Here is a 280,257-nt window from a genome sequence, read left to right on the forward strand (position 1 = left end):
AAGGGAGCCTGCATTTTTACTCAGCATCTCATTTTTGAAAAGCCCAGGTGCCATCATGTTAAGATCAATTGCATTTCGTACTCTTAATTTCAAATTACATTGCTCCCATTAATAACCTCCTGATTTCTCACTGCCCAACTAAGTAGCTGAGCACAGGCCTGAATAAATAAGGTTTCTGAGAGGCAATGTGTGTCACACTTTGGACTCAGTGGCAACAGGTTGAGACAGTCACAGCAGCTGGATGAATAAGAATTGTGTTGGTGCTTTGCTGGGAAAATGAAAGCAGTAAAAGCAATGATGCACTATACCAAGACAAGATACAAAAATCAGTTCCTCATGTCAGTGGGAAGATAGCACTAAATATGGTTGCAAAAAAGGAATTCAACAGCATAGGCAGTCTCAGGTGTTCCTTTCTCTGACATACCTGGCTTTACTCCATGAAAATACAAATAACAGTTTAAGGAATTAATTTTGGAGTACTAAAGAATAATGAATCTGGAAGTTACTAAACATATATCTTTCCAGGGAGGTCATGCAGCCTCCAATGGTCAGAATTAAATAGTTGCAAAAGTACTGTCTTATAAAAGAAGTCCAGAATATACGACTACAGTCATAGCCTGTGCATGCTGTCACACTGGCATTGACTTTCATAGAAGTCAAATGAGACTTAGATGTTATTTTCCAAGGAGAGACTAAACTTTGCAAGGTGATACTTCTCATACACATGTACAACAATAGATGTGCCTTCCTCTTGTTTAAGAATAAGATGTCATAGCTGTAGCCACACAAGAGAAGATGAAGAGAACAGGGGGTCAAAGAAATGCTGACTAATGCAAGAAACAGGAAGCACTGTTTAGTATCTCTAGAGGAAAAGTCAGGTGATCTTTGAATGGACTGCATAATGCAGCCTCAAACTATCTGCCAGCTGAAAATCTAGTAGGACATAAACAAAACAGCTCCAGAAGGCAATCACATCTTGTTCAACTGTTACTCTTGACTTTTACCTTACTGAAAAATGACAACTGAGGTGTTTGGTTTGGCCCTGCATTATGCAAAAGCTGTTCGGTAAAAAAATAAGTTGGATAAGAAAGCTATTCATATGTAACACTCGGCAGTAAGTCTCTCAGGTTTGGCACCAGAACAAATGCAAGAGCTTTCTATGTGTGTGTGCTAGTAATAGCCATATTTGTTGAAAATACTGAGGTGAAGCACTTCCTTCATCCTTTCAGAGTGCAAAATGTCAAAAGCAGCTAATAAATGAGAGTACTATTTGTGGCCAGCATTTTATATCAAAGCTTTAGGCAGTGTAAGAGGCAAAGCCATGTATTCCCTGAGTGGATTTGACAAGTTTAAATACTCTTGAGCATAAACCATGAAGAACTCACACTGTCAATATTGTTATTAGCATTCCCAAGGATATAGCAATATTCTTTGCTGGAAAGATTTTACCCAACTGAAAATTTTACCCAACTGTCTCTGCCAGAAACGCATTCTTCTTGGCATTTAGAAGTCATCATTGCAGTTCTGAAGTGAGCGGTTTCTTGGTATGTTGGGATGAATTGGTGTCAGCCTGTTGAGAATACTGCTACCCTATAACCTACTGCACCTTGCCTGATCCACTTCCAACTATCAGTGAAAATAGCTCCATAATGCCAGCGTACTTGGAGCTCCCCAACACTCAGTGTTTTTATCAAGTTTTCCTACTTTTCCATATATTTTCCCAAAGACTACATCTAGCAGGCAAAAGAGTGAAATGTCCCATCTAGCAAGGTGCCAAATATTCACTGCAGCATTGATAAACCAACTAGGGCATATTTTCTCTTCTCCTTGTCCATAAATTATGACCCTGCTCAGAGTTATATGTAGCAAAAGCAGACCAAACAGTCAAGGAAAAGCAACTGTCAAGAGACTGCATTCTTCACAGGATAAAAGTGTAAAAGAGAAATGTCGCTTTTCTTTTGAAATAGGTTACTTCCAGAGTAAAGCAGGAAACAGACAAAAATCACTCCTGTAATAAGTGTTATTACTTCAACTAAGCCTATGAATACTTGTAAATTTCTGAAAGTTCTCAAATATTCATTATCAAACTTTCTCTGTATGAAAAGGGAGAGAAAAAGAGAAAAAAGAAAAAAAAAAAGTGGGATCAAATCAAGCTCTCTTTACTGTATGTGTACTATCCCTAACCATGCAAAATCCCGTCTAACACACACACAAACATGCACCAAGGTAAGTTGATAAAATTACTAACTTTTTTCATTCTTTACAGTTATCATGTCAACAAAGCCAGTTACTGGGCAGCAACGTGCATTTACCCTGCCCATCCTAGTACTTTTATAGCCTTGGTTATAGGAAAGGCTGAGCACCAGCTGATTTAAAGAGTAGACATGTAGACATAGTAGACATAAGAGTAGACATTTCTGGATTCATTGCAAGCACTACACCAGTGATTTGTTACTGACATTTTAACACAGCATTAAAACCTCTTTGTCTTGGTGCTTTACTGTTCTTTCCATCCCATCTCCAAATGTTCCATCTGTTGATCAGTTACCCTTTTATACTTGCATCACAATTGCTTATAGTGTACACAGCTGTGACTGTATTTGTATTAAGTCTCTAAAACTCTTCTTTCTGTGGATTTCAGAGGAAAAAAAAAACCTCTCCATTTTGGAAAAGAAGGACAGGAAAGGCAGAGAGGGCTTTCAGGGGTGTTTACAGCACGTGAAATGGTGCTGCACTGACAAGTGCCCTGTGTTATGCCCTGGCAGACCATGTAACCAAGAGCATCTTTGGTATAAGGTGGCAGCTGTCCACACAGCGAGAGGGAGGGGATTTGAAAAAAAAAAAAACCAGCAGAGATACCCTGAAAACCTTAGCCTGATGTAGTCTGTAGAAAAAAAGGGAGAGGCCTTGAAAGGCAGCACCTCTATAACAAGGATACTACTCAGCTGTCTGCTTGCTGCAAGTCCTGCAAGGCAAGCCCCAGGACAAACTATGTTTTGCTGAGCAGACCAAAGAAGCCATTAGGAGGCTCTGTGCTCTTAGCTTTCTGTCACACTGTAGCTAACATCATGTTTTTAGATCAATTGCAATTAAACATTTTCAGTTCCTCCAACTTGTTTCCTTCCTCAGCCTACAAGAAAACTTTCCAAACAGGCATTAAAAAGTCCACTCCTTTATATTTTAATGGGCAAGGAAAGTTTCCAATTATCTCAGCTTTTTTCCAACCCCATGGGACCAGAGTTTGGCAACATTATAACGTGAGAGCAAGGAATAATGATGAGTGTTTTGCATCAGGTGTCAGCAATATGGTTTTCTCAGTGAACAATGGAGACATTAGGCACACATACTGCTGGTCTAAAATGCTTCTCAGGAAATAAAGTAAAAGGTCAAAGCTAACTCTTCAGATTTTATTTCTACACATTTTTAATTGTCTCAAATAATTTTCTAGAGCCTGTTCTTCCTTACCAGAGCAAAAGGCAGCAGCAGACTGGAAAGGGGAGATGGTCAGTGCTGCTCCTCCAAAAGAGTTCTCCTTGGTTGCAGAACGACATATTTGGTAAAAGTGCCCAGGCACTGGTGTGGGGAATTGCCCGCAATGTCTAAAATGAGTCCTCCAAAGATATCAGACCTGGTCAGAGCAGCAGATGGAGTGAAATAAGTAGGGACAGAGGGACCCTACTGCACTTCATATATAATACCTCAACCAAACAGCCTGTTCTGTGCCTCAGCGTGAAAAGGAGACACGGTGCTGAGAAAATAGTGACTGCTAGCCACTGAAAGATAGCAGACAGGAAAAAAAATGATGAATAAAGAAAATGGGTGTCACCTGTGTGACACTTTTGTGACAGAGATGAGAAAACTAGCATTTGGAGCAAGTGCTGATGCTTTTCCCTGCTTTTCACTCTTGGCTCCAGATGAGTTCACCAACATCCTCAGGGACACTAGTTTCAGACTGGATCACCACAGTACTAGATTTCTATTATTGGGTTGGGAATGGTGAATACTCTTTTGTTTGTCTTCACCACAAGCCATAAAACTGAAAATATGTTTGTCCCTTGCAATGGTGAAGAAAGAGACTTTCAGTAAGCATAAGCATACATGTTTGGTCCTTGGTATTTGCGGACCAATGGTGTTTGGATAAGGTCATGTGTTGTGTTGTGAGTGATGTTTGAACATTATGCTAATACTTCAACAGTTCTTCAGAAGCTGCCACATTTACACAATACATGTCTTAATGCCCGTGGCTAATTCATGAGAGAAAAAAATAACAGTACAAAAATCAACAATTAGATATGAGAGTGCTTTTATTAAGACACCAAGACACAGCTATTCAGATAGTCACAATATCAGTTTCTGCTGAGCATGTAAGGTATCAAACAGAAGCTTTTGCTTTGCATTTCAATCTGAAGACTAGTGCTCAGCTTTTGTAAATAGCATTGCTCCACTGAAATCAATAGGCAAATCTCTAGGCCTGTCACTTTTAGGCAGTTTACAATTGTAAGTACTGTAAACTAGAAAAATACGTTTAGTAAAATAAGTTATTCTTTCATTGTGTGCAGAAGGTAAATGTATATTTGAGAGCAAACAGCAAAAGCGAGGAGACTCATACATAATAAAAAGTTAATGGTTGTACTCATCAAACCTTAAAATTGCAGAGTTAAACTGCAGTTTCATTAGTAAGTTGTAGCCAAGTGATTTTATTTATTTGTTTATTTTTATACCAGGATCTGGGAACTGATATTTCACCAAAGAAAAGACAATGAAATTAACTTACAGATTTTCAAGGTAAAACCTCCAAGATCAGCCACTCTGACATTTTACAAAACATAGGCCAAATCCTTTACCTGGGTATCTTAGTACCCAACAGCAATTGGACTAAGGAGACAGAAAAACAGATTTCCAATGCTTTCCAACTTGCTGTTTCCAACCCCAGGAAGGAGTCCTGCAAGAGTTGCTCACTGTGTGGAGATTCTTGTTCCGGTTTATCCAGCTGAACAGATTGTTGTGGTATCCAATGGAGCACAGAAACTAAACCTTTGCTGCTGCAGTAGTGGTAGGGTCTTCCAGCCAGATGAGATACGGCTCAAATTTATATCTACTGTATTGCAATTGGAGTGCTCTCACTTCAGTAGGCAGCACACACTGTACGTCAACTGCACAATCACTCTTCTCTAATTAAACAGATATAAGTAGGTGCCAATTGAGTTATCTGGAAAAACATGAATTGCCAGGCTCAAATTTATTTATTTTTTTCCCTTATCAATTAAAGAATTTACAATCAAATCTCAAAACTCATGCTGAAGAACATACTGAGCAGGCTGAGCCACAGATTCATGATGCCTTTTTCTTTATTTTGTGGCAAATCAACTACTTGTTCTTCAGCTTCTGTATACCTAAGGCGTTGCACAATTAGGTCTTCAACATTGCTGCAGCTCAAGGTTTCAACCTCACCTTAAGTAAATAGTGAACAACAAAGTAAAAATGAGATCTCTCAAAGAGTTTGCTGATTTACTTCCTGGAATATTTATAGAAACACAAATCTGTGAGTAGTAACGACACAAGTGATGCCAAGAGGGGAAAAATGGCACAGTGGGACAGCAAATCTTGGAACTTTAGTAGAGAACTGTGAAGTCCCTCCTTTTCCCCTTGTATTTTTTTTTTTCCATGGAGAAACTGCCAAGGAAGTTGATTTCAACCTGGAGCTGCAGTCACAAATAGTTCTTTGGACTTTAGGGAAAAGCCAAATTGCTAACAACAACAACAACAAAAAGTAGGGATACAGAAGCCTTTTACTTGTGACATTAATTTGGAAGAGCCAGTGTTGCAACCAGTTGTAACTACCATCATGAAGAGTAATGAAAGCCAAATGCTGAGTAGAGACAAGCTTCAATTCCCTGTGAAGAGACATATAGCCAGTTTCCAACTAGGAAAAAAAAATAAATTGCAATTAAGAAATGTAATGAACTACCTTACAAAGACAGTGAGGTGCGTAGGGAAGGAGAGATGAGTTGTTCTGGTAAGGAACAACTCTCTAAAAGGAGCCATTACTTGAGATTCCAACATGCAGATTATATATAAACATTATAAGCATGAAAATATCCTTTATGCTACAACCTCATTGTGTAACTCCTTAATTGCCATTAATATCAAGTATTGCAATCACTCATGACCAAGAGTGCAGAATGATAAGTAACAACAAGCCAGTCTTCTCTCTGTAGAGAGACTCAGAGGCTTTATGTATAGATTTTAATTTAATGGATCTAGATATGCCCTTTGAGCTGGGCTATGGCTCCCTAGTGGGACCTGTATCGCTGAAGGCTGCAACAAGACACCCCGGGTGCTTTCCCTTCGGGCTCCCAACTGGCAGCCCTGCCCAGGCTTCAGGAAGCAATCAGAGCATCATCCTCACCTACAGGGGTCTCACGGAAGCTGCCCACAAATGACTCCAGAAGGTGATCTTTGTAGTATGAGGCATGGGGAAATAGGCTATTCAAGAATTTGCAAATAGGCAGCTGTGATACTGGCTTCCCTGTCCTTTCTCTGTCATGTTCTTAAGAGTCACTGCACCCAGTGAAACAAATTGTTATCTGCAAATACCATCATGATGAGCCTAGTGAATTTGCTGCGGGCATGGCAGCTGTGTCGTGATGTGTGAGGCCTCCATCAGGAAAGAGTTACTCGCCACCTGTGGCAACACTGTCAAATAAGCCCTTGCCCAGGAACAAAATGAGATCAGATCCACAGTAAACATCCTTGAGTTGTGAAGCAATGTTAGGTATTATTTTCCAGGAAGCCAGCTTTCTAAGCTCTTTTTCCTGTTCTTAAAGGCACAAAGATACAAACTGTGGTGAGCAGCTAGATATTACACAAGAAAAAAGAAAAAAAGAAAAAAAAAGAAAAAAGAAAAGAAAAAGAAAAAAAAAAAGGAGAAAAAAAAAGTGCTGAATCCTACAGCATTCTGGAAAAGTGTTAAATTTTTAAATTGCAGAGGCAGAACTTGTTGTAGTGGTTAACTACTCAGAAAAGTCTTCTCAGACTCTCTGCAGGCACTTGCAAGCACCACTTGTACATTAGCAACAGTTGCCATTGTTTTTGTGTAATATTCCACCTTTTTTTTTTTTGAAAAACAGCCCCTCCGATAAATAAAATGAAACCCAAGCTTTTGAAGAAAGGGATAACTTCTAAAGCACATTATCTTCTGAAGCAGACTTTCTATAAAGAGAGTGGCAAAGTATTCCTCCTTTGTTATACTAATCCATGATCCAAAACTCAAAGCAATATACTTTTTTTGGATATGGTTATCTACATGGTTCTTCAAAAGTTGCCAGTCTATGACTGAGACTAAAGCCATGAAGGAAGATGAGGAAGATAAAATTATCCTCCTCCTCCATGTTCTGCAGCATCTGAAAACAGGCAAGAATAATAGGAACTTCATATTGTTACGATTTTCACCCACAACTAAATGGACAGGAGATTCAAATAACCTTAAGTAGAGGATGCTCATCTGCCATATTTAACCATTTCAGGAAGAGCTAAAGAGCTAAATAAAGTAATTTTCCATGATTCGGTACTTACTGGTAACTTGGAAATCACTAATTGTAGAACACTTGGTAGCTGAAGTTGTCAGACTTGATTCTGAAGTTGTATCTTCCCATCTTTCGCTGGTACTGGAAAATGACAAGGCTCACAACTCCCACCACAAAGCCAAACACGGCAACAGCAATAAGGATGATGTAGCCAACTCCCATCCCAGACTCCTTCTCTGTGTTTGAATCAGATGCTAAAAAAAAAAAAAAAAAAAAAAAAAAAAAAAAAAAAAAAAGAGGTTAAAAACAGAAGCTTTTAAACTCTTATTCTCTTATTTATTATTTTATTTTTTTCCTGAGCTAAAAAGACAGTCAGGGGTATAACCTTGCCTACAGATAAGGTTATACATGTTATACCAACATGTGTGCCAAAGCCCAAAGCTGTGATACAGCACTGATTCAGCTTTTTGGGGAAAGTAATTCTCATTAAAAGGTCTATGAGCCCGTCCCCCATTCATCTATGATTGTTAAAAACTCATGATTTGCGTTTATCTCATGGGTAAACCTTCTTTAAACACAAAACATTTAGAGAAGGATTCTTCGTGTGTGCTGAGTCTCTAGGCTCCCATTCTAGTAAATAGAGATCTGGCCAGTGCAGCCACTGGAGCCACACTGAAGAAGTCACCATGGGCTTCTTATACCCCTGTTTCTGTTTGTACATACACTCCTGCACACTTCTAATTCATTCTTGTGAACGTTTGATGTACCTACAAAAGCATCTCTTTGCATATGTTTACACGACAGCACTCATATAGCCAACCACCTGTGCAGTACCTGAGTTGCACAGAAGACAGACAACGATGCATAAATGCCAGTAATTAGAGACAAGATTTTTGGCCAAACAGCCCTGTCAGCAGCCATGGAGGCACATGATAGCAGAGCCCAAGCTACATAATGTCCAGGGATCATTCCAAGGCAGGCCAAGGCAGTGTTGCACGATATAGTTGTGCCTATTTTGAATTTTGGTATCAAACAAGGGAATTAAAAAAGATGCACAGTCAAAATGGTAAACCTGTAGCCCAACACAGACAGGAGCTGAGTCAGAGCCTGTTTCAAGTTCCAAAAGAACATTGTGGCCATTACAGTAGAGGGAAAAAAGATATCCCAGATCCATTATCAATGCATCACTAACCTATCTCTACAGACAGAAAAGCTTGAGTGACTGGCGAAACAGGCAACCAGCAAGAAGAAAGAGGGTGAGTTCTGTCTATTGACAGTAGCCATGTGTTAAAACTGTGATGTTGCTGTGTGCAAATACTCTCAATTAGTGTTTTATGTTAACACAATATGAATGCAAAGGGCTGGAGGAAGCCAAATGAATGAAAACGTTAGCGGCAGCAGTTGTACTTGAAAATATCACTCGGGGTAAGTGCAGAAGGGGCAGAAACATAACAAATTAGACCTTGCTTGTACACAGAGCTGATGTTCGCTCTCTATTAACCTGTCCTGCACCGCTCTGCCAGATTAACCAAGGTGCTGTGTATCAGCTAGGCTCTGCCACATTCCCTCACAGTAATAATGAAATCAATATCAGGGAGTCTGAGGAAACATGGCAATGCAATCTCTTATGTCATCTGATTTTGGGCTTCAGATCTCAAAATAACCATGGTCTAAGAACGGTGTAAGGTAAAGCAGAAAAACTGATTGCAATCTAAGAGATGAAAGCAGCTTTTGCACTTTACAATTGTAATTACTGCTTGATTTTGTGGCTGTTGCACTTGCTATCCTGTGCAAACAGCTACACTTCTTTCCTCTCCCTTTCATCCCCCTTGACAACCTGACAGTCACTTCATCAAGGAGGGCACACGCTTTTCCACACTGTCACATGGCTTCAGTGAGAACTCCTCCTCCTTGGAAAAATACACAGCGAGTTTTGTTTCAACAGGCATTTGGGTTCCTGTGCAAGTGATAAAGAACCTTAATATTGGTGTTTACTCTGTGTCCAATTTTTGCAGGCATCTCTTTGTAACTCACCCGCAGATTTACACAGAGGTCCCCAGGATGTTCTGTGGGTAGCGATGATTTCACCGGTTTTCAGGGATCGAGCCGCGTGGCACCTCTGCAACAACCAAGTCAGAGTCCAACAAGTCACATGGCTGACTAATTAATGATACAAAGCCTTCAGATGAGTATGGGAAAGCCCAACGCTGTTCTGACCCACTGAGGTTTTTGTTTCTTAATGTTATGTATTAGTTTCACTGAAATGAGCATCCAATGAAAGTTCAAAAGAAATGGCATTAGGGAAACATCAATCTAAGATCTCTATTTAGAGACACTGGAAAACACTGCTGTGAACAGACATTTCACATAGACAACCTCTTTCTTTTCATTAACTCTCCATTTGTTTTGGAGAAAGCTTAAAGGTTGGATTAGATGATCTCTGAGGTCTTTTCCAACCTAAATCACCCTGTGGTTATGCGAGAATAAACTTCTCACTATTTCTATATGCCAGAGTTTTGCAAACATTTTTGCTTGGATGCTTCTACTGCCCATGGCAGGCACAGCAGATCCTACAACCAGCACCAGGATCAGCAGTGGCAACATTCACCCCCTGCCAAGTTGTGTCCTTTGAAAACAACACACAGCTCTTCAGAAATACGTGCACTACTCATCTGGGAACTACTGCTTTGTAGCTGCAACTTTGGCCTGCCCTTGAATAGATTTCCCAGTACTTGTCCACGTAATGTTTTAATCTCTACCTAAGATGCTGAATACTCAAACTTTTCTTATGGGATGAATTTTGTGCAGGAGAAAGAACTATATATTTCCTCCTTTTTTTTTTTTTTTTTTTTTTTCCCAAATCTATATGAATAATATAGAATACAGGAAGCAAGAGGGTCTCGCTGATTAACCCTGCTGTGCCTTGTTTACTGCAGATGTCAACCTTCATCAGACCTCTAGGCCTCACCTAGGGCAACAATTACCCTGTCACTGACCCCTGTAATGCAGCTCATAGCCAGGCCTTCTGTTAGCTGAATTCCTAAACTCTAATCCAGGCAGCTACAGCCTGCCCTAACAGCAAACGTGGTAGCTCCTAGAAAAGCATCTGGTTGATTCCTTGCAGCAGCAACAGCAGTTCACACAATCCATGTCCAGCCCATCCCTCTTATTCCCCTGCCTCGCACCTACCAACGTGTCTCTCCTCAGCTGTGCAGGACACTGCTTGAGCAGCCACACCATGAACCTGGGGAGGGATCCACCTCCTCCATGGGGGCATAGGCTGGGGATTGCTCGTGCACTGATTTTTAACACACAAAATCAGCTCTGAAACCTGGGGCCATCTTTCCATCTGTCAGTCGTGTGTCCTGTTCCTACCTTTTTTATTATTATTATTATTTTTTAATCTGGAGGAAGCTTTGTACTTTGAGAAAGGAAACAAGCATTTTCTGCTGGCTACTTTGAATCTTTTAGGAAGAGATTGGCTACTTTATAATGAGCTTAAACTGAGTTATTTAGAGCTAGAGGAAAGTGTTAAACAATGGAGAAGCAGCAAGCTGTTAATGAAAACATCCTTGACAGAAAAAAAAAAAAAATCACAGGAAGGCTGACAGAAGGAGGGGAGAATTCCTGTGCATAGGCTATAAAGAAAAAAAAAATCAGTAAAAACTGATTTATTATTATTTTCATTTATTGCCATGGTAGCAACACATTTTTAGATTAAGCAGTGTGTATCACTTACTTAGAAATAAAAGAAACAACAAAAAAAAATGTTTTGGAGCACAGTAGGAAGACAATTAGGGACTGAAGTTTTTATGAGAACAGTGCTTGCTTTCCTACTTCCAAAGCAACAGGGTTTTAAAAAGCCTTGTTAAACTCTATTGGATTCACAGCCCTGGAAACTTAATGCCATGGTTCTTCCTCCCTGGCACCTAAACTCTAACCTGGAGGAGCAAATCTCTAGGGGAAGAAGAAAGAACAGAAAGACATCCTAAATAAGTTTGGTCAGACATTCCCACTGAAACTGGCAGTAAGGGTGATAGTGTTTTTCTGTGGCATGTCCATCTGAGGTGGAACATTTCTAACAGCCTTTCTCACTGTAACTTCTGTTCATCACCTTCTGGCCACCCCTAGGCAGAGGTGAAGGGTTCAGTCCTCACGTCCCACAACTTTCTGACACCCGTTTCTGTGCATGCTCCATGATTTTCACTACAAGGATGAGGAACAGGAAGAAAGGGGGATGCTTCCATATGGCTATGGTCCTTCCCCACTCCTCCCTGCTCTCATCAGGGGATGAAGGAGCTATTTGAAACCCTGTTTGGAAACATGACTCCTTCAGTTCCACAAAAGGACCGCATGGCAAAGGAGAGAGAAACAGCACATAGCAAAACCCTTACCGTCCTGCAGGTGCTTCCTGGTGTCTCCATACAAATACGAATTTTGCAGTGTAAGTAAACTACAGAATTGTTGACAAAGGAAAAAATTTTCAGCTTAAACTGTGCTTTGCTTGAATTCCCGTTCTCTAGCAGTGTGGTGTACGTATTTGGGATAGGACAGCTGAAAAGGAGGAGAAAAAACACAAATATCAGGTAGGGCTATAGAAGACATGTTATAGCACTTAACTCAGGTTGTAAGACTCCTTTAAATAGCCACAGCCACACACTCCAGAGTTTGCAAAAAACCTCCACTTTGCAGAGTTGCAAAAGGGAAAGAGTGATTGAAAGAAGGATTTAAATTTGGCTTCACCAAACAAAAAGTGAAACTAACAATATATTAAAAGGAATGGCTTTTGTTACTGAGTAAAAGGACTATCCTGTATTTTAAGGTGAAGGATGAGCATAGGGGACATGGCATGAGGGTAAAATCAGGGATCCAGACGGGAACAAACCTCTTTTACCAGAAGCTGCATTAATACTGTCTGTGAGTCACAACACACAGGAATCAACCAACTTACACCTTCAGTGAAAGAGTTACATAAGCTCTTGGTAATATCCCAATCACGGAGATATGGGTGAAACGCACATTTTTCAAAAGTTCTTTCCCTATCGCCCATGAAAACCACCTATTTCTTTTGGTCAAATGTACAACACCTTTACAAAACTATGGGGAAGACAACCAAACTCAAACAGCTACCACATTCCACTTTGAAAACATTTTCTTTTTGTGCCTACCTTCCTGGTTCAAAGAAGGTGTGGCCAGTCAAAATGGTCAGGGACAGTGTATATGAATGACGAAAACACTCACAAAAGGCATTTAAAATATAACACATCCGTAGTCAGTACCATTCAACGTAGGGCACACGATATTTGCAAGTGGCGTTTGCTATACCTGTTGTTGATAAAAGTAAACGAGAGGGGATCCACTGAATTATTAGTCGGAGTCGCCCAGCAGTCAGTGAGGACCACCTTCAGCTTGCTGTCTGCTCTCTGGATCCCCACTTCAATCAGTATGTCATCACTGGCAGAGACACTGAAGTTTTTTGGTATTGGGGAGTTTCCAATAAACAACTGCATTTCTGTTCTGAAGTGCCCAGATCCATGTAAATCCTCAAAGATGGTGTAAACTCTGAAACAGGGAGTAACCACTTTTAAAGATCACAAGTTGGAGTGTTTCTGTAAGTCATAAAATGGTGCCCGTTTCTCCACCTGTTGCACATGTAAGTAGTGAAAGATGCCCAAGATGCTAGGGCAGTGTTCAAGAGAAAAAAAAAGTGAAAATGTATCGAGTTCTCAGCTGGGACGGTAGGAAGCATGGAAATGAAAAAGGGAGAAAACAGGTGGCATAATGTCTTGGCAACACAAATTGAGCAGGTAGAAATATTTGAGTGCACCTGAAGGAGAACAAGACTATGAGATGCCTTAAAGTTCAAATAAGGAGAGTAAAAGCTTATTGCTGAAGACAAGAAATTTAAGGAAAAGGAACAAACCTGAACAGTAAGTATGAGAAAATTAGGAGTTAAAACTTGTCATCCTCAGCAGCAAACCTAGCACCCACATAGCAGTCTCTATGCCTGCCTCATCTGAAATGGGACATCATTGTTATGTTTCAAAAGCAGGTGAATACTCTTATTGCTACATGTGGTTGCCCAGGAAGGCAAAGAGCAGGAATCCTGCCTCCCAAGGCTGCACCAGTAGCTCCCGAGGCTTTGTTTTCACCCATGGTTTAGCTGGGCAATGGCCGAGCTTGGTGGCTGTTGGATCTGTCGCCACTTTAGATGGAGTATGGTGGAAGCACATAGCAGGGATCACCTGAGAAGGGGACACTTAGGAAGGCAGACTGTTCAGCACAGCAAGTACTGTCAGTGGATCCAGCTACGACCCCTTCTTAAAGGGGGGAAAGATGGGAGATCTCTCCCATGCAGCAGCACTGCGTCATGCACCAGCATTTCAAAGCAGAGGGAGATATTCCTTACCCCTCTGCAGTGTATCCAGAGGAAGTCAAGAGATTGTTCTGAAACACACAGTGAATGGGACTGGCAACTTTTAGGTGGTGGATCACTCCCTGAGCAGAAGCGTCGTTCCGGAGTATGGTTTTCACTGTGGTATTACTTTCATTCTGGAACACAGAAAGAAGAAAGCACAACTTTGTGAACACCGCTGTTTCTACAGGTACATCAGAGCTACAGGCTTAGCAGCTTCAAGGACTTTGGAATTCTCCATTCTTCAAACCGATTAAACCTCCAGCATCTTTGTTGCTGTAGAGCTAGTCAATGATAATCCATCAGCCTTCCTCCTTTTCCTCAATCTGAAATGATCGCTGATCCACAAGGGATTTTCTGTACTTCGGCATGTTCTGAGTTTGGTTTGGGATCCATAGAAGCAGCCATCAATTTTTGTCCCCGTTACTGGGAACAACTGGGGTGTTCTCTAAATATGATGCTCGGATTGCTCTTAATAAAAGAGAAGCTTCTGAGACAGCTGCAGGGGGAACCCAGACAGGTATGGGAAGTGGGTCTCAGTTGGGAAAGACACTAGAACCTTCCTGCCTGACCCCAAAGATGCCCTTCCTTCTCTTTCTTGCTTGCCCCCATACCCAAACAGGAACACTTACAGGAAGTTTTCTTTTTCCAAAGACACTGGAAACATGAAATACGTTGCCCAACATTTCAGCAACTAATAGACTGTATTTCTAGCTAAGGAACTGTCCTTGCCCCTCAGCTCCCCCCCCCCCCCCCCCCCTCCACTCCCAACCAAGAGAGCAAAAAAAGAAATCTTAAGGGCTTCTTTGCATTCCCTGTCTCAGGGGACTTACGGTCTCAATTTCAGTGCCACATTCGCTCCAGCCAGCCTGCAGCACAGCATGAGTGCCGTTGCTGATGCTCACGTTGCAGCGAGGCTCCCCCAGGTACAGGGAGGACTCAGGGATGGATTCCTGATCTAAAAATCCCTTCTGGATGGCAAGGACAATCTTTTCAATTTCACAAAACACTCTCACCGCATCTTTAATGGAAATCTCCTGGGCAGGTTTAACAAGGGGGACGGGAGATGCTTGAGGAAGAACATCAGGAGTTGATGCAGGATCTGTGGTGAGAGGAGGCAGCACCACACTGGAGAACTTGGTGTCCTCCATGTGCTCAGTACTAGAGAAGTTTAATGAAGTGAGGAAGGAAGCAGGAGTCGAAGTCTGCAAATACTTTGTAGGTAAAACTGTGCCAGGTACAGGTTTCTTGTCCATCACTGTTGCCTCCTGGCTGGGAGGAAATGCTGAAGAGTGCCAAAAATAAAGGACTGATGTAATTTACAGGTTCAGATTGATTTCATAAGGTAAAAGCAAACACATATGAGGAAATTCACAGTTTCCTAGTTTCTGTGTTATTGTTTTTTTGGTTTGGTTTTTGTTTTGTTTTGTCTTGTTTTAACCAGCTCTACCTGCTGTCAAAGCTGTGGCTGTTTCTTGTTTTTTGTTTGGTTGATTGGTTGGCTAGGGCTTTTGTTTGCTTGTTTGCTTCTGGTTTTGTTCTTTAAGAAAGAGCCCATGAGATACATAAGGTATCAGTGAGAAAAGCCTAAGTGCTTTATTTCCTGAGAACTGCAATAATGAATGTGTTTGAGTAAAGCTCATACGTACAGCTTTTGGATGATCAGTGCTTGCAGAAGATCCACAACTGCAAGTCGCTGAGCAGCGTTCAGATATTTTTGCCTAGCATTGTGGGAGACCGCACACTTCAGGCTATGGGATGCAAACAGGAACAGAGCCTGTTAAAAAAACTGGCCCCACTTGTAAGAAGTTGGTATTCAGAATATATGACCCTGAATGCTTTGGAGACACCATTTTGGGGGTGACATACATAACAAACCTTACGGAGCAGGCCCATATTGCACACACGTACCCTGAGAGACACAGCAGGGAGTTGAACAAACGCTCTGGTAGGAATCTTTAATGATTCCAGTAAGAAAGTGAACAGAGGAAATGGTGAAGCAGAGATCAATGTGTATGCCAAACATCCTGCTTCCAGCACAGGCTCTGGGGTTACCATGGCTCTTTGGCAGTAGAAACCACCTAAGTATCTGACTTAGCACCCAGATAATAAACTCAATTTGCAGTGGAACAGGATGTGTCTCATTGCATGAAAAAAAAAAAAAAATATCTTAAGCAGTTTTTTACATTTATTTCCCAAGCAACATATATATGTGTATATATGTGTGTATATATATGTGTGTGTGTATATATACACACATATCCTTCTGGAGCTCCCCACCTTTCAGGAATGCCCCAAACTGAAAAGATGCTGATCTGAATGTAAGCTGACAAAAAATTCCGGGTTCTTTTCAAGTTGACTTCCCCAAAAACTCATTGTCACACTACTAAATGTGTTGGTTACACAAAACTGAGCAAAGGTTGGAATCAGTTCACAAATTCTTGTGACTTCAGCCAATGAGTGAGTATGTTATCGCTGTGGTTTCAAAAACAAGTACAAATTACGGAAGAAACCTAAAAGAATTTAGACACCTGAAGACTCATTACATGTCAGCTAACAAATGATTCAAGGAAAGACAGAAGAAACTAGATGAATTGACTGTTGCAAAACACTCATCTGTAACACTGTATTAACTTTTTGTCCCTGAGGCAATACAGAGGTCATACTATGTACCTACTTTTCTATGACCTTTTCTGCTATCTCAGCTATCTCTGCTATCCCCTCTGCTACTGCTAATAGAAGTAATTAACATTGCTGATAATCATATCTACTTTTAATGGCACATACGAGAAAATGGAAATATTATAATTATCTTACAAAGACGGCATTAAATATTAGTATAATAACTCTCATGACAGATTATTCAAGTCAGAAATGCTTAAATCCACAGCAAGACTCTTTCCATTAGGATGTAGTTGAATACAACAAACCAAATTAATCCCTCACAAACTTCAAGGCCTGTAGCAAGTGTGACTTTGATCCAATAAAGATAATAATGCTAAGAATTAGGTTAGCCATTAGATAATAATTAAAAAAAAATTGCCTTCACAGTTTCTTCCAGGCCTTTCTGGATGCACATCAGCAAATCCATCATTGCAACTGCACTGGTAAAACCCAAGTGTGTTATAACATGATGCATCTGAGGAGCAGTCATCTTCTTCACTCTCGCATTCATCATAATCTGTTGGATATATTTAAGGTGGAGAGCACACAAATGAGAATGTGTTGGTTCTGAAACAGGAGCATGATCATATCATCATGATATCATGGTAGAATTGCACTTTTTAGATGTGAAACTCTACTGTAGGTGTCAGGTAGCTACTGGGTGTAGAAGAGGTGAGATACTGGAAGCACAGCCTGATTGCACAGACACTGGCATAACCCTCCAGCAGCAGTGCTGCCAGTGCTGCTTAGCAGATGCTCACTGTACCCCAGTAGGTACCCCACTGCAGAGCTCGTATCCTTCTAAACTGACCAAGAGCCCAGGGCAACATTTCTAGCACCACCACCACCTGCCTCTCCCATTCTACCATCCTGAGGAGGTGCTTAACAAATGCCCAGCATGAATGAAGCAGTTTGGAAAGCAGGGGGGTCTGTGTGACTTGACCAAGTTGCAATCTAATTGAAAGAAAAAATATATTTTTTTTTCCCTTTCTGTTCCTAAGGCCTAATCACTGCTGCTCAGATATGAATGTACCACCATCAACGAGATTCAGGAAGCAGCAGTAACCAAGCACCTGCTCTATGGGGACCTATCCCTGAAACAAGCCATCTGTTCTAAAACAGCTTCAAGGGGCAGGCGCTCCACAAAGCATGAAATAACCACAATTTTACTAATTAACATAATGTGCAACTTTCCACATTCACAGCTGTAAGGATAACAGGCAGAGAAAATGTACAGGATAGGCCATGTACATGCTTTGCTTTTGTTGCCATTTTGCCTGAGATTTTACTTGACAGGCTATAACAATAATATTTGGACAAACTTACCTTGTTGAGGATATAGAATTTGATACTGTTTTCAGAGATGACACATCAATTTGTAGAACAGGATTCAACAGCACTTAGTCAGAAGACTAATTTTTATTGTTACTGACTTAAATCACATATAAAGAAAATGAGGTTTTACAATAAGCCATTGTGCTGATCTTGGTAAGCTGTGTACTTTCGTCTGAACTGCCAGCCCACAGGTTTCTGAGGGAAACACACACTCCCAGTGCAGGAATTCACATTTGCATTTATTTGTTCCTTGGTTTCTATCTCATGCAAAATTATCAGTGCAAGGAAGGGGGTAATGTGTTTCAAAATAAATTTAAACAGAGCTAGTTACGTCTGTGTACGTGGACCTGTTTCCACTGGTAGGTTGTAAGACCCTCAGTTTGTGACCACGGTTTCTAATATCTCCATATCATCTTCTCTATAAAATTATTACCAGCTATAAACAAAAAGACTACTTGGCTTCGATCCGGTGTACCTCACTTCTTATTCTATCTTTTGATGTTCTCTGAAAAAGCATATTGGATAGCTAAGCAGAAGTGATAGAGAGAGAATGGTGTCTCAACCGAGTGTTTAACAGAGGTTTTCACATCACAAAATACAGAATAATAATAGGTTTTATCATCTTTCTAACAGAAGAACTATTGGGATATAAGCTGCTCCTTACCATTTATGGAGAGACTGCTCTTGTCAACTGTGAAATAGGAGCTGTGTTCAAAGGCATCGCGGAAAGTGGTGATGATGTAGTAGATATCCACATCTTCTGCAATCAGTAAATGGAAACTTACCACTGTGCTCCCATTAGTAATACCAGTTATCAACACTTTAATCAGACCAGCATCCACCTGCTGAAGGACCTCAAGGGGCAGAGATTTGTGTACCTGGAATAAAAACAAAATGCATGTGAAAATGGGCAGGTAGAAGTAATTACAGTTTTGGCATTGTACAATGCCCAAACGGTAATATTATGCATTACAATTGCACTTCATACTCTGGAGGGAAGCAGGAAAAAAATCACTCTCGTTTATAACATTTCCACTCTACAGCTGCTGAAGGAAATGGTGTATATTTAGCTGTGAGCATTAAACAAGATAAGTGATTAAGATACCTCATCTGCCATTTGGCACAGGTCCTTGCAAAGGCCTCTGAAAACAGAAAGAGAGGGAGGAAACTGCAGGAATCATAGAATCGTTTAGGTTGGAAAAGACCTTCAGGATCATCAAGCCCAACCACCACCTAGCACTACCAAGTCCACCACTAAACCTGCTGAGAAATCAATAAAATTCACGGGCTGTACACAGCAGCCTTGCAAATCTCTAGCAGCCTAAGAGAGAAAACACTGCCTTTGTTGAAGCACGCTGGGCCTTAGCCATGGTAGCCCCAGAAGCAGCCTCCTTGACCACAGAGGAGAGCAGGACGGTCGGCTTTCTGCAGGATGGGAAAACAGGGCTCTGCTTGAGGCTTTCAGCCTCTCTGCCTCCACTTCGGGTGGAGACACCAGAGAGAGAAACAGACTGGAGATGTGTATTCAACCTCTTCCCTTTCCAGTCAGGTAGCTCTGGAGGGCAGCTGCCCACGGGAAGATCTCCTCCCACAGGAGGGCAGTCATGGGGCAAGGCTCCCAGGCGCATGCAGGGAGCACACAACAGCTTTGGCATTTCTAACTCTGTTCATTCCCCTCCATCTCCAGGCCCGGCACCAGCCAAAGGAGGAACAGACACAGGCCAGATGGCATCCTCTTGCAGGACCAACACAAGACGAGACAGAAGGCTAATAGTAATTCAGCTGTAAACAACACGTTGAGAAAACATTATACGCAGAAAGGGAGACCTGTTTCAGAGAAATCAGGGAAAAAAATCTACAAGCGTTTCCCTTTTCCCCTGGTTGCCCAAAAAAGGGAACCAACAGGACTGCATAGGACTCCCCGCACATCCCAAGGGGAGGCAAAGCATGCACACACACACACACACGTGCAGAGGTTTGCACTCCCTGTCTGGCCCCAGCATCAAGCCACAATGCATGCAGAGTGCATACAATCTCATGTACATGGATCCCTGTGTTTTGTAATGCCTTTCTCACATGTCTGGGAAGTCCTTTTAGATCCTTCCACATTTACAAATAAAAAGTACAGTGACAGGAAGAGTGAGACAGAGCTTTCAAGCCTGGATGAGGCAGGCTGCTGTGAGCTGTTGGCATTACCATCGTGCTTAGAAGCTGCCAGCAGAAGTGCAACAGGAGAGTGTCCATGATAAAGGAGCTGCTCTCAGCAACACAAGGACAAAGCCCCTGCCATCCTCGTCATCCCCTCCTCTTCCATCAAGACACAGGGTTCTGGGATGCATCCTTTTGTCTGAACTTGCGTGGACTATACATACATGCACTTGTGACATCCTCCTAGCCCTACCCTGACTTCACCAGGATTCCCTTCTCATCTTTCTCCTGAAGATCTCATTTTATTGATGCTTCTTTATAACTCAGGTTTGGGATTTTTGTCTGTTTGGGGTGTTTTTTGTGGTTGTTGTTGATGATGATGTTCATTTTGTTTCTGCCCTTATCCATATTTTTCCTCAGAAGGCAGGACTCAGAGCTTCACAAGTACCACAGGGACTTTCATTTGTATTTGCCACCACTAGGTGACACTGCAAAACCCTTTATTCTGAAGGCTGCCCGATTTTACTACAGATACCACACCCTAGGCCATCAAAATAATGGTTGATGAAGTAAGGCTGGAAAAGACAAGAAAAAAAAAGACTGAACTTTTCAGAAGGAACTCAATAAACACTTAATACCCTTGATTATGAGATTTTCTTGCTAGAAAAATAAAATATCTTGTGATCCATAGTTGCATCTGCCTTTTCTGTAGCACACAGAGGAAACGCTGGCAATGCCAAACCAGAAGAAATAGGTATGCCAGAAGAAGAGCCACGAGAGAGGGACGTGAGCAGAACTAACACCAGCACCAGGGGAAGGGAATGCCTCTTGGTGAAAGAAACGAGAGGCAGATTAAGTATGAGTTAAGGGTGAGACAGAGCCCACGCTAAAACCAACGTGCAAGCCTGCACAGCCAGCAGAGCCAGGAATGTGCTGGCATTATGGAAGCTGAAAATAAGTGGATAAAAGATACATCAGTATGAACAGAACAATAAGATATCCTGCATGAACCATGGTGTTTCACGCACAGAGCTCACCCCCCTGTCCATGCTTTGGCTGCACCTTCAGAAAGAAGGTATTGGAGCACAAGTCTGCCCAGCTGCTACCTGCAGCAGCTTTAAGGACCTCCCAAATTGGGAATAAGCTCAAATTAACAGAGGGCATGACATTTCACTGGAATAGTGAAGCTGCCTTAATCGCTGTATCAACGCTCATCACACATTCAGATAGCTTTCATTGCAATTATTTTAAGTGCATTAAGCTGCATCAGCTGAAGGCGACATCAGTTCCAACAGAGGGGTCACCTTGATAAGGCACTATCAGTTATTAGTTTTACACTTTCTGTCCGTCAGCATTTAAGACACCAGAATTCAAATCCATCTTTGGCACTCTGGAGTTTAATGCACAACAACAAACACATTCTCAAGTCACACCTTTTGTTTTCCTGCCTTGTCTTCTTGAGGACAAGCCCTAGTTCTTATGATGTTCCTTTTGGCTCTTGCAGAAGAGAGGCTGAGCAAAACCCAGGAGGAATAAAACTTTCTTGCCCTTAGCTACATTGTTCTTCAGTTGCAGTGGAAGGAGGATGGTTAAGCTAATGTGGACAATGACAGTGCAGGTTGCCACATCAAGTTTTTACTTCGTTCTCATCTACACATTATTTAAGGAACAGTATTTCTATTTGCTGTGCTGCCAATTTAACCACGTGGCACTTAAGTGCTGGGACAGCCCTACGCTAAAGAACATTATACGCATTAGGATTTATAAATTCTCTCAATTGTAGATGGTGACTCCACAGAGGTTTAAGAAATCTTTGCAAATCATTGGCAAAATTTATTTAACTGGAACTTGATAGTGCTTTTAAAACCCATGAAACTTTCCCTATCCACTTTAAATGATCAATTTCTGGCTCTTATAACCTGGAAAGGAAACATGCAGACCTTTTTTTTCCTAAACTTCCTTTTCTTTGGTAGATGGAATGAGCATTCACACACCTTGCTTGTGGCTGGTCCATAAAACTGGAGTGCTGGAAAAAGGTGTGGGTGCCTTACAAACACTGGTGGCTGCTTTCTGCCTGGAACTTTGAGAGGTGGGTAAAACTGACACAATGCTTACTTTTGTTTCTTTATGTAATCATTCCACAGATTTTCCAAACATATTTGTATCCGTGGTTTTCTGGATTTATTATTTAACTGAATACCCCTCAAAGAAAATATATGATTTTAAGCCCATTTTAATAATGTGCTATCCCAAAATAGCCTTGGGCAGTGAGTGATGCTGAACGAAAGTGAGGTCAGAGGAGAATCACTCCCTCTTCACTTTGCTAATCACGTCCCTTTCATTCTGTGGCTGGTTTTCTGATGTGACAGCTTGGGGCCAAAACCACTCAGAGAAAGCTGTGCTGCTGTAACACATCCAGAAAGGTGCAAATAAGTAATAACCAGTGGGAAACCTATATGATATCCAAGAAAACATCATACACAGCTAAACAGACCACACATTTCCCTCCTTACAGTTTTCATGCTGGCCTGAGCTCTGCCAAAAGTGTCGCCAGTGCCTCCCCCTGCAGACAGCTGTTTTGGTGACAGGCTGTGACTCTGTACACAGTGAGAGTCTGGGGAGGCTTCAGCAGCGTTTGAAAAGGCAGACAATTGTCAGCAATGGATTTATCTTCACTGTTATCAAGGCCTCTAAAAACACAGACAGAGAAGGCAATAAAACAGCCCAGCACAACCAGCGGTTTTCCAAGCAGAGTTGTTTGAGTAAACACCAGCAGGAACACACTTCTGATAACTTTAGCAAGAAATGAGAAGAGAGGTACTGTCAGAGGCAATGCCTCAGCGTTAAGCGAAAGGAGCAGCTGACATGGCCATGTGCTTTGATGCCCTGTGCTCTAATTAGAGGTGAGGGCAGAGGTGACTTAGCAAGAAGCCACTCCCTTTACAGGAACGGGGCTACATGGAAGGATGATTATAAGGAATGTCAGCCTTAACGTGCTGTGACAAAAGGTAATCATAATCACACAGCTCATTAATAAGCTGCTGTGCAGGACAAGGATAGCACAGCACTTTTTGCAAATATCCATTAACTTTTCAGCATAACCCCGGAGGGAGGAAATAAATAAGCCAGTATAACCAGATACAGTCAGCAGGGGAAATGGAGGCTCCAGAGAATCCCCAAATCCTGGTCTCAGTCTAAAACACTGCTGCAGTCTCAGGCAGGACTCAGACCTCCAAGGTACATCAAGGGATGCACATGTGGCATAAACCCTTCATGGGAAACAGGTCAGACATGATTTCATCGAGACCAGTAGCAGGTCACATCCTTCTCAGCCACTTACTTCATCGACAAAGAGCTGTGCAAAGTTTTGATATTCCTCACTGCTTGCATTGCTAAAGCCCGGAGAGTATTTCACATTTGTTATCCGCACCATCCCATTAAGTTTCTGGACAGCTGCGAAGTAAGAAAAAGACAATTTAAATACATGCCCCATGGGTGGTAGCCCATGGACAAGTGTGTGACAGTCACGGGCATGTGTGGCCGTATGGGGTGTGCATAACAGCAGAAGGCAAGCCCTCTAAAACGTAGTCAGGAGATCAACTGCCTAAACACGGGTGTCCAGCTCCTGGCTTTACACTCTCTGGCCTTTGGATGCCTCTCAAAAAGGACACAGATGTCCTGTGAGACTTATATCTGCCAGCTCTGTCTTGGATGCTCTGGGGCTTCTGAAATGGCAATGTTCAGGCACACAAAGTGCTCTCCTAACCTCAGCTCCTTTCCCAGCTCCCTCTACACACAACGGGGGGGCACCAGCCCCTCCAGAGGGCAAATCTTTCCACAGTCCTCCCTCCGTCCTCACAGGAAGGCTGGACAGCTGCCTGGGATTAGGCATCACCATTTCAGACAGCTAGTGTAAGAAGAGATGGATCCCAACACAGCGTACACCTCCTCCCTGAAGGTGTATAAGCTGAACAACATTAAGGCAGTCTCAAATGTTTTCAGTCATTTCTTGATATTGCTGATTGTGGCATTGTTACCACAGACACTGAAGGTGATCACAAGCAGAAGAGAAAGGGCTTCTAAAGGCATAATTCATACCCCTAGCATCATTTATGGTCCTAGCCGTACTGGAGACTGCATTTATCAGGGACAGCTGCTAGCAGAAAAGAAATAGTCATCAAGCAAAGCTTCGCAGAGGAGAGGTGGAAGTCATGCCTGCTTGAAGCAAGCAACAGCAGGTTGCCTTTATCCCAACATACTGATATCCCATTCTGATCCCAAAGGAGCCCTCACCACCACCAGTAAGATCAACGGATTTGGGCTTGCTTTCTGCTGTGGCTTGTCCAGCCAAGTAAGAACAGGTATTTAGGAGATAAACCGCATTAAGGTATCTGGTGGAGAGAGGGGAAAATGTTCTGAGCAACTTTCAAAAGAAAAAAATAAAAATCAGTATTTGAAAGAGGTGACAGACTAAGGGTTGGCTGTTGACCTTCCAGGTCAGAGATGTTGCCACAAGGAGGAGCTCTGTATTAAACTTCTCCATAAATGGGGTTTTGCCCTCTGAATTTCCTGCCTTGTCCTAGTGAGACAATGCTGTGGTGGCTCTTTATCTTGTTCCCCAGGCATCACCCCTTCACAGGCTTCTTTCCCTGAGAAAGCTGGACAACATGACTTGGCTGAACGTTTAATTCATCAGAAAAATAAAACAGGTTTGTATAAACGGAACTTGTTTGTGTGGAGTTCTTCAATTTGTTTTCCAGATGGAAGAAAATGACCCTCGTTTTTTGTCAGTTAAAATGAGCTATTTTCATGTTTTCAAAAAAAATGGGGGGGGGGGGGGGGGGTGACGACAACATTTTTTGTTTTAATTAAGGGAAGAAAAAAAAAAATTCTTTTTTTTTTTTTTTTTTTTTTTTTTTTTAATTGTCCCCTACTTTGAAAGGGGTGGGGAGAACAGAAAATAAAGCTGTAAATGGAGTTTTTCAGTTCAGGTCTATATGTTGTTCAGTGCAAAATGGTTCTTTTCCCCATTTAGCCAGCAAGCTCCCAAACTGGTTATTTACCTGGTTCTGTTCCCTGGTCTTACCAATGCCAGGCAGAGCAAAAGATACAACATGAAGGAGACAGAAAACAAAAGCAGAAAAGAAGCATTGGCATGGCTGCCCAGACACAGCAGGACTGGGGAAGTGGATGCTGTGGCACTGGTTATCAGGACTGGTGGTGCACTGGTGCCACAGGAGGGGCTGCAGAAGCAGCAGAGCTGCCCTTGGACGACCAAAAAAAAGAGTTTCCAAGGAGAAATGAATGTGGGTGAACCAGAAGTGGGGCTGAGTGAATGGAGGGAGACCCCCAGGAACATGAGAATCACAGAATCACAGAATTTCTAGGTTGGAAGAGACCTCAAGATCATCGAGTCCAACCTCTAACCTAACACTAACAGTCCCCACTAAACCATATCCCTAAGCTCTACATCTAAACGTCTTTTGAAGACTTCCAGGGATGGTGACTCCACCACCTCCCTGGGCAGCCCGTTCCAGTGCCTCACAACCCTTTCAGTAAAGAAATTCTTCCTAACATCTAACCTAAAACTCCCCTGGCGTAACTTTAGCCCATTCCCCCTCGTCCTGTCACCAGGCACATGGGAGAACAGGCCAACCCCCACCTCTCTACAGCCTCCTTTAATGTACTTATACATAGCAATAAGGTCACCCCTGAGCCTCCTCTTCTCCAGGCTGAACAAGCCCAGCTCCTTCAGCCGCTCCTCATAGGACTTGCTCTCCAGGCCCCTCACCAGCTTCGTCGCCCTTCTTTGGACCCGCTCAAGAACCTCGATGTCCTTCTTGTAGCGAGGGGCCCAAAACTGAACACAGTACTCGAGGTGCGGCCTCACCAGAGCCGAGTACAGGGGGACGATCACCTCCCTAGCCCTGCTGGTCACAGTGTTTCTGATACAAGCCAGGATGCCGTTGGCCTTCTTGGCCACCTGAGCACACTGCTGGCTCATATTCAGCCGACTGTCCACCATCACTCCCAGGTCCTTCTCTGCCTGGCAGCTCTCCAACCATTCCTCTCCCAGCCTGTAGTTCTGCTTGGGGTTATTGCGCCCCAGGTGCAGGACCCGGCACTTGGCCTTGTTGAACTTCATACAGTTGACCTCAGCCCATCGGTGCAGCCTATCCAGATCCTCCTGCAGAGCCTTCCTACCCTCGAGCAGGTCGACACACGCACCTAGCTTGGTGTCATCTGCGAACTTACTGAGGGTGCACTCAATGCCGTCATCCAGATCATTGATGAAGATGTTAAAGAGGACCTGATGAAGATGTTAAAGAGGACCAATGAGAACATAGGGTAAGGGAAGAGAAAAGAACAGAGGAGTGTGGTTTGGGATCAGAGAGATGTGAAAGGCATGAGAGAAAGTACAAGGACAAGCTGAAACAAAACTGAAATAGGTATCACAAACTTACACACTAAAGAAAAAATACCTTTAGTGATGGGCAGGCACAGCAGCATTCCTATCCCAAACAAAACCATAATTTAAAGGCCAAATCTGACTCTAACCTTGAAATATGATTCAGAAAAATCCCCTAATGAGCTGCAGTACATCTGCCCAAACCCAAATAGATGAAGCCCTCGCTGCCAGCCCAGTTACTCTCAAGTAGAGCTCTTGTAAAAGTGGTTCATGGGTTTCCACACAGCTCTTGCCCTCTGGGAGATTTGTGGGGCTTTGCCATGGATTCATGCTCCACGGAGGGGAACAGGCAGGCAGGTTGTCTGCCCTCACAGGCCTCTGAGATAACTCTGTGGGCTGCTGCTGCAGTAGCCTGGTGCCAGAGTACTCAGGAGAAACTGAGATGTGTGGCAGCAGGACAAGCAGCATATGTTTTGATGAGCCACACACAGCATGCTGTATGATTTGCTCTGTCTGCTTCAGGAAGAAGAAATGTGATGTTGATAAAGCTAAATGTCAAATTATCAGAAAGTGAAATTATTTTGAAATGCCAATTTAGAAATAAAAATCCCAATTCCTGCAAGAAAATAATTTTGGCATATACGAACTGATTTCAGACACTTTCAACCCAGACCACCGAGAACAACTGCTCATCTTTTGGGACTCTGAGTGAGGTTTTGTTTCCCACATAGGTGCATTGCCACGTGTACATGCCCCGCTGGATGCATACTCACTGCGGTCCACAGCTGAGCTTGGCGTTGAGCTGGAGGCTGAAGAGAAGCCTGGCAAAGCTGGCGAGCCCAGAGTTGTGGTATATTTCTCAGACCAAGAGATGTTCTCTCCTCCTGTCTCTGTGTATGTGTCAAGAGTGGCGTTGAGGGTGGAAGCTCCAGCATCCCCTGTGACCGGTGGAGCTGTGCTGGGGCCACCTTGAGAGTGGACTTGAGGCCCTCCAAAAGCTGCATGACTTCTAGTGGCACTAGGGACTGTCTGACTTGATAACATGGACAATGGTGAGCTGCTTTGCTCTTGAACTGCTGTGTCCATGGGTATATTTGTGAGAGCAGCCTCTTGCTGCGATGCATCAGGGGAAGCCTCTGCCACCGAGCTTTGCTGTGATGGACTTAGGGCGGTCTGCTGCTCTGCTGTCACGGCCGGTTCCTCACTGGCTGCCAGCTCCCTGGCCATGGGGCTGCTGTCGCTGCTGAAGTCCATGTGTGGTTCTGTGTGTGGTGCCAGGCTTTTTTTCCAAGGAGCTGGAGGAGTACTGGTGGGAGAATCATGATGAGGTGCTTGCTTCTCCCCCAGGGGCAGCACTGCAGGCAGGTGTATGGTGGTGCTCATCTCAGAGCCTACCATCTCGGTGGCAGAGGGGGAAGCAGAGGTTGCAGGGCTTACTTCATGAGCAAACTCAGTGCTGTCTGCTACTTCGAGAGCTGTCGTGTCAGTGAGAGGGTTCATGATTTCACCTGCAACACAACAGACACACTTGCAGTGGAATATGAAACGGGACAAGGAGACACCAGGGCATGCCAGGTCTGGCCTGCAAATTGGGCTGAGACCACACAGACACGTGCAACAGCATTACAGAAACAGGTCTCGGATATTTCATTAAGTCATTGTAGCATGTGTGATTTTTATGGTAGTGAATCTGATTTGTGCCTACACAAAGAAGCAGATTTGGTTCCTGGGTCTCCTCTTCTGGATGGCAGGCATGGATCATTACAGTGGAAAAAATTAGGCATACAGACACCAAAAAAAGGAAAAAATATGCCTCGTGTCTCTCTGCAATCAGTCTTCAGGCTGTCAAAGGAGTGCTCAGAGAGATTATATGCAAAGATATATATAAGGTTTATCTTTGTGTTCAGAGAGGTTCTCTTTAGCTAGGGACAATATAGATGCAAAGGTGCATCTATATACACTTTGTGTGCTATATAAATATTTGCAAGAAAAACAGGTAGAAAAACTTGACTTATTCCAAATTTTCATGGCAAAGGGAAACTACATGCCAGTCTTTTGCTCACCTTCACAGTTTCTTCCAGGTCGGGATGGATTGGTGTCCACAGTTGTCTTGCACCTGCACAGGTACGAGCCCATCACGTTGATGCAATCTGCAAACACGGAGCAGTCATTCTCGACGTGGGAAGCGCATTCATCCCAGTCTGTAAGAGCAAAACCAGACCAGTCAGACAGCCCTCCAACTGGCTGCACTAAGCTAGAAATCTTCACAAATCAGTCCTTTCTTCAGCATTTGAATTTAAGAATGTGGTCTGCCTTTTTCACCATTTGCCTGACAGACAAGCTCTGAGAGTTGCAGAATGCTATCTGTGTTGTTGTGCTGTCACATAAAAATTAACATTTGTTCTTGCACTCTTAAGCATATTTTCTCAAAGTACACATTATTTTTTCAGATCTTTTTAAGATTTTTTTTAATTTTTTTTTTAGAATTCAAAACATTATAGCAAAAAAAAATACTGTAGGTTTGTACTACAGCTATATCACAAGCATATAGTTCTGCATACAGTACCTCCAGATCCATCAGATAATGAATAGTTCTGTTACCACTAGCTACCACTAGCTGGAATACTAAATACAGTCTGAATCCAAATTGTTTTCTGCTTCAGATAAAAGGTAAAAGAAAATGAAAACAATTCCCACAAAAAAAAAAAAAAAAAAAAAAAAAAAAAAAAAAAGCACTCTTCAAGAGGAAATGCTAGGGGCAAAAACTCTTTTAATAAACCATTTATTTTCACAGGTAACACTACACAGCTGTGACCCTCTTTCTGATAGTCTCAGAAAAAAAAGGTCCTTGTTCATCAAGGCATGAATATTCTGTAAAGGTGCTCCTTAAATCTAATTTCAGCCACTAGCCACTCTGAATAAGTGAGAGATGCTCCTTCCATGGAGTTATGTACCAGTTTTATGGCTGAGTATCTTCACTCTTGAAGGATTTTGTTCTGGAGTCTTATACTACCATTTGCACCCTGCTCCAGCAGACAGGCAAAGTAACGCTTTGCACATGAATAATCTCAGTGAATTCCCTGTGACCTCTCCCTGTGTGCACTCACTTGTGCACATACATGCATTCACTGCCTCGGGGCAGAAAGTGAGGGAGAGCAGAAAACTAGACTGAGCACTGTGTCTTGGGTCAAATAATTTTGATCAGAGGCTAGAAAATTGTTTTGAACAATGTGTTGTCATAAGTGCTTCTTCTGCAAACATGCAGAGATTAGTCACTGTGATTGTTACTCAGAAACAAAGGAAAGTCCCTGTCTAGAAACAGAAAGCACAGAGCATGTGTACATGCACATATGTGTGCATCTTCTTGCTTGCACACAGGCTTCCCCAACCTCAATTCAGTTCTTTTTCCTTTCTCCCCCATTAGATAATTGTTGCCATTAGATAATTCCTTGTGCCTATGGCCAGCATCTCTCTGTTAATCTACAGCTTAAGCCACTCGGAGGAAATACAGAAGCATGCAGGACTGACTAAAGCACCAGCAATGAAAGTGCTCTCCCTGATGACTTATTATGCTGTGAGGTAACTGTGGCTCTTGATAGCTTCAAACACCACCCAAGAGACGCTCCAGTGCTAATTGCCAAGTAACTTACATTCTCTGGCTCCACAGGGCTCTGGGGGTTTCCTTTCCCATTACTTAGCACGACTTTTTAAGCAACCCGTCTCTGATAGCCACATTCAGCTACACATCAGGCCAAAACACTGATCTTATCTCCTCAGTGCTCCAGGGCAATAGTACATGCACTCTCTGGTCTCCCCCTTTTGGCTAGTACCTTCCCCACAAATACCTCAACCAACAGTCCTACTACAAGCATTATTAAAGGAAAGGAAAGGAAAGGAAAGGAAAGGAAAGGAAAGGAAAGGAAAGGAAAGGAAAGGAAAGGAAAGGAAAGGAAAGGAAAGGAAAGGAAAGGAAAGGAAAGGAAAGGAAAGGAAAGGAAAGGAAAGGAAAGGAAAGGAAAGGAAAGGAAAGGAAAGGAAAGGAAAGGAAAGGAAAGGAAAGGAAAGGAAAGGAAAGGAAAGGAAAGGAAAGGAAAGGAAAGGAAAGGAAAGGAAAGGAAAGGAAAGGAAAGGAAAGAAAAGAAAAGGAAAGAAAAGAAAAGAAAAGAAAAGAAAAGAAAAGAAAAGAAAAGAAAAGAAAAGAAAAGAAAAGAAAAGAAAAGAAAAGAAAAGAAAAGAAAAGAAAAGAAAAGAAAAGAAAAAGAAAAACACCACTATGTTTGCTCTGATTACACATTGTACCTTTAGGGGGTACATGCAATGGGTAAAAATCCATGAAACTCCTTGCCAAATGACGTTGCAGATGTGAAATGTTCATATGACTTCACAGGGAACCCAAAATTGAAAATTCAGCTCAAAAGCCCATGGAGGAGAAATCCATAGAAAACTCTTTGGATTCAGGGAATCCTGGAACTGAAAACAGTTGGTGGCTAACAGAGTATTAGAGAGGGATGCTGCCTACACTTGCCATATTCTTGCATGATATTATGCTATATGGGCCTGACTCCGCACAAGTCCCCTTTTCCTTCCTTACCATGCCTCACAAAACAGACCATTTAGTGCCTCTATTAACCATGGCAGAAAGCCTATTAATTACATGAGACTACAAAGAAAAATGCCATTGCTCCACTCCCTGCAGTTCTGCTATCCCTCCTGGCTTCTCATCTTTGCAGTTCCAGAGCTGAACTCTCTCCTCTGCCACAGTCACGAAACCAAGCACGTTGCCTTTTGGTGGCCACTGGGGACGCAGGTGGCATCACTCCACAGGTGCAAGAAGAGCCGTGTGGTCTTACTTCCAAAGGGCCCATCCCAGGGCACTCAGGGGTGAGGAAGCAATAGAGCCTATTATAAAAATCCTTTCCTAAGTCTCCCTCCTTGAAGATCTTAAAAGCCACCTAGACATGGTCCTGGGTAGCCTGCTCTGGGTGGCCCTGTTGAGCAGGGGGATTGGACCACATGGCCTCCAGAGGTCCCTTCCCATCTCAACCACTCTGTGATTCCGTATTTCCTCCATGCGCTGCACTCTTTGGCCTAATTTTCCACATCTGACTTTAAGAAACTCACGTCAAACAAATGCCTCTCTGTGCAGAACTAGGAAATAGACCACTTTGCTCTAGCCCTAAGGAGGAGTGGGGGAGTTGGCTGCTCTCCTGGATAAGAGTGCTGCTACTGGAAGCCATCTGGCTTTTGTGCAATTAAAAAAAAAAAAAAAAAAAAAAAAAAAAAAAAGCACACAACTATCTCCTTCTTCCCCACTCCTTCAGCCACAGGACACAGCCCCTGTGCAGCCAGGAGAATATCAATAATGTTTGTAAACGATCTTGCAATTCAGTTCCTGTTAGCACTGTGATGTTTGCAGGCTTCAGGTGCAGTTTGTCTCTTCTGTTTTTTCCTGTCCTCCCTAACCTCTGCATGCTCTGCAGCTCCAAAGGGAGCTTTCCCTAATTGCAGCAAATAAGCTTTTAAGGGCTCAGTACATGGAGAGAGAAGAATAGCCCATTTTGTTGACTTTGGCAACCCTTTGAGCTCTGGCTGGCTCTGCCAGCTGGGAAACCTGAAGCCAGAACTTAGCCCTTTGAAGATAAAAATGGTGATTACTGAAGATCAAACAAAGGCCTAGTTTAACATAAATTCCGTACGTGTTTCTTTAGTCCTATTCACTGAGAGGACATTTGGGAATTTCTCCTACCAGATTTCCTAAACCCTGGCCCAAGTACAACTCCACAGCCTTGAAGCACGAAACCATTTAGAGGGCATGAGTATCTAAGGGCTACAAATACCCCAAAGTAATCCTGCCCTCAGATCAGTGTGAGAGAGATATTTCAAACTTTCCACAGTTCACAAAGGAGAGAGAGAAAGGAAAATTAATGTGGAAATTAAGGGCTCCCCTCCTCATTAAACACCATGGAGGGAAGCGGTGCCTGCAGCTACCTGGGGACAACCACTGCTCCTTCTTCTTCATGGCTTTCCCTCCAACAAACCATCTAAACTCCACATATTTTGTCTTCCTATGAAGTACTTTTCAGGAAGAATGCTGGTGATACTGTGCATGATCAAAATATCAACACTGTTCTGTTGTCAAAAATAAATAAATAAAATTTAAATTACCTTCTATTGCAGAGTTCTGCTGATCCACCAAAAGTACAGAGCCATTGTACAGGTAAGAAAGTATCGGGGCAAAGGTGGAGGCATCAACTGGAAACCCAGGATCCTGCACAGCAATTTTGAGCCTAACAATGATGCTCCCAGCTCGCAGGGATTCGGTCTGCACTTTCAGTTTCCCAGCCTCATATAAAGCAGTAATGTTGGGTGGAAATGAATTCGCAATCTGAGTAGAGTTAGAGAAGCAGTGACAATCAGGAACCCAGCAGACACAGATGATTTTTAAAACCACGGTGGTACTGTTTTTAAAGGTTTATATACATGCAACATCAGTAGGAAATGTGGTAAAAAGAAAAGTTTCAAAATATTTTGGAGACTATTTACACACACACACAGGTGTGAGTCTCCTTGGTGAAAAAGAAAATGTATTTGAGACAGCCCACCTTCAAGGAAATATCACAATTACACCATGGTTGATTACCAATCAAGTAAGCAGACATGTGAATTGAACAAATGGTGTTCCTCTAAGCATTAAATACTGATGTCAGTATATGAGCTGGGCAGGGGTTAGTGGTTTTGCCTCACGTCCCTAGAAGACATCTCTGTTCTTGAGCCTTTTGTTTGTACCTCCAGCTAAAAGCATGCCTTTGAGCATTCAGAGCAGCACCATAAATCAGCTCATCTTTGCTCCCATTCAGGCAGTTTGCTCCAAAAATTCCTAAGTACAAGCAGTTAAACTGACCTAAGTTCAGATCTGGGTGAGGAGGCAAGAAAAAAAGCAGAGAGGAAGTGAGAAGGGGATGCTGTGCTCCCAGTGAGGCAGAAGCAACACAGATGGGCATCACTCCTTTTCCTTCCCAACTTCGTGATGTCAGTTAGGTCTGCGTCAGCCTTAGAGGAGATTCACTGACAAAAATCCTCCTGCACAGCAAAAGCAAGCAATTTGCAACTGTGGAAAATAAAACCACGTCAGGAGGTTTGACTTGCAGTTTCTCATGAGTAAACGCCTCTTCTGGACTGCCTTTGAAAATACAGCCCCAATGTTGGTGCAGTGTTTATTTATTTATTTTCCCCTCAGATTTATATTGACAAATGTTTATGAGTGCCCTTTTGTTTTGGGAAAGTCTAGTTTTGGATCAAGATCTGAATTCCTCTGTCTGGGCCCTGTGCTATACAGCAAATCTGTAAGAGGCTGCCACATCTGAAATGTCTTGCCTGTTTGGGAAGCTGAGAGCTGGAAGCAGAGTTCATGACTCAAGTTTTGTTGATGGCTGATTACACCTGAGCATTGACAGTGGCTGCACGTGGGCATGCAATGAATGGGGCTGGAGAAGAAAGCCCGGCCCCACCGCTCTGCTTAAAGAAAAAAAGAGCTCTGCGAGCAGCCAAACACTTAGGGAGAGGACAGCACTGAAATGAATGCCAGCAATGTCATTTCAATAATCCATTAAAGAGCCTCAAGTCAATTTAGTGTGTGTTTACTGCCAAAGTAAAGATCCAAGGAAAGGAGTCCCTGCTGCATGCCTGGATTTCTAATTCCTTTACTCTTCTGTAAGGGAAAATTCTCATAAGCTCCATTGCTAATAAGACCAAGGGCTTGATCTGTTTAGTCAGTTGGATTTTGTTTTAATTATAAAGAAAGGTCATAGGAAACAATATTATAATTTCCAGGGGACATTTGAGCCAGGCACAAAATACTCTATTTCATTAAATAAATTCTAAATTGAAGAAAAATACATTACCCAGATATACTTTAGCATTACCTCTGTAAGCAACAGTCTTGAAAATTCTTCATATGCTGAGCTACTGGCTTCACGGAAATCTTCAGTGAAATTATAGTTGAGAATCCTCATAGTAACACCAAATATCTTAGCCTCTGTAAGACACAACATCAAAACACAGATTGACAAAGCAGAAGAGGAGAAGATCCAGTCAGAACTGATGCACCCAGACCAAAATGTTAGATGCACAGCCCAGCACTGAGAGTCACCAGGAACACAGTGTCAGTGTTGGATCTATAGCCACCATCACCTTCATGGCTATTTACCTGTTTTAACATTTTGATGGGAGATGCTGGTTTTTCCACAGGTTTCATAGCTGATCTCCACTGAATACATCACTCCTGCTTCCAGTCCAGACACATTCATTTTCATTTCCTCTGTTTTCAGGTTTTGTACAATCTCCTTGCCCTTGAACACTTGGACTTGGAAAGTATGGTTTAGTGTAGACTCAACATGCCAGGACATTTCAAAACTATTGCAGGTGACACTGAAGATTCGGTGGTTTCTAATTGCAGAGGGATCTATTGCAGTCCCAGGAAGAATCATCACAGAAAAAGCAACATTTCTTCTTTAAAGCACTGTGATATCACAAATCCATTATACACAAGCACTTTGATAGTCAGTAGGGGAAGCTCCTCTTTACATTATGACAGAGCAGATTTGGTCCCCTCATCCATGAACCATCCCACTAGACTGATTAATTGGGTATTTACTCTTTTTATTTCCTTTTACTATATATTTATGTGTTGAATCTCTAGTAACATTAATAACCATACAGTGAGCTACAGGCTCAGGCAGCAGAAATAAGTTTGGAAGAGTGAATCTGTGTACTCTACATGTCTTTACACCTGCTTTGCTTGTCACTTTCATCATTAAAATGCACCTCTTCAGGTAAAGGCTGCCTTGATTATGCCTGGAAAAAACCCACAGATGGCAGCTTTTACAAGCTGGGGGTGAAGCAGGGGTGAACATTTTACCTATTTATGCCATGCTAGTCCAGCACAATCAGTGTCACATCAATGGGAAAAGACAGAACCCTTCAGAGATGATTCCTCTCCTCAAAGGAGGAGGAGGTGTCTAAATCGGGCAGGGTGCATTGCCTTCTGGCAGGGCCTGCCTGTCTCCACCAGCTAGAGGGAGAGCTGAGATGATGAGGACAGACTGGGCACAGCTCCTGTAGACAGCTGCGGTCGAGTAAGAAGAACATCAGCCCCCATGCTAAACTAGAGACCACAGCATGCTGCTGCCACAACATCCATTCCTTCATGCTAATGGTTAGCCTCAGGCAAAGGGTTGTTTTCTTCAATTATTTCAATCGGACACAGTTGTTTCCAGGCTTCTGAGCCAGGTCGGTGCCAAAAGCACTAACAGCCATACCACCCCTGCTCTAGAAGGACTTTGGTCTAATTCCTTTAGTTTCAGTTTGGACCAGAAGCTGTGGATAAAGATGAAGATCAAGAAAATTCAGCCTGCCTCTGCGAACTAGACAAAGAACTACTTAAAGCGATTTCCTCCCACAAGAGAAGAACAGGATGTTGTTAAAAAAAGATTGTGACCACTCTCATCTGAAAGGACTGAAGTCACTGATACAAAGATAACTCTGTCAGGCTTTGTTCCCATCACAGTCCCTCAGACAGCTGTAGCGCATAGCAGGGAGCATTCACAGAGGCTAACTTAAATACAAGGTGGCTGTGGCCAGGTTCTTTGACTCGTGCCTCACCAGCATCCCAGTGGCCATGGCCAGCAGGAGCTCAGGAGGCAGATCCTTCTGTACCTCAGTGTGGGACAAGCCCAGGATGTGCATTCAGCAGAGCTCAGGGACAAGTGAGTGGTGCCAGCCTCCTACAGGCCTTACTGGTGTGCTTCCTCATGCTGGAGAATTTGGATTACCTGTGGAAGAACTTGTGCTTGAATAGCACACCAGGCACCAGTGGATCAAGCCAGCCCCCCTCTTCCAGCAGCAGCCATGGGGGTAACAGTGGGGCTTCTCCAGGGCTCACCTCACAGCTCCACAGCCCCTGATCCAAGTCTCCCATTACAGGACTCTCCTGCCATTTCTGTAGGAGGAGATTCACTCCAAAACTACCATCAGCTTTTGTGAACACCCTCTTGTAACTCAACTAGCCCCAGGAAAAAGGGATCACAAAGCGCCTGAATTAAAGCAAGACAATATTCATTCAGATCCAAAGTTACTTACAGCACCCAGCATCTGTAGATTGGTTAGTTGTGGACAAGAGACTTGAATTATTTATAGATGGAGAGCTATTGCTAGCAGTAATGGGATCCAGCTCTGAGCTTGGAGTAGACAATGCCATGCCTAAGGGACAAACAGCATTATCGAAGAGTTAAAGCATTCCTAACAAAGCAAATCCAAAGTAATACCATTCACATTTTCACCAGCTGAAGAGTAGCAATAGAAGTAATATAAATAGAAACGAAAATAAACGTATTATCATATCACACAAGCATAAAGCAATACATTATCTTAATTTTTGAGATTAAAGGATTGTTAAATTGTTTTCTAACTAGAGCATTGGATCTGCAAGCACTGATTTATCTCATTATCTTTAAGCCTATTAGCAGGCTCATTGGTGTCTGTTGGCTGTAAGTACATGCCTATATTCGTTGCTGAACTGGTGCTGAGAATTATTTCATGCATCGCTGAACTCCAGCTGCCTCCAGCAGAGGACTCGCTAACAGTGCAGCAGCTCAGGGTGGGATTGGACAGCCACGGAGTGCAGGCTGCAGTCACACAGTCAAAACAGGAAGGAGACTTCATGTACAAATAGCGTCACTAATCGTGTTCCCCCGGGAGGCTGGGGACATGTACTGACAGTGAATGACTTGCTCTGAGAAGCAGTCAGGGTCAGAAGCTAGAGGTATTGGCAGGTAAGGACAGCTGCAGGTGAGGTATGAGAATCAGCCTGGAACTTTTACATAAATACACTGCATTTCGTCATGAACAGCTAGCAAGCGGGCTTATACTGTGTATTCTTCCAGCAGGAGGAGGAAGGGCACTGCATGCTCCAGAAAACTTTACCTTATAGTTACTCCTGCAGTTGGCAATAAAGCCCAGCAGAGACTTTCTCTGTGCTTCCCAAAGTGGCACCCACATTTCTTACCATCCTTTCCTGTGCTCAGCTGCTGAGGGCTGACATCTGCATGTTCATTCTCAGGGCTGCAGCTGTAGTAACCCTCCAGATTTACACAGGTGTTTTGCTTAGGACAAGCGTTGAATTCAGCATAGGAGCATTCATTGACATCTAAGAAGAAGAACAACATTTACACAGATACTGACAGCAGCATCAAGACTGCAGTGCATGTAGACCTGCTCTGGGTAGGATAAATTCTGTTTAAATATGCAGTAACTCTGATTAAGCAATTCCAGATTTATGTGGGCACAATGAAATCAGAATGTCGTCCTTCCCTGAAACTAGCTCCCATTCGGTTATAACCTCATCACTTTTTAGTCAGATTAATTGGGTTAAGATGGCAACTAGCAGCAGCTCTGTCTTACAGTTTCAGGGTGCCATCCAAACCTGAGAGAAGTCAGTGGCAGGGGAAGGAGATCTACCCAGGGATCTCACTGAAATCTGGCAGGAGTTTTCAAAAGTAAATACAGAAATAGAAGTGATGACAAATAGTGCTTATGGATGCATTTCAGGAGGGAAAATATTCAGATGACTATGCAATAATAAATAGATTAAATTAATCTAAACCAAACACATTTAAATATTTACCTAACTTTTAAAAAGTAGGTTAATAAACAAATACTCCTTGTTTCATGCAAGTATCTGGAAGCATTACAAGTCCATAAAAACGGAGTATATCTGGTTCCCAAGAATACTAAAAACACTTAAGAGCCTATTTAATATGACTAGTGATTGTGCTACAAACTTGAATACCTTTGCTTTTTCATATGAAGTAGGGCTATGCTATTAGGAGAAAATACATTTATTTGAGGAAGCAGAAGTATTCCACTCCAAACTATTTATTCCAAAATTAACTACAACCCTCTCTTCATCCTATAATACCTGGGTTACAGCCACATTTGCAAAGGTTAGAAGATCCACTATACTCTGTTTTTGAAAGCCAATTGATAGTCATGTAGACAAAATCCCAGGTGAAGAGGGATGAAGCCCCCTGGAAAGGCTTCCCTCAGTGATAGGATTATAATAATTAACCTTGTACATCCGTGTCAATAACTTCATAGACACGCTTCACAATGTCTTTCAAGGAAGAAGAAACCTCTGCTAGTGGAGCTGGTTGATGCAGTCCGATGAGAACCTGAGATGCCACTGTCCCAGAGTATATTTCTGCTTGGTTACTCTGGATATGGTGCACAGAGGCATTCAAGGGCTGTAATGCACCAGTAATCTGGAAAACAGGTGAGCAAACACTTTGGTATCTCATTTCTTTATCAGTACAGCTGTATACAAATGAGACATAATCTATGCAATGAATATCACCAGAAACCAAGTGCAGAAAGCACCAATTCAGAAAATTCAGGAAAGCAACAACATTTAGTTATATATTTATGCAAGGTGAACTCTTCTTATTATGACATTTCACAAAAGAGTTACACGTAACTACATGTAAGAGTATAGTAAATCCAAGTTAAGGAAGATGTGGAGCTGCATGTCAGATCTTACATGCTTAGACAGGATATAACACAAGAAAATATGGAAAAGTCTCTTTGACATGTAATGCTTAAACACCAAAATTGCCATAGACAGAATATACTTCAGACAGGCTTTTAAAGTGCACCCAAACTGTCCAACACTCCCCATGTCAAGCAGCTAAAAGGACTGCTGACAAAGGGAATAGAAAGAAAAGGGAGAAAGAAAAGGGAAGAAGGCTGATACTGAGAACTTGGAGAGAACCAAGGACTGGTCATTGCAACTGGGAGTCAGAAACCAGAGAAGGGTGATGGTGATGGACTGAGCATTAGAAGTCAGTATAGCAGACAAGGACTGGAAAACATTCCTTTGGGTAGTGGTTCATTGCTAATCTTCATTTCTTATTTTCTATTTTTTGAGTGTTCAACTTTGCCATAGCTTGCTTTAGACCAGCTGTAACAGTCCTAGTATCAAACCAGTGTAAGAGTCTTAGATCACTGCCCACTACTCCTTGCCACACAGGTACCGGGCCAAGGTTTCTCACTTTTTCAGGGTATCAGAAGTGGGAATTCAGGTAGGAGGAAGGATTAAATTCATGCAATATCCCCACACTACTGCGACCATCCATATTATCCTGGGTGTCAGTGCTAAACTGGTATAGGAGAAGTTTCCTTTGCTACTTGCCCATACCTACATAGAAACTGTGGAGGAACGGAAATAAAAACAGTGATATAGAGAACTTTCTCCTTGGCTACCTTTCAAAGGCCATAACCAAGTCTGGACTTCTCCATGAGGTGGTGACATGTACTAGGGAAAAGGCCTGGAGGATCTTTGTCCAAGTTCATTTATGCTTTTGCTAATTACCACTCAATGGACAGAGAGATCCCCCTTGTCCAAACATGGCTGTAGTTTGTGGCCTGGCTCCTTCCTGTAGACCCTTCTTTAAAGAAGTGGGCCAGAAGGGCAAACACCTCACACCCTTGCTATGGTTTGGTTTTCTTTGGTTGCCTCAGTTTCTTCCTCCCTGCGGTGGCTGGGGCACTGAGAGGCAGGCCGGGCTGCTGCCCTGTGGGCCTGCTCATGTTGTTACCATGGCCACTGCTCATCCACGCAGGAGGCAGAGCCTCCGACTGATGGAAAAAGCAATTCCCTGCTGTCTCCTGAGGCGCTGCTGCTGTGGGAGAGGTGACAATGAAATGCCCTTGCTCCAGACAGGGTCCCTCACCACCAGCCTAGGTTCTCACTGGGTTCTGGCACTGCACAATCCACCTTCCATGTAGCTCCCAGTGTCATGGATCAGAGCTCTCTCTTGAAAGGTTCAACTCAAAACTAAACCATGCAGACCATGAAATCCAGACACAGCCTGTCATAAACTCAAAACGGAGCTGAGCTTAAGCTGGAATAAAGCAGGAAAACTATTTCAGACTGTGAAAGCTTTCTCATCCTCTTGGCAGAGACCTGAAAAATTTACTATAGAAGCTGCTAGATCAATTTTACTTGAGCCCTGTGAGGATGAGACTGACATTCATCAACCAGCAATACATGAGGGCCAAAAAACAGGGTGAGCAGCTGGCAAGGTGGTATCCAGCTCAGAGGACCATGGGTTCCCTCCTGGGCTGAAGCAAGTGGTAGTCAGCAAGTAATGGAGACGTAGACATGATGGGCAACACACGAGGGTGCCTGAGTTTGTACATACCATGGAGTGCAAAAGGCGTGAATGGTTCAGAAGGTGGGAATCCACTCTGATTAATTCATTAAAATCCATCTTCACCAGCACTGTCACGTTGTACCAGAATATCCTTTCTGAAGCGTACAAAATAAAACGGCCAAGTCATCTGAGGTAGGATGCTATACAAAGCTACGGAGCTGTAGGCAGGCTCCAAGAAAACAAGGCAAACTTTAACTTTGAGATTATGAAGGGCCCATGTGCAGCCATCAGCTACTGCTCCAGTCACCATATGCTGCAGACAGCAGCATCAGCTGAGGAGGAGAAGCTATGTGAGGTCCAACAGACCTGTAACAACCCCTGCTCAGCTTCACAGGCTCAAGCACTGAAAGCGAATATCCTGGAGCGAACCCAAGGCAGATTCCCATATTTGTTTTATGAAGAGCTATGGTAACAGTTGTTGTTCTGCCCACTCCCACCCTCAGAAGGAAAAAATAAGCACATTTCTATTAGAAGCAGTCTTGAATTTATCAGTAACATACCCTCTGGCTTTGGATCCACACAGCCCTCTCCTTTGGATGAGTTGCAGCACTTTTTAAGCCCTGGACATTCAGCATCGAACGTGCAAGGATAATCAGATGTTTCCATATTCTCCATTGGACAGATACCAGGTCTTGAGGCAAATACACTGGACCTGTTGAGCGCTAAGTAACAAAAACATTTCTGAGAACAAAAACACAGAAAATTGTTTCCATAAAACCATGCCATTTAATTTATAGCAAACACTTCCTCCTCATTTTAGAAGTGTGTCTGTTCAGAGGTTTTCATGGGGACAAAACAGGAGCCTAAATGCCTTTATTTCATTTCAGAAGTGTAAAAGTTCTCAGAATTTTCTCACATTCATGACATTTCTGCTACAGAAATATTGAACTCATAGTTTTCCACTAATGGCAACGTATAGACAGATAGATAGGCAGCATGGTAGATTAGATAAATAAATGGATTCTAAATGTGGAGAAATCGGAGCACTGCAAGACAGAAAATGTACGTGGTGCCAGCTATGACTAATCCAAATGCTGTATAATGATCAAAGCAAACAGGTAGCGTCTACGCTAGAAATCAGAAGTTTTTATTTAATCTTTTCCATTCATTTTGTGGTTACAATTTTTTGATCCTACAAATTCTTGGTCCATTAACCAGGCAATTAAAGTCAGCCTAGAGAAAAATAAAAGTTACTCCTGTCATAGAAGGTTGCAGTGTGGGAAAACCACATTCAACATAATAAAGTCCACAGCAAATGAAAGGTCTATAGCACACTATAGATCTATCATGAGCTGCCATTTCCGAGGGTTTCCAATTTCTGTTATCCCAAGGCTCTGAATAAAAGTAAATCTGAGGTTTCTGAGAAGCAGAAGGGAATAATGAATCTATGACTTTTGGCCTCAGCAAAGTAGGCTTCTTAAAAAGGCAAATGATACTGATTCATCAAGTTTTAAACTAAATCTCTGTCACTTGCTGCCACATGCACAGGCCAAGTCCCCCTCTCCTCCAATCCATGCTAGACTGGAACTGATTGCAGAGAGCCTTGGCAGATTTCATAACCGATCTCATGCTTAGCACTAAAAACCCTCAGTTCAATCTGCAGTCCATGGCATGCAGAACTCAACACGTATAATTTTCAGGCACTTTTGCATCTGGGCATGCAGTCATGTTTGCATTAAGAAATAGTATATTACCAACAGTGGTTTTAATATTATGGTCTTTACCTTCTAGTGGTCCCATAGTACACTTTTCAAGGGTCTTGGAAAGGTAATTTAGAAAATTAATTATCATTTAATAATAGGGGTCCACACCTCTGCTGAAAAGCGTGCCAAACCCCATAAGCTGGGGAACAGTGAAGGCGCAGAGTTGAGACTCTCAGCAGCATGTAGGCTATTTGCACATGTAACTTTGAAGTTTTGCATGCAGAATATATAGGACAGCACCTCTGCACACTGTTATATTGCATTTGATATACTCTATTTGTATAGCCGGTGAGCATACACTTTAACGGGACTGTGAACATCTTTCAAATAGAGTTGGTGTTAGACCCACAAGAGCTCTGGGCAGCAAATAAGGAAATTCTACTCTGTACAATCTGACCCAAACTACTTCTGGGTCCAGCAAGCCCCGTAGTCCTGTTCTGCTTCCCAGCATGGATCAGGACCCTCTGCTTCTGACTCTGGGACTGGCACTGCAGGTCATTCTCTCAAATGGGTCCTACTTCTGGAAAGCTCTTCCTGATTTCTAGTCCAAAGTCACAATAACACCTCAGTCACCCTTAAATGAGCCAGGTAAACCCTGGTAAGCAGGACACAAGCATTAAAAATCTCTCCATCTCTAAGACTCAAGTGCAGTTCCAGCAGGTTTGAAGTTCAAAGCAGCTTTTTCCACCCAGGTCCTTTTCTGCCACGCTGAACTGTGGTGTAAACGGTTTAATGGGTCACGTGCAATCTCAGAAAACACTATTGTGTCCTGGCTGAGTGCCACCCTAGCCATTTATCTGAAATCTAAAGGTCATCATTTTCGCATCAGCGGAAACTTGGATGGATTCACATCACATTTCTGCCTAATCACACCAGATGCACTTTGCAAATTTGATTTACTCTTTCCACTTTGATCGTCTTTGAGGATGGTCACCCAGAGCTACAACACTAACCAAGCAACACGGCCAGCACCAGGGAGCGAGCTGGGCAACTCGTCCATCAGTCAGACAATGTGTGGACTTTCCTCTGTCATCTGCATCATTGTGCAGAAGGAGAAATGCAGCACTCAGTGCTTAGCAACTGAAAGCAGTTACCAACCTGTCCCCAGGAGAGCCACTGGTCTGGGAGATAGGTGCTGAGGGACAGCACTGGCTCAGATGCAGCTTCTCTCTTCTCCCTCCTTCCACTCAGAGCTACCAGGCTTCACCCAGAGGGTGTGGCGGAGCAGGGGGCCAAAACTCTGAGCTCGTCTCAGGCATCAGGAGGTGGAGACAAATCTATGATAATACAGAAGGAGCTCCTGGCAAAGCCCATTGCAAAGGCAGACTGACAGTTTTCATCACACAACCCCGTTTTCAGGGTCTTTGAGCGTTGCTAGCCTTTACCTGCTCAGATGAATATTGCCCACCTTGTCCAGCACTTAAATGGGATGGAGGGCAGAGTCTGGATGTGCAGGCTCAGCATCTAACAAACACTTAGTGCCTTTTCCCATGAAAAGCCGTATTATTCCCTGCAACATATCCAGGAGCCGGGGGCTGAGATTCAGCAAGGACACAGCTGTGGGACGATGGGGGAGCACGGCCTTCCAAGCACAAAAGCAGCCTGTGCATGCTCAGGAGAAACTTGTTGAAATTTAGCCAGAAGGGGCTGCTCCCACCAGCATCACCACGACGTGGCCATGCTCTGCCACGGTGCCACTCGTACCAGCAAATGATGAGAGCTGGCAGGGGCCCAGGGTGAGCCCACAGCCATCCTGGGGCTTAGTGCACTTGGGAAAGGCACCGGGTGGTGAGCTGAGTGGGGCAGATAGCTTGCGAGGAAAGGCTACTAAAGAGACTGGAATTTTGCTGTGGAAAGGAGAAGGCTGAGGGGGATGCAATCAGGGTTTACAAAATCTCTGGTGACAGCCCAAGCAGTGGGGACAGCCATGCCACAAGTCCCCACTGCCTCGGTTAGACCCAGCATACGTCATCTGCATACAGGGGCTGAAAGGTCCCAGCCCTGCTGGGGAGCTACCTGGACACCTGAAATTACATTTATTATTATTATTATTATTTTTTACTTTACATTTCTTTTTCTGAAAATCTGAGGAAGTTATTCACATAAAGCATTCTCCAAATGAACTTTGCAAATCAAGGTCTCTCATTAAGAAACTCCAGATTAAAGGTGTCTGGGCCTTCTTATTTCAGCCTTTTTGTACACGTGCCAAAAAAAACAACCTCCATCACATGCTGATGCACTCTTTGTCTTCCTGGCCAGGGATCAGTCAGGGTAAGATGGCAGATAAGGAAGGAGACTCTTGCCTGAAGCTCTCTGGTTTCACCTTAGGTAGCATCGTAGAAGGTGGGTGCCAAACCAGCCACCAAAAGTAACCACACATCTGACCCAGGCAGACAAAACCTGCTTGGAGAATTGGACCCTGCCTCTGCCTATAAAAAAAAAAAAAGACATGCAAAATACTGGGGAAGTCTCCTGCAAGAAGCTCATAACCACCTTTCCGATATATGAGTTTCACAGGTCCAGGAACCAGATCCACAGCTCTGGGATATGCTCAGCAATCGGAGGCTGCTCAACCATCACCATCAAGGGCACAGGGCTCCACGCTCCAAGCACAATGGTGCTGGAGGCAGCACTGGGCACTCCAGGGATAAAAATAAATAATCGAAGAGTAGGAATCACACCCTCAGTGTCTCAGAGTGGGCACATGGAATGATGTGATCCAAGTCTCGCTGCAGTTGTGAAAGGCAGAAAACCTCCCTTTCCTCCCACAGGCTTCGTGAAGATAAATTGCTGTCTGGGCATCACCCCGGGATTCACCTCAGGAGGTGATAAATAATTCTCTGTTCAGAAAGAGGCTCAGCAGAGCACTGGGACACGCCGTGAAAGCAGAGGCCAGGACAGCGCTGCTGGGATGCCCTGTAGGGGGGCTGTTGCCCCTGAGCACCACATGGAAATGTGGTCCTCAGGGCAAGGCAGCGGGGTCAGGTAATTAACAGGGTTGATTTGCATGCATAGGCAAAAGGAGAGGAAACAATGATTGTTTTTATTTAATTCTAACTTTAGAATTAATTCTAGCACTTTTTAGCTTTTAGAAATATATATATTTTTTAAAGTTAAAGTAGTTTGTGTGTGTGCACACATATATAGCACCATCCTAACGGACTGATAGGCAGCTAGTGAGAACTACCAGAGTATCTTGACTCGTGATATAGATATTTTTGACCCAACAGTAAATAATAAGAAAAGCAGAGCCTGTCGTATCTCAGGCAGGGATAAATGTTTCCTTCCAGGAAGAAAGCAAGGGGAATGGTGAGGACCAGGTTTCTCTGAAAGGTCATGCAGACCCTCCAGCTTCTGGTAGGATGGAGAGTATGCCAGCATGGATAACATCAAGAAGAAAATAACAGTAGTTTAACAGCATGCTGTGCCGTAATTTCAGCAGTTCCAGTTTCTCTTTTCATCATTTATTTAAGACTGTGTCTAGACAGTGCATTACCATTCACAGAATATATGACTAATGCCCTGAAAAGCAAAGATACTGGAATAATCTAAACAGAAAAATCACCTAGAAGCCAGACAAATCCTTTTATGGTTTAAAATATTCCCGAATTTACTTTGACAGGAAAAGAGTCAAGGTGACCACAGTATTTCATGGACAATCCTGCCTAGAGTGTATATCAACAATGTGGCAAGGGCGGATCAGAAGTTCTGCAGCTAAGCTTTACAGGAGATTTACAGATTTGTTAATGTTAGAAAAAATCTCACGGACACTTCTCAAGCCTAACATTCCTTCAGAGGTGCTTTTAAAAGGCATACAATTGTACCAGTAAAAAAAAAAATATTTAAAGTGTTACCAGGACGCCTTCTTCTCCACCCAAGAAGGTGATCTTGAATTCTGGCGGCTCTGAAGCACTTTGAAAATCATGATCCCTCAAGGAGTCCCTTGTGCGAATAGAGGCAAGCAGAACTAGCTGGCCACCCTTCAACATCTGTCTGACACAGTTATTTTCTTCTACTAGGACATCAACAAGCAGCTTTCTCCAACTGCTTCTCCACCTTGTCATTGGATTAATTTATTTACACTATGCATGTGCACACATGCAAGATGCATGTATTTGAAATGACCTTACTGAAGTTGCTATTCAACACTAATTAGATCTTCTGGAGAGTTTTCCCAGCCTGTAACTGCTGCTTGAAAAACATGCATTATCAGCAGTGGGTCCTATGCCCGTCAAGCAAGCTTGCCTGGAAATACCATAACATGCAGGTCAAATTGTGCCCTGGCTGACACTCCACCGCAGCCACGGAGACAAAACAATTGCAGGATACAGTAAGTGAGGGATGATGTGTGCCTAATTATGCTTTTCTTCTTCTTCTCTTGCAAATTGTTTTAAGAACAAATACAGCACAACAACCACTTCTGTGTTCTGACCTTTCTGTTAAAAGCATTTTCCTGATAGATACAGTATTCTACTAGCATATATTGCAAAAAAATACCTTGCAAAAAATGTTTGGAGGTTCATTTTTCCAATGCTCTGAAGCAATTTAAACGTAGGATGAACACATTCTTCTCGATGCATTCCATGACAAGACATACAGCTCATACCCTCTCACATCACATTATATGACCCAATGCAGGAGCAGGTTTGGGGACATTCCCATAGAACTGAGTCACTCAAGTCCTGTGACCCAAAAGGAGGGTCAGGGCTGCAATAGGACCTTTCCTTTTTGATCTTTTGTTACAGTGTCGACACTATATAAATTACCACAACCATAACATGAAAAGGGGAAATGGAGAAATGCAACGTCATGCAGAAAACAGTAGACAAAATTATGTCTTGCAGAAGTGTGCTGGATGCTGGAACAATCCAGTGCTGCCCTATCTAATCCAAGACCTACTCCAAAATCAAAATCAATCTAAGACTAGATCTTGGATTAGAAAATCTAATTCAGAATAAAAGCATACAACTTTTAATTAAAAAAAAAAAAAAAAAAAAAAGACATTAAAAATTGCATGGGTATAACTTGAATCTTCTCAAATACATATAATCTAGTGCAAAATGCTACCTGAATATTTTTTTCCAAGTACAACTCCAGCTTGACTACAGATGTTCTTAAAGGACTTAATATAAAGAAAACTAAATTCCTCTTTTATCAAAAAGGTTTCGTGACACCTTCCACTCCATTTTAATGCTATTGAAATCATATCAGTTTATACCAAACTTACTTGAGTAAACCAATACCCATTGGGACTTTGTCACAGGAACCCTTTGGAAACTTTTTGGAAACCCATTTTCCCCCAGGAATCTCTTCCACCTGTGACTCAAGTCTTGCTAAAAATTAGGAATTTCTTGTTTATAACTGCTAGTTCTGAAGTGGGAAGGCAGAATAGCTTCCATCTTGAGTCAAAGATGATTCCTAGGTAGAGTCCTGTTATAACTCAGAAGTTAGATCAGATCCACTACAAGGTTCGCTACTTTCAACAACATAGCCCTAGCTAACCAAGGAAGCACCTGAGAAAATGGGCCCTAACATAGTTTTGATAGGAAGACAGTTGGTACCATCTTCCGCAAGGCCACAGGTTGTTTGAAATTAACACCAAAATTGAGCTAGAAGCCTGGAAACTGACCTTGCTCCAAATCAAAGGAAATATTATCGTAAGTGCATCCTAAATTGCTTTTGAGAAGAAAGCTCCTAGAGTAGATGCAAGCACTGGCAGCAGACACAGTACACAACAAGGCTACATGAGTTATCCCACTTGGCCACAGATTTTGACCTGGACCAGGACAAGTACTAAGCCCTCCTTGGGATGACAAACAAGCTCTTTCTTCTTGGTCACCATGAACTGGCAGGAGTTTGTGAATAAGGCTGGCAAACAGGAAGAACCAGGAGCATTAGTGTTTCGTGTTTACTCCTTCCCATGTTGGGCTGAGTTTACTGTGGATTTTTACAGACTCACTCATTTCAGTGAACAGGAACATATTGCCCAGGGCTGAACTAAGCCTTTACATGTCTCAGTTTACATGAATCCTCCTCTAGCAGAAGCTTTTATATTAACTATTAATCTGACTAAAACTTACCTAAAGAGCAGTAGAGACCAACTTGTTCATACCCTTCACAGCAGTCTGTAAGGTTGGTGGTCTCAGGGACTTCAACTGTATGATACTGTGTTTTATAATATGTCCGGGGACATACCATCCACGGGATCCATCCACCACAGGAAGTGTTCTTCTCATAGGACTTTTGGTAGGCAACCATCTTAAACACATTTTTGGTCAGGCTATAGTTGCACAGATGATAGCCTAGCAAAGAGAGGCCTTTTTCTAGAAGAAAAATAAAAATTAATAATAGTAAAATAAACAGGAAAGAGAGGGATCGGTAATAACTTGTCACCCTGCAGCATAAGTTCCCTGCAGTGTCTAGTTAAATATGCTGTTACGAGAAAGCAGTGACAGCATCAACACAGATGAATGACTTCCAGGGAGGCTGATGTTAGGAAGAATGTCACTTAAGAAAATGGACAGAAGAAAAGATTAGTAGTGACTGCTTGTCATGGGAATCATTTCAGTCATAAAACGATCCATATTGGCAGAAAATTCAAAGAGCTCTCAGTGCCTTCAGGTACAAAGCAGAAAAAGGGTAATTTAACTCAAGTACTTGTAAAGTAAATTAATACACATTAATAGATATTAACAGTGGAGCAGAATAGGCACTTCCAGAGCAGAGTCATCCAAGCACTTTAGATGTCCACTCCAGGCTCATGCTGCTGAAGGGTTCATCTGGCTGTGCTGACTATAACTGGAAAGAAGGGTGAGAAACTCATGGGCAGATGAGTCACGGGAGGTGTCTGGAATAAGACATCCTTCAGACACCGCCCTAGGCTAAAACTGTGTGCTCATACATCACTGGGGAGGATTTCCAGGTATCTGAGACAAAAGGTATTCCTGGAGCTTCTGTGTTGCCTGCCTGCATTTGTAGTAGACAGTATTAGACCAGGACCTCTGAGAGATGCTGCGGTTCCTTCAATGTAAACGAAGTTAGAGATAAGTTCATTAACTACATACTTTCATACCAGTTTGAGAATGGGGCTCAATTTCTGAGGTTCTGGAACTGCTCACAAGGAGTATTAAAGTTAGTTTTGTTACATGCTTTACTTAAAACTGAAGTACTTGAGCAGGAGCAGTAAAAAGAAAACAACACCACCACAGATAGGATTGAATTAGCATTGAGCAACCTACAGTCATCTTACAGACATTAGGCTGTCCCTTAATAAGATGTTATACAAGCCATGGGGCTGAGTCACCCCGTGTCCCATTTGGGAAGGAGACGGGATAGAATTAAAAAGGCCTTTATCATCCTTGAGACAAAGCAAAAGATACTTTAATAGGGATAAATATGATTTAGCTGCAGAGATTCGAATGTAGTAGGATTGTTTTTTCTAAGAGCTCTTAGGGGACCTGGGCCAGTCAACACACGGACTAAAGCTAACATAGCATACACAACAAGCATAAAATGGAAGTATTTATGGTTTATCTTATTTGTACAGCTTATCTCTTGCCAGAGAAGATGAAACATGCAAAAACAATTCGAACAAAGAAACAAAAAAGTTACTCAGGTTCTTAGGAATCATGTGCTTTTATCACGTTTAGCTTTCCAGATAAACAAATAATATATGTACAATTAGAACAGGACTGGTAAAAGAGCTTAGAACAGGATGATGCATGTGCAGTGCAAGGACAGTCCAGCAGAAGTCACGGGACAGATGCCGTAGGCCACAAAATGTCCCTCAAGCTGGTTCCACCAAATGACTCAGAAGGCCTTCCTCCAGGAAGGAGGACAGAGGTCTGATCATGAAAGCCCGTAGCCAGCCACAGCCTCCCTCCCCAGCTGAATTTAGGACATCCCTCAGGGAGAAGGGAAAAAAAAAAAAAAATCTGGGTTTGGGAGCAGAAATCACAGATCAAGGACTGTTCTTCCAATGCGTGTGATTGGTTACCACTTTATATCAGGCACAAGCAGCTGAGTACGGAGAGCACTGGAGACCCATGCTGTCAGTGCAGAGCTGAGGCTGCAGCAAAGGCATAGCACTGGAAAGCTAAAAATTCCAGAGTCAGCTGAGCTGGCTTAGGCTTTACAGCAATGTGCAACATAAATACAGGTATGAAACTGAGAATAAAATGGTATAGAATTAGACACAGTTTATAATTAGAAGCTACAGCTGTCAGAGCAGATATGAAATCATATTTCATTCTTAAACATTGATACTAGCTATGGAATGAGGCTGCCAAAGCCAAAAGAGAAGGTCTGAGACATGGCTCTGGAGGTACGGAAAGATACCCTCCTGGAAGAGGTTAGACTGAAGGTGACAGGAGAAGGTGCAGCACCACCAACCTTACCATCACCCGCCACATCGATCCAGTTTAAAATAAGTTTTGGCACTCACAGCATTCAATTATTTGCTGACAGCAGTTTCCTGCTGAGCAATGTGGCTTAGATCAATTTGGGCTCCTTAGCAAATTGGCTGTCAGTTCTCATTAGCCCCCATCTATGGGATTATGGCACTATCAAGTGGAATCAAACAACACTGGCTGCTTTTTCCAGCAGCACAGAGTTAATAGCAAAGCAGAAGAAGGGAGTCCCCTACCACTGGCAGTGCTATGTTAGTCATCTCTGGGCTTCATGTTTTTATCTTAGCAATCACCAGCTTTCAGCACTGGCAGGAAAAAGTATTAATTTTATTGTGTTAAGCAAGAGGAAAAAAAAAAAAGAAAACATTAAAGCACCTGTTTTGTTAATAGAAATAGATATTCAGGAGAAAGGCTGCAAGGGAAGCCTGTGTTAGGAGCAGGCTGCTCAGAACTGAAAGTCAAACCCAGAGCAGAGCCAGAACCTGAGAGCAGGATCAAAAACTCAGCAACAAAAACAAACAAATAAATAAATAAATACAAATAAAAATAAATAATTATAAAAAAGATGGCTTTTACACCACAGACTTAGTTGCAACTCTGGAAACCTCACAAGAGCTGCTCAAGGGCCAGAAATGTCACTGTGAGCTGAAATCTGCAAAACCTTTCACTGGAAGACAGCAAGAGCCAGAGATGAGCCCCTCTCCTGCTTTGCCATAACCTCAAAAATAATCTGTTGGATCAGGCTCACGGAAGGCAGATTCAAATGCAACTTTAAAAGGCAGAGGCTCTGAAACATGGGGAAAAAAATGGGTTGAGAATTCAGTTTTTCTGGTCATTTCAAGCTCTTTCTAAAATCAGAGACATTGCCTTGAAGCAGCAGCAGAACAGGCGTTCTGCTGACTCCCGACCTCTAGCAACAGCTTTTTTAAATGTGGCTTTGACAGGATAACAGAAAAGGTTGCAAAGCTTTTAAAAATATGGTTTTGATTTTAACTGAGACTCACAAAACATCTTAATTAAAAAAACGCAATAAAAGCCAGCCAAAAAATCACAATCTTTTTTCATCTAAATAAATCAAACCACAAATTAAGAATGATTTAGGATTTAATATAACAGTTAAAACCCGGCAACTGGATTAGTTGTTTTTTCTTTTTTTCCAAACTACAGCCTACAACATAGATGAAAGTTAAACACGTCACCTACGGTCTCATTTTATGCATCTCTCAGAATTTGCCATGTACGCTACCACATAATTTCCTCCAAAAGTATATTCTGAAGACAATTCTCATAAAAATGAGCACATTCCTGAATGTAAAGCAGTAATCCTACTCATTTACCTGTGGCACAGAGGAAAAGACAAGACTTTTGCCTGAAGACTAGGATTTGGGCACAAAAGGTGAGGTTTTGTTTGGTTAATTGTCAACAGAGACTTCCATAAATGGTCGCTGCAATGCTGCCAGCTCTTTGGAGAGGGCCACTACTTTATTTATTTGAGATAAGGAGATATCCCACACCCAACCCAAGCTGTCCTACAGAATAACTGTGGTCCTCTGCACTGGTTTGCATCACTCACCTGTGATTTCATTTCCCCTTCCCTGCTGCGTGGCTGCCCAGAGGATGAGAACCAAAACCAGAGTAGGGACCCTGGCCATGGTGTCGCCTGGCCGGGATGAGCCCTTCTTGCTGCTTCGTTTGCAGGGCAGTCCAGCTCAGTTGGCCTCACTTTCAGGCTCTTAGATCAAGGGAAACTGTGCTGTGTTTGTTCTCCTGCTGCAGGTGGGTGATAGCTGCTAGCAGCAGAAACAAAGGGACTCCGGTGGGAATTTCGCCGCTTCTCTCTGTTCGTGCTCTCCCCTGGGAACCTGCCTCTTCTGCCTGCCCGGCTTCACCTCCCTGCATCACTTTGAGAGCAAGGCATTCCAAAATTCCTGGTTTAATCCATGGTTATCCCTCAGAGCACTGATTCCCTCTTTGCCTTGAATACCTGACACCTAGGAGATAGGTTTACATACCTCAGCTGTCAGGTATATATATGCTAAATTTCGTTTCTGTTCACACATCAGATGATATTGTTTCCAGGTCTTGAAGATGAGTACAATGTCTCTGTCAATGCTTTTCCTGAATTTATGCTGTTTCACTGGCTGTTCTCACTTTGCTCCTCATTTCATTGCAATTTCAGCACCACATAAGCTAGAGTAGCGCTGGCAAACAAGAACGCCTAGCAGAGAGGGCATGAGTCAGTACGCTTGAGAAACCAAAACCCCTTTCTTTTCTTCATGTAAATCACAAAGGCAGGCTCCCAAGAGGAATGTGTCTGTGGCTTTACAATGCACGACAATAACTTACTAACTTGGCTTATACGCAGTAAAGGACTAAACCCAGCTCAGTATTTTATTAGGAGCTGACAATGAGGTATGGAAAGTCACAGGTACAGTTCTTTGAGCTGATGTAATATGTTTAGATCTGTACTTAAATACAGATAGCAGCACCATAGGCAATTTCATGTGCATAAAAGACCCAGGTGTAAGGGAGCTAGAACCACAAACCCTTTCATTTCTATATGTGCAGAATATCACTAATACAGTTTCTATAAAATACTGCCAGGCAATCACCTTTTCAGCACTCACAAGGCAGGACAGTCAGGGCCCTCAACTGAAAAATGGGTTTGGTGAAAAGTGCAAAATGGGCATAGGAGAACATTTCAACCAAATATATATATATTGGTTTGGAAATATTGCTGCTATGCCTGAGGAGAATGTGTACCTTAGCACCCTTTCTCCTGCCCACACCAGGATGTCTGGTTGGGCTGCAGGTCCCAGGTGTACCATTTTTATCTCCTCTTAGCACAGGGAGGCAGCTGGGAGACTCTGGCTGTAGGCTTTGCAAAGAATGCATTTGACTCGAAAATCCCACTAATAACATTAAAAAAAATAAATAATGATTGAAAATTTTCAGCTAGCTCTAACAAAAAAAAGATCTGCAGTACTTAGAAATGACTTGGCACTTTCTGCAAGAAGCTTATGTCCTGGCTAAATTCAAATATGGGTAATTCCAGGCTGATATCTGAACTGGATTGTGTTGGGGTCTCCCACTTAGAATCCTAAATTGCTGGATAGGCTGCCATATGTCTTAAACAGCTGCTGCTTTCAGAGTTAGCTGTAAAACAGATGTTACCATCTTCAGCACTGAGGACTTCCATGACTGAAGATAATCCTCCAACTTGCAATAAAAGACTAACATCTCCGATCTAGAGTATTTAGGTACACGCTCAGTTTTAGGACTTTTAGGAAACATAGATCCAACTTTGCATAGCCACAGCTCAGCCTTAAGGCTGGCAGCTGTTGCAGGCCAGTACTCAGGGAGAGGTGACCAACAGCGAGTTGCAACTTCATTGCAGGAGTGATTGAAACAGTTCCTACACAGATATGCAGAAACCCCTTTTCAAACAAAACTGTAAGTAAGGTCAGTGGGTGTTTAATCTAGGTAAGAAAGGGATACAAAAGACATATACAGCAATGACCTTGTAATTTTCAAATTTTTAGAGGTTCTGAAGTATAACTGCTTTGTTTCTTCAGCATTACAACCATTTCTGCACTCAACAACTTCATTTCTCAGCCATGCAGGTGTTGGAAGACACCACTCAGTCAAATAAGCACACATCCTGTGCCTGTACAGCCATTTTCAAATCTTCCAGACATATTCTTGCACTGCAGTAAGCAACTGCAATAAATTTAGGATGATGCCCTGCAAGTAGCATGTGCTCCTCGTATTACTGTAGTTGCTGTAATGAGTTGTGTTTACCCAACACAGCTCAATACAGAGTCTCCTGCAGGGAAGCTAGATAGATTTATCAATCATTTTGGAAAACCAACCACTTGTGCACACATTGCTGGTTACATGTAATTATATTTTTAGCAGCTACTGGTGTATTTCACAAATAAAGTTTTGGTGTTTTTTCCCTCGTTCCTTTCAACTAGGTGTTAACTTAAGACCCCAGTGGAAAATTTGCTCACTTTTGCTATGCTGATGAGGAAGGTCAACTGAGAGGAACAGAGAAGGAAATGCTTACTGGAATCAAATCCCTGGCTGTGTGGTGCTGGTAGTGTGCTGGAGTGCACTCTGGGAGGAGCTCATCACAGCCCTCCTGGCCCAGTCATCAGGAGCTGATCTGTTCTCTTGGCTCTGTTATACTTCCTGCAGTTATGTTTCTAATGTCTGAATTGATCTGAAGTGTGTAATTTATACAAAGAAGAACTATGCCAATAAAAGCCATGTAAAATCCATGCAAAAAAAAAAAAAAAAAAAAAAAAAGTATATGTTTAGAGATGGGACACACAGGATTTGACTCTCCTGAACTGTATAGTATCATCGCTGAGGGCAGGTTTTGTCATCACGCTCCTTAGGCATTTATTTCTTTAGAGACATACACTTTTGACTTACTTAGTCACTTAAAGATCCTGATCTTCTTTAAGCCAGGAGTTTGACACAGAAAGGTCAGTTGCTGGAACACTTCTTTTTGCTTTTGCGTTATTTTGTCTATGAAGTAATCACTATACCAGATACCCAAAACATTCATGACGTTTCAAGACAGACTGGCTTGCATGCAGGAAGCAGGACTATGCATTTGGGTTCCATGGGAGTATAACCAGGCATGGGTTTTGGTTCCATGGGAATCCAATGAAAGCTGCTGAAAAAGCGTGCTCCAGAAATCAACATGTCTTCTGTAAATGTACAGAACTTAAAGCTTGCGAACCATTAAATCGTTCAACCTGACCTCTTAAAATCAGCCATTGGTACAGGAACTTTATAGCCTTCAAGTTGTCAGCTGTCAAAACTGGCTCTAGTTGGCCAGCAAGGCCAGAAGGTGTTAGAAGAAGGCAACAGGATGACTTAGCCAGAAGAAACTTTATGCAGTTAAAGACGAAACAAAATAAATCACTCATCATCATCACACAAATTTATTCCATTTCTAAAATTCAGTATTTACTATTGACACCTTAATGTCTGCTCCTGACAGAGGTTTGTACTTCTCAGATATCTGAACTACTCAGCCCTCGGAGATAAAACTCTGGTCTGGGATTTGAGAGACCTCAGCTCCCTGCCACCAATCTCATGTGTGGCCATGAGCCACAGGTCAAACTTGCCAGTGCAGTGAAGACATGGGGAGAAGCAGAAAGTCCAACATTTCAGACCCTGTGGAAGCCAAGGCTACAATACTACAGATGTGTTTTTGCTTATGTTAGCTGAAAAAAAATAAAAATTAAAAAAAAAATAGGAAAAACACAATTTTGCCAGTATATGCCAGGCCTGTGTGAGGATGGACAGTAACCTGGAAGCTTTTTGAAGGGGTCCTTGTTTCCATGAGCTTCAGACACATCCAAAAAGTGGAATAGTAACACTTGCTTATTTCACTGATGTTTTTTGGTGACAAATGCACCAAAAACAAAAGGACATTCACAAACGACAGCAGAAAACCATTCACTGGAAACCCTAAGAGTTAATTAGCTCAGCTGTGCAGACAGAGCAGCCCCTGACTGCATTCAGTGATTCGTTCTGCTTTACCGACAGACTGTTCCTCAGGAAAATCTTCGGGTTGTGTTTTTTTTCCCTGAACATGCACAAAATGTTTTAAAGTGACTCATGAGGAAAAAGCTCTTATTGGTAACAGCAGGAAAAAATATGAGTCAGGCGGAGGTCATGCTGAACCTCTGCCTGGCCTTGCTCCTCCGACTGAGCGCCGATTGTGCAACCTCAGCACAGAGAAGCTCTTGTTTCCTCCCATGCTTTAATCGTGTGGTCCCGTTCCCAACACCGAGACTGGTACCAGATGTGAGGGTTGGTCACACTTCATACATGGCTTAGCAGTGCTGCAGGGAAGCACATCCCACTGAAGACGTTTCATGGCATGCTTGTTTACAGCTCTAAAAACAGGCATTTTCAAAAGCAAGCAGGCTGGGTGGCAGGTATTGCACTTTGCTATGATGGTTCAGTTGGAAGAAAAGTCAGAAGGTCTCTTCTGCTCAGCATCTCCATGGATTACATGGGCCAGGTCTGCCTGGAGGCCCCATTCAGCCAAGAGTAAGGCCTGCACCATGCAACCAGAGGTTCTCCTCTCTGTCCTGCTGGCTGAAACACCATCCCTTGCAGCAAGGAGCCGGGAACACAGCTGTGACACCAATCCTGTTCTTTGCTGACCTGGCTCCATGGGGCTCAGGAAAGTAATGTCATGCAAAGACCAGCCACCAGCCCACGGACATGGCCAGGCTCCACCAGTTTTGCTGAGGTGGCTACCTCTATCTTTTTTTTCTATCATGGAGAGCACCTGCTGCTCCTCCTGGAAGAAGGATGACTTCCCACTTCTTAAACCTCCCAAGCCCATCTGACACACAGGTGGGATACAGATGGGAAGGACAGGGGACTGTGCACTCCACTGACAGATACCCACGTGAATCCATCTCTTACATACACACACACACACAAAACCTGCTTCTGTTAAGCAGGTCTGAAGCACAAAATAAAATGGCCAAAATATACCATCCACTTCCCCTTTTTAATCAGCACATGATCCTGCTTACAGCTAAGGGACGTACACACAAAACCAACCACGTGCTTCTGATGAGAGATTTATCTAACTGTTTGCACAAACCAGTCTGTAATCCAAGCCCTAGAAAACATTTCACAATTTGTAGAACATCTTTCATTGATGCATTACATTTAAACACTTACAGAAAACATCTCACTTTGAAGGACCTAAAGGGAAATTGCTTCTGTGTGGTGCTGAGCCAGTTCAATTAAAAACAGAGAAGCTCATGAAAGAAGAGGAGACTTTTCAAGCAGAAACACTGAACTAAGGGAACCTTCGTATACAGGCAGGGCAAATTATGGCACCCTCACCTACTGCATGGATACTAAGTATGGACATCAAGACAGGTTTGCAAGAAAACAGCACATTTTAACTTGCTTAGAAGGTACAAACCCTTGAATGTATTTGTTTAGAAGAAGGAACACAGTAAGTAGTTTTGGGAAGGCGTAGCATTTCTTTTTTTTTTTTTTCTCCCCTTGTTAATTACTTCAAGTGTGATCATCCCTAATTACTAAGTATAAAGGAGTTAGGGGAGACAGGTTTTTCAAACAGGCAGAAGAAAATAAAAATAAAAGTAACACAGAACAGAAGCTGGGGTTGCAAGAAAAAGAATAAGAGAGTTAATATTTGTGCCAAAATGACCAGACAAGCTATGACTACAGACCTGTGTCTCTGAGGGAATCTAAACAAACATAAAAATCCCCAGTAGTTTCACAGATCTCACTGTATCCAGTGAAAAAATGCAATGCTTTTCTTTCTTTTTTTTCTCTCTCTCTTTTTTTTTTTTTTTTTTTTTTTTTTTAAGAAAATCCTGGCCTTCTGTCAAGTGTAGCTGTTGTTTTTGAAACTACTTCTGTTTTGAGATTGATACTAAATCATCAGTGTGATTAAAATCAAAGGATCTGTGTTTTTTTTTTCCGCACCCTTGCTCATCCCCTCCCCACAAAAGCAGACTATGTCTTACAGACCTGTAAGAGCCACTGTGCCAGGTGCCTGACAGAGCCAAGCCAAATCTTGCCCAGAAGGCACTGCTGGGCTAAAAATCCCTCTGAATTGCTCAGCAGGAGGCTATTAGCATCCTGCTCTGACTCTGCATTTTGACGCGTATACATTTGCCACGGTTTCGCCCACCAAATGACTTCTGTCATCCGAAGCATCTGTTGAGTTCAGGCTTTTGCTTAAACAGTGTGACAAAGCTCCAGCTGGCACCGTGTTTTCCGGCATGCTAACGAGGTTTATTCCGTCAATACCTGTGAATTAAGTAACAGAAGAGTGGGAACCTAATACTAAGCCCCAGACGTCAGGCAAGGGGGGAACTTTGCAGGGCTCTGTGCGGGCAGAAGGAAGCCTCCTTCCTTCAGCAGGAGTTTCCCATTATCCTGGGGAAGAACCAGGCTCCTTTGCAGTGTATTTTCTCATCTCTGATCTTTCCACTTCTGATGCCAGGAAAAGTTGTTGTTCCTACTCCCTCTCCTCCATGCAGCCCATGCCCCACTTTGGCAGCACCGTCTGTTTCCCCAGGTACTGAGAGGAAAATCATCCTGACCTCCTCACAGCCTGAACTGCTGTCACAAACATTTGCAGTTTCCCTACTATACCCTAGTGCTGAAAAGGGAAGCAGAAATCAAAATGCTGGCTTGGAAAAAGATAATATTGCATCACGGGCTTGGTAGTCCATAAAAGACAAAAGCAATTGACCGCCTTCTCTGCAAACATAGTCAAGATAAAGGAGAGATGCCTGGCAAGGAGGTGACCTGAAGTTCAATGTTCAGAGCACAAAGAGACTTCAGACCGGCTTTTGGCATTCTCAGGTGAAGCGAAAGATGTGGTCACGCATTGTAAAACAGGAGGAAAATTGTTCTCCTGACTTTTCCTTCCTTCCACTTTTCAGGCCACAAAAACCCCAGCTAAAAATATTTAACTCTATTTAACTGAAAATAAATAAATCACATTTATTCTCTGGTATTTAAAGCTCAGAAGGAGATGCTTTTCAAAATGTTTATTGGCTTGTGAAAACAGTGGGTTATTTACTGAATCTGTTCTGCACCCTTAATTAGCGCAAATACCAGTAGGGAAACTTCCTGCGTGCTTTCTCCCATGCTGACCTTCTGCTTGAGAAAAATTCCCTCGTGAAAATAAATTTTAATTCCCTCCTTGAAATCAAACATCTGGCTTTCGTTAAGGAGGCACGTAACCCTGTCTTTTGTGATATTTGGATTGCAAGTGCTCTGGGGCAGGGAGTACTTTCTTTGTTATTTGCTGCTGAAACTGATAGGGCTTTCGGTTTACAGATATAATAATGACAATGCTACCACTGAAGGATGATAACGTGATTAATACTGGTTTATCATTCAAAATGCCAAGTGCAAATACCAGCTCACATCATATTATATCACCCTTCATCTTTGTAATTAATTTCTAACATACTCAAAAAGGTGCTGAATATTGTCCTACTCAAGAGCCAGAGCTCATGAACAGACCTAAATCCTCAAATACCCGTTGGAAGTCAGCAGTGTGCCAGTCTCCTCGGTCTCCTCAGAAACACAGTACTGCTGATATCAAGTGCATCACTTTAGTGAGAGACACAAAAAATGCACGTGCACTTCTTGAAAGGTGGAAGGCGAATGAGGTAGGACTGCATCCAGCACATTTTCATTTAGTTTGATGTTCTTTGCTTCTCAGAGACCTGGTGGGATGGACAGACCAGGGCCCTCTGGCAAAGTCAGAAAAGGCTCTATAGTGGCCCACAAAATGTCTATGCCTTAGATGCAAAGGATTTAAGCGGGCAAAAGCTAGGCTAATGGCAACAATAAATACTTGCTTTGCCTGTATGCCTCTGATTCTGATCAAGCAACAAAGAGGAAAAACATTGGAGAGCAATGTGATTCCCTGCTTGCAAAAGATCCGTTTTTGCTAGACCTTGTTCTTCCAGAAGCAAGAGGGACAAGAATTCCTAACACAACTTTGGGCACTGGAAATGTTCATGCGATAAGTCCCAAGGGCTTATAAACAGCAGCAGATGGGCAGGCCCTTAATCAACTGCTTGAGAAAATCACCCTGATGTCACTGCTGGAATCGGATGCCTCTCCCAGGATGTGGTACATATCCTTACCAGCAAGGTGGAAACCTCACGCTGTGCGGACAGGAAAATACCCTCTCTGTGACAAGCACATCTTTATGATAACCAGGGCTCAGTAAAAAAAGCTTTTATCATATGGTCCACAACTAAAGAATCATTCCCATGTTAAAAATGTCATGGCTGGAGTAGTTTTGCATTCTGATAAGCTGCAGTGAGTGTCAGAAAGCAGTCTAAAACTCAGCAGATTGCCTGGAGTTTTGTTTGACCCAATGGTGATGTAGACCAAGAATAGCAGGCTCTGTGTAATTCTCAGGTCCTTGGGGCAGAAGGAGGAATAGTCGGAACATTTCTGCCTTTAAGAAGATGCTGAAACATCTTCCAAGGGAGACATATCAAGAGGAGGTAAAGGCAATATTGATATCCCCTTTCTTTTTTTTTGATGTGCCAAGTACAAAAATGGAAAGTCTATCTTCTTTTTTAAAAGCAAACATCTGAATTTTGAAGAGTCGTGAGCCAAGGTTATGCAACAACTTAGTCCCCAACAAAATAGGCTGCTTTTCAACCTAGAGTTGTCTAAAAATAAATGTGGGAGGACTGTTTTCCCAAAAGGGTAATGGTTATGAACACAACTCAATGTCCACTTACAAAATTCTTTTCTGCATACCTACAAACAGCACTAATGATTATCCAAGCAGAAGGGTTTATTTTAATCTCATTTACTATGAGATCCTCTTCCATCCTTCCCCTTTACATTCCTATCAGTCTGAATAGTAAATATAGTGAATGTAGTAAATACAGATGAATGTTTTTATTTTTTTCCTTGTCATCTTTGCCACTATATACATTTATTTGTATATACATATCTGTTTATATGCACACAGCAATATATGTGCAAGTACATGTATATATAAAGACATTCACACAGGTACATGCATATGTACGTATGTGTGTATACACATACAGTGACATCCATCACAAGGGCAATTCTACTTGATTCAGCAGTGTTGATATTTAAATTAAAAAGATGGAACTGTATCAGTCTGTTGGAACATTTTTCAACCATGATTACACTCTGTAAGGATTACAATTCATACAGAAAGCAATTGTGACAAGGAAGGACCAGAAGTGACAAAGGGGAAAAAAATAAAAGAAATAGAAATGATGGCTTGCATTAGTCTCTGGCAATTGTGTGCAGTCAGTGGGTAGGGGAATGGCTCCCTGCACCTTAGATTCTTGGGCTGGATTTTGTAAACACCCTGTAGAAGCTTTTATCTATCAGTTTAGTTTCAACCTCTGTCCTTAACAAGTCTTTCCTTGCACACCATAAAGGCAAGTCCCATTGCACCTTATTAACTTGTTTATTCTTTCCAGCTCTCTGCATTCAAACTAAATCACATTATGCAATTAGCTGCTATGAAAACAAATGAAACGTATTTTGTTTTTGCATGCTCGAGCATCCATTCAAAATCTGTTCTCCTCAAAAAGCATTTGGTTGATATAGGATCAATCTGATGTCTCAATTGTTTTCCTGTTCTGTGAAAAGAAGCTTCAGCTGAGGTTATGTTTAAAACCACTGAGATGGTGCAAAAAAATCTGTGACTCAGACAGAAGGTTTTGATGATTTGGACAACCGGATCATCTTTCCCATAGGAGAGAAAGAATTCATTATTTTTAGGAGGTAGGTATGGCAGGGATGGTCTTGACATGCCACAAGGTTTATCCTGTAGGATATTTACATTTTTTTCTGTTGAAAAGTCTTGCCTCCAAACTTCAGTGTTCAAGTGATTCAATTATTAGCAACTTCTGGCAAAATAAATAAATAAATAAATAAATAAGGCAGCACATCTCAGCTATGCTGCATGACTTTTATTTGTATGGGAAAAGGAAAGAGACAGTTACCATGTAAACAAAAGAAAAACAAGAACAAAATCTCACTTGCTCAGCTGAGCTCATCACCAGCTAAACACAATTTTGATCAGCACCAACAGCAGGATCTGCTCCGATAGATTTTACCATAAAAGGAAATTTGGGGGTTTACTGTTATCAGAGGGGCTGAACAAATGATGCAATACCAACAACAAGAAGAAACTCAAACTGTTCGAAACTGTTGATTTTAGCACGTATTTGCTTTCTAAATGTGTAATATGCCCACTGTGGCTGTCATCAGAATGACTCTGAATGATTTATTTTGTGACTTTCTTATAAAAGTCAGTTCATATAAGCCTATTTCCAGTGTTAATGTATTCCCAAAAAATGCAGAATGAGGGCATACGCTGGGTGTATCCCAGGTCATAGGAAAAAATTAACCCAAGAAGTCCAAGAAGGCTTCCTGGTTGTCTATCTCTTATCAATGTATTTCAAGTAGGCAGAGATTCAACTTACCTTTTATGTTATTGGAGGCTGAATTCAGTCACAAAAATGCCACCGTCCTACAAGTCATGGCAAAAACTATTGATGTTCAGGGGTATGCAGCAGGTTACTTGCCTGAAACCTACTACGGAACTGGGTCTTTGCTTTCTTCTATCAAGCATAGTGCATGGTGGGTGTAAGAAGTTCCCAAATCATGTACACTATATGTGTAACAAAATGTCATCTAGGCAAACATTAGAAAAATCCTTAGTCCTCCTTGAAGAGTAGGCAAAATACTTTTGCATGGCACGTGAAGACAGGATTGTTAAAAGGGAGTATTTAAAAACAAACTAAAATTCAAATTATATTACAACAATTTCAAATTCTATTTCAAATAAGTTCAAAGTAATTCCCACTGAAAATAAGTGGGATAAGTTTGAGAAAACACAAGGCTGTCTTTCAGTAAATATTTATGGAAATACAGAAAGAGGAACAGAAACTTGGTCATAAATGTGCCAAGGTGTCATTAACATTTGCTCTCTCTGTATGAGCCATGGGTTCTTCCTCTTGGGGGAATCACAGTGGAAAACTGTAAACAAATTTTTCTGCACAGCATCATAAAATAAATTCCCAGTTCTGTATTCAGTGCTGGGGATATTGCCAGGCAACAGGAAATGATTGCTCTATCTTGAGAGAATGCCGCGAATTTATTATTTTTAGGTCATCCATCAGTGACACAATGAAAAGTTTTGCCTAGGTTTTATTCCAACAAGCCCATACTTGAAAGTAAACAGATGTCCAGAAACTTCAGCAGATTATAAAACAGAAATTAATTGCTGACGTTCATTAAAATCTGTAGCGATGAAGTGATATCAGTACGCAATTTAATGGGAATTAAGAGTTTGTTTATGCCTGTGCAGCATTACCCTTCAAACTGCCCCACTGAGAGCTTCAAGGAGATGTGTAAGGGCCATTTCCACGCCAAAGAGTTCCTGCATGCTCCGGACACACCATCACTGGAGCACTCACTACAGGAACATGCCAGGTACGAGCACAGGCTACGGCACAACTTTCTGGCATCACCCTGGTCCTGATGGCAGTGAAGCCACCATAACCCTCGGCAACTTCCTCCAGTAGCTCCATCGCTGCTAAAATAACCCTGCAGTTCTGCTTTCTGGAAGTTCAGCTTCCAGTCCTGGGAACCTGCTAGGGGTTTTTTTTGCTGCTACATTAATTACCTTTTTTGCTTAGCACATTTTCAGAGGAAACGCTCCTAATTTTTTGTTAATCAAAGAGATGATGATGGTGAAAGGATCTGATCTTTCAGGCAAATAGGAAGGATAAAGCTCTACCAGAAGCTATAAATTCGGTATGGGGTTAATGAAGGGTTTTATGGACTATTTGCATGCAGGCATATGCTATATGATTGGAAGAGTCCTCTTCAGCTTCAGAATTTTAAAAACCCAGAGCTCTGTGTAAGTTACAATGATAAATGACTTCATTTTCAAACACTTTCTTAAAAATGTAAATGCATTTGTCATCTTTGAACATAAATCTATTAACCATTTGGTGTCATATACGGCATTTTAAAATATTAAACACTTTTACGTTCATCCTTTTTAGTGGTGTTTTGTTTTGTTTGCCACTGGCTACAAACTCATTTCCAGCCATATTTTTCAGCTTCTCTGGCAGGAGCTAATTTGTCAAGCTCTGGTTAGCTAGAGCACTTGCAACTGCCTTCCCATACCCACCAGTTGCAGCCAACTAACATATGGAGATGCAATTAGGCTGAGCCCAGTTTTTAATTACTGTACACACAAGCAACCTCTGTTGGTACACACTTGGACGGAGGGGCTGGTCTTGTTGAAGGGGGAAATTAGGGAAAGCAGAGACAATGAGAGTGGGAAGGTAGGAGGGAAAGGACAAAGCTGCATGGTGCTTGAAATAGCATTTGCTAATTGCATATAGACTGTAATGCCTCAGAAAGCCCCAATTAAGGCAATGGAAATGCAGAAGCAATAATGCAGGGATGAATCATCTGACCTAAAATAGAGGGAATGATGAAACATATAAGGGAAAAAAGTGTGTCATTTTAGCTTTAACAGCGAAATAATTCCAGCTATAAACTTCCAAAAATGTTTGGCCAACAAAAACCACAAGGCAGGGTTGGTTACTATAGCTTTATCCAGGTGCAGTGGAGAATCTACCTGTCAGAAGCTATAGTTGAAAATGGACAGCTCTGCCCTTCTGCAGGTATCCGGCACAAAAGCTAGCCACCAAGCCAAGTACCACGCATGCTGGCCAATCTCCCGTCTGTAGTGACACTGTCCATTAAGGAGACAAAATAACCCAAAGATCAATTCATCAACGTTAAAAAGTCAAACGTGTCATGAATTATAGAATCCCCTTTCACTTTCTCTCTTCCTGGTCAGCGTTGTACTAATAAATAAAAAAGACCACAAATTAGCTCTCATCCCAGCGTAGGTCTGCAGCAGGTGTGAAGCAATGCAGAAAAAGTTCCCAAGGCAGGGAGCCTGCACGTAGTCCTAAATTTACAGCCATGATTTATACGAAAAAATGCCCAGCTGAAGGGGAGAAAGAACAAATCCAGGCAGCTGAGCAACATGCCAGAGAGAAGACGACAGCTCCTTTTCCACATCACACCTTCACGCAGATAGCTGGGAATAAACACAGCCCTTCGGCAACCCCAGTGTCCATTGACAAGAGACTGCAGGGTCAGATTCCTCAACCACTGACGTCAGGATTTAGGAGTTGCTTTAAATCACCACAGCCAACCACCTCCTCTTGTCTGGAGACCACCAAACTAATCTCCTCTGCCAGCATATCAGGTATCCCGTATGTTGTCCTGGCAGCAGGGCACCCTCCACCTTTTCCCACTTCAAATACCTCCATCATCCACACAAATGGGAAATCTGTGTTTTCACCTCCAACAGGGAACTTCCCTTTTGTATTTAAAGACAACCTCACTACTACTTTGTGCTACTGCAGAAATATGAGGAGACCATAAAAAGAGAAAGAATGGCCACAGACACTGAAGATGCAACAGTTAGGGCCTCCTGTGCCACTCTGAGACTCCCAGCATTTTCTGTGCTTTAAATGAGCCACTTGGTAAGTGCCGTCATCTCCTAACGCGGTGTCAGAATATTCCTTTTACCTGCACAAGCCAAAGACTTCTCAGATCAGATACCGTAGCTCAAAAAATATCTTCTCATATCTGCAGTACAGACGGTTCAGACATACAAATAACACAAAGTACAAAATTAAAAAACATTTTAAAGCAAAAATATCTCTGCTTCTCTTCATCCTCTTTAGCAGGGCTTCAGTTCAGTTTCCCAATTTGTGCAAAAAGAGACAGATACTCATGTCACGTGCTAGTGCATGTCGCGTGCACTTGAATGCTGAGCCTTCACTGCAGTCTGCCCAAAAACAATCGCCTGCTGGGTAGAAGTGCACATTTTCAGCAAAATTGGCTGAATTGTGCAGTGTACGTGCATTTGTACCACCGTACAACCATAGCTCAGTGTGAAGAACTGAGATCTTCCTTTCTATGTTCCCATCTCACTGGCTGAGTTTGTAACTCCGAGGCCAAGTGAGGCCTGGTGGTGTGAGGCCTGCCATCGACGTAGCTGTGTAGGGAGCTGCCGTGGATCTTCAACCTCTGATTAAAACTCTGGGTAGTTTGGCTAGGGCAAAACTTTGAAAGGTTTTGCTTGTTTCATTGTCTATTTTTTAATGCCAGTGACAGCACCAGGGCAGATGTTGTAAGAAGTCATCAGGTGGTGAAGCAGCACGATGCTTGTACAGAGAGGCAGCCGGCCTCTGCTGTCCATATATAATTGTCTCATACATGAACTGCCACAGGGAAGGGGGGGAAGAGCATCACGTAGGCAGAAATGCAGGTCATGTGAAAAGGCCTCTTTCAGAGCACCATTTCCTATTCCCCAGCCCTCCTAGAGATGTTGGGCAGTCAGAACTGCAAAGCAACGTTTACAAATAAATCCCCTTTCTGGTTTCATCACACAAGGAATGTAATTCAATGGCACTGAACTGGTGATAAGGAAATCAGCCAGTAGCGTGAACATAAAGACATCAATAATTCAGGATCTTTGCTTATTTCTGCTGTGCTGCTTTAACTTTCTACTCAGCGATGAATAAATCAGTACTGCGATGACATCAACAAGGCTGCACAGGCCATCAAATGCAAAAGCTGACAGACAGCTGTCACAGGGCTGCATTTCTGTCTTCACGGCCCGAAAGAAAGTTTCAGTTCCCGAACTCGTTATCACAGTCACATCTTTACTGTGCACAGAAAGGCACTACGTTAAGTCTAAAGTTGTTAGAAATTGTTATAAAATGTGTATTTGGTAGTCGTAGGAGCAGCAAGTAAACATCCTGTGTGAAATAGCCTAGTGACAAAACAGCTCCCTCAGGTGCAGTGAATGCTTTTAGGCTGCATAAAGTGAAAAATGCCATATAGAAATAGAACAACTCTTCCGACACCGTTTGATCGAGCAAACAAACGCAGGCAATTTTTCAGTAAGCCAATAGGTTTGCTTCCTGGTGTTTGTATTTTCTACGTAGTGGGAAATTACCGCAAATCATTTCTAACGTTCGGATACAGTCCTCTGAAGAGAAAAATAATCTACTCGTAATACCCCACATTTTTTTTGGCATCTTAACAATGCACAAACAAAACGCACTTGCTGCAGCTCCGAAAATTGCTATCCATCTCTGCGCAATCTCTCACCCCAGAAGATTGCTGTTTGAGGCCAAACTGCTGCCGAGGAATTAAGGCATCAAGCTGACTTCTTAAATACTCCACCGCATGAGTAGCTCTTTGGTGCTCTCTGATTCACTTATAGAGAGACGTAGAGAACCGAGGCTACATTCACTGTGCTCCCTGCCAAGAAATTTGATCCCTAAAGCCACGTTTACAGGAAAACAGGAGGATAAACATCACTATCATGCTAATGCAAGATTTCCCACTGTCAATCCATTTATTTTTTTCCTGAAAGTAAATTTTGCACATTTTTACACAAAAGCATGAGCCCTTTTATATATTTATATATATGTATATATATATATAACAATCATGAAACACTTCATTTTGCTTAGCTTTTCTTCGTTTGGCATTAGTGTATGGACAGAATTATGGAAAACGCTTGCCATATCGTCTGTCTTTCCATTTGCTCTTTCCTAAATTTCCATTCGTACGCTTTGTCTAAAATAAAGAGCCAGGATACACACATTCATTAGGAAATCAAAGCTACTTTATAAAACTGTCTTACACATGTCAACTGTAATCAGAATACTCTGGATTTTATTTTTAGAAGACCTGAGAAGCCAAACTGCAGCCGAAGTTAACCATAGCTGTGAAAACCGATAACATGAAATCACTCCCTGTCTGTTGCACCGTGACAAATTTTGTATTTCAGTCAGTCTGGCAGCTTGCTTTTATCAACATACTTTTGAAAGCATCCCTGAATGGCTTACTAGTTGCAAGCGAAGATACATTATTCTTTTAAACAATAAGGGCGGTACCGTGACCAGCTGCCTGCTTAGAGAATGCATGCCTTAATATTTTGTAGCCTGCTATTCTCCGCAGCATTGTTTGACCCACAGAACTATCACCTTTTTAAGTATGCATCTGCTTACCCCCATTGAGCAGCTTTCTGTGGTAATATCTAGCTTGTCGTTATCTGGCAGCTTTTATCTGAAACTGTCCACGCTGCTAGAATCATGTGGATTCTGAGTGGAAAATATTAACTAGATTCTGCTATTTGCAGAAGTATGAGGGTGACAGCTAAAAAAGCTCAGAACTTGGCACTACAAAACTGCGAAAACAGGGATGAAGAGGGGAGTCTTACGTTATATCATATTATAGCTATTTTCCTGTTAAAAATTTAAAACTCCAGAAAGAGTTTTGTTTGTGTCCCATGCTTTGCATGGGTTATGGAAACACTGTTGTATTTGCAATATTTGCGTTGCATATCTTACTGCCTGGTTGTCAGTCAGCTCCCATTCTCTGAGTGTCATATTTTTGTGATGAGCAGTGACAGCTCTACCTAGAAGGAATAAAATTTCCTTTTACCTGCTAACAGTCATGATGGGAAGTTTTATATGAACGTGCAAGAACAAAACCAAAGATAAAACACATGTTCTTTTCCATGGACAGCTGTCAGTATTGAGAAACTGGTGAAAAATTGTATCTGTGTATTTTGGCAAGTCATACTTTACCTGTGTTTTGGCAGAGTATTTGGGATCAATAAAGCGAGACCTCTGGTATTTCCAGGAGCATTTGCTGTATTCTGCAGGGGCAGAGAGGAACGGGTTCATGCAGCCGTTCTCTGCATGACAGGTAACAGCACTTTGCTTCCCAGAGGTTCTGGGATTGCAGGGGAAGGGTCAGTGTGCTCCAAAGCATTAGCGCCTGCTCTACCACAAAGTCTTGGGGCCAATTGGGGGAGCTGGCACACTTTTTAGAAATTAATTAGCTCCCTCTCCAGTATGTCATTGGCAATAATAATTCCAAGGGTTTTGGTGGAAACAACACATCACACGCTGGCCCCCGCGGTACTGTATTTCTGCTCTTCCAGCAGCTAGGAGAGAACTGTAGCATTTGAGAAGCCACACTGCCTGCAAGGAGAGGACAGGGCAGCAGCATATCCTGCTGCATATGTGGCATACACATCCACAGCACATTACGCCCCCAAAGTACAGAACAGACAGAAGACTCAGAAAATTTACCAAAATTAAAAAAAAAAAAAAAATTGGGTATAAAAAATACCCAGCCAAGGTTTCCCCTCTAAAATGAAGGAAAGTTAAACTGCACGACTTTCCTTCTGATGCTCCTTCTTTCTTTAACCTCTCTCCTCCTCTTCCCCCAAATCAAGCTTTTCTCTACAAAACCTTATCTCAGCTGCTAATATATGGGGCCAAAGCGTATGTGAGAAACTTCTAGAACTGTAAAATAAAATAACCTGATGTTATTGGTTTTAAATCAAAGACACAGAGTCCAAACCTTCACTGAAAAAATCTAGGGGTCTACAAATCAAAAATAACTTTGAAACTACAGATCTAGAAAAAGCCTATCTCAAGGACATGATCTCCTTCCAAATATTGTTATATTTTAAATGAAACAAATGTTAACATTACAAAAGCAAACTGTACAGCATACACAATTTGGTCCTGTTGTAAAATACATTTACATCATAAAAGAGTAGCTTCTTATACATACACATACAATCAAAGCAAGTGTTTAAGTTTTCATATACATGCTTTCTCACCAGGTCCATATATAATCATTCATCCTTCTTATATAGTTTGCTTTATGTTCATGTTTTGCAGGGGATTGTGTTTTAACAAAATTCCAGTGATTAATCTCGCTGGCAAGAGTGACCAACAGTTAATCCGAGCAGCTACTGGATACTCTGAATGGAAAGCAAACCTTACACTGATCAAACGTGCATCTGGTAATAACAGCTGCAGCCACACATATATAGAGGGAGAATGCTCCATCAAAGCATTTAAAATTAGAAATGTTTTTAAAAAAAAAATCATAACCATGCTATTCTTAAAGAATGAGAAAGTATTCAAACAATTGTGAATGAACACATTTGACAAAGTTAACCTCCTTAAGAGACAACTCAAACCCCAACTAGCTCTAGCACGTGAATTCCTTGCCTACGTTTCACTGCAATCAGGAAAAATCTGACTTAAGGGAATTGAAGCATCTACGCGATGTTAATAATGTCAACTAGACTCAAATATGAAATGCAGCCAGATTGAGTCTCGTGCCTCTTGAAACCACAAAACCTTTGAGAATTATCTTCAAAATTCTCTCAAATCATCTGCTTAAGGTAAGGGCTACAGAGACTAATTGCTCTCTGGTACCAGCATTACACAACCCAGTACACAGGCTCTGTTCAAACAGCTGCACTTTCCCTGGAGAAATTGGCAAATTACGAGTATTGACAGCAGCCGCACGGAAAGGCGTATTTCTACATGTGTAGACCTTGACGAACACGGCCTGCTCAGCAGGTGATTCCAGCGTGGACGTCCCCCATCCGTGACACAGGTCCTGTGGGGAGAATTGGGGACGAGAAGATTACACCAGACCCGTTGCTTTCTGCTTGGCTGACACATCCCTGAGTAGATACAAGGGACCCACCCGCCCCCTGCCAGCCCCTTCCCCAGGCAGACCGATGCTCGCCGTTAATCCCCTCACGACGCCCCCCCCCCCCCGAACCCACCCCCGCTGCCTCAGTTTCCCTCCCGCGCGCGGGCGGCCGTTAACGGGGAGGGGCGGGGCGGGGTGTGGAGGAGGGGGGGGGGAGGGAGGGGGGGGATCCCCTCGTCCCCGTGCCCGCGCCGCCTCCCCTCCCTCCCCACCCCCCCCCCACAAGGCTCCGTCGGGCGGACCAATGGGAGCGCCGCGCACGTGACGAGCGCTCCCCGCGATGACCTCATCCCTGGTGTGGGATGACGTCAAATTCAAGATGGATGGAATCACGGCGGCGGCAGCGGCGGCGGCGGCGGCGGGGGAGCCGTGAAGCGGGGCGGCCGCGGGGGGCCGCGCTGAGGCGGGCAGCGGGTGAGTTAACGGCCGCGGCTCGCGCCCCCCGGCCCTCCCCTCAGCATGAGGCGGGGGGAGCCGAGCAGGCGCGGGCCAAGCCCCCCCCCCCCCCCCTCCTTCCTCCTCCTCCGCCCCCCGCGGTGTACCAGCGGCGTCTTTTCCTGACGTAACTCTGAGGTGTTTTTTTTTTTAATTCTTTATTTATTTTTTTTTTTCAGCCTTTCCCCTCCTTCCCTCTCCTTCTCCTTCTTTCCACCCCGGCGGCGGAGCGCGCCTGCGCCGGTTACGAAACGCGCCGCGTCGCCCTCCCGCCTGGCGGCACGCACCCGCCACATCGCCCGCCGCCCCCCCCCCCCCAACCCCCCCGCCTCAACGCCCTCCGGCCCCGCGCTCTGCGCATGCGCCGCGCCCGCGCCGCTCCTCCCCCTCCTCCTCCTCCCGCCGCCCGAAGCGCGGAACTGCGCATGCGCAGAATGCCGCGGCTGAGGGGGCGGTTGGCGGCCCCGTGAGGGGGGTGGGGGGAGCGGTTGTGAGGGGTTCTGCCTCAGCGCCCCGCAAGTTTCAACTCCAAACTCTCTCACGAACCCAAGCCTGGGTTTTGCTCGCACAAAATCCCAGAAATGCTTCATTTAAAGCAGTCGTTTCCATGAGGCAGGACCTCATCGCATACTGAGCGAGCGCTTCTCAAGGATAAAATGACGTTTGTTTAAAAACTATGTTTCTAAAAACATTTTTTTTTGTCTAAAAGCAGTTTTTGCTGTTGGAAGTACAGTAGCACTAGTAGGCTGTAGGTACAAGATTATGTTGGACCACACGACCTCAGTTTTTTTCAAGAACAGCAACAGTTTAGTCATTAACAGTTAAGATACCACGAATATTTTTATCCTTAGGACAATGTCAACACAGAAGCACGGTTTCTTTCTAAACACGTTTTTATACAACCAATTTTTAATACCGAATCGGGAGCAGTAAATCCATTTTACAGGTAGAGCAGGTACTGCTCTGTATTTGTGTGGCCGGAGTGCTGCCAGTTACAGCCCTCTCTTCTGACTTTGCTCCAACGGACGAACCGACTGCCTTGACTAAAATTTTCCACCAGCCTTGTGCTGATGTTCTTGGGGGGGAAAGTTTTGAGCAAACCGTAGCTACTGTTTTTATAAAAACTGTTTGCAGAAAACAAATGATGTGGCCAGCTCTTGAGTGGATGAGGATCTCACATCCTTTTCTGTCTGAAGCTTTTCTTGCACTCGTGGTACAAGAGTTGTCCTCTCAGAAGAAGCTACCTGTAGAAAATCCACCGAGTGTGGCTGGATTGTGACCGCTGAAAGAATTTACAAATACACGTTCTCAGTAGGGACTTGCGGGGAGGTGTCACAGGTGACAGCTCGTGGGGTCCTCAGCTACAACGGCGTGTGTCAGATGAGGATTTATTGGGGTTTTCTCCAGCTTTGAGCTCCCCAGAGCCTGCTGGAGCTACGATCCCATTGCAGATGAGAACTGAGTGGGTGACTGCGTCTCATTTTCAGTGGTGGTCCTCCTCCAATTTGATCACATTCAGCATTGCCTGTGATCCCAACTGTGGGATCAAAGTCATAATGAGCTGGATGTGTTTTTAAACACCTACAGCGACTTATCCTTCAGTATGTATTAGCAATTTAACTTCATGTGAAAAGCAGCAATAGCATATAAGAAGTTCCATGAGTCCTGTTTGCTCTGTACATTTAATTGTACACAAAGACCATAAGGGAGACCACGTGCCCTCACTTTTCCTCCTGTGCAGATCACCAGAAGCTGGCTGTCTCTAAGACACAGGGTTTCTGAGCTCATCTTTCTCCTGTGTGTGTGATGCCAGAGAATACTGGTGCTCAGAGAATCAGACAGCTGGTGCCGTGATCATCTATATAGAAATGGCCGGCTAAGCTTTCCTTAGGGTTTGAGTGGACAACTTCACGGAAAGCCGTGAGCTGCCATGGTGTACTGAAGCTGTTTATTTTTGAACTTCAGTAGCCGTCAAGCATTCGGCGTTAAAAACATCAAGGAGTTGCCATTTTTAGTTCTCAAGGTTCTGAAAGTTGTTTTGTCTGCACAGCAGTGATAACTCTGGTCTATAAACAAGCGTGGCCTTACTGGGGAGAGGAAGGAGGAGCCGGGGAGAGGAAACGGGGCTGCAACCACCCTATAGCTCCTACTGCGCTCAGAGGTGCTGTGCTGTGAGTCACACGCTACAGTTGCAGCTGCTTCCAGCGCTCATTAAAAGAAATTCTCAGCTTTAGAGCAAGTGAACTGCTTTGTAGTGAATGCTGCTACATTGAATGGTCAGAGATCCTCAGAAAAAGGGGAAGGAAAAAGTCTTGATGCTGCACAATCCTCTGTTGTAAAGGGAAAGATTGGAAGAAGCAGTACTTTAAAATAGACATTTTGTGCAGAGGGAGTCGCTTTCCTCAAATATTTATGCTGTAGATTCAATATTATTTAACGTGCTGGGAACTTTTCCTTTTTTTCTTTAGCAATAATATTTAAGACAGCAATTCTATTACATCTTTCATTTGGCAGTGAAATAAAACAACAAAAAAGCTGTTGCTGTCGTTCACCAGCTACTTCAGGTGTTACGCTGTTCTCCAATAGTGCAGGTGTGTGTTACGAACAAAACAATAAAGAGCTGAACAACTTTTCTACCTTCCTAAACTCATTCTACCCCCCCCCCCCCACACACACTACCATCAGCTCTAAAGATCTCGCATTCCATGAAAAAATAGTTTTAAAATCAATCAGTCCTGATTGTCAGCTTTTTTTTGTCTTCCCTTCTTCGCTATGCAAAATCTTCTGTGCAATCTGTAATAAAAAGGCATTAAAAGTCCTTTGCCCAAATAATTTCAAAAATAGCTGAGTTGCAAAACTTGTCCTTTCACAGTAATTCATCTACGATCAAATTCCTTTCTTTGGGAAAGGAAGAAATATTTTTTCCCTTTTTCCTCAGAGCACCAGCCTCCTTGCCCGTGGTTTATCGCACATCAGCGCTTAGCAGCGTGAGTAACCTCTGGGTTGTGATTCATTCCCCGTCGTCTCCTCTCTAAGTTGTGGTCAGCTCAGGGGCACCTCTCGCTCTGAGGTCAGCCCAGGTCCCCATCACCCCGCCTCTCATTTCCTTCCAGCACCGTGGGGCTCGCGCGCAGGCAGGCACCGAGCCTGATGCCCCAATAGATTAGGAGCTGGGGAAGTAGCAGTAGCACCCACCAGGTAACAAATGTGAGGGCTGCTTTGGCTCCAGCTGATTGACTTCCTGGTCTGAATATGTTTGTGAGCATCTTAGGAGGGTTTTGCAGCAATAGTGTCCTTGTCCAGCAAATACGCCTCACAGGAATCCTTTTAAAGCAAGTTAGGAAACACGGGAGGAAAAGCAGCAGAATTACAGCGATTGCCAACCACTCTTTGCTGCAGCCAGGTCCGTCTGACCCAACTAGAAGGAATTTGTCTTGTGTCAGGACCTAACTCTGGGTGCAGCCCTGCAGCTATTGAGGTCAGCGGCCAAACTGCCCGCAAATTTAGCAAAAAGAGGAGCAGCTCCTTTCTTGCGCATTCTTCAGAGGCGTAAAGAAAAGCTGCAGTGTTCTTGGTCACTAGTGCAAGTGGAGGAGGAGGTTTGCTTAATAAATGAATGGACAAAGCCGAGACACCCAGCTCCAAGTGCACGGGGACTTGGAGCTGAAGATCTTCCACGTGCTTTTTGTGACCCTGTAAGTCTCCTGCTTGACTCACGTCCAATTGCTGTTGCCTCCCCACTCTTACAGTGTGCTCTTAGCGATGGCTGCGTGGACTTTTCTTTAGATCCCTCCAGGTGGTAGAAGAGACCTGCACACCCCAAATCCTGAAAACTGCCGAGTTGCTCACTCGGCGAGCTTTTAGGCTCAGCCCACATTCCAGCTTTTATAAAAGTTCTGCGTTAAGATTAAGTACGTGACTTTTGCCCCCGTCTCCTTTATTCTTGTGCAAACCGTAGCGTAAAAATTCTGTTGGTAGGAAATCATCTTACGTGGGTATAATTAACTTCTCTTCCCACCCAAAATTCACCATTCCCATAAAAAAAACCAACTCTCTGTATTAATGGGCATGTTCCCATAATTAGGGTTTGTCATTTTCACTATGCCAGCAAACTTAAAAGCAGAACGTAAATACGGTTTTGTTGTGAATTGGGCCAGTTAAACAAAACGAGAGCGGCTCATGTAGCAAAGCAGGTGACTGGAGGATTATCCAGCTTGCTAAGCGTTATCTCAGCGTTGCCAATAAAATTATAAACCCAGCCCGCAGCGGGCGCGCAGCCATACACATCTGGTGTGCAGCTCCCCTCCACTTTCGTGATTTCACGCGTCTCTTATCAAAAAGTCAAATGAAATATTTCTGGGGATAATTCATCAAGTGTTTAAACTGCACGCTCTGCCACTGGGTCTCTGGGGCTTGTCCCATCGGAGATTTTAGTGGCAGTGTTACAAAACTCAGAGGAATGAAAACCGAAGGCTTCCTTAGGGAAAGGGATTTGAAAACTTCTTAGTCTCTTGATTTTTATTACAGCAATTTGGATGTCGAGTCACACACTTCTCGGTCGACGTGTTGAGGCCAGGACAAACATTTTATCAAACCGCTTTTAATGTGTTTAAATCTTCCAAGAAGGATGAGAGAAGCTGTTCCTGCCCTCTCCCTTCCATCCAGTGGTTGTGCAATCCCCCCGTGAGCTGGGTCAGTTTTCTGGTCTGACAGGGAGCTCGTCCTTCCTTGCAGGGGGAGGAGGCACGCGCTGATCCTCGCCCGAGCAATCCCCGATTAGGCAGGGCTGGGAATGAGGTGAAATCGCAGCCTTTGCTGCTCGCTCCTGAACAGGGGTGTGAAGGGCAAGCAGAGCCTTGTGGTGGTGGTCTGGGATTTTGTAGAGTGCTGCGGGTCAGGAGGAGCTGTGCTGAGTGTCAGTGGGCAAAACTGCGGGTATGGTCTGGGTGTGGAAAATGGTTTTTAATTTCTAATAGGATGTCTGGTCTGTGGCAGGACAACTGCTGGTTATCTCTCTGTGGTAAAGGGCAAAAGACTGCGCAATGTTGGAGAATTTCTTCTTTTCCTGTCCTTAAATTTCTTTGTCTGTATGCCTGTGGGTTAAATAGTTGGAAAATAGTATACCGATGTCACACAGTAACAAATGCGTTACTTATCTGACTTTATGCCCACCTTTGTACCAGTAAGTCTCTGCTGCTGCTGACCTACTGGAAGTGAAATGTATTTGTCATCCCGGAGAAAGTTTTCAGCGTTGTCTGCAGTGAAAAACACAGCATTAGCAGCTGAAATCACATTTTGTAAAACCCAGAAAGACAAAATCGCCCAACCTGCAGCAGATCACTCAAATACGTAGTTAGAAGAAGATGCCAGAAGTGCAAACCACCTTGCTCTCTCTGCAGGTTCAAAGCTTGTGGTTCTGCATCTAAGAAAAGGCATTTGATAAGCTGTGGTCAAGCTCAAATAATAAAATCCAGCACAGGATGCTCGAGCAGAAGTTCAAGCAGTGTAGGCTGCTTCTGCATCTGGACTCTTGATGGAGAAGGAGACTTTTTTCCCCCGGTGCCTGAAACAGCACGAGAGCAAGCAGAGCCATCGCAGCCTCTGCAGGCGCTTACAGCTGAGCTCTTACAACTTGCCTGCGCTCACCTGGGAACCGCAGGGAGCCCCTGGTATTTCTCAGCTGGGTCCCCCAGTCTGTGCTCCTCTGGGTTTTGGTGGGTTCCCCCCCACCACGGTTACGTGTGCATTTCCCTGTTAAAACCACCCTTAACCCCCGCTTGTTGCCTGCCCCCTCTGTGTGCACCCCTTCCTCTTCCCTTGTGTTTTCTGGTCCTGCCTGTGGTTTCTCTCAGCCCTGACACCTCCTTGCTGCAGCGCTGCATCCCCTTACATGTCTCAGGGCACAGCCTGTCCCACTGCCACCCCCAACATGCCAGTAACATTCAGCTGACAGCTACGTGGCTATAATGGGTGTCAGCAGGCAACATCGACATCTTATTTTAGTCGCTTATGTACATGCAGGTGTAAGCTGTTATGTTTAAACTTCTCACAAGTCAGCCTGGTTCTGGTTGTAAAGTTCCAGCGCTGGGGATGTCTTTGCTTCTGAAAGTGATGTTTCAGATCAGCAAGGCTGATGGAGCGACTTGCTGACAAAGAATGAGCAGTTTCATGGCTTCTCTTGCGGCAGCTCTGAGGTGTCTGACCTCTCGGTGAGCTGATTAATCTTCTAACCTTATAAAAGAGCAAGCTTCTAAAAGGCTGGGTTGATTTTTTTTCTTTTTCCTGCTTCATTTTAGGGAGCTGAATCAACTTACTTGGAGGTCAAACGGGCAGCAGAGCTGGTAAAAGGAAGAGGAGGGTCCCAGAGGGCTGGGAGCAGGAGGCAGGAGTGTGAGGGACAGAGGAACAGAAGGGGATCTAACACCGCGAGGGCAGGTAGCTGCTGAAGATAATGAACTGCTGAGCCAAAGAGAAAGCTTTTTCATCCTTTGCTTGTGAAGAGCTTTCAAGAGTAGAGCCTTCCTTTTTGCAGAAAGTCATTTTGAAGTAGTAGAGGTGTCTTTTTCTGCCCTTGTTCAAAATATATATATATATATATATATATACAATGATAATCATCTGGCCGAACGTGGTACTCCAGTCTCCGAAGCCTGATATCGGTAAGGGGCTGTTGAAGGCTGACAGCACAATTTCTTCCCAAGCTCTCAAAGGAAGGCTGCAGGCACTTCTGCTGCACTTACCTCTGCTGGACCTGGAGTCTCGCTGTCACTGTGCCTCCTGAAGAGCCGCAGCTGCTGTAGCAGCTGAACACAGACGGTGGGAGATCTTTTGGTGTGCTCCGTTTCCTTGATGTCACCCCAACACCAGGGAAGAAAATAGGAAGTAGCTTTGTTTCCAGTCAGTAGTGAAGACGGCTGGGAAAAACGGTTGGAGAGAGTAGAAGGTGATTATCTGGAGGCTGACAGGAAAGGGCTTAGGCAAAATAATCTTCAGCTGAGGAATTATAATTCCTCAAAAACCTGGAATCAGATCTACAGGCTGGCATAGCTCTGTTATCTACACAATGCTAGGCATGCCGTTTGTATCGGGGTTGAGTGCCAGCAGCCTTACATCAGCTTTAGTGGAAAGTTGTTGTAAGGAGTTCTTGTCTTCCTAAAGCTGCTGCGCTGCCACAGTTTGCTGCCTCTTCAGTTGTGCCAGAGCAATTGTGTCTGAGATGGTGCTTTACTGTGAGTACTGACCAGCATTTGAAAAGAAATATTTGTTTTCTATTTATTGCCTAACCTGGCCTGTGATGCAGGCTGGCAAATATTTGTATGAGTGTGGTGATTTTACGCAGCTCGGCAGCTGAACTCCACCACAGCTGCTCTCTCACTCCCCCTCCTCAAAGGAAAAGGGGGAAAAATACAATGGAAAGAGCTTAAGGGTTAAGATAAGGACAGGGAGATCCCTCAACAATTACCGTCACAGATAAAACAGACTCAGCATAGGGAGATCAATATAATTTCATGCGTATCACTAGCAGACTAGAGCAGTGAGAAATTAAAGCACACTAAAAACACCTTCCATCCACCCACCATCTCTTACGTCCTCCCCCCAAGCACTGCAGGGGATTGGGGAATGGGGGCTGCGGTCAGTCCCTGATGCTTGGTCTCCGCTGGTCCCTCCCTGCCCCTGCTCCCTGTGGGGTCCCTCCCATGGATGCCGTCCTTCCCCAACTGGGCCTGCGGGGGCTGCCCACAGGCAGCAGCTCTTCAAGCACTGCTCCCACACGGCTCCGTCCCATGGGGTCCATCCATCCATCCCCCAGGAGCAAACTGCTCCAGCACGGGTTCCCCACGGGTGGGCGGCAGCTCCCCCCAGACCCCCTGCTCCTGCAGGGGCTCTCCATGGGCCGCAGCCTCCTCCAGGCCACATCCACCTGCTCCACGGGGGCTCCTCTACCCATGGGGGGCTGCAGCGTGGAGATCTGCTCCATGTGGGACCCATGGGCTGCAGGGGGACAGCCTGCTCCACCAGGGGCCTCTCCACAGGCCGTGGGGGAACTGCTGCTGCCTGCCTGGAGCACCTCCTGCCCTCCTGCTGCACTCACCTGGGGGCTGCAGGGCTGGGTGTCTCAGTGCTCTCACTCTCCTCTCCCAGCTGCTGTTGCATGGCATTTTTCCTCTTCCTTATCTCTGCTCTCCCAGAGGCCCACCCAGCATCACTCCCTGGCTCAGCTCTGGCCAGCAGCGGGTCCCTTCTGGAGCTGGCTGGAGCTGGCACTGCTCTGGCATGGGGCAGCTGCTGGGCTTTGTTCACAGAGGCCACCCCTGCAGCCCCCCTGCTACCAAAACCTTGCCACATAAACCCAAGACAACCAGCAGAGCTGCAGAAGGTGTGAACTGTGGTGTGCAGATAGGATGAACCAAAGAGAGCAGGAGTGTTTTGGATCAACTTTATTACTGACTAGTGTTCATGCAGTGAAATTTTAATACAGCGTACATTTACACTAGTAATCTTTGCGGGGGGTTTGGTTTATTTTTAAATCTGTCTTAAGGCTTTCTGGTAGTCTATGTAAATGTGTTGAAATGGTTCTGCGTGACCAGTTCTGGTTTTGTTTTTTAATGCATCGTGTAACCTGTTTTATTTCTGACTGTTGCGTTTAAAGGCTGTTAAGCTGAAAGTCAAGCACTTGAATTGGGCAAGTCTGGGATTAAAGCTGCCTTTGCAGGATTAATTCGGTCCCTTGCTAGTTGTAGATGTTGCAGCCTTGGTTACTATTAAAGGGACAGAGTTGGGTTACGCCAGAGCTCTGCCTCCTTCAGAGCACACAAGCTGTGCTTGGAGAATGAAACGGGGGATTGTACTAGCACAATTATCTCTGTCTTGTGTAATGGAATGAATTGAAGGTGTTCTACGAATAAAAAGGGGAATGCAGGAAGAAAAATGGGGGACTGTTGGGTGCTGCTTGAGATGTGTCGCTTTTACCCCCATCTGCACTAACAGCATTACTGTGTTATGGTGAACAAATGAACACACAGTAATTAATTGCACGTTTATTTTGCAAATGTCTTACAGAAGACACAGGGCCTGGGTAAAGCAGATTAAAATGAAAGATTTGAAAATATTTCAAAACACTTGGCTGTCTCCTTCCCAGAGCATCCTTGAAGTATGGGTTCAGCAGCAGCTTCCAGTGGGTGTCTGTACAGTGATGCGTTTGGTTCAAGTTCCCTTCCTAAATACATCATTTGTTTATTTCTCTACACTATGCTGCAGCTTGTATCACAGATAAATCACTTGAGCATGTAAACTCAGTTTCTTTAAGATGAAACCAAAGGAGAGATGCATTCCTGGAGCACATCCTAATAACACTGCAGGTGTTAATGAGTGCACAGAGCTGGAGACCGGACAGTCAGACCCCAGCACTTCAAATGGCAGAGGTGTCCCGAAAGTAGCTCATGCCCCAGACAGTACTTTTACATAAAACATAGAAAGCAGAACAAGACAGATGGGTTTCTCACATTCATAGAAGCCTCACAGTTCTGCTTTTGTAGAGGGAGGTGTGGGGGAATTAAGGATAAGTGACTGTGGATGAAGCAATGCTGCAAGGCACTGAAACTCTCAGTTAAGAGATCTGGTGAGGAAACAGAATTCAGCCGCTGCTGTTGCCATGATGCTGTTCCTTCTTTCGGTAGGCTCAGAGGTAGCTCAGTCCTGTGGTATGACCAGTGCTCTGAGAAACTGTATCCCACGCCCTTGAAGTCATCTCAGTAATACCAATTCAGACTTGGATCACCTCTTTCTAGCCACTGGTTGTAAGATTCCCATTCCCGTTTATTGATTACAGGGTTGTGATTTCTTATTTTTTGATTTATTATTTTTTTAGCTTTGCTTGTAAGTTGATGAGCGGCTGTGCTGGGTCTGGCTGGGATGTTACCTTTCCCTGCAGCAGCCCACGCAGTGCTGTGCTCTGCACTTGGAGCTGGAACAGCAGCGTTATCACCCCAGTGTTGTGTCTGCTGCTGAGCAGTGCTGGCACCGCATCAGGGCTCCCTCCAACCCTCCTAGGGGGTGGGCAAAAAAAGTGAGAAAAGAAACATCACCAGGGCAGCTGACCTAACCCAACCAAAGGGCTATTCCATACCATGTGGTGTCACGCTCAGCAATAAAAGGTGGAAACAGGAAGAAGAGGGGAGGGCTGGGCTCTCTTGGGGAAAACGTCGGTCCTCCTCTAAACACTGGCTGCGTGCGTTGAGGCCCTGCTTCAAGGACGTGGTCAATCATCGCTCGTTCGTGGGAAGTAGAGAGTAATTTCTTTCCTCTGCACTTCCATATAGCCTTCATTTATTTTGTTTTGATTTGTTTTCCCCTCTCCGTCTCCCTTTTCTGCTTTCCTTTTTTTTTTTTTTCCTTTAGTTAAATTGATTAGTTAATAATCTTTCCTTAATAATTATTGCTTTTTTTTGTTTTTTTTTGTTTTTTTTTCCCCTTTAATTAAATTATCCTTATCTCAACCCGTGAGTTGTTCTTTGCTTTACTTCTTCCGCTCCTCATCTAAGGAGGGGGAGTGAAAGAGCAGTTGTGGTGTTTAGCTGCCTGGCACGGTAAAACCACCACAGCAGCAAAACCTTTGTGTTATAATAGCATACACCATATGTAAATATCTTTTAAATAGTTTCTTAAATCAGCTGCAAAAAGAACAGAACTGCTTCTAACAGGCACATCCTTGACTTGTTCTACATCACCATAGAGGAAGATGGTGTAAAATTCCTACTTACAGGGTAACGAATTATAACAGTAACATCTGGGGATAACTGTTCCTCTAGTAGAAGTTCTAGCAGAAACTGCTTTTATGCTAATAAATAAGATGGGGCGTTCAGCTCAGTGATAATTTTTAAGCTAGAACAAAGCCCTGCTGGGATGCTTCAAGCAAAATCATGAAATTTCCAAGAAACCAGATTGTGACAGAGCAGTGTAAGAAGTGACACATGTATCATAGCTAGAAGGGTATGTTAACAGCACTCACTAAATATAAGTGAACATGATGAATTCATCTAGATTACAGACACTAATCCTGCTTCTGTCTCCCTCCCCATTATTATTGTCCTTTCCATCCTATTAAAAATAACAAAAACCCTTTAATTTGCTCCGTCAGCAGGAGGCTGTCAGGGTTGCCTAACTTTAGAAGGTGACTTGGCATAATTAAGTATCCTCATTTCAGCCGGGACGGAGTTAATTTTCTTCATAGCTGCAAGTACAGTGTTTTGGACTTACAGTGAAAACAGGGGCGATAACACGCCGATGTTTTAGCCGTAGCAGAGCAGCACTTGCACAGAGCCAAGGACTTTCCAGCTCCTCGTGCTGCCCTGCCAGCAAGGAGGCTGGGGGTGCTGCAGGAGCTGCAGGGGGCACAACCAGGACAGCTGGCCCGGGCTGGCCTGAGGGATGTCCCACACCACAGGCGTCGTGCTCAGCAATAAAACCGGGGTGTTGGCCGAGGCGGGAGGGCTGCTGCTGTCTGGGGACTGGCTGGGCATCAGCCAGTGTGTGCTGAGCTGCTGTGCATCAAGTGCTTTTACCTTTCTTTTGTTCCTCCATTCCTCTGTTCTTTCATTCTTTCTTCCATTCTTCCTTTTGTCCTTTCCCTCTCTCGTTCTTTCTTCCGTTTGTTCTCATTAAACTCTCTCAACCCACAAGTTATTGCACTTTTACTTTTTTTTCGGTTCTTCCCCACCTCTCTGTGGGGGAGTGAGCGAGTGTCTGTGAGGCACCTAGCTGCCTGCTGGGTTAAACCACAGCACTATCTGATTCAGAAGTTCATCTCTGCAATTGCCAAGGTAGATCTTCGTAAAGCTAAAGCTGAGAAAAAGGTGATCAGGGGAAACAATTAAATGGCATTCCTTCATGTGGATGGGTATACTGCAGGTAGAGAATACAGCCCCTTCACACCCCTCTAATTAGTTCAATGTAATAATCTGTGTAAGATCATTGTATGATCAACTATTAAGGTATGTTTGAAAGTGTTCTTTAACATGAGTTGGTTCTTCTCATGCCTGTGCATCTGCTGTGGCCAACAATATTAATTCCCATAGCTGTCCTCCAAACTAGCTGTTTGCTTCAGCAATATTGATGGTCTTTTAGCCTGTTTATGAAGGGCAGACAGATTAGCTATGTTCACATTACCTCCAAGAACTGTTTGCATAAAGCAACCTGCAACTTTTTTCTTGTTGTTCTCTTTCAGAAACATCCGAATCATGGAGGGGCTCTTGCATTACATAAATCCGGCACATGCCATTTCACTTCTGAGCGCACTGAATGAGGAGCGTCTAAAGGGACAGCTGTGTGATGTTGTTCTGATAGTAGGAGACCAGAAATTTCGAGCTCATAAAAACGTTCTGGCTGCCAGCAGTGAGTACTTCCAGACTCTGTTCACAAATAAGGAGAATGAGTCTCAGTCGGTGTTTCAGCTCGACTTTTGTGAACCAGATGCTTTTGATAATGTGTTGAACTACATCTATTCCTCATCCTTGTTCATTGAGAAAGGCAGTCTGGCAGCTGTGCAAGAACTGGGCTACAGCCTTGGAATATCCTTTCTTACAAACATTGTTTCTAAGAGCCCTCAAGCTCCTTTTCCAGCTTGCCCCGTTAAGAAGATACTGTATCAAGATGAAGAGGAAAGTAGTTCTCAGAAGAGAAGTGTCATTGTCTGTCAGAACAGAATTGAAGCACAAGGGAAGAGTATAAATCAAACACAACATGATTTAAGCCATACTTCTAAACCTTTACCCTCTGTTGCTGTCAAAACTAGCATTAGACCACAAGCAGCAAAACCCACCGAAACCCTTCACAATTTATCACTGACTGAAAGGAGATGGCTGAAAGACAACCCTGTGAGCTACACCAAGCTTCATGAAACTTCTGGAACTGTAGAGGATCAGAGCAGATGTGGCTTGGTGAAAAGAAACACAGTACTGCCTCAAAAGCCCTTAGCAGAGAAAGAAATTGCAAGCGATGAACCTGGAAGCAGCGGCCAGCTCTTGAGAGGAAAGGCTGCAGAGGTGTCATTAAAGAGGCCACGTCCTCCGGTCTTATCTCTGCGGGGCTCATCGGAATCTACGTTTTTGTTGCGAGAGGCAGGAAAAGGAAATGGTCAAGGTGAAGACAGGAATTTGCTATACTACTCCAAGTTAGGGCTGGTAATCCCGTCTAGTGGATCTGGTCCTGAAAACCAAAGTATTGACCGAAGTGGGCCACTTGTAAAAAGCCTCCTTCGAAGGTCACTGTCCATGGACAGTCAGGTTCCAATGTATTCACCTTCTGTTGACCTAAAACCTTCACAGGTATCATCCTCCTCCTCGCCAGGAACTAACGATTCCCAGAAGACGTTTAACGTTGCATCTCAGAAGTCGTGTTTGAAGGAGTCATCAGAGAAGTTAGTCTTAGACGAAAAGCCACAGGTAATGCACCCACATCGCCTTAGGTCTTTCAGTGCCTCTCAGTCAACCGATAGGGAGGTGGCTTCCCCTCTCACAGAGGTGCGAATAAAAACTGAACCCAGCAGTCCACTTTCAGATCCTTCCGAAATAATTAGAGTCACGGTGGGCGACGCATCAGTGTCTACGAATAAAGACTTTGCTTTCAAAACCGAGGATGATCATAAGGAGCCAAGCAGACTTCCTGCAAAGAGGAGATTTCAAGCAGATAGGAGGCTGCCGTTTAAGAAACTGAAGGTGAATGAGCAAGGTTCCCCTGAGTCAGAAGAAAACTTTGAGGAAGGCTCAAGCCCCACGCACCTTGATGCTGATTTTGCTGATTCCGACGTCAGCAAGGATGAATACAGTGAGATGGAAGAAGCAAGACCAAATAAAAAATTTAAATGCAAGCACTGCCTTAAAATTTTCAGATCAACAGCGGGTCTTCACCGTCACGTTAACATGTATCATAATCCAGAGAAGCCCTATGCTTGTGACATATGCCACAAGAGATTTCACACCAATTTCAAAGTGTGGACGCACTGCCAGACACAGCATGGAATTGTGAAGAATCCCTCGCCTGCTTCCAGCTCGCATGCTGTTTTGGATGAAAAATTCCAAAGAAAACTGATCGATATTGTGAGAGAGAGAGAAATTAAGAAAGCTCTCATAGTTAAACTGCGACGTGGCAAGCAGGGTTTTCAGGGACAGTCTGCTTCACAAGCACAACAAGTCATCAAAAGGAATTTAAGGTCGAGAACGAAAGGAGCCTATATCTGTGTCTACTGTGGGAAGGCTTACCGTTTCCTCTCTCAATTCAAACAGCACATAAAAATGCACCCAGGGGAGAAACCAATTGGAGGAAACAAGGCTCCCAAGCAGAAAGACCACGCTCACGTTGAAAGTCCGGTGGAAAACAAAGAAGTTTATCAGTGCCGTCTCTGTAACGCTAAGCTGTCTTCGCTTATTGAGCAGGGGAATCACGAGCGACTCTGTAGAAACGCTACTGTCTGTCCGTACTGCAGCCTTAGATTTTCTTCCCCGGAGCTGAAGCATGAGCACGAAAGCAAGTGTGAATACAAGAAGCTCACTTGTCTGGAGTGCATGCGCACCTTTAAGTCATCCTTCAGTATCTGGCGTCATCAGGTGGAAGTCCACAACCAGAACACCATGTCTCCCACAGAGAACTTTTATTTGCCTATCCTGGATCACAATGGAGAAGTAACGAGCTCGTCGAGGTTGCCTTCCCAGACGGAGTCCAATAAAGTGAACAATTTTGCCGCAAAGGAGGATGGAGTATTCAGTGACTCGTCAGAACAGATCAACTTCGACTCTGAAGACTCCTCGTGCCTGCCCGAAGACTTAAGTGTTTCCAAGCAGTTTAAAATCCAAATCAAGGAGGAGCCCACAGACGACGTAGAGGAAGAGGCCAGTGAAACGAGCAGAGAACCGAAGGAAGTAGTCTCCAACAAAGACGCCGGCCTGTGGCCCTGTGAGAAGTGCGGGAAGATTTTCACGGTGCGCAAGCAGCTGGAGCGTCACCAAGAGCTCCTGTGCTCCGTCAAGCCGTTCATTTGCCACGTGTGCAACAAGGCCTTCCGAACCAATTTCCGGCTCTGGAGTCACTTCCAGTCCCACATGTCCCAGGCTACAGAGGAGTCCTCGAACAAGGAGCCCGAGATATGCCCGCCAGCTAATTCCCCGTCACCGCCACCTTTACCTCCACCCCCACCGCTGCCCAAAATCCAGCCTTTGGAGCCCGATAGCCCAACAGGCTTGTCCGAAAGCTCCGCTACTACTGAAAAATTATTTGTCCCGCAGGAGTCAGACACGCTCTTCTATCATGCTCCACCGCTCTCGGCAATCACGTTCAAAAGACAATACATGTGTAAACTCTGTCACAGGACTTTCAAGACAGCTTTTAGTCTTTGGAGCCATGAACAGACACACAATTAGCTTTAACAGATACCTTAAAGAGCTGGCTCAGTGGAGGCTATTTTCAGGATCTCGGACGTCTGCCATATAAACCAGAAAACGAAGAGGATCAAAGCAACGGCGACAGGAGATTGGGAATTTGTGATGCTGCTTGGATTTGAAGATTAAGGTAAACTAACTTGGTTAGTAGATAGCAAGCCGAGTAATTTAAAATACTGTGGTCTGGGATCTAATAGCAACAGAATATTTTGATTTCATTTAACACTGAAATGCGATCGCATCTGGATTGTATGCATGGATCTTCATCCTGTGATGTTGGTGTGCGCGTGTGTATTATATATAAAGTTATATATTAAATGAAAGAGCAACAACCATGTGGATTCTAACTGTGAGTTTATAGTAGTGAAATACTGTAACCAACTTCACTGATTTTATTTTTATGTTTCATTTTCTCCTTTTAAAGAAACCAACACACAAGCTCCATATAAATAGCTGCCCTGCACTTGCAGTTAGGGAGGAAGTGGATGGAGTGTCTTGCTGTATCGACTTGGGTCTTAGAGATCTTTAGCAATAACAAATAAACCTCAAGTTTCAGTAATCCTGGTATTATTGGATATGAATGTTTGATACTTTAAGGGAAGAGAGAATTGTTTGTTGTTATATGGAACTTGTACAAATTAAAATAGAATCTAAAGTCAGCAATATTATTACTGAGATTTTATATAAGAAAAAAACAGCAGCAAGCCTGCTTTCAGCCATTTAATTATAAGTTTCTAAGAAAAATTGGGGGAGGGGGTACATCGCTTTATATAATGTCCCAAAGAATAATTTACTATAGATATTTCGGTAGCTGAAGTTGTATTAACAACCATTATAACTCAAATGGTACTGTTTATAACATGAAGTGAGATTGAATAGATGTCAGACAAGTTTCAAAATTTTGTTTCCACTGTTTGTACAACTGTTTGTAATTCTAACTACAAAGGAATGTATAACTATTAAAGCAAAACAAGAGAGCTCGTCGAGGGATAGAAGAATAGTTGTGTTCCTACACACAGTAATAAGCTTGGCCATGAGTACAAAGATAGGTTTTATCAAAAACGAAAAATGTAAATATTTATATAGACACCTGTATAAATGAAGAAGTATGTATTTGAGATTTGTATTAAGCGTACATATCCAGCGCAGAGCAGAGGAGAAGACATCACACTACAATCACTGTATTTTAGGAGTACAATGCATAGAGTATTTCTTTCTGCCGCTTTCTATCATTTGTGGTACTGTGTTGCAGTTTTCTAATTTGTTAAAAAATCATGGGTGTAATGGGCTGCAGATGCTTCGTGTGGTTCCATTATTTTACTGCAAATCACAACTGGAGCATTTAGCATAAGCAGGATCATAGAAGCTATAGGACGGGTCCAAAATTACTCTGCAAGTAAAGGAAATACTTACCCAGAAGCAGTGGTAAATTAACAGGGAGAAGATTTTCCGCTAGAATTTACACCTAAAGGAGTGGTGCTGGATTGAAGTGAGCAGCAAGGATATAAGAGACTCAGACAGTGCTTATGGCCCTGACCGACGAGCCCGGGAGGCTGGGAGATGGGGACCGCACCGCACACTACCTAGCCAGAGCCCAGCCTGTGTCCATGGAGAGCAGCAGGAGTCTGGTGCCGATGTCACTGGGAGCAGCAGTGAGGCTTTAATCCTCTCTGGTTCTAATCACGCGTTTGTTTCAGCATCCCAAACTCCAAACGAATTGCACACTGATCCCAGGATCTGAGGATGTACATCCTCGGTTAGGCACGCACAGGGAGGGGATTCTTCTCCCAAGTGTGCCACTGTTAGTTTTTTTCCTAACGGAATTTTTTAGTGTTTTTTTTCCTGCAATTTAAGTTTAAAAGTGTTGGCTCAGTATGGACCACTGACTTTGTTCAGCTACCAAAAAAAGGTGATGCCATTTTCAAGCCTCTTCTTTCATTTTTTGATGAAAATCTGAAATTGTTACTATACATGCTAGTAGTAACACTTTATCCTTTTTGTTCGCTTCCAAGCAAACTGCATCTGAATGTGGTAAACTGTAAGAATATCAAATTCTTGACATGAAATTGCAATTGAAACAAAATTCTTACATACTCATTAGGTGGAATAGAAAATGTCACTATCAAATAAGACTAAATTTCCTTCTCACAAGAAAAAAACAATAAATGAAACGCTTAATACACTTAACCTGATTTAACAAAATGAGAAAGACATGAAGACTTGCTAAATAGGCTTTAAATGGGCTTAAGAAATCTGTGCATAGAAAATACCAACATGTCAACTGGTACCTAAGTTCTCACCGATGATTCTTCACATACACTTCCAATAGTTTCTATCCAACCATTTAAAAATCAGTGTGCTTTCTAAGGGATAGTGGCAACTAGTTCATCAACGCTACCTTCCAACTGGGTTCTGCTGTATGGTATGATGATAAATACGGCACATTTAAAATCAAAAGCTCATACAGTGTCTTTCAAGAAACCTTGACCTTCTTCCTAGTACACGATGTATTATATTTAACAAACAAACAAACAAAAATATTTCTGGTCTAAATAGCCTCCTTCTAAGCTTTTCTGCAGAATTTTTTAAGTTTTGTTTTTAACTTTGAGAGTGTTCTGTGTTTTTGTTTTTTTTTAAATTCGGTTCCTGCTTAGTAAAGGAATTCAGGATCTCTGAAGTTTAAATATGAGATGTTTATATAGTAGTTCTGGTTTTCTATTAGCTTTTTATACAGTATCTTTAAAAGCCCTTGATAGAAGTGTTTATTTTGGAGGATACGGAATAAATATGCTTCCACTTATATAACTTTAATATATGTTTTAAAAGTTAAATTATGGAGAAAAAAATGTTAGTTGCTTGTTTATAAATAAAGGTCTTCTGAAGAGTGTCTAGCTTGGCCACAGCCAAAATAAAAGGCAAATTTATTGACACAAAAACCTGTCCTCATCATATTTTGTTTAATTTTGTAACTGTGTACTGAGGTGATGCAAAGTTAGAGCTCTTGTTAAATACAAAAACTGTTGTTTTTTTTTTTTCTTAAAATTTGTGACAGGAATGTGCAGATGTTTTAATATATAGATTAGAATCTTTAATTCTTTCTTTTGGGGTTATTTTTATAATCTGTCCAATAAATCTCAGAGAACTAAACTGCTTTAGTGGAAGTCCAGCGAAAACTTCCATTGCATTTACGAGGAGCAGGGTTGAGCCATGAAATGTATTTTGTTTGGGGACTTCTCTTCCTTTCGGGCACTGTGTTGGCAAAGGTTTAAGCATATGCTTAAGTTCCATGGAGATCAGTCTTAACTTTTTTTTTTTAAATACATGCTTAAGGTTTTTCATATTTTGGGACCATGATCACCCACTGAAAGTGAGAAATGGCAGAAAAAGACACATGGATACAGTATTTAAGTTCTAGAACCAAAAGTTAAAATGAATTTTCCCCTACATAAAAACTGCACGCACAGCTAAAGTTTCCGCAGTTTTACAGAAACAAAGGACATCAACCAATAATCATTTAGGTGGACTTCTGTAAGGCCTTTGGTGTGATCCCCCACGACATTCTTGCCGCCTCGTTGAAGGGATGTGGGTTTGATGGATGAACTGTTGGACGGAGAGAGAATTGGCTGGAGGGCCACATCCAAAGAGTTTTAGTCAACAGCTCAGTGTCTGAGTGTAAAGACAAGGGGTGTCCCTCTGGGGTCTGTGCTGGGACCAATGCTACTGAATATCTTCATCAGGGACAGTGGGATTAAGTCTGTGGGTGACACAAAGCTACCCAGCTTGTGCATCGGTAGACCAGAGGGAAGGGATGCCATCCGGAGGGACCTTGGCAGGCTTGAGGTGTGCGCCCCCTCATGAAGTTCAGCAAGGCCAAGAGCGAGGACTGGGTGAGGAATGGACTGAGAGCAGCCCTGCAGAGGACTTGGGGATACTGGTGTATGAAAAACGGGATGTGAGCCAGCAATGTGTGCCTGCAGCCCAGAAAACCAGCCCTATCCTGGGCTGCATCAAAAGCAGCGTGGCCAGCAGGGTGAGGGAGGGGATTCTGCCCCTCTGCTCTGCTCTCCTGAGACCCCACTTGAAGAGCTGCATTCAGCTCTGGGCCCCCAGCACAAGAAGGATGTAGAATTATTAGAAAGAGTCCAGAGGAGGGCCGCAAAGGTGCTCAGAGGGATGAAGCTCCTCTCCTGTGAAGACAGGCTGAGGGAGCTGGGGTTGTTCAGCCTGGAGAAGGCTCAGGGGAGACCTTACAGTGGCCTTCCAGTACCTAAAGGGGCCTGCAGGAAGGCTGGGGATGGACTCTGTCAGGGAGTGCAGTGACATGAAAAGAGGGAAAGGTTTTAAACTAAAAGAGGGTAGGTTTAGATTAGATATCAGGACAAAATTCTTACTCAAAGGGCGGTGAGGCGCTGGCACAGGCTGCCCAGAGAAGCTGTGGGTGCCCCATCCCTGGAGGGGCTCAAGGCCAGGCTGGATGGGGCTTTGGGCAGCCTGGGCTGGGGGAAGGTGTCCCTGCCCATGGCAGTGGGGTGGATCCAGGTGGTCTTTAAGGTCCCTTCCAACACAAACTGTTCCATGATAATACTGTCTATACTTCATGTATATATATATATATTTTTTTTTCTATAAGGGGGAATGAAACACCCGGACAGTTAACTGAGCAGATAACCTGCTGAAGCAGTGGGTGACACTAGAGTTTGTCTTACGTCCTTCAGAATGGAGATGTAGCCTTATCTGTGAACCAAAACACACAGCCATGACTTGTTCCTGCATTTCCTATTTAGGCAAGCATTCTAGTGGCATCCAGTAGATTTTATTTTTTTTTTTTGGTGGTGGTGGTTGGTTTTTTTGTTTGTTTGTTTTTATCCCCCAAGTAGGATGTGCGGGTTTGGTCTGAAGCTACACGTACTCTGTTTTTGTTCCAAGCTTCCAGTGGTAAAACTAGAAGTTCCTCATATGGGACAAGGACAGACTATGCCTAACTTCTTGGCACTAACAGTGAGGGTGCAAATATCTGGCATGAGCCTGTAATCTGGCATGTGCCTATACTGTTCAATAAAATTGTTTACATTTTCCTACCAGAAGATTTAGATAAAAATCAAAGTAAGGTTAGCTTTTTTTAATGTTGCTGTTAATGAATCAGTGTTAATTTTTTTTTTTTTTTGGTTGAACACAGCCTGATAGTATTTTTTAATGTCATTGATTCTTGTTTATTTAAAATGACTTGTGAAAAATTGTACTATAAGTGTTGTACATAAGGGGACACTATCAAGAGAAAGGTTGTATACTGTAAAAGTGCTTATCTGTATTAACAATACTTGATATGAATAAAATCAATTTCAAAACATGAATTGACTCACAACACTTGAGCTGCTTAGGCATGAGAATGCCTACTAAAGGCATCCGCAGTTGTTTCAAGGATGCCTGTAAATTGTATCTGAATTCTGTGGGCTGAGCTTATCTTTCATTTTGCTTTTTCTCTAACTGTTGCAGAATAAAGGACCTGATCTGTTTTTTCCTTTTTTGATTTTTCAGTGATACACCATACCTTCCAAAGATACAAGCTTCCCACTACTGCAGCCGCATGTTCAATTAAAACATGTATGTAAAGACAGAAAGAAAAAAAAAATCTTTTTGCAAAATAACTTCACAAAAGATGTATAAAGTATTCATTTTAAAGCTTCTTCTTGACAGTGTCCCTTTTAAAAAAAAAACAGGAAAATGGAATCACTTGTAGTATTTGGGTGCAGGGGAACAGTTTCCTACAGTTTCTACAAGCTGGAATTATCCAATATATTTGCTATAGAATTTTCCAATTCGTTACGTAAAATCACTTGTCATTTTAAAGCATTATAGAGGTAAGACAAAAGAAGCCGGTTTTATAATCCTGTATACCTTACAGTCATTGTATATCAATTCAATACACCAGTGCTGAATTTTAATTAAGAATGGGTTTTTACTTTTTTTAGGACTGAGACTTACTAGCTTAGGGTAACTTTTTTTCTTTAATGTAATGTAAATCCATTGCTGCTTTGTACAACTTTTTCTACTGTGTGTTTTCTTTACTTAGATCTTGACTAAGAAATGTTGGCGTCCAATAAACTTACACTTTGTTTCTTTTGAATTATTGTGTTTTATACTGGATTCTCTTGGCAAATTGAGATGTTATTGTACATGCCATTGTGCCTGTGGGACTGGAATTTTGTTTACAAAAAGACTTCTTTTGATCTGGTTGTTGAATGCAAATGACAGTTTTTACTTTACTAAAATAATGACTTTTTGTGTGCTTTAGTAAGTGTCTCAGCAAACTTTTTGCTGGAAAATACAAGAAAACTGACTGCTGTAGAAAATCTGATGAAAACTTGAGCTGTGCCCAAATTCTGCTTCCTCTGCAATCAATGATTAAAACAACTTTGTGGAAGCAAGGTTACATTGACTGAGTATCTCTTTCATCTAAAGCTGGATTGAACCAGATGTTTGAAAATACACCGTCAGGAACGGTTATGGTGTTTTGCAGTGCTCTCATCAAAAGCTGTTTTGCAGCATAGATTTCCATCTCCAAAAGCCCGTGGGTGAGAATGCAGTGTGCACGTTCTCATGATGCAGAAAATTTTCTCTATCTTTTGGGAAGGGGGTTTCCTAGGTTACTTTCTTGAAAGCAGATAAGACACCTGTCTGTGAAAACTAGAGCTGTTTTCTGCCTTTTCTGCACTCCACATCTGCCGTCCTTTTCCATTTTCCATTGGTGCATTTGGTTGAACCCACCAACCAATTTCAATCACATTTAATAAGAGGAGCCAAGGCCTCGAAGGAATTAATCTCCAACAAGTTTCATAAAAACCGCTGATGGGGAAGCAAAGAAGGGCCTTAGTGGGAAGGGTAAGATTAGCAGTGAGAGCACATGCTTAACAGTTACCTGATCTTTTTGCGCGTGCATGCGTGTGTGTGGTGTCTTGTTAGAGTGGGGGAGGCCTGAGGTCAGGTGGAACATACTGGCAGAGCTGAAGTACCACCAAGCGCCCAAAATGAAGGGTTGAAAGGGTATTCCAAGGTCAAGAGGATTTGTGCCTTTGATAATCCCTAAATCTCTGTGAAAACAGGGACAAAGGGCACCTGGCCTGTCCCTCCATGGAGCATCCCTGCGTGTCAGAAGATAAGTGAGCTGTAGAAAAAGTGGGGAGAGCTGCTCACTGATCCCTTCACAGAGTGGTAAGTCACCACAAGTTTGGCTCCCTCTTTCTCCTTTCAGCAAGAGGAAATAACCTCTACTTTCTGCATCCAGTCAAGATCTACATACAGTTTTCCATCTGTTAATTGTTAAAGAGCATTTGCTCGTTAACATTTGCTTAAATATTTAATATCTGATCTAGAGACCATACAATCTATATTTGACATAAAAAAAATTTTGACATTGAAATTTGACATTGAAGGCAAAGCCAGTTGCTGCTAACAAAGGATCTGCTTTACATTACTTCTGCAGTTATGATACAACCTTTAACAATTTCTTAATGTCAGGTCATCCAGGACCTAGGATGGATACAGCTGGATGTCATGGAGCCCTGGCTGCTATCATTAACTTAAGCTGATGTTTGAGGGCAACATGCATCTCTCCAATGAAGAGAGATCACTGCTTGTTAAACACGAAGCAGTGATGAGGCAGCATGACCTGCTGGGATTACTAGCATCCAGGGACGCTTCTGCTATAAAGAGACCATGCTGAGTTTTGTAAACTCCACAGGCAGGTGGAGCATTACTTAATGAACGGCTTGGAGCCCCTGGGGTTTGACACCTTCCAACCCTTTTTGGCTGACAAGAAGCTGTACCCGTTCCTCTATGCTATGAAGACTATCAAATAGTTTAGGGGAAGAAAGATGTCCCTGACACAGCTGATCCTGTAAGGGGAAAACTAAAGCCTTCCTCCCCTTCACTCATCAATCAACTGAGCAGCCAGATGCCACCAGAAGGAAACTTAACTTTGTTAGCTTGCATTCAGATTACTTGGTTTCATCAGCAGAAATCTGATAGAAGCATGTCACTGATTTTTTTAAAGATAGAAATGTGAAAAAGCAAGCTCACCATGAGTAAGTATAGAGAAAAATCACTGATAATAAAAAATAAGTTTTAAAGTTGTGTAGTTTTTTAGGAAGTACTAATGCAGCTCAGAAGGCTTGGGAGAAGAATTACATCGAGCCTGAGATGTAATTAACTCTGTGGAGTTTATGGAGATGATCCTAGAATTTATTATGTGCCTCTAACACTTTGTATGGGCACTAGGAGGAGCCAGAAACAAAGGACTGAAAGGTACCATCCACCTGAAGAGCCCCGCATGAATGCACCACACAGACAGTGAACCTCTCCCTCTGTATGTATGTGTGTGTCTGCATATAAAAATGTGTGTTTGAAATTGACTCTGTTTTGTGGCAGTTTCTGAGTTTGGAGAAAAATTCTTGTTTAGTCAAAGGCATGTTATTTACGCTTTCATCTAAAACCTGTCTTCTGCTCCAGTATTTATTCCTTCCACCAACCAGTATGTTTTCTGCCTGACCTCTGGGAGGGGAGAGACGATGTGCATCTCTGGATTCTTTAGTCTTGGCCTCCCTCTTGGGACTTCCAAGGATGCCAGCTTGTCCCAATGGTTTCTGCAGCGCAGACAGTTGTCTGAGAAAATACAAGGGGGTTAATTGTGATTTAACACTAATTATGTTAACTTACAGTCAACATAATTGAACATAAGGTGAATTCATGACTGAGGAGTTTAAAGCTTTTTGCCCATAGAATCAGAGAATCACAGGATATCCTAAGTTGGAAGGGACCCACAGTGATCATTGGGCTTTAAGCATTGGCTCCACACAGCGCCACCCAAAAATCAGACCCTATGAGAGCAGTGTCCAAACACTTCTTGAACTCTGTGAGGCTCGGTGCTGTGACCACGTCCCTGGGGAGCCTGTCCCAGTGCCCGACCCCCCTGTGGGTGCAGACCCTTTCCCTAATCCCCAGCTTGACCCTCCCCTGTCCCAGCTCCATGCCGTCCCCTCGGGTCCTGTCGCTGTCCCAGAGAGCAGAGCTCAGCGCCTGCCCCTCCGCTCCCCTCGTGAGGGAGCTGCAGGCCGCCATGAGGCCTCCCCTCAGCCTGCCCTGCTCGGGGCTGAGCAAACCAAGGGACCTCAGCCGCCCCTCATACATGGTGCCCTCCAGACCCTTCACCATCTTTGTAGCCCTCCTTTGGACACTCTAATAGTTTTATATCCTTTTAGTGTGGTGCCCAAAACTGCACACAGCACTCAAGGTGAGGCCACAGCAGCGCAGAGCAGAGCAGGACAGCCCTTCCCTTTGCCCACACCGTAACACCCTGCCTTCTCACCCATTCCCTCAAGCAGGCTGCCCAAGCACCACAACCTGCTGCCTCTCCATGCCAGCCCCATGGACTGAGGCTTCCTGGCGCTCTCTGCTGGGGAGAATACAGCTGGCTCCAGCAGGTGAACATAAAGGAGGAAAGAAAATGCTCGTGTCATGTTTTCCTTTCTAAAAGCTCACGGCGCTTTGCTGAACTCCAGTAAATATCTTTTTGAAGGGTTGCTGTAACAGAAAAACAATACTCTCGAACATACTTTTCCTTCTTTTATTGCATCGCCAGATACAAGTAGTAAAAGGAAGGATCAGCGATTCAAGACACGTGTCGTTAACCTTTGTCTCTTTCACAAAGTCGTGACCACTCAGGAAGAGATTATTTACCCAGATATTGTAGCATGGGAAGATTGCAACCTGACAGAGAAAAGAAAGTAGTTACAATACAACAAAATGTTAAGAAACTTCTAAGATTAATCAATAAAATACTGAGATTTTGATGAATACAAACGTGACAGTACCATTATTTGTGTGGTTGTTGTTTTTTTCCATGTTGTTTTTTTTTTTTTTTTTTCTTTTTCTGGATGTATTTTTGGTGTGTGAATAGTTTCAGAAGAAACTACAAGTACCCGAGGTGTACCAAGTTCCTTCCAAGGTAGAACTGAAACGTGGCATTATAGTTGTGCTTTATATCCAACTATGTAATTTGAAATTAATTATGATCAGTCAAAATAAAACACTGTGACCAACTTGTTTTGAACAATCATATTTATGGTGCATGGCTGTTTTTCAAGATTTTTGTTTTCAGGACCATGCTTGTGTATTAATAACATATATAATAACAAATCTATAAGAGCAATTTTCCTGATCTAATGAAAAACTCAGCTCCTGGCAGTGTGCCCTCTTAAGCTCTTAGGAGATGTAGACCTTTGGGCAAAGGAGAACTAAATAACCTAAATGAAATGAAGTCTTTCTACTGATGTCACTATGCAAATATTACTCTTTTTTTTTTTTTTTTCCAACAGAGATTGGTGCTTGGATAGATCAGATGTCTCCTGATTTTGCAAAAGAACCAAAAATAAGAATAATTAGTCAAATTGGAGGTCCAATGACGTCATCGCCTCAGCATTTTTGTATGTAGTTGAACTCCCTTATTAAGAAGATATTCTCTGGTGGGAGGAGCTGTTGCTGATGAAGAGCCTGCCCTGTGCTAGCCTCACTGCCCCATGCTAGCTCCTAGGTATTAAAGCCTGTTTCGTGGCAACTCCTCTGGTCTCAGGCTGCTGACCTACTTCCAGCAGTGCTTCTCTGGGTATCCCACCTGGTCCTTGCTCCAGCCCTTTGCTCTCTTTCTCAGACAGACATCAATGAGTAGGGGACAATGTTTCTGGTATGTCAAGTCATGTGAGACAAGAAGGGTCATAGGTGCCAAATCTCAGCTAGAAGGGAGTTACAGAAAACAGACCAGAGAGTACAAGAAAGAGCAGGACAAAATGCAGAAACTCATCTTCTGGCTTTAGGATTGTTCCTCTCCCTGCCCCACAACCCCTGAGCAGACTTGCCAGGGTCAGCAGGTAGAAGGATGTGCCTGTTTCCTGCCTCTGGCACTGAGGGTAGAACAGTGGTAAAGAGGTTCAAGTGCTATATGCGAAAGGGATAATGGTCCACACATATATGGGACCAAGTAATGTGCTAAGAGGTCACGTTTCATGTGTGGAGATTTACAGGTCTGCCCCTGCCAGCAGAGCTGGCAGTGAAATACATGAAGTGTTTTCACCTCAAGTTGACAGGGCAAATGAAATCTCATAAGGAAGGCATGGTTATAGCCACATCACAGGTAAAGGCGGTATCCCACAGAGTCCCAGGATGCTGGGGAAAAAAAAAAAAAAAAGCTCCACTGGCCAGAGGGCAGTTTTGCCAAATAAGCTCCCCTTTTATACTGCCTGGACAGAACACTTGTTTTGGACTTCATGTTATGCACTTCATGTTTTGGTTTGGTTTGGTTTGGTTTGGTTTGGTTTGTTTGTTTTGGTTTTGGTTGGTTTTGTTTTGGTTTTACTTACAGATTTAGAAATGTAACTGATGACATAACTATGATCTCATCTGACCCTTTTGCCTGCATCTGTACCATGGGACTCAGGGTCACTTTCCAGGTCCTAGGTTTGAGCTCTGCTGTGTCCCAGCCCAAGGCAGGACAGGACCCTGGCACACACCATTCCCCCATTTGCCTGTGCTAAGCCCTAGCCACTGTCCCGTCCACAGGCAACAGATCTGGACATTTCAAACAAATTATCGAGGTCCTAAAATTCTGCCCCCCTTCTGTCTGCAGGGGAACAAGAGCATCTCCAGAAACTTGGATGTATGATGAATCCGGCAGCACTGGTTACCAGGTGAGATATTTTGTTTTTGTTCATCTGTCTAGAGTAGCTCTAACAGGAAACCATTCTAGTATAGACCAGGTCATAGCAAGCTACGTGTCTGCAGTTTTTATCTTGCCTTTCTAACACAGCGAGTGAAACAGTTTACAAAATTCAGGCTTGAAAAGACCAAAACGTGGAGGTGTGAGAAAACTGCAATAAATGATGTGTTTAAAACTCTCTTGTTCCAGAATCCTTGTGAGGTCAACTCTGTACCATTCTCTCTCACTTCACCTTATTTTAATCTTGCTTTTCAGCCATCACTGGTACAGATACATACTTGCTAAGTAAAAAGAAAGCTGAGATTGGGAAATACAGAGGTTCTTTAATAGAAATACAGTGGAGAGCCTAGCAGAAAAGTCAGAATCACACTTCCCAGCTTCAAAGAACATGGAATTATGAACAGCTAATTACTTTACTAATCTCATCCCCAGAGCTATACTTTGATGGGCAAGATCCTGAATGCTCTGAGAGGGCTATTCCAAGTTCACAAGTATATGAAAAGGGAAAGTAATTAAATATTAGCTGCCATATACTTTTGTTATACTTTAAAAGTAAAAAACATAGAATATTTATAGTAACAAACTAGTTGATAAAATTCCAGAAAGGGAAACTGTTCTTAATATCTCAGTGTAATCTTTTACTTTTTTTTTTTTCATTTCATATTCAGTAATGAGTCTCACAACACTCGTGCCAGTTAAAGAAAACTGTCTAGATGGCATATGTGGGGAACTGAAACATGGGACGAGCTAAGGGCACGTTTGTCTGTCATCCTGTAGTGCTGTGTGAGAAATCCCTGAGCTATCCGCAAACCAGGTGGTACAGCAAAGTGCAATACGAGCAAAGACACCAGGTTTGATCTTAAACTGAACGTTCCCAGCTAATAAATCTGATCTCTCCGCAGGGTCAATTAACCCACGTACGGTGCTGTGCTAATGTAGCAATTGGTTGGATCTCTGGAGATCTCACCAGCTTGCTCCTTGGTATTATCCTGTAGGTACACTGTAAATCTCCTGCCAGGAGCCAGGCAGGCAGAAGGCAGCAGGTCAGTAAATGGAGTGTGAGGTTTCCTAGTTCACCAGTAACATGCCATCATGGCAAAGACCACCAAACAGTATCCTGGGCTGCATTAGGAGGAATGTTACCAGCAGGAGTAGGGAGATGATCCTTCCTTACACTCAGCACCAGTAAGGCCAGTGGTGAGGTGGAGTGCTGGGACCAGTTCTGTGCTCCCCAGTACAAGAGACAGGGACGTGGTGGGGAGAGAGAGTCCAGCCACAAGGCCACAAGGATGATTAAGGGTCTGGAGCATCTCTTATATGAAGAAAGAAGATGGAGCCAGGCTCTTCGCAGTGGTGTCCAGCACCCCAACAAGAGGCAATGGGCACACAAATAACATGAGGCTCCCCCTGAGCAGCAGGCAGCACTTCTGTGCTGTGCGGGTGAGGAGCCCTGGCACAGGCTGCCCAGAGAGCTGTGGGGGCTCCTTGGGGATCTCCAGAAGCCGCCTGGGCCTGGCCCTGGGCAGCCTGCTCTGGGTGGCCCTGCTTGGGCAGGGCTTGGAGCAGGTGGCCTCCAGGGGTTCCTTCTCACCTCAGCCATTTGGTGACTCTGTAATGTGCTCACTTATGTACTCACTTCCTTTTTTTTTTTTTTTTTTTTTTTAACCTTTGCTTCTAGCTATGAATCAGCCTGAAAACGTCCAGCACACCAGCATTTGCAGTGTGGTCTGCGAGCCTGCACAACTTCTGCACCTCAACATCTGCCACCCTTGGGCTCCCCTGACAGAGCCCTGTCCATTTCCCTCTGTGGCCCACGGCACACACCCAGAGATCTGGAATCCCAGTTTCCAGCTAAGAAAGGGTATTTCTGCCCTGTCAAGCAACAGTCTGAACTTGAGTGGAGCAAGAAGTTAAAGCGGTGCTTCAGTGCCAGCCTCAGTGACTTCATCTTGAGGTCTTTTCCAACCTAGAAATTCTGTGATTCTGTGATCACGGGTTGTTTTGGGGCACGGATTGGGTGAAATAACACACACAGGTGAGAGGTTCCCTGCCTAGGAGTAGGTCAGTGTGAGACAGAGGGCGAGCAGGCACAGCAAACAGCACAAAACCGAGGACACAGCGATAAGGCAGCGCCCCAAAACACCCCCCAAAAAAAGGGGGAAACTCGCGTCTACACGAAGCGGGGAGGGGGCACGCAGCGCCTGGATGGCGGCAGCAGGGGCCGGGCCCGGCCTCCCCTCAGCGCCCCGGCGGCGGGGGCGGGCGCTGCGGGCGCCGAGGGCGGTGCCGGGCGGGTCCCGGGGCCGCCGCCGGCCGCTGGGTGCGGGGGGGGACGGGGACACAGAGACACAGGGACACAGAGACACAGGGACACGGCGACGGGCTCGGGCTGCGGCCGCTGGGTGCGCGGCGTGGCGGCGGTGGCGGCGGTGGGGGCTGGTATCGCGGCTCCCATTATGGTCAGCCATGGCGGGGCTGGCGGGCGGGCTGGGCGAGCTGCGCTGGTACGCGCTGGTCGCCCTCTTCGTGGCGGCGCTGGCCACGCTGGCCGTCTACCTGGTGCAGTACGCGCTGCTGGCACTGCGAGGGGAAAGGCGGCGGAGGACCCCCAAGCAGCAGCAGGAGCACCACCACCATCAGCAGGAGGAGCAGTCCCAGCAGCAGCAGCCCCCGTGGCGGCCTGGGGACGAGCTGCTGGAGGAGGGCGGCTCGGTGCTGGGCTGGGCGCTGTCGCTGGGCAGCTGGCGGCGGCAGTGGCGGCGGGCATGGGTGGCGGCGCTGCGCCACGAGGCGGCGGCCAGGGCGGTGAGTGCCGGGGAGCTGCGGGGAAGGGAGGAGTGGGACGGCACGGGGAGAAACCCAGGCCCTCCGCGCTCAAACACAGCCCCGCCGCCTGCCTGAGGGGCTCCGGGGTGCCTGCGGTGCAGGGCGGCGGAGGGGAGCCCTCGGTGGGGCAGTGGGGGGGTGGCTGTGCCCAAAAGGCAGCGAGGTTAGGGGCAGCAAATGTCCCAGTTGTGGGGACTGGGAGCTGGCTGCTTTAGTGGAAAACGCTGGGGATGAACGAGCCGGTGCTGCTGCGTGGCGTGAGCCTGAGAGGGAGCCTGCCCGCAGCACTCGTGGTGCTGGCAGGGCTCCGTGTGGCCGGGCAGCAGCGACCCGGGGCTTGCCGAGCGTGGTGGGGGAGGCTGGGGCAGGAGGAAGAGCCGGGCAACATGTGTGCCTGGGAGATAAGGAGAGCAGCGCGACGTGCGGAAGGAAAATACGGCGTCCTGCGGGCTTGCAGGGCTCAGAAAGACTGGGTTGAGACACGAGGGTTTGCTGGTGGAAGAGGGGAGCCGAAAGGATTTGGGAACAGGTGCTGGGAAGCGAAACGGAGAGGCGAGCAGCAGCGTCTTGTCCCTATCCAGAGAGCGAAGCCGCGGAGCCTGGTGTGCAGCTGGAGAGCGAGCAGCTGGAGCGGTGTCTTGCCATGAGTTCACCGCCTGGCACTGCAGCAGCGTGCTGCTCCCCAGCACCAGGCAGCTCGTCAAATCCCTGCCTGCTGCTGTGCTGGCATGCGCACCGCCTGGGGAATGCAATAGCTGGTGCCCCAGGAGCGTGACCTCACCGCCAAAACCTGCGCCTGCTGCCCTGCTGCTGCTGCCAACGCCGAGTAGCTGTCAGCGCTGCCGCTTCCACGCACCAGCAAGGCCTGGGGAGGGGCTCGTCCCTCACCTCTGCAAGCTGGGCTTTGGGTTTTCTTAGTTTTGGTGTAGACTAGAGCAGCTGCATGACCTCCCTCCCCCCCCAAAAAAAAAAAAAAAATTATTATTTTATTTCTAGGCCAAACCAAAAACGCTCGTGGAGCATAACTCTGGTTAATCCTTATCAGGAAGAGCAGTTTCGCTGAGCTCTGTCGCTGCGCACGGGCTTCGCCCTGCAGCATGTTGTATACCTTCATATTCTGTACAGTGAAAGATGATTAGGCCGGTATGTATGTCCTAAGTATAGGTTTTCAGGCTCTACCTTGTATTACATGGTGAGCTGTCACACAATTAAAACACATGAGTTTTGACATAGGCTTGCAGTTCTGTCGCTGGTTCTTCCAGGATCTTTACAGGCCATGAATTTTCATCACTCCTTTTCAAGTGATGGGTTTGTCAGCTAATAATGCTTCTCTTCTTCTTTCTTAGGATTCACAATTGCTGACATTTGAGGAAGATGACCGACCAGAACCACTTGAGCTAGCAGTTAAACAAGTTGTTAGTGTGGTAAAGTCAGCTCAAGAGAAGGTAAACTTCATTTTTGTTTTGTTTCAGTTTACTTTTTAGCAAGAAGTGTAACTTTTTGTATGAGTGTCAGCAGGAGTTTGATTTCTCAGTACTTTGAACATTTGACCTGATGAGTTTGTGGAGGCTGGTAAGGGACTGCCTCTCTAATGAGCCTGTGCAAACTCTTTGCATTGATTCACTTCTTGTGCAAGTCATGAACAGCGTGCTCCAGGGCTTCTACCAAATGAACAATAACTAGAGCTATGCCAAGTTTATAGAAACACCTTTTGTCACCTCCTACAGCAGCCTTATCCCACCCCCCCCCGTCATTACGGCTCCCCGTCCTATTGTTGAAGCGTGGGGTGGGGAATTCATGAAGAAGGAAAGGGACACTTCTCCTCTGGGACAGGAAAGCATCTTTGTCTGCCTTTTGCTTGCTGTTTGTGTGGCTGATTACAGGTTTGCTTCATGAGTCCGAGCCAGATAAGGATCAGTGGGGCAGGTGCAGAGTCCTCAGGGTGACATCGTGGCTACTGAATCCTATATTCAGTGAGGAAGGGATTGTTTGCTTCTTCCTCACCCACCCCCCCAGCACCTACCAGGAAGTGTTTTTTCCCACACTTCGTGCACACAATATTAAAATAAGGCAGAATGTGGCTCTTAAAATAGTGTACAGATGCCTTAAAAGGAAAAAAAACGGTTGTGTGCTTATTAGCAACGACAACTTTTGCGTTTTCATCCTAGTTACTGTAACTACTAGTCAACATGCACTGATGCTTCAGGCACCTGAATCAGTTTAGCTTAATACTTCTAGTTCTGCTTTGTTGTTTTTGTTTGCTTGTCTGATTTAAATGTTAAGCAGCTATACTGTGATTCCTTTAAAAACTATGCATGCTCATCTGTCTGATACTCATCTTAAAGTCACGCCCTGATTGATCAGTGGCAGCTGGGGGTTGCCAGTGTGTAAAGACATTTGTGCACTTGTTCTCTAGCCTTGATTCAATTTTTTATTTTTTTTTTTCCTACCAGTGCTCCCTGCCCCAGCAGTTAGGGCTAGTGAGATTGAAGCTCTCTCCTCCCTTGGCAAAGTTGTGATGTTTCAGGAGCGTTGGCCCCACAGTGGCCTGAGGCGGGTGACACAAAGCCATGCTGTGGGGCTGCTCTCTCGCCCTGTTCTACCTGGAGCTTTGTGCTGTTGCCCGCAGTCCCCTGGTCCTTGTCTGACCTTGGGTTGAGCCATTTCAGGATGCTAATGGAGCTGTTAATATTGCAACCAGCAATCTAATGGGGTTTCATAGCAGCTTGAAGCAATATAGGCACTTTTTAAAATGTATTGGATTAAGACAGTTTTGCTTATGTAAATTGGGTTGTTCTGAATTGCGCCAATACCTGTTTCCATAATCGTGTGTGTAGCTGCTAGAAAAATTGCTCTGAATGATTCGTACGCCTTCAGTTAAGGTATAACCTGAATAATTTATTTGGATTTCAGTATGTAATAGCCTTGGAATTGCACTCGGGTGCTACTTTCGCTCCTTCACTAAATTTGTACCTTTCTCTAAACACCTCAGGAGTTTTCTCATGTGGTAATTCTCTCTCTTATGTACTCTTCAGGAAATACCAAAGGTCCAAAGTTTTGGATTTATTTTTTTTTTCCCCCTGCTCTTCAAAGCCTTAATCTTTGCAAGCATTACCAGAAAACACAACATGAAATTGAAATCTCTCTTGGCAGCTTGTCCAGGCTCAGGCCTCTGGTCTGACTGGCTCTGAATGTGGCTTGTGACCATATGCTGCTTGTTTATCAATGCTGTAGCGTCCCACAGAGCTCTGCACTTGCCTGGGGCATCAGCTGGCACAGGACTGCTTTCCTGTAACTGGTTCAGCATGCTGCTTTACTTGTGATCTGGGTGGCGAGAGCGTATAGGAGCCTTGGTCAGCAGCCAGGGCTTGATTTATTGCATGTCGTTTCTAAATAGGTATTTTGAAGACTTTGCATCAGCGAGGTTGTGGTCATCAAAGGAAACAGAGGAATGAGGGTGAGAGTTCAAAATCTGTAACCGTGGGATGCAGAGGTGTGGCGATGGATCCCTGTGGCATGCTTCTCTTTTGTGGTGGATAGTTTTATCCTCTTGAGTGCTGGGCCATGGAGCACACCAGAGGAGGATCCTGCATGGTGCTGGGTGCGAGCCTCGTGCCTGGCAAGGCTCGCCTGCACTCATGCCGAATCAATACAGGATTGCCAGACAGGCTGTCACTGTTTTATTACCGCTGACAGCCCTGTTTATGAGCAGGCCGCGCTCCGACACGTGCTGTCCTGAGGTGCATGCGGCTGTCCTTGCCTTGAAGGAGCTCGAGGCTGTAAAAGCGGCATGTGTTGGCCGATGCGAACGCTGTCAGGGAAGCTGCTGGCTGTGAACTTGGCAAACGCCGCTGCGATCGTGACGGAGCTGCTCCGTGGAGGAAGGTTACACCGCGCTGCCTCTCGACAAAGCCTCTATTTATACGTAGCTGTCGCTCCAGATTTGGGCTGGAGCCTAAACATATAGAACGAAGAGGCCTGTTTTCATTGTGTGGTGTTGGCTGTTTTGTTTCAATAAAGTAAACATTAGCAATATTCTCAGCTGATCCTGCCAACCTTTCCATTACTGCAGTCTATTTTCAGAGGCTTTGAACTTCCCAGAAACAATAAAAGGCTACAGGGAAGACAATTCTCTTGTTGCGAGCTTGGCACGGAAGGGTTTAGGCAGAGCAAACTTCCAAGTCTGTTCCCTAACCGTAAAACTGGAGCAGAAATCCCCTCCTTTTCAAGCTTAAACAGAGCTGAGAAATGCCTTCAGAGGGCCCACTGCTCGCTTTTCCTTTCACAAGTGGTTCATGAGAAGTTGCTGTCAGAGGAGTGACTGTCCCGCATCGCGTTAGGCAATAGCAAATAGAAAAGCTAACGGGAAGCCTTGATCTGATGAATCTCACTGGGAGAAGTCGTGGAGGGGAAGGAGGGCTCTCTGCAGGCTGACAAAAAGGCCTCGTTCAACCGCGCGGCTGTTGCAGCTTCATCCTTGTCTCCCTTTGCTTCCAGCTGGCAGCCCGTGCTGGCATCCTGCCGCAGCTCACCCAGCTCCACTCGCTCCAAAGCAAGTGAAGGCATTGCGAAGCAAAGGCTGTTTTCCACCGCAGGAGAGGCTGTTTTCTCATCCTGAATGCTACAGCATTACCTGGGATTCGTCCCTGGTTGTGTGCATGTGTTTATCGACGATTAGTGTTGGTGGGTTGAACCGCCCTGACCACCACGTGCAATCTCTGTTGTCCTTTAACTCCTTCTTGTGCTTCAGAAGCTGTCCTGGAGATTTGCTCTTTTAATTATTGTTTGCTTGTTTTTTATTTATTATTTTTTTTACAACCTTAAGAAGAATCATAGCCTATGCAGCTATTTTTTGTATATATTTTTTTTTCCTGTACTAGCATAATCCTTTATCCTGACGGTATTTACTTTTTTTTCCCTGGTGCTTTCTGTCACTAAGTACATTACGGAGGAGTTATGTTTCCTTCCAGCCTTTGTTTGGCTTGGGTAAATAAGGTGTTCCTCAAGTCTCCTTTCACAGTGCTGGTTTGCCAGTCACGCCTTTGCGTCCGGTCTCTGCGGCCGCTCCAGTTGGATTCACGTTCCTTGAACATGATGGCTAAAGTGAAGCACAGCACAACAACAAGGTCTCCCTGTGTGTTGAGATCGACTGCTTCCCTGTGCCTCCGACAGCTCTTCCCAATGCATTTAAGGCTTCTCATCTGCCTCTCCTGCGGCTGCTTCACACTGTGGTTGACTTGATACATCCAGGTTTCTCTTACTTTGGTTTTCTCCTAGTGATACTGCCTCTATAGAGTGGAGCTTATTTCTTGATTCTGGCACACGTGCTCTGAATTTGGTGTTACATTTCTCTTCTAGTCATCAAGGTTTTTCAGCTTTTCTGTGTAATGTCCTTATCTCCCTTTATATTGCTGCCTCCCAGCTTTCTTTCCTCAGTTCATATTTTCTTTCAGTTTTCTGCTGAGGAGTTTTGGACATAGGTGTCCTTGTTAAAACAGGCAAGACAGCATAATAGATCTAACCTACCTAGGAACTGAGTTTCTTGTCAAAGGAAGACGTCCAGGCTGGGATTTGTTTGCTTCAGTGGCGATAATGCTGGTTTTGGCACTGTCAGGCAGCTGCAGATGCTCGTGGTCCTCCTGCAGGTTTGTGCCACATCTGCCAGCAAGTGCCAGGGGTACCCTAGCACCCCAGTGCCTTTCTCCAAGTTACTGTAGGACAAGCTGGCAAACCTCTCTTGCATTTTTTGTCTTCCATTTGTATCAGTGTCTTCAGCTATGCCACCTTCTAAGTTGCTTGTTTAACCTGCATGTTAGTGAGGCCAAACTACCCGGTCTATTTCTGGTGTTTATTTTCCACCTTCTTAAATATAGGTACTGCTTCTTGTCCTCCCACCATCTGATGATCGCTTGGCCTGATAGGCTGATTGAAAAGTCTACCTCTCGCGTCTGCTTCTACTCCCTGATTGTTGTTTTTAACCACCCTTCCCCCTGCCCTTTTTTCCACTGCTTTGAATTTGTCTGCCTGTCAGACACAAAGGAATGGATAAATTCACTTGGTGTATCAGTTTTTGTTTTGCTTCTGTTGCTCCTGTGGTATCTCCTCCTCCTGTGCACTCATTCCGTCATTCACCCTGCCTTCATCCCTGTGCTTATTGTCACTTTGGAAAACTGATCTGAGGTTTTCTCATTATATTTGCAGGCAAACTTGCTTTGATAACAGCTTCTAAAAATCATCTACTAGCTGTGCCTGGGTTAGACATTGCGTTTGTGTTCTGTCCTTGATTTTGTCTGTCATTTAATGAGCTGCTCGAGTGAAGACGGAATGGCGTAGAAGCTACAGAAAGCCCCTCAAGAAGTTGATGTACAGGCTCGCTTAGCCAAGGAAGGTGTTGTAATTCTCCTCTCAAACAGCTGAGTGTAATGACTGTGAAAAGGCAGAAGTTTCTGACTGGAAAAGTTTCCTGTGGGGAGGTTTTAAGCTGAGCACGCAAACCATCTTTGTGGCCGTGGACAAGATAACATGTCTGTGACAGAATGAGGGCCTTCTCTTTCTCAGAGCGGTAATCCAGAACCAAAATTGGAAATTGTGGGGCTCCTAAATCTCATAGCATCCCAATCCCTGGAGTTGAGATGAAAACAGTGTTCACTGCGTTGCTGCCTCAGGGTATACTTGTTTTCTTGTGCAAACTTTGAAAGATTTTTATTGCTTACATGGTACTGATACATGTTTCTTGGCCTCGAGTAACTTGTTCTTTCTTGAAGTAGATGCTAAATGCAGTAAAACTGATTTCTGTCCAGAGGAAAACCAATCAGGCCCGTAACATTGGGAGTTTTACACACGCACACGATACAGTCAGGCTTGGGGAAGGTGGAGAAGAACTTCTGCTGGACTGTATGAACTTCCTTCTGAAATCATGGCCATTCACCATCCCTCTTACCACAGGAGGGGCTCTCCTGTCTCGCACAGAGAGATGGGGAAGAAGTGCTGATCTGGAGGAGTAACAGCAAGGCTGTGTGTGAAGCACAAATCTGTGTGGTGCCAGGAACAATACTGAAACATCTCAAGGCAAGAGGACAGCCTGAGTGACAAGGAGAGGCATTCTGGTTCTCCTTGAACTGAAGTAGCTTTTGCTGAAAGGAGAGAAGCTGAAATTCTGCAGCTCTGTCCAGAGGAACTGCAGAGTCAAGATCGAGAGGGGAAAGGCAGAGCAGGAGGGCAGGACTTTGGTAGCTGTGAGCACACATGTTTGGGCACTTCAGTTACTTGGAAAAATATTTGTCTTACTCTGACTGTAATGTTTCTTCAGTCTTGTTCCTTCTTGTTTGCCTCGAACAGTGTTTTAGGGTAATTTTACTAATAACTTTAGAGGAAGGGCTGGGAGCCACTGCTGGATAGAAGATCCTCAAAGGGCACAGAGAGATGCCTTGCTGGTGGTGGAGTGTCTGTCCATGGGGAGATGCTGGTGTGATAAGGCACTTTGGTCTTGCTGGTGGAAGAGTCCTGGTGTCTTTGTGCCACTGCTTCACCTCACCCTTCTACTGCAAGAGTACGAGGTCTTGCTTGTCCAGCTACAAGATAGCGAAGGCGAGGAGCTGGAGCATAACCCCTCTGGGAATCCAGAGTTTTTCCCTTTTCCTGCTGGCAAATGCATTTTGTCTCTAGCTAGAGCTTTGCAGGATAGGAATGAGCTGGGGTTTTTGGTAGTTGCTCTTCACTGGCTCAGAGAAAGGGAATTTGAGGAAGCAGGCTGGATGGGGCCATGGTGGAAGAAGAGCACAGCACAGGAAGCTTCAGTATTTTTATTTATGTTGCTATTCTGGAGCAGATGGCCTACATATTTCTGCTCAGGTCTATCAAAAGAATCTGCTACATTTCTAAAGAAATGTCACTTACAAAGAGAAGTGGCAGTTGCGGTCTCTTGCTAGTAGGCAGCATCTTAGATGAAAACAGAACCTCTTTCTCTTCAAGTTTTTACCAAGAATTCTACTTTCTCAGTGTTCTTACTCTGTAAACCATCGTGCTACTCCAGGTACAAAGGTTTTTGTGTGATATATGTAATTTTCCATCAGCAAACAGGGAAATAAAAGTAGAAGTTCCACCACTTGGATCATGTTTCCATCTTCTACTTGAAAGTGAAAACAAAAGAAAAAAGTAGCACATGAACGCACTCTTCTACTGCGCTTTTGTTTGTTTTATTTAAAGCAGTAATCAGCTGTGTACCTGGTAACCCTGTCTCTTAGATGTCCAGAAGCTCCAGATGAATGGCTCTGCGCCACATGTGCAGCAGGTCCAACTTGTTCTGAATGCATGAACTTCCCATGCATGTGTGGGTCAGATGGGTATGGGTGGTAAACCACCGTGCTTAGGATATGCAAGTGTCAGCAGTATTTGCATCAGACCTGTCCTTTTTCTCTTCTCTGCGCTCCATAAAGAGGAAGGACCTGTCATTTTCTGTCATCTTTAAGGAAAAAACATGCTAATCCATCCTCATTGTGAATGAATTGAGTGATTCTGTGTTTTGACTCAACTACAAGTAAAATGAGCAGTTAGGCGTTTTGGTCTTGTTAGCTATAAAAAACGCTTAAAACTCTTTTCTGTTATGTCCTAATTGTGGCTGCTTATGGTGATTATATGGGATTAAGGGACATAAATCAGCTTTGAGGGAATTTAGGTTTTGGGGAAGAAGAGAGGTGAGGGAAGCAGATTTTTCCCACTTCCCACCTAGAGTTTGCAGAAGACAAACCTGAAAAGGCAAATCTCGATGCTCATGGGTGTGGCTGTGATAGTTATTTGTCCTGTCCACTCCCTCCCCCTGCTCCTTTGTAATTTCTTCCTTAATGGATGTGCTCAGAAGCCCTTGATGGTGCTCTGGTGCTTCTTACAACGTATCCAGTAGAGCCCTGGGAAATGGGCTGTGTATTTAAGGAGAGACTGATAAGAATCTTCCTTAGGTACGTGATTCATTTTAAACCTTCAGCTTTAGTTCCAGTGCTCGTAAGTGAAGCAGTAAGTGCACAAACATAATTCACTGGCGTATGTGCAGAGTCTCCCTCAAACAAATCTTGCAGCAAACGATTTGTGCATCGCATTAACCTGGTTAACTTGGCCTGAATCCATCCAAGGAGCATTTAACTCACCTTTCCAGTGGTGGAGCTGTGGGACAGTAACCACAGAGGAAGTGCGATGAGCAGCTGTCTTCAACCAGCAGAGGCTGCAACTTTGCAAAGTGAACTTCTCTCCCTGGCTTAATGCATGACTTGACTTCTGTACCTGGGGCCTTCCTCTGCTGCCAGGTGCTTTCTGCATGTTCGTGGGACTTTGAGCACCAGCTCAAAACCTCAATTACTTTCAAGAGGGAGAGGAAAAAACAACAACAAAAAAACATCCTGTATTTGTAAACTCACTGTGATAACAGGTTAAATTGCTGCTTATAAAGCTCAGGGTGTGTACTTAAGTAAGCGTATGGCATTCAGGCTTGTCCCACACATTTAGCTTCACCACCAACACTCAGTGCCTTTCTTGGTTTGGTCAAAGACTCAGACTTTTAAAGGCTTCTGCCCATCACCACCCCAGTGGTGGAATTACTCAAAATCATCTCAGCAGCAGCATTATGCCAAAGTTTCACATTTGTAGGATGTGAAAAATAAAATAAATAAAAATTAAAAAATAAAAAATAAAAAATAAAAATATAAAAAAATAAAAAACTAAAATAAATCTTGCCTGGTTCATTGTAATGAACCTATCATCCTATGATAGGATGCCTGGTTCTGGGTAGGAAAGGAGGGAGAACAAACTTGTTTTTATCCACAGTAAAAAATTTAGATCTTAGAGATTCTGATGTATAGGTCTGTGAAACACAAGGAGTCTTCGTCAGGTGAGGAGTTATCTTGTGTTATATAACACAAAAGAAATTTTGGAAAATGCCAGAATTCTCAGGTATTAATCCAGAAGTGTATGTTTGAACTGCAGTGTTTGGAATTGAATGTGTAGAAGGAGGTAGGGATGTTAATGAAATTGCCTGGAAATCTTCTAGCTGCAGAACGTAGCATAATTCTGGTAGCCTAAAATCCTTCATTTTCTTAGTTGCTTTCTTGCTTTCACCATTCTTCTGAAGACTAAATTATTTTTCTCTTCCTTTGCCTCTTCCCCCTTTAATTTCTTTAGGTGGTTTCTTGTAATGTTGTGGGAGATTCCGTTACGTTTGTTTTCAGTGTCTCACGTACTTCACCTGAAGCTGCAGAAAGCCAGTCATACAGCGTGAAACTGTCTCCAGTTTTCTTGCAGGTAAGGCATTAAGTATTATTCTCTATTATTTTTTTTATTCTCTTGTTACATCTCATCCCCCAGCTCAGCTGAAAGATTTGAAAGATGGTATCAGGTTTTCACCTCCTGTTTGAAAAATGCATGTAAGCTTATCTGAACTCCAGTAAAACATTTAATAATGTTACAGTTCTATCTGGGGTGAGTTATAAATTCATGAATTAAGCCTCTTCTTTAGGACAAATGGATAAATAAATCTTTGGGTAGATTGTTGAGATATGTAGAACAAAGATACTCTTTTTAACTGGCATATGCTCTCGAGTAACTTTTGGTTTCTTAGACTGTCACTTGAGCACATGCTGACTCAGCAACAGGTATTCTTCCTTTGGTGAGCATCAGCGTGGAGCTTGACTTAAAATTTCTTTAAATGTTACCAGAACCCTCTCCAATAACTTCTTTCCTATCCACAGCTTCAGCTCTACGTGAAAGACAAAGGAGATGATGTCAAAGTTGAGTGGGTCCTCATTAATACCGATGAAACCAACTTTGAAATCCAGCCAACAGGGCAGGAGGTCAGTCAGTAAGTTTTATTTGTTGCAACAAATGCAAAGGTGCACTTCAGACGTGGAGGGACCTTAGACAACCTCTGCCAAGTCTGCCCCAGGTGGTCACTCTGTCCCTCTGCTCAAGGAGGCAGAAAAGATGGGTCTCCAACCCTCTAATGCTTTAAATTAGCAGTAATGGTGGCTAGGGCTAAGCTATCAGGTCAGGTTGGAACAACTGAAGTAAAAGTGCCTGTTCCTTTCTGCTGGCCACATTCAGCAGCAGAATGGGGCAGTTATCTGTTGACAATGGTATCCTTAAACTGCTTCAGTGAAACTTGCCATGGCTCATCCATCAAAACCCCGCATCTCTGAAATCTGAGAGCGTCTCTCAGGATCACTGAAGCATTAAAGATAAACCTGCATTTGACAGACAAGTGACCTGGCAAACGTTTTTCAGCCAAATACAAAGGTGTGAAGAATGTCTGTTACTAAATGCCTTCTTTTAGAGCACTTGTAAAATAATGAAAAAAATGTAATGATGTTCCCATCAAAGTAATTAAAAAATTGCCCCTTCTTTAACTTAATTAGTTTTGGAATCTGGTAACCCTGGTTCAGATACAGCTCTGAAAAAATTTAAAAAAAAAATAAGGAAATGATGGGTTATCTAGAAATATCTTGAGGCTTTCTGAATTGCACCTTATCTTAGTACATAAATTCTGGTTTTTGACACATGTCCTGAAAGAGTTCCTTCTGCCTTTGAATCTTCATAATTTTGGGTGGTGGTGGGGGTCACAAACATGGTGACTTTTACACCTTTCCTACACCAGTGGGTGTGTGGTTGCTTGTGTATTACGAGCTTGGTTTTCTGATTGAAAGCCTTGCTAAAGATTAAGGTTAGTGTATAGCAGAGCTGCTTTCTGAAGACCTGTACTAAGTGACCCAGAATCATAATTTATTACCATAGCTTTTGTACACAAGAATGTTAAGCTCATAACTAAAGAGAAGCAAGTCTTTTGAAGTGCGTTTTAATGGGGATTTTACTGTGCATCTAGCAGTGTAAATGATCACTTTTTGAACAAGCATTAAGTGCTTAACATGTGCGAATGACTTTGGCACTGTCACTGACCTTCACTGGACTTCAAAACCTGCTTTTGGAGAGGTGCCTAAGTCCAGAGTTACAAAGCGGTTGCAGCGTGCTTTGCCTGTGTTTTTTAAATGAGCCTGTTAAGTTCTTACTACTTAAGGGCTTTTTTTCCCCTTTGAAGTTTCTGTTAGCGTTTGTGGAGATGGCAACAAAGGAAGAGCTATTTAATGTATATAACAAAGAGCAACCTACCCCTTGGAAGTGCCTTCAGCTCTTAAACTTTAATGTTGGCTTTTGTGTCTCTTTTTTCTTTTCCTCTTTCGGAAGAGATACTTTGTGTACAAATACAGATCTGTAATTGCTGATGATTATCTACACAATAGTTCTGTCATCAGTCAAAAGAAGTGGATATAACGACCTATTTTCTGCTGATAAAAGCTGGATGAGCCGGAGCTACCTTTGGCAACCTGGCTGACTTGCGGGGCTTGGGTTGCTCGTGGTTCCGCTACCCTGACCTTGTGTGCTGCCTGGCCTCGAGCTAGCCACAGCAGCTCGCTGTCAGCCCCTGGCCTGTGTCAATCCCACAGTAAAATGTGTTGGATTGAACCTTTTTGCTTGGCAGTTAAATCACTGTGACTTTGCAGGGTATGGTGTGATAGAGCATCACTTTCCGAATAAGGATGGCTAAAAAAAAAAAAGGTTGGCCGGAAAGGAAGCTCTTTAACCAAATTGTCTTGCAAATAACTATGGAAAAAAAAAAAAAAAACCACACACACACACAGGAAATATCTACTAGTGGTATTCCAATGACAGTTGTTGCTGTTATTATTACTAAATAACAAATACCAGGTTAGGTTGGTGGCAAAGTGAGAACTGGCTGGAATTTTACTACTTGGCAACATTCTTCGTCGAACAATGTGTAGGTAAGGGTAGGGGTGTGGCAAATCACCCCCAAAACAGTAAAAACAGCAAAAACAGCCAACAGTTTATCTGCTTATTAAAATATCCCTCAAAATAAAAATTAGTGAAACTGAGGCTTTCATCAGCCTAATTTTACTTCTTTCAGATTTTTAAAAGTATTACCTGCATCTGCAGGAGTACGCTGCTGCCTCTTTCTTTGGCAGTTGTTTTGGGTACCACAGTGTGAGCAAGGCAGCGCTGCAGAGGAATTAGCTGGTGCTCTTGCGGGTTTTGAACAGTAGCTGGATGTCATCAGGGGATAGGTACGTAAGGAGGTGATGAAACAGGATTTCTGTACGCAACGTTCCCGGGATTTTTATGAAACGCCCTGGATGTTTCTGTAACACTTGGGTGATTGGGAAAGGGGTGTTACTCCCGATTGGCTTGACCTGTTGTATAAGCTGCAAGCATCCCTTTAGGAGATCAGAAGTAACTGTGTGTGTGTTTTCCTACTTTTAAAAAAGGGCTGAGGGTTTTAAGTGACAGACCATCACTTGACAAAGCTGGGCCTGCTTTGTTGGTGCTGCTTGCTGTGAATCGGTCACGGCATGCTTGCTGTAGGCATCCTCCCTTCTGCCAGCAGCATGTGGAAGGGCACCTTTTTTTCTTTTTCTGCTTTGTATACTTATTGCATTGCCCATCTATTCTGTATCTTCACCTGTAAGGTGCTTCCCTTTCTTTTAAAGCCTTGCTCTGCAGTAACACGGTCTCTCAATGTGGTACCGTGTAAGAAGAGACAGATGAGTCCTCAGATCTTTGTCTTCAACTTCAATCTTTTCTTTAGAAAACAAACCTCTTGGAGATTTCTCCAAGAAAAAAGGGCTGCCTTCAGAGCAGAGGTAGCATCAAACTGCCCTTTATGTGACAGCTTCATTTGAAGATTTGCTCCCTTGTAGATAACTGAGCAGAAGAAAGCTTCCGAGTAGCGTTGACACTGAAAGCAGGCTTCTGCGTGGGCACAGGGGGAGGAGGGATGGTTCACTGTCTAAAGAAACCTACAATTACTCCAGTGAAGCCACACGTGTAAGCAAAATTGGTGACGTGTTCTGATGCTTCAGAGAGGAAGTGTGGAAGCAGGTGATGTTAAATGCAGGTGGCCATGAGGCTTTTGAGTAGGCAAACATATGAGTCAGTCCCATGGAGTGCCATGACTGCCGGTCCATACAGCATGCTTTTTTTCAGCAAAGATAAAGACCTGCAAGAGATGCTAAAATAACTTTCCAGTGCGGCCCAGGATTAGCACGTTCTCATCTGTCGCAAGCTGGCATAACTCCCATTAAATCAGTGGCACAGCGCCTATCTGCTTATCCCGTGGCCTGATCCGCTCTCCCCACAGAGTGCAAAGCAGTACAGAAACTTTAAAGCAGCATCATAAGATACAGACTGTTGGTGAAACTTCTGTTTTTGTGGCTAATAGCTCTGCCTTCTTAACTCTCGGAACAGAGTGTGGCTACGTTAGCTTACGTTTCTAGTTTTTCTTTAATGCTTAGTGTAGAAATTGAACTAATTATCTGCATGATCTCCTGGTACATTTTGTTGTTGGCAACAGAAACCATCTCTCTCTCTGATAAAGGTAATTTTCAATAGCTTTGGTGGTTTAAATATGCCGAGTGATTATTTTTTTTTTTTGCCTTAACTTGTATTCTTCTGAATTTTGAACAGCACGATTGTTTGTTTCTCCTTAGGGACAGGGAGCAGGGACATGTGCAATATCTGAAACGCTCAGAGATGTTTTGAAGAACCTCTTTAGCTCAGTTTCTCCATCTGTAGTGTTGAGTACAAGGCCTACAGACATAAAGGAGATTCAGGTAAGTCCTATTCCTACCTGAATCTTTTGAGAAGTCTCTTTCTGCATAGTGCTTTTATTTACCTATTCATGACCCACAAACAAGTAAGTTTAACACCACTCAGTGATCAGAAACAACTGCAATGCTTGCTTTAAAACAACATAGCCTTTGGCAGTGGAGGCTTTGTGATTATAACTCCCATGTGGCTACTTGTAGATGTTACACCACATCATGTCTAATTCCCTATATTAATGTGACAGAAGCTGAACGCGTTTGCATATGCACAATCCCTCTTCTTTTGCTTGCTTTTCACAGAATGTACAGAACACGAGTGTTCTCCCTCAGGGCACTAGTCCGCCTAAACCTCCAAGGGCTCACGAACTGAAACTGCTGGTAAAGAACATTGCAGTAAACCTAGCCGATCACAGTGCTGCAGGTAACGTAGCCCAGAGGATGCTGCTCGCTTTTAAGTAGGGTGTTTGTTTTGTTTGTTTCTGTGTTTGTATTCTTCTGGCTGAAATCATTGGAAAGTTCTAGTTTACAAGCTTGGCTCAAAACAAGACGTAAGAAATTGCTGTGCTCTGAGAAACGGGCTTAGTCATGCTTGTACAAAACTGTGTTTTAGTCTGGCTGATTATTTAGACACCTTAATCTTCGTGGAAACAAATTCATCATGTTTGAAAACAAATTAAAATGAACATATTTGTAGAGCTGGTTGTTTATTTTTGGGAGTTACTTTTTATTTCTAAATAAACACACTTAGGGTGTGTACAAGGTAGTGGGGGAGGGCTCAGACCCAACTCTTCATTAACTCTTAGCAGTGGCATTGGGTTGGTTCAATATGGCCTTGTTTTTACATCTGCTTTTCTTTACTTTTGAGCAATTTACTGATTTATGTAAAACTCTCCTCTTTTATGCAAACTTTCCTCAAAGGAGAGTGTTTTGGTGGTGGTGGTGTGTGTTTGTTTTTTTTCTTTTTTTCTTTTTTTCTTTTTTTTTTTTCCAATAAAGTACCTCTGTGGGGAGAGGAGGGGGGTACTTCTTGCAGATTGAGAATGAAACCAAAAGATCACTGCCTGGTGAAGTTGCACTGTTGGTTTAAGAAAAAAACACTGAGCCTGTCTAACAAGTATTCAAACTACTTCAAGTGCAAGCATGCTTGCATCACTGCTTGAGGCATGAGTGAGCATATTTGGGATTTTGTCAGAGGAAATGCAGACACGAGGCCCTGTGATTTATGGTCGCTAACAATTCCGTAACAATCTTTTTAATGGAAGCTTGTGGCTGCTAAATTGGGAAAGGTACTAATTTTGGATAAATATATCCTGCTTGCTTTACTCCTTTTTTTCAGTTAGATGTAGCAAGTTTTTGCCCCAGACTGTTGCATAATGCTGCTTTGCTCATCCTGGTTGGAAGCGACTCCTCTAAAACTTTCTGCAGGCTGTTTTTTTAAATATATTATGTATACGTATAGCGGTTCTGGAACTCTTTGCAGTGAAATGTCCTCTATAAATAAAGCTGTGCTGGAAACTGTAGAGTGCAGCAGGAAAACTCATTCAGAATTCATTGTTACTCTACAGTTTTGTAGTGCAAGCTAAGCATTTTGGTAGAGCTGATCATTTTGGCTGCTGTTAAAAAGTCATGAGATGAGATGCCTTTATTAGCACAGAGCACATGCTGCAAAGGATTCATTGCTGTGGGAAGGCTCGCTGTCCCCTCCTTGAAAAGGAGAGGAAGAGGGGACAATTAATGCACTCTTCTTTGGGAAACTAGATACTGAGATCCAAAAATCACCGCTTGCTCTTCTGAGAGGAGATGGAGGAAATCTTGGTGGTTCCCTAGCAACTCTTGGAGCTCAGATGCTTTGGAGCTGAGAAATAAAGTTTCACAGTGGGGTTTAGCTGGTCACTTTAAATCCAGTGAAAATACTGCACAGCTGGGTAGATGCTGGCTTCTGGACATAGCTTGCTGCCGTTTGGTTATTGTTCCCTTCCCTCTTCCTGGCCTTGTCTTGCAACAATAATTAACCATCCTGTTGCAACTCTGAGACTCCCTAGGAGCATGCACTATTGCAGGCTCACCACTGCAGATACATACTGGGTTGGGGAGGGGAGAGGAGGGTTTGTCCATCCTGACCATTAAGCTCAAACATGGGTTGCCAGCAAGTTTTATAGGAGCTTGTGGCTTTCCTATGGATGTGTGAGTTCAGCCGGTGAGTAACCAGCAACAGAACTGGCCTCTGCTTATGGGCTGCCCTTGGTTTTGTCTCCTTAATTTGTGCATGTAATCAGACGCTGTCCTAGGTTGGTGCTATATGGCCCACAGTGCATCATCAAGGGTAAAAGGGACTTCTCCTGTTAAGGAAAAAAAAATCATTAGCTGTGAACAGCAGAGAGCACGGGGCGGAGCTGTTAAAAAACCCCGCTGCAGTGTCAGTCCCTGGGTGGCTCCAGTGCAGAGCTGTATGCGCTTTTCTGCACCAGGCTGCTCAGCTCTGCTGGCAGCATGAGCAGGCAGCAGGGACATATGGCTGCTATAACAGAAAACCGCCCTGGGTTCATTAACTCAGGCTCAGCGTGCTGGGAAAGCAGCTAAACTACTTACTCCGGGGTTAGCTTGGATCCCAAATAAGCTGTGTGTACGTAGTGCTTTGTCTCCTCTGATAACCTTGTCAGGCCCAAGCTGCTTCTCTGCTTGAGACAGGGCTTCTCCACAGCCCAGCCACACCACCAGTGGACAACTGAGAGTTGGTGGTGATGAATGTAAACCTGGGTTCTTCCAGAGGGCTGGAGGCAGCACATCTTCTGTTTGCTTTGCACGAAGTCATTACTGAGCTTTTCACTGCTGCCCTTGCTATAGGGGAACCCCAAGACTGAAATGATTTCTAAGGCTGTGGAAGCCAAAACGGCAGAAGTTGTTTTAAGAGTGACATGTTGAGCAAATTATTTGCACTTGGATTAGCAAATAGAAAAAAAACTACTCTGGTACACCAGTTAGTCACTGGAGTGAATTCCAAGATCAAGGTGTAGTAACTCTGTGCCAGTACTCTGAAATGCCATGAACTTGTTAGAAACTGCAGTCCATAAAGCCATCATTAATTAACATGACTGTGATTGTTCCCTTGCTAGCAGAAGAAAGTTTATTTGGTATCCAAAGAAACCGTGTGACTCTGGCCGCTAGGAGCTTTGGTCTGTTTTTGTAGAGCAGCTCAAAGCAACTTTACTTCCCCACCCACACCACCAGCTCCTTGTTATTCACTCTGCATCCACATCCTTTCTTTTTATCTTTCTGTGCCTGCACTTCCTTGCTTCATGACAGAATTTAAAATGGGTCACCATGTTTCACACTGTATAGAAGAGTGTGTAGGACAACGATGACCCAGTCTCGACCAGTGCCATTATTGCACATGGTTTACAAACCGAGGGGAGGGGAGAAATTTATTCTGTGAGTGGGTGAGAAAGTGTTTCCAAATGGTCTGTTGAAAAGTGCAATATGTAAGGAAGGGAATTCTTCACTTTCTTTTGAGTAAGTATATCTCCTGTTGGTGGAGTATTAATAACTTTTTTTTTTTTCCCCCCCTTACAGGCAGCACAAACCTTGTGTGTATAGTTCAGTTGAATGACCCTATGCAGAAGTTTTCCAGCTCTGTAGCCAAAAATGCTGCAAATCCCTTTTGGAAGGAAGAGTTTGTCTTGTAAGTAACTTACCTACAGATAACATTTCATAGTTTTTTTTGTTTTGTTTTGTTTTTTTACTGGCACTATGTGAAGTTTCAAGGGAAGAACAGTGTTTTGAAATATGTTCTGTCAGGTGGCCTCGGAAAAATCTGGAGCTGGTAGGGACCACTGGATATCTAATTACCCTCTGCGTGGTATATGATATCAAATAGGTCTCTAGATCTCCCTGACAGATATCTGGCTGTAGTTAATGACAGCAATAACAGGCAAAATAGATTACCCTGTACTCCAATTCAGTGTCAAAAAAAAAAAAAATGTTAGCAAGGTTTTATGTCACTTTACCTTGAAAACTGCATCTGAGGAAATCTGATGTCTCTCCCTTCCCTCTCCCCCAACTCGGAAATGTAAATGTGCAGACAGGTTGACTGTCTAAAAGAATTATGGCTATTATACAAAGCAGAGTGTAAAACTAGATAGTAACTAATTAGGTTGTTTTTTTTTGTGTAGAACATAAATGGGAATTTGGGGCAGCCTGCACAGTATTGTGTGATTTATGCAGCTTCTGTAAATAGGGTCAAAAGTGAGCAGTTCTAAAACTGTTTTAATTTCCACTTTCTGGTGGCAGAGCAGAAAATATCTGGTCGCTTCTATGTTGTATGAGGAGAGGAGTGGGGAGCCACAGATGCAGTGATGGGTTACAGGTGTGTTTCTCTAGTGGCTTTAGACAAGCACACAGGCAGAAGCAGCTTTCCAGGGAAATGGGGTAGTGATGCTGCCATGCAACATACTACAGGTGCTGCTTTTTTTTTTTTCCTTCTACTGGATTATTAATGTGAGAGGCACTTGGTATGTGGTGGACTATCCATGGTTCTCTATGTAGCTTTCCTCTCCCACTTCAGTTTCATTCATAGAATCATCTAGGGTGGAAAAGACCTTTAAGATCATAGAAAAACTTGGGTTGAAAGGGAACCTTAAAGACTATCTAGTTCCAAACCATGGGCAGGGATGCCACCCACTAGATAAGTTTGTCCAGGGCCTCATCCAGCCTGGCCTTGAACACCTCCAGGGATGGGGCATCCACAACCTCGTTCGGCAACCCGTGCCAGTGCCTCACCGCCCTCTGAATGAAGAATTTCCTCCTAACCTCTAATTTAAGTTTCCCCTCTTTTAGTTTAAAGCCATTCACCCTTGTCCTGTCTATCTGATTGAGCAAAAAGTTGCTCTCCATCTTTTTCATAAGCGCTCTTTAAGTATTGAGAGGCTGCATTCAGGTCTCCCCAGTCTTCCCTTCTTGCGGCTGAACATCCCCAGCTCTTTCAGCCTTTCTTCACAGGAGAGGTGCTGCAGCCCTCTGAGCATCTTTGTGGCCCCCCTCTGGACCTGTTCTACCAGCCCCACATCCTTCTCGTGCTGGGGGCCCCAGACCTGGCCGCAGCACTCCGAGTGGGGCCTCACAAGGGCAGAGCAGAGGGGCACAATCCCCTCCCTCCACCCGCTGGCCACCCCTCTGCTGACGCAGTCCAGGATGCAGCTGGCCTTCTGGGCTGCAAGCACGCGCTGCTGGTGATCATCAAGAACAAGTCCACCTGTTTTTCTGCCACATTTTTCATCACTATCTAGTCACAGCGTGGCGTTCACCATACTCATTCTTTCTCTTGTGAAGCAGAACCTCACCTTGCAAAGGTCTGAGTGAGCATTCAGCCCTGTGCCTGTCAGTGCTGAGTGCTGCCTTCCTTGAGGAGTGCTGTGCTGTGCACTTCTGTGCGTTTCTCCTCAACTTCCAGGGGAAACAAGTGCGCAGATCTTTTCCTGCCTCCCCACTGCAGTTTTACTGGGCCGTGCCTACCTACGTTATGGGAGCGTGCTCTGCAAAAACAGGAGTGTCGAGGGGAAAAGCAACACGGGTTGCTTGAAATAAAGGAAGGCACTGGGACTGGTTGTCAGAAGCTGTGCAGGACTTCAAGAACACTTGACTCCTCTGAATGCGTGCAGAAGTTGAGATGATAAGAAGTCACTGAGGTCAGCAAATTCAAATGGATGTTGTAGAACAACACTGAGACGTCCCATCTTTCTGTGTGGCTTGGTAGAGAAATATGCCTTGTGTCTCCTCCTGCTGGCAAGCGGAGAACCAGCTAGGAAGCTCTCTTCCTACAATTCGATGACTTCATGTCTTACAGAGCCTGATCTCAGTTACGAGGATCTACAGCTTTTGTGGGAAGCCAGAGCAGGCAGCATTCTCCCCTGACAGTTTGCTGTGTCCCCATCGCAGCTTGAGGATTAGTGTGATGCAACTTCTGCTCCACAGTAGGAGAAACAATGCACTTCGTTAGCAGCTTTCTTTTCTGGCGTATCTCAAAGTGCTTCACTCCCTAGGTTTGTGAATCACGTCAGCCATCTGTTGGTGGAGCAGCATGTGCTCAGTGTTGTCGAACAGACACACGCCCAGCGCTTTCAGACAGGAAGTTTATAAGAATAATGACCTTTCCAACTGAAAGTGCAGAGGGAGGGCAGGCAGGATGTGATTAAGTTGACTGGAATTTGGCCTTGATGCTAGGGATAGTGCTGGGTTTTCCACGATGTTTGCTATTTTTCGGAAGGGCATGAGGTAAGCTTGGGGACTTTTAAAGATAAGTGATCAGGATTTGAGTGTATACTTTCTTTCATATTCATTCCCCCCTGACTTTTTTAATTCAGAAACAAAAATACCCACCAGCTTGAAGACCAGTGTCCTGACCGCCATGTCAGGCCTTGATTTAGCTTTGTGAGAAGAGCAGCAACAGGTAGCCTCAAGGTGATTCTTCTCAAGTTTTGGAGGTGCAGGAGGGAATGGTAGAGGCAGGGAGAAGGTTAAAGCCTGCTGCATAGGTTATGTCCTGGAGCATCTGATGGAGCTGGAGTATCTGCAACCAAGATCACGCCAGCCTGAAGTGGAGACATGGAAAAATAAAATACACGCATGTGTTCCCTCGAGCTTTTTGGCAGAACACTTGCCAAGATGGGCGTAAAATCAAGTTTTACTACAAGACTCCTCAGTAGCTACCCAGTTCACTGTTTCACTGGAGGGAAGTTTTTGTTGTTATTGTTTTTTTTAAAATCTCTTGTCTGGTTCATCTTACAGAGTTCTACAAATGCCAGTAGTTCTGCTAATAGTACACATTAGTTCTGTCACAGATAAACTATTTCTTCTTATCTTGCAACATCCTTCAGTCTTATTTTGGAAAAGTCATACTGACTCTTCTCACTAGAGCCTGTTGACTATTTCCTTGCTTCTCTCTTGCTCTGCAGGACACTTTCCTGCTTTGACAAGATAATGCACAGCTTTGAATAGGCAGTTGATTGGACCTATTCCAGCATCTTAACTTAAAAATTTCAGCAATGCTCACTTCTGAACCTGCCAGGAAAAAAAATGGCTTTCTTAGTGCTGCTGCATAGGAGTTGGACTAGGAACTATCAGCCTGAAAGGCAGTGCTGGGGAGAAGAAAAGCCTCTGACAGTTTAGGCAGTTGAACTTCTGAACCATGCTGGAGGGAACCAAACCCTGTTTTTCTGGCTGAGATTCCTTAGTCATTCTTACTGAGGTCAAAAAGAAGCCACGCACACTGCCTGCCCGGCACCCTGGTGGGTTGGCCGTGTGGGGCTGTGCTTGGTGCAGGGCAAGGAATTGGGGACCAGAAAGAGACAGGGAATATCTACATGGGAAAGAGGATCTTTTGCATGCAAAAACCTAACGTAGTTTCATTTATTTTGCAGTGAACTAAGTGCCAAATCAAAAACATTGCAACTGCAAATAGTAGAAGACGGAAAGTTGGATAGTAAGTATTAAAACTGAAGCGTTTTGCATGATCACCTCGTGAGCATTGCTAAATGTTGACATGAATCCTCCTTTAGTTCTACCTGGCTGTATAGCCATATAAGAAACTGATTTGTGAACCTGTGTAGAAGTTCAGGTGTCTTATGCTGACTCGTCCTGACTGTCCCATCAGCTGTACTTGCTGTAATGTAGAGAGCCCTGGAGGAGAAAACAACAGCAAAAGGGAGATCAGCCGAAAAGAGCTAGCCAAGTTTATACAAAACAGACATGTTGAGGAAGACGTGTAAGCTAAGTTTATGTTTTAAAACTCAGTAAGCCTGTCCTCAAATGTAGGTCCTAGAGTTAAAATCCACAGAAAACTGCAGAGTTCTTGGGCACGCTAATCCACCTGGGTCAGCTGCTGTCTAGGGACTTTCTTACTTCCACCAGTAAGCCCAGACAGAAGAGAAATAAACTGTTAAAAAGTATCTGTCCTCCTCAGGACAGATTTAAGGTTGCAAATGAATCTTGAATCAGCCTTTGTTTCTAGGCTGTCAATAGCTGTTGGTAATCCTAATTTTTTGACCTTCTAAAATTTTAACAGATTCTCTGTAAGTATTTTTTGTTTCAAGTTAATCTTTCCCCTTCTTTCTCTGACTGAAGGGTAATTGTTCATCCTAACTCCTTCCTTTTCAAGCCCAAAAGACTGCCCAGCCATTACCAAGTATAAAACGCACTAATTCTGGTTGCATTGGATTAAATATAGAACTTAAAGAATAAAATATTTTTGATTCTGTTGTTACAGTTTACAATTAGTTTTCAGTGGCAAAGAAAAACCACTGAACTATTGCACTGTGTTTATTCAGAGAAGTATTCCCTTCCAAGTGCTGGGGGTAAGGGATGGGTAGGTTTTGAGACCAGGGAGCATGTTGAGCTGTTTGCATGAGCTTTGTGAAGTTGCTCCAAAAATACGTCGCTTACCTGAGCTTTATTGAAGCGATGCCACAAGTTCATAAATTCTTCTCATAGGTACTGCTTGTCCTTTTACTGATACACTTCTGCTTTAACTAGAAGTAGCAACCGTATTTCACCTCTCGAATCCATTTGCTTTTTCCTTCTTACACCGTGTTTCAGATATAAAACAAACAGGCAACAAATGATTATTTGTTGAAGGATTATTTGAAGGATGGGAAATCAAATGTAAGCAAATGATTTTAAAAAAAACCTCTGATGTGGATGCTGTTTGAGAGAGAGAAGGGAGAGCTATATAATCAGCAAATGCATATTGTTTCTTACATAAAGTCTAGTCGTCAAGCATCTTTTGTAATGGGTCTTTCAAACAATACCAGTAGTATACCACATCCTTCTGAGAGTGTAAATATCAATCTGGTTTTAAAACAAAAAAGAAAAAAACAGTTGATTAGAATGACAATTGTCTTTCTTCTCCCCTGGCTCCACCACTGCCTTAGCTGTTCTTCTCCCGAAAATCTGAATGGAAAACTCAGAGTAGAATCATGAGAGTGGGTAATGGGAGTATAATGTAGATCGCTGTGCCCTTGGATTTTGCATAAAACTAGGATTTCATCCCTGAAATCATGCAGTAATTTTGCTAATGGTTTGCTCCAGTCTAATGTAGCTAACAAAGGGGAGGAATAAGAGAACAGACACTGAAGATCAAATTAAGAAGCAATATTCTTGATGATACACCAGTTTACTAGGAACCCAAGGAGGTGTTCTCTGAAAAGAAAGATGGAAGTAACCCATTAAGGAGATTGTTCAAGAACATAATATTACTATTTCTAACTGTTTTCTTTTCCTCTAAGCATTCTGCTTATACAGGGGGGGAAATGGCCAGAAATAGTGGCAAGCAGGTAATGTTTCATGTATCCATTCTTTGTTGCTCAGTATTAGGCCGGACTGGGGAACAGTTGAAAAATGCAAAGAAAGCTCTGAACAAGGCACTCACTGTCCCGTGGTGTAGAAACAGTTATTGTCATTAGCTGCTGTTCTTCCTCCTTTCCTGTCTCCTCATCCTTAAATATACTGACAGCTCAGATGAGTGCTGATTTATTTTTATTTTTTTTAAATTTATTTCTTCTAGGTTCTTTGTCCTCAAAGGCAACTGTACCTCTAGATTTGTTCAGGAAGCAACCTTCTGGCCAACAAAGCTTTGCACTGAACAGCACGGCCAGTGAGAGCAGTCCAGAGCTGGGGCCTCGGCTGGGATCCATTAGTGCAGAGGTATGGCCCGGGGATGTCTTTAGGGTGGATCTTTGACTTCTGGAGGGCCTTGTGAATGCTCATCTTGTGCTGTGGACTGTCCTTCACAGTGCAGTGCAATGTGTGGCCCAATTCGAGTAGCACATTCATATTCTATGGCAACACGTCACACTGTATGTGTGCATATCAAACGTAATAGCTGGCTATTGAATGTTCTTAGAAATGTTAAAGGAGCACTAGCTAGGAATGTTAATGTCCTTCTTGCTTATCTGCACCGCTAAGGTGAAATATCTTTTCTCTTCCTAGTTCTTCTTTATAGAGCCTAATGAGCTAAAGACTTGGCAAGTTTCTTCTCCAGTGCCAAGCACTAAGATAGAAAAGGATCGAACTGTGATGCCCTGTGGGACTGTGGTCACTACTGTAACTGCTGTGAAAACCAAACCTCGACTAGAAGGGAGATCATCTCCTCCGAGCACAGGTGAGGAAGTCCAATTCTTTCTATGTTTGCCATTAGGATTGTCTGTGGGGAGCAGGAGAATTTGCTGCAAGGAGAGAGTGGGATGAAAGGGAAGGGGCTGGTGTCCAGATTTCTCTGATGTGTTGGTGGGGGGGGGCACTTTTTGTATTCTTCAAGATTAGGTTTTTAATTTTCATGAAGCCTTGTTCTTACAAGAGGAGAGGTTAGTACTCCTTTTAGTACACATTTTAAAGCTTTATGCTGGAGTAATAATGTAGAAGAGCTTTGTGGGTGTTTTTCCCATGTGACAAAAGTGTCAGTCTCTGAGTGCTTGCTGGTGACAGTCTTGTTGCTGTGCCTTCTAACCTCGGTGTGTATTATAGTCTGTGGTGAGGATTGGTATGCCATTCTCTGACAAACTTTTTTCAGAATACCTTTGAAGAGTAGACTCAATTCTTCTTGGGATATGTATGAAAATAAAATCTCTAAACAGTCTTTGTTTGAAGTCTCACAAAGAGCTGCAGTCTCTTCAGTTCTCAAAGCAGATCTTTTGCTTAAATGGATATTGTCTAGTGTATTACAGAAAATGCTTAAAAATAAGTTCCTGTACTTCACAGGTCTTTAGGGGGTCACACTACCATAGAGAGCATGCATTGAGACTGCTTTCTCAAACACTTACATTTTGAACAAGCTTTTAAATTGGTATAATTTACTCTTATTATTTTCATAGTAAGTGTCTCAAATAGTTTAAATAACCAAGAAATTTCGTCTTCAGATTCTCCTGTGAAAACTCCAGTTAAGGTCAAGATGATTGAAAAGGATTTCTCTGTTCAAGCTACCCATTCTCATGGTGCTACAGTCAGCAAAACTTTATCATCTTCAGATACAGGTAATAGAAACTTTCGAGGCTTATAATCAGAGCACGTCTCTCTAGGCTGCACATGGGATTAATGTAATCCTGTTAAAATAACAACAAACCCACATGGCTACTGCCTTTCAACAGGCACTGAGTTGTTTATGTTAGCAAGTGCTGTGGTTAGGGATATAGCAGTCTTGCAATAGAAGCCTGTTTTTAATTGGAGATTTAAATTACTAATTTTGAAAAAATAACAATGAGCTGTGGTTTGGAGAGGGGAGGTGACTGCAAAAAAAAAAAAAAAAAAAAAGCCAGGCTGGCTTTTCTCTTACTTCTGAATGAAAGGCTCCTCCTTTATAAAAGCATGAGGGATACTGCACAAAATGAAAAACGTCCAAAACTTAACTCTAAGGCCACTCTGAATTCCCCTCTCTGAATAGAAGGCTTCAGGCTGGCTTGATGTAAAGCAGACCAGAACAGCAGGAACACTGAATTCTCTTCCAAACTCTGCCACTGTTGTTTTGTTTGGTGCTAATGCAAATACATAATCTTGCTGTGCCAGTTCGTTCACTTTCCTAAGTCACCTGGTATGTAGTTGAAGAGCCATTAGGTTCTTCAGAGCATCAGGTAGCATTGACGATATCTTTAATTACAAATTCACTTTGAATTCAACTCGATTTTGACTCTGTGCCCTGTGTTTTCGGGGTACAACATATCGTCAGCATATTTTTCAGGCCTTTGTGTTGTCACCATTAATTCTTCAGCTCTGTAGGCAGCAGTGATGAAAGGTGTGTTCCAGTATAGCTGTAAATGGCACGTGATGTGGAGTTCAGTTTTCTTTGCACATATTTGAGCACACATGGGACAATCTGGAGACAATCTAGGCTGCACCTGGAACAGTCAGAAGGCTTGCTCAGAGATAGACATGTACAGGCAAAAAGTCAGAAATTTGGGAAGGACTGCAAACTATGGGTTAATAACACTTGAATTTTTCCCTGTCTTTAGACAAATGTTACCACGCATCAGGATTGTATTTACTAAGCCAATCTGGGAAGCCTTAGACTTCCAAGTTTTCTCTCATAACTTATTTTGATCTCAAAGATAAAAAGCACTTACTGGAAAACCTGTGAATGCAGCTTAGGGCACATTGAGATGGGCAGTGTTTTTCTTTTTATGGGAGTTCAGGGGAATTTCTGTGAAATATTAATACACCACAACAGGAAGAATTACTCATTAGATCAAAAGCTCCAGGAAAATGAAAGGAATACAAAGGAGCGTTCAGTATGGCAATAACTTAGGTAGTACTTATTACAAACATGAAGCCATAATAGCTACAAGCTCTATGGAAAAGACACCGTGTCCTTGCCATAGTTCCAAATAATGACAACAATAAGAGTCAGTAAGTGCTTCTGATGCTGTCCTGAGCACTCAGCTCTTCCAAGGGGCTTTGCAGTGGTTATGAAGGTGGAAAAGCAGGGGTTTGTATTAAATGTGCAGGCGTGCGTGGGTGTACATTCCACTTGTGCACACCTACTGTTAAATTCCAGAGGTATCTGAGGTACTTAGTGTGGTATTATTATTTAGGCCTCATTTTTTTGTGCCTTAATGTCACAATAACAAAGAGACACCACTCAGTTTAATCAATGCTATTCCTGACTGTATCCTTTTGTTGTTAAATCTCTTATTAAAGAGCCCACCTCCAATAATTAAATCTGTGGGTTGCTTTTTTTTTTTGCTTCATTAACTTTATTAGATTTGTTTGTTTCAAAGCTTGATGAATTTGATTAGTTTATATTTGCTTGTACCCAAAGTTACTGCAGTGTAACAATGTGTTGAAATAATTAGCTGCTTTGCCTAGGTTTCTAAAACCTTCTGTGTGTTCAAGGCACAGGTTTGTAAGTGCAACTTTTGTACCTTTTCTCAGAACAATGGCTAACATGGACTGAGAAGAATGGAAAGACAAGACCCTGTAGCTGGGTGGTGGATTGGAAAATGTTTTGTTATTCATGGTGTTTATACTATTTCTGCTAATTTATTTGAATTTTAAATTAAGAACAATATCTTGCTCTGATACTTCCTTTTTTTTTTTCTTCTTTCTGAAATAATTCTTTTGTTTCAGAACTGTTGGTATTGAATGGCACCGATCCTGTTGCAGAAGCAGCCATTCGACAGTTAAGCGAGTCTGCAAAGCAGAAGCTGAAGTCTCCTAGGAAGAAAAGCACCATTATCATATCAGGGGTGTCCAAGGTAGAGCAGAAAGCAACACATTTAATTCTTAGTCTCTAGACTGTAAAGTCTTTGCTCCACTGAGTACTACGTGAATGTGCTTTCTGTTGTCTCCCATTCAGCAGTCTCTGTAGGATCTAGGTCTGTTCTTTTCTTACTGAAGAATTTTGAATTGAAGAAGTTTCTAATTTGTTTCAAGCTGAGCCAAATACAAGTGGGTTTACTGCAGAGTGGGTTGGTTTTTCATTCTTAATTTGACAGCCTGATTAAAACGTATGGTGTCCTTGGACAGGAGTGGGATGATTAGGAATTTGGGAAGACCAGTTTAAGTGAGGACAAAAGATTAGCCCTTGTCTGTATTTTGGATTTGTGTATTTGTATTTATCTGATATAGCTGTCAAGAAATCTTTCTACAAGATGAAATACATTGATACCTATATTCTTAATAATTAAATAATAAGATTATAAATAATAAGATTATTTTCTATGCAAGCTGATACATTGTTACAGCAGCACATGTAGGAACGTGTCCCATTACTTATAGTGGGGCCAGTGACAGGAGTGAGGCATGTACTTAAGTCTTTTTTTTTTTTTCAGTCATTTGGCTTTAGCAAGGCAATGTTTAGGTGAATATGGTCACCTAAATGGTCACCTGAATATGGATTCTTACTAGAATTTGACTATATGTTCCTCTCCTTTAGTGGAGCTGAAGAAGCCTCACGATGGCTTTCTGATGGCCCTGAGCAGTGCAGATGAAAGTGTAAAACAGAGATAAGAAAAGAACTTTTGCAGGGATGCTTGTTGTTGTTTTTCTTTGTTTGTTTGTTTTTGTTTTGTTTTGTTTTCTCTGGCAGAGCATTTTGTGTCAGTGTTGCCTCTTTATTTATTTATTTTTTTCTTTCACTGGGCAGACCTCTTTATCTCAGGACAGTGAAGCTGCACTGATGATGGACTATGCTGCAGCCATGGACAGCTCCTGCAAAGAAGCAGATCCAGCACCCACTGGAGAGGAGGCTATTGCAAAAGTCACCTCTGATGAAAAGCTGTCATTAGGTGCTTCAGAAACAGTACCTGATACTGACCCTCAGCAAAGTGCCCATAAGGCTTGGGGCTTGGAGAATGGCAGTCAGCAGTGGAACTCCAACACGCTCTTAGACCAGACCTGTGAAGAAATATCTGGGAGCTCATTAAGTGTTTCAGAAACTGGGAGCATGAAAAAGTCTAAAGGTATGTGAGCCTTACCTCTCCTTCAGTGAACGACTGCTTTTTTGTACATAAGTGACAGCGTTGTGCAACACTATATAGTAGGTTATCTTCTTGTACTGATTTTTCTTCTGAAACTCCATGCAGTTGTGATGTTGATGGAAGCTGTCTTACTAGCAGCTATAAAGAGTGCAGACCTCCTGCTTCCAGAGATATGGCAGGCTCTCTGACGTTCTCCTTCATCTGGAAGCTAGAAGGGCTCACCCTTACAAGCTGCAAGGCAGACCACTAAGCCTGACCCAGTATCTGGGAGGGAGATAACTGACCACATTGTCAGTTCCTCAGTGAGAAAAGTGTTCTTGTAAACAAAGACTTGTTCTGTGTTAGAAGTCCCATTACTGATGTGAAAATGGCAAGGTCCTGCGGTTGCTTCCTGGTAGGTTGCTTTTCTTCCTTTTTTCTTCCTTGCTTCTCTGAGCACAAGCTTCCCTGCCCTCACTAAAATATGTGCTCAGTCAGCACCAATGGCTAAGCCAGAAGTTTTTCTGTTATCATTAATACGTAGTTTTCTATAAACTGTAATAAAGTATAATTTAATAAGTAAATAAAGGGTCAGATCATTTTGCTCATGTAGTTACATGCCTGGATAGCTGCAATTTGGAAATGTCTTAGGATTCGTTGTGTTTCCTTTGACCATTGACCTCTTAGGCTGTCGTGCTGTCTTGTGGCTATGTGGTAGACACAGGTGGCTGTTAGAAAGTCTGAAAGAAGAGTGACTTCAGTGGACTTTCACCTGTGCCTTGAACAGGCAGCACACCAGCCTCAGGGGATGTGCAGTCAAGTTGAAAAAATGGCAGTTTCTCACCTGTATTCATCCCTCTTTTGCTTTATTTTATCTTCTTTCCTTACCCTGAGGTAGTGTGAAATGGCTTTCTACAAAACCTCAGTATAGTACTAGATTATTGTAATGTGCCCCACATAAGGTGTATCTGTAAGGCCTCTTTGTCAAAGTTCTCCCTTAGGACATTGAGGTCTTGTCTTTTCACAGCACTTTTTTTTTTTTTTTTTTCAGCTGATAGTTTAGAATGGCACAGCAACAATCAGTTTGGCATTAGAAGGCTTTGGGTGTGTTTGAGGTGGGGTTAGGCAGCTAAGCATGAAGTGAACATTTGTCTTTTTTGGAGCCTGGTGAGATTTACAAAGCTGTATGAGATTTTGCAAAAACCTCTGAACTCCTCTTTAATGTGTTACTCAAAACACGCGAATGGAAGTTTGTTTGTGAACTGTTGTCTCTTTTTTTTTTTCCCTGTGCAGTATGTTGCAAAGAGATCAGACTTCTGAAGATTCTCTTTGCACAATGTAGGGTGGGACTGCTAAAAAAGGGCAAGTTATCTCTAATATTTGAGACAGTTGTCTCAGCTGAAAAAGATTTCTAAAAACAGTCTAAAATCCCTTTCCTTATGCACAGATCTTTGTGTGGAAATCTTGAATCTCTGCTTTGTCACAGCCAAAGAGCTTTTATAGAGTGAGATAGGGAAAGGAGGTAGAAATGTTTTCCTGAGTTAGGTTTGAATAGTTCAAGGGTTTTTTTGTTAAACACCTTCCCTTCTAAAAAACAAGAACAGCAACAGCAAAAAACAGCCTTCTTCTTTAAAAAGCCTTGTGTATGGTATTAATGTCTTAAAGTTAGCGTTGTCTTTCTATTTTTTCAGTCTTGCATATTTTTGTTCTTTACCTTTCTGACTTCCTGTTTCTTACCCATTCCCTTTTATAAACTTAAGAGGACCACTATGCCAGCCAGAATTAATTACCTACACAGTAAGTTACTTTTGTCTTACTTTTTAAAGAAAATGTAGCTTTACAATGGTACTCTCATTGTAAAAAACGAAGCAAAATGTAGTTTGGCACCTGTCTTCTTCTCCCCCCATCCATTTCTTTCCCCCCTCCAAAATGGCCTTCCTGTGCTCGGATGCCCTAGCAGACTAGTCTGCCGTAACAAATTCCTGGTGGGTGTGCTGTTCAGGTGGGTCACACAGAGTGGGCTGCAAGGAAGGCTTGGAGGGGTGCTCTGTGCTCCCGATCTCTGTCCACCATGCCCGTTCCTGTCCTATCTGGTTATCGGTCAAACATCTGCTCATGCAAACCATGTGTGACCCCATACTGGATATGCATACACAGAATGCTTATTTTAAAAGCTGCTGCTTACGGTTTTCGAGATCTCTTTTGTAGCCAAACTCCTTGAGCTACAAGTTCCTCAGCAGCTATTTACAGTCACTTGGATTAAAACTGTTTTGGAGTTGGGAAGGAATGGAAAGAAGCATCTCTATTTGTTTCCTAGTAGATGTAGAAGGGAATCTGAATCTAATTTCTGTTATCAACCAAAGTGATCCTAACCCCACAAGCCTGTGCTCAGGAGCCTGTGAAGACCTGAGTCTGGACAGTGCTCTTGAGACTCTCTGCTTATCTCCTGGTGTTAGGGGCAAAGTTGGCATGCGGATCCTGTTGAACTCGAGAAGTAAGCATGCAAACAGCACGAGCATCACCAAGCTTGTGATTTGCCCTGTACCTGATCTCCTCGGTCGGGGTGCATGCCTCCACAGCAGCTAGAGCCACCCTCAGGCAGCACGTGCCAGGCTGGCTGGAGACTGATGGGTGGCAGTGGGGATGTGGCAAGCTTCCAGGTACCGGTGACCTCACTACCTCTGAAAACACAAGCTTTCATGCCAAGGGGCTCCTGCTTTTGCTGAGGCCGTGCTGTTCTCAGAGAAGTGCTGCCTGCAGCTTTTTCAGCTGTAGCAAGTTGTCCTGGGCCACCAGCACAGGTTTTGCATCATTCTTTGTTTGGTTCTGTTCCCTAGGATGGAAAATCGGTCTGAATGGATAGGACTAAGTATCTGTTTACAGATAAACTCCTCTGTCCTGTACCTCCCATTGGCACAACTTCAGCTGCAGCTGCCAAGTCTGCTGGGCAGAACAGCTGAGTGCTAAAACAAAAGCCGCACAGCAGCAGGGCCTCAGCAACCTCCCCCAGCCCCGGCATATTAACAACTGTCAGTGTCACAGGGTAAAACACTGCTTCTTTTATGCTGTTGACAAGAGCTTGAAGTGGTACTGCCTTGCCAAAGTTATCAGTCAGGGGGTGACGGGAGAGCGGTCGAGAGTCAAATCCGTGAGTTGCAGTGGCTTTCAGCTGACTTCTGCTTCAATCCCGTTGTGCCTGGTGAGCTCAGTCTCAGCCTCAGCCAGGCAAAACATGCTGGAATATCCTCCCGGATGCTGAGTGCCTAGTCCTTAAAATAAAAAGTAATAATGCCAAGCACACATTTGTAAGTGTTCCTGTCTGAACAAAGCATCTGGCTGCGTGGAGCAGGGCTGCCATGAATTGCCTATTCTGCAGCTGCTGCTGTGCGAAATGCCACGCAGCCTGCCTTGAGTCCTTTGATAATGATGTAATCCTAGTTGTTGGACACGGTCACATGCAGGAATTAGTCTGAGCATCGTTTTTTGCAGCCATTTGCAATGGGAGGAAAAGCAGAATGGAGACTGCATGGTGACACGATTTAATAGTTGATTTGAGAAGGAGTAAGGAAACCTGGTTGTGGTAGGGGAGCAGGCTGCGGAAGCTTTGCCGGGGAGGTGACTGCCCTCATGCACGTACCCACCTGACTGCCAGAAACCTCCTGTGTTGGCTTGCTACCTGGGTCCTCCTCCGTTCAAATTGGCTTGTGCCACTGGGGCGACGACAGTGTTCAGTTCTGCACAAAACGATCGCCGTGTTAATGCTGGGCTGATGTGCTGGCACCTGGCTGAGTGCTGCCGGTAGCATCCCTGCCAGCTGCCACCGGGCTGCCTTACACATCAGGAATGCATGTGGAAAGGGAAGGTGGAATTTGGCACAATGCTGGCTGCAGAAACAGCCAGGGCTTGCAAAGAAGGAAAACTGCTGGTGTCTGGTGTCGCCAGCACGAAGCCCTGGTGAGACGATAGCTGCAATTGCCTTGGCTGCACAGCAGGTTTGACATGGGATCAGGAGGAGGAGTACTACAAAAATAAAGGAACCTGGACTAATTTACCACAAGAAGGGATTTGGGCAAATTTCTGAATCTATTGGCAGCAGGTTTAATATTATTTTTAATCTGTTTGAGGTGAATTGTTATTTCTAGCAGGATTTTCAAACAGCGAACGCTTGATGATGGCTACTCTAGGTGATGGTGCTGACCTCTTGTAGAATACGTGCAGCCTGGCTTGTTCCAGTCTGCTGCATGCAGGCTGGCTGCCAGGTGCTGAGCTCAGGCACCAACCGTGTCCTGCACTTCAGATTAAAACGCCACCTTCACTTTGTGCATAACGGGGTCATCTTTTCGTTTCAGCTCCTTTTACCGCTGAAACAACAGACAGTAACATTTCTTTCTCTATTTCATTCTTTCTGTGAAATACGCCGTACTTGTATTGCACTAGAAAGGTTGCATATGCCTGTTTGACGTTTGAGAACCCAGTGTGCAACCCACACTAAACGCTGTGCATGTGTATGTTTGAACACTATCATAGCTTTCAGAAGAACACTTGAAACAAAGTGTAAGGAAGGCGACTTGCCCGAGATGCGTGGATTGACTTTAGAAGTTGAAATCAGAGGATTAATACTTGATTGCTTGTAGATAGATTGCACGGTAGCTTTCCTTCCTTTTCAACTGCATCATTTCGGAGAGAACTGAAGGAAAAACTACTTTTTCTGTAGTGCTCCTCCAGCAATGCGTGCGAGCTCTTCTCTCCTGAACTTACCTGCTGACTGTAAGAGCGTGTGGATATGCATAGCTCTAGAGCTACCACAGTCTGTCTCGAATCTAAGCGATTCAGTTTGCATGATACCTGCATGGAATGAGAGAAGCAGAGAAATACATAATTTCATGGAGCCTGAATTTCTTCATGGTGTTTGTCTGGGTCGAGTGGGGGAAGGTGGATTCAGTAGCATGTAGTGTACGTATGTGCGCCTCTGGCTGACAGCACAGCGATTGCTCACATTTGCCAGTATCCAAAATCACTTGTTCCAATGCGGGACTTGTGCTCCTATGTCCCATCAGTTACAAGCCATCAATATTGCTGATTTAGATGCACCACTCCCTTACCTTTCTGACATTGAATTGTTAAGAGGGTTGTGCTCAAACTGGAGATGTTGAGACCCAGGCTGTTTTTTAGTAGTGGTGCAGTTAACGGTAAAGCTGTGGTCCAAGAGGAAAGCAGCCCGTTCTGTCTAAAGTGTCCTGTGCCTCTGCTCTCTGCTTCTGCAGGTGGGATTTTGAAAAAAAGTGCGAAGCTCTTCTTCCGTCGGCGACACCATCAGAAGGACCCAGGAATGAGCCAGTCGCACAACGATCTTGTCTACCTGCAGCAGCCCCTGTCGGAGGAGACACGCAAGAAGGGAGGCACGCTTTCACGTCTTCTTAACAGAAAGCTGCTTTCCAAGAACAAAAGCAAGAGCAAACTGAACGGTGCTTCGGCAGAACCATATGTATAAGAGCGGACGCTCTCTGGTGGGATATTGCACATCAGTTGTTTACAGAGCAGTACTAAAGAATACGAATGAGGCTGATGACTTGCATGAAATGATGTTCGCTAACACAGTGGTCAAGGAATAAACAGAAGGCTTGTCTTTTTTGTTTATTCTTCCAGAACGTTTTTCTCTCTGGTTATCGAGTTGTTCCTCCGAACACAGGCAGCACTAATTGCATCGTGACAGCTTTTGAAGGATTGAGTGGGTTATTGTACAGAATGAGGGAGGACAGGGAATGGTGCAGGTGGAGAGGACATGCACGTGAGCACCTAGTTTACATTAGTGGGGAGCTGAGAACTGAAAAATCATACCTGCTCTATGGCTGAACCACTATCAAGAGAGAAGATGCCACTGTGCTTCCTTGCTGCAGCATGGGGTAGTAGCAACGCAAGTCTCAGTTTGTGTTTCTGGTCAGGCTGAAAGGGAAAAGAGAGACCCAGATCCAGTTTGTATTGTAATTTGGAAACGGGTAAGTTTTCAGAAGCAGACCTAAAATGCTGATTAAGATAGCCTACTGTAATATCTGTAGCCTGCTATAATAACTGCTCAGTCCATGTAGGTGGAGAGATGCCTTTTATATTAGCCATAAAATCAATAAATTATGCAAACACTTATACTAGCATATTGTTTAATGTTCTGTGCATAGGTTATACTCTAAAAAAAACAGAACTTTTTTAAAAGTCTACTTGAGTCTACTTGCAAGCAAAACAGTTAAGACTTCTCCTCTGTAGCTTTTCTTCGCTGTGTGAGAAGCTGTGCTGCTAATGCAAAAACCTATCTTAGGGGCTCTAATTCCTTCTACCAAGTACTTGTTAGACAAGGATATAAACCATCATATCAAATGCAAAGCTAGGAGCAATAAGTGTCAAACAGAGCATATTTAACTCTATATAAACTTCTCATTAGACAGCTTGTTTTACTTGCCAAATACTTACTGAGATCTTAGAAAACACAGTTGTGAAGAGAACTCTTAAAAAAATCATGATCACAGTTCCCTCGGTCTTTCAGTTTCTCGATCTACCAGTGTTGCTATGGGGTGAGTGTTCAGTTGGCTTTCTGACTTTTTTCCCCTCATTAAATATTGCAGCTGGCTCCTTTAACTCCTTTAAGTTGAAAGGAAAAACTGGTGAAAGTAAAGGCATAGTTCTTGTTTCAGCTATTTAAGAGGGTAAAAGACAGTGTTTCACAGGTGCCACCTTTCATGCATACCTATAGCTTTCCATTGTATACATTCCTGCTGAGGACAAAGGACCAAGCCTGTTCTCTTTCTCCAATAAAAACATCCATTCCCTCAAAACTACTGACACAAATGGAAGATAGATTGTGCATGCTTTGCCAACAGGGTTTCCCCTTCCTGCCCCTTAAAATTCATCCAAGGCTCTGGCAGATATTTCAGCTTTCAACTTAAACCATTCTTCAAAAATAGAAAGTCGCTGAAGAACAGAAACGCGTATCAAAACTTCCAATGGACTCTAGATTCCTTGGTATTTTCTTTTTCAAAGATAAAAATAAGATTCTTTTTTTTTAAAAAAAAAAAAACCAACAAAATAGTAGAAGAAATGAATTGTCAAAATATTTTAACTGAGTCTACTGGTTAAAAGTACCATTTATGTGTAAACTAGTAAAATCACTGTAGTACAACAGTCCGGACTATCAGATGGCTGTATGTTTAAGCATGCTGCTTATTATGAAAACACTTGAAGGCATTTTAATATTCTGTGTTTTGATAATTTGTTACACATGAGTGTCTTGGAGCTGTAATGTGCTTAAAAATCCCAGTTTAGTAATATGGGTTTGTCCTGCTTGAGTGTGTGTGAACACTTTTGTTTGTAGTTATTTTAACACAAAGTAGAAGCTAGGATTCATTCATTCATTCTACAGCAGACCACGATCTGAGCATCCGAAAACCTAAAGTTAAGTTTCTTAAACGTGCACTTTTCCCCTTGACTTTGCTAGAAACTCTTTGCATGCTGAGGCAGGGTGGGTGATGAAATCCCCCACAAATTTTAAATGTTCGGTTTTGTTTTCTGAAAGAGGAAGGCTAACCACCAAATTGAAGAAACCAAAGCGAGACAGCTCTGCGGATAGCACCCCGTACACTAAGAGCTGGAGAATTGGGAATGTAGAGGGAGTATGTAACACTACTTGGAGTCTGTTTAAATTACTGAACTGGGATTTTAATTTACAAAAGCTTTATCATTTACTGTAGGATGAAGTGGAAATAACACTGAATAATGTGCAGAATACAGAAGGGTTTGCTTGTATCTTACCCCAAAGAACAGACACATCCTGAGGCATTTTTGGTGTGTTTTTTTTTTTTTTGGTTGATCTTTCCAAAAATCTTGGTAATTGCCTAAATGTGTGTCTTAAATGGTGGGAACTGCAATGTGTGTATATATATATATATGTATACTGCAAACTGTTTGAAGATTTGGGCTCACGTATATTGAAAGAGAATTGAAGATGAGGAAAGCAAGGCATTTGGGGTTAAAAGGGAATCACAGGAATCTTGTTTTTTAATTGCCTTCACTCCTCAGGAAAATAAACATCGTTTGGTTTGATATTTGACCTCTGCATCTGGCTGGCGTGTGTTCCTCACCTCTTCCAAAAAATTATTTTTGTCATGTTGTAAAAACAAGATAAATTTTTCCGACCATAATTGAACCTTCTTAGTCTGTGTTTGTGATTTGCTTTTGCTTTATGACATTTAAGCATTTCGTTTTTATGACATGACGACCTGCATCCCTACCTAGCCAAGATTTGCCTTGTCTTTTCTGGGAATTTTGACTGAACAAGAAGTACAAGAATTAAAAATTTCTTTGTAAATTAAAGTGATAAAGCTGCTTAATATCTCACATGTGAATACAAGCTAGGTAACTGTTAATGTTCACTTAAAGATCACTTTAAAAGTCACTTTGAAGAGGAGGGGCTCCTTTATCCCTAAGGCACTGTGTTTCACATCCAATTCACCCCAGGAGAAAATGTCAGTCATTTCACTCCCAGCTATACACAACACTTCTGAAACTGAGGCTGCAGGAAGAAGGGATGCCATAATGGAAAAAAAGTATATATATATTCATTTAAAAAGCAAAATACCTTTGGCAAATTTGTTCGGCTTAATGGAGAGGTAATAAAACTGTGCAAGCATAAATTCTGGGCTTTATTCTTATGCTTTCTGTTAGATTTTTATTCCCCTGCTGACTCTTTGGCTGGGGCTCTAGGTCATACAGACCCATAGTTACTGCCTGGCTCTCAAGAGGACTTGGTTTCCAGCGCTGCTTTTCTCAGACCATGCTGTTGCCTGCCTGTGATACCAGTTTGAGGATCAGTGAAATTTTAGGGTTGTTTCTGGTACTGCAGCTCCTCACTAGTCCCAGGTGGTTTTCAAATGAAAACTCTCTGCTGTGTATTTCAAGTAATGCTTTGCTGTTCTTGATAGGTGAAATATCATAGGGAAAAAGTGGAATTGACTACATAAAATGTTGAATGTATGGGGGAAGAGAGCCTTGCTCTTGTTTTAACATCCCTTTTAGCTCTGGTAAATCAAGGTGTTACAAGGGGCAGAGCTCTACAAGGTGGGAGTCACCTGGATTTTTTGTTTTAGCTTATTGCTGCATTTTACCTGTAGAGCTGAAGCTTGAGGTAAGCGCTTTTGGTACAGAAGGAAGCGCACCGGAGCTCCAAAGGCATTCATTCCCCCTGTGAGCAGGCACAGCTGACCTCCTACTCCGACCTCCACAGCACCTAGGTGGATTTATTCAGATGTTTTAAGTTAGCAAATGCCTTGGTGTGTTGCTGACAAACAGTCCAAGATTAACGACGTAACAGGGAGGATTGCTTGAAGTCAAGGGTGAATAATATAATTTCATTCAGGATATCCAAACTGCTACTATGCAAGGTGCTGGCACAGTGTGAAGTATCGGTGAAGGAGGGATCTGAGGTATTTCCAATACTGTAACTTTGTCTTTCCCAACAATGTACTATGCTTTGATATTCCAGGGGGAGTAAAACATTTTTTCCTAGCATACAACTGTGATGGTCACTTCTGTGGTGTTTTATTTTGTTGCTGTTGTTTTTCTGCGTGTGTATGTAAAATTAAGTTGGTGTAATTAAGAAGCCTACGATGTACAGATTTATTACATCACTAAAAAGCGCGAGGATTTTTTAAAGAGATAACTACTGCTGTACATACAATAAACGCCAGTTGACTCTGTGTTGTGTGCTGTCCTACGTACCTAGCCAGCCAACCTTAATAAGCAGTTTTCTACTCCACGAATTTGACCTGTTGTTTAATGCAGACCTGCTTATCCAGGGGCAGACTCCTCCTCCTACTCTGTGCCGACACTGTGGGTTATTTCTGATAATCCAGGCGCACCCGGCCCTACAAGGAGCCCTCTCTTCTTCCTTGAGAATCATCTGAAACACGGACAGGGTGGGAATCTAATGGAAGGGGGAATTGTAGGATCACCATGGTTACTCATTATTTATTCTCTCCGTTTTATAGTATTATCCTGAAACCATTTGTAATTTGGGGGAGGTATTGGGAGGCAAAAGGGGTGTTAGTGCATAGGTCCCGTATGAAAGACAACCAGTACTAAAATGAGCACTGCCTGTGAGTAAAGTTCTCTCAAGAGCTTTCTGATGAAATGTCTGTGTTCTAAATGAATGCTTCCACAAAGCCCGACCAGACTGGAGGGGAGTTTTAGGTTAGATGTTAGGAAGAACTTCTTTACTGAGAGGGTTGTGAGGCATTGGAACGGGCTGCCCAGGGAGGTGGTGGAGTCACCATCCCTGGAAGTCTTCAAAAGACGTTTAGATGTAGAGCTTAGGGATATGGTTTAGTGGAGAACTGGTTAGCGTTAGGTCAGAGGTTGGACTCGATGATCTTGAGGTCTCTTCCAACCTAGAAATTCTGTGATTCTGTGTAACTCCTGACCAGAGAATCACAGACTGGTTTGGGTCAGAAGGGACCTTAAAGGATACCTGTTTCCACCCCCTGCCATGGGCAGGGACACCTCCCCCCAGCCCAGGCTGCCCAAAGCCCCATCCAGCCTGGCCTTGAGCCCCTCCAGGAGAGGGGGAAGAGGGGAGGGGAGGGGAGGGGGTGAGGGCCGGGCGCGGACTACATCTCCCAGCGTGCCCCGCGCCCCGGCCGCGCCATCTTCCGCCGCCGCGTGGTTTCCGGAGCGGATCGGACGGAACCCGGAGCCCGGATCCGATCCGGCTCGGGCCGTTCCCGGGGCAGGTAACGCCGCCGCCACGCGCACCCCCCCCACAACCCCCCCCCCTCCCCTCCCCACCCCGCGCGCGCGCGCGGCCCCCTCCCCCCCCCCCCGGTTCTCCCCCCCCCTCCCTTCCCCTCCCTCCCCCCCCCCCCGGGGGCTCCCGGGGCCGTGGCGGCGGCGGCGGGGGCGGGCTCCGGGCGGCGGCGGCGGCTCCGTCCCCTCCGTCCCCTCCTCCCCGTCCTCCTCCTCCGCCTCCACGCCGCCTGTTCTTTGTTACAGCGGCCGCGCCGCCGGGAGGGAGGGAGGGGGGCGAGCACCGCGGGTCCGAGGCAAAACCCGGCGGAGCCGCTCCCGGATCGCGGCTCGGGCCCCAGCGGGAGCCCTCCGCCGGCTCCCTGACGGGCGGCGGCCGTTAACGGCCCTTAACGGCCCTTAACGGCTGCTGGGGCGCCCGCCCGCTCTGAGGGCACGGGAGGGTGTCCCCCTCCCCCCCCCCGGGTGCGTTTCCACCTGGGTTGTGGCCGCCTGGCCACCGCTGCCCCTTTGTGTGGAAAAATATACGTATATATATAAAATCTTGTTTTATTTCCTTGAATGTGAAAGATATAGAGAGAGCGGCACGTATTTACGTGGGAAATAAAAGGGAGTTTTCTTCGCCGGCTGTGGTTTTTCCCCGTGCGAGGCAGGGTAGTTCGGTGCAGTGGGACGGGTGGCTTCACGTGAGACTTTTCTGACAGAAATGCTTCAAAATAATTAAAAAAAAAGAGCCCTGAATAAAAAAAAAATATATATATATATATATATATATATATATATATATATATATATAGCCCAGAGTGAACAGGAGATAAAAGGTGAAGTAAGCCCTGCGAAGTGAGCGTGTGCCCGGTGCGGCCGCGTGATGACATCATGGCACCGGGCTCAAAACCCCTGGGGTTTGTGAAGGGTTTGTGAAGGGTTTTGAAGCCCGCAGGTGAGGGCTTGTGTATGTGCACATCGGCATCCTGAAACCCACTTCTGGCGTCCTTCCTTCTTCACGCTTCTCATAAATGAGGAAGGGGAAGACGACCCCTCCGGAGCTCGTAGCGGTGCAAGGACTGATAGTGCAAGGCAGTCGGTGCTCCTCCTGCACCTGCACGCAGGGGCGCGGATGGGTTTGACACCTAATGCCCGTTCCTGTTGTGTTGTGTTTTTTTTTCCAGAGCACAGCAGGTCAGTGTGCTGAGCGCAGGAAAGATGGAGGCTGACTCAGAAAGTTTGCTCTGTGGAAAAGGAAAACGCTCACTACAAAACTGAAAATTAAGCTAGTGCAGATGATAGCTGAAATACAGAGTCTCATCAATTAAGTGAGGTACGTGTGAGGGACCTCGGCAGTTTCTCTCCATCACCTTGACTGGTATTTATGCCAGTATGATTTCTCCCCCCCCCCCACTTTATTGCTATTCTGATCTTAGGGCTGCTAGAGCAAGATCGACCTTGGTGCTCTGGTAGTTGTTAATTCAGCCGTATTTAGGATGAAAGTCTTGTCAGGACACAAACTATCTAAAAAGAACTGGACATACACTTCTTGAAATAGTGCGGAGCATCCACAGAGCATCTTGGTTAGGAAGCAAACCATTCTTGCCATCAGTTCACTTTCTATGGCTTGTTTTGTACTAGTGCACCCCAGGTGCACTAAATACCTGTTTCGTTGCCTATCTGTTTTCGGGAAGATAGCTTTGGGGAATTTCCCTGAATTGCTGCTTCTTCCCAGCACCAGACGTCTGTATAAACGTGTAAATGTCTTTGTTATGTGTGTTTATTCCCCAGGAGCCATAAACGGCTGGTGCTGCGTTGGCAGCGATAGCCCCTTACGAGGCAGCAGGGGTTAGGAGGGGCCGTGCTGCTGGTGAGAGGAAGGATTTGGGAGGGCCGTGCAGGTGCCCAGGCTTGTGCGCATCTTTGGAGAGGTTTTTGTTGTTGCAGTAGCAAATTTTAGGCCTTTTTTCAAACAGGGCTCTGCCAGCCTGGTGTGTCTTTGGTCACCTTCCCTCTCCTCTGTCCTCCTCCTCCTCACAGGTTCAGGCTCTTGCCTGTTTTCTTCTTGACCGCTGTACTTGCTGTTTCTGCAGCCACATTCTCTCTTGGACTTAGGTCAGGATCTTCGTGTTGCTTTGCCTCTTGCTGGGGCATTGGGAAGATTCCTTATGTGAAGAGGAGAATTTCAAGGTTCGAAAAGGGAAAGCTGTCTTCTAGAGCCCACTTGAGTGATCTTAGTCATGCATAATCACAGGCTGCTTGCCAAAAGGATTTCAGATCGTCTAGACATCGAGGAGCAATAAATAGTGCTTATGTGAGTTTTTAATACATACTGCCAAAACTGGTTTATGAAAGTGAATATGGATTATCCTTGTTTTACAGGTGAAAGCAAATTGGTGGCTTACCATTTCATGGCAGGTCAGTGACAGAAACGGGATTTGATTTTCCGTTTCCTGATGCTTGTTACCAACACGTACATTTGCCTTTGGAACAGATCTGTATCTGCAGAGTGTAGGCTTTTGTGTTTATTAAATCAGTAATCCAGCCCTTCACAGATGATTTTTAATCTACCGTTCAATATGATGTTGCTTGTTCTGAGGTTCCACAAGAGCTTCTAACACAGGGTGCAGAGCTGCAGAGAAATGGCTGGAGGTTGGCAGGAGGGGAGCTGCTTAAGATGGCATTGCCTAGAGAGAGGTGCCCGTGAAGCTCCATTTGGGCTTCTTGCAAGTGACTTCAGCAACACATGTAACGATACAGCAGTCACTGGGGGCTTTTCCTTTTCTGTCCCTGCAGGAGCCAGGGGTGTGTTTGGGTGTGCTCTGGGTCAATCAGCATCATCACTCCGTAATGGGATGTTTCACTAATATGGTGAAAGTAAAACTCATTCAGAACTAACTTCATCTTTTGTGTTTTGGCAGGTTTGAAAAATGGCTGAAGATGGCAGCGATGAGACTATGTTTATTTGTAAGTACTGGAAGGAAGATGAGTTACTTCTTGTGATGTGACTTGTCTCTGCAGAACGTTTGAAATTAAAGACTAAAACAGACTCGTTTTTTATTTATGTAAAGGAAGCTCAGACAGCTTATGGGGGAGTGGAGAGAAGGCTGCTAATTTTAAGCATACACATTTTCCTGTTTCCGTCGGCAAACAGATGAAGAGCCCTGTGGATGTGACTTAGCAGAACAGCTTCTTCATGGCTGAAATAAGTGTGGTTGAAGGCTCGGGGCTTGCCAGGGACAAGTCTAAGCCCTGTGCTTGTACTGCCAGCTTTGGCAGCCAGGGCTTTGCACGGGGAGCTCTGACCCGTAGCCCCAGCTCAAGGTCTGTCCCCCCAGCAGGAGGATGCAGGTTGGTTAATCTTTCAGGACGAGCCCAGTGTGAGATGTGCTCCCTGAACAGGGGTACAGCGGGCAGCAGCCTGTGCTTGGTGGACCTCAGCTATGGGCTTGCTTCCCAGTCTAACCCCTCTGTTTGTCACCCGTCTGGTGCTACAGTGGAAAAAGGTTAGAAGATGCAGAGTTCACTCACATACATGTGTGAGCAGAGCGGACTTGGGCATTCTGTGTCTGATCTGGGAAGAGCAGAGTGGAGCCTGTCTTTGGTGATATGAATCCACAGTCTTTCACTCTTGATGGCTCCACAGCTGTGCATTGACCTTATGGTAGCTAACTCTTCCCTCTATAACATATTTACTGGGGTTCCTTAAAAAACAGTGATGGCTTGGTGGGAATTTTTGTTGAGTTGCAGATACCAGTGGTGAGATTACGGTGACTTCTTTTTCATAAAAAGACCCTGGTAGATGCCGAAAAGGATGGGGATGTGATATCATTCCCTAATTTCAGATTGATGGTGTCACACGGCCTTTTTTCATCTTCCAGTGGAGGCAGAAGTCACTAAATTTCTTGAGCTTTCTTGTGCTCTGTGTTTTTCCCATGGAATATGGGGAGTGCTCAAGCTCAGGAAAAGCGAGTTGTTCTGAGTGCTACCGTGCACTCCCACAGTTAACGCCACTGAATATGTATTTCATAGATATAAGAGAGTTTCGGAAAATTTTTCATAAAACTTTGTGAACTTGCCCTCCCCAGGGTATTTTGGCATTTAGGCTAAATGCTTAATTTCGCTTGGTTTTGTATTTCTCCCGTGGCCGTAATCTCTTGAAAGCATCCCATATGGCGAGTGAACCAGCCGTGGGGGTTGTCTGCTCCAAGGCATCCCTTGGATTTTGAGACGTGCCACCCCGTGTCAGTCTCTTGTTCCCTCTGCTTTGATCATTCATCCATGAAGCAGCGAGAGGCATGTATCTCCTTCCTGCCTGTACTTTTGGACAGTGCTCATTGAACCAGTGCAGTGGCTATTTTTGCAGGAGTGAAGGCCACTTCGGTGTCGCCAAAAGATAAGAGGAAGAGCAAACTAAGTGCTTCCTTTCCTTTGGCAGCAAAGTCAGCTGAAGAAGCTGTCATTCCGGCTATTCCTTCCAGTCCCCGTCGGTGGTGACAACCCATCACGGTTGATAATCCGGTTCTTTTCAGCAGCCTGCTTTACACATTCCTCCGTGGCTCCTCCACCCTAGTTGGTGTTGGAAATTTACATTTAACCCGGATTATATTAGAATATTAAGCGCAGTGCGAGCTACAGGTAGCTGAATTTGCCACACAGAAGAGTGGGATGGTGGGATGGTAAACTGCCACTGCCAGCGTGGCAAACTGGGCTGGGAAATTCCTTCTGCTGAAAAATGAACTGATGGGCACAGGATGGTTGTTTTGTGACTGAGTTCACCAGCAGGCACCACAAAGAGCGGTGCAGGAAGCAGTGGCTGGGCTTGGGGCTTGCGTGAGCTGGCACTGCCATTTGTGAAGTGTCTGTGGATTTTCACTGCTAAGCTGTTGTGTTTTTTTGCCAGGAGAAAAAGAAAAACAGCACAACCAACAGGGAGCTGTGCTGTGGAGTTTGGGATCCCTTTTCCACATCTTAGATGAGATCCTGTTGTTAGTTCAGTGAGACAAACTGGGAGGGAGAAGTGTCCAGTTAGGAATACAATTTATCTTCACCAAGGGGAGCATACCCTGCAACAAAATCGCTTTTGTCTTGTTCTCATCCCAAACAAAGTGTAGCCACCCTCTGCTTTGCAGCCTTGCTGGGGTTGCCTGACCTGCCCTTGTGAATGGGGAGCGCTAAGAAGATAACCCCTGTGTGATCATCCCCTGGGCTGCGTCAGCAGCTGCCCGGGCAGCGCAGTTTGACGGCTGGTTTTCACAGTGAAGCAGTGTATGTGCGTTTGAAATCCTGCTAAGTTAGCTTATTTTACAAAGTTTCAAATCATCCCAGTCTGAAAATTATTTCTGAGGAGCCTTTCAGGTCTGAGTAATTTGCACTTAAACTAGAAGTTAACTGAGGTGAGCTGAAAGTGAGCTAAGGAGTAGCCTCGGTGCGTTGCTTAGTCAGCTGGCTTGTTTGGGAAGGCACCAGAAGCTGTCTCTGAGCTCTGCTAACTCGCTGCCAGATGCTGCCTCTGCCCTGCCTGAGGAGTGCGAGCACATCAGGTGCTCGGCTCCTGCTCCACCTCCGTGCCTTGTGCAGGTTCTGCTACTGGCACCAGGGGTTTGCATCTCTTTTTTCTAAAACAACCATGCTACTCAAGCTGTTTCAAAAAGCCTGGAGTAATGCAGTTTTGGAATAATGCAGCCTGGAGTAATGCAGTTTTCTCAGGCTGCTAGACATTGTGGCACTTTATCTGAAGAATAATCCCATCTTTAAGCAGAATATTTCTTGTGCATGTACGGTAATTAGTTTCCTCAGAGAGAAGATGTAAACAATTGTGTTCTGATAGTACTGATCATAATGTATATTACCTCACCTACGTAGGTGCCAGCTATCACCTCAGTGCTCTGTTACACGTATTCTTTTAATCAATATAAATCACACACTGTTTTATAAGTATTTTGCTTTGTGCTAGATTTTGCATTTGGCTCTTGAAAGAGGCAGCTGTACTACAACAGCACTTTCCATGCACTTTGCTGTCTGCTTCCTTGCAGGGTGCGAGGACTGTGGGCAGTACCATGATTCAGAGTGTCCTGAGCTGGGCCCAGTGGTGACAGTCAAAGACTCCTTTGTGCTGAGCAGGGCCAGGTAAGGAGCGTTTGTGTCAGTGCTGGCTAACCAAAGCTCACGTTAGTGCCTCAAGTCATCTTTGCTTGCTAATGGGTTGTTAACGCTGACAGCTGAGAAGTGAACTCCCAGTCTATGAAAAGGACACAGCCTTCACAGAGAAGCAGAAAAACTGATGCAGAAACTTAAGTGCTCGACTGAATTGAAGCCAAAAAATAACTTGCTGCTCATCAGGACTTGGCTTCTTTGCTTAAGTTTCTGGCAAAAAGTGAGATAGCGCCAGATGGGGTGATGTCTTGGTCGAGTACCTGCAGCTCATTCCCCTCCTCAGATGTACCATCCAGGTTTCAGACAAGCACAGAAGGATTTCCCAGTGCTGTGAATGGTTGTATCCTCCTGCTTGGTATAACCTCTGTAATTCCTCCACTGAGAAGCAAAACAAGTTGTTCTCATTATTGTGAGCCTGTATGAATGATTATGGATAATACTCCTGTCAAGTAAGCCTACAACAGCGCAGCAGAAACAGTCATGCTTGCCAAAAGAAACAAAGAGGCTAAATGTAGTAGGAGAAACCAACAGTGAGTAGTGTATTTTTTACAGAGAAAAGAAATCTGGCGTTGTAAGCAAAATTCACATCAATGTGTAAAATGTGGGACTTTTGCTAAGGAGGAGAAACAACTATCATGAAGATGCAGCACAGATCCCAGAAAGGGAAGTGAGTTCAACGGGCTTCACGAGCTTTATGAAGCTTCTGTATTTCTTGGAAAGTCACAGACAGAAACCAAGGGGATGTGGGCAGCAAGTCTGACACATCCTGACTGTGCAAGCCATACCGTGTGTTCCCAGGATCATTTTGTAACAAACATCTGCCCTGCATGTACCATGACCCCTCTCTGCATGGGCAGGGTGCTCTTTGTGGCCCAGGCTGCATGTTTGCTGGATGTATGCATGAGCAGTAGCCATTTCTCTGAGCCTTCAGGAAGTCCAGCAGCCCAGTGTAAGTTCCTGATACACGTCAGTTTCTATGGCTGCAAATCCTCAAATAACAAACTTAGGCAGCCAGTGTTCATGGGGGCTGCTGTTTGAACAGCCCCAACAGTAGAGGTGCTTTGGACATGAGGGTAATTTTGAAATGCCTGAAGGAATGGTATAAACTGGTCATGGAGGTGCTTTTCTAAAAACTGGTCCCAGTCTGGGCGGTGCGGTAACTCCAACCTATATTAAGCAGATTCAACAACAAGTTAAACTACTATTTCGTACCTTTAATGGTTGGGCTTTTTGTTGTTGTTGCCTTGCGATTTAATACTCTTGTTTCTTCATATGGTGGAGGATTGCAGTAGTGTCCAGATGTTCCAGTTCTGAATCCTTGTGAATATGGTGTGTGCGCTGGTTTTCAGCCTTTTTGAACATAGAGGTGCTTAGGTGTTCTCTAGTGGAAGCATTGGCTGCTGGCTTTAAAAGCAGAATTTTAAAATGACCATGATGCAGAAAAATGTATTTATTTTTGAAGAGTTTACAGCTGAAAACCAGTAGGATAAGAAAGGGAAAAAAGAAATGTAATTGAAACAAGATGTAACTTATTTTACATCTGGGGAACAGTATCTGAGAGAGTGATTTGTCTGAGATTGAGGGCAAGTTTAACCACAAACTGGATATGAATCTCTTAACACCCTGTCTAGTTGCATAACCACATGATGGTTGTTCTCCTCTGTCCCACTGGAAAGATAAAATAAATGCTCAATGGTTAGAAAAATAGCATTAAGAAACGTCTCCTGAACTTCACCGACCCTAACGTTGCATATTCTGTTACTAAAACTGAAAGCAGGTTTTTTCAGTTGATTTGCTTATCACCAAGATTGTAATCTTTCTGTATTTCTCTTCATCTAGATAGGAAAGCAGATCAGCCAGTGTCAACTTTTATCCAGTAGCCCGTCTGGTTATATTTAGGTTTTCATTCACTAGCACAGAGCTGAAAAATCAAGGCTGTATTTGGTGTTTGACCATAACATCCCAACTTGGATACAATAACATGGTCAGAGATCGTGTTGAAAGCCTTGCTAAAGTCAAGGGAAATGACATCCACTGCTCTGCCTTCATCCATAAACGGGTCATTTTATCCTGGATGACAAATGGTTTGTCAGGTATGGATTTCACTTAACCAATGCACATTCGTCATGTGCCCATGAATACCTCCCAAAGTGTCTTGCTCCATGATTTTCCTAGGGACTGCAGCAAGGCTGATTGACCTCTAGTTCCTTTTGCTCTTTTTTGAAGAAGAGTGCAACATTTTTCTTTCTCTAATCACCAGGGACCTCCCCTGACGTCCAGGGTCTTTCTTTCAAAGATGACACAGCAGCTTCACTGTGGTACTGGATCACTCTGTTGCACCCTCAGGTGCACCCTGCTGCATTCCTGGACTTACATTGCTTGAGCACTCTCGAGTAATTGCTGATTTGGCCCTCCTCCACCGCTGGTAGTTTTTCTCCTCTGTTTATAAATCCTTATAGAAATCAGGGTATTTTGACAGAAAACTATTTTCTGTCTCTAGAGACTGGGGAAATAGATTCTGACATCTTCCTTCGATGAGTTCCTGCAGTCTTATCCCATATATAACTCAATTCTCTCTTCAATCTTAGATCATCTCTGCCTTCTAATTTGGAGATAAGACAATTGGAAGATGGGACTGAAGGAGTATTTGCTTTGACGCAGCTAGTGAAACGTACGCAGTTTGGCCCATTTGAATCCAAGAGAGTTGCCAAGCTTGAAAAAGAATCAGTTTTCCCACTGAAGGTAAGATACGGCATGTGTAAAGCAATTGAAGTGAGTCTGTTTTACCCACGATGATTTTATGCTATCTACTACTATGGAAAAAAATGTGGTGGCAGTTATTTGGGACATCTTTTAGGCATGCTCTATACCAGTCTACCTAAACGAGCATTCTCTGGGCAAGGTGCAGAAGAACTGATCTGGGGGCTTGTTCTGTGCGTTTGAAGTTAACGTCCTTATAGGAGATAAAGCCAGAATACTGTCAGCAAAACTGCTTGTCTGTCACCTAAACGTGATGATACAGGAAGTGTCTTGCCTATGGCAGTTCATTTCTTTCTTTTTTTTTTTTTTTTAATAACTGTGTTCAATTTAATTTTGTTTGCTTAGTCAGTGGCATGTGCATTATTCTTATGGAACGTGCAATAAATGTATTTTTGTCTGGCTTGCATTTGTGTTATTTTTCTCTTTAAAAGTTTTGGTGGGAGAAGTGCCCCGGTAAAAACGTAATTCAGTAATACGTGACTCAGAAGCAAAGATTTAGAGATGTGACATGGGCTGATGGGTGTTTCCCAGTGTGCTGTTTGGATTCTATGCTGTTTACCTATATACAGTCATTCAAATTTTGTGAAGAACTAGTGGCTAAAGCAAGACTTTGGGGATAGAAGTTCTCTTTGTTCCCATGCTGCCCCTGGTAGTCTGCCTTAGACTTACTCATCTGAAGATGAGACTGATACATGATACATGCCTGATGCATGCACGGATTAAGGCTTGCTTCGTCTCTGATGTACACCGAAGGAAAGCCATTACAAAGCAGAAAGTATAAATTCTTAACTTTGCATTATTAGTTACAGTTTTATTGCATGTGTGATTTGCTTGGTAGGTGTTCCAGAAGGATGGGCCCTTGGTTTACTTTGACACCTCAAATGAAGATGATTGCAACTGGATGATGATGGTGCGACCAGCCACTGAGCACAAACATCAAAATTTAACTGCCTTCCAGCATGATAATGATATTTACTTCACCACCTCCCGGGACATTCCACCAGGAACTGAGCTGCGAGTGTGGTATGCAGCTTTTTACGCCAAAAAAATGGAAAAGCCAGTGCTGAAGCAGGTCTCTAGTATTGCCAATGGTATGTGTGGGGGCCTTTCTTCCTTCCTAAGGGCCCAGTCCTGATAGGGACTGATAGTTGTAGTTGACAGTGCTGTTCATTGAATAGGCCTTGACCCTGAACATGTTAGCCTTTAGAGTCAGGCTAACCTGCATACATGGTTGCCTTACAAGAAGAAAGCATGGGTTCTTCACCACGGTATATCTGAGTTTTTGAAAACAGATGACTTAGTTGATGATTCGGCCTCTTCAGGCTGAACAGCCTCACTAAATAGTTCTTAATAAAGAACTGGTATCAGAAGCAGCTCAGGGTACAAGAGCAAGGGGGCTCAGGTGTCAGTGTGTGTCTAAACATATAATGTAGATTTGTTAAAGAAGCCTTTTTTTTATAGTTGTAGTGAAAATGTGTTGGTTTTGCTCAGAACTGCTGCACAGTTAAAAACTAGTTTTACCTTATGCACTCTCACGTGAAAGCTACTAGAAAGAAGTAAGTTCAGATGTGAGGTGTCATTCCACATCATTGCTTGTGCATTGGCAAGGAAAGGCAGCAGATTTGTTAGTCTGAATTAGAATTTATTCCTCTGCCCCCTCGGTTTTCTTCTACTTCTGCATTTCTACAGCTAAAGGGCATAATCCTTTAGCATTGCAAGAGCAATTTCTTTCTGTTGTTGAGCTGGGAATACTCCTTATACGGTGTTAATCACTTTGCTGAGTGTAATTTGGGGTGACAAATATCCTGGGGAGAGGCCAATGCCAATAGCATGTTTTATGGCTGATCTTGGTGGTGAGCACAGTCTTTAATGCTGAATCAGTCCTGTTAACACATTTATAAATTCTAAGATGTTTTCAGTTGGTATTAATTGAGTGGTTTCATCTTTTTCCTATTTAGCTAAACCCATGCATGTATTTTCAACCTATTCTCATGTATACAGTGTGTGCAAATGGGTATTTAAAAATATTTAGGTAAAAAGCTTAGGTATGTCCTGCTTTCTCTCTTCAGCACTTTCATTATATACTCCATAACATCAAAGGCATTTATGCAAATCCAGGCATAAAAATGTCCTGGTTAGGATTTTACATGAGATTGTGTTTTGCAGGCCTGCTGTTAGGCAAAACTTTGTGACTCTGCGTGCTGCTGTCAGTACAGAGGAAGAGAATCAAAAGGTCTGGAAAATAAAGAAAAGGAACTGTTTTTCCTCTCCACAGATATGTGCTTGGTAGTGATGGAATATGATAAAGAGGGGAACAAAGTCTCTTCAAAGCCTTCGACTGCTGTCTTCCCCCATAAAAAAACGAAAAAATCCAGCATACCAGTAGCTGATCCAGCAGGTATGCAAAGCTATGTTATTTTTGAGAGAGAGAGAGTAGATATAGATCTAAAGAGGGTAGATAGAGATCCAAAGAGCTGCTGGGTATGCCATTTCTCTGCAGATATCATGGTTATGTAACATTCAGCAAATACTAATGTGTAGAGGGTTTGAAAGTCTAGATTTTTCTTTTTATTTTCATGGGCACTGTGCTTAAAACACATAGGCAGGTTCAAAAAAGGCCGGAAGGGACAAAAAGACCTCCAGGCAGATGATTTTCATGAAAGCCCTAACTGCTTCTGAATTTGCAGGTGGTTAAGGTTTGGTGGGGATCATTCTAAAGAAAATCTTCAGACTTTCTTTGCAAACTGTAATAGTTCAAATGGTCAGGTGCTAGAAGAAAACACGAGAATGTGAGTGTAAGAACAGTGCTGTTTGGAAACAACAAAAATGTTGCCCATCCCTAAATGACGGTGATACCAGAAGTCTAGAAGAATTCAGACTGTATTTGCTGACAGGAACTCAGATTTATGTAAATTTATGAGCAATACAGATACTATTGGCAAAGAACACAGGGTTAGGAAACAACTAATGGAGTCACAGAAGCTTAGTCCCCAAGATTGATCATGAAGTAATTCCTCTGTAATCTCTGATAAGAGAGCAGTGAAATTAAGAAGCCGTCTAACACAAATTGCCTTGTCTTGCCTTGAAGTAAACTCAGAGTACATAGTTTGGAGATCAGGATGAAAATAAAGTATTCTGGGTCTCTTCTTTGAGATGGTTGGTTTGCTAAGTTACTAGTATTAAAAGTAGTCAGGAGGAGAGGAGGAGATTGTTGCAGATGAGAACTTCATCAGAAGAGGTCCATACATTTTACCTGGATGCTGCCACAGCTGAAACATGAAGCTGGCTGAGCAGTTGCCTTTCAGTTCAGCATAACTGATTTTTGCTGGAAAAAAAAACGGTGAAGAATTTGAACAGCCCTTTCTACATCCTTTACGCTACTGTCTGAAAGTCCAACTTCAACAGAAACAAAATGTGTACTGTTACATTTCAGGAGCCTTAAAGTGTTCCCACTGTTGTAGTGTTTTGGTGCTTACAAAACAAAATATGCCTGTTTTGATTCTGACTGCTGACCCCAAGTCCTGCAAAGCTTCTGGCAACTGACAGCTTAACCTGGAAGCCTGAAGAAGTGGGACGTGACTCTCCCTGGCAAACCAGTACACCTAGTACCTAGGGTCTCTAGGTTTGAGGTAGATAAAAGGAGCAAGGGAAGTGCAAAACCAGAGATAATTTCCAAGACAGATTTCAGTTTTGCAGATGGTGGCTTTTCGGTTTTACTGGCCAGCAACATCATGATACGGATCCAATAGCTTAGCTTACATGTTGTTTACCGATTTGACTTCTAAGTTATGCAGAATTTGGGGGTTCAGGTGTGTTGTCCTTGGCCTCCTGGACAAAGCACTCAAGATAAGAAGTTCTTTTTGTAGCCTGTGAAGAAAGAAGTTCTGTTTTTGAATTATCATTTTTTATATATTTATTACAGCGCGGATGAGGTCTGACGCATGTAGTGCAGAATGTTGAACATGTTTGTAGCAGGGAACAATCAGAGAGTCTTTTATTTTTGTTTAAGAGCCAAGAGTGAGAAGGAGGAAGTATTTTTATCATCCCATTACAGATGGGATCCTTAGGCAGAGAGAGATTAACTGACTTGCTTACTGTCACACAGGAAATCTGTGGCAGAAACTGAGGTACAGTTTGAATTTCTTGCACTGGCATTCACTCAATCTAATTACAGCGTCATCCTACTTTCCGGGGGATTCTTGTGTACTGTGGAATATTCAGCTTTGTGTGTCAAAAATTCTGAGAACCAGTCCAGACTTACCAGGTACTTGGCAAATTCAGACAGATCATCCGAAGAGTGAAAGTTGAGGGACTGTGAACCTTTTTTTTTTTTTTTTTTCCAATTCCAGATCCATTTTCCCTCTAATATCTTTATGCGTGTTTGTTGGCTGATAGTTAAAATACTGATCTTGTAGTCTGATAGAACACCCAGTTCATGAAACCATTCAAAACCAGTTTTTTATTGTTCTCACCCTTATATCTGTTAATCCAAATGCTCTTACTCTGTGATACTCTTTGGAGAGGGCAAGGAGGATTTTTCTACTTCTGTCCTCAACTGACCCAGAAGAGTACTAGTAGCTCCACTGCTAAAAATTGATTTGCATCTTGTCTTTGATCATCACTGTTCTTTAGAAAGCGATAAAGGGACCCTTGGGACTTTACAAGAGCGCCAATTTTCTCTCCTGCAGCCATTTGGATTCTATTCAGTGTTCTCATCTGTTTTGACTTTTAAAGTACTCATGTCTGGAAGATCCCGAAGTGGTCCCAGAGAATAAATCATACTTAAGTTTTCTTGTGAATTGCACGTGTTACAGGCATGTGACTTTTTGTTTTGTTTGGTCTGCTGGTTGGAGTATAGCTGGGAAGCTCAAAATTAAGCAGTTGCCTCTGTGGGCCACTTATTGCTTAAATTATAGTTTGTGGTATGCAGGGAGTCACCACAAGAGGAACAAGGCTACAGGGATTTACTGCTTCTTTTTCCCATTTTCAAACCTTTAAGTTATTTCTTCTTGTGATTTAGTGAACACTTCAGAAAGCAGCGGAGCTGCAGAAGCAGAGTCCAGCCAGTGGATGTGTAAAGTCTGTTCTTCTGCTTTCCAAGAGCCTCAGCTGCTGACAGGTAAGGAGTGTTAGAAATTGATGCCAGAGTACTGAGGAGCATCAGGAGAGTTCAATTCTCCCAGAGCACAAGGCTGCAAAGCCATGTCCTCATCCACGATGCAGGTTTTATATACTCATGTAAAAATAGGTTTTATATATTTGTGTAAAAATTGTTTGTGAAAGGTAAAACGATGTTATTGATGTGGCAGCAGGCAATCTCTAGGCATACAGTTGTGATATTGAATCTAGAAGAAATAAAATTACTGTCTAGAAGATGATGTGAGCGTTAGGAGCATCAAGGGCAGAAAACTGCATGAATGATCTATAATATCAGACACGTCAGCTTATACTTAATGATGCTATCTGTCTGGTATTTATAGCACAGATACAGTAAAGGTAATGAAATATGTGGGTTCCTTTTCTCTGCATTTCATTTCCAGCTGTTTTATTCAGTCTTCTAAAGATCTTAAAATATTTAAGAGCTCTGACCATTTGAGAAATCATTTTTGAAAAGGGGACTTTGGCTGTTAAATAACTTGGATATTTGGAAAAATGTACACACTGTCAGGGGCACAGCCTATTTCCAGTTATATCTATTAAAAATTGCAGTCCCTGTTAGTAATTGTTTGCATGTTTAATAGACTTTATGCTTTTAGTTAGGATGGTATTGTGACTGACTGCTTCTGAAATAATTTGGAGTCCGTTAAATGAGGTCAACCTGATTGATAGGTTTCAGCTAGATTTATCCCTTGGGGAATTCCATGGCAGTTTCTTTCCTCTTTATTCTCTTGTTCTTTCCATCCATCCAGAGCACTTGCTGAGTCACCTGGAGCAAGCTAAAGGTGCTCCCCAAGCCAGCCAAAATGAGTCTGTTACAGAGAAAGCAACAGAGGCTCCCCCTGCGGATCCGCCAGTGGTTTGTGATGCAGCTGGTGCCAGTACAGACTCCAGGAGGAAGGCCAGACGGGGAAGAAAGCCCAAAACAGCAAAAGCAGAAACACCCCTCATCGTTGTTGAAGAGAAGGATTCGGCAGGTAAGACAATGCTAAGTATGTGTTCCCCTCATATATCTTTAGTTTTCAGAAAGGCCTACAAAGTAAAGCACAGTCAGGGTGGAGGTTTTCAGGCGGATCACTAAAATAGATGATTTACAAACCTGTGTTAGTTATCTGCAAGGTCCATGTCTACAGTGAAGGTTGCAACATCTCTGCTTAGATTACCTGCATTCTCCTGCAACAGTTTTAGGAATAGAGGGGCGCAGAGACAACTGTGTAGCATCCTGCGAGAAGGAACAGGAGAGAAAGCATCCTCCCTCTCAAGAAGAGAGAGCTTCTCTCTCAGCCTTACATTGTATTCCTAGAAGGGTTTTTTTTTCAGGGTCTTACTTCCATTTAAGAGAAGTTCTAGTAGGAATTTGAAAGGCATGGTCACCTGTACTAGTAGGCTGGAAAGGTAAGAAATTACACCTTTGTAAGCGATGTTAGCTACAGCTTACTTGTGATTCAGTAGCCCCTTTCTCTGTCTTGAAAATACTACTTACTCATTTGCAATCGTTTACTTGCAAGGATCCTAGTTCAGTGCCACGTGTCATTACAAAAGCAAATTCCTGCAATTAAAGTTTTCTTTCAAGCTCTCCATGTTAACGCTTTATTTTTATGATGTGTTTGCAGCGGAACATGTAGCTAGCACTGCAGCTGAAGTCCCGCCAGATGAGGTAGCCCTTCCTTCAGCTACAGAAGAGAGGATTATGGAATTGGTTTTAGGAAAGATGCCTAGCACCACAAACAGCATCAGTTCAGTCACAAAGTAAGTGTTCTGGGATGCAGAATTTCCTCTCAGGCTTAATCAAGTCCGAGTAGCTTGTAACAGCTCTGCTCAAACACTGAACCTACAGATGCTGTTTTTCATTAGTGTAAAACTGCATGCTGCTGCCACTAGAAGAGCCACAAAGCTGGATCGAGCACTGTAGGATGATCTCACAATTGGTGAGAGATTTGCACTAGAAGGTTGAAATATAAACCATGAGAATTTAATTTTCTGACATGTTAATGGTTTCATTCAGTGTGATACCAAAGCCTCTTCCAGTTGCACAGTGAAATATTACTTTTGTTGAATGTTGGTGATAAAGCAGGCAAAAAGTTTTTGGCTTTTTTTAAAAAAAAAAAAAATATTATTCAGTCTGGTTTGTATCTTAACTCATAAATGACTTCATACTGATTCATGTTCATGATACTTCAGACTTGGAGCAGTAGGAAGGGAAAATTTATGTATACCAGAACCTCAGGGAGACTGCTAAATATCATTGATTTAAAATCTGTGTCTTTCCGGTTTGATAAAACTGTCTTTTTGAATGTTTTTTTTTCTTTTTCTTTCATTTTTTTGGTATAATAAATTAATTGGTGTTTCAAAATTAGCTGGTAATACTATATACTAAAGTCCTGAGCAGACAGAGAACCATCAAAATGCATTCCAACTGGTGGCTGTGCTGGGAAATAGAACAGTACCGCTTCTTGGTGCCCTGCTGCCTTCTTGTCATACACGCTTTTTGCATGAAAACAGGTTTCTAAGCAGAAGTACTGCTAATGTTTTTAGAGAGTAAGCAGAACAGATCCTTTATGCTGCTCTGAGAGGCCTGAAAAGACGATCTCTGGGGCTGGTGGCTGCTGCTTTTTTTCTTTTGTGTCCTGGGTGAAGTTAATTTGGAGCGAGCTGCTTTCTGACATCTGCTGCTACCAGTGGGTGGCCGAGAGGTCATTTCTCAAGGATGAAGCTCCAGCACTCCCTCTCCTGCCAGAAGCTGAGCGTAACACTCTTCTAGCTTTTGCCAGCTCTTGGGACTTCCTTGCAACCTGTGGGATACCTTTCAGTCCCTGCCTTTCTTTCTCTGATCCAGTAGGTTTGCTCATCACCAAAACACCATGTCCCTCAAAAGAAGTTTAATTCTCTCCAGTAGACATGGTATACGGCGGAAGCTGATAAAACAACTCGGGGAGCACAAACGTGTCTATCAATGCAGTATCTGCAGTAAGATCTTCCAGAACAGCAGCAACCTCAGCAGGCACATCCGTTCTCATGGTGGGTTTGCTTTCTGTCTCACTTGCATACTGGTTCTGTCTCTCGTTGGTTCCACCTTTGAGTAAAGCATTTAAACTATTCTTAATATTGGTGTGCATAATCTTAATAGAGTTGCTTTTTTTAAAAAAAAAAAAAAAAACTTTCTGTAATGACCTCTTTAATTTTTTCAGTCCAAAGCATGAGAAGATAAAGTTGGGAGTTGAAATTTGAGTATTTAGAATCTGAATTTAGGTACATATTATAAGCAAAGGCTAGGATGTGATGGCTTTTCCACAACTCGCCAGGGGAGTTTTAGGTTAGATGTTAGGAAGAACTTCTTTCCTGAAAGGGTTGTTAGACATTGGAACAGGTTGCCCAGGGAGGTGGTGGAGTCACCATCCCTGGAAGTCTTTAAAAGACGTTTAGATGTAGAGCTTAGGGATATGGTTTAGTGGGGACTGTTAGTGTTAGGTCAGAGCTTGGACTCGATAATCTTGAGGTCTCTTCCAACCTAGAAATTCTGTGATTCTGTGAACTGTTCCAAAACTGTTCATCGCTTTACATACACACAGTCCCCCATCTTCACAGGCTCATGGTCAACATTGATGTGTAAATACCAGCTGAGTGCTTTTTGACCTGTGAGCTGCAGTTCCAGGGGTGCATGACCTGCTTCTAAGGATTCTGTGAAAAATAACAATTTCAAAAGGGTTGGGGGGAACCAAACATAATTCTTGTCAGTAGGTAAACTGCACTAAAATGGAAAAAGTCAAAATCCATTATCTGTATCTCCTGAATTACTTAAACTTCTTGTCACTAGCCTGTTTATTTGCAGTTGCTTGTCCTTTGGTTTCCCCTGTCTTGCCTAGAGTTGATTATTATCAGTCTCTGACTTTTCTTTTTTTTTTTTTTTTTTAATCTTGATTGATACCCTCAGGTGACAAACTATTTAAATGTGAGGAATGCGCAAAGCTGTTCAGCCGTAAAGAGAGCTTGAAGCAGCATGTTTCCTACAAGCACAGCAGGAACGAAGTGAGTGGAAATGACTCACGGGCTTCTTCTGAGGTTAGGTGAAAATGTACTGCGGGCATCCAGGTGCTAGCGGGGGAGTTTGGGTCAATTACATTTGAGTAGATATCTGTGAATTTCTTATAAGTGAGACAAGACTGAGGGAGAGGTAACATTTTCTGTTACAACAACGGATTAGTTTGGAAAGTGGACACGCTTTGGAGCATGGAAGTCCTTTTTCATGACTGAATTTTCTGTAGAAAATTGTTTTCAGGCTTCTGTTACAGCAAGAGAAACTGGAGATAGCTGGACCTGCATGACCTAGAAGTGAGATCTGAATTCAGTTTATTGTGCTAAAAAGGACTATTCTAGTCTTGTTTGCCTGTCCTGGTTTATCTATCACCACCTATAGCATCATTCAGTGGGTGAACTCTCTGGGTGAAGGCTGTGTCAGTAAGGGCTGTGAACAGATGTGTAAATGTGTGGTGCTTATAGTAGCAGTGCTGTGCCTGCTATGAGGGCCTTTCAGTGCTGCTGCCATATAAATATTTAACACACCTGTGGTGGAGCCTTATTAGTGAATATTTCTGTTCTTGCTGGGCATCAAGGTCCTAAGCTCTCAGACTCCTGGCATCTGCTTCGGAGCTAGAGGATGAGTCAGATTACATCTTGCTTTTCAAACATTCTGTCTCCACATCAGACTGGGAGGTTATCGAGAAGACTGTTACAAGCACACAGATGCATTGTCTGTTCCTTTTGTTTTGTGTAGAGGTCATATGTAGAAACAATGCATGATAATATAGCATTAGAATTTTGTATCAGTGTGTATTTAAGCATCCTGTTGAAGGAAATAAAATTAGGAAAGGCAGAAAAAGTAATTGAGATTCAGAATTTCTCTGTCAGATGTGACTTGGCTTTTTCCCCTCGTAAACACTGTTTGCAATCCTCAGGTTGACAGTGAGTACAGATACAAGTGTACAACGTGTGAAAAGGCCTTTCGGATAGAGAGTGCGTTGGAATTCCATAACTGCAGGACAGGTGAGAATGGCTAATGGTTCGGCTTCCTCTCATCTTTACTCAGTTTTGTGGGTATGTCTACAGATCTATCTCAGTATAGTAACTGCAAAGGGGAAGTAGGCATTTGGATTTTTTCATCACCACAAGCAACCTGCCCCCCTTTTCTCACAAAACCTGAAAAAAAAAAAAAAAAAGTAAAAAAAAAAATTAAAAAAAAAAAGTGAAAACAGTAATCTGTAGAGGAACACATCCACTTTTGTATTGCATTTTTTAGTATTTCCCGCTCAACTATATAAAAGCCTAACTAATATTTCAATCGTATGTTCACAGCTACCCTGTCACCATCTGTTTAACTTTCTTTCCTGAAACTAAGTTTAGCCTCTTTTCTCTGAGATAGGGGAACTGGAGAAGGAGCCAGTACTATCAATAGTTTGTAGTTCTCTGGGATTATAGTTTTTGTGGTTTTGTGGCTCTGGGCAGCCTGCTCTAGTGGTTGGCAACCCTGCCTAGAGCAGGGGAGTTGAAACTAGATGATTTTTAAGGTCCTTTTCAACCCAGGCCATTCTATGCTGCTTTTTCATGCTTTGTTTATACTTGGAGTAGTCCCTACAGATGCTTCTTCTTGGTATCACTAGAACTTGTCCTTTTCTTCCACAGCCATCCCTTGTGGTTACTCATATTAGTTGCACTGAGTGATCTTATGCTTAGAAAATGACATCTCCATTACTTTTACAGACCCATGATAACTCTCGGTTTAGAATCACTTGGGCTATTGCCCCTTCCACACCATCCTAAGTAGGTTTTCTCATTTCCTTTCAGAGGGTACAGCTTGTATAAAAACTCAGCCATATGTAGAATGGAAAGTAATGCCGAGTGACCTCACTCTTGTGTTCATTCAAGGACAGCAGCATACTTTCTGTCTCTTGAGTTGACTGTTAGCAAAATGAGCAGCAGTTTTTGCTCTACTATTTAACAAACCAAGCTGTTACTTCTTTGTGATTGCTTTAGCATTGGCAAATTCCACCTACAGCACCAGGCTGTCATGTTTTGACAAAAGTCTCAACTGCTGAATATCAAGCGAATTTCCCATAGGCCTATTATCATGTAAAGGTTTGCTTTTTGAGATTTTATACTTTGTTCTGGAGTATACCGTACTGGCATGTATTACACAGTCAACTCCAAACATAATTTTAATGTATGTTAGACCACAATGGAGATAGCCAGGTGAGGAAGTTATGATGCTAGAGCCAGTGTTCAAATTAACATAATATATTTCTATTGCTTTTGAAAAAAATATGTTCCAGTGCATTCCAGTGATACTTTCACATACTTCTTTACTACCTATTTCATAGGTAGCAAAATTAAATGTGATATGTTGTTTGATGTTTATTATACTTTTAATGGGAAAACAAATTTTGAAGAAAAAGAAAAATACATGCTTCTGCATTTCCCTTCGCAATCCATATAATGATGTATTTTATGTTAAAATTCAGGTCTAACAAAAGAACTACATGTCCCACAAACACACACAACCTGCTTTCCTCTGTAAAGACCTGCATGGTTTCTCTTACAGATGACAAGACATTCCAGTGTGAGATGTGTTTCAGATTCTTTTCTACAAACAGCAATCTTTCCAAACACAAGAAAAAGCATGGGGATAAGAAGTTTGCCTGTGAAATCTGCAATAAGATGTTCTACAGGAAGGATGTCATGCTAGACCATCAAAGACGACACCTGGAAGGTAAGTATACTGCATATGAACAGAACTGTTATGGTAGGTGTCATTTTTAGTCAGCTTCCTGACCTAAAGTAACAAGCTTCAGCAATATGTGATATTTATAAAAAATAATAGTAATGAATCCTTGAGGAAAGTTACCTAATTCTGTGAAACCTTTCTAGGAACTGCACCATTCTTTTTCTTCATATGATTGGAGTCAGTGCTGCTAACAATCACATGAAAGTTGTTTGGGTTGCTATGCATTAGCTTAGACTAGCTGATTTTAACAGTTTATTTTTTTTTTAAATCTGAGTTCTGTTCTTTTTTTTTTTCTTTAAATGCGTGGTAACTTGAAAATTTGAGGGCAGAGAACTAACTTGCAATGTAGGATTGAAAGTGACTACTGTATAAATTTATTTTTAAAGGCTGCTACCTGGCCAGTATAATATAAATAGAATGCTGTGTGATGTTAATCTTCTGAAATCTGGGGAAATGTATGAAAGTAATATAAGATTTGTCTGTTTGAACTTTCAAGCATCTAAAGACCTTATAGGTACTCAGAGAGGGTGGAAAAAGTAGGGTAATGATAGATTGCTGAAGTATATATTAAAATGCCACTAGTGGTAGAGATAAGACCACAGGCGATTTAAAAATAAAAAATAAACAGATTATCTGATTTGGTGCTTTGGGTATAGACGATTGTCACTGGCCTCTTGTGATTCAGCCCTCTGTGTCATGAGCTAGAGGACAAGGGTTAGAGTGGCAATGGCAAGAAATTTCATGTTCAACTTCCACAGAACAGCAGCAGAGAAAGTAACAGAGAAATGAAAGTAGCAGAGAAAGGTCTGAAAGCTTCCAGATGGTTCCCTCTCTCCTTAGAGATATTTGGGGAGAATTTCTAGGCCAGATCAAAATGCCAAGGCCTACTGCATCTGCCTGTTTCCCTGTTGACAGTAAATGTCTGTTTTCAGACACAGTAGAGTTGGTGTAATGTCCAACACTTTGGATACATCACTTTGGCAGACTGCTTCTATATTCTTAAGGCACCGTTTTAACTAAGCAATTATCCTTTTGCTAGCAATTAACTTCTGCGCTGAGGCTCTTCCCAGTGTTTCACTCTTCTTTACAGTATTCACCTGAGAGGGCATGCAGATTGGAGTGGAAAACCATGGTTTATTTTTTTTGTTTTGTTTTTTTGATGGGGACTGTTCTGTTAAGGGGTGAGGCGTGTGAAACGAGAAGACTTTGAACACAGCACAGAAAACATGGTTCGCTACAAGAAGGAGCCTTCGGGATGCCCCGTGTGTGGGAAGGTAGGCTTCTTTGCCAGCGTGTGCCCCGTGAAGCTCTGTGTTGTAGCTCCAAGAACACTCCAAGGGTATGCTGTGCCTCAACCCAGCACTTCTGAATGAGTTGTTGTGGCGTAGCAAGTTACCACCCATGTATTAAACCACAGTAACTGTCTACCTGAATAGACACTTAGCCTGCCAAAAGCTTTTAGGTAAATGACGTTTACTAAGGTATCTGCCAAATCAGATTACCTCGCAGCTCAGACAGGCATGCGGTCAGTTAGCAGCGAGTCCTGGGGCCCAGCCAAGGTGTTTGTTGCTCTTTCAGCTGCGTCAGCTCCATTATGTGTCCAAGCACACTGTGTCTAGAGACACTGAGAGCTCTTATGGCAAAAATAAAAGCTAAAATTAAGTTCAGACTAGAATTTTTTCAGGACATGTAAGAAAACGTAGAGTGTTACTTGGCCACTGTGTCTGTCAGTGAAATCCCTTGGCTTACACTATTTAGCATAAAGTTTTTCTGCCAGAATGTGAACAGCTAGAATTGACTGTGTGCATTGGAAATCATTTTCTATTAGAATTCAAAGTGAACTCGTTGTGTGACCATGCCGCTGTTGTGTTTGGGAGCTAATGCTCACGATCTGAAGTCGCTGTTGTCACCAGTACGAATATCATGGGTTTAACTAGTGATTTGATAAATGTTTAATGATTTGTGGTGCTAGATGTGCTCAAGCAACTGTTAATTTGGTCTGTAGGCCCTTGTTTTGGATTATTTCAATACATGAAGCATCAATGAAGATTAATTTTTGTAAGTATCCTTTTACAGATAGAGGCAATGTTACCTTATGTAATTCTGCTCCATCTTTTTTGGAAGCCCACCTCTGACAAGCAGGCAATTTCAGTCAGTTCTTTGAAACTGTTTATGTGTATTTTGCGGTGTCGGCAGTTTCTGAGGTAGTCTGCTGAGTTCCTACATGTTTCTGGCCAGAATGAATAATATGGGATAGTAAATATGTTCTGAGCAGTCCGTTGGATAACTTATAAAGAATTGTAGTCCTGCTGGATGTGATACAAAAACCCATCCTTCTTCTTTTGTCTTAGGTATTTTCATGCAGAAGCAATATGAACAAACACCTTTTAACACATGGAGACAAGAAGTACACCTGTGAAATCTGTGGGCGTAAATTTTTCAGGGTGGATGTGCTGAGAGATCATATTCATGTCCATTTTAAGGTATTGCATTAATATTTTAGTAGGAAAGGCCTGTTATTTAGCAAGCATTAATAAGCACATCAGTAAATATGTTCAGACTGCTACAGCCACGTGTTCATACTGGCGACACAAGAGTGATTCTGTACCCTGTGCAGTGATGTTTCTACGGCAGCCTAGCAAGTGTTGTGTTCTGCTTTACCCATGGCTCTGTGTTCCACAGGTGGACTGCTATAGAGTACGTGGACTATCATGTTTAAAGTTATTGCAGGTACCACTGCAGAACGCTGTTCTGAACATCATGTAAATACACTTCTTTGACCTTGGGTGAATCATAGAGGTTGCTCAGTTTAAGGCAGAGAGAATAACAACTCGTTTAACAGGAGGACTGCTAACAGATGTATTGTTCCAGCAAACAAACCAGAAAAGTAATTGAACCACGGTGATTGTGATTCTCTTGCATATGCCAGCATAACTGGCTGTGTGCTCAGTTCCTAACCTGGTTTAATCAGAATGACCCAAATCATTTTAAAATGGAAAAAAAATAAAAACACCACTGTTTCTAGTGTCTAATCAGACACTGATTGTTTTGACATAACTAGGTTAGCACAAAATTGAAAGGAATTGTATCACTCATGCTTATAAAGACGCTTATATGGTTGTAATACTGAACCAGTTGGGTATCTTTTTACATTCAAGTTCCTTTCATATACAAAAAATGGAGTATTATCTGTTCAGATAAACAGTTGTTCCTTGTTTAATCATGAAACAGAGGGATTTTGTTTACCTGAACTGAGTGAAGTGGGAGGATATTTTAAATAATATTACAGCAGTTAATGTGAAGCAGTCAGGGTGGCAGAAAAGAAAAAGAAAAAAAAGCTGTCAATCTGTTACCTTTTCACATAGGTCTTTATTAAAACAGAATATTCTTTCCTACCCTACACAGGATATAGCACTAATGGACGATCACCAGAGGGAAGAATTCATTGGTAAAATTGGAATCTCATCAGAGGAAAACGATGACAACTCTGATGAAAGTGCAGATTCTGAGCCTCACAAGTATAGCTGCAAAAGGTGCCAGGTAGCTTTAAATACTTTCAAATTAATTTGATGGGGGGGGGGGGGGGGGGGGAGGAGTGGAGATATTTATACATTTTTCAGTTTTAAGTAACACTGAGGATTAGCAAATAGAAGGCCAGTTCACAGGTCTGCTCTTCTCTGTAGTGCTTGTTACCTCTATTCTAGGAAGTGATCTTATTCCGTAAGACATCAGGTGGTGTTCTGTAAGGCAAATGCTGAATACTTAAAAAGATAAATACATAAATATACACTTCCCTCTGTGTAAAGCAGCAAGCAAGCAAAACTGGAGGAAGAAACAGTAAAGGAATATTCAAATTTTATGCTATCTTTTAATTATGTGCAAATTAAAAGTTGTTGTGGCATTTCTGAATGACACCAACCACAATTTGATTAATTTTGACAAGATCAGATGTCCTCTAGTCGGTATCCAGTCTGGAGGATTAACACCATTGTTAATGTACAGCATGACTGCTTATTCTTGGCCTATTCTGTTACTAACAGGATGGTTCTGCTGGCACAGACTTTACTCACTTGTCAGTGAACAGAGGAAGACTCTTTCAGCCTCTTATTGCATGGTTTTTGCCATTTAGTAAAGAAATAATGAGGAAGAATGGGATCCTTAAGCCCCATTTGGATTCTGTACAGTAACTGGGGGAGCACGTAGTGCTGAGGTGGGGGGGATGCAAAATGAACCAGTGACAACAGCAAAACTGGGCAAACAGTGGGACAGGAGAACCTTGGTAGTTAAGCCACTGACTTGGCCTCTGGAAATCAGACTTTATGTCACGGTCTACTCTTAATGTGGTGAAAGTGCTTAGGCTATCTTCTTTTCATTTTAAAAACTCAGAGATATTAATACATCATTTTTCTATGCTTATCTGCAAACCATTTTTAAATGCAAACTTATTTTAAGCTTATGTCAGTAAGCATAAGAAGATGTGGTATCACAGCAGTTAATCATGCACTTGCTTTCAATGTGGTAATTATAATGTCTGGTGCTTAATGGGTACATAAACTGCAAAAAAATGTGTGCTTCTAAATGTGGGAAATTGTGCCATTCAAATTAGAAAGCTCTTTCTGGAAGCTTTTTTTGTTCGTTTGTTTGTTTTCAGCACTTTTTTTAAGTGTCTGTGAAGTAAGAAACCGTGTAAGGCAGTGGGAAATGAGTGTTACCTGTAATGAGATGGGGAGGCTCTTTTTGGCTGAAAATTCACACATTCTTAAGGGATTCCACATATATATAAGTGTTAGTGAAATATGTCTTCTGAGGATATTTGTCTTTATTTTTTCCTTTTCCCAAAGGACATCTTCATCAAGCTATGCGATACTGTCAGTTATACCCTGAGTCATTCCAAAATCAGAGCAAAAGGTCACGTCATGGCACTTTGCCCTGCTATATGGGAGCATATGTGTATATGCAAGGTCACTTAGCCCAGGTCAAGCACCTGGCTGTCATAGCTGTAGTGCTTCCAGGGCCTGAGCTGGAATCGCTGCTCTGCAAATGCCTAGAAACATCAACTCTTCTTGCTCTGCAAAGGGAGCTTACTATATCTGTAGAGTCCAAAAGACATTTCTCTCCATCTCTGACGTCCTTGGTTCAACAGCTAGTGGAGGTTAGATGTGGCTCTCTTCAAGTCTGCTCGTCAGTGCACAGATAATTGGAGGTCCTCTACATGTGCAGTGTAAGAAGCACGACTTCTGTCCAAAGCTGAGCAAACTGTTCTGTTCTTCTGCACTTCTGCCCTCTGTCAGCAAGAAGCCAGAGATACCATCTCAAGCTAGTTTTCCAAGTGAGTTAACCGATGTCCTGTAGCAGCGTGCTTGTAATGGCCAAACAGGTTCAGGCCTGAATCTAGCTTTCCCAGAATTTTCACCTGGTGATACGCACGGTATTTCCGACTAGTAGCTCTGGCTTGAGATCCCAGTAACGCAGTATGAAATCATTGCTGTTCCTAAGGACATTTTTCCCCTTTCATTCACTATTGGTTCATTCCACAGTTAACTTTCGGCCGAGGGAAGGAGTACCTGAAGCATATAATGGATGTGCACAAGGAGAAAGGCTATGGCTGTAGCATTTGTAATCGACGGTTTGCTTTGAAGGCAACTTACCATGCACACATGGTCATTCATCGGGAGAACCTGCCTGATCCTAATGTGCAGAAGTAAGACGACTTGCTGGACTGATATGAGGAGCTATCTTGAAGTCACAGTGGCTCTGCCATCTGTTGATTTTAGAGAATTGGGTTGTACTTAAAGACCAGAAACTAATGAGTGTTATAATGTTGATTAAAAGTTCGAAATGCATTATTTATCACTGCCAATTCACTTAAAATGATTAGTCAACAGTTACCCAGTTTGGGCTTTATAAACAATAAATTATGGTTTTAATAAGAATTTTTTAAAAATACATAATTTGAGGGCATAGCAGTGCCTTCAGCAAACCTAGAGTTTCTAAAGCTCATTTTTAAAATGCATTTATGTTTCAAGGAACTTTTCTAGTAGTTAGTATTACCAAACACACTGGCAAAGATGCCTGAAAACCATCTCTGTCTCAGGAAAAGCATGACAGTTTTGGTCTCTCTGGTTTCAGATACATCCATCCATGTGAAATCTGTGGAAGGATTTTTAACAGTATAGGGAATCTGGAAAGACATAAGCTTATACATACAGGTAAAAATGTCGTGTTTCTTTATCATTCTCAGTATTACAAAGAAATTTCTGTTGCCAATGCCTGCCTTATTTTTTTTCAGGGAGAAATAAGTTACGGGTTTTTACTGTAAGTTACAATAAGATAAATGATATATTTATGCTTTTAAGGTAGACCAGTTTTCTAAAACAGATAGTGTTAATGAAGATGTTTGGTCAAGGCACACAATCCAGATCTTAGTTAATATAATGCAGGATTCATCTGCTAAAATCCTGATTCTGTGTTCCGTTCTTCCTCAAATTCTTCTCCATGTCACCTTCTCACCATTACACAGGCTGAAAACTGCTATTGCAAAATCATTTTTAACAGCTCATTATTATTTCATGCTATGCAGTATTTTCCTACCTCAGGCTTTCTTTTTATAGATCTCGCACAAAAAGCCAGCTTTTTTCTCTCTCTAATGTCTCCTAATTCAGTTTGGGCTACAATATGCATGAAAGATATGGCTGTCAACACAGGTGGACTGTTGCCTTCTAATTCACCAGTTTAGTCAGGTTTTAGGAGATGCACATTTTTCATTAACATTTTTTTTTGTTTATGTTGTCTTTTAAATTTATTTTTAAGGTGTAAAAAGTCATGCTTGTGAGCAATGTGGCAAATCATTTGCTAGGAAAGACATGTTAAAAGAACACATGCGGGTCCATGATAATATCCGAGAATACTTGTGTGCAGAATGTGGCAAAGGTATGTCTGATGCCTTGTTTTCCATTAACTGTGATACTGAATAGCAGGTGAATATCTGAATTAAAATGACTTCCATTATTCTAATGACTTAGAATATTGGGAAGGTACTCAGAATGTAAATTCTTTGAGTGTTGGAAACTGTATTTATTAGGAGCCTTACGCATATATTAAACACTCCTAATTTTACAATCTAGCTCCACGACCTATAAGACACTTCTGATGTCAATGAAATTTGCCTCTGTTCTGTTAGGTTGAGGTGTGCTTGCCTGAGTGAATTCTACTGCATTTCCAGTTCCAAAGTGAATAAAAGTTGTTTTGGTTTGTTTGTTTGCTGTTTGATTTTTCTTTCTAGACTGTTTTCAGACTTAAGAATTAGTAATTTCTCTTTTTAAGAGCTTTAAGAGTCAAAGTTGCTTTGAACTTTTGAATTGCTTGAGCAATAACTTGAACCATAATTGAACTGGCATATTAGTGGAAGGCAGTAAGTCTGACATCCCTAAGGATGTTTTATCTTTGCTTCTCCCTGCTGTTTTGCTTCTTCCGCATGGTTCTTCAGATGTTTTTCCAGAGCTTTTGCCTGGAACTAAAATAATAATGATAATGTGCACTGCTACCTAAACAATTAAAAACACTGAATAGCAGATACACAGCAGGTATCAACTTAGAGCTATTGGCTAACAATGTGTTAGGTCATCCTGAGTTCCCTTCTGAAGGTGGGAGAATGGAGAAAATCATCATACTGTGCTTTTAGCTGTATCTTTTTACCTCACAGGAATGAAGACAAAACATGCGCTTCGTCACCACATGAAGCTTCACAAAGGGATTAAAGAATACGAGTGCAAGGAATGTCACCGGAAATTTGCACAGAAAGTCAACATGCTGAAGCATTACAAAAGACACACAGGTGAGGTCCCTAAGGATGTACAAAGGCTGCACTGATTCAGCTAAATTAATTTAACATTATTAAGAGAAATATGCATATTGTGCTTTTTGAAAAGTGAGGTTTTGGTCAGTCAAGACCACCTATTACACAGTTAAGACGTGTTTGGTTGCTTGCATCTTTCCATTTCTTAAGGGTGGTTGGTTTAGTCTAGGACAGACTTAGTGTTGCTTTTGTTTTAAATTAGTCTCCAGTTTCCTATTTCACAAATCAAAATGTTATTTTCTGATTTATTTTCTGATTGATACGGTTGCATGGCTTAATGAAAATAGCCGGTGAAACTGGACTTCTTTTATTTGTTTGGCTGTGGGGTGGAGTGATTTGTTAATACAAGATTCAGAATTGTCTCAGATGCCTTAGATCATTATTGCTCTTACGCTAAATGTACTCTTACAGGAATCAAAGATTTTATGTGTGAGCTCTGTGGGAAGACTTTTAGTGAGAGAAATACGATGGAGACTCATAAGCTAATTCATACAGGTAAATCCTCTAAAATACAGTAATAGAAGACTAGAGCTTAACTTTTCTCCTAGTTCTCGTATGATACTCATCTTTGGGGCCTGTTGCTAACAGCTTTTCCTTCCATTTGCCACCAGTAGGAAAACAGTGGACGTGTTCAGTCTGTGATAAGAAGTATGTCACTGATTACATGCTCCAGAAGCACATACAGCTCACTCATGATAAGGTAGAAGCCCAGAGCTGTCAGCTGTGTGGGACAAAGGTTTCCACCAGAGCATCCATGAGTCGACACATGAGGCGTAAACATCCAGAGGTGAGTTAGTTTGGCAGGTAGATTATGGAATGGTTTGGTTTGTGACTTTTTTCTTTAGCAAACTTTATGACCTTCAGTGACTTGAAAGGAATTCCTCCCCCATCACCCCCCCCCTCCCCTTTTTTTTCCTGTTCTCTTTTTTGGGGCCAGTTTTAAGGTTAAGGATAAACTAAGATCAGCTCAGGTAGTATCTGTTAAGCATGCACTTAGCCAAATCAGCTGTTTTGTTATGTTTCAGTAGTAAATATATCTGATTGCCACTCCCTAAAAATGAAGTTCTTCTGATAACTAAAATCCCTTTTTTTCCCCCTCAACTTAAATGCATATTTATTTTCATGTTTTGTCTTCATCTACTAGTGACCGTAATCGATTCTTTTTTTCCCTATTGTGTTCTCCATATTTATCAGTGATCTGAAAGAAGTGGTGAATAGAGATGATGGCAGTATCTGCTGCTGATGTAGAATGATTCTTAGTGCTAAAGATGAATGTTGACTGCAGAGAATTTGGATTAGAGGGATGTTTTGTCTGACCGTAATGGGGCTTTTACTTTGTTCTAAATTTATGAATAGGTATTGTATTTTTTCTCAGCATTTATTGTTTAGATTGACTAAGGCTTCTCCTCTCCCTTTGAGGTTTTATTTTACAAGCAGTTTATCATCAGCATTGCTTTGGATTGAACTATTCCTTCCCTGTCATCATGATGAAAAGTAGGCAGTCAACAAAAAGCTTTGTTTATTGATCTTTGGTTTAAAAATGCAGCAATCTAGAGGGCAATTTGTTTCTGCTCTTTGATAAGCTGAGAAGTATAGATTTTGCTGAAAATAAGGGACTAGGACACAGTTAATATATTTATAAATATATAAGTAGTGGTCAATGTCTCTATGTCCAGTTGGAGGCTGGTGACAAGTGGTGTCCCTCAGGGGTCTGTCCTGGGACCGGGGCTGTTTAATACCTTTATTAATGGTACGGACAGTGGGATTGAGTGCAAATTCAGCAAGTTTGCAGATTACACCAAGCTGAGTGGTGCAGTTGATACAACAGAAGGAAGGGATGCCATCTAAAGGGTCCTGAACAAGGTTGAGAAGTGGGCCCACATGAACTGAATGAGATTCAACAAGTCGAAGTACAGGGTGCTGCACCTGGGACGGGGCAATCCCAGACAGGATTACAGACTGGGAGAAGAAAGGTGATCAAGGGGCTGGAGCACCTCTCGTATGAAGAAAGGCTGAGAGAACTGGGGATGTTCAGCCTGGAGAAGAGAAAGCTCAAGGGGAGACCTCAATGCAGCCTCTCAGTACTTAAAGGGGGCTTATAAAAAAAGTTGGAGAGCAACTCTTTGTTCAGTCAGATAATGACAGGACAAGGGGGAATGGATTTAATCTAAAAGAGGGTAGCTTTACATTACATATAAGGATGAAATTCTTCTCTGTGAGGGCGGTGAGGCGCTGGCACAGGCTGCCCAGAGAAGCTGTGGATGCCTCATCCCTGGAGGTGCTCAAGGCCAGGCTGGATGGGGCCCTGGGCAACCTGGGCTCGTGGCAGGTGTCCCTGCCCATGGCAGGGGGGTGGAACTGGATTGTCTTTAAGGTCCCTTCCAACCCAAACCAGTCTGTGGTTCTGTGCCATATGATGAAGGCTACTAAAAAAAAAAGCTGTGGGTAAATGCATTATATTAAATGATAAGTGCAAAATGTTAGATTACATCATTTTTGCTTTGTAACAGGATTTATCAAGGCTGTGCTGTATTGTTTGGCTGTGGTCTGTTCTGCTGCTGTTCACCAGGCTGATACCTCTTTGTCCACAGATTCTTTCAGTGCGGATTGATGATTTAGAGCAGCTGCCAGAGACTACTACCATTGATGCCTCCTCAATTGGGATTGTTCAGGTAAATTGCTGAATTCGTATGGCGACAAGGTGTCAGGCCTGCTGGAGGGTGAATTGGGGATGTCAATTTTTTGTTATGTGTCATAGCCAATTGTGGGCTGGTAGGCAAGGAATATGGTTTTTAGAGAACCAGTCCCAGCTTAATGTGTGGCATGCTGTGTCATAAGACATAGCAGCATAAGCAGATGCAAGTTGTTGATTTGTTTTGTTATATAATGTGCTCATAACATTGAGGTATTTAGAGCATGAGTTTTCATTCTCTGAAAACAAATTTTTGCTAAAGTTTGATCCTTTGCTTGAGGATCGACAGTAAAACAACTTCAGGTGATAGTGTCTTACTTGGAACTTCATCAAGTCATTTTGCTTAGTGTTTTGTTTGGAAATTCATCACTCCAGCCAGAATTAGCCTTGGAACAGAGCGAACTACCAGAAGGGAAACAGCATATGAAAGCTCCTAAACGTGGCCAGAAACGGAAGCAAAAGTCAGGTGAGGAGGAGGAAGCTCAAGTGCCTGAGGACCCTGCCTTCAGTGAATACACAGAGAAGGAAGCTCAATTCACAGGAAATGTTGGAGATGAGACTAATTCAGCTGTACAGAGCATTCAGCAGGTAAAGCTCCAGTAGAAGGGTGATGGGCAGCTGGCATTGCTTAGGGGGATAAACTATTTTACTAATAGCAAACACAGAAGAGCAATCAGAACATTTAGAGGTATTTTAATAAACTGCAGTAATACAAACATAAATAAGAATTAAAAAGAAAAAAAAATCAGGCCAGACCATTCCTCATGTCTATTTTTATTTCCTTTGCCGTTACCATCTCCTTGTCTGCCATTCTGCTAACTGGCTGAAGCTGTGACTACAGGTGTGACAGCTAATTTGGCTGAAGATTTTGAAGGTTACATATGCCCTCCCCCATTATCTCCTTACTTCTATACTTGGAAGTTGTTCCATTCAAGCTTTCCATATTCCCCTCTATCTATATGACTTCTTTTGCTGGCAGCAGCAACATAGGAGTCCATCAGCACTCAGTTGTTTTGTTCTCCATGCCAGATATTTGACGGTCAGGTTACCTTTCTGTTTTTCCTCAGGTGGTGGTGACCCTTGGCGACCCCAACGTCACAGCCCCGTCCAGTTCCGTCGGGCTGACAAACATCACCGTTACCCCCATTACAACGGCAGCTGGCACCCAGTTCACAAACCTCCAGCCGGTGGCAGTGGGCCACCTGGCTGCACCCGAGCGCCAGCTGCAGCTGGACAACTCCATTCTCACCGTCACGTTCGACACTGTCAGTGGCTCCGCCATGCTGCACAACCGCCAGAATGACATTCAGATCCAGCCGCAGCCGGAGGCCGCCAACCCTCAGTCTGTGGCCCATTTTATAAACCTGACCACCTTGGTGAACTCCATTGCTCCTCTGGGGAACCAGATAACAGAACAGCATCCTCTGACGTGGAGGTCGGTGCCTCAGACTGATGTCTTGCAGCCCCAGGCGCAGCCAACGCCACAGCAGTCAGGACAGCAACAGGTTCAAACAGAGCAACAGCAACAGATGTATAGCTACTAATTTATACTTTGAGAAGATGAAATGGACAGTACTTACAGACAAAAACTCGCAGACATTTGGAAAATTTCTAATAGGATTGTTTGCTGGATACCAAACAGATGGGAAAATGTTTATACAATGAAATGTAAGCTGAAATTGGCATAGCACCCTGCAACACCCTAATTTTGAGATTCTCGTATCATCTCTAGACCTTGCACTGTCTTTCAAAAAAGCAAAAAGCAAAAAAAAAAAAAAAAAAGCAAAAAAGGAAAGAAAAATCAATCTCACCATAAATTTAGCACCCCCTTGCACTGTGTATTTTGTGCAGAAAGATTGAGATTTGACAGGAGCATCATAATATATCCTAACCAAAGCAGGGAAATCCTAAATAATATGGCACTGGTGATTTAGAAAACCCTTTCAGCCGTAACATGTCACTTACTTCTCTCCAGTCTGGAAATTATATATGAAGACCTTGTTGAGAGTAAGCTGGAGTGCACTTCTGGCCAACTGGCAGAGACTGAAATGTAAACACAAATTGGCAAAACAATAATTGTTTTCTTTCTTCTTTAGGTCTTGTATCTAAGAACATTGGTAAAGTAGGTGGAGGTTGGGGGTGGGGATGAGCGTGGTGTGGAAGAAAATATACCAATTTCACAAAGTGTTTTAATTTAGTGGTGGGAAAAGCCCTGTACCCGTAACACAGAGTTAGTGCTACTTGAATCACATAGCTGGTCTAATGCTAAGGCAACTTTGATGGTCTTGTAGTCAAGTTTGAATCAAACCAGTTACGAACTGAGACAAGAATGTGATACAGTTTTATGTAATTTTTCAAAACTGCTCTTTCAGTTTTGCTTTTAGCTACTAGGCCCGAAGAGCAATTGGTCCCCTTTGATCAAGTGCAGGATGTGAATTTTTTTCAATTAGCCTTCTTTCATCGTGTAATAAACATTTGAGAAAGCATTCTTTATATATATATACGTATATATATATATATATATAGCCTTTGTACTTTACTGTGCATTCCTGGTGAATATTTGTGTGAAGAACATTGTTACCAATACGATGCATTAAGTTCCACATCCTCGTATTGCCCTTTCTCACAGAAATAATGTATGGATTCTATTTCTTCAGTTTCCAAAATTCATTGCCACATCCAAGGTTGTATGAAATGCAAGACAAAAGAATGTCTAACGCGTATTCTGCCACGTGGAGGCAGTGTGCCCTAGTGTATAATGATGGGCAAGGTTTGCATGAATAGTGGGGATATAAATAGAGGGTTGGGCCAAATACATTACTGCTGATACTACACTTTCATTCCATTCTCCATACATTGATGTGTAGTCTGGACTTTCGCGTGTCAAGGAGACAGTATCTTTCCCACAGAGCAAAAGCAGCTGCTATCAAAAAGGAATAAACTAAAAACAAACAAACAAAAAGTTGCTGCCTGGAATCCTGAAAGGCAAATTTGTCCTGCCAGCTACAGTTGAAGAACAAGTTCCCTTGGGGCTGCAAACTGAGCCACAGAACCATACTAAAGATTTCTGCTGTGTTTAACAGTGAAGATGGATGGTTGTAAAAATCCTGTCTGTGCCTATCATATTTATGAAAATGTTCTATGTATTAGCAAAACTATGAGTAGGAATGAATTTGTCTTTGAAAGTCGGTATTAACATGGACTACCTGACCCCTAAAGAATGCCTTATAATCTCTGCAGCAAATCCTTCCAAAGTATAAATGACTGGAAATTAAAGATAACCTCCTGTGGCTTTCTTGGTGCTGGAGCAACAGCCAGAGTCTCACTATGTCTCAAAGCCTAATTGCAATGGGACATGGCAATAAGAGAGGAGTTTCTGGTGACAGATGTTGTGCCAGAGGAATAGAGCTACGTTTCTGTAAATGTCAACAAGTTCAGAACTGTCTTTATGGGAGATGCCTATATTGGAGGGAACAAGGATGCGTATCAGAAACATCTTTTACCAGTGTGGAAAAGAAATAATTTTCTGTTCCCTAGTCTCTCATTTTCCCCAGTTCTTTTCAAACAGCACTCTGTGATTCTGTAAGTTTTTTTAGCCTCCCACCATCCCAAGAATTAGAGTTTGATGTCCCTCTATCATACAGATTATTCCACCACTGGCTTGGGCCAGGTAAGTTTCTCAGCTATCCTCCCTATGAGTGCTTCCCCTTCATGTCCATTGATCAAGAGGACTCTAGGTTTTATTTATAAATCGTATTATGTACTTGAAACTTTTTACAACTTTTTTAAACTTTTTTTTTTTTTTCCTGTGTTCAGTGCCTAATTAATAAAGGCACGTTATATTTTGGCAGGGTGACTGAAAAAAAAAAAAAAAAAAGGAAAGCAAATGCAGAGGTCTGAGATCAAGTTACTGTGGTAAATAAGACAGCTGACATCTAAAGAAAATATGTGTGTGTATACAAACAAGGAGGGTTGCAGTGCTGCAGATAGAGTTTCTGGAAGATTAGTTTTTTGTCTAGACACATGTATGTGGTGATTAACCTTTTAAGTAGGGAGGAAAAGACTTTTTGCCTCAGTTGCACATTGAGTACATCTGCTCAATATTAATACCACAGATGTTTGCATTCAGGATACATTGAATCAACCAGAGCCACTTTAACAACTAGTAATTGCCTGACTATTTGGTAAGAATGGTGTCTGCAGGTGATCGCCTGTTACAGAGATGTCTCTGACATCACGAAGCCCCCTTGTCCTGTGTGTGTGATCCTCGGGTGCTCTGTGCTCTCATGCTGACTCTCATCCCTCCTGCTCTTCCTGGCCCACAGAATCTGGCCCAAGCAAGTCAGCACCTTGCCCTTCTGATAACAATTGATCCTAACTAATTAAGTATCTAACTAATTAAGTATCCCCAAAAACTTAAATGATCTGCTTCAGGAGATAAAAATGAAGCTCACTGGAAGGAAGGGCTTTGAGTAGGCCAGGCAATTGAAAGTTCTCAGAACCTCCCAGAAGGCTCCTTTTAAAAATGATCTTGACTTTCCCTGCAACCCTTGCTGTGGTGTCTCATCATCTCAGTGTGATTTTATTACTAATATTATTAACATCTCTATGAGAACAAATCTGTATCTTGGGTGTGCTGCAACACGGAAAACTCCAAAACAATTTTTTGGAGAAGCTGGAAATCGATTCGTTTTCAGACAGAACTTACCTTGGAGAACTAGTGAATGCCAGCTGCTCTCCCAGCTAAGCCTTTTTCAGACAAATACCAAAGTTATACTGATGCTGTTTCTACCTGCACAACAAATAAAAATATGTAAGGGATGTGCAATCTAGATTTCATTTGCCAATTTGTTACTAGCCTTTTCATCTATAGCGTATGAAGGTTACATTTTTTCAGCCGTGTGTTGGAGATTTTGCATAACAACTGTTTGGTAACAAACTGGAAATATTTTGAGCCAAAGGAGCGATGTTGTGTAGTGTCGTGTATTGTCATTGTTTATTGCTGAGACTATTATTTAATTGAATGCTGTCTGTGGCACATGGGCTCTGAAGTAAAGGAGCTACGAGGTACAGAACTTTTCCTCTACTAGTGTTTTTATTTTTGGTCCTCAATGTATCAAACTTTTTTTTTTTTTTCTTTAAATCAGGTAGACTTGCTTCAAAAGCAGTAAGATCCCGTAGTTATCCGTAGAACTTTGTGCACCTCAAAATATGCGGGAATATGGGGTAGCATCCTAAAATGTTTATTCTATAGCTTGTTGCTGTACAATAACAGAAAACAGAGGAGATTGCATCCTTCTCAGCTATGGTCTAAGATGAGTTCTCTCTGGAAAACCTACTGTATTGTGCCATTACACTCTAAAATTAAACTTTTCTTTTGAGATGTGCCAGTAGCAAAAGTATTTTGCAGAAACCTACCAGTCAGTTTCCTACCTGTCTAAACAGCTAAGTATCTGTACCTTTTTTGTTGTTCCAGAAAGTGTTTGAAATTACCAGCTGGATAGCAGCTGAATTTATTTCTGGAACTGAATTTTCTGTCAGTTTGTCAGAGTAATTTACCAGAGTTCTGTACACAAAAAGATGCTTGAATTCCTCACCTGGAAGACTGTGAATGGAAACAATGCCATACATCTAAATGACAGTCATATAAAAACTGTGGGTATTACATGAAAATGGATAGGGAAAATAGCTTTGTTAGTGGAGCTTTGTGAATTCTTTTTCAGTAATGGTATTCCCTTGACACTGTTTAGACTATTTAAAGTAATGCTCTCTCTCCTTTTAATTACTTTAGGCCTTACATTTGTTACTGTTATAGGCATACCTGTTGGAAAATCCTTAACCCTTTTTGTTTTTGGCATGCCCATTCATGGCAGTTATGAGTGTGCTGGCCTGATCTGGTGTAAAGGGGGGAGGAAACTTAGTGGAGGAGGGTCCCACCGATCTGCACCACAACCCACAGCAAAGCTCTGCTCTCAGTAGTTTTGGACAAAGACAGTGCAGCTGAGTGACTGCATCTGTGAGACTAGCTGCCAAGGTTTGTATTTACACAGGGGCTTTTGCCCTGTAGCAAATCCAAAGCATCATGTTGGCAACAGGACAACAAAAAAAAAGGCGTTTCCATCATGTTTGTCATCAACTCAGAGTGATTTTCTTCAGTGCTGAGATGCTACTACCGTATTCACACTGTACATGAGAAGAAGCTGTCAAGTTTTCTTGATTAAAACTGTTAGAACACTTTTAAAAAGCCACAGTTACTTCCCGATGCAGTGCAACAATGGTTGGAAAATACTTTCTTTTTTTCTTTTCCCTAAAAAGCTTTGAGAAAGCTGTTTTGGATTTCTTTTCCCTCCTGGGTCCTGAAGTGCTACTCTGCACGTGCAGTGCCGACAGTTGCAAAATGCAGAGGTCGACTCAAACAAATTCAGCGCACAGAGCCCTGCTGATGGCAGACACTGGATCATTTTCTAGGAGAGCCCAAGCTCACCGCTGCTAATCTGACCTTCCTAACAGCTAAGCTGAAAGCGGCAGAAGGGGTGTCCTTTGAGAGGGGCAGGGGAAGCCAAGACTCCTCCAAGCAACCTCAGTGTCTCGTTCCTGTAGTCAGGATTTCATCAGCATTTGTAGTGTGGTGCTGTCATCTTTCTGTCTTACCCATTTCAAGAAAAAGATTCAAAGCTGGGGAAAAAGAGGCAACGAAATACATTGGATATACAACTTTTTTAATAATAATAATAATAATAAACCAAACAAGAAAAAAAGAAAAAAAAAAAAAAAAAAAAAACAGAGAACACATACTTTACCTGCTATACAGAACCGTGTGGTAAGATATGGTGGATGCTGTCCTGTTAACTAAATATTAGTTATTATTACGTTAAGATGCTTTTTTTTTTTTTTTTTTTTTTTTTCTAGCAGAACCTATACTGTTACCTGTAGAGGGGAAAGTGGTAGCGTGTACTTAGTTTACCATACATTAACTTCAAAGGTAAAGCACACTCAGTGCGTTATATGCAGCAACATGCAGGTCGCAAAGTGTGAGATGCACGAATGATAAGAGTGTACAGCAGGTCTACATTTCATCACTTCTGGAAAGAGCTTGTGGGCAGCATTTTCTCAAGCCTGAACGTCCTTTCTCACGCACGGAAGAGACCTGCTCCGTCCTGTACGTGCTATCTGCATGCAAGTCTGACGTAGGAGCATCACTGAGGGGATGATATTAGAATAAAGAGGGGTGCTTTACAACCGAATTGCAAAACAACAACAACAAAAAATCAAATGAGCACATTAAAGGGAAGGGTGGGGAAGTTCCTACCCCCGCTCTTTGTTGTGCCAAGGAGAGGGGGATAGAAAGGAACGGCTCTCAAATCTGCTATATGGGCTGTGCTGTGGATAGGTTAAAAAAAATACAGTAACTGCATATGGGAGCTTTTCTTCCCTTTTCTCCACACACACACCTGTGTTAAGACCATGGTCTGAGCTTTCAAAGGAATAAAGACCTTTGCCTGCCATACAAATGGCACCTGTACCCAGGGGCCCACGTGACAACAGAGAATTCAGGATGTGTTTTCAGAGTAATTACGGGTACATACGTCAGGTGTTTGGATAAGGGGGGGGTTCTTCGGGGAGCTGTCTTAAAAAGTAAAGAATAGTTGCTTTATTGTCCTCCTGCGAAGTCTGAACTGAAGCAAACAGATTTTTGCTGTGGAACAGTGGAATCTGTGACAAAACACCATTTACAAAGACGGAAAAGAGAAGAGCTCAGATTGCATAATCAAAGAGGGGAAAAAAAAAAAAAAGAGAGAAACTTTGTCCTGGAGGCAAATGCACCTTCTTCTCATTCACTCTCCTCCCTTTTCCACTACTTTTCCCATGAAATACATGCAAATCCCAACACGCAGCAAGTTCTCCTCCAGGCACGATATACTTGTGTGGTTATGCAAGTCAGAAGCGGGTTGAATAGTGAGAGATACGGGACGCTCCTGGCTGAGCAGCCGTGGAGAAGAGAGCTGTTGCCTTTACCGCTGCTAGAAAATAACCCAGTGACCCTTGAGCGTGCTTCCAGTGAAAGCATCGCTGCTGTTCTCATTACATGGCATACACATTTCCTGATGATTTTGTTAATTTTAGTTAACTTCGGTGCTTCCGAGTCTACACAGTGGAGAAAATGAATGAATGAATAGATGAATAAATAAAGGGCGTGAGCGTTTTATCAGAAGGAAGAGTGGCTTCAGGGGGAGGTCAAGCAGAGCAGGCACCTGCTGTTACCAACCAATGCCCCCAGGACACCACACACCCGGCTGCTGCCCTTCCTCACCCACTCGTGGGCTGGGGCCGAGGGTCTCCGCCCCGAGGGGCGACCCCAAACCCGGCCCCGGCCCCGAGAGACCCTGAAGGGACCCTGAGAGGCCATGAAGGGGCCGTGACGGGACCAAATCTCCCCCCCCCCCCCCCCGCCATCTCCACCTTAACGTGGAGGCGGCTCCTGCACAGGCGCGCCCCGGCCCGCCTCAAGGTGATGGCGGTTGCGGCCGTTGGGCGGGCGTGTGGAGAGCCCTGGCCGCCTATGGCGGGGGCTGAGGGGGCAGCGAGAGCTCCCTGCCGGGGCTGTACGTCGGGTCCTTCGGGCAGGGTGCTGCGGGCACCGGCCCTGGCCCGTTAGAGGAACCGTCCCTGTGAGAATTTTGTGGCAGTGATGCTCATTGCCGCGTTTGCAGTAACTTTGTTGAAGTACTCGATGGTGAAATCTTGCAGGTTACGTTAACAGTGTCTGCCTAACACCACAGAGTTGACGCGCTGACTCCTGCGTGCTTTTCCACTGGCACGCTCTCTATTTTTAACTAGCATTATGTTAGTACCTGACTTTTCAGCAGTCGACTCAGTAGCAGCAGCAGTGGAGGCACAGGCAGGCTTTTATACTGGTGCTTTAGGCTATTGGAAGCCATCCGCCTTCCAGATCTGTATGTGCTGATAAGGGATGATACGAACCTCCTCCCACCTGCTTGTTGCCATCCTCCTCCCAGAGTTTGACTGGGTTTTTGTCTGGAAGGTGTTTTACAGCGCTTCTGTGGAGTTAAATTATGGTAGCAGATGTTTGGGACGCTGATCATAGGGCTCCAGCTGTATGGCTGTAAGGAAAATATCACAATTGGGGGCTTCTGGCAAGGTGTAAATGTTTGCAAAATGTGGCCACAGATTCCTAAAATAAAGTGTCTAGTAATCAAAAAAAAAAAAATAATAATAACATTTATGTCATCCAGGAACCTGTAATCTTAACTACTGTTTTTACAAGGGAAATCTACAAAAATGCGATGCAGTAACTAAAACTTCTCTGTACTGCTAAAAATTGTAGGCGATGGCCCCTGGAAGCAAATTTAAGAACTCTGAAATGATATTGCCATGTGAATGGGAAGAATGCCTCTTTGTAGGAAAATGCATGGAGGAGTTTTGTGATCACGTTGCAGGACACTTGAAAGAGTATCTACAGCACCCCCTGGAAACAGCAGGTGACTTGTGTTTCATGTCACACAAATTGTGTTGCAGTACTGACGATTATTTTCTAGGTTAGAAAGTAATACTGACTTCAGTTTACGCAGACCTTCATAGCTTCCCAAGGACCCAGCTGCCCAAAACCCTTAGATGAAGATTTACACTTGCTTTTTATTTGAGATCTGATTGTCTTGGATCTTTGTTTCTATTGATAGCTGTTACTAAAATGGAAAGAGACTGAAGAGGTGACCTGGGAACTTCTGCTGTGGGTTTTTCTAAGGTTAGGTCCTCTGCAGGTGGAATTGTCTAAAACAGATTTTAGAGAATTGCTTTTGAATGGCAGAGTGCTTCCCTTTCAGGCAACTGGCCTGGTGCTTATGAATTCCAGGTTTGAAGTAGCAGTCTTATGAATCTTAATAGAAAAACAGAAACTTTTATTGTTCATATGGTGTTTGCCTTGTTTGGTTACAGACACCAGTGCTGTTTTATGACCGGTGTTGTATTTTACATCTTTTTAATGGTACTAAGTGTACTTAAAAGGAAAACAAAAAATCTGATTCTGCAGAAAATTATAGGCAGTCCCTGTGGATGTAATAGCAATAATATACTAGACTTGTTAATATAACTATTTTGGCTCTCGTGTATCCTGCTCTTTATTCTTAACACTGTAATCAAGTGTAATTACAGGTGTAGACATTTTAATTAAAGGTGAATGAGTTTTAATTAAAGGTGAAAAAAGTAGAATTGAACCAACATTAACAATGTCTGTGTGACCTAAACCAGAGAGTACCATAGTATATATACCTAAGAAAAATACAAATTTTTACAAAATTTTCCTGTTGAATCTGTTAAGCGCCTTTCTGTAAAAAGTTGTGTTTGAAGGTACAAAGCACTCAAGTAGTGCTACAGCTTTAAGATAGTGGAAAATCTGTTTGCCACTGAGATTTGCAGGTTTTCCCTACCACATTATCAGCAGATAGCAATTACCAGCGTCCCTGATAAGGTTACTTACAGATCATGGGGTTACTGCAAATGTAAGTGCTGTTGGTGTTCTTGTTGTTGCAGCAACACCTGCAGGTTTCATGCAGAGTTGTGTAAAATGTTGTTACTTCTTTCTTGTGTTTAGAGCATTACCGCTGTTGGTGGAGAAACTGTGAATTTGGGGCGAAAGATCCCAGAGAGCTGATAACACATGTCAATTTTCACAGTTACCACACCAAACTGAAATTCGTGGGCTCTCGGTTACGGGCATTGCACCGCGACTTGCCAGCGTGTTTGCTGACCAGCCGTAGCTGGCATCAGTTACCACAGACCTCAGAGGAGTTTGTCTGCAATTGGGAGAACTGTAATGTAAGTTGTGTATGTTGAGATATTACTGACTTTTTTGATTTCCTAACTTTACCTTTGGATTTGACTCACTACTAGGATTTTTTGCTCAAACTTACCTCTGTACGAGGCTTCCCACTACCCTCATAAATTAGATCTGGGGGGTATTATGGTAGCGTTCACAATAATGTAAACAAGATACTTGTATAGCATCTATGACTTCAAATTTTCTTTCTCTTTATGGTGACTAAAATTTTCGTGCTTTAAGAGCATACATGCAAAACTCTAATATACCCAGTTGAATGTTAAATTAATCAATTTGGTAGCTTCTGGAGAGGTCCAGAGAGCTTATCATTTATCTAAAGAAAAGTGTCGGAATATCTGATGTTTCCTTGGTCAGTTGGAAATGTTGTTTTTTGCTTTTGTTTGTTGTTGTTCTTAATTTTTGACTGGAACAGAAATCAAATGCTTGCAATAGGCTTTTCATACAAGTCTCACATTCAAACGTGGGCCAGGATTGGTTTGACCTAAAAATGGGCTGTATCTTGACCACTTTGTGGTATTCTGTATTAAAGAAAATGATTATCCCTTCAGTTCTGACTATGCTATTTGTGTATCACATTAACCAAGATGATTAACAGCTGCTATATTATTTTTTTTTTGAGAATGTTAATGTTAACGTAAATAGTGCTGCATGTGCTCTTCTGTTTCTTAGAGGTGTTCGCTCCTGATCAGAAGTGGTTTCACACTGATGTGATATTATAGGGAAGCACTTTTCCCTGTCCCTGTTGGACTCAGAAGCTCAGCTGTTACTCCTGGCCAGTGAGCGTTACCTTTGCATCTGTAGATGTGATGCCTTGCAGAAGAGCTTTTCATACCGCCCCCTTCTGTGTAACTGTTGGACAAATTAGTTTTTAGACAGCTCCTCTACACTACTTCTGTCTCTGAGATAAATTGCTGCTGTGTATCTATCCAATCTACATTACTTTTTGTCACGTTGTATGAGTTTTTGATTTAATTTGACTGAAATGATATAATTGAAACCAAAGTGATACTGGAGAACAAGATACACCTGAAATGAGTTGTGCCATGGGAAAAAAAAAAAAATGTAAAACTAGACAGTTTTGTAAACCTTATATGGGTAAATCTCATGTAGGCTTAGTAACATCAAACTACAAATCAAAACAAAAACTCTGTTTTTGAAAGGCCTTTCATCCTTTTACCTTCTGTCTCCCAGGGCCCTCCAATGACGCATGGGTTATCATCCTTAAATCCTTATCTATGACTTTTTCATATCAAAGTTGTGTTAAAATTAAATTTATGACATAAATTACGCTTTTTGATGTTACAAACAAGAGCTAATGAGGATGAAAATATGTCCATGCAAGAGACTGTCAGACGGGTGATGCTTTATATACATTCTGTATCCCTCACGTACACCACACTGTTGAATTAGAGTAAGTGTAATGTTGGAATGAAAATGTTTTTGTTTCCTGGTGGTAGTTATAGTCCATGCTTTGTTTTGCTAACCTTCTCCTTCCTAAATATAAGGTTATTTCTAGTTTCCTCTTAACGTTTCAATTTACAGATGGTTTATGCCAGAGCATATGTAAAGGGTGAGTGTCTGGTCAGGCGTATGTTATTGTTGGACAGAATGCCCAGAAGTATCCATTTGTCTCTTTTGGCTTTGAATTTAGAATACCTACACCCAAAAAATGCTTTGATATCTCTCTTTGATTTTCTTTCCTTTATATAAGGAATGACAAAATCTGCGAGCAACGTTTATAGGGAGAGGTAATTCTGTTGTCAGTCAATCTGTGAGAAATTCTCCCTCTGTAAGTAAGCTTTTATTCACTATTGGATTAAGCATGGAAATACCCCCCGTCTCTTCTTTTTAAAGCTATGTGCCTGCGCATATAATACAGAGCATTATTTATGATAACTTTGGGATGGTTTGCATAGTTTGATTACAAACTATTACAAACAAATGTTATTTCTGTTGTGCCTCCTAGCTTGTAGGAGTCATATTTCTAACAGTAGTTATTTTAAGGTATCAATACTTTTTAATACATACTAATCAGCCTTTACTTGCACAATGCAACAATTGGTCTATTTACTTTAAAAAATGAAGTTCAGAAAAACTTCCAAGACCTCTAAAGTTTGATTTTAATGCATCTGTCAGTAAACACAGTCCTTGAAAAGCACGCTTAAAAAAAAGAAAAATCTTCATGTTCATCAATTTCATGTTCTGTTTTTCGTTTCTGTAAGCGGGCGCTTGTGGCTGATGGACTCCTTTAGTCCATAGCATTTTGCTAAATCTTTTTATACATGTTTTTTCAAGTTCAAACTATGTTGTGAATTTTATTAATTAAAAGAATGTTTCCCAACTTAGTAGGCAGGCTAGACTAGACCCAGGAGGTGGGGTAGGGCACACTGCGAAGGAGAACTGTGAGGGCAGGGAAAGCTGCTTACATTTCCCACCCTCCTGCAAATATGTTCCCACAGTTATGAATATAATTCTCTTTGAAAATCGGCTGTACAGCTTCCCCCGACTGTTGCGGTGCCTCCTACCGTGTCAGATTCTGGTTCCCCAAAGGTAAAGCTCCTAATTACGGCAACAGCCCCCAAAACTTCTCTCCTCCTCTATGTACAAATAAAGAAATGCTCAAGAAAGTTCCGGGGAAAGACTCAAAGAGATCGTGCCAATAAATAACTGCGGGTTTAACCCCTCTATGGTCACTTTGATGAGGAAGTGAAGAGGCTTTCCATTGCTGTCATGCTTAATCCCTTTAGTTGATTCACCTTAATATGCCTGCATGTTTTCATATACACAGGACCTTGGACTTCTCAGATCATGTTTCAAGCCCTTCAGAGGAAATAAGGGCTTGTCTTCCCCGAGGAGCTATTGTGAAATACATTGGAGTACGAATTAAAAATGCAGCAGTTTGCCTGTATTAACTCCTCATGTGAATGCTCTGTTCTGCGCAAATAATGCCTTTTAACAGCTTAGCTTAATCCACTCTCCTAAGATTAGGATCATTAAAAACATAATACTAAGTGACTAGTTTTTCATTTACATATTTTTCCTAAAAAGATAAATCTCTTTCAATCTGAATCAACTGCACATTATCTGTAGTGGCAATACCAGCATAAGGAGGGTTTTTTTCCCCCATTTCCTCTCCCTAGCATTTAAAGCCAGATCAATTCAGATTGATCAGATTCTGTTTAATGCCAGATCTGTTTAATGCCTTGTCCCAATTCAGTGTGTAGCCTTACAAAACGGGGCTAGTGCAACGGGGAGGTTAAGGGGTTATGTTATTGGGAAATGAGAGAGGGATACTTTAAGTTGCCATTGAGGACAGTCTGCTGCTGGATGACGCCCTTTGTGACTTTAAGAAGGTGCAGCATGCAGTGTACTTTCACTGCAGGTGTGGATTTTTGTGGACTGAGGAAGAGGCTAATTAAAGTCAAGTTGCCCCTTGTCACACACACCGACTGTTGGAGCGTTCTATCTATAACACCTAATTCAGTCTAATCATCGTGCAGCTTTCCTATTTCCTTCATAACCTTCCCGTGAGCAAGTAGAAGTGAAGACTGGGTAGCATTCCCTCAATTAAGCTAGACAGGCTTCAACTACATGATGGTAGGTCCAAATTCAGGTTTTGTGGTGGATACTGCAGAATGTTCTACATTTTTGTAATGATGTAATTTTCTTTCTGTTGGCGTGAGTTAATTAAATGTTACTGCAATATTTACTGATGTCTGGTTTCTAAAAGCACTTAATTCTATGGTCCTGTCAACTGATTTCCTGCCAAAACTGTTTTAACTTCTCCATGCTTCTTTTTTGTTGTTAGGTTACTTTCAATAATCCAGAGTGGTTCTATCAACACGTTGCTCATCATGCTTACGCTACTGAGGAAAAAACTGTTACAGATCAGAAGAAAGCTGTTTATTGTCACTGGAAAGGTAGTTCATATAAAAATTTAATTGCAAAAAATAGTTTCTCTGCAGCGTTTCTTATAAAATTAACTGAGTGTTACGTATTGTGTAGGACATTATAAGACCTTCAGATTTTCTTTTATCTAAAATAGTTGCAGAACACTTTTATTTTATAGCATCCATGATTTAAATAGAATAGTTCATGTCATCCATGGGACTAAATGCATTCAACTCCCAATTAGAGTAAGCTGAGAAATGTCAGTACTGACCAGGGCTGGGTTTCTTCATAATTCAGTCTGTGAATGTCAGTTTGTATACCATTCAAAGAGACTTTTCAATTATATTCTACCACTCAGGACCAGGAATGTTTCCCTCACGATAACCTTTGATGAGCTTACTCTCTGCTTACTCTCACCTGTCTCTTCAAATCAAGGGAAGCACACCTATTGTCATTCTAGTTTTTCTCAACTCACTCTGTGGTGAGAAAGAGCATTTCTAATGCATTGTCTGTGTTGCTAGCTACCTCTCGTGTTAAAATTATCGTCATGGCTTCAAAGCAGATGTTCTGCCCTTGGCTCTGTTGTAGAAGCCACATTCCATTGACACTCTTTCATAGCAGATGCCTTTATTGTTTGAGTAAGAACAAAAGTATGGACTGCCATCTGATGTACATGCCATTCAGCTTCAGACCTACAAAGTGTATGAGCAGAGCCTCTCAAGAAGAGAAGGCTTTTTGCTCAAGAATAAAGAGACTATTTGTTGGACCCTGGTCCTGGAGCAGATTCATTCTCTTTGCCTTAAACCTGGCAATTTAACATGTACCAACAAAGTCCTGGTTTGACTGGAATCCTCTTTATATCTAACCCCCCACATACAAGTCTTTTCAATTTATTAAAGTTACTTTTTGGATTAGGTATTCACTGTGGTGATGGCCAAATCCAGTCCGTGGATGCAAGGCAACATCATCCCTTTCCATCTTGAGATCAGATGCACTTTTTTTTCCATTTTTTTTTTTTTTTTTTGGCTGGGGAACTCACTCCATTTTCCTGATAGTGTAAAATCTGTAGTTCTTAGAGGAAAATAAAATCACATATCTGTGTGATCATAGCTTTCAAAAATATAGCCTATTAGGGCAGCTGAAAGGATTCATTTGACTCTATGGCATAAATAATAGAATGGGTAAAAGGAAGTGTGAAAGAAAAGGAGTATGACATCTTCAAATATGTTGAAGAAATGCTCTGCTGCTAGGAACAGTGAACTGTGTTCTCCATGTTTGTGGAAGAAAGGATGAGAAGTAATGAGCTTTAGTTGTAACAAGGGATGTGCAAGTAGGAAGTTAGGAAAGTAATTTTAAAGGAGGATATTTAAGTACTGTAGCAGTTGCCTCTTGAACTTGTGGAAGTTCTCTGTCGCTGAGGAACTGAGAAGACCTCTTCTGAGACCAAGATCCTGCCTCAGAAAAATGTATGTTTATATCCTGGGTGTTGTGGGGTCTATAATAGTCTGTGATCTGGACATTCAGGGTGGTGATTAACTTTTGAAAGCAGCATGCAGAATAATAATGTCCAGGAAGTGAAAGACAACTTTTCATTCCAAACCCCGAACTTAAGAAACACACACAGGCAAGTGAGGTCTCATCTCCAGTTGGCATGGAACTGGGACAACAGATAGCACCAGTGTTTTCCCAGGACCCTCAGTATACAGGTTGGTGGTCTGAGTTCATTTGAATTTGTGGAGGTACGGCAAGAATGGGCTGATCTGAAAGGAAAGGCAAACTGGAAGTTAAGGGTGACGGTGAGGCAGGCAAGGACATCACTGGCAGTTGCACAGAACCTGAACAAGAGCAGAGCAGGTCTGGTGGTGCCAGCCAGGGTCAGCCACAGCCACTGGACAAGTCCACAGTGATGAGACAGGCCCACGGCCAAGCCAGGAAGCTCATTCAGCAAGTCAGAGGCAGGGGCAGTGAGGTGCAAGGCCCCGCACAGCATCCCTACAGTGCACGTAAATGCAGGTCCCAAGACAGAACACTCAGGGTGCATGAGAGGAGGTTTCTTGCTGCTCTCTCTCTCAACTTAGCTGTTTTTGTGGAATTGTCATCGAAGGATATGCAGCATCACCATATTAGAGCAGACCTGACCAGAAGTATCCTGTACTCAGTAAAGATGAAGGAGATACTGATGATCCTATTTCCTCGTTGTAGGCAAGGTGAGGTTTTATGTTTCCTTTGTCTTTTAATGAAGGGTCTAGGGCTTTGCCCTTTGCTAAGTATGGTAATCTGAAGCTCAGAGGTCCTTTCCAGGAAGTTGTCTCTATTCTACTGCCTGGTTTGGATGTGGATTGTTATCAAGACTATGGCATTGTCGTTCTATTAGAGGCAAAGTCCCCATGAGTAGTAAAAATGGAACTTGGAACTCATGATGCACCTACTTGATTAAATGAGCTAGGTGAATCATTTCTGTTAAATTAATTTTACGTATTAATTTCCGAGACCTAAAGGTACCCAACCTGTCATTGAGTTTGATTCACTTGATGACCATTTTCATGCATCATCCACAAAGAATCTTTTACCTTTTCCTACCTCTTGTTCTTGAATTTGAATTTAGTCTTCTTGACTCTTAGGAGTCTCTGATTGGGTCCAGGCTGTTACTTCACCTTTCTAAAAATGCAGTTTTCTGCATAGCTGTTATCTTTGGTAGGTAGATGAGTCTTGTGGCAGCTTCTCCTTATGTGATACGGCAGGGTATTCTTTCACAACTATCTGAAGTTTTCTACCGAGAGCTTTTCTTGAGCTTCATTTACACCAACACATTAACCTACTAGACCCTTATGTGTCACATGTCAATAACCAGAACTTTCTAGTTGTGTTGTTCTTGCCCTGTGTCTACAGTACCAGTCTGTTCCTGAGCTCAAGAGGTCTGACGCTGCTATTTATATGCAAAGATTGCTTGGTGGATAGCTGACTGCTTGTGGTTAACCACTACGTGAGCGTGTATGTAAAGATAGAAAATGTGGAGATAAAAAAAAGAGGTCACTAAGCGGAGTTCTTTGGCATGTGTTCTCTACCCCGTCTTATTCTCTTGTTTCTCAAGGGAACAGAGAACATGCATTTTGCTGGGGTTCTGTGATAGCAACAGAGATAGTAATGAATTTTATCTCTATTCTACTTCGTGAACATACAGGTAGAGTCAAAAACTTTGATGCCTGATGGTTGAAAGTATAGGAGCATGCACGCTGCAAATTCAAAACTAGGATTTTCTTAAGGAGGACATGTGGACAACATGTCTCAAAGAATTCTGATTACTGACAAATAATATGACTTTGTCATAGATATTTGCGGGGTTAAATGTCACATGAGGTTTGCAACAGTCTGGTGGTGGTGGTTGTTTCTCCCAGAAGAGGCTTTACTTTGGGTTTCTAAAAATACAATGGTAAGACATGTGTCTTACTGTTTCTTTTCAAGAAAGACTGTAGCACTCACCTGCAGCTGTTTTTTTGTTTGTCTATTTGTGTTAGACTGCTTAGGAGTATTTAAAGGCAAGCACAAGCTATGGGATCATTTAAGAACCCACACGCAAGAAAGAGTTGTAGCGTGTCCTACTTGTGGAGGAATGTTCTCCAATAACACTAAGTTTTTTGATCATGTAAAGAGACAAGTTTCAGAAGATAGTAAGTGGATATGCTTTTATTTTGTGTATGTTTTAAAGAGATTTTCATTTAAGGTGTTTTATAATAAATGTACACATGTAGTCTCATAAATAATTCTGTTCTTCTTACAAGTAAATCTCATGAAAGCATGAGTATGTTGGTGATGGAAAGTAAAAGCATTCTAGGTTATTGACAGAATAATTGATTCAAATTTCAAACTGTTAATGTTTTGAACACTGTTATCTGACTGAGGATGCAATTAAGTTACTGATAAAGAATCCTTCTCATTAAGCCTAAACTCTGCTTTTTTTGAAGAGTATTGGTAATGAAAAATAATACTGACACTGTCCCAATGTTGTATTAGCTTATTCACAAAACTGTCAGCTATAGATTATTAATTAATATATCTTTCATAAGTGATTTGTATCGCCACTAAATAATTTCTATTTAAATTCAGAACAAATATTTGTTTGCCAGAACTGTCACAAACATTTTGCCAGTGAAAGGCTGCTACGAGATCACATGAGGGTACATGGTAAGTCAGAGCTTTTTAAAATTAAAACATGCTTTTCTCCAGGTCACCTTATAGAGCTTTTGATTAACTACAGAGTTACTGAGGTATTGTTGTATCAGCTAAGAAAATTAAGGGACAAAACTAGGACAACTGGGTTACAAATTCTGGAAAGCAAGAATTTCATTGCCAGTCCCACTGAAGCAAGGGAACTCCCTTCTTCATGCCTTCTGATGAAAAAGTTTAAGGGTATTTTCAGTGTGGGCTTTTCTATATTGCAGTAGCTTCCTGTGCAGATGCTTTTTCTTCACTTGCATCTCTGTTTACTTGCTTTCATGACTAGGCAAATGGTTAAAGCCAAAGTATTGTTTTAGCTTGAGCTGCAGCTCTGCTCACTTTGCAGTACATAATCAGCTTCACTCAAATGGCATAGTCCTTCATTGACCTAACCACAATCTCCCTCAGGTCCCCAAATTATTCCCACAAGTTATACTACAACAGCTATGACTTGCTGGGAAAGAATCCTACAGCATCCAAGCACAAGGAAACATGTGATATTGCTCTTGGACATACAGGAAATACAGAAGCCGAGAAGCGGGTGGGTCTTTGCTTTGGGAACAGGAATATTTGAACCATGTAGCCAGACCTGGGTACCAGTTATTTAGGTTGTATAAACATACGAGTAGCTATGTGCAGACTTGCTCAGTCATGGTAGATTCTACATTCTAGTTGTATTCGTAAAGAAAACATGATTTTTCACTGTCTGCAAATCAATGCATTGATGCTTAACACTATGCATTTGATTTGGTGCTTACTGTGAGCTACCAAGATTAACGATGTTCATATTTAAATATATTTACACTTGACGTTCATCTACCTAAAATATCTTAATTTTAATATTTTATGTCAGAAAGTAGAGAGATTGTTTTGTTACTAGACTAGTTATATTCCTTTGCGTCAAGGTGATTTTGGACAGAAAATGGAAATAGATACAAATTTATTTATTTTTATTAGCTAATGAAGCAGTTTAAATATGTTGAGCTTGCTTTTCTTTGTTTAATTAAAGCATAATACACATTAAAATAGACTTGATATCTAAAATAAGACGTGTGGTTAACAGGGCTGTTTGTTTCTGGTCCCTCTGGCTGCATCTAAACCTTTGTGAACAGTACAAGGGGCCTGGCTGGCCTTGTCCCCTGATAATTCATCCTGTGCCCTGCTTGCACAGCCAGGGAAAATCACAGGGTGGCTGGACCTAGGAACAAGGATGATGTGATCCTGTGTCATGTCCCAGTAAACCACTGTGAACCAGCTGCAACGTGAACTTGGCTGAAGAAGCTGTGAAGCAATCCTGGGTCCAATTGTTTAGGCACAACATAAATCCCTTCAGACATTAGAGCCAGTTACTTTCTCGGTTCATGATTCAGCTTTCTTTAAAAGTTCTGGCAGCATACATGTCTGCTAGTGCAGACTGCCAGTGCAGACATGACATTTTAAGATTCTTACTCCAGCATATTTCTTAATAGCTTTTAGTATAGATAAATAGTGAAAATTATGCCCATCTATAAGAAATTAGCCAGAGATAAGTTGTGATGTGAATGCAAAGTCTGTGGGTATTTTGAAATTGCTCCCCACATGGATACATTTATGTGCCAGAAGACGAAGTAAACTGTTAGATACTACCATTTCAAGAGACTTCACTGGTGCAGTTCTACAGGTTGTTACTCCAGACTAATTTTGCACATGAAGCTATTTATTTTAGGGAGAAAAAGAAATTATCCTACCTCAAGACAAACTTTGAGGAAAAGTGTCTATGCAGGGATTCCAGAGCAGTTAGAACACATTACACTCACTTCCTTTTTTTGAGAAAACACGAACACTTCAACTGCATGATTTTCACTGGCCATCTGCAGAGCACGGGTCTGATTATAAAATAAGGCATTATTTCAAGGTCCTAAATATAACAGGTTTTGTTGAAATCCCATACTTCTTTGTTAAGACTCTTCCTACCGCTTTCATCAGGTTGCTGATTCACACGCAGCAAAGCAAGCATTTGTTCAGCTTAAGATGCTGCCGTCCTGCCTGCCAACGTGCCAGAGGTTCTCCCCTGTTCCAGAGTCAGCAGAGCAAACCTGTGCCTCAGCCACTGCAGTTCAAAGTCTGGCAGCTTAGCAAGCACCTACCATTATTATGCCTTAAGCAAATGTATCCGAATGTGAAACGGGGAGGCGGAGGGCAGACACATATTCCTTCTGCCACCTTTTTAAAGAGTGGTAATACCTTAAACATTAAAGGTAGATTTGCCAGTGCTTGCCTGTCAGAAGGCCTCCAGACAACGTGCACCTTTTAGGAAGCCTCCCAAAGTGCTACAGGCAAGAAGATAATCATCCTTTTGTTAGAGCCTGGAGAGCGAAACATGATCCTCTACATCTTTTTCCCTTACCTTTTTTGAAAGTAACTCGAAACACTGTAATGTTATATATACATATAAAAGATTACTGTTATTTGACTACTCTTTCTCTTCTACCTGTGTTCCATTTTTATCTCTTTTTTTTTTTTTTCTCTGTATATCTTGTTTCTGAATTATTGTAATCTGTTGATTCTAATGTGAGCTTGTAGTACATTTTCTTGTCATGTGTCATAGTGGACTGAATGTCCTCCTGTGATACAGGACTGAAAGTATCTTTCTTTCTACAGTTAACCGTGTTACGTGCCCGCTTTGTGATGCAGTATGCACAAGTGTCTCCTCACTGAAAGCACACACCAGATACCGACACTGTGATGAACGTCCTTTCCGTTGTCACCTCTGTGACAGCAGGTCAGAAAATTTTAAGGCTTGTAGCTCTGTGAGCAGAACTGTAGAATTGAGTTAGTTTTTACATAGGAGTTAACAGAGATAAGAAACTTTTCAACCCTTAAAACAGTCAACTGGTCAAGGAAGAAATGTAATAGATTTAGCTGCTGTTCATCTGCCTTCATCTGTTAAAATGTTGTAGTTCATGAACTTCTGGTAAAGAAGGATTGATGTTTTAAAGGGGACTTTTCTTGGCAAGACTGTGGACTATAAGATGGTCCATGATAATGGCAAGTGGAGATGTGTGGCAGTAGTGCCTTAAGTGGTGGGTTTTGCCATTCTGAACGACTGCTGGACATTTCCTGGGAGAGTCATAATCTTCTGAGTGATTTTTCAGCCACAGGTTCACTATACCTTTTGCTGTCTGATTTTTCTGTGGTGGTTTCTTTTCTGCTTTCATCATATGATGCCAAACAACAACGAAATAATAATATTTAAAAAAAAAAATGTAAAAATATACCACTGTGATGTGATAGACCAAGTTGTGTATATAAGCACTAGGCTGGCAAATTACGTGTAACTTTTGCCAGGGAAGATGAGAGGCGTAGCCTTTTTATGCTGAAAGTAGGATAAAGTAAACAAGTATTTAAGTACTCTTGTGTTCATACTGTGGGTGGACACAAGGAAACAATCTGAATTTCTAGACCAGAAATAATGAAATGACTGATCCATAATGGACAAGAATTTTCTCAGTGTGAACTGAAAGAGAGGCTGATGCCTTGCAACATAGTTGTGGAAAAATCACCTAGATTTGGGCATGCCATGGATGTGTGGGAAGAAAGAAGGAATGGAAAATGAAATACAGAGCACATCAAAGAGAGGTGTCTGCATTATCCCCTTTTCACAGGTGTAAAACTGAGGTAGAGAAGAGAAGTGATTTACACATATTCCGCTTTCACTTGTCATTGTCAGAGCCAAAAATTACTACCTCCCAGTCCTAAACATTAACCACAAGACTACTCCTCTGTACTATTATATCTGTTATTTGTTTTACCTTGTTTTCAGTTTTAAGAACACATATGATCTGCATAAGCATGTTGAAACACACAATGATTCAGATGCCTACAGCTGTGATGTTGAAGGATGTGGTTTTACTTCACGGACTTCACAAACTTTGAAACAGCATTACAAGAGAGCACATGTGGTGAGTATATTAGCAGAATAGAATATATTGCTATAAGTGATCCTAAGTTTCAAATCTACATGTGTTTAGTTTCATATGAATGAAGGAAATATTTCATTTTTCCATCAAATCAAGGATCTATTTGCGCATATTTCTAGGACTCTTGTAAATATTATAAAAATACCTGATTCATCCTTCCCTATAGATTTCAATTGCTTACTTTAAGTACATACAGTTGCATACTCACAGTCTTGAATTCCAGCCAACCCCCCACATACGTTCTTTTTTTCCTCTTCTTTAAAACAACATGCCAGTCCTAATCTGAAATGCAAAATATTTCAGGGATTAAAATCCAATGTCACCTTTCTCCTCACATTGATACTCCGCCCTTAGAGCTAATATGTAACCTGGAAATAGAGAAACTATAAAGCATGTAATGCTTACATCACCTCTGATCATGTGAGTCTTTCATCACAACATTAAAATATAGTTTTGGCTGCAATAGTTCATGCACATATTTTGCCTGTTTCTTCAACTTCCTGAGTTATGACCACTGCTATATTGTAAACTGTAAAGGTTTTAGAGGAACTATATTCTCACACTGCTACTGAAGATTTGTGCAGTACTGAAGGCATTAAAGACAATTTACATGTTCAATAAGGTTCCTTAAGCAGACAAGTTTGCCTAAAACTCACACATCTTAAACCTTTTTGAAGTTAACTCCCTAAAAGGTTTTTAGCTAGTGTACTTTCCCCCTTTTCAACAAAGGATTAATTGTCCTCATGTAGATGTGCAAGTCTTAAATTACTCTAACACTACTTCTTTCCAAGAGTAATGGTATTCTGAGATACAAATGCCACATCTGTCAGAAATGTTTCTGCTGGAGTTATTCATTGACCCTACATCTTCGAAAAGCACACAATCTCAGCAGTCATTCTCGTTTCAGGTATGTTACCAGTTGATTCTTGTTCAGATTATAAAGTAACTTTTTTTTTTTTTTCTTTTTTAAGGTTTTGTATAAGAGATCCAGATATTTAATTAAATGTCTTATGTTTGGTCCAGCTTTAACTATTCTGTGAAATATTGTGAAACAATTTATATCTTAGATTTCGCTATCATGATGGAAAACCTAGTGTAAAGATGGTCAAAATGTTTTTTGTTTGTTTGTTTGTTTGTTTGTTTTTTATAGTCTTTACCACTGGGAAGTTCTTGTAACCTAGATTGTTGAAAGAATTTTGTTTTTGACCATGTAAGTTGTATCCACCAAGGAAGTAAGCTGTGCATAAATATATCAACAGCTTCTGTAGTACAAAGAAGTCACACTCTCCATTTTGGGACACACAAAATATAATTGTGAATAGGTATTTCTTATTTTATATTTAGTGATGTGTATTTGATGAAAAATACTTATTGGAACCCTATTGCACTTGTCTCTTCATACTGTGTTTTTTGTTTGAGTACAACATGATAAATAGCAATCTGATTCATCTTCTAATTGCAGACATTTTCAATTTTGGCAATCATATTAGGTGGTATTTTCTGCTGTAAATACTGTGTTTGTAACCTGCATTTTCAATGCTATTCCCTTAGGTATAAAGAAGATGATGAGGGTCACATGAGTTTGAATTTAGCAGTATTTAATGCTGTCACAGGCTTAGGTCAGACTCTTAATAACAAGATGATAATAAGTAAGTCACCAGTAAGTCAAAATAGTTTGGGAAGAGAAGGAGGGGACTCTTGCGAAAGAGAGACTTCAACAACAGAGATACTTCCCATGCAACTTCAGCCATGGTCACAAGCTACTGGAGAAAATGTTCTGGTAGAAGCAGAGTCTTCTATACTGGAGCCGGTGTACTCGGAACTTCAGACTGCAGTACAGACATTTGAAAGCTGTTCTACTTCCTCTAGAGTTGATGAAGCCACACCAGTGAATGTGAAGGAAAAACTAATAGAAATTGACCTGGGCTTGGGAATTCAGATGGCTTTCTAGTAAAACGGTGTTTTTGTGGATTTATCTGTGAAAAGCATACTCTTCAGAAGAGGTGTATTTATTTATTTATTTTTTTTAAGCAAAAAATATAAGAAGTTTGCACTTTTATCCTTGTCAAAATCTTGTGTATAATACTGTCTTTTCTCTGCTTTCATGTTAAATTATTCTAATGTGCTTAGAGTTTATATATGCAAGACACACACAATATTATGCACATATAATATGTTCATTAATAACCCTTTGGAGAAGAAAGTTTTAAGTTTCACATATTCATATAGCATATATATGTGTGTGTGTATTTATTTATTTATAAAACAAATATAGCCCTTGGGGGAAAGCATTGACACAATACACAAGACAAAGTTTGAAATGGTAGGGAATACATCCCATTATTGATTACTCCACTACGTTATTTATTAGAAATCAGATAACAGCTTGTGTGATATATATATATATATATAAGTTACATTTCTTAGCTTTATAGACTTTAACATTATTTCAAGAGTTATTACAGAGACAATTTTATAATGGACTTTTAAGCTACAATGCACTGTTAAATGAAAACAATGGCTATGTATAAATAAAACAGTTAAAGATGATTTTAGGATTTATGTAGAGTTTGCTGTAATTGAAATTTTATAGCTTTTTATTGGGTGCTGCAGGTACAATGACAAGAAAGCAGATGAATGATATTGGCAGCATAGCTAAAAATGCCTTCTTCGTTTCCATAAATATTTCCACATAGCCATGGTTATCCTGACCCACTAGGAAAAGTGCTTGCTAAAACATTATTAATCTGATTCTTGTATTAAGGGCACAGACAAAAAGATAGCTATCTTTCCTCACAGTAAAAATTAAATCTGATGTTGAAAATATTTTTAAAATAAGAACTGAATGAGCCCTGTACAGCTGAGAAGGTGGTGGTTAGGCAGCTATGAGACTAATTTTCAATGTATTAGCGCTGTCCCTGGAGAACCCAGAGGTAATCCATGGGAACACCTTGCTGTGCTGTCTGCAAAGCAGGAACTTTCAAGGCGGTGGTGGATGTCCACAACAAGGTGGACACTACAATCACTGTCCCTTACCAAATGATCATTTCCTTACCTAGGCAAACTGATGCTAAGGCCCCAGGACAAACAATCCAACCTGCACGTGGGTGAGCCCCCAGCCAGCAAGAAGGGAACGAGTATCAGACAGACTGGGAACAGTTTGGACAAAGATAGGCTGTCTGAAATTGAAATGAGAATGAGCTGACCGTGCAACTTCAAGGCAGCCAAGGATTCTGAGCACTTGTATTTTGAAGGATTTACACTCTGCATCTTCTGTGGAAAACTGCAGTTTTCTAGAGAGAAAAGAAAAAGAAATATAAGTCATAAACACAGATCAAAAATATCAGCAGTGGAAATCTCCCATAGCCATCTATTTCGTTTCTGCCTTGAAAGTTTCTGCTTTGCAGGCAGCTGAGATCTTTGTGCCCAGATTTTAGCATTATTAAATTATGCCTGGCTGTAAATTGTGGCAATTCAGCTGATGTTTCAAGAGCAGTTGATCCATCTGTGCAGAGGGGGCAGGCCAGACAGATGTGGGTGGTAGCCTGATTTTAATCTGCCTTTGTGCATGAATCAGAGACCCGACATTTTTAATACTTTACAATACAGGTAAAACTGACTCACGTTTCTCTGGGCAATGAATAGGCACCACTATAGCCTCTGGGACTTCCCCTGCTAAATATCAAAGGCCTGCAACAGACAACAGAGGTGTTAATGCTTCCCAAAGAAAGAGTCCTTTATAATGGAAAGTATTAGTCAACCAAAATACAGTGGAGCCTTTTCCAGATCTTTTATAATAGTTCACCAGAAGCCTCCAATCCATTATCCAACAATTTTCTCCTTTGGGCAGATGCCCATTCCTGCCTGATTTGGAGTTTGCTGCCTTCAGTGCCAGCTGTGCTGCAGGTACCAGGGTGAATTAACACAAGGCCCATTCAGGACCAGGGCTTCACACGACAGATTTAAACATGGTGTTACGGATTTGGTTTTGAGCTTGAAAGGCAAGGACATGGCCTACAAGTTCTACATTGCTGTAGCTTTGTGTGATCCCATTAAATTCATTTTTGAAGACAAAACTGTGGGGGCAGATGCAATGGGATGATCATTTGTTAATGGAAACCTATTTTGAAAGTTGTATTTTAAAATAATTTTCCATAGTTATGCTGCTTAATGACACACTAGAGCCTTATGCTGTTGTGGCTTGGGTACCCGCTCCACTTAATTATTATTCACAGTGTTTGCATTCACACAAGGGCCTTACAAAGCTAAAAAGTTAAATCAATTTTCTTGTCAGTCATCTAGTCTAGAATTTGCATTCGTACTCTAGTTTAGATACAGAGGCTTTGTTAACACTGTTGTATTTACTAGACAATAGTAGTTTGTGACAATGGATTTCAAAGATACCTTTTCAGAGTTTTTTTCAAATTGATGTTAAGATTTTGGTGTTACATTAGCACTCCAAGATGCTGGCTTGCATGTAGAAAGTAAAATAAAATATCCATCTGAATTGAAGGACTTTGAAATGATTTATTTTTTTTTTCCCTGAGTTTGATACCAAATTATAAAATTTTCGCGCCAGCTGTGCTTACTATAGTGAATGTACGTAAATCCATTTGGCTTTGAAAAGTGGTTTTTAGTTTCTGCTTAATTTCCACCATGACTCTGAAGTTCCCTCTCACCTGCCAGTGCTGCTGTGTCTGGACGGGTCCCGAGCGGTGTTTCACAGCAGTGCCCATAGAGGGTGCCTGCAGACTGGGAGCTCTGAATCACGCCACAAGTTGGTGGCACCCGGTTGCGTGCGACACGGGGCACGAGTTCAGCAAATATCTTCGTCAAACCCACACGTTATTCAGCGCTTCCCGGTAGACAGAAGCCCTGCGAAGAAGCAAGGAATCGTGCGCTGGCATCTGTGGGACCCAGCTCGAAAAACAACCTGTTGCCGAGCACATCAGGTATGAGGTGGACGTGAGTCATGAGGGACTTGTTCTCCTGGAGCCAGATCATCAGATAAAGACAGCTGGCGAAGGTCCGACGGAGTCTGTGGAACAAGCGTAGTGCATAACTGCGGGTCTGGCACGGGACCGCTGTGGATTTCAGTGGGACCAGGTTGGCCCTTGCCTCTGTGGAGGGAGAAGGAGACAGCTTGCCAGACTGGCAAAGAAACCCTTTGATGATGACCTAGGAGATGGTGCCCTGCAGCGCAGCTAACAGCAGGAAAAAATGTACCTAAAAATGATGGTGTCTGCCAAGAAGCAGAGCAAGACCGAGCTTGAGGAAATCATGCAGAACGCCTTTTTTGTTCTCAGAGGTCTGAGAACGAAAATTTAAAACTAGGCATTCTTCTCCCTAATACCACAGAAACAGCTCTATTATTCATTGCTTACGCTAATGTGATTAATCTGATTAAACTTTTTTTTTTTTAATTGTATTTTTTTTCACTTTGTACAAGCTCTCTACCATCACAAACAGACTTGATAATGAGATATATTTGCAACTGAGATTGCTTAATCCTTCTCACTTAAATTCCTGAACGCAGGGCTTTTTCTTATCCTTGCAAATGAAAAATGTTAACAAAAATAGTTCAATAGTTTCTAAGGAAGCAGTTATGAAAAAATACAGTATTTTTCCTTGAAAAAAAAAAAATCTCCAAGCTGGATCATTAAGTAGTTCTATTATTTTGCACATGCTTTAAAGTGTAGCATTTGGAAGAGGAGTATTTGCTCTAATCTGGTTTTTGGCATGGAATTCCACAAAGCAAGACATGTTAAAAGCACTTTGCAAAGCCTACCTAAAGCCCTGAAATGGTAATTTTATTAAATCACATCAAATACAGAGCATATTCTGTTACTGCCTCCACAGTGAGGAGCTTATGTGATCTTAAGCAAATTATGATCTCCCTCAGTTTTTTGCACATGAAGAAGTGTCCTCAGGTTTACCAGGAAGCCACACAATTATCAACCTGTGCTCCTGTTGGCTCACATATTGCCAGCATGAGCACTAAGAACTCACTGGTGAAGGTCCAAGGATGGTCCCCAGCATGCCTTTTAATTCGTGGCTGACTTGTGTATGCTCAAGGTGTAAAGGATCTGATTCTTGGGGTGCTGAGGAGGCAGCGTCCATTCATTTAAGCTCTGAACTAGGAAATATTCATACATGTGCCTGTCTCTGGGCACTGAGAACCACAGTGTGCATTTGACTTCAGTATGATTACCTATATTGTAGGTGATTTTTTATTTTTTTTTCCCAGTGGATATTTTAGTGTAAGAATCCCCACCCTCTTCCTTCTGCTCTTTCCACCTCCACACCACAACCCTCATTTTTTTGTGAGGGTGCACTTTGCATGAGATCAGCAAGGAATTCCTTAAACTGAGTTTGCCGCTGCATCTGCTACCGCGTGCAGTTGTGCCCCTTTCATCACCTTCTTCGGAGGCAGTTCCCTTCCAGCCTGCTTGCCTCCCTCTCTGTTGACATTAGGGAGCCTGTGGTAAGTCAGGCCAGCTTTCTCGCCTGTCTGAAAACTAAGCAAGGGAGTGGTGTGGTTTGATTTATTTACTTTTTTTTTTTCTTCCCCTCGTGTGAGATCACTGAGCTGATTCAATTACAGTTCAACCATCGAATGCTAGTACAACTGTGTGAGCACTAGTGCCAAGACAAAAGAGGGGACGGCAAACCTCCTTCAGCGATAATGTCGTTTTAGATCAGCTTAAGCCAACTGCAGTATTGCAGCGTTTGTGCATAAAAACCTAAGCCACAGCTTAAGTGTTTGAGGAGTGGATGAATAGATGGATTTATATTTCATCTTTTGGAAAGCTGCAGATCAGTGCTGGTCTGTATCAGCTCTAAAGCTGCTGTTACATAGTTGAAATCTGCTGCCCCTTCACAGAATGTCTTAGCTGTAACAAGAGCCAAGGTGCCTGCCAACCTTTTGAAGCTTTGGGCTGGTTTATTTCACACACATCAAGCAAACCTTTAGAAGGATATCCTTTTAAAAAAGAAAAAGCCAAAGCACTGTATGAAATCCTGTTCTCTGGACCAAAAAATACTGCAAGCAGAGAAACTAGAGTAAGAAGGGGAGTTTTCTCTGTGATGCCTGTACATGCACATGAGAGGAGAAGTTAGACAAGACTGGTTACCTTGCCACAGAAAGATACATTAGGCTGGTTTCACATGATTTGTTTTCAATAAATCTAGTATTGTCTGCTCTTTGCCACCCTGGCTATCTGCTAGCATGTTTTATTTATTTATTTTAACTGGGGAGCTGACTGCTGTGGGATTCCTTTGCCACCATCTTTCTCTGCTTCTTAAAGAGATCTAAGAGATGCTTTCTCTGCTCTTCTGGTGCCCTTTTCCAGTCTTCCTACACTTCCCCAACTAAAACCTCTGAGGCTGAGTAGCTGTTCTCTAGGCACCTTAAGTGTGATTTTTATTTAGGCTTAGCTTTTCTGAAAGCACTTGAGTAATCTAAATTCTCTCAGACCAGCTCTTTTGATGTTCTGTCATGAGCTCTCCGTTGCTGCTGGTGTGTGCTGAATTAGCTCTCCAGTCACAGTGCAGGTGAAAGGTACACAATCCATTTCTTGCTTAAACTCAACTGCAACCTGAGTTTTGCATAGTTCATTTTGTTTTACAGTTTTTGCCATCTGTCTAATGAAAGAGGCGCTTGAATGGTAATGTATCATTAGTGGAATAAAACACTTGGTGTGCTATTGGCAAGTCAGTCATGGACACCTCCAGAAGGCACAGTGTCCAAGGCCCTGCTTCAGCAAATTTCTTCAATTTAAACAGAGCTCCTTGAGAGCACAGAAGTCCCTCCACATGGATCCTGCTGAACCCAAATCAAAACAAGGAACAAGTCAGGATAGCCAGGAGGAGGAGGTCAGACAGAGGTGTACTGTTGGGTCACGCAGGTGGCCTAAGGGTTTGTCTCTGCTCACAGTTATTTCTTGTTCCTAATGTATTTATGTATATACGGTCTCATTCAGAGTAAGCAATTGTTTCGTTTAATCCAGAGTAAATTAAGCAGGAAGGAGTCCATGTGGAATAAAGCCCTGAGAACAGACTTGATGTCCCATGTCTTGGGAGTAATTAAACGTTTCTGTAGATTCTTTTAAAATGGACCTTTGCAAAGACAACAAAGTGACTTACTTATATTACCCCAGCTTTAAAACACATTGTCCTCTGTCTGTTGCCTAACCCGCCAGAGTAAATTGTACACTAACTGCCTAGAACAACAAACTCGGGTCTGATATTCGTTACAACAAACAAACAGGAGCTTTATTAACCTTTAGCCATGTGATAGGCGTGAAGGTCACGATGCAGATAGGAGAAGCCTCCCTAGGATTACGGGATGTACCAAAGGTTGCAGGTTCCTTTTCAGCTGCAGTGTCTCAGCAACTGATTTCACCTCATCCATCGGTCCTGCAATTAGACCCCAAAAAACACTTCAGGGATTGAAGTCTGCAGCTGGGCTAATCAAAATCCCTCATGCCAAGGCAACTATAAAGCACAGACACACGAGTGTGCCAGGAGAGGTTTAGGTTGGATGTTAGGAAGAACTTCTTTAGTGAGAGGGCTGTGAGGCATTGGAACGGGCTGCCCAGGGAGGGGGTTGAGTCACCATCCCTAGAGGTCTTACAAGATGTTTAGATGTAGAGCTGAGTGATACGGTTTAGTGGAGGGCTGCTTAGTGTTAGGTCAGAGGCCGGACTGGGTGATCTTGGAGGTCTCTTCCAACCTAGACAATCCTGTGACACTGTGAGTGCACAGCAGCACAATTCCCAGAGCCTAAGAGGCGCCGAGGACGCCCTCCGGGGCTCCCCTCACGGCAGAGCCCCGACCCCGGGGTGCAGGAGCCGGGGAGGCAGCAGGGGGCGGCCACCCCCCGGGGCCCGAGCTTCTCCTCCCCGTCGCCCAGGGAGGAGGAGGAGGCGGCGGGGCCAGCGCCATGGCCGGGCCCGGCCCAGGAAATGACGGCGCCGCCTCCCCCATGCTCGGCCGCACCTGACTCACCTGGGCCGGCGCTGGGAGGGCGGCGGAGCCGAGCCGAGCCGAGCCGTGCTGAGCCGGGCAGGGCAGGGTAGGGTCGGTCTCAGCCATGGAGAGCGGCTCCCCCTGGGCCGTGGGGCTGCTGAGAGCCTTCGAGGAGAGCGAGTTCGGCAGCTGGGAGAAGATCGGCTCGGGGGGCTTCGGGCAGGTGTACAAGGTGCGCCACCTGCACTGGAAGACATGGCTCGCCATCAAGTGCTCGCCCAGCCTCCATGTGGACGAGAAGTAAGGACCGGGACCGGGACCGGGACCGGGGCGGGGAGGGGTGGAAGGGCTCGGCTGTGCCCGCTTTGGGAGGAGACCCCCAAAACCTCGGGGATTTTGCTTTCTTATTATTTTTTTTGGTTCACCTACGCAGCAAATGCGTAACAGCAGTTCAGACGCTTCCGAGGCCAAACTGGGTTGTCATGCTGTCTGCCCTGCTGGTGTACCCTTATTTTTGGGGTGGCGAAGCAGGCAACATAGCCCAGAGCCTTGGGAGCGAGTAAATGAAGCAAGCCTGGCCCCATGCACGCAGCCCATGGCAGCCACGCGTGTGGCCAGACACGGCAAAGGCAGCCTGGAAATTCGTCATTCCCCAAGCAAACGTGGCATTTATCGCACTCAGGCGAAGCCCAGGCCACCACGAGATGTGGTGGGGCTGGGAAGAGCGACGCTTGGCCGCTCGAAGCAGCTCGGCTTGGCGAGAGCTGCAGCGTGCGCCCGCCTGTTCGCTTGGGGCTGCTCGCAAGGCGTTTTGCCCTGCCGCGGTCCGGTGCTTCGGTCCTTGTGAAAGGAGTGGAAACACAGAATGGGGTCTGGAGGCTCCTTGCCCCTTGCCAGGGCAAGGCACTGTGTGGTGGGAACGTGCTGCAGCTCGGCCGCCCCCGATGGAGGGCACGGCACGATCCCAAATGAAGGGGGCCAGAGGGTTTTGGGATGCACTTCGGAAGCGTCCCGCTGGTCTAAGGGACAGCGGCGACTTCCCGGCAGGTCAGCATCTGTGCAGGAGGTGGGGAGCGTGGCCAAGTCTTGCCGATGGAGCTTTTCCAGCTCCACCTCGATCTCTGGGATCTCCGCCAGCCCACGAGCTGATTCTGCAGCTCGCTCCGTGGGGTGTGAGGTGGTTGAGTCGCAGAAGGTTTCCCGTGCTGCAGTATTATTTGTGGAATATGTTTAGAAACGTATTCAAAAGTTAATTTTTAGAGTGTAGCAGAAAGGATGTCGCCGCCTATTGTAATGTGAAGGATTAATTTTGAGAGATGCTACCAAATCTCTGTACCGGTATTCGGTGTGCAATAGAGATCCACCCGTCTGTCAGTGGTTGTGAGGTTTGCAGATGTGAGAGAGATTGTATGGACGTGATGTATGGTGAACAAAAATTCTGTGGGAATCTGGGACCTTTGAGGGCGGGGGACTCCTGCAGCACCCAGCTCATTTTGGCAATCCAGTTACTGAAAGATGGGTTCATTTGTTTTACTACAGAATATATTTCATGCACTTAAGGGGAGTGTTAATTAGAAGTTGGAGGGGTCCCTGGCCTTTGAAAAAGCTGTTTCTGCAGAATAAAACTGAGCTGAGATTGTGAATTCGGGGTGGGGGGGGGGGGTGGAGGGGGGGGCAGGCACAGACAAAATAAAACACCGCCCCTGTAGTTCACAGGCTGTTCGAGCTGGTTGAAACAAGCCTGTATAATTAAACTGTTAATCCAGGAGGTTCACTTGACAAGCCATTTCTTGGAACTGTCTGGAGACGCAGAGTTAAAATTACAAGTGATATCAGAAACAGTAACTGCATAGCACAGAAGCTTTCTTTCTTTATTTGGTACCACATTAATACCCTGTTTGTAATGGTTTGGTGGTGGTAGTGCTCTGTAGTCTCTCCTACTGTTTCTGCAGTAGATTTGGAGTAATTCCCTTGGCAAGTATCTCACTGGAGAGTGAAGTGGCCTCAAGCAGAAGAAGAATTTATTCTTCAGAGATATTTTTCCCTTTAAACCCAAGCCCTCTCAGGCTGTCTAGCCAAATTCCATTTCTAAACCCTTATTCGTTCCCGCTTTCTGTCCCCTGACATTGTGTAGCTCCAGATGCCCTCACTGTAAACCTGAAGAAAAGAGTGTGTGGTCCAGAAAGGTGGAGGAGGGTACGCCCAGGACCTGCAGTGGAGAAAGCAAAGTCTTTTTTTTCCTTACCTCCGTTGGCCAGAGCAGAAGTCTAGCTGGAGAAAAAGGGGGCAAGCTGTGCAAGAACAACCTGGAGGTGAATTTCTTGTAGCTGAACCTAATCACTCAGGCCCTAACGAGCCCGAACAACGTAGCGGTTCCCAGAGAGGGCTCTTGGCTAGGTGTGCAGGGTGGTGAGGGTGGCTACCAGGTGTGGAGGTGGCAAGGTACGCCTCCTTGGCTGGCACAAAATGAGCAAAGCCCTCTGCAGGACCTGGATTTAGAAGTGGAGTGGGACTTAGAAACTGAGCTGGTTTTAGGGATTTCTTGCTGTTAGCAGATGCTGCGTTTATTCAGGTGGCTGACGAAGGAGCCTGGCGAGGGCTGCCCGCTGAGCTTAAAGTTGTATTTTTGTGCACAGAACACTATCTGTAGGGCACAAAGACTGGGTGCATGCAAATGTGAGTACAGCTGTAATTCTCGCAGGTCTTGCAGCAGCAGGGTTTGTGCTACAAGCGTCGGGCCCCGCTGCATCTTCGGGAGAACCCACACAGCGCGGCAGCAGCTCGGCCTGACCCTCAGCAGGAGCAGGGGCTGCCTCGGGGGTGCCCGAGGTCCCACGTGCTGATTTAGCTGATATTTCTAATTGCTTGGAAAATGGCTGATCTGTCAGCATCTTCTCTGGAAGATGGTATCTGCCCCTGAACCCAGGGCTAGATCTCTTCCAGTGCGTGCCCCTGTCCCCTAATGCTTTGAAAGCATATGTACCCTTAGATTTAGGGGAGCTGAGCAGTCCTGGATGCAAACTTTTTTAAGAAATCACTGTAATCTTAGAATATGTGGAGGGGGAAGGGAGACGAAGTGTTTAGAGAAGATAATTCTGACTCTTTAACCACATAGGTGCCAAATAAGAAGCTGTAACAGAGGCTAGGCCCATGCCTCTTGACTTAGAAACCTCGCAAGCATCTTTTTTCCTGTGGAGGGAGTTTTCTTGGTGATTATTGGAATAATTTCTAAGCACTATGAGTAACTGAGCAGCGTAAAAAAAACAGACTTTGATCTGCTCAAACTGGACTTCAGCGATACCACAGCGTCCTTTGCTGTAGCATTAGGGCTTGGATGTTGAGGCGATGGGCACAGTGACAGCGCCAGCAGCGCCCTGCGCGGGGCGGAGAGGGGAGGTAGGGACCTTTCATCTCAGCCTGGTCTGATTTCCACTTTGCTGGAAGTGGAAATCCTCTCTTTGCTGGGGAAAATAGGCAATTTCGAGCAGCTGCTCTCTCTCTCCCTGACCTTGGTGACTCTTTCTGAGCCTGTCCTTAGCCAGGGAACCCCTGGTCCCCGTGAGCCCTGCGGCTCCTGTTAGGTTTGAGCTGTTGCTGGGCTCCTGCTCTGCCTCGGAGGGCTCAGACGGGTGTTTTACATCGTGACTCCAGCACTCAGCTCGCTGAAGCCTGGTGAATTATGCTGGCTATGCATGTGGCTTGGGGGCAAGGAGTTGGTTGTGTTATTCACAGGCGCTCCCTTCCAGCATGCCAGAGAGCAAACTGGGTACTTGTCTACAAAGGCAATTATTTCACAAGCAAGTTGCTGTAGGGAGCAGCAGGAGCCAACATGGTTAATGGAGAGAAACGATTTCACTTATCTTTTTTTTTTTTTTCTTCCCAATATCTTGTCCTTACCTCTTAAGTTGTTTCTTAGCCTGATCTTACCTCGGAAAAAGGTCTGCTGCTTCTTGCTAGGTCAGACCCACCGCTAAGGAGGAGAAAAGTTGGGCATGTCAGATCTCTGCAGCCCATGGGTGCTCACTACCTCCTGAATAACGAGGATCAGCCTCGGACAGGTAGTGCTGCAGTGCCACGGCTGGATTTGGGTGGAAGGGAGGCTTGTGCCTCATCCCCCTGGTCGCAGCAGGGAGCTTCCCCTCCTAAAGGATGAGTCTGAGGGGCTCTGGCTGCCAGCCCTGGCTCCGTGCGCTGTCAGCCTGTGTCAGCAGGGCAGCTGAAGCAGTGCTGGCTGTGTTCACTCCTGGTGGAGGCAGCCTCCTGACTCACAGAAAGCTGATGGCTTGAGCCCGGGGAGGTATGGCAGTGGCGAACCTGGGCATTACACGGCTGGGGCTTCTTCCTAGCCGCGGACACATCAAAGCGGAGAGGCAGGCCGTGCGCTAGGGGGATTTGTGCTGCTGAAGTCTGCAGCTTGCCTGCGGTTCGGCAGCTCTGAGCTGTCATCGGCAGCACAAAGCCAAGCCAGTAAATGTGACAACGTGCCTGGGGCAGAGGCTGGAGAGATGCAGCCTGGTCCAGCCAGGCAACGATCACGAAATGTGTTTTTCAGTTTCATAATTCCTTAGGAAATTAAACGTGGTGTGCGCTTTTTTTCGGGAACAAGCAGCCACTCCATCCTTTACCATATATTCTCTTCCATGCAGGGAGCGCATGGAGTTACTGGAAGAAGCCAGGAAGATGGAAATGGCAAAGTTTCGCTACATCCTCCCTGTTTATGGCATCTGCAAAGAGCCGGTTGGCTTGGTCATGGAGTACATGGAAACAGGGTCCCTGGAAAAGCTCCTGGCTTCCGAGCCTCTGCCCTGGGAGCTGCGCTTCCGAATCATCCACGAGACGGCCGTGGGCATGAATTTCCTGCACTGCATGTCCCCTCCGCTGCTCCACCTGGACCTCAAGCCTGCCAACATCCTGCTTGATGCCCACTACCATGTCAAGGTATGCCTTGGGCACTCTGAGCCCAAACCCCGCTTTGGGATATTCCTGCTGTGCCGAGCTCAGAGGCCAGAGAGAGCCCCAGAAGCATTCCTTTTGAATTAGGAAAATGCCCGCCAAAACAACCACTCCGATCCTCAAACTTGTCTACCTGATTTACGCACCATTTTGGTACATAAACAGAGGTGGAGTTGCAGGGCCTGTGAGAAGGTGGGTGCTAGCACAGCAGACTCTGGGTTTGTGAGCCCAGCGCCTTCTGCTACAAACTTCCTCACAGACAGGCCATAAAGCAGGTGAGAACATAGAGACTCATGCTGCTTTTTTCTCCAAGTCATCTCTGCCAGTTCTGCAGCTCCCAGTGGCAACCTTGTTCTGTCTGAGTCCTTCTGGCTTTGTATGTTGCACTAAATACCCAAATCTCATGTACAGTGGGAGTCTGGAGAAGCAGAGCCTTCCTGGAGGCAGCTCACTGTCTTCTTTCCTTTGCCCAGAGCACATACAGTGAAAAAGTATCCCTGTCATGACTGCTTATGAATACCAGAGGTCACTTAGGGAAACATTTCTGGCTCTATCAGTATGGAATTATTTTTATCATCCTCTTCCAGAGTAAGCTAGCATGTTTGCTGGCCTTCTTTGTTGGAGGTTCTGTTTTGACAGCTGCTCTAGGGAGATTGTTTGCTTTCTAATTCTTCCTTTTAGAGAGGAAAGAGACTGAAGTGTACCTTTTCCCTGATTTTTATTTTTATTTTTATTTTTCCAAATCAGTAGCCAAATTATTGAGCCTAGAAGTGCAGGATTAACCATACCTGGCTGATATAATTCAGCACAAGTAGTCACAGATCTTTCAGCACCATCATCCATCTATTCTCCCTGTCTTCCTGTCCTCCTCAATCTGGCCAAATGGCCGTGGATTTGTTGTACTATTCTAAAACTGAAGTTTTCAGGAAAACTTCCCTGTCTTGATGTCTTCCCTGATGTCTTGAGAGGGCTGGAGCCATAGGAAGCATGTGCCTAATGGAATCAGCCTGGACACAGTCACCTTTTTTTCTAGGGCACTTTATGGTTTACTTGTTAGGAGGATTTTCTTCTTGAGGTACAAGACAACTACAGACAGTCCTGGTATGATGGCCAGAACATCAAGATCTGAACTGTACGAAGTATATTCCCACAGGCTGGTGCTCAAAGGCCTTTGTTAAGGATTTATTTACCTAAACTTTATGCACGCTTGCATAACTTCTTAAATTCCTAATTCTTGACTCATCTGTGAGCCAAGATGTGAAGGCTGTATTTTTCTCACCATTTCAGGAGGTTGAAATCTTGCCTGATATCTGCCTCCTGCATAGCCTATATCTGCACAGTGATGTAATACAAGGGGGCAAAGTACAAAATGCACACACATTTTTTTCAGGTGAGGTCATTGTCAACATCCCTAAAGTGTTGCTGCTTTGTGTTCTGTATGTAGAGCATGTTCTTCAGACTCTTTCCATTAAGCTCAGAAAAGAATGGTCTGATCCCAACCTTTTTTTCCAGCCAGAGCTCTTTCAGATCTGCAAGCATCGTGGAAACCCCTCCATGCAGCAAAGCAGACATAGGAACCCACATGCAAAATAGGCGATGTGCATATTCTGTGAGGAGTCTTCACTTTAAAAATGTGGCCCCAAACCTCCTTTTTGTGTGATGTGAAACTTGTAATTAAATTTCAGACCCTGCAGCTTGATTTAATGCGCATTTTCTTGCTGGAAGGCTAATGAAGCTAATGATTGAAGTGTTTTTACTTTTTAAACGTTAGTGTTAATTTAGTAGGTGACCTGTCCCTAATAGGATCCTAAAGTGTGTGAAGAGATGTTGCAGACTGCAAAAGAAGAGTTTGGAGGTAGGGAGGATTTTTATAAGCTGTTTGCCCTTGAGCCAGGAAACAGACAGACTTACAGTGGAGTACATTAGGAATGCTTCTGTGCCATGTTGCTAGTTAAATGGAAACACGCCCTTCTTCTTTTACGAGCACAACACTTACTGTAAAAACCCCAAGTGAGGATGATGACTAACGCAGTGGTGTTGCACACAACTTATCATCAAGTGGGTGCCTCCGTATCATAAAGCCGTCTCCTGCGTGTTACATAAGTGTGTGTGCTGAATTTTGTTATTGGCGGGGTAATTAAGAGGGTGAGATTAGCCTGAGCTGGGATGCAGATAGCTGTGTATTTGTTAATTTTCTCAAAGGCACGCTGGGGGATTCTCTGGTGATTTTAAGTGTATGTATATAACGTGCAACTTAGGATAAGGCTTTGCTGTCCTCTGTAGGATGCCTCCTGTCCCGAAACGAGTCTTAGGTGGGAGCTCCCTTCCTCTCCATATCTGGGTTGCCTTAAGCAACGTGGTTTTCTTGGGAGGATTATTGCATACCCAGGCAAGCTTTGCTAGCAACAAACAGCCTGCATTTTTTTCCTTAATTTCAGCTTGTTGCTTCTCTCTATCAACAAGATCCACCCTGCCCCTTTCTCTGGTGTTTCACACATGCTGCCTTCAAATACTTACAAGCTGCTTAACACCTCGCTTTCGCTCGCCTCTACCACATCTAACGAGCTTGTTCTTCAGCCTGCTGTCCCCTGTACAAAATCAGGATCCCTCCTCCAGCTCCCTGGGATGTGGCAATTGTCGGCGGGGAAGCAGTGCCGCATTCCTGCGCTGCCCTTGCAGGCGGTAGCACACTCAGTGCTCGGAGATCCCATGGGATCTCTCTCCAGAGCCCTCCACAGGTGAATACAGCCCCTGTGCAAAACCTCTCCGCCTGACTTGTTGGCAGTTGCCGTGCCCACATGCTCAGTTACTGCTGCCCAGGTTTATCTTCTTAACAGAGTTACTTTTCATTCGGGTTTTTAAAATGAAGCTTGCCTGCAGCTTAATACCTTTGGGGAAAAACATTACTGTCCTTGTTTCTCTTATACAGCTTACATGTATAGGTACATACACTGGCAAATCCCACCAATTGTTTTTCATCTCCAGATTTTCTTTCAAAGAACTTGAATCAAGATGAGCTCGCAGTTCCTTTCCCCTACTTTGCTCCAACTGCAGCCAGGGTGAAGTTTGCTGCTGTGCTGTGCTGGCAGTCCCCAGAGACAACCTCTCCATGTTTAGTCAGTCTTCACCTTTACTTGGTTCAGCTGAAGGAAAAGGTGGCAAAATTTGTAGAGTTTGAAGCCTAGACAGATAGAAAATGTTTGTCATAAAGCTTCTCCACGTACTGTAGGTCAAGGTAATAGCTGGAGGCCAGGCTGGTGACAAGAGGTTCTCTTTCATTAGACTAGCTGATGGAGTTAACACAGCCACTTTTTTTTTTTTTTATCAGCTGCAAGTGCTTTCCTGTTATTAGAAAGGAGAAGAGGCTTTGTTTTCTGAGTCCCTTCTCCATTTCCCACCCCTCCTGATCAAGGTGTCTGTCTGGGGCTGTTGTTACCTGTCTCTTTGATGCCAGCCAGCCAAGCTGATTCTCACCTCGATCAATTCTCTCTAGTAATGGCAGAGGAGAGCAAGCAAAACCATCCCTGCTGTGGCAATGCATGTTTGTGATGGATTAAAGTGGATGTTTGACTGTGGTTTCTGTTCTTCTGAAGAATCACAGAATATCCCAAGTTGGAAGGGACCCATGAGGATCATTGAGTCCAACTCCTGGCACCACACAGGTCTACCCAAAATTTTAGTCCATGCAAACATCTCAGCTAAAACAGATTTTAGAGTTAAAGCTTCAGGACACGTTAGAAAAGGGTAGGAACACAATCTGTTTTAAAAGGACTTTGTTTTGTAGCTAGCTGAAGTCTTTATACCAGTGTTTCTGAACATACATGATTGAAGTTGAGGTGCTGTGTGTCTACATGTGGAATCAAGAGAATTATTTTTTTTATTCCTAATGTTTCGTATTCCAAATCTATAATCCATGTAAGTCTTGTTAAAACTTTCTTGCATTTTTTAAAAAACAAAACCAAACAATGTTTCCACCTTGCCCTCAGAAAAATAAAGAAGAAAAAAAAACAAAAACAAAAGCCCGTCATCAAAACCCTGTGGACAAATGTGGTGGCATCCTCAGTCACCAAGTGCACAGACAGTTGGGCCAGAAACAAATACCAGGAATGCCAGCAGAGATTAAAAATTAATCTGACTGCTTTATGTTACCTATTTGTTGAAGGAAACCTTTGGGTGAACTCTGTCCCCGAGTCCATTGTGGTGGATTCCTGAGCCTGATTTGCAGAAAAATGACAATCAGGAACTGCACGCGCGCATTAGGGTGGGCTATTGGGAGCCATCAGTTTCCAGGCATTGTTTTTGTTCCTAGGAGCTAGATCCCTGCACTGCTTGGGTTACATATTTTTAAAAATAAAAAAAAAAAAGGAGAAGAAAAAGAGGGGAAGAGAGAGATTTTGGTCTCTACAGAAGCTGTAAAAAATAACTCAGCCAACTCAAGCATCTAAAACCTTGCAAGTGAGTGGATTTTAGCAAACTGCAATGGAAATGTTTGCCATTGACAGAAGCAGCTAGGCTGCGTGCACAGAACACTTGATTTAAACCAAACCAGTAAGAAGGTTTATGGAAAATGCCCTTCAGATCTGCAGCCTGGCAGTCATGTTGCTGGGCTGCGGGCCGGGGAGCACGTGCAGCTCCCCTCCCCAGTGGCTGCTCACGTGTTTCTTTTCATGCAGCCCTTTAAAAGGCCGAGAGCACCTGAGCTGTCTGAACATGTACAATCCCACTGCCTGTGTGGGGTTTGGCCCGTGTTTCTCCTCTTCTTCCTACCCCTTCACCACATGTTTTGCATGCAGCAGTCTGTCGCCTCCGTGTCTCCCCTTAGCTCCGTGGATATTAGGTATGCTTCTGAAGCGTGGGGGGATCCATCCAAAATGAGTAAGGTGAGGAGCAAGGCAACATGCAGAGCGTGACACACAGGCACAGGGCTGGTGCTGGGGTGGGCTTGGGGCTGGTGGGGATGTGAGGAAGGAGCAGGGACGCCTGGTGCGGCAGAACCAGCAATTTCAAGGCAGGAGAGATAAGGCAAATGGCTGCCTTCCACCCACTGCGCAGTTCCCACTGACGTTAAAAGAAGCTGCATGACTAACTAACTACCCCATGCAGCATGGAAAATTTACCCTAAAGGGACTCGGGAAAGCCACAAGGGCTGTCTGCGGCATCCTGCTCCTTTGTGTCAGCCTGGCAGGTGACAATTCTCCGAGCGCCGGCGCTCTCTGCTGTGTTTGGTGCGACTGGGGCTCTGCTCTGTGGATAAATCGCCTTTTATTTTGTGTAAAACCTGGCCCTTCACAGCCAGGTTTGCAAGGGGAAGCTGTGCAGGCCTGGAGGGCTGTGTGTGGGGTACACCGTGTGCTGTAGCAGTTTTTTGGTGTGTAGGCTCGGCGTGAGGCCTGCTGCGTGCCCTGTGGCACAGCTGGTGGCCCGCCATTACGCAGCAGGGTCACCGCGCTGCCTGCAACTCATCTTCTCTCTTCACCTACACAGCAGGAAACCTGGTATTGTTCGGGCAGAGAGGAAGGTGCCTTTCTGTGAAATTACGCCTGCGTGCCATGTGGGTTTCTTGAGGTGTGTGTGCAAGCCCTCTGCTTGGCGTTAATCAAAGCAGAGCAGCGCTCCGCCAGGCTGGATCTGTTCGGGCTTGCAGGACTCGCAGCGTTTGCTAACCCGACACCGAGGGCTTGCACGATGCTGGCGCTGTGCTTTGGTGCTCCCGTCGAGCACCAGCTGCCCCCAAATCCTGTGGCTTCCTGGGACCACCAGGAAGAGCAGTTGGCTTGTTGATCTTGCCTGCTTGCTGCTTTTCGGGCCTCCAGCAGGTCCCCTCTGAGAGCACAGCCCCACAGGCACGGGAAACTGCTCCTCCAGATGACTTCAGGTTTTTGTCTTCTTCCAAAGTCATTCCCGCGTTGCCCTACAGATTTAAGATCCAGGCAGGCAGCAGGTGGGAAATACCTGCGTGCTAGGGTACAGGCCCCCTCCTGAACGTCTCTCCCGAGCTGTTTGTTCCTGGGAGAAGTTCGTGCCGAAGCTGCGTGGGCTGGTTTGTTTGTTTTATGACAAGGGGAGATTCCTGGCATCTGCAGAGTGATGGCTCTGCAGCCTGCCTCCTCTCCGGCAGCGTGGGGCTGGCTGCAGTTTTACCCCTTTCCAATAACGGGGACATGTTACAGCTAGCCTTGCGGTTATCTTTAGAGAGAAGCTTCTGAAAGGGTAGAGCCGGAGCCTCTTTCAGAAAATAAAATGAAGTTTTTTTTTTAATTATGCCTCTTGTTTTGAGGGAAAACTTTCTCAAAGGAGAAGCTGTGAAGATCAAAAAGGTGCTAGGGGAATGAGTCATTGAAAAACCTGAGCATTTATTAGATAAAAAGAAGATACATGTCTTTTTTTTTTTTTTTTTTTTTTTGTGGTGGTGGTGCTGGGGGGATGTTGCTTGAAGGAGAAACCTTATCTAACGTGTAGACCAAAATCAGTGGGCAGAGTGGTCAAAAAAAAAGGCTTGGCTCTTCTTGAAATTTCCACTTAACATAATAGACATTTTTGACCAGTGGGAAATAAGTAAGACAAAGGAAAATTCCTTGCCTATCTGTTTGCTTGATGATTGGTATGCCTTTGAGAGCAAATGAATGCATATTTGTTTGACACTTCAAATTAAAGTGGAGGTGTGTTTTCCTTTTTCTAAACTTGCTGTCACTTGTTTAGTTCACTTCAGCTGTGTTCACTGCGTCACTGCACCGACTTGCTATATCTGCTAGTTGCCAAAAAGAATTCCCCGTGTGGGTTCAGTGTGTGTGTCTGTGTGTTTTAAACACTTTGTGCCTCTGGTGCTGGGCTTGGTCCTTGCTGGTATGGTCAGTGGAACAGTGATATCTGAAAGAGCAATTCTCTTGCACTCATTTTCAGACCACGAGCTCGAAAATAGGTGCTGAGAACGGTTCAACATAACATACACCATGATGTTACATAGGGAAAGGGGATAGCGAGACCAGGAATTGCTTTAACCTGTAGTTTGCACTAGCTGAATTTTGACTGGTTTTAAATTGCAATAAATTGGCTGACTGTTTGTTGTGTTTGCTGTGTAATGGGCTGACGTGCCGCTGCTTGCAAAAAGCTGCTTAATTTTTTTTAGCTTAACCATAAGAAGAAAAGCCTACCACAGCGTAATGCTTCCAGAGTGTGCTCACTGTTTTTTTGGGGTCATCTGTCATTCTCTACAGAAAAGTTTTCAGCTCCTCTGAAGTCTAATGGTAGCACGCACTTAATTCTCTCCCCTCCTCCTCTGTCTTTTGCAGATTTCTGACTTTGGACTCGCAAAGTGCAATGGCTTGTCCCATTCCCATGACCTCAGCATGGACGGCTTGTGTGGCACAATTGCATACCTTCCTCCCGAGCGCATCAAAGAAAAAAACAGGTGTTTTGACACCAAGCATGATGTGTACAGGTCAGTTAACTGAGAGAACACCTAAAAAAAGGGCTTTAAATTAGTGAGTCATCTTTTTTTCTGTTTATAACACTTAATTGATCGTGAGGCCCCTTACTCTTGTTTGAGCCTCGTTTTGCAAAGGCTCGTGTTTAGTTCTCTTTATGCAAAGTCTTTACAATGTAGAAGACTTTTAACAAACTGCAGCTGATCCTGGTCTTCAGCATTATGGAAATCATTCTAAGAAACATTTATTTATTAGCAACTGGCATGGGAGGCACTCAGGCCACCTTAAATTTCCCCGTCAAAAGGTACATCCTGACCTACTTTTCTAGTCTGTGACAAAATTCTTAGCTATCTTTAGTGGATTTCATCACTATCTCTTTGGTTTTTCTTTCATGGTAAGGTTATTAGGAAAAGGAAGTCATAGATGTAGATTAAAAGAATGTCATGTTGGAAGAGGAATGTTTATATATTTTTTTATAGTTGTCTTGCAGGGTAGAAGTATTAAATAACATCCCCAGTAATTCTTTGCTGCTCTCTGATCTTGTTAGTGTCTTTGTGGAGTAATTGGTAGATGTTAACAAGAAATCAGCAGTCTCTGGCAGCTCTGTGTTCACTGCCTCAGGTCCCTCCCTGCACAAAGTAGACTTTCAGATCATGGTTCTTGGCTGCATCTTGCTGTGTGTGTTTCTCAGCTGAAATGCATGCAGAAGTGAAGGCCAAGAAAAGTGAACTTACCAAAACATGTTACACTCTGTATAGTGGTATTTTTGTTTTGTTTCTGTTTTTTAAAGCTTTTCTAAAAGTATTTGTTTGTATTTGTTTGTAGCTTTTCCATTGTGATTTGGGGAGTTCTTACACAGAAAAAGCCTTTTGCAGGTAAGTCTGATGTGTTGTGGGTTGTGTTGGACTTCTTTTTCCCTTTCTTCCCTTTCTTCCATTGATAAACACGCTTCCCTCCCCACCAGCCCCAGTTTACAAGTATGATGCATGTCCTCCAAATTCCTACACTCTTATGCCATCAGCATATGTAAGATCTCAAATGCCAAGCGTAATTTTAGGTTCTCCTTTGACCTACATCCTAAAAGCAGAACCTATGGTGCCACAGGGTGCCCTGATGTGCACCCCTTTTTTTGCAGTTTGCTGTATTTTTTGTTGGAGTTTGCTGTACTGATCCATGTCAGTGTGTGGCCTGCTCAGACTTCTGTCAGATGTTGGTGGCCAGCAAGGAACAGCGCAGGGCAAAGCCAACTGGCAGGCAGCCATCCTGTTTTCAGAAACAGCTTCTCTGTAGAGAGGCTCTGGAGTTTATTTGTAGATTGTGGGTGCAGATTTAAAAGAAAAAAAAAAAAAAACACCTCTGCCTGTGAGAGTAAGCTTTGTTCCGCCCCACAGTAAATGTACCAATCTACAGGCAGTTATTTATTCTTTATGACTATTTTCCTTTGTATGCAACTAGCCTATGTATAGCAAACGTGTTTGAGCAGGTTCCAGTCTACTATTCATTTTTCTTCTAGTGAGAGATCCCGTTTAGCCCAGTGGTTGGCTTAAGAATCAAGAGCCACATTGCTTCACTGCTTGACCTGTGGTCTTCCTTTACCTTTATGAAAAGTCCGGGTACCTGGTCTTTGTGAAAACTGTTCGTCAGTTTTCTTATAGCAGATATGGAAATCCAAAGAGATGTAGCAAAGGACTGTTTTGGTGTTGTTTTTTCTTTGGTTCTGCACCTTTTATGGGCAGAAAAAGCACACAGTCGCTTACTGCCGATTGATTTTTAACTGATAACTGGAAGTAGATGTTACTGTGTTGCTGAATGTGGTGTGGGAGAATAGGTCCAATTTTTCCTTTTTCCCTGTTGGTAAAGAAATCTAGCAAAAATATTGCATGAAAAACAAGTTTTTGCCTAATACACTGTTAATGCTGTTAGACAAAAGAGAAATCCTTCCTTTTGCTGCGAGAGCTTCATTTGTGTGCTTTTGCTTTACAGAGGAAAACAACATTTTACATATTATGGTAAAAGTAGTTAAAGGCCACCGCCCAGAGCTACCTGCTGTTTCCAAATCCAGACCTCATTCATGTAATAACTTGATCAAACTGATGCAAAAATGTTGGCAAGATGATCCTGGTGAACGGCCAACATTTCAAGGTAAGATTTCCTCGTAACTTGGCCGCCTATTTCTTCTTCTATGAGTCATGTTATTGCTCAGGACTCTGCTAATCCTTGGGGTAAATGCTGTGAACCTTTGTGACAGAATAAACAGAGCACATTGTATGGGAGAGACAATGATACAGGCCACTTATTCATTCATGGAGGAAGAGATTATCTGGGGACAAGTCTGACCATGACAGCGTTATGTAAACACGTCAGGAATAAGATCTGTACTGAGCCAGTTGATCCATTTAGCCAGTACCTTGAGGGGAGGTGGTTTATGTTCAGTTCTGATCGTTTGTATCAGGGTATATGCCTGCCAAGCTGGACTTGGTGTGCTTTTTTTTTTTTTTTTTTACCATACCAAAGTGTTGAACACCCTGGCTCTTGAAATACACCATTGTGTGCTAAGAAACAGAATTGCCTTTTTTTTTTTTTTTTTTCTACAAAACAATTTGTGCGTTTGTCTTTCTGCCCATAACAAAGGCAGCTCTGCTCAAAGGTTTGAACTCACCCAAAAGCACCTGTTACAAACTGAGATGTGCAAAGGAGTGTAGCAAGTACTATCTCTAAGTAGCTTTATTTCACATTAATGACAGAGATTTGCCTCTTCCCCCCCCCCACTTCCCTGTTCCTGCCCAAACAAAGTATGGGAACTAATGGGAAGAGGTTTTGCATCTTTTTGGAACATATTTTTAAGTCTGCTAGCAGTAGACTAGTTCACAGTCCTGCGGTGTGGCCACCACGTACCATAAGTCTGGTCTGAATGTGAAAATGAACTGTTCAGTCAGTCGTTTGCACTCTTTGCTCAGCTGCAATTCTGTACCTACTGATGAGGTGCTGTGTGGAATAGCCAAAACAGGAGTCCTCCTCCTAGAACATCAAATAGCCGTTAAGCTCTAGTGATAAGAAAGGCAGCAGGGCATCTCAGGAGAAGACTCCTGTTTAATAGCAAACAAACAAAACCCTGTCTTTCTTTCTTCAAAGAAATCACTTCAGAAACAGAGGCCCTCTGTGAGAAACCAGAAGATGAAACAAAAGAAATGATAGCTGAGGAACTGGACACCAAGAGCTCCCCGAAGCAACGGTCTGAGGTATTTTCTCCTTCTATCTAGTGTTAAAGTGCACTATTTTTTTATTTTTTTCTGAGAAGCAGATTCTTCTGTGGCCTGTACCTTCCAAACAACCTTTTCTTTGTTGCTTTTTAACACCTTCTTGCCTGGTAGGAGTGGGTCTTGTTGAAAGCCTGGAATGCAGAAGTGGCAGCAGATGTACAGATCAGCTGCACAAAACTGAGTGCCAGTGAACCCTTGAGCTGCTGAGGGACAACAGGACAGTTAGGAAGTAAAGGCTGGAACTGTGTGGGTGTGTCTGAGCTTAAAAAACGCTGTAGATAAAAGAGCCATGTGGCTTTAGTGGCTGTGAGAGTACTGATGAAAGCTTCTCTCCCGCATCTAAAAGTTTTCCGTGGCCTTATTTGTAGGATTCATTTAGCAAGAATGGTGCTTCAAGGGTACCTGCAAGCTAACAAAGTGAGGTTTCCTCTCGCAGAAGCTCAGGCTCAGCTTTCCTTGCTGACCTTTCTAAAATGCTTGTGTGCTTCTCTTGAAGGGGATGTCTGCGTTATCCCAGCCGAAACAGGAGCCTGTTCTAGCATCGGTTAAGGATTACAGTCTCTCAGAGTTGTTGTCCCAGCTGGATTCAGGGATTTCACAGACTATGGAAGGCCCTGAGGATCTCAGCCGCAGCTCTTCTGAATCCAAACTTGCTGCCAGCGACAAGAGGCTTTCAGGAGTTTCGTCCGTAGATTCCGCTTTTTCATCCAGAGGCTCCCTTTCCCTTTCCTTTGAAAGAGAGAGTTCAGGTAATGGTCGGGTTTTTTGTTTGTTTGTTTTTGTAATTGTTTGGACTAGGGCATGGGAGTTGGTGGGTCAGAGAGTGGTCATATGGAGAATAACATTCTGGAAATCACTGTTAGCCTTGCTTTCTCCTGCTGTCAGCACTACAAATTTGTTTACAGGAGGTAGTTATTTAAATAAAATGAGTGAGGAGGCTCCTAAACACGGGCTAATGAGAAACAATAAATCTCATTTACTTTTGAAAACAAGTGACCTGAATCCCCATCAAAGCAATTACAGAATCAGTCATGGAAAGGCTGGTTGGAAGGGAGGTCACCTAGTCTAGCATCCCGCTCAGAGTAGGACTAAAGCCAATGCCACGTGCCAGAAGAGCTTGTGGCTTCTTCAGTTATACAGAGCCCAAGTCTGAGCACCTGTCTTTGGGGAAGGCTCAAGCAAGTTTCTCAGCAGCTCCCATGAACATTGTGGTAAAGACCACCCTGTTGTGCACGCGCCCCTCCATTTTCAGTCTGCACTGCAAAAAGCAGGCGTCTATTTTCCACTTTGGCAAACTATGATTAGTGCAGGGAGACCAACCACAGCATCCTTTGTTCTTAGTTTCATTGGAAACAGGATAAGGACAAGTGTGGGCTCCAAATCTGCCCTGTGAAATGGTTCTGAAACCTCTGCAGGTATGGCAGTGGGAGGGGGAGGCAATTTTTGCAGTCTGAAGTCATTGCTCGAAGCCACCAGCTGTTCTAGCCAGGGACACGCAAGGATTGGCAGGTATCAGCATTGTGATGTTGTCTTTTTCCATCTAGATATTGGTACTACAGACATACAGAAAAGGAAGCTAACGGAGGCCATTTTAGCTGGAGACACCAGCAAGCTGATGAAGATCCTCCAGCCTCAAGACGTTGATATTGTTTTAGATGGGAACTACAGTCTTTTGCACTTAGCTGTTGAAGCTGGTCAAGAAGAATGTGTCAAGTGGCTCCTCCTCTACAATGCTAACCCTAACCTCACGAACAAGAAAGGATCCACCCCTCTTCACATAGCCATTGAGAAGAAAGTTAAAAGCATCGTGGAGCTGATTATGGCAAGGAAAATCAATGTTAATGCCAAAGATGAGGATCAGTGGACTGCTCTTCACTTTGCTGCCCAAAACGGGGATGATTTCAGCACCAAAATGCTGCTTGATAAGAATGCATCCCTGAATGAGGTAGATTTTGAAGGCAGAGCCCCCATCCACATAGCCTGTCAGTATGGCCAAGAGAATATTGTGCGGATCCTGCTGAGGAGAGGCGTTAGTGTGAACATCAGAGGCAAGGATGACTGGGTGCCCCTGCACTATGCTGCCTGGCAGGGCCATCTTCCCATCGTAAAGCTCCTGGCCAAGCAGCCAGGTGCAAACGTAAACGTGCAGACCATGGATGGGAGGACCTCGCTTCACTTGGCTGCTCAGCGAGGACACTACCGCGTCGCTCGCCTGCTCATAGACCTGGAGTCAGATGTCAACATACCGAACGCGCTCTCGCAGACTGCTCTCCACATAGCTGCCGAAACGGGCCACACGAGCACGTCGAGGCTGCTCCTTAAACATGGTGCAGACATCGAGGCGGCAACAGCGGAAGGATGTACAGCTCTGCACCTGGCCTCTCGCAGTGGGCATTTAGCAACGACGAAGTTGCTGATAGATGAAGGGGCCAGTGTCCTGGCCAGAGGCCCTTTAAACAGGACAGCGTTACATCTTGCTGCGGAAAATGGGCACTCTGAAGTAGTAGAAGAACTCGCCAGTTCGGGAAATATCAACGTTTCTGATGATGAGGGGTTGACAGCTCTTCATCTGGCTGCACGAGGAGGGCACACAAAAACGGTTGAGGTTCTTCTGAAGCACGGGGCCTTCACTGACATGCAAAAACCCACATTTCAGACCCTGCTGCGGCTTGCTCAGCAGAGCAGTAATAGCTCAGTTACTGTCTTGTTAAGTGAGACTTAATTGAAAGGTATGGGACTTGCTACCTTTCTACCTGGTGCGAGAAGGTTGCTGGAGCTTGACCCGTGAGGGCCTTCTCCAGCTGTGCAGTGACCTGCTGCTCATCAGCAGTGTCAGCAGATAGACTGAGGGGCAACCAGCAAGAAGCTACTCACGTTTGAGTGTGTGGGTGAGGGCGCACATGGACTAAGGCCAAATATAAGTTTAAGAGCTGGAGTGCATCACACTGTGGTCTGGATCATCCATTGTGAGTATGCCTGCCCCACCTGTATAGTAATATTCCCCTCCCAAGGATGTTGTGAGGGTCAGATGCAACTCGTGGGTTCCCCCCTGCTTTTTTTTTTTTGCTTTTTTTTTGTTTTGTTTTGTTTTGTTTTTGACATGCTGAACTAATTTAAGAACTAACATTCTACTTTCTGATTTTCCTCAGAAAAAGGATGGGGTAGATTTCTGGCTTATTGCAGTGATCTATATTTTGGGCTTAAAGCCTTTTATGATAAAATAAACCCAACACAGATCTGCTTGAAATGAATGCAAGAGAAAAGGAAAAGTCTGTTTAAAGTATAGTTAATCATGAACCCTGGCTGAGCTTCATTGTCAGAAGGTACTCTGTTTAATTGGAGACACATTGTTTACAGATTTCCATGTAATCAAAACAGTTGAGGCAGACTGTCATTAACAAGGAAGGAAGGATCCCAACGACACATAAGCAGAAGGAAAAGCTTAACACAAGTATCTTCATATACAGCACCACCTTGTATGTGTTCTGAGATTGCTAAGCTGAACTAGGTGCTTGGAGGTTTGTCTCAAAAATTCAAAAGTTAAAGATTTCACACGGGACTGCAACGGGATGGTACATTTTAACATCGTTATATCTGTTTGCAGAACAATGTTTGGAGGAATATGCTAGAGAACTATAGCAGCCATGCCACAGTACATGTCCTAGGAGAATGAACTGTGTGTTGACTACACTGATATACTGTGTATATAGTATTTCTACCTGTTGTATGCTTTTTTTCTACTGAAGAAAATAGATTGCTTAGAGTGGGTATGTTTTAATACGCCTTTTAATTTCACTCTTTTCAAAGTTCAAATGTGATACATTATTAATAAAAGATTGTGTTCCATATCTGCTTGTATTTTGTAGTTTTTTTAAGCAACTGAAAACCCAGCAGCCAGCAGCAGCACGCAACTGTAATGTGTTTAATGATGCTGAAGGCAAAATAGTTGAGTTGTAAGGCACTCCTCTTTCTGCATTCCCCTTAGGTTTTGCACAGTAGGTTAGGAACTTGAAAGAATGGGAGGTGTTACAGACATTTATAGAATAAAGACTCGCATAACCTAGCCTGTATGTGCCAAACACTTTGATATACAACTGGGATGCTTTCCTCTAATGCTGTAACTGTTGAGGGAGTTTGGTTTTCTTCCCCATTTTGAAGCAAATCAAAGGCATCTGCATCTTCCCTTTGTCACTAAGTGCTGTGACTCTGGGCTGCTCCTCAGCAGGGCATTCCCACCATGCAAGCCACAGGGCAGGCACGTGTGTTGTGCTTTGCTCCTACGTCCTGGGGAGCCATGCTGCTCCTGCTTTCAGGACCTTTGTTGCAAGTACCTGGCATGTGAATGCCAATGCCACCTCAGTATCTGATTTTAGGAGTCCACATGATCTTGTGGGAATCTAGCCTGAAAGTCAATACTTTTTATTTCTTTTTTTTTGTTTTGTTTTAAAGAAAAAACAAAAAACAACTCATTGGTAGCAGGAGTAGCTGAGGGCAATAAAAAAGGAGGGCAGGTGCCTGCAGAGGGTGTTTGCTGCTGCTTGAGATCGTTCATGGCTGTAAGTAGGGTGCCTCCCTGTACCTGCCTGCAACTCCCCTAGCTAAATTTCCTGTAGCATAGGGCTTCTCACTTTATATAGGTGTGTAGATGTGAACTGCTCCCTATTCAAGACATTTCATTGCCTGCCTACTGAAACCATGTTAAGAAGCAGGTAGTGAGGCTGAGCTCATGCCAACATATGGAGGTTACAAAGCAATATACCTCTTACCGGAGCATAGCAGTCACAGCCAGCTTACTAAACATGAAGGCAGTGAAACTTCTCTTAAAAAAAAAAAAAAAAAAAAAAAAGCCATTGTAATTTTCTTACTGCTTCTTTCAACCTCTTCTGAGACCAATGCAGTCGTCATGTTTCATTAAGCTGTACTTCATCACTATCTCTGCATAGAAAAGTTAGCCACAGACCTCGTACTCTCCAAAGTCTCTGTGCCACTATGATTAAACATTTGGCTTGGCCTGGGACACACCATACACTTCTGTTTCAAAGTCCTCCAAACAAACAGATTTGAGATACTTTAATTCCAGTGGTATTTGCCTGAACTTCAAACGAAGAGCTGTAGGACTGGGTAACAGCAGTCTTGTGCCTCCTAATAACGCCAGTGCATGCCAGCTAGACAAAGGGAAAGTACACTTATGCTTTTAAAACAACTCGAGCACTGCTTCGCCAGTACATTCCTTCAGTGCCTAATAATACTAGCGCATTAGCTTCTAATTAAACATGAAGCCACACTTATGAGTCTTTATTTTCCATGCAGTCTTTCACAATAACAGGCAACAGCTATGTATTACATAGAAGGCAACAGAGCCGTCACTGGGAAAAAAACAACGAAGGGATTGCCCGACGTGCTGCCAGTATTGTAGGGGGCATTTTTCCCCGTGATCCAGCCTGCCTTGGGGGCAGGAGGGGTGAAATAGCAGCACGGTGCTATATTAGCACTAACGCAGCAATTATGAATTACTGCTTTGTAAAGGTCTCCTGCGGGTGACTTTCCTGGTCGTGCGTGTGCTGCTCGCTGGCTGGCTCAAGTCCCAGCTGGACTGCTACCTGGAGCTTACAGGTTTTTCTTTCTCTTTTCCAAGCCTTAGCCATGTTCCTTAAAAACTACCTCAGAAATACTCAGGATGGCCCATTGGTGATATCTGGCCATGTCACTATGGCTGAGCACGCAGCTGATGACTTTAGACTGCTAGCCTACAAACAAAAACTCCACGTAGAGAAAAGTATATCTGTAACCCTCCCAGGCCCTACTATAACTGCACAGTTGGTATCAGATGAGTTATTTTTACTCCTCCAGTTGGCCGATTGTACAGAGCTACACTGAGGCTGGAAGGAAACCTGCTCCCTGCACTCTCTCCACCAGCTTCCCTCCCTCGCCCTCAGCTCACGCCCCGAGTCAAGCAAAGGCAGGGGTGGGAGCCATCGCCTCGCACACAGCCTCTGCCCACTCAGCCCTCTGGCTCGAGCAATCACACGGCCCCCTAAAAATCACACAAAACCCCCGTGTGTTCAGCGAATGGGTTCAGTTTATGGTGTGAAAGCAAGGGGGGTGCTGCAGATGGGCTCCAGGTGCCCGGTGCTGCTCCCTGCAGCAGGCCAGGGCTGGCAGGAGCCGGGCCTGGCAGCAGGGACCGTGCCTTGCATCACCACCCCGACCCAGGCCTCTGATGCTGGGGGCTGAGGCAGCCCCCGGTGTGTGCCCTGTCTTCCCGGCAGCCTGTTCCCAGCACCCGCTAGGGTTATTTACCCGCTCCTCAGAGCGAGGAGCTGCAGCGCCGTGTTCCTACAGGCCTCGAGAGGACTCGACAAGCCTGCGGTTCAAACACGCTTGGCGGCAGGCGAGGGGAGAGAATTGCTGGGCGATTGCAAAGAGGCCCGGAGGCAAACCTCAGCCCTTTCATTCCTGCCTCCTCGCTTGCACCACCTCGGCTCCGGGCAGCAGGGCTGCCAGAAAAACAAGGCGTGTGGGAGCCGCGCTGCACCGCCACGGTCTCCTTTGGCAGAGGGGTGAAAACGCGCACGAGAGAGGTGCTGAGCTGCTTTGCATGCAAGTCCTGGGGCCCGTGGTTTCTGATAAGATGTCAGCAGCGCTCAGCTCCTCCTGCTCTTTGGCCAGAACCGCTCACACGTGCGCCCAGGTCTCTGCATGAAGCCTTCGACTGCTTTTGCAACAGAGGCTGGGTAGTGCAGGAGGCTGCGTGGCCACCACGCTCTCCCCACTTTCGGGACGTGCTTCCAACCCCAGGCTGCGGCCAAACACTAAGTAATATCTCCGGGGACCCACGCTGGGGAAAGGCTCCCAACCTAAAGCTCCTGCTGATTAAACCGAGGGCAGCGGCGCAGGAAGCTGTTTCAACAGAGGAGGGAGCAGAGGGCAGATCCCAACACGTCGGGCGGCCTCGATAACGCCACGGCTCGGCGTCACGGGATGCCGGCAGCCAGACACGGGGCAGCTGTTGCAGGGCAGACTACAAGCGGCACGGGGAGGTGGCTCCATGGCTTTGCTTCATCAGGGAAGCTGCAGCAGGGAGGCTGCTGGCACGAAGCCTGCCTATCGATCCCGGTCCGGCTAGCAGCACCTTTGCTGCCACCGTCACCCCATCAGGGACGGCAAGATCTTGTAGGGGACCGCACGCTAGGCACTTAAGAAAAAAAAAAAAGAGGGTTGAAATCACCGCCGCTGCCACTTTATTTGCCTTTTGTTTTTGAAAGGCTGTGGGAAAGAGTTTCGGGCTTTCCATTGCAATTATGTAGAGCAAAGACCATTTAAAAGCTAACAAAAAGCAACTTGTGACCTGCACAGAAACACTTGGCTTTGTGAGGCTTGAGAAGAAACATGCAAAAGCACAAAACAGATACTAAAACTGTGGCAATGACAAGGGGAAAGACACCCCACACTCTTCCCCAGAGGGCAAATGGGCAAGGGTCCATTTGCGGGTGCTGTCCCCTACATCTTCCTGGAGAGTGGGCATTGGCCAACCAAGGAGAGGCAGGGGTCAGTGACCTGATCCTAGCTGTCATGACAGAGCATCCTCTGAATGCACAGTCTGCCCTGTGAAAAAGCAAGAGGCAGAGGAAGACAGCTGCAGAGAGCAACCCAGGGCCGCCACAGGATGAAAACGGGGCTGCAGACTCACAGCATGGCACGAGAGAGGACCTTGCCAACTGAGTGCCACCAGTCTCCATCACTTCATTGGATCACAGGAAATCCTGACAAAAATAATTTTCACCTGGGCTCATGCCCTGACTCTGCCTCAAAAGGACGAGGTCCAACAGATTTCCTCTTAATCCATTTAAATAGGATCGCTTTCCTTAGTCCACCAACAGACTATGCATGTCAAGTCCAGTACTGCCATTCCTGATGTTTGCTGTATGTTTTAAAACCACTGGTGAGACTGGCTTTGTCCCGGCATCATCTTGCTTTTTGCAGAGATGCTTAGCTAAGGGCATTGCAGGAGACTAAGCAGGCCACAGTGATAATGGACACTGGGGACTTTTATCAGAGTAGCTATATGCAAAAGCATATGTACGATGTGGTTTGGGTATTTGCAAATTGAAGTCTAGTAGTTCATGTAGGGTGAATATAAAGGCTGACTTCAGTCTAACCTGTATTCCCTCTGCCAGTTTCAGGGGCTCACAAAAATCTCTAGTGTCTTCCTTTAGATATATATGTATATATATTAATGCAATCAGCAGGATAGTCCATGCCAGCTTGAAAAAGATGCTTGATGCCTTGAGAGTAACTTAGCCTTGACCACCAGCTCCCCAAAGTAGAAAAACTCTTATTCCCCTGTATCTTCCCACTCAGTTCTGATTCTTGAGGACAGCAGCATCCCTCAGCCTGGAGCAGCCCTGGACCATTCTCCCTCCACTTCCAGCTGGGGCAGGACCTCTAGGACACGTGGAAGGTGCCTGGCTCTCTCCCCATGTCAAAACTCCTGTTTTTTTTCCACACAAGGCTGCCTGCAGAGAGCCGTCTGGAGGAGAAGGAGGAGGAAGGTGCACAGCACAGCCACTGCTATCGCAGTAACTGTGGCAGGGGAAAGCAGAACAGCAAAGGGACACTCAGTGCTGATGAGCAACTGGGGCTTCTCTTTCCATTCGACCTAGGGCTGTAGTTGGATGGTGGTTTGTTAAGGAAAGGTGGCACAGCCCCACCAGGCTCTGACTCAAACCACTGTCAGCACCACTTGCCCTTAGCCTTACTGTCTTTGGCTCTGCCAGTATTGGGTAAAGAGAGAAGAGCTGCAAAGAGCACCCTCCCCAGACCAGTGTGATGGCAAGAGGACTTTCTGCTTGGCCTGTCTGCTGCAGATGGTGGGGATGGCTTCTTCAGATACCATCTTCTCTCCCTTCTCCACCATGGGTGGTAGGGGTGATGCTTTGTGGCACCATGCCTCCTTCTAGCCAACATTTCCATGCAAGCACAAAGGCACCCCAAAATACCCCCCACAGGGCTTAAAAGCCTATTGTTTCTGTGTAAAAGCCCCAGAACCGTGGGCCGAGGTGTGCCATGCAGGGCCCTCGTGCATGCCACCAGCCCACAGGCAGGGCACTTCCTCGGCTGCTCTCCCACCCTCTCCTGCCCTTTGCTCGCCAGCTCCCAAGGAGATGTGTCGCACACAGGTGTCACAACAACGCGTTACAGCTTCCCAGAGAAAGACCCGAACCACTCAGCCCCGTAATGAGCACGCACCAGCCCCGGCTGCTGCTGCTGCTGCTGCGTCCCTACTGCTGTTTGCAAACAATTAGCAGGGACGTGGGGCAGGGTGAGGCTGGGCGAGGTGAGAGACCAGAGGCAATAAGGACGTGATCTGAAGCTATTCCTCCTTTTTAATGCGGCTGTTTCTTCACTTTGATCACAGGGATGGCCCGGTGTGTGTGCATGTGTACCTACCTACACAGGCACGCGCACTTCCCTACCCACACACGCAGCCATGCGGGCGCACACGTGCCCACGCTCTGCCTTCACACACGTGGGCATGCATGTGTTTGCACACACATTCACAAATGCTACATTCCCTTCTTATTTTCATGGTGAAAATTAGGTGCTTTTCAAGCCAGGGAGTTCTCAGACCACCACATCTAGCAAACTCACCCCAGTCCAAGCCCTGTACTGCAATTCTTTGCTTTCAGAAACAGGCTACAAAAAGCAGAAAGGAGACAGCAGCAATGCACCGAAGTTCATGTGATGCTTTGCTAACCTAAGCCCGCCAGCCACTCTGTAACACATCACTGCAGCTCTCCCCTTTCGCTACTCTATCCCAGCTCCCTGTGGTCTATCAGAGCATCCAGATGGCCAAAAGCTGCCCTGGGGTGTATCCCTCCAGGCTGCCGAGTCAGACACATCACAATGCAGCCACAGCCCTGCAATCCAATCCCTCGAGGTGCTGCTGCTGTCAGAAAGTAATCAAATCCCAGCTGCAAAAACAAGAGGCAGAAACATCCATTTGTGCAGCCACAAGCACTGGTTCAGTTCTTCCTGTTTAGGAACACCCAGCCCAGTGAACGCAAGCTGGATCAGAGCAGCATTCACCAAATTCAGTGTTTTGCCTCAGAGTTTTCAGTGTTAAAACTGAAGGAAGAATCCAAAAATAATTCTGCTCTAAGCAGCTGGGAAATAAAAGGCCCAGAGGGAAAACACCTTCCACGTTGCAGTAACTTACCACTGTGTTTGCATTACTTATAATAAATATATAAAGATTTCCAGAATCCTACACTGTTCTTAAGAGTTGCCATTTATTGTGTGTACATATACAGATATATGTATATTGTATATATATATAGATAGATATAAACACACTGAAGCATCTATTTGACCAGCCTAAAGGCATACTGCCTTTGGCTTCTGCTTCCATTTCTGGTTGTAGCAGAATAAGTCGTGTTTTCCTTCTCTCCAGCAGGCACCTGAGCTACAGGACACAAACTCTCATGGTTTCCCCTATGATGCCACCCATCCACAACTGCTCCAATCCCACCCCATCCAAATCACCCAGATCCAAATGCAGCAGCCTCAGCAGCAAGGGCCTGGCCCCAAAACGGTGCATAAGGGTGCGGTTCCGGAGTCCCACCAACACAAAAGCTGGAGGAGCTGGGCGAAGGGCTGGCAGCAGCGTATCAGTTTTTGAATCTCGCATTTTTACATTCCCTCCTCTATCCCCCAGCTGCCTTCTTCAACATGCTTTTCAGTAACTTGCTTTGCTGATGATGTGATTGGGCTGACTTTTACGGTAATAGGAAGTCTTTGGTCCATAGGAAAGCTATTTATGAAGTACATTTATTTATTACATATTTCATGCCCATGCATGCATACAGGGAGCACCTAGCTGCTTGTGCCCCTAGACCCCTTCTACAAGCAGCAACACACCAAGCCTCCCCATGCCCTACTGCTGTTTCTCCGAGCTCTGCCTCTTCTCCTAATGGCCTCTAAGCCCTAAATATATTTCAGATTAACAAAATTCACAGGGGATCAAGATGCAAAGGGGCATGCCGTCGGCCAGGGCTGCGCCCTGCGGCCTTGCCGGAGGAGGATGTCTTCCTCGAAGGCCTCCCGCGTGGCTGTAATCGCTGCCTTCCATCAGATACGGGCGCTCCTCCACCACTCACGGAGAGGAACCAACCTGGGGAGAGCAGCAAGCGAGCAGCAAGCGAGCCGGTGCACGCCGGCGCTGCGGGAAGCTTGTTTTCTGGCTGGGCCTGTTTTGGGGAAAGGCACGGGCTGGGTCTTGCAAGACATCAGGGCCCAGGGCGGCTCTGCTGCCGGGGAGAAGGACAGGCAGTGTGGTGCTTTCTCGGCTGCCAGGAGCCAAGTGGTTTGGGGTTTGCACCCCCGACACCTCTTCTAACTTGTCAATGACCCTCCCGAAGAGCCAGCCCCGTTCCCCTCCTGTTTTGCCCCAAAGATGTTTTGCTGCGGGCACCAGCGCAGAGCGTGGCTGCGGCGCCTGGGTTGTGACAGGGCTGGTGTGTAATGAGGCTGGTAATGCTACATCGTGACACACGTATGGCTGCCGGATTTCCACTGAACGCATGATTGTTGAGGAGCCAAGAAGAAATAATCCTTTAACTATGGATTAAACTCAGTCTATTTGGCATCCCTTCATCTGTTCAAGCCATTGGAAGAACGTGGGCCAGGAAGCTATCCATGTTCCTCACCAGGAATGCTCACATCCAGCTGAGATCTTCTCTAACATATCTGCCGATAGGAAGTTAAGAGGCTCTCCAGGGAATGGCTGCTCCAAGCCAGGGCTTGCTTTATGTCCAAGTTGCACTTGATGCCGATCCTTTGTCTTAAAAGACCACCAGGCTACAAACATACCCATCCCGTCTTATTCTGGCCCCATTCTTGACCGCAACCTTGACCCAGCAGGCCTTCAAGATAACTCCTAGATGCCAATGCTTGCCAGCTGTGCTGTCACCCTGGGGTGACCCAGCTGTCCCTCCCGGTGCGTAGGTGTACCTACAGCCACCGCACATGCCAGCAGCCCAACCTCCTCCACTTCTTTGTCTTAGGTGTGCCAGCTGCTCCGGAAGGGTGCTTCAGGCTTGCCGTCTTCACCTCCTGCTCCTCTCCTTGGGCCTGCCCTTTGAGCTGTCAGTGACTGAAGACATCCAGAGTTGAAGGGTGAAGCCTCAGTGACTCACAGGGGGAAAAAAAATAAAAAGAAAAATAAAGGATGGGCCATGTGCTTCAGCCCCCGTTGCAGGTGTTTTCTTTGTATCCTGCAGGGCTGTACTGTGTGCTTCTGGAGGCTGGAGGCTGTGGGTGTCTGCTCCCCTGGAGAAGCTGTTCCAGAGGTTTGCAGGAGTGAAGCTGCCAGTAGCAACCCCTGCACTTCAGTCTACAGGACACTTGGACCAGTCACTGCAGATTTTTTCCTCCCTCCTCTGCAGGGACCTTCTTTTCTTCTCTCTCTTTCTCCTATGATGAAGGCCCTCAGAGATCTTTCATTCAATTCCTCCTGTCTTGGCTGAGCCACGTTTTTAAGGATATGTCTCTAGAAGCAGTGACATAGGATGAGCTGCTGCTAACTTACTGATTCAATGAAAGGAAAAAAAAAAAAAAAAAAAAAAAAAAAAAAGCACCAACAACTCCTGAAACAGAAACATGGAGGAGGAGGCAGAAATCAAAAAGGCATCTGGAAAAGAGCAGCACATTGTGGAATTATGCAGCATCCCTGTAATAAAAATCAGTTATTCAACTACCTGTGAGGGCACCTATTTGCATTATTCATAGGGTATTAATTACACAAGTCTTAATTTTTCTGAATGTTTGCCATTACAGCTCAACACCTGCAGCAGGTAGCCCAGCAGCGCTTTGCTGCCTCTGCTCCCCCCCAACACAGTCTATTCAATTTTCTCCTCCTGCCTAATTATGACAATTACTTTCTTATCCTCCTCTTTTATTTCCTTTTACTTGCCTTGTCTGAGCCAGCTGTTACAGCTTTAATGTTCTTGTAGCAAAGTTGTTCTCTGCGAAGACCCCACCCGAGATGGCACCGTGATATCAAGCTGGTATCAGGTAACAGCTGAAATCATCTCTCCACCAGGTGTTTTTCTGACAGCTCTTACCAAAAAGGAGATTGTGGGTTTGTTTGATTTTTCCTCTGACTGCTGCATCTCCCTGTGGCCTCCTCTTACCACCCCCTACTGCTCAGCAAGTGCTGGATGAACACAGACAGGCATTTTTCCAGAGGTGGCAGGTATCCAAACACGGTGCCTGGGGAAGGGCTTGGCTGATGGCCTAAGCACAGCAGCAGCCCAGCTCCTCCAAGCTGAAATCCATGGCACCAAGTGTCTAAGCATCACTGAGTGCTTACGGCCTCCTTGCAGCAGGACCAGGCACCCGCTGCCACCCTGGCTCCTCTCCTGCATGTCCCACATCACAGTGCAGGGGCTGCATGCAGACCACAGTGGGTAGGACCAACAAAGAACCAAAAGAACATGCCTGCAAATGCTGGATATATATTGCCAAGTCAGAGAAGAATAAAACAAGGAGAATGGGGCCAGTCATCCCAGTCATTTAGATTATCCATTACATAAAAATTTTCACGGCCCAGTGGGATGCAACACGCCCAACTCCAGGCCTCCAGTAGGCCTCAGGCATGCAAAAACTCCCTGAACAGTCAGTGGAAAGAAAAAGAGGAGACCCCAATGTGTTTATTCGTCCCACATCAACTTGTGTCTCTCTGTGAATCGAGTGACCTGTGCTAACCAGTGAGGGAGTGCAGACTGCCCAGATGAACCCCTGAGAATTGGGGTGGCCAAAGTAGGGAGAGCCAAATCGCTTCAAGGCTGCCTACGCTTTGTTGTTAAAACAGCTCCAGAAAGAGCCAAAAAGAAGAAGCTCCTGTGGCATGCCTCAGGGTATCACCAGAGTTATCAGAGAGGTTTGGTCCAGGAGCTGGAAAATTGTGCTCATGACTGCTTGCTGTAGAGACTCTTGAGGAAAGAGGAGGACTGCGGTGGTGACAGAGCCAAGTATCTCATCTGATGGGTCCTCCTAGGGCGAGCACTCTTTGTGAGAGATTGCTGTCAAAACTAATTGTCTAATAGCTTAGGTTGGGCTGAACTGACCAGCCTAATGGGCTAACAGTAGGGCTAGGGTTATGCCTATGGACAGGGACAGAAGGAACTGAAGAGCCAGGTCTACTGCAGTGTTAACAGCAAGGACCGAAGATCTAGACAAAGTCCTGCTGTCTATAGGGGTGAACGGGTCATCAACCCTTGAGCCAGCAGTGCTTCACTGAGGTGGTCTCCTGTGTTAGAGTTGGGCCTTAGGGCAGCAGGATTGCCCCAACAGATGGTCCTATGATGCCCTGGTGCTTTGGGACAGGTTTTTGAGGAGCTCTAGGTAATTCTGAAGTTGGATGAAGACTCCTGGATGTAGAGAACCTCATGACTAAAGGAGTAAATTGGATAGTCATTTGGTACAGATGGGTTTGAAGAAGTTTAGAACTGAACACAGCCTAAAGATAAGGGAACCAATAGGGGTTATCAGCATGTGTTTTGTTTTAGGCTATTCTGCTAAATCTAGAATTAGGGTTAAGAACCATAGGATCAAAAGAAATAACCCGAGCAACATCTCCTAGGTGAATTCAGGACAGTGGTAGTAGTAGGGACAAACAACACCCAGCCTTCCCATTAACACCTAGCTATTTCCATTTGCCCTAGACAAAGATAGTCTGTTCATCTTTCCTGGCTCCAGTTTCACATTCAGTGACCACATACTCTTCACAATTAGTATAACTTCTGCTTTTCTGAGACCTAACACCTGTCCTACCCCTTGTCTTGAGCCTACAGCACAAGCCCTTCCACTTTTATGCTTTTTTTTTTCTTTTTTTTTTTTTCTTGTATACTAGGTACAAACCATAATGCCTGTTCAATTAGTTGAATATGGCCCAGAATGATCAACACTGAATTCAAGCCAGGAGGCACCAGCTCTCATTTTAGCCTTACAGAAAAACCCATCCCACTTCTCAGCAAATCAAAGCCACTTTACCTCCCCAGGATGCAACCCTTATCTTAGCCAGACAGGCTTTGGAGATGCTTGAATTATATCAAAATTCAGCTTCTGCTCTTAACTCTCTAGTCCAGTGATCCTAAGCTAAGCCTAAATAGATCATGACCCTTTTGCCGCAGGTGATGCTAGTCTTACCTGGACTACAAGAACCAAGCAGAAATGGCAGCTTTTTGCAAACCAGCTTGAGCCCTAGCCCTGACCATTGGCTAGATATCCTTGTTCACAGACCCTGGTACAAAATGAATGAGGACTCTTTCACCATATGATAGCCGTCCCACTTTTACATCCATCAGGACCCAGCAGAACAGTAACAAAGCCCAAGAGACCTTCAGCCCATGCTAAGCCAAATGCTAAACACCATGCCTTCTCACATGCTTTTTCAAAACACACCTGAACAAATCAAAGGCCAATGTCTTCCCTCGGGACACCACCCTTACTTTTGCTTGTTTAGCCTTGCAGGCATACACAACATATCGACCCAGGCAGTTCTTTAGAGCTTTCCCTTTCCATGCAGTCCACCAGACATAGGAGCCACGAACACCCACCCACATGGCATCAGCACTAATCAACGCCTAAAGGCAGTGGAAGCGCCCCAGAAAGCTCAAGGCAAGACCAGGACTTCATCCAACAGGAGCCAAGAAGTTTCCTGTATTTCCATATGAAATTGAGGGCCTGGGATATGAGCTTGTGCAGCATCCTCAAGGGCTTAATTGTGTTGTGTTCTTTTTTTTTTTCATAAAGACAAGCTCCTGGAGGTATTGTGCTAAGATGAGGGCCAGGCTTAGGAACATCAGGGTCTGAAGAGCCCAAGTAATTCACAAAGCTCAGATAAGTAGGAGGAGAGCTGGCATTAAAAAGAGAAAATTACTTTTAGACTATTTTGGGATAAAGTAGGCACTCCTACATATGTGTCTATGGGCACACACTTAATGCTTGGGTTGGAAGAGCCTGTTTTCCTGTAATTGGCCAAGTGGGAAGGCAGGCTGGGAGATGGTGTCACACTGTCGGGGTTATTCAGTCCTTCTCACCATCTCAGTGAGCACTATCTGGAAAACTCACCATCAGCTCCACCCTTGGGGCCTTCCCAGCTCCAGCAGCAAATCTACTTTTTTAGGCCATGCTGGATCTCCTCTGCCCGATGGTAATTTCCTCAGCTCCGGCATCTGGTGTCTCCTCACCACCCTTGGGCGAGCAGCAGACACTCACCACAGCTGCCAGCAGCCTTCTATTACATATCAAAGGGGGAGGATTGGGCAGGATTAGGGATCAAAACCATGCATGGAAGATCTCAGACTGCTGCTGCTGCTGCTGAATCATTCAAAGCTTGGAGGCTAGGATTAGAGATGGTGCCACTGGAAGCCACTAGCTCTGGCTTTTTTTTTTTTTTCTGGGACAGGGAGAGTTTGCTGGGTTGCTATTCCATGGCAGAGTAGTTTTTAAATATAGGGTTGGCACTCTGGCCCCAGCTGTAAGCCAAATGATAAATCCTGCAGATTTGCATAAATACTGGTGTCAGAAAGCCTGGATGGCTTCTACGTAACTGTGGGGCATGTGTGGATCTCCTGGTTATACAATAGCAGAAGCAAATAACTTAATAGGTCTGTTGTGAGTAAAGCCTGCTTCAAAGGCTGGAGTTGAAGCCCTGATTAAGAAAACCAAGGGCTGAAGAGCTATGCTGATTTACACATTTTGCAACACCTCCCAAGGTGGAGTGAAGGCTACTGGTAATAGCAGCAAGCGTCTCCTGGTTTGTCTTGGGGCACAAATTGTTCTCCAGGCAAACATGGACAAGCCTAGAATTGGGCTTAATTTTAGGCAAAGAGACAGCAGGGACTGAAGACCTCTTGCTTGTTGTTTTCTCTCTAGCCTAGAGCATTACAGTGGGTGCTGCCCTGACAAGAGCTTACCGATCTGTTCAGCCCTCGGTGCCTGGCTGGTGCCTTGGTTCGGTCGGGGTGCTGTGGTTACTGCTCAGACAGCAGCCCCGGGATGTCCATAAGGCTTAGCCCAGGGTCAACACCAGCAAACCCTGCAGCTGTCACTGGGCTGTCCAGCAGCACCTTTGCTCCTCAGCCCTGGCACCTGGAGCCATCTGAGCTTAAGACCCCACACTCGCACAGCAGCACCCAGCCAGGCTTTTTACCTCCCTCCCTGCCACAGCTGGTGTTGGCCTGGATGATCACTTTGGATTTTTCCATTTCTGTTTTGTTCAATTTATAGCCTTACGATTTTTAAAGCTAAAAAGGAAACAAAGCTTCAGTAAGTGAGGTTGTTGTTGCATATTCCTCTCCTTACATTTACAGAACGCCCCTCAGCTCCCAATGATTGTTTTTCTGCTTCAGATTAGCACCGTTAGAAATTACAGTGAAGCCCATGCCTAACACGAAACAATACACACTACAGTTTATAAATTAACATTTTATTTCAGTAATCCTTCACACGAGAGGTACACGGGCTCGTTTATGTACCCCTGCCCACCTTCATGTGCAATTACTGTGCTCCTGAATTTTAATAGATATTGGGAATGCTCACCGGAGTGAGAACAGACTCTCTTCACTGGCCACAAACATAACACAATGGCAGTAACATTTTTTCCACCCTGCTTATTTTTGATCCTGGCTTCTTATTTAATAATAAACCAGGCTGTGAACGCTCTGACTCATCTCTTGTTTTCTCAAAATAGTGAGAAGTTCTATTTATTTTTTTAATCAGTAACTACCTGAGAGAAAGGAATGCCTCATATGATAAAGGCATTTAATTAGTTTGTTTGCTGGTAAGAAAAGTATGTAGGTGGATGTGGGCTAAATGCCAAGCCTAAGTGGTCTGGCTTTACTGACAGTTCAGCAGAAGAAAAAGATTAGACGTCATGGAAAAAATGACTCCCTGAACAGGAAAAGCTGGACATGTTGCATATTTCTCCTCATGATCTAGCTTTGTAACAGTAAAAGGAACCACTAGCACTAGCTAACAGAATGCACTGAGGATGCAAAAGGGCCACAAAACAGAAAAAGGGCAACCGAATCAGAGGACTTGGCCAAATACGTGAGATTTCATTCAAGTATCCTACTTTTCATTGCTATCTCTAATATTATTATAGGAAAATATGAGCACTCCCTCATGTGCCCAGACTGCCCAAAGGCCAATGTGCCAGCACTGTTCAGGGGCACGGTGAAGTTTTGGCTACACTACACAGGTTTCCAAGCAGACTCAAACATCAGGTGACTTTTATTTATAATGCAGACTGCTCTACAAAGCAGAGTACTATTTGTAACAGGGTTTGAAAACAAACAGTGCTCTATCAGTCATCCTAATCTTGGTTTTAATGCTCTTCACATTCCTGTGGATGCGAACCACTTGAGATACAACATGCCGTAATCCCAAAGCACAACAAACACGGAGATCTAATACGGGAGCACGAGCCTGCTTAGCCCTTGGCCGTTCTTCCTGAAGGCCACGGCTGCATTGCAGCTGCAACTGGACATCCTTTGTGTTTTGTTCACGAGCAGATCCTTCTGCTGTGCTGCTGCCGAGGTGCTATTCCCGGCATTTGAGTTCACACCACGTCCTGGAGCGGAAGCACGCCTGTCTGCACCGAGCTCCTCTCCAGGGCATTTCAGACAAAGCTTTCCAGCTGGCTGCTACATCAGGAAGGTATACCCGTGTGTTTTGGTTACTGTGTTTTATTGCAAGTCATCCTTTACCCTTTAGACTCGTCCCAGGAAACAACTGGCCATCCTTGTGCCTTTCTGGAAACCCGTGATTCTTATCACGGTGACCTGTACTACTTTGCGATCGCTCAATTAACTGCCACCTTCGGATTGTCAGGTCAGATTCTATTCACCAGGTTACATACTGAAATCTCCACGTTTTGCTGCCTCCCGTTTCTGAGGTGAGCTGTTTACAGCGTGTTGGAGGAACCTGGCAGCCCGGCTGCTTCTCCAACAGCACCTGGTTTTGGGAAGGCCAGATGTCAGCTACCTCAAAGGAGGCTGTAGCGAGGTGGGGGATGGCCTGTTCTCCCACGTGCCTGGTGACAGGACGAGGGGGAATGGGCTTAAGTTGCGCCAGGGGAGTTTTAGGTTAGATGTTAGGAAGAACTTCTTTACCGAAAGGGTTGTTAGACATTGGAACAGGCTGCCCAGGGAGGTGGTGGAGTCACCATCCCTGGAAGTCTTTAAAAGACGTTTAGATGTAGAGCTTAGGGATATGGTTTAGTGGGGACTGTTAGCGTTAGGTCAGAGGTTGGACTCGATGATCTTGAGGTCTATTCCAAACTAGAAATTCCATGATTCTGTGATTCTGTAAATCTCCAAGGCAAACTGAGCCCAGGTGTCTCATTTTGAAGACCAGGTCTGATATTTCCAGTAGTTGTTCATGATGGTGCAGGGACCTGCTGGATGGGAGAGACAGAGATGTGAACAGAGAACAGGAATCCACCTCATGTCAAAGGCCACGAACCATAAGCAGATCAAAAGATAAAATAATTTGGGTGGGTGGTCTGGTCCCGACCAGCAGAGACACCTGTCTGTCACCGTTTTTCCTCCTACAGGCTCTTCCCTTGCATAAGCTTCTCCTATCCCATTACATCTCTCATTTCCTTCTCGCCCCAGCAAGACTTCCTCCCTGTACTGTTGCACAACTCCCATTTCCCTGGGAGACAGCTGGGAAACCTACCTGCATCGACAGCGACTGGCTCAGCACTGCTCACTGCTGAGACAGGAGCCCCGAAGGTTTTGCCCATGCCACAGGCTAAAAGAGTGCCACCTTGGCCGCCGGTGCAGCAGATGCAGCTCAGGTACTGGCAGGAGCTTGTTCCCCCTGGCACGGTACCAGAAATCCTCCTCGCACCCAGGCAGGGTTTGCAAGTTGTTATTTTACCCCATTACATCAAGAGAGATGTTGGACACCTTAAACCTCGTCTGGTTATTTACCTTTCTAGGGTGTCAAAATGGGAAGAAAAGAGCTGTATTGGCTCTGAAGTTTCTCCTCTAGGAGAAGTCAGAAGTGAAATCCTGGGTTTATAAATCTGTGTTTTACCCAATCTGCCCCTGCAGAGCGGGGCTGAAGGCTGGCACCCACAGCTTCTCCCTGCTACATCCACAGGCTGCTGCCCTGCCAGGGCATGCGGGCTCCTGCGAGTTAATTTATTCCTTCATATTTTATCATCTTCTCCCGGTCACATCCCCTCTGGCAGGATGACACAACCATCATTTTGCAATGTGTTGCCTGCACTCACACCAGCGTGGTGTCCCCTCCTCTCCTGCCGTTCCCCTCCCAACCTGGGGAGCTTCTCCCTCTACCACAACCAGAGCAACCACACTGCTGATCTGAAAGCTGACTCTAACGCAGCGGAGGGAAACCTCCACCCTGAGATGCTGACAACTTTACCAACTCCACGCAGGTTGTCGCTTGGTTTGTGGTCGCTGGGTGCCACGGGGAGGCTGAGCTCTGCAAACTGAAGAAACCTGGTGCTGTGGGGTGGGAGGTGCTGGGCATGGGGGATCAGGGCCATAGTGGGTATGCAGCCCATTTTTATAGCCCGTCCTTATTTTTAGTCATTTGACTAGCATGTTTTGATACACATGCTAAATCTTTCTGTCTTGAAAAACCTCAGGTAAGCAAACTGGATGATCAGATGTTGTAAACAAAAGGAAAAGAGTTGAAAAGCGGGAGGAAGCATCAATGTGGAAATGCTTCTCTTTGCCAACACACAAAGGCAGATAGATTAAAAACACCAATTAAAAACAAAAACAGGAATGACCATTTCATTTTAGTGAAACCCGTGTTGACATGAATAATAATTCTGAAAAAAAAAAAAAAGTTTAGTCCATAAAACAACTGCCCCTAAACCCACTGCAAAAAAATATGTAAAGCCCAGCTCTTCCCACTCTCCTCCATACTTTCATTCTGCCTTCTTAGTGATGATCTGGAGGAGAATGGTGAGTTTCCTGGCCACAGGAGACGTGGCACATGGAAGCACAGTAGGAGGTGCAATGCTGACAGAAAGAGAAGTAGGAGAGGTGGGAAGACTGGAAAATACATTCCTTAAGGGAGAAAACCAATACTTGATGTGTACAGTAGGAAGCTCATGCTCAGCTTTCACTCAAATGCCTTCTGAGCTGAAAAATGAGTTAGCTAATAACTTGCACGTTTCCTGTACAGTTCACCTGGGAACAGCATCATTTACTTATCATCAGAATTTTTATTTAGACACTGAGTAATACGCTCGACATGTAAATAGGTCAAAGGCACTATTCGAATGGCAAGTATTGATCCCAAGATAACCCCTTCATAAAATTTCACCTAGTTAAATATTGACACATGGGAAAGAGCCTACATCTGGAGCATTTTTCACTCCTTAAGTCGCACCGAATTATTTCTATCCCTTATATCACTTTCTCCCTGTTATTTAGGATTACGCTTTTTTTTTTTTTTTTTTTTTATCTCATCTTTTGCCTTAAAAGACACCTTGATTTCTGTTGTTTGTTCACATGTTGGTTGAACACACCCTGCACATTATCCACTTTTCCCTACAGATGCACAGGAGAGGGATGTGCTGTACCCAGTGGCCAGTGGTGACAAACCCCTTCCTCCCATCAAGTGCAGCCCCAAGCAAAGAGCATGCCATGAGCTCACCGACAGAGCGGAGGAGAATTAGGGAGGAAGAGGAGTCCTGATCCATGTTGGAACTGCTTCAGAAATGCATAATAACAGCAGCAGCACAAACTGCCTCAACACCAGCAGCCGAGTCCCCCTCTTGCTGCGATGCGGTGTGGGAGTGGTGATAGTGGGCAGCCCAGCGTGCATGGACACACAGATATGTCATCGAGTGTGCGTGACCAGTCCTCAGCACGACCGGTTATCAGCGAGACAGCTACGAGAAAATGATAAAGGTCGAGGTAATTACGCTTGCTTTTCTCGTTGCTGGGTAAATATTGTGGGACTCAAGAGTGCTGAGTCCCTTGAAGTTCACCCAAAGTCACTCTGAGCCTTTCAGGATCTGAAATATCAGGCACCCATGAATTAAACAAAACCGATCAAAATACACAAGGGAAGAGTTTTTTATTTTGAGAAACATATGTATACAATTCTAATAGAACCAAGATGTTTTGAAGAAAATATTTTATATGTTTTCAAGAGAAAAAGTGATCAGACAAGTTTTCACGTGGACAACATGGAGTGAGAAAATATTTTGTACTGACACAGTGATTTTTTTTTTATTACATTCTCACTACTAGAATATTTGAACTTACATAACTGTAGAGCATAAGATGTCAATACTATCAAAATGGAAGTCTTTGGATAATTTTCATGAAGAAAAACTGAGTTTTGTTTTGTAAGAAATGTGGACTTCTTGTGCTCACTCAGGATTTAAGTGGCAACATTGGACTTCAGAACAAAAGTACTAATTCTTCAGCAGCTCCACCACTAAAAATGTGTTTCACCTGATTAAGTTCTGTGGTAAGGCCTGTAATAAAGTCAGGAACCAGATAAAGATACTGTTCTTCAAAGAGAGGGGAAAGAGTCTGTAACCCATTCTTGCTTGGAAAAGGGATTAATTTAATGTATCTTTCCACAATGGCTTATTAGACTGGACAGAATCCTTTCAAAAAACACAGAGAAAAACCTTGTGGCATGAATCAAAACCAATTAATTTCTCACTTTCCCACAGGGGGAATTGGCCACTGGGCGTTTTCATCTCTGCATCCTTAAATTGCTACGTCCCGACAAATCCCAGGATAAACCTCAGCTAATCAGATCACAGAGTCTCACAGGTTTCAATCCTTGAACATCTCATAAAGTTTACACCATAACACCAAAAGGTCCTTGACACCTACAGCTTAATTTGCTGCCATTGATCGCTCCACTACCTCATCCACTTCCACTTTAATCAGATAGGCTGCCGTGTCAGAGACCCACTGAATTAGCTACCTGTGGCGTAACCTTGGATGCGTAATACTGAGTTTTATATTAATAAAGGCTGATATCACCATGATGCACTCCTGAGACAGATATGAGATGCTGAAATGGGTGGGGTAATGGTGAACTCCACCCTTTCCATATATACTCGTTAATAACTGGTTTCCCTTAATAACGCTCTTCTAAAGGACAGACCTTTTCCTTCCCAGCAGCCATACATAAAACCCACATAAGCATAAATGGAGATGTTTCCCATCAAAGCATTGCTGTTGTGCCATGTCAAAAAGTACATCTCCATCAAGCCAGGGGCAGGCAAAGAGAAAACCTTGCACTGAGCTTATGAAAGTGAAGTCAGTGGGCTCTGTCCTGCCTGTGAATGAGCCCTTGTGGACAAGATATTACCATTCCCATACACACCCCACTCTTTTCCAGAGGTAATCTCTTCACTGAAGAGGAGCCAGAAAAGGATTTATGCCTGCCTTGCACCCGCTTGGGTTCACAGCATCGTAATGCAGAAGAATCAAGGCCCAGATTTGCACACTTTATGTTTTTATCATTAAATTCCTGCCAGCTAGCTTCCAAATCCATCTTGCAACCCGCTTTTGCTGTAAATATTTTCTTTTTCTTTTCCCTCTGCTATTGCCACACAGCATGTCATTTTCTCTCAAGCCCTCCTAAAACTTCCCCTCCTTCTTGCTGTGCTAGCTTCCATATAAGTTAATTGGAGAGAGATCGCCAGCTGAGTGAAGTAAGGTCTGAACACAGCTTTGTGTCATATCTCGCCTTCTGTCTGTAAGATAAAGCTGGGTGGAGCGCGGAGAGGAAGGAGGGCAGAGGGGAGCTGGTGTGGGGCAAGCATGCAAGACCCGGGCGGGAGGTACACGGTACGGGGCGGGTGAGTGGGGAGCACTGGGAGGATAGTGACAGCCCCTGGTATTTGAGTTACGTACGCAATCCCTCCCTGCAGGGAGACAGCTGTGGCAATTTTGGCAACGTGGTGCAGCGATGGAGGGATCCGTGGGGGGACAGCATGGGGCAGCCCAGGAGGTTTTGTCTCCTCCTGGAGAGGATGGGCAACATCCAGGTGCCGTGCCAAGCCTGGCCTTGACTCAGCACGGCGCTGGGTCCGGGACACGCACCTGGCGGAGATCAGAAAGGACCTTGTGCTCATCACACAGAGAGCATTACGGCAGCTGGAGGGGAAGGCAGGAGGGCCAGATCCTGAGGTGATTACTCTGACCTTAGTCAGTGGGAATTTTGCCTGAACAACAACTGACTAATGGCTCTGTGTGTTGGCACACGCATGACACACCGCTGCGTTTTACATGGGAGTTGTCTAGATTTCTAATTAGTTTGCATTTGTCCTGGTTGCATTTTGACAAAACAGCAACAGACAAGCCTATTTTGTCCTACACCCCCCTGTATTTAATTGCATCTGTGATGCATGTAGGAAATGCCTGGGGGGCCTTGCTCCACACTACAGCGTGGCTCCAAGCACACAATGCAGGCTCACGGAGCTACCAAACGCCATGCTCACAGCTGGCTGTGGGCTTTGGCCGTGCTGCAGGGATGGTGGAAGGGAAAGTTCAACTCTTTTTTGGGTGACAGTATGGTGCAGGACCATTTCCACCATCCTTGTGGACAAACCGGACACAGGCTGGACACAGTGTCTCCCATCCAGGTCTTCTCCAAGGCTCCCAAGTCCCCTCCCCTCCAAGCATCTGTGTGGCCTGAGGCTCACCTGGCCGTGACAGCTGCCCGAGCCTGGTTTCCTGGCCACATCCCTCCGGCCCCTCTGAGCTCACACTGGAGCTGCTGTGCAATGCTCCTCACATGTTGTAAGGTGTTTCAGCATCTCTGAGCCACCAGCAATAAAGGTGAAAAATAAAACTCGCAGCCCCGCAGATGTCTGCCAGCAAATGTTACTGCAGAACTCATTCTGTTTGAGGCTGAAAGAATATAAGTACATGACAAGGTTTACAAGATGCCTGTTGCTACTTTGGATAGAGAGAAGGAAGGATTCCTCTAGCAGCACCTGCAATTTCATTACCTAAATCCAAAGGAGGACATCTGTGTGTCATTATCCAGCAACACGCTCTCAGTCAGGGATTTAACAGCAAGATACAGAAAAGAAAAATGCCATGAGTGCCAAACTAAATATTGGCTTTCTGAAACATAACCTTTTGTGATAACAACAGATCGAACCAGAGATCAGAGTGCAGCGTGTACTCCAGACAACCAAACAAGAAGTCAGATCGTGACGGAGGACGGGAGGGTTTGCCTGCCTCTCACAGCCTCGCAAAGCTGATGGGAACATGAGGAACGGCTGAGCCCAACACGATGTTCGACCTGAAACCTTCATCAGCTCTGACAAGTGCAAGCAGAGTACAGCATTTGGCACCCTTAAAATCTATTTTGATCTTCAGATAAGATCAGTTTACTAAAACAAACTTAGAAATTGCAAGCTCTAGTTGCTGGCTTAACAAATGAGACCGGTTCCAGAAAAGCTTTTAAGGGCATAGGTCAAGCACGCAACACCAAAATTAATAGCAGCAATTTAGGATGCTGCTACCTGCTGAACTGTTTGTAACCCTTGTGCTGCACGGCCAGCCAACAGCAAGGCTGTTATGCAGACAACATACCATTGCCTTGACCTGGCCAGCACTGACCTGCTGGGATAGCTCAGAGCCTAGGGTTAGGGGCAGACACTTGGGACCAAGCGAGCCAAAGTGCAGGGACATGACCTCTCTGCCACCAAAGGCAGATCGCTGCTGCAGAAAGGCAGTTTGCCCTTAAACCACCACAAACATTCCTTTTTTGATCTCCTGGCCTCCAGGAGATTACACTCCAGGCTGGACTGTAACACACGAGGGATTCCTTTCCAAGACAGGGAGGAATTCAGGCTTCCAAAACGACCAACCCAACAGTTGCAACTTAAGAATCCTGCTCAGTCTGAGCAGACGCCAAATTTCCTATCCAGCTTGCATGTGGGGTGACTGACACCCCTCTGGTCTCATTGGCAGTATGCTTTGGCATCACCATTGGTCTTAGTGAACTTGCTCTGTAACTTGGTATTTTACTGAATAAGTGTGTAGAACAGTTCCTTGGCTGGTAAGGAAGTTCACACTGCTTCTATTTCTGAAGTTACCACACATGGTAACTCAGTCACATTACAACAGGATATATAAATCCTTGCATACATAAACTCTTAGGGGAAAATAATGCCATTACTCACTTGGATTTTGTCATTGTTTGACTGCTTCACAGACTAGATACAGGTGGCAACAAGTGTACGTGCACAGTTCCACAAAAAAAAGTCTTAGCCATTTTGGTGAGTAATATAAAAGACACAGAAGCCTGCATTTTCTGACCAAAATAATTTTGGATGAAAAAATACTCCAGCCTCAGAATCCACTTTTATTGTTATTATTATTAATATTAATTCATTGGCTTGTTTGTTTTGTGCAGTTTCAGGTTTTTCTGGACAGCTTTCCAGAATTTTCTAAGATGTGGACCCATCATACAGTACAGAAATTCAGGAGTATGCTTCCCTCATTGTTTTCTGCTGAGCTGAACTCCTTAGAATAGTTATATTTTTGTGATTATTATGATTTTTTACTTACACAAGCCATAGAGTATTTAGTCACTGGAGATGTTTTTCAACATAGAAGCTTGGTTCCAGAAGAAAAAAGGACACAAATTGCCCTAAATTCAATGCCTAGTGGACACCTGAAAATCCAGTGGCATCAGGTGAAAGGCTCTAATCTGAAGCATTTATGGACCTTTTTCTTCCTTCCTTCCTTCCTTCCTTCCTTCCTTCCTTTCTTTCTTTCTTGCTTGCTACCTTGCTTGCTTGCTTTCTATAGTTTTGTATTCACCATAAAAGCAATTAAACCTCCAGAGAGGAATTCCATCTTATTTATCTATAAATACCTAATTATATGCTCGTATCAACAGAGATACAGAATAGTCACCTACCCTAAGTGCTGACCTCTGTGCTTTTTCAAGACATTCCCGTGATGACAACTAACCTGTGCTTATATGAACATCTCTCTTGATTTCACTCTTTTATACAATTCAGTATCGCTGATAATCAAACACAAATAAAAGATTATTCTCCCCTCCCCTGAAAAATCTCAAGTATTTCAAGGGTGGATGAGTACTTTGTCTGGGAAGCAGGAAGACAATGTGTCAACAGACAAGTTGCCTTCCAGAAGTATTAATGTTTAGAGCAGAAAAACAGATGTGGCGATAAAAGTCTCACAAGGGCAATTCAATCCTGAAATTAAGTTGAGACACTCATCAGTTGCTGCATCTGCTTACTGTGAATAGTCTCCTCTCCGGGAGAAATTTCATCAAGAAGAAGAAAAAAAAATAGTAGAATACGGGGAAATAGTCTCCTACAACCACACCCTGCAGAAGCATTTCCTTCCTTTACTAGTTGAGAAGTGCTATACTACTAATTTTTTTGGGTTTACATTTTTATATATGTATATACATATTTTTTTTTGTCAGTGTGGATTAGTACTGAAGTTAATAAATTTCTCTGGAGAGAGGTTTAAGAAACAATGGCGAGAAGGAGTGGCTTGTTTGGAAACATAGTGACACAGCCAGACACACTCAATGTCAACACATATTTCAATGCACTTGCACAAGAAGATATTATGGGAGAGGTCTACACTGTAACTGGATGAAATACTTCTGTTTGAATCAATAATGTATCATCATCACGATGTACATCGGCCTGTATCAGGTTCTACCTTATGGCTTTGGGACAGACATTCATTACCAAGCCATCCTTTTGTCATGAGGAACAATAGGTCATTTCTTTCAGCACCCCATTAGTGATTTGTCTACAAATACTTGAGCTCTCAACTCAAGCGTACAGCTGGCATAGCAGCCCTAGAGAGGATTGCTTCATTTAGTAAGAAAAAGTGAGCTGTGTCTATTAATTAGATTTCTGTGTTGAAAGATACCATTTTTAAATCTATGTATTTCATACAAGTGACCTAAGCAGCTTCTTCTTCTGACAGACTTTAATATGTGTATACATATTAATACATATGTATGTATACATATATATGCGTATATACATATATAATATATGTAATACATATATAAATATATAAAAGCAGGACTTTTTTTTTTTTTTTTTTTTTTTTATCGAAATAATTGTCCCGTTCCTCCCTGACTCCCCACCAAGAAACCTGGTATTTGGAAAATGATTTCTTTGATGAAGGTATTTCAAATAATACAGTTTCAAATCAAGGTAAAAAAGTTTCAAGGGGAAAACAGAGTCTATTTCAGATTCTTTCAAGCTAAAAATTGCCAGTGTTTGTGAAGATGTTTTCTGTTGTCTCTTTAACTCAATAAATCAATTCAGAAATGTTTTCTTTGCTCCTTTCTCTTTCCCTTTGCTCCCCACACTGCTGCCTTCCCGTGTCTCTCTTTTCCTCCTCTTCTCCTCGGACAGGATTTTGCCATGGACTTTTTCTGGGCTTTCTGTGCAGCTCAGGGTCATGGCCCAGATTTGTCTCAGCTCCATCCCTGCCACCACTGCAGGGTGACCACCGCCTCTGCTCTGCCCCAGAGGTACTCGTGCTCATGCTCCCTGCCCTGCTCCAAGGCAGGAGCTCACATCAGGGCTCAGCAACTTGCTGCTACCAGAATTTGAAGCTCTTGCTCTCCTTCCTTCCTCCTCCACCCACCCCACAGCAGGCAGCAGGGCAGAGGACACCTTGACTTTTGGGGTGTGCAGAGGGAAGGCAAGGGAGGGCAACTAGGAGTCAGCCTGTGGGCAGTCACCTCCTCCTCTGCTTACCTAACACGCATCTGGCCCACTTTCCGCTCTCTCTTTTTACGAGAAGCCTATTGGTCACATACAACATCTGGCATTATTTAACCACCATGTTTGTCTTTGCAGAGCCTGATCTTGCTGCTGACTCCCACGGCGGTTGACTCAAGTGCACCGTTTGATTAAATAATTTAGTTAAAGACTATATTGGTAATATCCTCAAAAGAAGCACAATCGGCTTCTTGCACACGCTCCCCGCTTTGCATATCTAAATCTGCGACTGGCCCTCTAGTATCACCCCAGCATGCAAGCAACCCCAAACTTTATGGAAACGTAGATCCTTTACGTGGATGTTAGGACTTGGTTGGACGTCTAACAGCCTCAGTGCTACTACTACTATCTAGATGCTAAGTGTCTGTTGGAGGGTTGCTTCTGGTTTTTTTTTTTTTTTTTTTTTTTTTTTTTTTTTTTTTTTTTTTTTTTAATGGACACAGCTTTAGCCCTCATTGTTGCAGGTGAGGTCTGCCAAAAAAAAGAATGAAGAGGAGATAGTCCCACAAGCCCAAGCTTGCACAGCTTTCCAAACAGTGACTCAGCAACCAGACCTCTCTTGGCCATCTCACAGTAACCTCGGCACGGCAGAGTAGCAGCGATGACAGTTCAGTGTCAGCATTAGTTCTGCAACAGAGGATCCTGTCAGTAGGTTAAGCAGAGGCTGTGGCAGGTGTACAGACCAAGAAGAGGTAGGAAACTGCACGGAGGGAACTGCAAAGTCGGAGGAAGGGAGGACACAAAGATGGAAATGGGAGGGCCAGGGCATGGATGGAGAGAGGAGGAGAGTAGAGTCAGGCAAATCAGAAGTAGTAGCAACCTAAAGGGCTAGCTTGTGAAGAAACCATTAAAACAAAACAAACAACAACAAAAAAAACACTAATTAAAGCCTAGGGAGAAATTATATCCTTGCTCCCTCTATGCAAGCTTCTTCTTGACAGCAGGGATTCTTCTACAGGGAGAGACAAAACAAAGAGCTGACCTTTGAGCTAGACATTCCTATGATGAGGCTACACATAGATCTACTGCCCCAGAGGGGTCTCGGGGCTGGGACCCCCCAGCACTGTGACTGAGGGAGCACGACCAAAGCAGACACCACATTGTCTTCCCAAGGGGTGAGTGCCTGGGCAGAGGAGGAGGTGGGTGAGGTGCCAGCCTCCTCTGGCACTGCCATCAGATGTGGGCTGTGATGGAGCTGCCTGCCTCCCAGCAGCAGTCGCTGCCGAGCTTTCTGCTCCAGCCTGATGCTTGCCGGGGACTTTCAAAACATCCAAAAATGTGATAAATGATTTATCTTTTCCCTAACGCAGCCGGCTCCCCTCCCAACATCTCGCAACACCCCAAGGGCACAATTAAAGCCTTTCTGGATAACAGGAACACTCCCTAGAGTGCTAATCATGCTGGAAAGATTGTTGGAGAATTTGGAAACCTAGAGCTTATCTCCTGTGCCATACAAAAGAAGATCTGCTTCTGCAGACATCCTAATCTGCAGGATTCTATTTAAATTTCGGCTAATTTGCAGTCCCACACTGGGAATAAGAAAAGGCTGATTAGCAGTTGGGTGAATCAATAAGTACCGAATGGCCTAGAGAAGTGGGAACGTTCATTTTGACTCTAATAAAACTGGGAAAGCTGTGGGTGGATGACTAAAGGGAACAAAGGGCTGCTTAACAGCGTTGAGCTAGGGTAAAAAGGCCAGGAAGAAAAGCGCTTATAAAACTTTATGACTAAGAGCAGAATGAGATGAGAAAGGCACTGGAAGATGTGTTGGGTCAGGAAGCACGCCACTCAAAAGCTACAATGAGTCACGGCGATTCGTGCCTTTTAGGACAGGAGGTCTTCTTTGCTGAAAGGGTCGAGCTCCCCTCTTTGATGCCCCCCAGGGATGGGCTGATATCCTTCAGTGAATCCATGGGACTGCTCAGGGGAGGGCCGGCCTCATCTTTCAAGGCAAGATAAGCACCAAGGCGCCAGAGCTGCTGGTTGCTCCAGAGCTGCATTAAGAACCTCGGCACTTGGAAGAGGGAAAAGATTGCCCAGAGGAGGCTTCGGGGCAACAGACGTGCCCTGAAGGACTCGAAACAAGGAGACAGAGAGGCAGCTCCAGCCTTCGGGAGAGGAGGCCAGGAGATCAACCAAGCCGGAAACGGAGCAACCCGGGGCCAACGTTGCAGCACTTTGTCAGGGCCTGTATTTCTTCTGCCCGGGCTTTGTTTGCCCTGTGGCTATACGGGGAACTTTCTCCTCTCAAGTTGTCAATTTGCAAGTCTCGTGAGCCTTCAGCTTGCTTAATAATCTCTTTTCTGCTAATACGTATTTTGAGGAGCAGCCTGCCCATGAAGAACAATTTCCTTCTAAAAGTGCCGAATGGTTTCAGGATTTTGAAACGGCAAAAATGGAGAGCTGTTGCTCAGGCTTATTAAAAAGCTTAATGAAACATTCAAATCAGATTGTTTCCTGTTATGCTTCAGAATCAGTATACAGTATTAAAAAAAAACAAATACAGCACTGGGATAGATACCTAGGGCTTTTGTGACTTGATCAGCTTCTAATAACTTTTCCTTCTTTTAAAATCTAAAATCCCAAACCACTTGGCATCAGTGTGTAGCAGGCCAGAGCCGACACTCAGCACGGATGTGCAGTTCCAAGCTCTGGCACAAGGTCACCGTTCCCCTCGCAGAGATTCAGCCCAGATTTTGGCTGCTTTCAAAGTCTTTACAAAACACTATCACAAGCCTGCTGGAGCTACACAGAAAGCAACCAGTGGTGTTTTTTGTTGTTGTTGTTGTTTTTTTTTTTTGTTTTTTTTTTTTTTTTTTTGTTAATCTATTTATTTATTTATTTTTGGTAAGGCTAAATATGTTTTTGGGCACTTTAAACCACAGCCCTTTCCAACACGCTAATTTTCTTACTGAAAGATTTCAAAAATCTTTGTTTTCTACAGAAACTTTCAACCTCTGCTACCAACAGAACCAAAAAGACAACAAAGAGGGTGAAGCTAGTTTGGTGAAGCAGAGACACACCTGGGGTGCTGCCCAACAGCAGAAGTAAACCCTCAGCTCAGCTTTTCATGGCAGATGACCAAGTGATATCCAACCTCCAGCAAAGCAAAGGGGGAGCCCAGAGAAAGCAGTAGGAAAGCAGCGCTTGGGGTGTTCCTGACCCATCTTACAACAACAACAACAAAAGTCCCAAAAGAATCAGAAGAAAGTCTCCTGGTTTCCAGACAAGCTTCGTAGACTCCAGAGGTTTGCAAGTTCAGGTAGAATTTGGCTATATATGCTTGTGCTTGGATATTTTCAAAATAATCCTGAGAAATACTGAAGTTCCTGGATTGTTCCAGTTCCTTGGACAGAACAGAGCTGCTTATGTGCCAAGCTTGAAATGCTTCAAAGCTAATCCTTCTTCTGGCTTTTAAGATGCACAGAGTGATCCCTGTGCTCGCAGGCAGACAATGCATTTAACAGGGTATGTCAAAATGTATTCAGAGGACATGTTTACTCTCATACATTTAAAGATGTCTCATTGTAGCATGGAAACAGTGATGAGTGCTTTGCTTTTGACACAGGTATGCTCTCGGGGCCAGAACCGACTTTCAGGGCTGTTCCACGGGCATGTGGAGGAGGAGGAGGAAGCCCGCAGCCTTCCAAACCGCAACAGGGTGCTCCGGCTTTGTTTCCCACACCTCAGGACTACAACTCTCCTATGGGAAACTGCAACTTCTCAGGTCAGATTACTGACTGAGGACACCTAGTGGGGTTTTGCTTAGGCACCAACACCACAAAAAAACAAAACAAAACAAAACAAAACAAAAAAAAACAACTAATTTCTGCCAGAGACTGATTTATAAAGAAATATTAATACCATTATCCCCTTTAAAACAAACAAGCAAACCCCCCAACACATACTTTTATTTTTATTTTTATTTTTTATTTAATGTAGTTACTGATGCTATAGAAAAATCCCAGAGTACTTTCCCAAATGTTTGCTAAGCTTGGACATTCCACCACATGCTGTTTCATTTTCATTTTCTTTCCACTTCTTTGATGAGAACGGTGTTTCTCACCTAGGTCAGCAGGCCACTGTCATATTTTGAAAGTGTTTTATGGACCTAAGCCCATCAGCAGAGTTGAGCAGGACTAGCAAGCTCATCAGCTCTACTGGTTAGTAGGGGCCCATCGCCTCAAATTAGCAAAACACAGGATGGGAAACAGCAATTAAAGTCGTGGGTGGTCAGAACTTTTATTTTTTATCCATTTTTAATGGCTAGAATATTATTCTGTTGACAGTAAAACAAATAAAATAAATCCCTGAATGAGACTTTTATGGTTGAATCACTAACATACTGCGCTCAAGTAGGTTATTGATGTAGATGCAGTTTGGTGAGATTTTAAAGAGGATGCTGTAAAATCCATCCACAGTTTCTGTTTTCTGTGGCAGGAATGACAAGATGAAAGCATTTTAGGATGCAATATGATTCTCAACAGAACTTTTTTGTGGGCTGAAGCACCTTCGGATTTCTTTGAGATGAGCATTTTTGTTTTGTTTTACTGCAGTTCTGTGAGAAATTGTTTAAAAAGCCGAAGTTAAATGCTGTGTGTCACCTTATGACTCTTAGTCCAGCTTCTGCTTTAGTTCTGAAGCTGAGCTTTTGTTAGATCAGTGTTCTGGAAAAATGATTGCCTGTTCTCAGCTCCTTCAGAGTATTGATTTAAGGTATTATCTGAAAACATCAGAAATGAGCAGCTAAACTAACAAACTTTATCTACTTCACTGCAGATTTAATTAAAAAAAAAAAATCCCCAAACACCCCCTCTTCAATACCTGATGGATGTGCTCTGAGTACCCGCACTGTTCTTTCACCTCACCAGATAGATCATGCAATGATTGATAACTCAGCCTGTGCTCCAGCCTGCCCCTTAATTGCCTTAAATACCTGTTTCATCATATTCTCCCTGCTGGTTCCCATGTTTGAGAGGCAGGTGAAGCCAGGCAACAAAGATGTTTGATGGCTTCAAAGTAAAATAGAGGCAAATAGAGACAGCAGAACTTCTTCCCACCCCTCCCAATCAAACCTAAACCCGAAACACACTTCAGTTTATGAGTGGATAGACTGGGGAAGGTGATTTCTCCTCCTTTCTCTCCCATGGCAATGCAAAGCCAGCAGCCCCCAGGAGAAGCAAGCACCAGCCTGACATGGGTCAGAGCAGCCAGGGTGGAAGAAGCAGCTCTAATATACTCTAATGACAGACTTCACAGTGGAAAAAACAGGATAATTTAGGATCTCTTCCTAGTAAGAAAACCAAGGGAAACCGATAGCTGGACCACTGTTTTGTCTCCATCTGGGTGAATTCACCCCAACGTGCAGGAGAATTTGCTGGTACGAGACAGTACTGTTACTTTCTTAGTGCGTGAAATCAACCTGCCTTTATTTTGAGTTAAGTAAGTGCCGAGTACATGGAGGGTACAAGGGCCATCGTGAGCACAGCAGCGTGAGGAAGAGAATGAGGAGAATGGATGAAGCACCACAATGGCTTGTTCGCTGAAGCCCTGTGGCTAAAAAGCAGGGTCATGTCCCCGAATACAAGGCAAGCACTAGATAAGGACACGGCTCCTTCGGGGAGCTGAAGGATGACGCATTTTCCATTCACTTAGGTGCTAGGTCAGCCTTTCTGAACCAGATTTCCTTTCTACCCACGCTGTGTTTGGCACTGTCTTACTGAATGAATTTCCATTATCAGGTACTGATAAGAGCAAGATACAGGCTCCATTGTTACCCCAATTTTTCAATTCCTATTGAGAGAATCATATCACGTTACCAAGCGAGCAGTTCATGCCAGGAAAACAACACTCTCCGGTCGTCCATTTGGAATAATAAGCTATGAAATTCACAACTTGGGTAGGAAAAGCAGAGGTAAGATGAGCTCATGAGAGCATGAATTAAAACCTCTCAGCACTGCTGAGCACTGTGAACGCTAGCACAATGCTGCTTCTCGGGCGAGACATGCCTGTTCATGAGATGTGTGCTTTTGTGCTGAAACAGTCACAGCAGCAACACACCACTGCTTTTCTTCACAGCTTCCCAGAACACAGTCAGCTGATTCCCAATGACTTCAAAGCTCACCTGTAATTATACTACAGTGCAGAACCAGACATCTGCTGGGTTATCTCCCTTTCAGGTGCAGTATAGCCAATGGCTCTCTAATACTTTGTTCGGTGTTATCTAAACTATCTCTGATAGAGGAACTTTTACCATCCCTCTCCCTTGGAAGATTAGGGCTTCTCTGCCACTCTTGGTGTTAGGTGCTGTGGTTCCCTGGGAAAGGTAGCAAGGCTTTGCCCTGTCCCTTGTTCTGAGCAAGCCATGATTCACTGTGTAAACAATACAGCCCAATAAACACTCAGACACGGGCTTGACTTTTGCCCCGCGCCTCCTGGATTCTCTCTAGGCAGCTGCTGGGCACAGGGCAGAGTTACTGCCAGCACTACCCTTGCCCCCAAATGTGCATGCACTTCAGATGTGTACCATGATAAGGCAAGATTATCAACAAATAAGGAGCTGCTGGGATGAGAGGATTATCCTAATGAAGGCCATGATACAAGGCAGTCTTTTTGGCTAAAGATCTCACTTTCCTGCACTTGCAGTGGGTACAGGCGACCTATAATCGCCCCTCTGCGCCCTGCAGGCACTGTGGCCGGCCATGCCATAATCCCACAGGGTTTCATCATCGGGAAAGTCTCCTGACATTGAGGCTGTTTTCTTCGCCTTCGCAATGCTTCCCTACCTGGCTTAAATGTGTTGCCAATTCTTATGATTTTATCACAACTGTCCCACTTTTTTTTTTTTTTTCTTTTTTAATTAAAATCTCAGTTCCCAAAGGCAACCAATTATGCAGGAATCTCAAGTTTCATTTCAAAAAAATGTTTCCAGACCTCAGAAATGCTAAGAAAAAGTTTGAAAAAGAAAAAAGATCTAAAGGTTAAAAAAAAAAAAGAAACAAAACAAACAAACAAACAAAAAAGAATTTTCCTGATTAGAAACAAGAAACCCAACTTTAGTCTAAAGTGTTATTTATTTATTTATTTATTTATTTTTAATTACTTTTACCTTCTTTTTCCACCTGGAAGGAATAGGGCTGAAGAATGAAGCTTGAGTCAGTTTTGACTGTCTGGGACTACTAACACTGAATTTTACAGTTAAGATGACAAATAAAATCAGATTAGTATAAAGAGGTCAAAATCTCATACGCAAGGAGGAAGGATAATTATAAAACCTGTTTATTGTTCTAATCCCTGTTATGAATGTCTCAGATTAATTGAAATTTAATTCTGTTTTGGTTTTGCTATTGTTTTCACAGCACTAAGAGAACATCAGACACTTTACAAAAACTGCAGGCTGACTTAACTGAAATACAAATACATTACCTTTATATGAGGGATGGAAGCTGAGTGTTCTTTAATTATGTTCTCTGACTGGTCCCAGACTGTACCTTTCGCTAAGCTGAATAGCATTAAAGACACAAAATGCATGCTTTGTGGAGTACTGGCACCAGAGGAAGACAGAAGGATTCAGTTCAACAATAGCTTTCCTGTTCCTACAGGACAGCTAGTGTCTTGGCTAGCAAAATGCTTAAATATCACCAGTTCCTTGCACGTGTCTTTGCTTCATTACAACCATGCAAGATCTCACACAAATGCATCGCTCCAATTACCTCCTCTGATGGAGTCTTTCAAAGAATTTATTTATTGCTGCCCTGGAAGGGCACTTCTTCAGGTGAGAACACCATTACAAAAGGCGCCATATAAATGAACACTGCAAAAACATACCTGGCCAGAGAGGACTTGAAGTTTGCAGCCAAGAATTCAGGCAGTGATATCCCAGGTGAGAAAGTGGACAAACAGGACTAGGTGGAGAGAGTAAGGCTGCAGACTGGTCTAGACATAGCAGAGTGGCCACTAAGGAGTTTGGAATTTTATTTATTTATGTATTTATTTAACAACATCCACTGAAGTGGCACATTTGAAAAACACCATATGACATGAGCCCTTCAGCTCTGTAGCAATGCAATGCAATGCATGACTCCAATGTACAATACAGGAGAGAACAAAGGCAAAGATGATCTGATCAGAATTAGGCTCTCAAAGGGAGACTCGGTCAAGGCGAATTCTCATCCAAGAGCTTCCCGACTGAGGTGCAATTAAAACTGCAGCGTTGCATTTACTTGGAGGGGGGAAGGTGTGCTTTTGGTATTCAATTTCCTTGTTAAGCAGCCACATACTAGTATGTGAATGCCAGACATTTAATCACAAAGGTATGTGCAAAGCATGCGACATCCACATTCCCACAATCCTTGATGCAATTTTTGTTTGTTTGTTTGTTTGCTTGTTTTCTTCTCCAATCTACGCAGTTTTAAGGAAAAAAAAAAAAAAAGGCAATGAAAGAAGCCAGAGTCCAGACCATTGTTTGCTCCAGTTGCCCTGATAGGACTGCCCTGACCCGACAGCACTGGAGCCCCTGGAAAGCTGTGTGTGCCTGGAAGCCACAGTTTGCTGAAATGTCTCCTTCGCACTCTGCGTGACAGACACAGTACGAACTCTGCAAAGCCCTTGGGCAGCCCTGAAATCTAGGCAAGGGCAAGTGGACCCTTCTTGAAGCTCAGGGTCTGCACCAAGCACCACTCAAAATTCAGGAGAACCTCCAGTTCTGTGTAAAAAGAGCAATTTTAATTGAATTTAATAAAAGATTATCCCGGAGCGGATAGGATTTCCCTTCACAATGACGATGGTTTTGGTCTCTGGGGCCCTGGACGAGCTCTGGGCCCCACGGTGACAGCGCCAGGCCCGGCTCCAGGCCCTGCTCCCGCCCCACCGCCGGGCCGGCGGCACCCCCTGGCGGCCTCGCTGGAAAAGGACCTGCAAAGAACTGGGAAACTCATAAAAATGACGGCTGCAGGCTACTTTCCCATGTGGTGGAGCTGTAGAGCTCTGGCTCTGCACAAGAGAAGGCTTTCAGCTGCATGTTAGGGTGGGCCACAAGCGTGAGCAGGGGGTTGTTGCTGCGTGGTCATTTAGTTCTTCTGCAGTGACCAGGGTGGGTCTTTCGCTGCAAGGGAACAAGTCAAGACAGCTTTCATGGTTGTCCAAATTAGCACGTGGAGATAAAACCTGTCTGCGGCGTCACTGCTGCTGTGAAGGGTCTCTCATGGTGCAAGAATGGAGAGACATAATGAGAAGTGATGAACCCAAAATAGCAGACTGCAAACAACCACACCAGTCAGAAAAGAATCAAACTTCTGTAAGTCTTACTATCTAAAGTATATGGTCAGTTATGCTTGATAAAGTCTGTAAGGTCTGTAACCTTTCAGCACTTATAGGTCAAATAGCACCCTTGTTTATGAATCACAGCTGTGGGCAATGGCTTAATTCCTCTGTTCCAGACCTTGTCAAGATGAAATCATTGCGGTTTCTTGTTCTAGTCTTCTATGTTCTCTGCATGCTTCACAGCTGCCCTGTTATGTGTACACATCTTTTTCCAGTTCCTCTCTCCTTTATTGCATCTCCCTTTTGATTTACCTGCTGCTTCTCTGCACAACCACCTCATACATAACTTTGTTCCCCTTGAACGTTTCTCCTGGCCTCCAGGAAAAAAAAATGTTACTTGCCTTTCTGCCTCTCTCTACCATCACATCGCTTAGTTTCTAATTCCTCAGTCTCTCCTACTCACCCTGCAATGCTTGTGGAATTGCAATACATAGGACATAAGTTATTTAATTCTGAGGCAAAGTGTACTTTACAGTTTAAGACATCAGAAGACCAGATTTTAGTCAGATGAGGGCAGTGTTACAAAACATGTTGGTTCCCGGTTCCACACATTACTGCTTGTTCTCCCAGTATAATTAAAAAAAAAATATCTGTTTTACAGCAGGGCCACAGTGACATTTCTCCAGAGGCAGCAAGTGCTGTGGTAGGGGAGAGAGCAGCCAAGGACAGGAAAAGAGTCCTCAAGCAGAACTTGCCTGCCAAAGGCAACATGTTGCTGCAGCCCAAGATTTCTGCACTTTTTTTTTTTTTTTTTTTTTTAAACCTGAAATTTTAAATTAGAATGATTTGGCCCCTGTGCATTAGAGTTATTTTGTACATATATCACTCTTTTATCTTACTCTCTAGCCCCTTTCTCTTACTTCTCCCAAACAAGTTGCCACAAATCCTTTGACCTACCATAGAACGGTAATTTCTTTCTTTATGACAACATGACAAATGGCAAGGATGACAATTCCTGCTTTAGGATAAAGGCAGATGCCAGTCTCTAGCATATGATAAATCTAACAAATATTTTATGTGCTTACCTGGGGAGGGGATGGATTAGGTCAATGGAAAGCCCCTTTGTCTAAACTAACTGAAAGCAGTGTTTGCCAGGGTAGAAGTAAAGTTATGTACATATCCAGGGGCATTTCTTTTTGAAAAAGCCCATTTAGATAGAGTTCATATTCAGTGCAGTAAGCTGAGAAGCAGTTGTGGAATTCCCAATAGTGGTTATATAAAAGTTGTGACTAATCATGTGGGGAACATTATTCTTTCCCAGTTTGATTCAGGCTGTGGATCTTTAATTCTGCCAGCCTGATTATCCAGTATCTCCCAGTTACACAAATAATGAAAAAAATACTGACAACTCTTCCCCAAAATAATAGGTAACTGGAATACAAAATAAGGAGAATGCTTACATGCAGCTAGCATTTCATGCAACAGACTATGGGCTGGATTAGCAGGGGCCATGGCTGAAGAAGGATCACGTAGATGACTGGAGGTGTACAGGCTGAGGCTGTGTGTCAGGGCTTCACCATAGGCTGGAGAGGAGGCCTTAATCTGAATCTTCACGTACCTGTGTACACAGGGCCTGAAGCTCATTTCAGTAACTGTCCAAAATCACTGCTAAATGTCTTGATGAGGCACAGGTTTTCAGAGAAACGGCTGATTTAGGCAATTCTTTGTGGAGCTGGATCTTAAAAGTTGGGGATATTTTGCCTGTCTACTTCCAGATGTGTCCACAGAGCGCTTCACAACCCCCTACAATGTAATTAAGTGTAGGGCACGAAAAACTTTGTGTTACAAAATAGTAGAGACTTGCTCAGGTTTATAGAGTAGCTCAGTGGCAGAGAGTACAGTGAAGATGAGGCTCCTTGTTGCGGTCAGGCAAAACAGAAGGGCAGAGAATGGCTTTCCATCAACTATTGGGAGCATTTGGTATCTACGTAGCCTATTAAATGGCATTCCTTGCACCAATAATTATTAATTAGGTTGGTATGGCACGATTAGCTGATTTAATAAATAGCTGGGCTGCTTAGATAAAGCCCTTGCTCTTCCTCTTCCTACATATTGCCTCATGCCTAACCATGTGCTTCAAAAGGCAGTCCCAAGCCAAGGAAACAATTGGTGGTTGAGTTTTTAGAAGCCATTAGATCAGTTTAGATTAACGTTAAACTTCAACTCAGTGTACTTTTTCTTACAGCATAGCAGCTACCTAATGCTATTCCCCTGGAACTCAAATACCTTAAATTATAAAATGTATATGATTAATACTAACACAAATAAAAAATGAAATAACAACATAATTATTACCCAGAGGAATTCTTACCTAATAGCTTACCCAAAGGGAGAAAGTGGTATCTGTAAATTACAAACAGGCAATTGATTTACAATATCTCCTCTGTGAAATACGGGATTAAGATCATTTCTCAATCATTTGTCAGATAATGGCCTGTTGGCACTCATGATACCTCCGAAGGCTGCTCAGCTCCTCGGTAGTTGCTAGGGAACATTGCTGCAGCTTAAAGGAGTGTAGCCATGCCCATTGTTCTGCTGTCATTTACCTGCTACAGTGACATCATTTGGGGTTTATAAACATTTATTTAATTTGTGTGCTTTCAAGGGACCAATTGTTGCTTGAAGCCTCTTTAGTCTGCAGGTTACTCTCGGGATGTATACACCAGACAAATAAAAATGAACCTATTTCAGATGTGAAACTGTAAAGTCATGCTGACAATACATACATAGACATAATTCAGGAGTGGTTGCTAGAAATCATAATTTCCCCAGAAGTTACCTCAAAGAAATTCAATGACACTACCTGTGCAAAACACTGAAAACTGCTCTCAAGGATTGGCTGTCCAAGCCAGTTTTCAATCCTGCCTGCTGTAGTAGTTTTATCAAGATCAAAATATTTCACTAGCTTACTTACAGAAATGTAATCCAAGAAATTATTATGCAAACATGAAATGAATCTGTCACCAAAAATCAATGCTCTGTCTCTGTAACCCTAAAACAGAATGTTATCTTTAAAAATGAAGAAAATTGTATTATTGAAAACTGAATTCAAAACCATTATTTATTTTAAAATGCCAAAAAGGGGGGAATCAGCCCCAAATTCAGGTATTTTAAGCTCATGTTACTGACTACGACTCCACTGTATAATCAGCAGTGGCTGGAAGGCAATTCATCTCATGCTAATGTAGAAACTTTGCTCACACAAGGTCATCTACATGGCAGAAACCTAAATTTAGACATCTGTATTTGGAACCAAGTCATACCCTTGTCTGTCTATCTCTGTCTACCTTCTCTCAACAAAGGCTGTTCCCCAGTCACAGAAGGAAATTAGACAGATTTGTCACATAGAAGATTCTCTCAGCTTTTCCGAACAAAAAGGTGGGATTCTCCTTCCTATCCAATCCTATTCACTCAGAAAGCCAGGCAAACTAAGCCTACAGCCAGAAAAAGCACAAAACCAGCCACAGAAACACCACAACCTGACCTGCCGTTATTTATATGCGCAGCACCCTCATTGTTCTCAGTGAAGACCCTTCCTTTTGTTCAAATCTGGAGAAATCTCAAATGCAGGTGCAAGGTGGTGTGTGGGAGGGGCAGGGGAAGTGGGGCAGTGGAGAAATGTAAATCCCCAATTAACCGTCTTCTCTGATTACAGCTACTGGGAAAGGGGAGAAGGGGGAGAGAAGAGGCCGTGTAGGTTGAAAGAGGAAGCAGGATTTATCACCTCATCTGGGATTTAATTCCATTAACCATTAACGAAGGGGAGAATCCAGGTGCTTCCCTCAGCTGTAGGAGCTCTCCAAAGTCACAGAAATAGGGAAAACGTAGGTCCCAACACGGTTATGTCTCCAAAATGAATGGATATGGCTCCATACTCACCTGAGGAAAAGAATAGTATTATGAAATTTTATAGCTTTCTTTTTCCCCTCCCCTTTAATATTTATCTATTATGATATTTAATATTGGCAGTTATTTTTACAGGTAACCTATTGTTTAAGACAGCAGGTTTTACTCATTATCCTGGTTCAAACATGGTTAACCATGCCACTTGTTCTCCCAGCTGTGACCAGAAAATTGAACACTGAAGAAGGAATGGGAAAACAGTGGAGCAGATCCAAAAAGGCTGCTGCCAACAGTACAAATACACATGATAAATTATGACAAGATGTCACTAAGCTGTTTTTACCCATTCTCCCACATGTTGATTTAGATTGGAGTACAGGGGAAAACAATACTTGATGGATATTCCATTCTCTTGAGACAGATAATTGCCTGTAGAGCATTTCTGGATGAGAGGTGCTGATGCTCAATGACTGCTTGTTGGCAGATTGGCTGTGTTGGGGCTGTGCAAAGAGCATAGCACAGGTTTGTGTAACATGCATATAGTGATGGCTGTGTACATTGTCAAGCCAAACAAAGCCAAATTTCTTTGGTCTGTCTTTTTCCTCTCCTTTACTAGAAGACCTAGCTGATATTTATTTGTATAAAATATAATCTGGCCTCCCCATCTTGGTGTCTGAGTGGCGTACTTGTGTTTATTCTCACAAAACTGAGCAGGCTGCTACTGTCTACTGACATTTAACATCTGAGAGAAGGAAGTCAAGAAAAAATAAGTTCAATTCTCCTTGTAGAGCCAAAGTACCCAAATTCACTGAAGCCTGTCCAACCCCCTGTCAGCTGCCAGCTGCCCTGGTACTTCTCAGCTGTGTTACCTGGAGCCTTTGGTCATGCCCAGCTGCAGAGGTGCTGTGAGATGGGCCACAGGTTGGGAAACATAAGCTGGGACATGGACAAGGAAAAAGACTTCAATTCCCCTCTAATCAGATCCGTGGCTGTGGCTGAAAGGTGACTTCCCTATGCCAGGATGGTGATCAGATTATTCCATATGTATGAAGGTTGTCTGCCTTAGGGACATCTTCACCCTTGGAGCCAGTGTTTCCTTTGATTCCTGCAGGATCCAGAAGAGTCCAGTTATATCTACATCCTTTTCCTTGTCTTCTCTTAAAACGAAGACAAGTGGTGAGGAGAAAAGAAAGCTCAGGTCCTACCCCCCCATGAAGGAGTACCTTGGCACACACAGAGATGCCTAGGGATGTCTCCAGATATACAGCTTCATGTTTTCCGCTTATATTTCTGCAGTCCACTCGAATGCATTATCTCCTTTTGGTAACTATTTCCATGAGCCCTTTGTTTAAAATGCTTATTGTATGTAAAATTTGTTCTGTGTAACTTGAACTCTGTGAGTGCCACAGCCTAGCACGTGATGGGCACATTGTCTCGGCTGCATGCCAGAGCGGAACAGAGTTGTGCAACTACTAATTATAAGATTATAAAATAATAACACCCTAGAAGCTCAACAGCCCAAAGGTAATATTGCTATTCAAAGTTTTGGCTTTATGAGGCACCAAAGGGCACCTTCAACTCAGAACATTCAGCTGTATGTTCAACTGCCAATATCCTTTATCTTGTTATGGCAATTCCTTAGGAAAAAAAAAAAAAGGAATCACTTGGAGTCAAAAGCTGGAGTCACTTTTTCCCTGCAGCAGCCCACACAGTGCTGTGCTCTGCACTCGTAGCTGGAACAGCACTGGTATCACTCCAGTGTTGTGTCTATTGCTGCATAGTGCTGGCACAGCATCAGGACTCCTTCCAAGCCCCCAGGAGCCAGCAGGCTGGGGGTGGGCAAGTGATGGGGAGGGGACATTGCCAGGGCAGCTGACCTAAACCAACCAAAGGGATATTCCATAACACCTGATGTCACACTCAGCAATAAAAGGGGGGCTCTCGTGGGGGAGGGGGCTGTTCCTCCTGAACAACCACTACGTGTTTTGAGGCCCTGCTTCCCAGGGCATGGCCGAACATCGCTCGCTGATGGGAAGTAGAGAATAATTTTTCTCTCTCTCTGTGCTTCCGCGCAGACTTATTGTTTCTTTTGTTTCTTTTTTCCTCCCCATTCTCGTTCCCTTTAATTAAACCTTTCTCATCTCAAACCTTGAGTTCTCTGTGTTGTAGTTTCTCCCCCTTCCTCTTTGAGGAGAGGGGGAGTGAGAGAGTGGTTGTGGTGGAGCTCGGCTGCCCACCTGAGTAAAACCAGCACACAGAGTATGACCAGTCTCATGGTGATAGTTTTTTATTAGTATTTAATCAGGTTTTCCCATGTTTCAACCTTGTCCTGTCACTCTGCACTTCTGAGGAAGGCCTGGCTTCATCTCTGCAATCTTTCATTAGGTCAGTCCAAACAGTTCCCCTTGAGCTGCTTCTTGTCCAGCCTGAACAGTCCCAGCTCACTTTGTCTCTCCTTGTACATGTCCTTGCGCTCCAGGCCCCAACCATCTTGATGGCCCTTTGGTGGACTTGCTCCTTCTATAAGTCTGTGTCTTTCTTATACAGGGGGGTACCAGACTGCTCACAGCACTCAAGATGTGGCCTTATGAGAGCTGAGTGGCTGGCTACCCCTTGACAAGGTCTCTCTCAATAGGGCAGCCCTGCCCTCCATCATATCAACTGCTCTCCCAGTAGAAACTTCCAGTGCCCTTTAATCCCATTTCTTAGGTTATTAATAACGGCATAAAACTGAATTGGTGCTAGTATTGGTCCCTGAGGAACACTGCTAGTAACTGGTCACCAGTTGGACTTCGTACCATCGACTGATTACAAACAATCCTCTGAGGCTAGCAGCACAGGTAATTTCCCACACGCCTTGCCATCCACATATCTTGTCCATATCTCATCAGTTTTGCAATAAAGATATTGAAGAAAACAAGTTTAAAGGCCTTACTTAAGTCTATGAATACAGCATCCACTTCTCACTCTTCATCCACAGAGCTAGTCATATCGCCATCGAAAGCATTCAGGCTGGAAGGGCACAATTTGCCCTTGGTAAATCCATATTCCCAATCAACTTCTTGTCCTTCCTATGCTTGGAAATGCCTCTACCAGTTTCCCAGGGACTGAGGCAGGGCTGACCAGCCTCTAGCTCCCCACATCCTCCTTCTTGCCCTTTTTGAGGATGGGTGTGACATTTGCATTTTTCCAGTCATTGGGAACCTCCACCATGACCAACGATGGAGAGTGGCTTTGCAGTGGCATCAGCTAGGTCCCCTGCATGCCTCCCATCTGTTTCCATGGACTTATCTATGGCTAATCAGCTGGAGCTCTCACTGCTAACTCCATCTGCCTCAACAGTGTGTATGGATGCACTCCCACGGCCTCTGCCAGGAAGCTCGGGCACCTCAGAGGCCTGACGGCAAACCTTATCAGTGATAAACAACGGAAAAAGGGCACTGAGTATGTCAGCCTTTTTTATCCTTAGTCACTGTCCCCAGCCTCACTGAACAGCAGGCCTGCGTTTTTCTTAGCTCTCATTCTTCTGTGGATGAACTTACAGAAACATCTCTTGTTGCCCTTCACATCCTTTACTAGGTTCACCTCCAGCTGAGCTTTGGTTTTCCTAACCCCATCCCTGTGTGCTCAAGCAGTGCTTCTGTACACCTCCCAGGTAGCCCCTCCCTGCTCTCTCTTTGAATTGGGAGCACTATACAAATATTTAGAGCTTTAGACTGTTTTACACAAACATCCCACTGCAGGTTCGTACAGTCAATAATAGATCTTTTTTGTCTTCAATTAATTTTAAAGTGAAGAAGTTTTCTGATTTTCCCATTCAATTTTTGATTACATACCAGATTAATTTTATGGTTATTAATTTTCTGTTATTTCTAGCTTATGTCTTTTTTTTTTTTTTTCTAAGACTCTTAATATCACCTTCCCCTGATTTGTCCTGACACCGCCTTTGACTTTACAATTCCTTGAAATTTTATTAAAGCAACATCCATATATTCCCTTGGATCTATGTTGAGCTAGTGTAATTGTGAGGAACTGAAAAAAAATGTATGTCTGTCATGATCCGACTGAATCCTTAAGTAACTGCACTGCCTTTGTTTGGTTACACCTGGGGTTAGTTTCATCCAGTTCCTAACAATATGAATTTACTCCATTTAGCTGGATACATCGGTATTGTTAGATACATGTTTTTAAAAGCTTGTAATGCCATCCAATCTGGTAAGTCTTTACGAGTTGCATGTTACTATATAGGAAGGGGACAAGGCATAGCAGTCTGTATTTTGCAGCACAGAATGCATCAGGTTAACAAAGGAAATTTTCCTCATTCTTCCTTTTAAACCAAAAAGAATACTGCGTGATTATACCACTTCTCTCTTACTTGGAGTTAATGACATGACTAACAGATTTGACTAAATTTCATGGGGAAAAATCCAAGTGGGTGGCAACTCATAATCTGATTTTTAGGTGGGACAAGCCATCCCCATGTCCACTGATATCCCCCAATCCCATTTTGCTGTTCTCTCCCACACCCATAAACTAAAGCAAGCTCTCCTTCCAATATTGCCTAGAATTGTGATTATTCTGACTCTTGTGATTCATTCAGTTTACCTATGTAATAGTATGTGCATGCATTTAAAATGTAAATGTATTAATCTTATTAAAAATATTGCTTGATAATATAAGGGCTTATAGCCAAAACCAAGAAACTGCAGCAACAGGAATGGTAATTTACACTGTTCTCTATACATACAGTTAAATTTTCAAATAACAATAAGTGGTGTGTATAACAATGAAAGTAAATCTAAGTAATGAATAAGAAAATCCACACCTCTTGACGTTACTGTGATCATAAATGTCTACTTATTGTCAGCAGTTAGGTGGAGGCAAAACCAATTACTTTAATCTTTTCAATTTCCTTTAGTGGAAGGCAACCTTTAGCCAGATATACAGTAGAACTATATGTACCTTTTTTCACCTTTATGCAGGAAAGCTCTTTCACTGGGTAATATTGAACAACTACAATAGCATCACATTTTTCACTAAACCCACATACTTTTATTCTTTGAAGGCATACACCTGTCTATGTATCTATTTATTTATCTATGTAGGAGTCAAACATGCAAACCTTCACTCTCATTTTCTCCTTCTCCAAATTTAACAAAAACATTTTTCTTCACTTTTTTTTTTTTTTTTTTCTTTTAATAACTTTTCAGTTTCTACTCCCATTGAGTCCTTTTCGAAAACCTTTTTTACCTCAGGTAAATCTTGGTATTGACAACTCGGTCGATCAAAAAATAAATTTTAGACAGAATAACAAACAAACAAACAAAAAACAGAGAAAAGCCCATGGTTTCTATTTCAGTTTTTAGGAGCAATCTAAATTCTATCAAAAAGATTGTCTCCCAGCTGCCTGACTGTGTTTTGGATTACAGGGAAAAATGTGATTTTCTGAAAATCCAATTTCTTAGAGCTGAATCAATTTTAATAATTTTGGCCAGAAAACAAGGGGAGGTGGGAAAGGATTAATGAAATAGAAGTTCTTAATTTAGCAAATTATATTTTTCCACATAACAGCTGTCCAAGCTTTTTTTTTTTTCTATTTTTTTTTTTTTTAAAGAATACTTAGATTTCATAAATAGCTTGACTTTTTTTTTTTTCTTTTTTTTCTTTTTTTTCTTTTTTTTCTTTTTTTTTTTCCTGGTTTTAATTAAGCTTCTTTACATACACAAACATCTTCCATCCACAAATATATATATATATATATAAAAACCTTAAATGTACAGCTCTGCTTTGGATCATGCCCTCACACAGTCATTCTTTGTGCCTTCCGCAATGATTTTGGTTTGAGGACTCTTTGGACTTTTGCTTATGTTCATAACAAGAAGTACAGTGGCCACACAGTTTCTGTCTTCCACATACACATAGCTTAACGTAGCGTGGAGCAGCACCGTGACAGTACCATGCTCAATAGGTCTAGCAGCTCCAGTCACAGGAATGTCTGGGATCTTATCTACACTGGAGGAAAAATGCATGGGGTTAGAAAGCAAAGGTGTCTCCAGGCTCACTTTATTGCCCTCTGCATTCCCCACCCACCACAGAAACAGCTTGCCCTGCAGCAAGGGCTGGCCGCATCCAGCACACCTCAGGGGCAGTGCCCCCAGCAAGGGGCCCTCGGCTCAGGGCCTGTTTGCTTTGGGAAATTTCAGTTCTTCCAGCTGATAGCCAGAGCCACGTCACAGGTATTAACTGTACTTCACCTGTGTTGCAATCAAGGGCAAAAATGCTGCTTTGCAATCTCAGCCTTGTGCTTTTAAGCAAGATGTTCCATCAGATTAGCTGCAGCAGGAAACAGGTGGATATAAACCACAGGTCCGTGCTGGGCTCTGTGAGGTCAGCCTTCCTTGCTAAGGATGAAGGTACATTGTATTCCTTTAAAAATGAAGTACCTTACTTGGTGTATGACAATGAAATAAACCGGACTTTAAAGGAGATGGCTATTGCAGTTTCTTTTCAAAGTATTACTTTTTGTGATTGCAGCGCAGTCTGTGAGAAGCTGGATTTTTAAGGATTTTTTTTTATTATTTTTATTTTTTTTTTTCCATTTTACTTTTTACTTACAGACATTAACATTTTGACGAGCCTTAGTATTTCTCTTTATGCACCTTGCCAGCATCTACCTCAGCAGAAGCCTCAAGCCATCTGAAGACAAACTCCCTTTTGCCCTTGTAGGAGGTAGAAAATGAACCAAATAAAAAATAAATAAAAATACCAAAATCTCAGTTCTCATGGTAGATTTCTTCAAGGAAAAAGAAGAAACTTTCTCATCATCCAGGGAAGGTTCCATTCCACTAGCTGTACATAGTTCTTCAGGCCAGTGTCTCCCAGTGGCTTGGAAGAACTGCCGGACCTTGATGCTGAGATTGTCGACAGTGCTGGTCACAGGACACCCCGTGGGCCCACAGGCTCCTGGTCAAGTCAGGAGGCATACACTTAGGTCAATCCTTTTCCTCTTCTGCTTCAATTTGCAGAAAAAGAACAGCACTGATGCACTCTGCTCCTTTGCCTTGGGCTTCCACAGGAAAGCATAGGCATGTCTCCTGTAATTTCCTCTAGGAAGAAGTGAACACTACTTATGGTGCAATATGTTTTAGGAGTAAGTATTTATGCATGCATCATTTCAACTTAGGTAACAGTCAGTTGTGGTGGATGAACAGGATTTGGTGTGTGAAACGCAGCATCAGATCTCAGCATTCCTCTAGTTTCTCCTAAGGGATGTGTGACACTTAAAAACCCACACAGCACTATTGAAACAAGTCTTTCAAGTCATCTTGTAGCCGACTGCTTTATGCAATACTCTATTAAAAGTTTGTCGGATGAGGGTTGTTCCTACATCTCCCCCCTTATTTTTTCTGCAGCTGATGCACTCCTCATGTGAAAAGCCTGTTCCAGCTGCCTGCCCTTTAAGGCTGACAGAGCCAGTCTGCCTGCCCAAGAGGGTATCTGTCCATCAGTCAGTCTCTGGAGAATGTGGAAGACTTTTTGCAGTGAACTCTCTATCTTCCATCTCTCAAACCATCCTGTTGGGACTCCTGTTCCCTAGTTTCACCCTTTCATGTTGCTTTGTTTTCAAATGATCTGGGACAAAGCCAAGCAGAGGGCACATTTGATGCGGGCAGTGTCACAGAGTCAGCGAGGTTCTTCCTAGAAAAGAAAACATCCTTTTTATTCAGCAACCCAGGACAACGTCTGTCCTCCGAGTACACCCTAATGGAGTAGCTTGAAGAGACTGGGAATAGAAGAGCACTCCCAGCTCTGAAGAGCAGGGGTCTTCTCCAAGACCACTCCAACTGCTTCTTATAGGAAGCTGTTGCTGCTCTGCTGTAGGGTGGGATATGGGGGAGCAGGTTGCTGGTGCTTGTCACAGGTGCAAGTAGCCTACTGTGAGCTGAGATCAGAGCCAGTGAATCTTCAGGGTCATTTCCCTGTCAGGTCAGCAACAGCAGAAAGGGTTACTACCTTAGCAAGAATGGTAGCACTCAGGTACGTCTTCCAGATCTAGTCGCAACACCTTTAGATACAGCTGTGTATGTTTAAAGATTCACTTAGAGGTCTGATCTACTTCCCTCTTATATTCAGTCCTCATCGTGAACCTGGGGGTCGTTCTGGATAGTCTTCTTCCAGAATGGCAGATTCTCTCTTCCAAAGCATTTTTTTTTCTTGCCACCAGTCAGGATTATTCTTGTTTGGAGAAGCACAGAATTTTTCTTTCAGGATTCTGAAAGATTATTATTATTATTATTATTATTATTATTATTATTATTATTATTATTATTATTATTATTATTATTATTATTATTATTATTATTATTATTATTATTATTATTATTATTTGTAGTGGCATTCTTCATGGAGCCTGTCACTGCAGCCGTGGAAGGTAGCACAGCACAAGATGGACCATCTATGATTGCCCACAAGGAAAAAGAGGAACACACCTGCCTCTTTATCATGAGGAACTGGGCTTTGAAACAAGGCAACCACTTTGAGAAACAGCAGGCTGTGCTTGATCATCCCTTCAGGAGAACATTGGCTGATAGCATGCCTGAGCAGGTTGAAGCCCTTGTTTGCAGTGAATACAGAACAGCCATCAGGAGCTGGTTAGGATTCACACTGCCCTAGATAATCACATCACTTAAATAGGTAGAGAAATACTAAGAACAAGGATGAGAAACCTTGATCCCAGACTTAGTTGTAGACCTACGCACATCAAACAGCAGCTGTGAGAAGAATTTCCCAGTATTTTTTTCATAAAGACAGAGATCATAATGCCTTTGACCTCCCATATTCATTTTAATATCTTCTTAAGACAGGCCTGAGTAAATATCAAACTGGGATGTGGTACTGACAATCCTGAAGACGGTGAAGAAAGACCAAGAATGCATAGGGATGCCGGCTCTGCACTCACCTTCAGACTGAACATAGCTAAGTCTGAAAATACTTGTCAGAAAGCCTCAAGGGCTTCATAGTCTACATCTTACCTTAGCTCAGAGATTTTCTGGATATGATAACAGAAATATCAGCAAAGGTACCACACAAGTACAGTGGCTGCTCTGTCTGCACCAGGCAGGAGAACTATCTTGATTTGGCAGAGATCTGTTCTCTCTGTTTCCTTTTCCAGGACACGGAGTTTTAGTAGGTCACATTAGGTTTTTGGCAAGGTTGTTTTATGCTCACCTACGAGATGACATAAGTAATCTGTCTGCATGGACCACAAGACTTGAGGGAGGGTAGGGAAGAGTTTTTGATTTCAGCCTTAGGGTCTGGCTGACTCTTCCACAGCACTTCCAGTGGCTATGTTGGGCTTTTTGCAGATCTGCCATATCCACCAGCCTTTGAACATAAGACAGAATAGATCTGAATACATTGTGGCACATTGAAAAGAAATCTCTTGTATAGGTCTATTATTCTTATGGGCAAACATCCCTAGCAGAGTCTGGGGGCAGAAATCCCATCAAGGCCTGTGGTACTTCCTAGGAGGATATGAATCATAGAATCAAAGAATCATAGAAAGGTTTGTGCTGGAAGGGGCCTTAAAGACGATCTGTTTCCACCCCCCTGCCATGGGCAGGGACACCTCCCCCCAGCCCAGGCTGCCCAAAGCCCCATCCAGCCTGGCCTTGAGCCCCTCCAGGGATGGGGCACCCACAGCTTCTCTGGGCAGCCTGTGCCAGCGCCTCACCGCCCTTAGCAGCAGTTAGTATACATTGTGCTGCTTGTGTATCTTTCTTTCAGTGTGTGTTCTATAGTTCCATCAAAAGTCCCCATTGATCCTGTACTTGTGGATGTTAGACAGTTCCTGGTTGGCTCAGTCACGAGACTTTTGTGAGCTTTATGCAAAAGCCAGGCAGGAAAATCAAGTTTTTGATACAGAATAGCACTAGAAAATAGCTTCAACTCAAGGTAATTTGCAACTGCTGTACTCCTGAGGGAAAGCAAGACTGGCAGGAGAACAGTATGTGCTGTTTATAAGAGGCTGTGAAGATCATAGTGTCACACATAGCCAAAGGTGTATTCGAAGCACTCTCTGTAACCGTGTTCCTTCCAGTTCCTTCAGTGGTTACCTACGCTTAGAAGGTAGCTTCTGATTTGTGCAATTTGGAGATGGTAACCTAAAAAAAAACTTCAATGTTATTATGGAGAATTGAATGGAAGGAAAAAGAGAGAGGGAAAGGAAAGGAAAGGAAAGGAAAGGAAAGGAAAGGAAAGGAAAGGAAAGGAAAGGAAAGGAAAGGAAAGGAAAGGAAAGGAAAGGAAAGGAAAGGAAAGGAAAGGAAAGGAAAGGAAAGGAAAGGAAAGGAAAGGAAAGGAAAGGAAAGGAAAGGAAAGGAAAGGAAAGGAAAGGAAAGGAAAACAAGGTTCCTCAACCTTCATTTTTGTTCTGCAGACCAGTAACTTTCCACCTGTCTCTACTGTTCTGGGGGCCTGCAAAGCACAGCCACGAGAGGTATTTCGTGCTATGTAACACGTTCACTGTGAGGCTGGCTGAGATTCTCATCCTTTGTGTATCACAGCTTCCTTTTTCAGAAAGTTTCACTGAAGAGATTTCTTTCTTGTGGGTTTAAACCAACCTGCAAGCATGTGTCCAAGCATGTGTCCACAGCTCCTGCTGTTAAGGAAGGTTCAATCTTTTAGGCACCTCTGAGAGAGGTGCACAGAATTTTTTCTTTAGACTTTTCTTTTTCTGCTCCCTTTCCTTTTACTCAGGTGATGGGAGGGCAATCAGGACATCTCTCACTTCCAAGAGCACCCTGAAGAAGATGCCAGTGTTAGGGATGTTACCCCATAATAGGAATGACAGTCTACCTGTCTTTCCCTTTGTGGTTTTAGCTTTGGGTATGCAGCTGTGAGCATAATGGCATCTACAAAAATGGACAGCCAGTTTCAGGGGCATTTCACAGGACTGCTAACCTGCATTAGGACACTGAATGTCCCCAGGACAACAGGATATGGAAATGTCCTGGCTGAAAACAGAAAACTGTTGCTCCTGGGAGGGAGAGACTGATTTGGGAGTGTATATCTGACCTGTTCAGAGCTTTGCGAGGTTGCTGTCCTCTCTGTGTTCCAAGTCTGTGAGCAAGAGACACTGCACCATTAATAAACACTTGCACCATTAACCTATGTACTGCCTACCCATATTTCAGCATATAATGCACTCACAGCAGCATACTCCATATGGGGCCTGCTCTGCCCCAGGAGGGCTTCCTATGCTGTGTTTAGCATCCCAGTTCATCTGAGACAGTGCAGCTCAAATGCCCTTCTATAAACCATAGAAAGTTTAAGGAATTAAAAATATTAAAAACAAACAAACTACATATTGTCTAGCTCTCCTAAAGGCTGCCAACATCTATGGTCTTTGCTGTGGTCAGGAGTTCAACCTTGGTTGTTCCTGCTGGTTTGGAGAGATTATAGTGCTGCCCCAATCCACAACCCTTTGAATCAGTCCCCCAGGTTTGAACCTTCAACTGGTTACCGATTGACCCTCCTAGCTTCTGTAGTCGTGCTCTCCTGATAAGCCAGTCTCCTCAGAAACAAGCCTGGAGACTACAGCAAGTGGCAGGACATAAATGCACAGAGCTATTCTTGAACACCCATGAACTGCAGCCCGCAGTCATAACTCTCTCTCCTGTCTCCGCACACCCAGTTTAAGGAAGGTTTAACTCCATGTTTTTGTGCAATTGGCATCTGGCAATATTCATGCTCTTTTCAAAGGTGTGAAAATCCTTTTATTGTGCCAGAGTAGTTCAGTAGAACTAAGTTCCCTGGAAACAGGGCATGGGATTGCTTCATCTTGAAGATGAAACAACAGAAAGAGAGAGAATAAGGTAATGCTTTCAGTTCTTGTATAGGTAACGCTAACAGCTGAAACATGTACATAGGCATGGGGAGAAGTTAAACAAAAACAGAGGCATAAAGGAGTAAAATACATAAAAATGACTAAATGCTCACCTATATTATTGATAGGTATTTGCAATGTGCCTCCCACAAAATCTGAATGAGGGAGGACAGTTTTATAGAAACAGACTTAAAAGAAATAAAACACAAAATGGAAATACAGCCTTCCAGTACAATTACAACCCAGTTGGTGCACACTTGTCATCTGTGGTATTAGCAATGTAACAGCAAAAAAGTGGCAATATTAATGCAGTCCACATACAGGAGGCATCTTGTCTCACAGAAAACCTTTTTACTCCTCAAGTAACATTCCTGTAATGCTCCATGCATTTCTGGATACTGAAGTTCCCATATCTCTGAACAGTTTTCTGGCTGTGCAATCAATAGCAACACAAGCTTTAGGAAAGCAGCAGCAAGAGATCAACACAATTAGAGAGAGGTGAACAGAATCATGTGGAAAGTGAAATCTGCCTACCAATATAGAAAGGTGGAAAGCATTTGTTTGAATAATAGAACAAGACTGGAAAAAAGGAGAAATTTAGTGTAACATAAGAGAAAAAGCAAAATGGTAGAACAAAGCTTGGGAACATGGAAAATTGTCCCAGACAGGACTTTTCATGGGAAACGAACTGAGTAACCTATTTTTTCATTCCTTTTGCTTCCCTAGCTTCTCAGTGCATAACAGAAAAGGTGGAAAAAAATCTGAGAACAGACAAAACCTGTTAATAAAATTAACTCTCAGTAAATCTACTTTTCTTATATGGATTCCATCTGTGCTATCTATTGTATTTTCTCCTCAAAGCATGTGCAGACGGACAAGAAGATGATCAGGATTTTGTGAAGAATCTTTATCAGCCCCACTTTTCCAATGTCATAATTAGCAACGGTGGTACAAAGTTACCACCTAAAACATGGGCTTTGTTAGCTTTGGATGTCTGGGGAGACACTGTTTTTTTACCCAATAATGTTGTTTTCTACAGAGAACATGCAATGTTTTTTAGAATCACAGAGTATCCTGAGTTGGAAGGGACCTATCGAGGGGATCACCGAGTCCAACTCCTGGCTCCATGCAGGAATGTCTAAATGTGTTTCATGGTACCTATAACTTGAAATGTTTTAAATAAATCAACAGTGAAGATGCCAGCCATAGCTGGTATTTGTTTGGTATTTGTTTTATGAGTACTGTTGTTGTTACCACAGAAATATTTGGGCAAAGAGGTCCATCACCAGCAAAAACCTGTATTAGCCAGCCTGTACTCATTTCTCAAGATGAGTTCAAATTACTTTCTGAAAATTATTTACCTGGTGGCTGTAGAGCAGTTGATGACCTATGTCCAACCAATCCCACAGAAAGCAAACACTTCCAGTTAGCTTCCTCTAGCTTCATATGAGGTTTTGATATGTTTTGATGTGTTTGGGATTTGATACCAAAGGTGCTATAAAACCAGTAAGACAAAATTTGATAAGTAAGTGATAAATCAGCATAGGAATTTCCTGTTCAAAAACATGCTTGCTTAGTGCTGAAGTGTTGGCAATTACGTAAAGGTAGAATTAAAGCATAAATCTTTCACCTCTTAGAATAAAATAGTAATGCTGTGGTTGTCATTATTCATTAGAAAAGATCTGCTTCCTCATGCTGCTTTCTCTAAAGGTAAGTATTTTGGCTTGGTTTCATTTGCGCCTTTAAACACAAGACTTCTTTACACAGGTAGCAGACAAGCAAACATAATTCTTTCTGAAGGAATTAATGCAGCAACTGAACAAGAATAAACCAATGAAGAGAGTCAGACCTAATCAAGAACGATGAAGTAAGGCAAAGAAATCTAAACATATTCTAGTCATTAAAGAGGAAAATGTAGCAAGTCGTAAGACAGCTGAATGTATGATGTTCTTTTACTAATAATGTTTATACAGAGGTGTGGAATAGTAATTACTGACTCAGAAAATTTCAAAAACATAATTTTTTCTCCACTCCAATATATACCCATATTGCAAACAGGGCTTCACTGAGGCACTTCAGTTTTTTCAGGGTTTTTTTTTTTTTTTTTTTTGAATGAACTGTAAAATGTTGCTGGAAGTCTTTACTCATGACACTCATGACCATAAAGTTATTCTGCAAAAACTCATGGAAAAACATCTAGATGCTTTCATGGTAAGCAGAACTCCCTGAAACTCAAGGAACAGCAAAAATACCCTTACCAGGAATACTGGTTCAGATTTACAGAAACAGAAACCAAAATCTTACATTTGCATATGTAAATATCACTTCCCATAATTGCAATTAAATATGGTTTTCCCCCCAAAATTTGGCTTGCTGGAGAATATAAGAACATGAAGGTGAACTGTATTTTCACTTGCTTATAGCATGCCTGATCCAGTGAGCTGGGTCAATTCTTTTGTTTGTGACCAATCCACGATTTACAGTTTTCTGACTTCATCTCCCCAGTTTATCACGGAATTAAAACAATGTTCAAATGTTGATAAAAATCAAGTACTTCTACCTGATGCGGGAACAGACCATAAAAGCTTGCTTAGCTGCAGGTAAATATAAAGAGGACATTTTATTTTTACCCTTTTGTAGCAGTCTAATCAACAAGTCTCTGAGCACTTTTACAAATATTTGGTTAAATGTGAAAATAACTACAGTGCTCCTGATAACGCATACCTTTAATTCCCTTTTACAGAAGAAGAAATGAAGGCAGATAGGGACAAGTCAGCCAAAGCTATGCAGCAAATTTGGAGCAGAAGTAGGACTGAAAGTGAAGAAAACCCTAAGTCTTTATTATTCAGACAAACAAAAGGCAATTCTGTTTGGATACAATTTATCTCTGGTTATCTCATGCAGGTATTCAGAAAATTCAGCTCATCTAATTCCTTTTTTTTTTTTTTCTTCTGCCTAGAATTATTATCAAAGAAATTAAACTCAGTGGAACAGTGGTCTTTCTGGATCTTTAAAAAGAAGTTATTTCTTGATATAAGATGTTATGAGGAACACTCAATACTTTCAAAACAAAATATCATTAAATGATTAATTGAGAAAATCTGGCTCCTCTAAATTGATAGTAATTTTATCCAAGGTTATATTTAGATTAAAAACATAATATATAATTTCTAATTAAAATAAATAAATGTGGTTTGTCTTTTTATTTTCCTTGTCAGCATTTTTTCTGTATTTATCAGCAAAACTAGTACATCTGATTCTAATTTCTACTAAAATGCTAATAAGTATTGAGTCACTTTCCTTTTGTAAATTCCTATTAAGTATTTTTAAATGCATCTCACAATGTATTTGTGTAATCTTTTTTTTATAAGAACAGTAAGACCAGTCTGCATCGAAACTTATATTCACTGATGCATTTAGTTGCTTCAGGCCTGTTTGCTGGCACAAGAGTAACTATAAATCTGGTTTAACTGGCTGAGTACATCAGATTTATGGCTGCTTTGTGTTACAGATGCAAACACATAGCTAACAACCAGATCAGTGAAAAAAAAAAGTCCCAAGAATCAGAAAAAGTCATACAATAAATTAAAGTTGTCATTCAATTTCTGTGCCACAAGACCATCGCTATTTGAATGTGGATAGCAAACCAAATTTATAGGTCAGATCCCATTCTGATGGAGGAAAATGCAGCTGCATTTACATGGTACACCCAGAAAAATCACACAAAGAACAGTATTTGGTCTTTTATTTTCTTGTTTTACAATAACAGACAAGAAACACATTGAAACTCCATGCAGTTCAAGGCAAATTAAGGTCACTTATTATCCCTGACAGTTTCTTCCCTTTGGGAGAAAGCAAAGAATTTCATAACTCTAAGACTTTCTTTGTTTCTGTAGGGGAACTGTGAGAGAGAAAGAATCAAGAAAATCCTAGGTAATTTTCTGGTTTTCCATCTGTGTAGGGCTTGAAACTCCAGAAGAACTTCCTGAACGGTTGGGAAAGAAGTGAGAATGTTCCCAGGGCCACACCTCTCTGATCTGCAAGTGTGTGTTACCCTCTCCTGGTCCCAGATAACAGGTAATTGGTTTCAGTAGTTGTGGTTTTTGTTTTTTTTCAGCATCTTGAGTTAATATGTTAACAAAAGACTACATTTTGTTTCACAGGTGTTCAACAGTTAGAATAAGAACTGATTTTTGGAGATGTCTGCCCATTTACTTTGATTTCCAACTAGACCTGAAGCAGGTAAGTTTATGCGTGTGTGTATTCTTGATAATACCAGCAGATGCAAATGTACTTCCAAAGTCAACATATGTTTAGTTTTAGCTCACTTATTAAATAACTACATTTCCAAATTTTGAGAGGTTACTGGTGTAGTTTTGTGGATGAATGCATAACCGTAGCATCTCTCAGTCAGTGTTGAACAGAGGTGTTTCTCATGGTGTTCATGAAGAAATGCCGTAATGAGATTCCCAGTGCTTAAAGCTGGGTGAAGGCTGTTGAGTTAGTAATAGTGTTGAGTTGGATTAGACGGTTTGTCATCTGAATGGTTTTGTCAAACTGGGGGCTTTGGCACCGAATTTGCCTGGAGATGCCTTTAATTCTGGTTCTCTTGGTGGGGTAAAACAGTCCTGTGCTGTGGTCCCAAAGTGGCAAGGACAAGCTCATCCTGACATGCTTTAAGAAAGCATTCTGTAGCTTTGCTTTAGAGAAACTTTATCTCCCACATCCTGAGTTTTTATTGGACACTAGAAACACACGCAAAAAATCAGACGTAAGAAAGAAAGACAATGGAGTGAATTACACGTTGGTTATTAACAGAGTAGGAAATGAACTGTGTTGATGGAGGACTGCGGGAACAGTACAAGTTATGATTAAAGGGTGGGCAGACCTGCCTTAAACAATAGAGTAGAAGTGGGAAGCAAAGAATGACAAAGTTTTCCTGTGGTGGGATGGTGGGTGATGCCAGACACTTAAGATCAGTTCATTTACACGCTGAAATTCAGATGCTTAGCACGAGTATACAGGAGCATTAACATCCGAGCCTGTAAAAACAAAAGAGCACCCTCCCCTGCCCCTCACATTCATAAATGCACATTCATAAATATGGAGGAGGAAGCGGTTCACTGAGCGCTTAAACTATTAAGTGAGAAAAAGGTGCTTGGTGTGAGCATAGAGACAAGCAGCAGCAGGCTGGCTGACGTCTGAGTCCTCGGACACCTGGAGGTCTGGGCTGCTGGACAAGACAGAGCCCCTCGAGAGCAGGACCCCTCTGCAAGCATGCACTGGGCCTAAAACACCAAACCCAGCCCTGCCCTGTCGAAGGCGGCTCGTACTGCGTTACTGAAACGAAGGCTTGGCATCCTGTGCTGCTAAAAGCCAGCTTGAATAACTAAAAGCCACACACACACAAATATTTTGTAAGAGCTTAGAGGACCACGACTAGTCCTCGGCTAGAAAAGACGAGCTGAACAGACCTTGCAACTTCTGCTGCCAAGAGGAGGCAGTGTCCCCCTCCCCACCTCCACCTCCGCCGCTCAAGCTCGTGTCCGTTTGACCTTTGTTAGCAAACTGAGTTAAGCTTGCAGAATATTAACCCAGTTAAAAAAAAAAAAAAAAGAGGCTTTTACTACGATAGAGCACCAAAATGTCAACCCTTCAGTTAGCCAGAAATCAACCTCCCAGCCTGAAGCAAGTAAGAGAAGAACTGGGGAAATGAGGGAATGCACTTTTCCCTGACCAGCTCAGCCGTTCTGCCTGAAAAGAAAAGGTGTTAACAGTGTTAATCAACGGGCTGCTGGCGGGTGCCCAGGTCTTCAAGTCTGTAACTAAGCAGGGTGCCATTAATTGTAATGGGGCCGCACTGAATCCCTGCCATGGCAGATCCGGTATTATTTCGTGGTCCACAAAGCCATGTGGTTACCCATCTAAAGCTTCTCCTCAGCAGGTCATACTTATCCATACCCTGCTACCTTGTCCTCCTGCTCACTTTTTTTTTTTATAACTCCTGAACTGGTGAAATACATTAGAAGTGGCTACATATGGACAT

The 280,257-nt window shown here is 43.4% G+C and overlaps 6 protein-coding genes and 3 long non-coding RNA genes across 49 annotated transcripts; 5 read left to right on the top strand and 4 right to left on the bottom strand.

The window, feature by feature from the left end:
* Positions 1 to 4,187: 4,187 nt before the first annotated feature.
* Positions 4,188 to 53,106, bottom strand: UMODL1 (uromodulin like 1). Of its 4 annotated transcripts, none has more exons than XM_072028492.1 (22): positions 52,449 to 53,106; positions 48,548 to 48,790; positions 41,265 to 41,426; positions 40,753 to 40,859; positions 38,622 to 38,814; positions 37,560 to 37,700; positions 36,635 to 36,754; positions 34,704 to 34,958; positions 34,420 to 34,532; positions 32,663 to 32,882; positions 28,561 to 28,698; positions 27,271 to 28,005; positions 23,429 to 23,541; positions 18,605 to 18,818; positions 16,985 to 17,122; positions 14,775 to 15,226; positions 13,936 to 14,078; positions 12,852 to 13,088; positions 11,921 to 12,080; positions 9,561 to 9,645; positions 7,576 to 7,780; positions 4,188 to 5,209 (listed from the first exon to the last, which is right to left on the bottom strand). In XM_072028492.1, exons 1-21 carry the CDS (start codon positions 52,525 to 52,527, stop codon positions 7,593 to 7,595), a joined length of 4,236 nt encoding a protein of 1,411 aa, XP_071884593.1. In that variant the 5' UTR covers positions 52,528 to 53,106; the 3' UTR covers positions 4,188 to 5,209; positions 7,576 to 7,592. The 4 variants fall into 4 exon arrangements, with proteins under 4 accessions (XP_071884593.1, XP_071884587.1, XP_027304367.3 ...); XM_072028486.1 differs by having other exon boundaries at positions 4,188 to 5,894; XM_027448566.3 differs by having other exon boundaries at positions 4,188 to 5,923; positions 52,449 to 53,105.
* Positions 53,107 to 70,012: 16,906 nt separating this feature from the next.
* On the bottom strand, positions 70,013 to 73,599 carry LOC113841853 (uncharacterized). The gene is made up of 2 exons (XR_003494242.3): positions 71,629 to 73,599; positions 70,013 to 70,987 (listed from the first exon to the last, which is right to left on the bottom strand). It is a non-coding gene; the product is annotated as an uncharacterized lncRNA (long non-coding RNA).
* ZBTB21 (zinc finger and BTB domain containing 21) lies at positions 71,341 to 97,443 on the top strand. 5 transcript variants are annotated; one of them, XR_011805134.1, is made up of 3 exons: positions 71,341 to 71,500; positions 83,745 to 87,079; positions 97,320 to 97,443. XR_011805134.1 is itself a non-coding variant. In XM_072028632.1 (3 exons), the coding sequence occupies exon 3, from the start codon at positions 83,758 to 83,760 to the stop codon at positions 86,929 to 86,931; it is 3,174 nt and encodes a 1,057-aa protein (XP_071884733.1). In that variant the 5' UTR covers positions 71,380 to 71,500; positions 77,818 to 77,956; positions 83,745 to 83,757; the 3' UTR covers positions 86,932 to 93,073. The 5 variants fall into 5 exon arrangements, 4 of the variants coding, with proteins under 4 accessions (XP_071884731.1, XP_071884733.1, XP_071884736.1 ...); XM_072028632.1 differs by lacking the exon at positions 97,320 to 97,443 and adding an exon at positions 77,818 to 77,956 and having other exon boundaries at positions 71,380 to 71,500; positions 83,745 to 93,073; XM_072028630.1 differs by lacking the exon at positions 97,320 to 97,443 and having other exon boundaries at positions 83,745 to 93,073.
* Positions 75,408 to 79,728, bottom strand: LOC119715497 (uncharacterized). The gene is made up of 3 exons (XR_011805136.1): positions 79,614 to 79,728; positions 78,262 to 78,435; positions 75,408 to 76,776 (listed from the first exon to the last, which is right to left on the bottom strand). It is a non-coding gene; the product is annotated as an uncharacterized lncRNA (long non-coding RNA).
* Positions 97,444 to 101,025: 3,582 nt separating the features above from the next.
* Positions 101,026 to 140,368, top strand: C2CD2 (C2 calcium dependent domain containing 2). 2 transcript variants are annotated; one of them, XM_027448547.3, is made up of 15 exons: positions 101,026 to 101,518; positions 102,886 to 102,984; positions 111,707 to 111,826; positions 112,273 to 112,374; positions 116,077 to 116,199; positions 116,494 to 116,614; positions 119,764 to 119,872; positions 123,606 to 123,667; positions 125,747 to 125,886; positions 126,172 to 126,343; positions 127,098 to 127,211; positions 129,298 to 129,425; positions 130,316 to 130,631; positions 132,389 to 132,425; positions 135,893 to 136,031. In XM_027448547.3, the coding sequence occupies exons 1-14, from the start codon at positions 101,180 to 101,182 to the stop codon at positions 132,412 to 132,414; spliced, it is 1,971 nt and encodes a 656-aa protein (XP_027304348.3). In that variant the 5' UTR covers positions 101,026 to 101,179; the 3' UTR covers positions 132,415 to 132,425; positions 135,893 to 136,031. The 2 variants fall into 2 exon arrangements, with proteins under 2 accessions (XP_027304348.3, XP_027304340.3); XM_027448539.3 differs by lacking the exon at positions 132,389 to 132,425 and having other exon boundaries at positions 101,027 to 101,518; positions 135,893 to 140,368.
* An 884-nt stretch (positions 140,369 to 141,252) lies between these two features.
* On the top strand, positions 141,253 to 177,868 carry PRDM15 (PR/SET domain 15). 26 transcript variants are annotated; one of them, XM_072028519.1, is made up of 27 exons: positions 141,253 to 141,400; positions 142,583 to 142,731; positions 143,514 to 143,712; positions 144,320 to 144,365; positions 147,434 to 147,527; positions 150,143 to 150,296; positions 151,153 to 151,405; positions 152,590 to 152,712; positions 155,335 to 155,433; positions 156,224 to 156,448; positions 157,085 to 157,220; positions 158,308 to 158,489; positions 159,403 to 159,530; positions 160,424 to 160,511; positions 162,064 to 162,231; positions 163,426 to 163,520; positions 164,598 to 164,729; positions 165,652 to 165,786; positions 167,784 to 167,947; positions 168,376 to 168,455; positions 169,057 to 169,176; positions 169,949 to 170,080; positions 170,513 to 170,596; positions 170,713 to 170,888; positions 172,693 to 172,773; positions 173,169 to 173,381; positions 173,861 to 177,868. In XM_072028519.1, the coding sequence occupies exons 4-27, from the start codon at positions 144,329 to 144,331 to the stop codon at positions 174,335 to 174,337; spliced, it is 3,576 nt and encodes a 1,191-aa protein (XP_071884620.1). In that variant the 5' UTR covers positions 141,253 to 141,400; positions 142,583 to 142,731; positions 143,514 to 143,712; positions 144,320 to 144,328; the 3' UTR covers positions 174,338 to 177,868. The 26 variants fall into 26 exon arrangements, with proteins under 26 accessions (XP_071884620.1, XP_071884612.1, XP_071884637.1 ...); XM_072028511.1 differs by lacking the exon at positions 143,514 to 143,712 and adding an exon at positions 143,781 to 143,816; XM_072028536.1 differs by lacking the exon at positions 143,514 to 143,712 and adding an exon at positions 143,781 to 143,816 and having other exon boundaries at positions 170,716 to 170,888.
* A 1,935-nt stretch (positions 177,869 to 179,803) lies between these two features.
* LOC101796186 (histone H4 transcription factor) lies at positions 179,804 to 200,220 on the top strand. Of its 8 annotated transcripts, none has more exons than XM_038173142.2 (10): positions 179,804 to 181,302; positions 182,140 to 182,293; positions 183,403 to 183,626; positions 187,457 to 187,568; positions 191,055 to 191,207; positions 191,644 to 191,721; positions 194,395 to 194,515; positions 195,557 to 195,695; positions 196,505 to 196,620; positions 197,265 to 200,220. In XM_038173142.2, the coding sequence occupies exons 2-10, from the start codon at positions 182,143 to 182,145 to the stop codon at positions 197,662 to 197,664; spliced, it is 1,494 nt and encodes a 497-aa protein (XP_038029070.2). In that variant the 5' UTR covers positions 179,804 to 181,302; positions 182,140 to 182,142; the 3' UTR covers positions 197,665 to 200,220. The 8 variants fall into 8 exon arrangements, with proteins under 8 accessions (XP_038029070.2, XP_071884753.1, XP_038029069.2 ...); XM_072028652.1 differs by lacking the exon at positions 179,804 to 181,302 and adding an exon at positions 181,311 to 181,637; XM_038173141.2 differs by lacking the exon at positions 179,804 to 181,302 and adding an exon at positions 181,311 to 181,541.
* A 3,741-nt stretch (positions 200,221 to 203,961) lies between these two features.
* Positions 203,962 to 204,863, bottom strand: LOC139999637 (uncharacterized). Its single transcript, XR_011805141.1, has 2 exons — positions 204,723 to 204,863; positions 203,962 to 204,131 (listed from the first exon to the last, which is right to left on the bottom strand). It is a non-coding gene; the product is annotated as an uncharacterized lncRNA (long non-coding RNA).
* On the top strand, positions 204,656 to 224,168 carry RIPK4 (receptor interacting serine/threonine kinase 4). The gene is made up of 8 exons (XM_027448389.3): positions 204,656 to 204,983; positions 209,330 to 209,621; positions 216,926 to 217,074; positions 217,886 to 217,935; positions 219,044 to 219,202; positions 220,193 to 220,299; positions 220,817 to 221,069; positions 221,865 to 224,168. Exons 1-8 carry the CDS (start codon positions 204,808 to 204,810, stop codon positions 223,040 to 223,042), a joined length of 2,364 nt encoding a protein of 787 aa, XP_027304190.2. The 5' UTR covers positions 204,656 to 204,807; the 3' UTR covers positions 223,043 to 224,168.
* Positions 224,169 to 280,257: the final 56,089 nt, after the last annotated feature.

Source organism: Anas platyrhynchos, chromosome 1 (genome assembly GCF_047663525.1).
Source record: "Anas platyrhynchos isolate ZD024472 breed Pekin duck chromosome 1, IASCAAS_PekinDuck_T2T, whole genome shotgun sequence".
NCBI lineage: Eukaryota > Metazoa > Chordata > Aves > Anseriformes > Anatidae > Anas > Anas platyrhynchos.

What these genes read in the sequence shown, in the direction of transcription:
- UMODL1 (XM_072028492.1), bottom strand. Translation starts at nt 52,527, where the DNA reads ATGGCCAGGGTCCCTACTCTGGTTTTGGTTCTCATCCTCTGGGCAGCC. An exon ending in TATTGACACGGATGTACAAG is followed by an intron (nt 37,701 to 38,621) that starts GTTAATTATTAT and finishes TCTTCTTCTTAG; the next exon opens with ATGTCAATGAATGCTCCTAT. An exon ending in ATCTACAGATGCTGGGTGCT is followed by an intron (nt 34,959 to 36,634) that starts GTAAGTAACTTT and finishes GGACTGCAATAG; the next exon opens with ATCCCTCTGCAATTAGAAAC.
- ZBTB21 (XM_072028630.1), top strand. Translation starts at nt 83,758, where the DNA reads ATGGAGGGGCTCTTGCATTACATAAATCCGGCACATGCCATTTCACTT.
- C2CD2 (XM_027448539.3), top strand. Translation starts at nt 101,180, where the DNA reads ATGGCGGGGCTGGCGGGCGGGCTGGGCGAGCTGCGCTGGTACGCGCTG. An exon ending in TGGAAGGAAGAGTTTGTCTT is followed by an intron (nt 119,873 to 123,605) that starts GTAAGTAACTTA and finishes TTTATTTTGCAG; the next exon opens with TGAACTAAGTGCCAAATCAA. An exon ending in TGGGATCCATTAGTGCAGAG is followed by an intron (nt 125,887 to 126,171) that starts GTATGGCCCGGG and finishes TTCTCTTCCTAG; the next exon opens with TTCTTCTTTATAGAGCCTAA.
- PRDM15 (XM_072028519.1), top strand. Translation starts at nt 144,329, where the DNA reads ATGGCTGAAGATGGCAGCGATGAGACTATGTTTATTT. An exon ending in CCTGATCCTAATGTGCAGAA is followed by an intron (nt 167,948 to 168,375) that starts GTAAGACGACTT and finishes CTCTGGTTTCAG; the next exon opens with ATACATCCATCCATGTGAAA. An exon ending in ACATAAGCTTATACATACAG is followed by an intron (nt 168,456 to 169,056) that starts GTAAAAATGTCG and finishes TTTATTTTTAAG; the next exon opens with GTGTAAAAAGTCATGCTTGT.
- LOC101796186 (XM_072028647.1), top strand. An exon ending in GCACCCCCTGGAAACAGCAG is followed by an intron (nt 182,294 to 183,402) that starts GTGACTTGTGTT and finishes TCTTGTGTTTAG; the next exon opens with AGCATTACCGCTGTTGGTGG. An exon ending in TGTTTATTGTCACTGGAAAG is followed by an intron (nt 187,569 to 191,054) that starts GTAGTTCATATA and finishes TATTTGTGTTAG; the next exon opens with ACTGCTTAGGAGTATTTAAA.
- RIPK4 (XM_027448389.3), top strand. Translation starts at nt 204,808, where the DNA reads ATGGAGAGCGGCTCCCCCTGGGCCGTGGGGCTGCTGAGAGCCTTCGAG. An exon ending in ATGCCCACTACCATGTCAAG is followed by an intron (nt 209,622 to 216,925) that starts GTATGCCTTGGG and finishes TGTCTTTTGCAG; the next exon opens with ATTTCTGACTTTGGACTCGC. An exon ending in CCCCGAAGCAACGGTCTGAG is followed by an intron (nt 220,300 to 220,816) that starts GTATTTTCTCCT and finishes CTTCTCTTGAAG; the next exon opens with GGGATGTCTGCGTTATCCCA.